Source organism: Mirounga leonina, unplaced genomic scaffold, assembly GCF_011800145.1.
Source record: "Mirounga leonina isolate KUSES-001 unplaced genomic scaffold, KU_Mleo_1.0 Mir_176, whole genome shotgun sequence".
Lineage (NCBI taxonomy): Eukaryota > Metazoa > Chordata > Mammalia > Carnivora > Phocidae > Mirounga > Mirounga leonina.
Window position 1 is genome coordinate 2521437 of NW_023270454.1, and position 264543 is coordinate 2785979.

The window sequence follows — 264543 nt, forward strand, 5'->3', positions numbered from 1 at the left end:
CTTAAGGTCAACGAATTTGGTCAGCTAACACCAGCAAAATCCCTTTTGCCAGATAATGTAACATGGTAACAGGAGTGATATCTCATATTTACAGGTCCTGCCCACACACAAGGTCATGGGGTTCATCTTAGAATTCTGCCAGCCATAGCAAGAGAACCCCAAATAAAAATGATTAGGCCTTAATTCCAGCACCAAAGTATTAGTTTCCCATGGCTGCCTTAGCAAATTTATCACAAACTGCGTACCTTGAAACAATAGCAATGTATCCTCTCACAGTTCTGGAGGCTGAATTTCGAAATCAAGGTGTCAGCAGTCCGATACTCCCTCCAAAGGCTCAGGGGAGAATCCTTCCTTGCCTCTAACAGCTTCTGTTGGCTCCAGGTGTTCCTTGGCTCACTCCAATCTCTGCCTCTATCTTCAAATATCCTTCTCTGTGTCCCTCTGTCCAAATCTCCCTCTCCTTTATCTTGTAAAGATACCAGTCATTAGATTTATGGCCCACCGTAAATGCAGGATGATTTCATCTCAAGATCCTTAACGAATTATATCTGCAAAGACCCTATTTCCAAATAAAGTCACATTCTGAAGTTTTGGGTAGACATGGATTTGGGGGATATTTTTCAACTCACTACACTCAGGATGCGGGAAATGTCCTGTAGAGACTGTCATTCACAGAGCTGCAAAAGAAAAGGGAGGCTTCTTTTTAGACTGAAGACAGAAAGCAGGCTTTGCTATTGAGGAAGGGGCCCAACCTCAGCCTGCCTGCTCCCCTCATGTTGACACAGATCTGAGAACCAAGTAGAAATTGGAAAACTTGCCTCACAGGTCCTTCATGCTTGGGATCCAGACACTTTACAGTACCAACAACTTGCATGTGTATGGAGCTCTCACTGAGCACTAGTTTCCCTGTAGGATGGGCAAGGCAGACATGGTGGGACCCATTTAGTAGGGGGAGGGGTGATCTGACTTCAGAGAGTTTAGATAAATCACAGAATGTTAATAGCTAGTCTTGTCCAGTCCAGCAGTCCTGAAATGTCAGACCAGTACCCCAAACTAGAGTCAGGTTGATCTCTCAGAACTAGATGTACAGATACGTGGATCTCCTCAAGAAGCTCTGATCCAGGAGAACTGAGGTGAGGCCCTGCTCACTGGAGTGGCCAGGTTAGGAACCATGCACAAAAGTAGTCCAGCCCAGGGCAGATGAGGACTGCAGTCCATCTCCAGATTCTTGTTTTTTTGTTTTTTGTTTTTTAAGATTTTATTTATTTGACACAGCGAGAGAGGGAACACAAGCAGGGGGAGTGGGAGAGGGAGAAGCAGGCTTCCTGCTGAGCAGGGAGACTGACGCGGGGCTCCATCCCAGGACCCTGGGATCATGACCTGAGCCAATGGCAGATGCCTAACGACTGAGCCACCCAGGCGCCCCCCACCTCCAGATTCTTTTTTTTTTTTTTAAAGATTTTATTTATTTATTTGACAGAGAGAGAGGGCACAAGCAGGGGAGTGGCAGGCAGAGGCAGAGGGAGAAGCAGGCTCCCCGCAGAGCAGGGAGAGCCCGATGTGGGACTCGATCCCAGGACCCCGGGATCATGACCCGAGCCGAAGGCAGTCGCTTAACCAACTGAGCCACCCAAGCGCCCCCACCTCCAGATTCTTAAGTGAAGATCTTTAAAAGGGGGAGGGAAAAGCCTTCCCACTCGGTCATCATTAAGCCTTTCCCATTTCCTAACTGGAGTCTACAGTTAACTTCTTAAAGTAATACATGTTCATTTTAGAAAATGCAGATGAATAAAAGGATAACAGAAGTAACCATTAAACCCCATCATCAAGAGATAACAATTATGAATTTTTAGTCTTTTTCTGTGAATGTATACAACTTAAGGAAAGATGGTCTGCTGTGCCTTCAGTTTTATAGGCTCTTTTTTTTTCACTTACCATATCACGAACATCTTTCTGGGTTAATCTTCCCCCGAATAATATTTATTGAACAGTTACGGTGTGTTGGCACTGTATTTATATTTAGTATCTCATTTACCTGCTCTTTAGGAGGGACCATTAGCAGGCTTTGTTTTTCTATATAAGGAAAATAAGTCTCCTTGGCCCAAGCCTTGAAGCTAGTAAATGCAGATTGAGGATTCACACTGGTCTTTCTCACCCAGAGCCAAAGCTCCTAATCTCTGTGCTCAAACTATACATATTTTGTTATATGGATTACCTTACTCTAGCAGTTACCTTCTATTGTACATTTATTTATTTATTTTAAGGATTTTTATATTTATATGAGAGAGAGTGAGGACATGTGAACATGAGTGGAGGGAGGGAGAGAGAATCTTGAGCAGACTCCGCGCTGAGCATGGAGTCTAAAGTGGAGTTCAGTCCCATGAACTTGAGATCATGACCTGAGCTGAAACCAAGAATCAGATGTTCAACTGACTGAACCACTCAGGCGCCCCTAAGATTTTATTTTTAAACCATTTTTATACCCAACGTGGGGCTCAGACTTAAGACCCTGAGATCAAGAGTTGCTTGCTTTTCCCACTGAGCCAGCCAGGCACCCCTATGGTGCATTTAGATGGCTTACAACTTTTTACTGTTATGAGTGCTACAAGAATGCATGCTCTGAGGGTAAGGATTTTTGTTTTTGTTTATTGCTCTATTTCCTATGCCCAGAACAGTCAGCACTCGATAGATCGAAATCAACGTGATTTCCATAGGATGAATTCCCCAAGGGAAGTATTGGGACTTGACAGGAGACCTTAAAAAGTTTTTTCTGAAAGAATAAATATATAAGAATTGCCAAAAACAATTTAAAGAAGAAAATAGTGAAGTTAGACTCGCTTTACTGGGGGGGGGGGGAGGGGGGGTGCGGGAATGGTGACATTGGCACAGGATAGGTGAATGGAACAAAATAGAAACATCCAAAACCATACCTAAATATATGTAGGAATTTAGCAAATAATGATACTATTTCTGACTAGTTGCGGTCTGATTTTGATCAAGTATTTTTAGCCTCAGTATCCTTATCTGTAAAAGGAAGATGATACAATTTTATGGTGCTTTTGTTTTATTTTAATGTTTCCAAAATAGTTGTCTCATTGATGTGTGCATTTCATGCACTGTCTTTTCCTACTCCAACAAGGTATCATTGAAACTTTTTTTTTTTAAAGATTTTATTTATTTATTTGACAGAGAGAGAGATAGTGAGAGCAGGAACACAAGCAGGGGGAGTGGGAGAGGGAGAAGCAGGCTTCCCGCGGAGCAGGGAGCCCGATGCGGGGCTTGATCCCAGGACCCTGGGATCATGACCTGAGCTGAAGGCAGATGCTTAACAACTGAGCCACCCGGGTGCCCTCATTGAAACTTTTACAATTATAGGGAAGTCCTGTAGACTCTATCGAAATGAAGGTTGTTTTTGTTTTGTTTTTTTGTTTTTGAGAGAGAGTGAGCGGGGTGAAGGGCAGAGGGAGAAGCAGACTCCCCGCTGAGCAGGGAGCCTGATGCGGGACTCAATTCCAGGACCCCAGGATCATGACTTGAGCTGAAGGCAGATGCTTAACCGACTGGGCCACCCCAGGCGCCCCTCGAAATGAAGGTTGTTGAGAAAATTAAACAAGGATGAAAAGAAATTGCTTAACTGTGGTGCCTAGCAGACAACAATAAATCTGAGCAATTCTTACTGTAAAATTGAGGAAGAAAGGATCGTGGATGAGTTACAGGGATGTTTAGGGCAAATGACAGAGTCCAACCAATGCTGGTTTGGCAAATAACACGTAAAGCATCTGGCAGTTAGCTGTGTGAGGCCCATGCTCCTGCTCGGTGATGCCTGTAGGGTCCCAGGCTGTCCATGTATCTTTCTGCTGTGCCATCCTCTGTAGGTAGGACTTTGTTGTAGTTGTTACTCGCCAGCCTATACCTCTGAGCAGGAAGGAGGAGAAGAAATCCACGGCACCCACATTTTGTTAGCTGGAGTAGCCACCTGTGCAAAGGATATATTTGACTTTACCTCCGTTTCTTATCTTTTATAGACTCTATACTTGAAGTTTATAAAGAAAATAGACTTTATTAAACAATATTGGGATAATTGAGTATTTCATTAAAAGTTAGATTCTCTTTCTTACACTGTACCAAATCAAATTCTAGATGAGAGGGCTCTTGGGTGGCTCAGTCGGTTAAGCGTCTGCCTTCGGCTCAGGTCATGATCCCAGGGTCCTGGGATCAAGCCCCGAGTCAGGCTCTTCGCTTGGCAGGGAGCCTGTTTCTCCCTCTGCCTCTGCCGCTCCTCCTGCTTGTGCTCTCTCTCTCTGTCAAATAGATAAAATCTTAAAAAAAAAAATTCTAGATGAGAGATTTAAAATATTTAAGTGCAAGAAAATAAAGATACATATTTCTATAATTTCTGGGTGGGGAAGGATTTTCCAAGCATGCTACTTAAAGCAGTAACCTTAAAGGAAGTGTGTGATATATTTACTTTGCCTCTATTTAAAAAATTTGTCAGTAATACCAATTAACAAAATTAAGAGACAAATGATTAATTAGGAAGGTATTTATAACATGTGACAAGAGGTTATTTTTTTTAAATTTAATTAATTTATTTGACAGAGAGAGAGACAGCGAGAGCAGGAACAGAAGCAGGGGGAGTGGGAGAGGGAGAAGCAGACTTCCCGCTGAGCAGGGAGCCTGATGTGGGGCTCGACCTGGGATCATGACCCGAGCCGAAGGCAGACGCTTAACGACTGAGCCACCCGGCACCCGAAGAGGTTAATATTTTTACCATACAATGAACTCCTACATACACCAATAAGAACAAAGATGAATGAATAATTTCAGCAAAAATGGGCAAAGGAGAGTAACAGTGTGTGAAAGAAGAAATAGAAATGTTAATAAACCCGAAAATATGTTTAGCCACACTGCTAATATGAGAAATGCAAATTAAAAGAATTGAATGATTTTTAACCTATTTGACAAAGATGGAATACTATTTTAGTTTAAAGATTTTATTTATTTATTTGACAGACACAGCGAGAGAGGGAACACAAGCAGGGGGAGGGGGAGAGGGAGAAGCAGGCTTCCCGCAGAGCAGGGAGCCCGATGCGGGGCTCGATCCCAGGACCCTGAGATCATGACCTGAGCCGAAGGCAGATGCTTAACGACTGAGCCACCCAGGCGCCCCAGATGGAATACTATTTTAATAGTCAACATTGGTGAGAATCTTATGAAACGGGCCTTTTTTTTCTTTTTAAGAGAATGCATGTGTGAGCGGGGAGGGGCAGAGAGGGAGAATCTCAAGCAGGCTCCACACCCAGCTCGGAACCAACACAGGGCTCATTCCATCTCACAACCCTGAGATCATGACCTGAGCTGAAATCAAGAGTTGGATATGTAACCAACTGAGCTACCCAGGCTCCCTGAAGCAGGCATTCTTATACGCAGATAGTTGGAGTATTAAATTAGTTAAACCTTCAGAAGGATGATTTAGCAGATGGTGGAGTAATTTTTTTTTTTTTTAAAGATTTTATTTGAGAGAGTACAAGTGGGGTAGAGGTGGGGAGTGGCAGAGGAAGAGGGAGAAACAGCCTCCCCACTGAGCAGGGAGCCGGATGCAGGGCTTGATTTCAGGACACTGGGATCATGAAGGCAGATGCTTAACCAACTGAGCCACCCAGGTGCCCCAGTTTTGTTTGTTTGTTTGTTTTTAAGATTTATTATTTATTTTAGAGAGGGGGCTGCAGAGGGAGAAAGAATCTCAAGCAGACTCCCCACTGAGCTTGGAGCTCAACCACGTGGGGCTTGATCTCATAACCCTGAGATCGTGACCTGAGCCTGAGCTGAGATAAGTCAGTCCTTTAACCGACTGAGCCACCCAGGAGCCCCTAGAGTAAGTTCTTTTTTTTTTTTTCTTAAGATTTTATTTATTTATTTGACAGAGAGAGGGGGAACACAAGCAAGGGGAGTGGGAGAGGGAGAAGCAGGCTTCCCGCTGAGCACGGAGCCCGATGTGGAGCTCGATCCCAGGACCCTGGGATCCTGACCTGAGCCGAAGGCAGACGCTTAATGACTGAGCCACCCAGGTGCCCCTAGAGTAAGTTCTTAATAACTGTTTGTTGACCGCCGCTGTGGGGACAGGACTGGCCCCCAGGCAACTTGCTCCTGGATCTCACTGATCCTTTCTTTCTGCAGAGACCTCCTTGACCCTTTAGGGCCTCTCCTGCGTGCCTTGCTGCCAGGTGGAAGTTGAAGGAGGAGGCAGCCCACTCCCCTGAAAGGCCTTTCCCACCACTACCTCCCTGGCCCCAGGATTTCTGAGCTGCCCTCCCAAAGGGAGGGTGAGGAGGGAAGACCCAACAGCTGTTTTTTTCCTCACTTTTTTACTGGAAGCCTAAAAGGTTGATTTGTGGGGAAAAGGGGTGGGGTATGTATGTGTCCTGCTAGTCAAGAAAGCCCTGTAAATCACGGGGAGCAAGCTGACTGTTGAGTACTCTCATCCTTTCCTGGAAACCAGAGGGCTCCCAGCCAGCCCCACAGACTCTCATTTTCTTAGAGCACAGAGTACGTGAGGTTTGGGGCGAGGTGGAGCCATGTTGGCCTGGGGAAGGTGGCCCTGTTTTTCCTCCAGGAGATGAGCCAGAGGTGTAAGGCCCTGAAATCCCTTACTGCCTCTTTCTTTCTCTCCCCCTGCCCACGGATGGCATGTCCTGTGCTCAGCCATCCCAGGCCCAGGTGACATTGATTGGCATGTGAATATTTCAGTGCTGACCATTTTTCTCTGTTGTTGGAGACATTCCATTTGAGAGGCCAGGCAGATTCTCAGGATACCAGGTCCCTGGTTAGTTTCCAGGGGCTGCAAGCCACGACTGTTCTCATCACCTTTCCCAGAAAGGTGCAAAAAGTACAAAGTCACCCACTCCCCCAGACTTGGGCCACTAGCCAAAGTGGCCTCTGGAGCAACCTGACCAGCCGTAGGAACAGAGATTATGTCCCAGTTCCTGCTCCTCCCTCCTCAGCCACCCCCCACATCCAGCAGACACTGTGTGGGGATGCCTCCCACGGCAGAGGCCTTGACCATGGGCAAACGGAGGTGTGTGCACAGCTCTGCTGGCCAGATTATGCCTGTGACCTTGACTATTCTCACACCACTCCCTCTTGGCAGCCGCTCACAGAGCCCCTCCCCCTGCATTTCAGGTTGTGTGCAGTTGGCACTTTGAGAGGTTGTATGCAACTGGGCTGAGACTCAGAGTTTCCATGAGCAGCTGAGAAATTCTAGAAACAGCCTGTACTTGTGGGGTTTGCTTTCCTTTTCTTCCTCTGCCATGGGGAAAAGTTCACATGTTATTTTCGGCAGAATTATCAGATGGTTGCCCATCCTCGGGACATTTGTCGTCTTTGGGGTTTCAGGGAAGGGAGGCTGCCTCCTTGCGTCTGCTTCTCTCCCACCACCTTGCTCATGGATCCCCTGCTGCAGCTTAGGTTTCTCTTTGGTTTCTCTGCCTGATGTTTTATATTCCAGCTCCAGACAACCTTCTGGCTCCCTGGGGGTCTTTTCAGCTCTATTTAAGCTACAGAAGAAGGGGTCAGGTCCCTAAGGTTGCTAACAGTTCACCTGTGGATAGAGGCTCAAGAACAACACAATTCTAAACTGTCTGGCACTGTGAAAATGGGCAGTGGAAAATTAACACTTTCATTCAGCAGGTATTCTTTGGTGGCTGACTTGGTGCCAACCACTCATTTCTTCAGGTTCTGTGAGGGTCATAGACCTTAAGTCTCCACTACTGTGGAGTTTACATCATGGTAGTAAGAGACAAAATAAATATGTAATCAAAACAAGAGAAAGAAGACTATTTTATTTGTTTTGTTAAAGATTTTATTTATTTATTTGAGAGAGCATGAGCAGAGGGGAGGAACAGAGGGAGAGGGAGAAGCAGACTCCCTGCTGAGCAGGGAGCCTGACCACATGGGGCTCGATCCCAGAACCCTGAGATCATGACCTGAGCCAAAGGCAGACGCTTAACCCACTGAGCCACCCAGGCGCCCCAAGAAGACTATTTTAGATAGTGACATACAGTAAGAAGAAAATAAAACAGCGTGTTGGGATTCTGGATGACTGGAAGTGAGCTTTTTTTTTCCCCTTATGAACCACATGGGCATCCACCTTTGAGGAGGTGACATTTGAACTGAGACCTATGAAGATCTAAGGGAAAAGCGCTCTACACAGAGGTAACAGTTAAGTGCAAAGACGCTGAGGTCAGAATGCACATGATATGTTAAAGGGACAGAAACAAGGCCAGAGTGGCTGGATCCTAGTGAGTGAGAAGGCTAAAAAATGTCAGTGTGGTTGGCAAGGGCCAGATGACATAGTGAGTTTTAGGCCAGGGAAGGGAGTCTAGGTTTTATTCCACTTGTACTGGAAAGCCATCAGAGGGTTTAAAGCAAAGAACGTGCTGTGATCAGATTTGTACTTTAAAAGGATGACTTCACTGAACTGTGCATTTCAGATTTGGGCACTTTACGTGCATGTATGTTGTACTTTAAAAATAGAGAAAGGACTGACGGTATGGGGGTAGGTCCCCAGTGGAATCTGGAAGGCTGGTTAAGAAGTTTCATTTCATTTCACCATCTCCACTCACATTCCCTATGCCGCATCAGCTTTACGAGGAAAACCGGAATGGGCTCTTGTCCTCAGGGAGTTTATGGTATGGTGTCTTCAGATTCAGACAGTCCTTCCCAACCTTCCTGGAGAAGAGGTCTTGAAGAATGAGAGGCATTCACAAGGCAGTTTTTAGTAACATCTTGTACACTCCGTGTTAATGTCAATGTGGTTGATTCACTTTTGTATACTATTCAATTGTGAGAATTGGTTTGTTTATTCATCCACTCCTGCTGATGGGTTTTGGGGGTTGCCTCCAAGGTTTGAGCTACCGTGAGTAGTGCTTTCCTAGAATTACTCTTTTTTCTCTCTCTGTTTGGAGTGGAAAGTCACCCAAACTACAGCACGTCTGAGTTACAAGCTAAAATCAGAAACCCTTACCAGGGGGTAATCCAGTTGCCCCTCAGGCTTGGGGTTTGGGTTTGGGTTCGCTGGAGAGGGGGTAAACCATTAAGCCTGGTCAGAATGTTGATCCCGGGGCGCCTGGGTGGCTCAGTTGGTTAAGCGACTGCCTTCAGCTCAGGTCATGATCCTGGAGTCCCTGGATCGAGTCCCGCATCGGGCTCCCTGCTCGGCAGGGAGCCTGCTTCTGCCTCTGACCCTCCCCCCTCTCATGTGCTCTCTCTCATTCTCTCTGTCTCAAATAAATAAATAAAATCTTTAAAAAAAAAAAAAAAAAGAATGTTGATCCCTTCTTAATAGGCAAGGAGTTTATAGGAGGTAGGGAAGTGGAAATACTTGCATGAGTAGTTGTGTTAGGGAAGTCACTTCCACACCTGATGGTCCAGACTGCTGCGCACCCACAGCCTTGAGGGTGTTTTAACCTGGGGAAGGGGAGCTTTTTGCAGTTCTTTTGTCAGCCCTGGTCTGTATCTGAGTGTAATAGGAGCCAGAAACCTGATTGCCTTTGCTCTGGACTCCATCTGTGTGCTCTTGATAGCCTCTAGAACTCTGGCAGAGAAGGGACTATTGGGAGGGCAAAGGGTCAGGTCCTCATGCTCTCCCTTTGCCCCTTTACAGAGGGGGCTTTGGAAAGACACTCGTCTGCTCCTGCCCTTGACCCCAGGGCTGAAAGTGGGGCATCTTCAGTGAAGTCTACCCCAGCCATTCTGTAATCTGTAGAAAAGGTGGGGGTATATCTGAGTACATATGCATTTGTATTTATGTATTCATGCAGCAAGTACTTATCTAGGTTCTACCAACGTAGGACTGTTATGAAGCAACCTGGGAAGGTAGTCGAAAGTGCTAGAACCGGCCTGGCCTTCTAGGACAGGATACAGTTGAGACAGGAGTGGTGGGAGCCCAAGGAAGATGAGGGTGCTTCCCCGCTGTGGGACCTGTGCTAGGGAGGATTTGGGGTAGGTAAGAGATGGGGCTTTGCCTGCAGGTCTTCCTTTTTTTTGTTTTTCCTTCACATCCAGGACCTTCATACCTTGTGGAGAGAGTGCTTGAAACACATGCAGACTTTCTGACAGGCATTTCTAACAGATGTTAATCAGACTTCTAGCCTGTGGGTTGCAGGGACAGGAGGTGCAGGGGTGAAGTGGGGTGTGGGCGGAGCATTCTGGGTAGAAAGCAGGGTCCAGGCCAGAGAATAAAGGCAGGTGATGGTGAAAGCGATAGGGTCTAGTTGCAGGGACTCTTAACTACAGTCGGAGGGACTGAGCTTGCTGTTGGGTGGAAGAGAGTGCTGGAAGGTATCATTTTATCAGGAGGTAGGATGGCATGGTGCAAGGGAGGGAAGGGAGTGTGTAAGAAGATACAGCATGAAGCTGTGGGCGACACTGGTTTCTCTTCAGGAATGGTAGGAAGAGGGGTGCTCTGGTCACGAGGTGAGGCCCACAGTGAGGAAGCAGGATGTGGGAAAGCCTTTTGCCTCAATAATCGGATGGTGACTGCCAGTAACCTTGGCTTGGGTCAGTGATGAGCCATTTGGGCAGTTTGGACAGTGGGAGGGAAAATGGAGGAATTATGATTCAGGAGTGTCCTGAATCATTCAGTGTCCCTCCCTTTCCTGCCACTTTCCCCAATTTGGAAATATGGGCTTTTTATTTCTTTCCCCAATAACCCTCTGTCTCGTGAGAATAGGGCTCATTTATGACTCTCCTGAGAATGACTCCTGAGAGTGAAGGCCACTGAGAAATCTAAGGCCCCAGATGAAGCCTCCAGTCCCATGCAGGAGCAGTTGCTGGGCAAGAAGGGGTTGCCCTCTTCGGTGAATAAATCTGGAAATCTAACAAAAGCTTTAGATCTTCCACGGAGAGCAGTGGTCCTCAGACTTTAGGATGCATTGAGGTCACCTGAAGGGTTTCTTTAAACAGATTGCTGGGCCCCACCCCAGAGTTTCTGATTCACTGGGTTTGGGTGCTGCTGAGAATTTGCACTTCCAAGTTCCCAGGTGACCCGATGATGCTGCTGGTGCAAGGACCACACTTTGAGAACCACTTTTCTAGAAAAATTATCACACAGTTCGGCATCTCAGCTGTAGAGATTGGCATGGCCAGAGTCTCTGAGGAGGAGTCAGGGACTTGAGCTGGCTTAAGGCTGGGAGCAACACTGTGGACAGAATTTGCCACCCTGACTAGAAGTCTCTTATGCTATCTTCTTCCCAAAATGGGTAAGAATTATCCTCTGAGCCTCAGGCTCCCTCTCGGAGGTGAGGTGGCCCTTCCCAGACACTGAGCCTTTATAAGCCTCTGAGCTACAGCCAGCAGAAGCATACTTTGTTTCCCTGGTGCAGTGAACCTCTCTCTACTAGAAGCCAGACCCTCCTGTGACAGCAGGACAGCTGAGCAGACTTGTTTCAGCCTGATTTAGGAAATGATGGTGGGAGGTAGGCTGGTCTTTTTGAACTCACTCTGATACTTTTGGTGATGAGGACAATAATGTGCCTTGTTCCTCCCTGTTAGCTGCTAGAGAGGACCCTATTCAGTTTTTTAATGGGAAACTATGCGGCCAGCAGCTTCAGGGGCAGGGGAAGCACCCCAGGCTGGGTTGAAGCAAGGAGAAAGAAGCCTTGCTTTTGCGAACAAACTGAGTGCTGTGTTCTCCCACCCAGACAAGAGAGAGCCTCCTGGTCTCCCAGTTTCAGTGCTTGACCACCTCAGTTCCGTTCTCCAGACTGTAGCCAGACTGGTACACTAAAACCACACATTGAGGGGCGCCTGGGTGGCTTAGTCGTTGGGCATCTGCCTTCGGCTCAGGTCATGATGCCGGAGTCCTGGGATCAAGCCCCGCATCGGGCTCCCTGCTTTGCGGGAAGCCTGCTTCTCCTTTTCCCACTCCCCCTGCTTGTGTTCCCTCTCTTGCTGTGTCTCTCTCTGTCAAATAAATAAATAAATAAATAAATACATCTTAAAAAAAAAAAATAAAACCACAAATTGGATCACATCGTTACTGAAAATGAAGTCCACCCACTTTAATGTGGCCTCCTGGACTACTGCCTTGGCCCCACTGGACCTGGAAGGTCTCATATGCACCATCTTTGCAGCTACATTCTAGAACATTCCACCCCACCCCCACTCCCTTGACCTTTACCTGGCCCACTTTTACATGCCCTTCATGTCTCTGCTAAAATAATGTTCTCTTTGGAGGCCTCCTCTGATGCTAGATTTGATTGCCCCACTGTGTTCCCCATAGCTTTCTGTACTCCCCCTTGTCATGATCTATGGCGGGTGGCACAGACTTAGTCACCAGGCATCCATGCCAAGGCCACCCTGTGGTTTACTCCTGTTTTTCCCGTGTGTTTATTCACAGTGCTTCCTTTAACTATCAAGCACACAACTTTGGATAATTATGGTCCAACCTACTAAAAAAGAATCAAAAACTTGCCAGGCATCCTTGCACTAAAATTCCCACTGTGACTTGGATTTGCTGATGAGCGGCACGCGATCCAGTCTTAAATGGATGAGTATCCTCTTCCTCACGGTGGACCCCAGGACATCCATTTGGCTGGTGTAGATCATGGCAGGGGCGACATCATTCTGGAGCAGGCAGCTTCTTGATGCCATACTACCTGATGTACATCTCTGCACTGTGATTCTGGGGAGAAGCTCCTCAGTCTGCAGTGTGCTGTAGGTTTCTTCAGCTCTTCCCATGTTTCTCCAAGCCATTAAATTGCCTAAGTGAACCCTGAACAACACGATGACCCTTGTGATTATTGTTATTGTCGGTTGTTGAATTGTTTGCTTTCCCTGCTCTGTGAGGACAGCTGCTAGGTATCCTCAGTACCTAGCATTATTCCTGGTATGAAGTCAGTGTGCAATGAATATTTGTTGAATAAATGAACTCCTGGGCTCAGTTTTTAAAAGTCTGGTAGGTGTAGCTAGCTAGCTTTTAGTTCAATGACTATAAATGAAATTGAACAAATGGGGATGGGTTAGTCTAGAGAGAAAGAAAATAATAAGTGGTGTTGGCCGCCAACCTCAGATAATGTGTGAAGGCCCCAGGTTGGGGGGGGGCAGAATGTCTCTGGAAGGGGGGCACTGAGCTCCCTGTTCCTCATGAAGCTGTGGGGGCAAAGCAGGCAAACATTTTAGAAGGGACGTTAGACTTCACATCTTCCAGCAGAAATTTGCTGCTTCTCCTTCCTTGTTGTGCCCAGCATGGGTCTGGGCACTGTGTTCTGGGGAGAGATAAAGGAACAAAAATCTGTTGGGAGGGATCCCTGGGAGACCAGATAATGAGGAGTCCAAAGTAGTTGGAGAAGAGTGCCCAAAGAGTGGTCCAAGAAGGCTTCCTGGAAGAAGAGATCATTGAGCTGCTTTCTTTTTCTTAAGATTTTATTTATTTATTTGAGAGAAAGCAGCGGGAGAGGGACAAGCCGACTCTGTGCTGAACGGGGAGCCCGACACAGGGCTTGATCCCAGGACCCTGAGATCATGACCTGAGCTGAAGTCAGATGCTTAACCGACTGAGCCACCCAGGTGCCCCCATTGAGCTGCCTTCTGAGAATAGGCAGGAGTCAGCTCCAGGTGAATGGATTGGCCTGAGAGCTTTGGGGATGGAACAGAAGGAACAGACCTAAAGTGCACATGGCTACGACCCTTAAGCTTTTATCAGGGTGCCCTTGTGAGGTTGGACATTTCGTAGCTTCATTGTGCTGGGGGGCACATGGTAAGTTAGTGATAGGCCCCAAATTTGAACCCAGATCTGCCCAAATTTTCCTGCTGTCTGATGATTTAGCTGCTAGATCATACATTTTCTTATTTATTGGACCTTGAATAACAAGTCCGGGAGTTTTGCTTCAAGCAGGTGACGTAAGTGGTGGATGTGAGCACTAGGTTTCCTAAGCCACATGTTGGGCCCCGTGGTCTGACAAACAGGAGTGGACTTAAGGGACAACAGGTCAAAATTTTGCAATGGAGTGTCTGGGAAGTGGTGATGGATGAATGATGAGAACAGCAGTGACTCTTGCCCTGGCCTCTGGTGGGGAAGCCCTGACTGGCTGCTACTCACCAGGCCGCCTGACTCACTCAGTTAGTTTTGGAAGACTCCTCTGCTTTGTCAAGTCCAGGCTCCGCCTGAATGTTGAAGCCTGGCAAATGTACTCCTTCTCTCCCCTGGTCCAGCCCCTGGGCCTGGCTGTCATTTCCCTCACTCAGGGCTCCGCAGGTGGCTAAGTCAAGCTGCCAGCTTCCCCCCTCCCCAACTGTCTGTGTTGGGCCTTCCCTGACACCAGGCTCTGCCTTTCTCAATCTCCCTCCCATAGGCACACAGTGGGGGCTCAGTAAATATTACTCAATGAGCAGCAGGCTGCTGGTTCTAATTTTGTTCCCTGCTTCTGAGTCCCCACTGATTTTTTTTTTTTTTTTTTTTTAATTTAAGTTTTCTCATCCTGCCCCTCCCAGCGATGGGGTTTTCTGGGGAAAGTAAATGGCCACCACCTCTAGGTAACACCACCCTCCTCCTTCCCCCACACCCCAGCAGAACTCCTGCACTGTTTGCAGAAATCTCCCACCCTGGGTGGCCTTTGGTTGAGCCAAAGCTTGAGGCTAAGGTTCTGGGAGTGGGAGCTGGGAAAAGAGAAGACATCCTTTTAGGGTGTGTAAGAGAGCAAAAGCCCAGAGGGGACAGAAGAATGGGCCCGTTGAGACCTGGGCCTCTTGGGTGAGGGGGAGGTCTGGCTTTTAAGCTGCAGTGTTTGCACTGGAGGGGGTTTCAGCTTGCCCCAGAGGAGAGTGGTTTCTTGGACTCGGTTCATTTGGTGGGTGGAGAGGGCCGCAGACTGGGTAGTTGTTCTCAAAATTCTTTGGAACTCCAGAAAGCCAGTAGGCGGTATTTACCTGAGGACCAGGCTGTGAGGCTACTGGTTTTCTCACTGGGTCTGTTAGTACTTACACAGATGACTGTATCATTATTAGTTTGAGCATGAATACTGGAAGTATACTAATTTATAGAACACTGGGCAGTTCTTGTAGTCCAGATGTACTGATCATTGCTTTTACAGGCTGTAGGTTTTGTGCCATACTTCGAGAGTTCTCCCTAACTCCTTGACTATAAAAATAACCACCCATGTTTTCGTGTATTACCCTACGCCCACTTCCCATTGGGACACATCAGTGAGTTGAAGTAAAAAAAAAACAAACAAATACTCCAAATCCCACCACTCAAATAGTCCTCATGACTTAGGTGAATACTATTTTGGATAATCTTCCAGCTTACTCATAGATAAATGCATATGGAGAAATAAATAATCTTACACAGAAGTATTTAAAATTTCCCTGAATGTAACCAAAGAAAAGAAACTAGTAAAATTAAAGGAATTATTAAGCTTTAAAGAAATGTATTTTTCGCCAAGAGATTATTTCGTAAAAGAGGTTTCAAAAAATCCTTGTGAGTCATATCTATAATTACTTACCCATTTTAGATAGTATTTACTGACTCTGCTATGAGAGATGACATTAGCATTTTCACATTTTTGTCTCATCTTTTGATTGCACTAATTGTTAGTAGTAGTAAATTGTCCATTTTTATAACACTTAGATTCTGTCCTGTAACCAAAATCCCCAAGGTTTTTTTATTATTTCTTTTTCGAGGGGTTGTAATGTTTACCATCAGTTCTTTTACCATGGTTTCTGCATTCCTGAGACCTTTATTTTTATTTCTTTATTAATTAGCTGCATTTCGTTCTCCTGTTTTTTCACTCTAGGAAGGAGACTGTAGCCTCTCTTTCATGCTTGAGAATTTCCGCCTGTTGTCCTTAAGAGATTTGTGTGACATCTCAGCTGGAAACAGTATTTCCGGTTCTTTTCTCTCTTTCTCTCTCTCTCTCAGGGATGTAAACACTGTTGCATTTTCTTCTGATACTGAATTTACTCTGGGGAAGATGAGGGCAGCCTGAATTTTCTACCACTTAAGAGAAGTTTTAATATGTTTCACAATTTTTGTAATAAAATATTTTGGGGGAAAAAGTTCTTTGTGATGCCTGAAAACGTCTTTCAAGTTCAGCATTCAGTCTTTAGGTTCTTTTGCTCCTATGGTTTCGGGGAAATCTCGTGTCCTTTATCTTTGAACATACCTCATAGTCCAGTCTTGAGTTCTCTAGTTTAGCAACACCAGTTATCCTATCTTTGGTACCTTTGTCTTCTCATTACATTTTTTTTTTTTTAAGTTTATTTTTTTTAGTAATCTCTACACCCAACCTGGGGCTTGAACTCATGACCCTGAGACCAAGAGTTGCAAGCTGCACCCACTGAGCTAGCCAGGCGTCCCTGATTACGTGTTTTGTTTTGTTTTTTTAAGATATTTATTTATTTATTTATTTATTTATTTATTTATTTATTTATTTTTGGTGGAAAAATTTATATTTAGATTTAGCCAGCTGGACTCAGTTTAGATGATTCCAATTTTTTTGGCAACATCCAAAGCATCATAGTCAGGAGCCAGTCGAACATATGCCGCCTTCTCTCCATCAGGCCTGATCAAGGTGTTGACCTTGGCCATGTCAATGTCATAGAGCTTCTTCACAGCCTGTTTGATCTGGTGCTTATTGGCCTTGACATCCACAATGAACACAAGCGTGTTGTTGTCTTCTATTTTCTTCATGCCTGACTCAGTAGTCAGGGGGAACTTGATGATGGCATAGCGATCAAGCTTGTTTCTCCTGGGGGCGCTCTTTCGAGGATATTTGGGCTGCCTCCGCAGACGCAGTGTCTTGGGTCATCAGAATGTAGGTGACGTGTGGATCTTCTTTTTTTTGTGACTGTGGACGCCTTTCAGCACCGCTTTCTTGGCCTTCAAAGCCTTTGCTTTGGCTTCGGCTTTGGGAGGGGCAGGGGCTTCTTTCTTAGTCTTTGGCGCCATCTTCGTAAAAGGCATTTATTTATTTATTTTGAGAGCAAGAGAGAGAGAGCACAAGCAGGGGAAGAGGCAGAGGGAGAGGGAGAAGCAGGCTCCCCACTGAACAGGGAGCCCGATGTGGGGCTGTGCGTTCGATCCCAGGACCCTGAAATCACGACCTGAGCCGAAGGCAGATGCTTAACCTACTGAGCCACCCAGGCGCCCCCCTCATTACATGTTTTAATCTGTCTTTTCTGTCTACATTCACTGTGGTTATCTCAGACCCTCCTTTGTCAGTATTTCTATTTTAAGTTACTGGCAGAAATTTGTTCTCTGTTCATTATAATTTATTTATTGGCTCTTTAGTGATGTTGTTTTGTTCTTTTTTTAGGAAGCCTGCATCCCCTTTGATCTCATTTTGTTTTGTAATTTCATCTTTGAGCTCTGGTTTTATTGCATTAATGTTCTAATTACATTATTCTGCAGTTAGGTGAAGCAGTTGGGAAGAATTGCTTCTCTGGAGTTATGTTTTACTTTGGGTTGACATCTTTGTCTTTTGCTTGGTGTGCCTGCTGTTCTCATCCCGTTCACGCTAGTGCTGTTGGGCGCTGTCGGCTCTAAAATAAGACCTGTTTTCTGTAGCCTGCACCAGTGTGCGAGTGGGGCTGAGGTGGGTGAGATGGATCTGTCCCAGATTTTGGGTTTGGTAGCAGCCCTGTGGCGGGGCTCAGCCTACAGATCTAGGAGGTGTGTTCCACTTCTGTTGGAGGGGGAGGAATACTCACTGGAAGTGGATCATTTCCCCAATTCAGTCTGTGGCCTTGGAGCCCCGATTTCCCTCAAAGGAGAGTCACTCATTGTTCTTGTTCCAGTGTCACCTGTTTTCCCAGCAGCTTTTCCCACTACTCCTTAATTGAAGAGGAAAAGGAATTGGCGGCTGTAGGCCTCTGCATTTTGGGGGGAGGTCAGTGAGAATTCTGGCTCCGCTCTCCTGGCTCTGGCTATGAGGGCTGGGCCTGGCCTAGGAGATGAGCCATGAGTGGTGCCTCCTGCATTTCTTCACCTGCCTCTGGTTTTGAAGTTACTGTATTACAGTATGCCCCTCTCCTTGTTTGCTTGCTGGTGGTGCCTTTTTTTTGGCTAATGTTTTACTCAAATGTTAATGATTTAAGGGAAGGGAAATTGTGAATACCATTTCAGTTCTCCATCTAAACTCAGAAGTCTTTATTTTCATATAATGTTTCAACATACTGTATCTTTCTTAATACTCAGAAAAGTTTGCATGTTTCTTTTCCTCTTTCGGGAACTAAGGAAACAGACGTAATGAGATCAGTGCGTTGCGTGCAGTCGCTGCAAATTGGCCTTCTCACACCGGGTCCAGTAGTCCTGCTGCCACCGAAGCCAGCAGTTCCTCTGGTTCTTGGGCCCAGGGTTCTGGATTCCTCAAGACCTCCTCCCCCTCCCCTCTCAAGTTTCAGGGTTTTATAATGGAGGCCAGGAATGTTGCCCCCTTGACTCCCCTGGAGCCGTCTGCATATGTTTACCCCTCAGTAGTTAACCCTTAATGGGGAGTGTCCCCTGGGGAGACAGTCCTATTGGGCTGACTGGGTCCCAGTGTTGGAATGCAGTGGGGATGGAGACTAGAGTGAGACAAGTCTTTTGGAAGGTGTTCTACAGAAGTGAACTCTTGACCAGGAAAGAACCCCCAGAGGGGTGGGGAATTGCCTTCTGGTTAGTTGGGGCAGTGGTGCTCACAGCCCTGGAGCCCTGGCTGTCCTGAGGTCACAGGTACCTCAGAGAGCCCCTGCTGTCTGTCCCCAAGAGCAACATTAGAGAACCAGACACCTCTTTTGCCATCCTTTGGATTTTAGGTGGGAAAGCAGACAGTTGAGAGGAAAGCTTAGGGTGATTCACTGAGGCCCACCGATAGTGGGGCCAAGGGTTCTGGGAGCCATCATGTCTGATCACTGTGGCCTCCCCTTCCCCCACCCCCCACCCACACCCCCTCTTCCACCCCTCCAGCCCCCACGGTTATTCTTGCTCCCTTGCTTTGGTAGGGACAATCAACCTTTTCTCAATTTTAGGTAAAGTGCTTTGTAAAAACCCAGTTGAGACTGCCCTTGCCCTGATGGCTACCCTTCAACCTGCAGCTGACTAACGCCTCGGCTTGAGTTCTAGCTTTATATATAATTCATTGTGTTCCCACATAACCCATCCTTTGAGGGGGCACAGAATAGGCCCAAGTAGGTGTGCTTACAGACATCTTTCATCCATTTCCTGTGGCTTACCAGTGGCCTCGGAAATAGTTGTCTCTGGAGCATTCAGTCGGCCCTGTTTCACTCCTCAGCTCAGACAGATCTGAGCGAGCACGGTGGGCCACCTGACCAGCTGGTGGCCAGGGAAGGGAGTGGATGTTTGGAGGCCCCTCGGGGCCTGAGGTCCAGCCTCTGGATCGAGTAAGAAGAGTTAGTTGCTGCTTGGTCACCAGGGAGGGAAGTCTGTGTTCGCTCCTCTCTGACAGGGGAGGTGGGCCCAGAAAACCGACAGCGTGGTACATACAACAGTGAAATTATGTCCCCGGCACAGAAGTGCCACTTTGAGGATGAGATGCTTCTGAACCAAGAGAAGGGATGGCATGCAGGTGAGATTCTGATTTTCTGATTTAGGAGGCCCCAAGATGGTAAGGAGACCTGAAATTTCACAGAGGGTCTGAAAGCCAAGCATCTCTCGCTAACTTTCTCTTGGGTTTTTTACTTCCCCCCCCTAGGAGGGTTGGGTCTGGCACCTTGGACGCAGACCTAAAGGCACTAAAATAATTTACTTCTTTGAACCCAGGCCAAGTGAACAAAGGAGTGGAGAGACTCCAGCTTCTCTTGAGTGGGAGAGTCTGGTCCTCTGAGCCAGGAGCACATTCGAACCTTTGTCTCTTTCCAGCTTGTTTTCATGTCCTGCCCTGTGTGCTTCTCTTACTGCTTCTGGAAGGTGTCCTTGAGGGCAGCTGGCTTGGCTCCCTGGAAGGACTGGAGGGGCCCACTCAGGGCCCCGCCCATTTCCACAGCCTTAATAGATGGGGCTTCATCCTGTAGCCGGGCCCACACCGTGAGGACCCCTGCTCAGCTTCACCGTCCAGCTGTATCAAGAGCTGTATGTGTTCTCTTCCTCTCTCCTTTCTTTCCTCCAAAGAAGCTCTTGTAAACTTTTTTTTTTTTCCTAAGAATAACTGGTAGCTAAAGAAAAAAGAAAGCTTCCCTTTTGTGTCTGCCAAAAGGCCAGGGTCATTTGGATTTGAAGTGTCTTAGCAACTCTAAGATCCCTGGACCAGGACTTCTTCCTGCCCTGCAGTTGTTTTTAGGTGCTCTGGGGGGGTGGGTCATGTCCTGAATGTTAGATCAGGCAGCAGGTTCTGCTCCATGAATCTACTCAAGCACTTGAGGCTGGACCAGCCACACCGAGGGGCCAAGGGGCCACGGGGTTGGCGAAGAACAAATGTTTTGTAAATGCTGACTTTGACATGAATGCCCATCAGGTAATGCCGCTAAAGTTCTGTGGGGTATCTCACATTTGGGGTAATTTTGTGTTTGTTCTGAATGTTTTGAGGTTGCTGCAGATAAATTTGAGAAATAAAGCTGAAGTGGGAACCATTGTTTGTTTTATTAAGAAGGCATCCTGTAACACAGGCTGGCCTCTAAGGTGTACCTGGGGGGGTGGAGGGCCCTGCACAGGTCTTCAGCGCATGTTATGCCTGGATTTGGGGTGCTTGTTGCGGCTGATAGAAATTGGGAAGAGCTGGGGCGCTTAGCTGGCTCAGGCGGTAGCACGTGAGACTCTTGATCTCAGGTTGTACGGTTGAGCCCCGTGTTGGGTGTAGAGATTACTTTAAAAAAGTCTTAAAAAAAATTGAAAAGACCGCCTAGAGACCTGCAGGGTTTTCCAGACCTCCTTGGGGAGCCAGGGTGTGTATTTTATGCCTCCATACAGTAGGGAAGTGGTTCAGAGTGCGCGGACTTTCCTTTCATTCAGACCTGGCTTCAGTTCACAAAAAATTTAATTTCTAGCTTCACTACTCGACTTGTTGGCTATGGATCATGTTTCCTAATCTCTGAAAATTTCCTGATGTTTTAGGTGAGGATAAGCATCTCAAGTTCTCTTCAAGGAATCTGTGACTGTCAGGAGCCTCTCAGGGTTGACCAGCTGCTGTCCTCATCTCTCTGCCCTCCTTTGCTAAATCCACATAGCCCCCCTGTCCTTCGCTCTGACAGCACGACACATGCCTCAGACAGATGACAGGGTAGTCGGGTAGAGGACTGTTTGCTTTGTACAATAGATTTGAGCCATTTGGGCCTAAGATCCCACCTGCTCCCTGTATTCACTTCTGGTTCTCAGTGTAGATTTGAGAGTTGTTAGTCTCAAGGGAACACTTTACAAACCGCCTTTGTGCTGATGGCTAATCCACCCTGTTTGACTCAAAGTACATTCTGCTGAAGACTTGAGATTTTCTGTCCCCAGATTCTGTGCATGCCCCATGTGTGGAAACTAAAGCCTGGAATGTCTGCTGGTATATTTGTGGTGGGGGACTTGTGTCATGTGTGTGCTATAGGCCTGGAGCAAAGTTTCACAGGGGTATTCCTATAGTTGCAGTAGCAGCTCAATATCGGGGCTGGGAGGGAATCAAAGTGGAGGAACCCTGCTGATATAATCATATTATAATATTTCATGAGTGCTTTCTATAGGTCAGGCACTTCCTGACTTGCCGTAGCTCATGTCATTAAATTTGCACAGTAATCCAGTGAGGTGTATACCCATTTTATAGATGAGAAAATTGAGGTAGAGAGCCCAAGTAACTTGAGCCCAAGGTCACTCCTATCTGGCCAGCAGTGGTTCAGAAATTCAAGCCAGGTCTTTCTGACACTAAAGGCCAGGGTAAGCTGCATCACAATTTTTTTTTTTTAGGATTTTTTTTTTAAGTAATCTCCACCCAACGTGGGGCTCTAGCTCACAACCCCAAGATCCAGAATCATAGGCTCCACCGACTGAGTCAGCTGGGTGCCCCTGTATCACTACTATGAGTGACTCTAGAATGTTAACTCTGGTTAAATATCTTGCCCAAGACTGCACCACTTGTAAGTGGCAGAACCAGAATGCAAACAAGCCTGCTCTTAAGCTCTCTGCTCTAACTCCTCTGTCATAAGCAAAGGCCCAGAGGTGGAATGACCCACTGTGGGGCGTGCCAGAGCCCTGGGAGCCTGGGAGGCCTGGAAACGCCTGCAGTGATTGGGTTCCTGGGTCTAGATTAAATAGGCTCATCCCCCGCCTCCCCCAGCCCCCAGCCTGGTGTTTATTTCCCTAATTAAATTATAACTATACTGAGGGAAATGATTAACGAAAGAAAGTCATCATCAGCCCTGCTAACTCTGAGACCTATTTTTCCCTGTTCCTTCTCACTTCCTTTGTTACATAATCATTCTGCTTCTTTGCTTAACATTAAATTCCATTTTTATAGCTGCATACTATTCAATTAAATTGATATAATTCGCCTGACCATAACTTTCTTCCTATAGCCTTTTTTATTTTTGGGTTGCTTTTATTAGTATACATTTTAAAAGTAGATGTAACAATTCAAAGGATTGAAATACTTTTATCATAACTTTCAAGAGTCTGGTGATTTATCTAGCCACCAAGCAGTCTCTTACTCTGTTAGACCTCACTAACATTCAGTTTCGTATTTTTTTTAAATGTGTTTTGCTGTTTTAATAAGCAGAAATATAGCACCATCAATCTTTTAAGTTTGTATTCTTTTTTTTTATCATAGTTGACAGACAATATAGTAGTTTCAGGTATAGAACATAGCGATTCGACATTTATATATGTTACGCGCTCACCACAATAAGCCTATTCACCACCTGTCACCGTACCAGCTTATTGCAGTGGTGTTGACGGTGTTTCCCGTGCCGTACTTTTCATCCCTGTGTCTTACTTATTTTATAGCTGGGGGTCTGCACCTCTCAATCCCCTTGACCCATTTTGCCAATTCCCCTGACCCCCTTAAGTATATTCTTAACAAACCAGAGAGTCCGAGTACTTTTTCATTTTTGTTCTCTTATTTAGGTATATAGAAATAAACCTTTGTCATGTTTGATGATGTACTTGTTTCCCCTCTTTTAGTTGTAGTTTTTTTGTTTTGTTTTTGTGTATGTGTTGTTTGTTTTTTAAAGATTTTATTTATTTATTTATTTATTTATTTATTTGAAGATTTTATTTATTTATTTGAGAGAGAGAGAATGAGAGAGAGAGAGCACGAGAGGGAGGAGGGTCAGAGGGAGAAGCAGACTCCCTGCCGAGCAGGGAGCCCGATGCGGGACTCGATCCCAGGACTCCAGGATCATGACCTGAGCCGAAGGCAGTCGCTTAACCAACTGAGCCACCCAGGCGCCCCCAGGATCTCGGGATCATGACCTGACCTGAGCCGAATTAACCGACCGAGCCACCCAGGTGCCCCTGTTGTTTTGTTTGTTTGTTTTTAAGGCAACTTTTTATTTTGGAGCATTTCCAACGTTACAAAAGCGTGGTAGTATAGGGGCTCCTGGCTGGCTCAGTCGGCAGAGCATGCGACTTTTGATCTCAGGGTTGTAAGTTCGAGCCCCATGTTGGGTGTAGAGTTTACTTAAAAAAAAAAATAGAATAGTGTAGTGAATTCCCATTCACCCATCAAGCAGTTTCATGAGTTATAAACTCATGCCTGGTCTTGTCTCATCTGTGCTCCCTCTTTGTTATTTTGAAGCAAATTTCAGGCGAGATATTGTTTAGTCTGTGATTATTTCAGTGTCTCTAAAAGATAGACTTTTTAACCATAATCACAGTTGTTTTACTTTTTAGTTTTTAAATTTAGTCAAATCTGTTTAATTTGTCCTTTCATTATTTTTTTATTCCATGCTTTGAAAAGAAGGGTTTTTCTCGAAAGCTTGGCAGAGAGACGTTAGAGAAGGGTGAAGAGTCAGAGGGGAGAGGAGGCTGTCCGGAGCGAGGCTGCTGGGTCCCATGTGTCTGGTGGGGAAGCAGGAGGAGAGAGAGGGTGGGTGTCTGGAGCCTTTCACTCACCTGCCTTTCCTTCTTGCAGGCTTATTTGTCATCATGGAGCTGCTCCACCCAGCCTTCCCTAACTGCTTCCTGCTGACCTGGGTCAGCTTATGGAGTGCTATTCCTGAAGCTCACGCTGTGTCCACAGGGACACCAGGCATCAGTGCGGCCTTTTTCCTGCAGGACCTCCTGCATCGCTACGGGGAGGGTGACAGCCTCACCCTGCAACAGCTCAAGGCCCTGCTCAACCACCTGGATGTGGGCGTGGGCAGGGACAATGTCACCCAGCCCGTGCACGGACAGAGGAACCTCTCGACGGTAAGGCTCTCAGCTGTCCTGAGCACTGTCTGCCCCCTGGGGGGGTCACAGTCTAGTCAGACACGGGAAGCCCACGCAGCTTGAGGCAGGCGAGCCATGATGGTAGAACAGAGGGGCCAACTCTTCTTCCCCCATTGTCTGGGTCCCCAGCAGCACCTCCTGTCCTCCCACATAGCTGTTCTGAAGCCCTGACTGGAGGGAGCAGTCAGTGGGAGTTCTCAGCCCTCCGCATGTTTCCTCACGGCTGCACTGGGATCACCCGTGGGCAAGCCAGAGCTCCCGGGACAGCCAGCGTGTCTCATAGGGTTTACAGGTTACAAGGCCCTTTGCCTGCAGTCGCAGGGGAGCCTCACACTCCCTCCAGGTGCAGGTGGAAAGCCTTCATTATTTACAAGGGAATGCCAAGGGTCTTTCAGTGAGTTCCTAGACAGTGCAGGACTAAGACCCAAGTCCTTTGGCTTCTGGTTCTCTTTGTTCTTCCATGTCATCTCGGCTAATCATAGCCTGAGGCTATTTGTGGCCGCCAAATGTAAGTCAGCCAGCAATGTCTTTATATATCTGCTTTGTTCCCTGTGCTGAGGTGCTGTGAGAAATAGAGAAAAATGAGTCATGTTGAAGAGTTTGCTGTCAAGATGGAGAGCTTACCCACCGGAGGACAGAGTTATCTGATAAAAAAAATGAAGTGTAAGGGGGGCCTGGGTGGCTCCGTCGGTTGAGCGTCCAACTCTTGATTTCTGCTTAGGTCATGATCTTGGGGTCACGGGAGGGGTCGTGGGATTGAGCCCCGCTTTGGGCTTTGGGCTCCATTTTTGGCGGGGAGTCTACTCGAGATTCTCCCCCTCTTCCCCTCCCCCCTGCTCACTCACTTTCTCATTTTCTCTCTCTAAAATGAATAAGTAAATCTTTTTTAAAAAATGAAGTGTTAAATGCTATGGGTTGGACAGTCTTCATAGGATTCAGAGGCAAGGGGGGGGGTGTATGCTAGAGTAATCAACAAAGGTTTGGGGGCTAGGTGTCCAGGGCCTTCATCTTGAAGGAAAACTTTTTGGAGAGGTCACACGACCAAGGGACCAGGCAGCCTGGATGCAGAAGCGCAGGTGTGCAGTGATGTCGGAGTTGGGCAGCAGGCTGCCCTCACAGGCCCATGCAGACTGACCCCAGGGGGCCTCCTGGCACAGCAGCAGTATCTTGGGGTCACCGGAGTCCAGCTGTGTCTGCTTTGTAGGCCCAGGAGCTCTCACTTGTCAGCACACCCGGAGGGCTGTTAGAGACTGACCCATGTTAAACCAACCCAGATAAAGACTGATTCTAAGTGTATAAAGTATAATTAGAAGTAGAACTGCAGTGTTTCATAAGAACAGTATGTGAGAACTACTTACCTAACGCCTCCCAAGGGGAGTGAGCATTCATGTCCTCTACCAGCCCTTACGTGCTTCATGGTAGGTAGACTGAATCTTTAGATTTTCCTTCCTTCCTCCCCTAATCTCTGTCAACACATTCTTCAGGCTGGGGTCAACACTACATACATGGTCAAGGGGGCTGATGTTCCTCTTTAGGTGCCAGAGCTCAATAGCTTTGGAGAAGTATCTGGAATATGCATTTTAATAACTCTTCAGGCTGTTGTGATGTGCGGGTAGATTTGGTATCTGGATGAAGCTGTATCTTCAGGTATGCAGATAGAATCATGTTTTCCAAAAAGCACACCCTGGTCACAAAGACTGGGATTTAGTTGTTCCCAGACCTTGTGGGCAGCCAGGTACTAATGGGTGTGTGTAAGGTGTGTGACTTGCGCTGGGCGACTGATCTCTGAGATTATTCATCAGTTTTTCAAGTTGAGGGACCACCTTGCTCTCATCCCTGGAGATGAGTCTATAGACACCCCCCCCCCCCCAGGATTTGGACAGGTTCCATTTTTGTTTTCTCCTCATGGAAGGCTAGTCGGTTGCGGCAAGAGGTGACATGTGATTTTGGGTTCTGAGAGGCTTCCTGCCTCTTTCCCTTTGTCTCAGTGCTTCAGTTCTGGAGACCTCTTTGCTGCCCACAATTTGAACAACCAGTCACGGATTGGAAGGATTGAGTTCCAGGAGTTCTGCCCTACCATCCTCCAGCAGCTGGATTCCCGAGCCTGCTCCTCTGAGAACCAGGAGAACGAGGAGGATGAGCAGACAGAAGAGGGGAAGCCAAGCGCCATTGAAGGTGAGCGGGGACACGGAGGCTGGGGCCAGGGCTGCTCACGGAAGATCTATCCAGCGAGCAGCTCATCAACACCGGGGGAGTGGGTTAGAGGGATGGTGACACTGCTGTCTTCCACACTCACACAGCTGCTCCGGCATATTGTCGGATTGGGTGGCGTGGCTGGTGAACTCAGTGTGGGCTTTTGGACCAGCCTGTGGATGCTTTTTTTTTTTTTTTGGCCACTTTTTCATTTTTGTTCTCATTAAACTACAAGGGACTAATGCCTTGGTGTTGCAGTGTGGCTGCCCTCGCCCCCTTCCCCCTTCCCCCGCCCTGTGCAGGCCCTGTGCGCCGGCCAGGGCGGACCCCAGCGGCTGTGAGTGTCCGTGACTGCCGCGGGCCTGCCCGCCCCTCGGTGCCTAGCATGTACAGCCTGCCTTGTGCTCATTGTTTGCTGCCCTCATCATTTCACTCCTGGTTTTTTCAATTTGCCTGTCGTTATCACCTGCCTCTCCATTGAAAAGGTAAGCTTCTTCTGAGAGCAGCTTTGCTGTGTTTGTAGGCTTCCCCACAGCACCCAGCTGGAGACGGACTCCGGTCTGTACTGACGGGTTGCTGTTCTCTGTCTGCCCCGATCGTAGCTGAATTCCAAACCGGCCGCCCCAGGCAGCAAGAACACCCCCACCCTCAGTAATGGAGGCCCTCGTCTGTTCTTGTTCCTCCACAGTGTGGGGCTTTGGCTTCCTCAGTGTTTCCCTGATTAACCTGGCCTCTCTCCTGGGAGTCCTCGTCCTGCCGTGCACGGAGAAAGCCTTTTTCAGCCGTGTGCTCACATACTTCATCGCCCTGTCCATTGGAACGCTGCTCTCTAACGCGCTCTTCCAGCTCATCCCAGAGGTGCAGTAGAACAGAACTCGTGCGTCCTCTTTCCCTGGGGGCCAGCCGCTGCGCCGCCCCCACCCCGTGTTCCGAGGCACCTGACAGTTGCCACCTGAAAAATTCACTTCTCCCTCATATCAAGGGACACAAATATGACTTCTGACTCTGGATCTCGAGGGCCTTCTCTCGCTCTGGGGCACCCAGGTTGGCCTGTGGCCTCTTCAGGTGATGTCAGATGCAAGGCTCTCCCCATTTGCCCTCCCTGTCAGAGATCTGTCAGCCTCCCTTCCCCAGTCCCTGCCTCTCCAAAGCCCGGTTTGCAGGGCTCAGAGGGAACGGTGCAGCTGGTGGTCGCTGTCCAAGCCCTGGTACTCCATACCCGCTCTGTTCTAAGCAGAGGCCCTGGCAGTACTCAGCTTGGCCACCACGAGATCACCCATCTGGGAGGAGGTGGAAGGAAAAGAGGCTAACAACTGATCGATAGAATTGGGCTCAAAAGCAAGTGATCTTTTTTTTTTCCCAAGTAGGCCATAATTCATACCATAGAGAGCCAAACAGAAGAAAAACTATTTAACAAAAACAAATGAGATTAAAATCCCAAGACAAAGGAAAAGGCACTCAGTCCTTCATACCTTGCATCTTGACTTTTTCCTGGGATAGGACTGACCTCCTGGCGCCCTTACTTGACTGTTTTGAAATATTTGTTAATTTTGCTTTTTAATTGTGACCACTGAGGAGCTAAAAAAATAAGACCCAAGTTGACGGTCTGCCCACTTTGTCAGCTCAGGCAGGGCTGTGCCCATGCAATAGGGATGACTGTGTGGACCTCCTTTGGGAACAGGGGCGCTGCCTTTCGTAAAAAGAGTCCATGTCACTGACTCCCCAGCCTTTCCCAATCAAAAGACTTAGCCAGAGCGATGTCAATGGGATGCCCAGGCCTTGCCTTTTCCTTCTAAATGAGAGAAGAAATTTGGTTTAAGAGGAACCATCTCAATGTTATCTAAAAATCCCACATTACTCTAACAAGCACTTCTCATGGGAGGCCTCATCTTGGTCTTTTTTTTCCAGCTCCAGAAACTGAATTTATTAATTCTTTAAAGATCTGAAATAAAATGCCGTATTGCCTGTTGAATGGAAATATAATAATTGTACATGCTCCGCCCCTGTGGCTCACAGGGGCGCGCCTGGTCCTAGCTCCATTTCATCCTACCTGGAGTGTGGGACACTGGGAAATAACAGAGGAAATATTTTTTGTGACAAGGTGATCTTGGAACTCTGTCCTCTCTGCTGGAGTGCTCTCAGAGCAAATGGAAACAAACTTGGGAGAAAAACAAAATCAAAAGAGAACAAAAAAACCCCTGAGAAGTGAAGAAACGGAATTTTATGGGCCTCGGTTTTGCCTGTTCTCCTTCTCGCTGCCCTGCACACCTGACTTTGTGGTGTCTTGCGCCAAGCCTGCCGAGTCCAGGTGGTGTATGTGCCTATATGGTGTGGTCCGGATGTGAAAAGCAAACACGGCAGCACAATGAGCTCTCTTTGTCCCCTTGATCTTGTTTCCTAGTAAAGAGAGAGCCCTCGAGTCCAAAGTCTGTCATGGGCAGCCTGTGGATAGGCCTAAGCACACCTCCGTGGTGTGATGAGGCAGCGTCCCACCCTGTAGCCACACCAGCTGGCAGGTGCGCCTCCAGGTGTCCCTCGGGCCACCGGGGGGTTCCAAGGCCACCTTGAATTCCTCCTGATCCAACTGATTGAAGGAAATTTCATCAGACTTGAATCACTAACAAATTTTCTGTTTCTCTCTCCCTCCCTACTTGTCTCTCTGATTTTTCTTTTTTGTTTCCTTGTTAATATCCACCCAAACCTCCCACATTGCCTCCCCGTCCTTTCCACCCCATGTTCCCCTAAATGGTGGTTGCTGTGAAATGGGGCGTTGGTCCTTGTCCTTGTCCTGGGTGGGGCTGGCTCTCCCCCAACGGCAGTGTGGGGATACGGTCTCCTCTGTGTGACTGTCATCTCCCTGTGCTCCCTCATGGGGGCCAGCGTGGTGCCCTTCATGAAGAAGACTTTTTACAAGAGGCTGCTGCTCTACTTCATAGCTCTGGCGATTGGAACCCTCTACTCCAACGCCCTCTTCCAGCTCATCCCCGAGGTATGGCAAGCCAGGACTTTCCCACACAGGAGCATGCCAGTCTCTGGCGGGGGGACCGCGGGGCACAGCGGGAGAACCCTCCACTTCGACACAAGGAATAGGAAGGAGGAGGTCCTTTACTTTCAGAAAATGAAGCTGAGATGGAGTCACGAGTGAGGAGAGGACGCATAGCATAGGTTTGGGAGCTGGGTTGGAATCCCAGCTCCACCTTCGACAAGTTCGGTGACCTTGGGCAAATTACCGAACCTCTCTGCTTCTGTTTCCTCTTGCAAAATGGGGGGGATGATCGGACTGACCTCATGACGGTGTTGTGAGGGCTCCATGAGTTAATGCTTGTAAAGCACTGGGGGCCCAGTACGTGCTCTAACTGCCGGGTGATAAGATGTAGTGTAGTGAGATCACTTTATGGCTCCTGACTGGGAGCTCGGGGCACACACAGAAAAACCAGCAGAATCCATAGGTCTCAATAAAAAGATCTGTCCTCTGCAGTAGGTTGTCTTGGGGCAAAGGTGGTCTAAATAAAACAGCCTGGTTTTGTGTACACAGACGGCACCTTTGCCCCATTGCCTAGGTTAACAAGAAAATCTTCATGGAACAGGAGCAGCTTAGTGTTTGTCAGTCTGGCAGGAGGCCTTGGAGAAGCCCCGCCTCTGCAGTAGCCCCACTGATGACAGTAAGCAGGAGGCGTCTCCTGATAGGTGGTCTGACAGGCCTGGGCACATAGCCAGAGGGGAAGCACAAAGATGATGCTACATGCTTCTTCTCAGAGCACCTTATGTTTTCTAGGATGTGCTTCTGTGTCTTCTTAGTTGATTCTTACTTAGATCAACTGATGCCTAGAGAACAAGTAATGCTTTGCCCACTGAACAGATACAGAACAAGAGCACGTATCCTGGAGGCCGGGTTTCGTAACTCCTAAAGCTGTGCTTTTGTACTCTGCCATCCTTCCTGGCTTTTTGTGGAGAACTGTTAGTTGACGGTTTTCACTCCACTCTTCTTAAGATGATTTGTCTCTCCTGGAAAGTTGGCCTGTATGTGTCACTTCTACTCTAGAACTTGACCTTTACGTCTCTGAGGAAACAATACAAGCAAGTAGAGATGCAGTTTGCCCCTTTAAAACAGAAAGGAAGAACACTCACCTTTTAAGCGGCCCAGAGTTCCTGGTACTTAGGATCGCTTTCATCTTTGACCTTTTCATGAGAAGGCTGGTTTATTCAAGAGGGTTGTTTCCTGTCCGAAGATGGAGGGAGCAGGTCACCAGCCAGTTTCCCAAGGCCTCACAAGTCAGGAGCATCACGGAGTGTGGAATTCTCCTGATTCCTGCTCCAGTCCTTTTCCCAGTAGATTTTGTTTTTCCCCCCATGATCAGTGAACTTGCCAGAAATAGCCCAAAACAAGCCCCCACCCCCAAATTGACACGTGCAGTAACACAGTCTGCTTTCTTGGCTTTGCGGTCACTGGGAGGTCTGTGGTCAGGAAGATGCCGCAATTCTCATCATTTAACTGGGGAATGGATTTCCCATTTTAGAAAGTGTAATTATACCATCTCTCTTTGTGTTTATAGGCAGATCAGCCAGGGACATTAGATAACAATGAAAATAAACACAAGCGTCTTAAGTATGGAATTTGCGGGCAGATTCTGCCCTTGTAGCAAAGCACCAGGAAAAATGAAGACAGTCTTTACTAAAAGTAGAAAACCATATCTAGGGCTGTTCTTCCTGAGAGTAAAATTCTAAAGAGGATCCATCTTTTGCATCAGAAAATAAGCTAGAGAGAACTGACAGGCCTGGTGATGTGGCATGAAGGCAAGTCAGGGGATCAATTTGGCTGGAAAGGGAAGGAAGTGGTAGGTGGCAGAGCTATCCCAGTGAGTACGTCTCTTTCCTTTCCTAGAATCAAGGAAGTGGTTAAGAGACGAGAGGGACCCGTGAAGTTTTTTTTTTTTTCTTAAACTCACTTTGTTTTCCTGGGTCCACAGGCTTTTGGCTTCAACCCTCTGGAAGATTATTATGTCTCCAAATCTGCAGTGGTGTTTGGGGGCTTTTATCTTTTCTTTTTCACAGAGAAGATCTTGAAGATGCTTCTTAAGCAGAAAAATGAGGTGAGGCCTAATTGTTGGGAAAGGCGGTGCTTCTAGGGAAAGCATCCATCCTAGAAACGTTTGTGTGTCTCGGTAGTGGGGTTATCTGAGCACCGAAGCAGTGAACTTACCTGCTATCCCCCACTCCCCCACTCCCCCACCCTGCTGTGGACAGATTTGAGGAGTATCTCCCCTCCCGTGGATGTTAGCAAGGGGTGAGGACAGACCAGAAACCAGATCTGGCCTGTGTGCCTTTCTCCCCTTGTTTCATTCAAGATCATTTCTTTAATATACCTTTGGTGTCTTTAAGTGGTGAGGGAGGGGCTTGATACATATAGTCATTGGGTGGGAAGTACCACCACAGAGAAACTGGATGCTGATTGCAGTATAGCTCCAAAAAGGTATCTTTGGTGCCTGGCATGCAGTTAGCCTCTAAATAGTTGTCGAATGCAATCAGGGTAGCTCTTGCCAAGGAGGAGCTCTACACCTTCCTAGCGGGGAGGGCTGCCTCGCTGGAACGAGTGTTGGCCCTGAGGTCACTGCTTTGATTTCTGTCCCACACCAAACCCTTCCATTCACCTTGGTTCAATTTCTATAACAACTTACCCTAGGTTTCTGTGTGTATTGCCTACTTGTGTTTTCTCTGATGGTGGGAATGAAGAGGTCTTCCCAGGGCTGGGAGCACCTACCCCGAGTGAGTGCTTAGGAGGTTTTGTGGTTCGGGTGACCGTCGTGCTGATCCCTCCCGGTGGTCCCTCCAGCATCATCATGGACATAGCCATTATGCCTCTGAGACACTTCCTTCCAAGAAGGACCAGGAGGAGGGGGTGACCGAGAAGCTGCAGAATGGGGATCTGGACCACATGATTCCTCAGCACTGCAGCAGTGAGCTGGATGGGAAGGCCCCCGTGATGGACGAGAAGGTCATCGTGGGCTCCCTCTCCGTCCAGGTGAGTGGGCCCTCTGCTCTTGGGCGGGAGCTTTTAGTAATGGCCTTGATGGCTCAGGCTTACCTTGAAGGTCCATCCTTTGACCGGGGGGCCCTGGGGATGGGCTCTCTTGTAGGACCTGCAGGCCTCCCAGAGCGCCTGTTACTGGTTGAAAGGTGTCCGCTACTCTGATATTGGCACTCTGGCCTGGATGATCACCCTGAGCGACGGCCTCCACAATTTCATTGATGGCCTGGCTATCGGTGCCTCCTTCACCGTGTCTGTTTTCCAAGGCATCAGTACCTCGGTGGCCATCCTCTGTGAGGAGTTCCCCCACGAGCTAGGTGAGTGTGCGGGCTCCGCGCCGGCCCAGCCCGCCTGCGTGGCCGTGGTTGCTGGCACCGCGCCCCTCCTGTGTCCGACCTTCCCCTGCCAAACTCCAGAGTGCTTAGTATGATTAACACATTCTGTGTGCTCTGTGAAATCTAACCACTGATTCTTAATGGTTGAGTTAATAATTGAAATGGATCCTTGAAAATGATGGAGATTTTTAAGGTTTTATTTATTTTAGAAAGAGATAGAGAGTGTAAGCCGGGGGGTAGGGGGCAGAGGGCAGAGGGCGAGGGAGAGAGAGAATCTTAAGCAGACTCCCTGCTGAGCTCAGAGCCCAACAGGGGGCTCTATCGCAGGATGCCGAGATCATGACCTGAGCTGAAATCAAGAGTTGGACGCTTAACCAACTGAGCCACCCAGGCACCCCAAAAATGATGGAGATTTTTATAGGGGTGTTTGTTTCCCTGTAGCCCCATATCCTGTGGCTGTTTCCTGACCTCTAAAATGGGGTTAATAATAATGCTTCATAGATTTTTCATGAGGATTAAAGGAGCAAAAACAGTGAAAAGGACTTGCTATGTGCCATAGAGTATTCTAAGTGTTCAGTATAGGTTATCTCTCTTTTTTAGGTTATGTCTTAGATCCTATTAATCTTGCAAAGGTTGAGATGTCTGTTAGAGGTCATATGGGTGGAAGAAGTAGATGAGCCAGGAGTTAGAAGGTCCTTAGTTTTATCAGAGCAAGAGTGTGAAAGGCCCAGACTTCAGAGGCTCAGACACTCAAGGTCAAGTCCTGGCTTTGCCAATTTACTGGCTTGTGACTTTGGACAAATTATTTAACTTCTCTCAATCTCACTTCTGTTTCCTGAAAACACCATTCAGTGTAGTTGTGAGGAAAGAAGCTCCTTCTATTTCATCCTCCATCAAAAGAGCAATGAGGCTATTGCTAGTGGCTTATCTATGTTGAAAATCTTGTGCGTTATTTTCAGCCTCTGGGCTGGAAATACATGGCTAGTTTTGTAAATGGAGACAGCTCCGAGATGTGAAGAGGAAGTCTGTCTTGATTGTTCCCCCAGACGTTATGCATAGTGGAAGCAGTTTGTTCTCATCATATTCTCTGTCCGTGACCTAGCGTTAACTCTTCCACGCCCTTCCCTCTTGTTGTCCTGCCTTAGGAGACTTTGTCATCCTGCTCAATGCCGGGATGAGTATCCAGCAGGCTCTCTTCTTCAACTTCCTTTCTGCCTGCTGCTGTTACGTGGGTTTGGCCTTTGGCATCCTGGCTGGCAGCCACTTCTCTGCCAACTGGATCTTTGCACTGGCTGGAGGAATGTTCTTGTATATTGCTCTGGCTGATATGGTAAGTCTTCCATAGTTCATGCCATGTAGGCAAACTGGGACTGGGTTATTCATTGGACGGGAGGCAGCTGAGAGGACATGAGTTAGTTTGTTTTTAATAATAGCTTTGTTGAGGAATCACTCACATACCACACAGTTCACCTATTTAAGGTGTGCAGTTCAGTGCTTTTTTTTTAAAGATTCCTCTTTTTTCATTTGAGACAGAGCAAGAGAGAGAGCATGAGTAGGGGGAGGGGCAGAGGGAGAAGAAGGGGCCTGATGCAGGACTCGATCCCAGGACCCCAGGATCATGACCTGAGCCGAAGGCAGACATTTAACCATCTGAGCCACCCAGGCGCCCCAGGTTCAGTGCTTTTTAAAGGACAAAAAACTTACCAGCATGTGTTATTAAAGAAAAGGATTAACCTCAACTCCATAGTCCTCCCTTAAAAATACTTAAGTATTACAGAATGGATGCATATAGGTAAATGAAGAGAAGGGAGGAGGGAAAGGAAATGAACACTGAATATACAATTTTATGTTCGGATTTCCTCTTATACTTAATATACCCTAGACATTTTTCACGTTGCATATCCTTTAGAAGCATCCTTTTCAATGGCAGTATTTTTTGGTGCGATGATATACCCTATCTAGAACTAGAAGTGCTGGCTCAGAAAGGATGCCTTGTGGGGGTGCCTGGGTGGCTCAGTCGTTAAGCGTCTGCCTTCGGCTCAGGTCATGATCCCGGGGTCCTGGGATCAAGCCCCGCATCGGGCTCCCTGCTCCACGGGAAGCCTGCTTCTCCCTCTCCCACTCCCCCTGCTTGGGTTCCCTCTCTCTTTGTGTCTCTCTCTTGTCAAATAAATAAAATCTTTAAAAAAAAAAATAAAGGATGCCTTGTGGTTTGAGCTTTAATGAGCGTTGCTGTTCTCGGCGGCGTCGGGCAGCACACAAGGTATCCTACCCGCCAACGTTTGGTGTAACCCTCCTAAGTAGCTTCGAGTTGGCGAATGAAATGCCCGGTTGGTTACATCTTCTGTAGAACATGGGTGATTTCTTTTCTTGTTTGTTGGCATGACATGTTCTCTGGCGTGTTTGCACGAATGATTTCCCGTATCCTTTGAAAACGATACTTTTGATGCAGTGATGAGAGTGGTGACCACCACGGCCCCTCCTCACCCCTGGAAAACATTTTAGCTTCTCTCCTCTTGTGGGGAGCCCTCCCATGGTGGTGAGGTTAGTCTTCTGCTTGCATTGCTCGAATTCGAAGCTCTGCTCACGGTCACCCACCTTGCTGGCCTGCCGCTGGGGGCCTTGAGTCACAGCAATGTCACAGCTCCAGGCTCTAGTTCCTTACACAGTTGCTCAATTTCCCAAAGAGGGGGCAGCGGTGTTTTGGTAACAAAAAATCTTCTGAAGTGTTTTTCAAGTGCACAAAAAACAGTTGATTTTTATCAGAGCAGTTATTTTTAGCCAGCATCTACATCTATCCAGGGCTCCATGCGCGGATAAATACTTGGTTTTACCTCAGTAGTTGAAAAGTCGCCGTAGCCAGCTTGGACCACAGCTGGTAAGGCTATTGCTGCTGATTTGTCTTTGTGAAGGGGTTCTATCTAATATCCATATGTCTCAGTTACATATTCTGTCTTTAGAACAGTTACAATGATCTATACCATTACGTTGTAATCCTGTATTATGTGGTAATTATTGTGTCCATGTTCTAATACAAATACACTTAGGAGTAGGTATTATAATGATGATTCAGTGTGCTCCGTCTCTCTCACGGAATTGTCCTGGGCTGCCCAGGTTGAGAAAGGAACTGCAGCTCTCTTGTTTTTCTCCTCTTCTCAGTTCCCTGAGATGAATGAGGTCTGCCAAGAGGATGAAAGGAACGGCAGCGTCTTGGTCCCCTTTGTCATCCAGAACCTGGGCCTCTTGACTGGCTTCGCCATCATGCTGGTCCTCACTATGTATTCGGGACAGATCCAGATCGGCTAGGGCCCTGCCAGGAGCCGGCGGGATTGGAAGCTGGCCCTTGGCCACCCGGTCCCTGGCCCTCGGCTGCGGCGCCCACGACGCCCCAGACTGTGACACGGACTGTACTCCTGCATTCACATGTCAGCTGTTTTTACACATGCTCTGTCCTAGGAATAAGCCGCCCTGGCAGCCAGGCTCTAGGTAGTGCCTCTCCCTCCCTCCCCCTTCTTTCTTAGAGTGACCCTGGAACCGGAATGCAGCTCCCTTAGCAGGCAAGCCTCACTCTTTTCTCTGGCTACCCTGGCCTCTTAGTCCTCAAACCAGCAGCGAGAGATTTTGCGTCCTTGCCCTACGATGCAGAAACACTGCCAGTGCTCCTGGCTTGGTCAGCAGTAGCAGGAGGTGAGTCTCTGGTTGCAGGGCCCCTGAATCTAACTGTGTGTCCTGGACCTCAAGATGACCCATTTTGAAATAAATTCACCTGTTTTTCCAGAAAAAAGATACAGGAAACAAGAATCCCTCCTATTTTTTCAGTCTGTCCAGTTGCCTGTTTTTTCAGAGAGAACTGAAAGTTGGAACACGTGTAGGGCAAGAGAGGAGGCAAGGATCATCCCGGGGGGGTGGGGGATAGAAGTGATGGCTGTGTCCCTGTCCTCCCCCCCCCCCCATGCTGGACGATAGTGTTGTGGCCACAGGGCTGAGCCAGCGCCCCCCGCTGGTGGAATGCTGTACAGGGGTCAGTTGCCTGGACCTCCTCCCCTTCTTTCACATTAACACTGACGGAATGGAAGGCGGAGAATGGAGACCTGCAAGAAATCAGTTGGTTTGCTCTGATTTCCACCTCCCCTTCCTCCCCTCTCCCATCTTCTGAGAGACATTTTATCTGGCTCCCTAGAAGCACATTTACAGTCTTGTATCAGAGGGGAGACTGCACAAATTTCCCTCCCCTGGTCAGTACTTCTGCTGCAAAATGGCACGTTTCCTTGCGGAATTGGCTGCAGCTCATGCGCTTCTTAGACAAAGGTGATCGGAAATGGACTCGGTGCAGGCCCAGCTGAGGATTTGTTGATTGCATAAATAAAAGTACAAGTAATGGAAGACGGGGCCCTGCAAATGCTTGCTGAACAGAGGCTTCCGGATGAGGCACTGTGAGTGGATTTTAGGTCCCCTTTCCTCCCTCACCCCAAGCGAGAAAGGGCGAATCCTATACTGCATTGAACATTAATCGCTCTAACCCTCTTCAGAAGATGGATTGATAGACTTGTCTGTGAGACTGTAGGCCAGCCCCAGGCACTGTGGAGCCCTCTCCTCAGAATTCTGGCTTCAAGGGGAGCTCATCTCCAGGTTCACTAGGTGAATTGATTTATTATTATCATATTGATAATGTCAGATTCTTTAGCCACTTTGGGGAGCCAGTCTCTCCAGAAGCCTTTCTTAGTGGTGCCCACACTCGCAGCCCAGGGGCTGTGTTCACTAACTGATTTGTGTGCATGACTGACGAGGGCTGGTCATGGCCAACACCTGTGAGTTTTTCTGTTCTTACACAGGAAGTCTTTCCACTGTACAGTAGTTAAAAGCCGCGTCTATTTTATTTTTGTTTTTTTTTTCTTCTTGGGAAATGGCCCTCAAACCAGGAATAGTCTTGAAAAGAGTATGAGCGGGAAAACTGCTGGCGATGCTTTATACATTTTTCTCCTTCTCTTTCCTGTTGACTTGGATAGATTTGAGAATGGGCTGAAGAAGAAGGAAAACTTGAGTTCTCAAGATTCTAGAGTATATATCAGGACTGACTCCTGATAGGATTATGGTCCAATTTTACCAAAGAACCAATTCCTTGAATGTTGGAATCTAACTTTTTATATTATCATTATTTTTATTATTGTTGTGACTGTTTTAAAACGGTTCCCTGTCTTTTCTGTTTTATTTTTCTCGGTGTCTGACATGGCTTTCGGGAGCTAGTAGCAAATAACACTCAAACTTTTAAGACTTTACAGAGATTTTTCTTTCCCTAATTCACATGGATATATGAAATTCATAATTTTAGCATTCCCTGTAGACCTGTCATTCCTTACAAATACCGTTTTTCTCGGAGTAGAATCCTAAGTTAGAGTTAGTGGGTTCTAGTTTTAGGAGAAGAGCTTGAAAATATAATTGTTATCAACTTAAAAAAAATAAAGTATGAAGTACTAGGGTGCTTTCCCTTTTCGTGCACATCTATATTAACCTCCCTTCTATATGAACTTCCCTTTCATAGACAGCTGCCTCAAAGGGAAATTCTCTTTAAACTGGAATTGGCCCAGAGGCCAGTCCTGGCTGGAACCTGGCTGGGGTGGGGCCCCGCGAGTAAGTCAACGGAGCGTCTGCTGTTGCTGGTGGCAGATTCGCCTCATGAGTTGAACATGTGGCAATTCCCTTTTGACTTTTAGCTCTTGGATTTGCTGTTTTAAGCATTTGTACCTATTAGAAGTCTGAGGAGTGGCAAGTTTTGAGAACTTGTTCACCCCTGGCATTAGCGTCTCCCACGTCTTTCCCCAGGTGACCAGCTCCTGATGTTAGCGAGGAAAGTATGTCCCGTGCAGGAGCAGTGACTTGGGAGCAGGCAGGCTGCCTTCTTTCCTTGCCCCCAGACGTGGCTGGTATCTCTTGTGTCTAGTGTCAGCGTGGGGCTTTCCCTCATTGGTCCTTCACCCTCGGTTTAAAAGAGAAGGCATCTCTGTTGGGTATCCTAAGACCTGTCTGTAGTTAGTCCTCTTCCAAAGAGACGGTAGTGTTCTGGAAATCTGCTTAAAAACAAAAAGCTGTCTGATTTTTGCAAAAGAGAGAGGTTAAGTTTTTGTTGTTCATCTTTCCTTTTACAGTTCTGAAGTTCCATCACAGTATTTTTTTAAATAACTCAGGTGTTATGAGGATAAACTAGAAAAGAAAATAACTTATGTGGACTGTAAATGTTTATTTGTAAGATTCTATAAATAAAGCTCTATTCTGTATTGCGGAATCCCAAGTGTGATCTTTTCCAGGAATGCGGGTGTAATGGGGACTGGGGAACACATGGTGGCGATAGCGTCGCGCTGATGTCTAAACCTTGCTTTTCCTGCTCCCCGCTCACATCTGGACAGGGGATTTTAGACGGAACCTTCGATATCATAACCTGCTCACTTGAGAATGATTTAGGGGCACTTGGCTGGCTCAGTTGGTGGAGCATGTGACTTTTGAGGTCAAAAAGTTTAAGCCCCACGTTGGGGGTAGAGATTACTTCAAAATAAATCTTTTTTAAAAAGTGAAAAGAGGGGCGCCTGGGTGGCTCAGTCATTAAGTGTCTGCCTTCGGCTCAGGTCATGTTGCCGGGGTCCTGGGATCGAGCCCCGCATCGGGCTCCCTGCTCCGCGGGAAGCCTGCTTCTCCCTCTCCCACTCCCCCTGCTTGTGTTCCTTTTCTCGCTGTGTCTCTCTCTGTCAAATAAATAAATAAAATCTTTAAAAAAAAAAAAATTATTTATCTCAGATGGAGCCTGTGGCTTCACTGACGTTGCACGCTGGAAGAACCTGTCCACTCTCTTCTCCCTTGTGTACGTCCAGGACTTGAATGAAACTTGAACCATGTCTCCTGTATGTCTCACAGGGGGAAATCCCGTCATGGGACCTAAAAGTTTAAACCTATTCTTATTCCAATTTAGTCCCAGGGCCAGGGATCAGTTGTTTTTCCTCCACAACAAAAATGAGCAGTAAGGGAAAAGAATTGATGGGATCTTATCATCACACTAGTCATTCCCAAATGCTTATCACTCAGTCCTTGCATTATTTCAAACTCAAGCAGAATATATTAAATAGCTCATACGGGTCTTCTAAAGTGCATTAACCAGCTATGCTGTGGGGCTCCCATCTGCCGGGCTTCTTCAGAATGACTGTCACTCCATTCTTCGGCGCGTGTCGCCTGTGGAGAGCCTTCCCGGGCTGGCGGCCGTCAGTTACTGGACTTGCGTTGTAATCAGTCTTCATACGCTGAGTTCCTCCTGGGTGGAGGCTGTATTTGGTTTCTCGCTGGGATTTCAGCACCTGCCACACAGGAGGAACGAATGAAGAAAACCAAATGAAATGCCTGAAAGGTCTGTGAAAACAGTCCTTTTCCACTGGCAACTGTTCGAGTGGGCTTTTCTGTCTTTGCTGTTGGTTTCGCTTATGCCTTGCTACCTGGCTCTCCTCTATTTATTTACTTTTTTTTCTTAAATTTTTTTTTTAAGATTTTATTTTTTTAAGTAATCTCTATGCCCGACGTGGGGCTCAAAATCCTGACCCCGAGATCAAGAGTCACATGATCTCCTGACTGAGCTGGCCAGGCGCCCCTGGTTCTCCTTCATTTAGAAACAGGTTTGAGAGTTGAATTTGTGGCCCATGTAGAACAGAGCTAAGCAAAGTAAACAAGCCCTTCAGGAGGTTAAGACTTAGATCTTAGTCCATTCTTTGTAATGCTCTTGACCAGGTAGGCCATTTAGGACCTTTTGGAGGAAGGTGAATGCCCTTCTATCACCTTGCTTTGGAAAGCACACTCTACCATTCAGCGATGCTGAGATCTGATTTGAACAAAACCCCTTTCAAGAAATAATGAAACACCAAATGTGGACAAAGGGGTTTTGATTTGTGGGAAAACAAAATGTTCATCTCTTTTTTTCTTTTAAGATTTTATTTTTAAGTAATCTTTACACCCACCGTGGGGTCAAACCCACAATCCCAAGATCAAGAGTCACATGCTCCACTGACTGAGCCAGCCAGGGGTCCTGTCCCAATGCTCATCTTTTTTATTATTTTTTAAAGATTTTACTTAATATGAGAAGTGGGGTATTGCCCGTCTCTGTCAATGTGTAGTGGGGCGCCTGGGTGGCTCAGTCGGTTGGGCGTCTGCCTTTGGCTCAGGTCATGATCCCGGGGTCCTGGGATTGAGCCCTGCGTCGGGCTCCCCACTCAGCGGGGAGCCTGCTTCTCCCTTTCCCTCTGCCTGCCACTACCCCTGCTTGTGCTCTCTCTCCCTGACAAATAAATAAAATCTTTAAAAAATTTTTTTTACTTATTTATTTGAGAGAGTATGAGCAGGGGCAGGGGCAGAGGGAGAAGGACAAGCAGACTCCCCGTTCAACCCCAGGACCCTGAGATCATGACCTGAGCTGAAATCAAGAGCCGGACACTTAACCAACTGAGCCACCCACCCATGTGCCCCATTGCTCATCTGTTTTAGAGACTTTTGTACTCTTCATGATTTAGTGTGAAAAACCTAGACTTCAGAAGAATGATAGGTTTAAATCCCAGCAGAAGTGAATCCCTTTCATTCTTCTGGCATAAAATGAATTAACATTCCATTTAAAGAAGAAAATACTGGTGGTTGGAAAAGATCCATCGGTCTCTATCAGCCTTTGGTTAAGTACATTTAGAGCTGATGGCCAAAAGACATTTTTCTTACTAAGATCACAACCCCTTCTTGCCGGATGCCTACTCATCCGGTTTTGAGGGGGCCGGGGGTAAGCTCCACACTCAACATGGACCTTGAACTCCCATCCCCAAGATCAAAAGTCGCATGCTCTACTGACTGAACCAGCCAGGCGCCCCTCGTGGTTTATTTTAAACAAAGGAAGGGAGTTAGTAGAGACCATGGTCCCTGTAGAACAGCGATCTTTGACCCTGGCAGTAGGGGGGGGTTTCACGACGGTAGCATCAATTATAGTCAAGGAGTAACCCCAGAGTGTTCTGACACCACCTGTCACAAGCCAGGAAGCAGTTCTTCCACTCGGATCTGGGTTTGTTTATTTATTTATTTTTATTTCTCTGTGGTTTGCTTATAGTTTTTTGGAACATGAAAGATAAACTCAGGCAATAATCCATATGGGTTTTTGCACATATTACACACGTAGAAATCCCATCAGGCAATTCCTAGTGGAGACCCCTGACAAGACCTCTTGATGAAGTAATGGTAAATGTGAAATGTGCTCTTAAAATATGTATCGTCCTGCACTTGGCTTTGTGTGTGTGTATACATTTAATATGAGAAGTGGGGTATTGCCTGTCTCTGTCAATGTGTATGGGGTGGTAGGAAGACAACCAGAGGGACTTAGGCCCGAGAGTAAGAGGCAGTTCTGGCCCCGGGCTGGGGATAGAGGTAGGGTTAGGTGAAGCTCTGCACCAGTCCTTGGACCATAGTGCAGGCCCACTCAGTCACCAAAGCAAGAATCGGATACAAAAATTGCAACCCCAGTGTTGGGAGAGGGGAGAGTGAAGGCAGCAGGAATGCCCACAGCCCACATTCAGTGCTGCCAGGTCAGACCAGAGCTCCTGGCCAGACCCTCCTGGCTGATCACCCTTACATCCATCCCTGTGTGAGCCAGGCAGGGCCCTGTGCAGTTGTTGGTCTTAAATCCGTGGTTATCAGCAAAAGCCACCACCACGTGGCCAGTGCCAGTCCCTCTGGGCCCTACACTCGCTCAGCAGACTGTTGCTACAGGACAGGAAGGGGCCAGAGCTGTCGGATATCGGGGTGCAGCTGGTGCCTCCATCAGCCACAATCCCTCTGGAGGCCACAGCTACTCCCATGGGAGTAAACTTGAGAAGGAACTCTCCACTGGCACAGGACACCTTCACGGGATGATGATGACAATCCTTCACTGCAATCGCGTTCTTGTTTCAGCCACAATGATGTGGCCACTCTGGGGGCCCACACAGAGGCCAGCTCCAACCTTGGTCTTTAACTTGCCCTCAGGGCAAAAGATGGCAGGGACTGGACACAGAGGGTGACAGGTCCCAGGGGAAAGAACGTGTGCGCTGCTCGGCTAACATTTTTAAATGCAGCAAAATCGGGACGCCTGGGAGGCTCAGTTGGTTAAGCGTCTGCCTTCCGCTCAGGTCGTGATTCTGGGATCGGGCTCTCAGCTCAGCGGGGAGCCTGCTTCTCCCTCTCCTGCCGCTCTCCCTGCTTGTGCTCTCTCTCTCTGTCAAATAAATAAAATCTTTAAAAAAAAAAAAATTTTAAGGTTTTATTTATTTATTTGAGAGAGAGAGAATGAGAGACAGAGAGCAGGAGTGGGAGGAGGGTCAGAGGGAGAAGCAGACTCCCCGCTGAGCAGGGAGCCCGATGTGGGACTCGATCCCGGGACTCCAGGACCATGACCTGAGCCGAAGGCAGTTGCTTAACCAACTGAGCCACCCAGGCGTCCCAATCTTTTAAAAATTTTTAAAAAATAATAAATGCAGCAAAATCTAAGAATGACACCCAAGCTAGTTAATGGAAATTCCTTCCAAACATGATGTTAACCATGTGGGTATTAAGGGGTAAACAGCTAATTCAATAGAGACCTTTTGTTGTTGTTGCTTAAAATAAAGGTTTAGGTCTTTAATTATAGATGCTAGTGAGGAGGGGAAAAAAAGTCTCTTTGATCCAGTGTATCCTCCCAGAATAGGAAATTCTTTCAAGTGGCATGTTTCCTATAACTTCTTGAGGTTAATAAAACAAGCTCCTTTGGGGCGCCTGGGTGGCTCAATCGTTAAGCATCTGCCTTCGGGCTCGGGTCCTGATCCCAGGGTCCTGGGATCGAGCCCCACATTAGACTCCCTGCTCCGCAGGGGGCCTGCTTCTCCCTCTCCCACTCCCCCTGCTTGTGTTCCTGCTCTCCCGCACTCTGTCAAATAAATAAATTAAAAACAAAACAAGGGGCGCCTGGGTGGCTCAGTTGGTTGAGCAACTGCCTTCGGCTCAGGTCATGATCCTGGAGTCCCGGGATCGAGTCCCGCATCGGGCTCCCTGCTCGGCAGGGAGTCTGCTTCTCCCTCTGACCCTCCCCCCTCTCATGCTCTCTGTCTCTCATTCTCTCTGTCTCAAATAAATAAATAAAATCTTTAAAAACAAAACAAAACAAAACAAAAAAACAAGCTCTTTTGAAGCCAGTGTCTGGTTGTAGCCTATAGACGGGGCCCCTGAGTTGAAATCTCAGGCTACCAAATTCGCATGGTTTAAACATTTTGTAGTAATTCTCCAAATAATGTAGCTTTTCCTCCCTCTTCTCTCGAAAATTGTGTGGGCAGAAAAGAGATTAAATTTAGATTTTTTTTTTTCTGGGAAAACTGATTTTTTTTTTAAGTAGGCTCCATGCCTGATGTGGGGTTTGAACTTATGACCCTGAGATCCAGAGTCGCTCTACAGACTGAGCCAGCCAGGCGCCCCTGGAAAAACTGATATTTTTTAAAAAATTAGATTAAATTGATTTTTCGATATAGATGGTTCAATTGTGTATCCTAAAGTAAAAGGATAGATATAATCTAAACATTAGAGATCTCAACATTGTTTTCATTTGGTTTTAAGGTTTGTTATATTTATTCTTGCGGTCTGATTTTTCTAATGATGCTCTACTTAGCCTAACAAAGCTGTTTGGCATTCCTTGATTCATACATTAAAATTTTGCTTGAAAACTGCCTTGATCTAGCTGATGGTAATAATTTTTCATTGAAATTTTAATGCAGCCTTATATGCTCTTTTAAATAAGGGAGTCCTTAGAAAAGTGTTAAGTTTGGTGCTTTTTGAAGCAAATGAAGATGAGCGGGAATGAATACAAAACTACTTGCCCACAGTTCTGGATTCTTTGTCCTCACCTGCAAGAGCACAAGATCTTTAGGCCAGAAGAATGGATTTGTGTCAATTCCGTTATTGACTGGCTATGTGAACTGCACCTCAGTGCCTTTATCTATGAGGTGGAAGTTGTCACTTCTATCCTATCTGTCTCCATAAATGAAATGAGAACAAAATGTATGAGACAGTGCTTTACAAATTAAAACTATACCAATGGTAATTAATGTTCAGTTGTTTGGATTCCTTTCAGAATCTGAAAAATGGCACCTGGGTGGCTCAGTCGGTTAAGCGTCTGTCTGCCTTTGGCTCAGGTCATGATCCTGGAGTCCTGGGATCGAGCCCTGCATCTGGCTCCCTGCTCAGTGGAGAGTCTGCTTCTCCCTCTCCTGCAGCTCTCCCTGCTTGTGCTCTCTCTCTCTCTCTGTCAAATAAATAAATACATACATACATACATACATCATTTTTTAAAAAAGAGAATCTGAAAAATAGATGCTTTCCCAATATTTCTCACACACACACCCCAAAGTGCTTGCAAGTATACTCAAAACCTTAATTTCATTTATAGGAGCAGGATGAGGAGGGGATGATTTGAAACCCTTGCACCACAGGTTAATAACTTCTGCTTCAGACAAGAGTAAGATATTCACTCATTCAATAAATTATTGAGCTCCAACTTTGGGTTGGCACAGCAGTGCCCATAGCAGTGAGCAGGATAGACAAAGATGCTCCCCTTAAGGAGTGAGGGTAGACGCAAAGAAACAAGTGCAACAGGTAAAGTAGGATATTGAGGTAGAGAAATGTGAGGGTGTCATAGCTTTAGCTGGTTCGGTGATCAGAGATGTCATTTGAGCTGGCTGTAAGTAATGAGGAGGCAGCTCTGTAAGAATGTTCCAAGCGAAAGAGATGCCAAATGCAAGAGCTCTGGGACAGAAATGAGCTTAGGCTGTGTTAGGCCAGTTTGTACTAAAGCTAGTATATACAGTATAAACCAGGCCACCATGTCTGACCCGTAGCAGGCAGAGGGACAGAGGTTTGAGCTGAGTTCACAGTAGTTGGGAGTCAGGCCACTTTGGGGAAAGGAAGAGACACTTGAGGATTTTAAGCGTTAAGCAGAGGAATGACATAAATCAGATTTATATTTTAAGTTTGGAAAGATCTGTTGTGTGGGAAAATGGACTGTAGGGGGTGTAAGTTGACAGGATATGTCTCAGGAGGGCTGGCACCTCCCTCTCCAACCCCCCCACCCCATTCTAAATTTTTGGCCCAGGCAACTTGATGAATGCCAGTGCCATTTACCTTGGCATCTCACCTGTGGAATGCTGGGGCTCAGATGTGAGAGGGGTTTTAAATTCTCTTCTCCTAAATGATTGGATCGTAGCCAGTAATGACTGCCACCATTATCTCCTGCTTTGGAATGATGCAAACAAAAGTAATAGGGAATGAAGGCAGCTTTGGGGCTCCTTGTCATATCAGAGTTCTCATACAATAGGGGTCTCCCAGGAAGATCAAGGGATAACACACTGCCAAGAGGTTTGCACACTGCCCCCAAGATGGCCTGAATATCAACCTGTAAATACAAATTTACCAGTCAGCCGGACTTTCATGAGGATTTTTTACTTACAAGTGTCTAAAGAGATTCCTAACTTGATACCAGGCTATTACAATTGGTAGGATGTTGCTTTGGGCTGTGTTTTTATCTGGATTCATTAATTTTTTTAAACCTCAACCACTGGGGCACCTGGGTGGCTCAGTCGATCAAGCATCTGCCTTCGGCTCAGGTCATGATCCTGGGGTCCTGGGATTGAGCCCTGCATTGGGCTCCCTGCTCACTGGGGAGTCTGCTTCTCCCTCTTCCCTTCACCCTGCTTGTGCTCTCTCTCTCTCAAATAAATGAATAAAATCTTTAAAAAATAAACAAACCTCAACCACTGTGGAGGGTACATGCCAAGGTAATTTAATCAAAATTAAAATGTACTCATAGGAAGATATGAATTAAATATAATGCCGCATATGATGTCCACACAATATGTATTACTAATTGGGATGCCTGGCTGTTTCAGTCTGCAGAGCATGGGACTCTTGATCTATGAAGTTGAGCCCCATATTGGGTGTAGAGATTACTTAAAAAAATTATGCAGTGCTTTTCATATAAATTTAGAAGTTATATACTTTAAGATACCCTTTTTAAAAAGATTATTTATTTATTTACTTGAGAGAGAGAGAGAGAGCCAGAGCTTGTGGGGGGCAGAGGGAGAGGGAGAAGCGGGCTCCCTACTGAGCAGGGAAGCTGATGAGACCTCGATCCCAGGACTCTGGGATCATGAGCTGAGCCAAAGGCAGACGCTTAACCGACTGAGCCAGCCAGGTGCCCTGTAAGATATGTTTTCTATGTAGCTATTTTAGAAACACTCATTTTCAAAAAATATTCTATAATTCTCTTAACCTGCATTTAACACAGAAGTTTAATATTTAATGGCTTCATACAAATAGAAACTGAAACCAGGTTACTTTTATACAACAATGGAAATTAGGATTCCCTGTGTATTTGTTAAATTAAAAGCATTCATAATTATTTCTCAGAAGAACTGGTCATTAATTAAGGTTTATGGAGTGCTTAGGGAGTTTCATAAGGAAATATATCAAATCTCACAAGCTCTGTAAGATGGAAACCTAGATTTGAAAAGATTAGTAGAAATGCCAATTACATATCAATCTTGGTGATTTCAAATATCTATTCAATCCTGACCAATGCAGAAAGTAAAAAGAAAGAGAATCAGATTCACTAGTTAGATAAAAAATACCACAGCCCCTGGCCAGGTGGAGGGGTGTATAAGCTGAATGAAACAGAACATCTAACTGTTGCTGGGAACTGTTAAAGTCATGACTAAAAGCATCACTACTAGCAATAAAGTTAAGTCTCATTCATTTAAAATTGTCTGGGAAGGGGTGCCTGGGTGGCTCAGTCGTTAAGCGTCTGCCTTCCGCTCAGGTCACGATCCCAGGACGCTGGGATCGAGTCCTGCATCGGGCTCCCTGCTCAGTGGGAAGCCTGCTTCCCCCTTTCCTGCTCCCCCTGCTTGTGTGTTCTCTCTCTCGCTGTTTCTCTCTCTGTCAAATAAATAAATAAAATCTTTAAAAAATAAAATAAAATTGTTTGGGAAGGAGCTTAATTAGACTGTTCTTTTCATATTTTCATTGAGTGGTTTTGATTAGAGATGTCAGAAAAGTCCCCCAAATGAAAATGTAACACTACTAGAAATAGGCCTGGACAATAGGTCTTTGAAAGAAAAGGGCTTTTTTCTTTATTTTCACCTAGTTATAAAGTAATACTTTCTCACCACAGAAAATTTGTAAACTACAGAAATTATTGTTCATTTGTTTCTCCTAAGTCACTCATGGTCACACCACCCAGAGATGGCTACTGTTAACATTCTTTTCCACATCAGACAATGCTCCATGAGGGTTTGAACTGTGTCGATTTTATAGTTCATCACTGTATCCTACCACAGTGCCCAGCACAGTTGGCATCTGATTAACGTTTATGGAATGTACAAATATATTAATATTTCCTTCTAGCCTTTTTATGCATACATTTGCTTGTTTGTTAACAAATGGGGCCCATACTGTACATTATTATATTCTAGCTTTTTCACTTTTCATTATTTCCTGAGGCTTTTCTGATGATACCAAGTATCTCTGTAATCTAAAATATGTTGGTTTTTTGGGGCACCTGGCTGGCACAGTCAGAAGTTGTTCATGCAACTCTTGATCTTGGGGTCGTGAGTTCGAACCCCACATTGGGTGTGGAGATTACTAAAAATTTAAAAAAATAAAAGTATGTTGGTTTTTCATAATGGATAATGTTCCATCCAATATCATACTTCATGTAACCATTTCCTATGCAAATGAAATCATGTAGTACCTACTATTTTGTATCTTGCTTCTTTTGTTCACGTTTTTGAGATTCATCCATATTGTTGCATGTGTCAGTAATTATTTCTCTCTCTCTTTTTTTTTAAGATTTTTATTTATTTGACAGAGAGAGACACAGCGAGAGAGGGAACACAAGCAGGGGGAGTGGGAGAGGGAGAAGCAGGCTTCCCACTGAGCAGGGAGCCCGATGCGGGACTCGATCCCAGGACCCTGGGATCATGACCCGAGCCGAAGGCAGATGCCTAATGGCTGAGCCACCCAGGCGCCCCATTTCTCTCTTTTTTTAAAGATTTTATTTATTTATTTGAGAGAGAAACAGAGAGAGCACAAGAGGTGGGATGGTAAGAGGGAGAAGCAGACTCCCCACTGAGCAGGGAGCCCAGTGCTGGACTCGATCCCGGGACACTAGGATCATGACCTGAGCCGAAGGTAGTCGCTTAACCAATTGAACCACCCAGGTGCCCAATTATTTCTCTTTTACTAGCTAAGTAGTATTTCATTATTTGTATAATCATTGCTGTCAGGTAAAATACCTAAGAGTAGAATTACTGGGTCATAGAGTAGGTGTATATTTAACTTTATAAGAAATTTCCAAACTGGGCGCCTGGGTGGCTCAGTTGGTTGAGCAACTGCCTTCGGCTCAGGTCATGATCCTGGAGTCCCGGGATCGAGTCCCGCATCGGGCTCCCTGCTCGGCAGGGAGTCTGCTTCTCCCTCTGACCCTCCTCCCTCTCATGCTCTCTGTCTTTCATTCTCTCTGTCTCAAATAAATAAATAAAATCTTAAAAAAAAAAAAAAAAGAAATTTCCAAACTGTTTTCCAAAGTAGTTTTAGCATTTTACCCTCCCACCAGTAACGAAGTAGAGTTGCAATTGCTCCCACTCTTGCCAACACTTGGTATAATCTTTTTTCTTAACCGCTGTATTTTATTTGTTTTTAAGGGGCTCAAACTCATTACCCTGAGATCAAAAGTCACATGCTCTACTGACTGAGCCAGCCAGGCACCCTGGTACCGAGAATCTTTAGTTTCAGCTAGTGAAGTGGTATCTCAGTATGGTTTATTTTGCATTTCCCTGATGACTAACAATGTTGAGAAAATCTTTTCATCAGCCATATCTAATCTCTTCTTTGATACTGACAAATCCCTTTCCAGAGAAGTTGTGCTAATTTGTAATTTACCAACAGTGTCACTTTTTTTTTTAAAGTAATCTCTACACCCAACTTGGGGCTTTAACTCATAACCCCAAGATCAAGAGTCGCATGCTCTGAAGACTGAGACAGCCAGGTGCCCCCTAACAGTGTCACCTTTTTAAAAATTTATTTATTTATTTATTTATTTATTTATTATTTTAAAGATTTTATTTATTTATTTGACAGAGAGAGACACAGTGAGAGAGGGAACACAAGCAGGGGGAGTGGGAGAGGGAGAAGCAGACTTCCCGCGGAGCAGGGAGCCTGATGCGGGGCTCGATCCCAGGACCCTGGGATCACGACCCAAGCTGAAGGCAGACGCTTAACGACTGAGCCACCCAGGCACCCCACAGTGTCCCCTTTTAAAAATGTTTTCCAGGGGCACCTAGGTGGCTCAGTCGTTAAGCGTTTGCCTTCGGCTCAGGTCACGATCCCAGGGTCCTGGGATCCAGCCCCGCATCGGGCTCCCTGCTCCGCGGGAAGCCTGCTTCTCCCTCTCCCACTCCCCCTGCTTGGGTTCCCTCTCTTGCTGTGTCTCTCTGTGTCAAATAAATAAATAAATAAATAAATAAAATCTTTAAAATAAATAAATTAAAAAAATAAAAATGTTTTCCAATTTGCTATGTGAGAAATAGCATCTTGTTTTAATTTGAATTTTTGATTACTTATGAAGTTGAACATTTTTTAACGTTTAGTGCCTTATCTTTTATTCTTTTATAAATTCATTGTTCATGGCCTTTCCCCATACTTGTATTGTAGACCTCTTCTTTTTTTTTTTTTTTTTAAAGATTTTATTTATTTATTTGAGAGAGAGAGAATGAGAGACAGAGAGCATGAGAAGGAGGAAGGTCAGAGGGAGAAGCAGACTCCCTGCTGAGCAGGGAGCCCGATGCAGGACTCGATCCCAGGACTCCAGGATCATGACCTGAGTCGAAGGCAGTCGCTTAACCAACTGAGCCACCCAGGCGCCCTGTAGACCTCTTCTTTTGAATAGTGAAAGTTCTTTATCCTGATTTAGGAGATGCAAATATCTTCCTCTTTTGTGCCTTTTAATTGTGTTTATTTTTTTCCAACAGTCAAACAATATTCTTTCGTGATTCCTTTCATTACTTTTTTTTTTTTAAGATTTATTTATTTAAGAGAGAGAGAGACAGAGACAGAAACAGCACACGGGGAGGGGTAGAGGGAGAGGGAGAGAAGCAGACTCCACTAAGCACAGAGCCCAATATGGGGCTCAATTCCACAACTCTGAGATAATGACCTGAGCCAAAATCAAGAGTCCCACGCTTAACTGACTAAGCTACCGAGGCGCCCCCCTTTCATTACTTTTGAGCCTTGAAAGTCCTTATCTGAATTAACTAAGTTGTGTTTGATTTGATAAGTGGGGGGAGGGAGCATCAGCATCTTTCGGGATATATTAGCTCTGGAGTTACCACAATTAACCAAGTAGGATAACTTCTTCATTTTCTTTTAGATTTTTTCTTTTATTTTTTACATGTAACTTTTTAAACAAGGTTCACTTTATTTTGATATTATGGAGATTACTTAAAAATAAAATCTTTTTTTTTTTTAAGATTTTATTTGAGAGAGAGAGCACACATGTGCACAAGGGGGTGGGGAGGGGCAGAAGGAGAGGGAGAAACAAACTCCCCGCTGAGCAGGGAGTCCCCTGCGGCTGGATCCAGGGACTCTGGGATCATCCCCTGAGCCCAAGGCAGACTTAACCGCTTAACCAACTGAGCCACCCAGGTGCCCCAAAAATAAAACCTTTTTTTTTTTTTTTTTTTAAGATTTTATTTATTTATTCATGAGAGATAGAGAGAGAGAGAGCCAGAGGGAGAAGCAGGCTCCCCGCTCTCCGGGGAGCCCGATGCGGGACTCGATCCCAGGACCCTGGGATCATGACCTGAGCTGAAGGCAGACGCTTAACCGACTGAGCCACCCAGGTGTCCCAGACCTTAAAAAAATAAGTAAAACAAAAATCTTTGGGGCACTTGTCTGGCTCAGTAGAGCACGCACCTCTTAATCTCAGGGTTGTAAATTTGAGCCCCACATTGGGGCTCAAATAAAATATTCATTTTTTTAAAGATTTATTTATTTATTTATTTGAGAGAGAGAATGAGAGAGAGAGAGCATGAGACGGGGGAGGGTCAGAGGGAGAAGCAGACTCCCCGCTGAGCAGGGAGCCTGATGTGGGACTTGATCCCAGGACTTCAGGATCATGACCTGAGCTGAAGGCAGTCGCTTAACTGACTGACACCCAGGCGCCCCTCAAATAAAATCTTAAAGAAAAAAAAAAGTAAAAAATAAAATATTTTTTATTTATATTATTTTATATATTATAATATTTTATTTATTTATTTATATTGTGGAGTGGCTCCAACTTGAGATCCAAATAGTAGTTTTTTCCCCCTCTACTATTATTGTAAAATCCATCTCTTCACATTGGTTTGCAATATTTGCTTAACATTTTTGTTTTCAGCTCTCCTGTTTATGTTCTTCCAGATGAATTTTCACATCTACTATGCTGCAGGGACCAATTTGTTTTTGACCTTTAGAAATTTGCTCTATTTGATAGAAGTGTGGCGTTCTCATTACTTCTTAAATGAAGAACTTCCTCGGGATATCTGAACAATTCTCTTGGGTGGAAGCCTGATGTCAAAACCCAAGAAAACAGAACCAAATTAAATCCAGCTTCCAAAGTGCTCCTGCCTTGTTGGGGTTACTATGAATGGCCTTAGGTCAAAATTCCAAGGCATAATTCAGGGAATGACTTCACAGAGTTTATCCCCAGATCTCCTCCCAATACATAAATCTATATTAATGGAGATTTAGGCTTTAACCCTTCTAATCTTTTAGCTAGGAGCTGTCCAAAAGAACTTTCTGCTATGATGGAGATGTCCTATGCTACCATGTCCAATAAGATAGCCACTAGCCACAGGTAGTTATTGAGCACTAGAAATGTGCACTTGAGGAACTGAATATTTAAATTTGAATTCTATTTAATTTAAACGTGTGTAACCACATATGACTTATTGGCCACCAGAGTAACTGTTAAGACTGGATCTTGGATCCAGTTTCCTTGGATCTCAGTTTTAATATTACATTATCATTGCTAAACTCAAAATACTTCTGACTTTGCCAGGCACTATACTCGGTGAGGTTAGACAGTCACAGTAAGACAGTTTCTATTCTAAGCTTACAATTAAAGGAAAGAAAAGGTCAGTTTTTAACCCAGAGATGAGCTAGATCGTTAAGACTCTAGAGCCTTGCCCATCATGTTCCGCAGTAAGCATGAGCGGGGCAAGCAGGTACCGTGTCACTGCATCGAAGAGGAAGAAGAGCGGGCTTGCTTGTAGCAGAGTGGGTGACACGCAGGGCTTACAAGAAGCTCAGTTCCCTGCACATTGGAGGCCTGGCCGAGCAGCTCCGTGGAGCGGCTGCTCTCCCTTCTCTTAAACGTGGAAAGGAAGTGAGGAGGCCACGGGGCCCAGCCGGGTCTCATGCCACCTGGAATCTGAGGCCCGCCAACTACTGGACTGGAGCTGGCATGGACACGAACGCACCTCTTCCTATACTAACGGCACTCAACAAATGTGAAAACTGAAATGCGGGCTTCAGTGGTGAATGGGGGTGCGAGGGAGGGTAACCGTGGGAAGGAGCGTGGTCAGATTGACAGGGGCTCCCTAGAGACAGAGCGGTGGAAGACCAGAAGAAAAGGAGGCAGGGCTCCCGTGAGGAGGGTCTGGGAAGACAAGGGCTCTTGGCAAGGTGGCCCCAGGGTGAGGGTGACAGGAGGTTCGCGGTCCGGGGAGCCGCTGTGGGTCGCCGCGGCCAGGTCACAAGATGGCCGCTGCTTCGCCGGGGCTTTCCGTGCCGGACCTAGGGGCTGGTGGTAGGTGCTGCGGCCCGGGGCAGCCAGCTGCAGGGAGGGCAGGCTGAGGAGAGGACAAACACACCGTCGGAAGCAGGAGGGGAGAAAGGAAGCACGCGAGCGCGGGCCGAGGGCCTTCGGAAGAAGGGGAAAGCCGGGGTGGGCTACTGCCGCGGGGAGGGGGCGGGAGGTCAGGTGGCAGCGCCGGCCAGGGCGGCGGGGCTGCGCGCTGGGCCTTGGCGCGGCGGCGGAGGCGGCGCGCGCGGGCCGCCGGGAAGTTGGGAGACCGGCGTGCGGGAGCGCGCGCGCGCGCACGCGGGACCGGGCCGCGAGCAGCCGCGGCCGCCGCGGTTGCCTCCCTTAGCCACCAGCGCTCCCGACTCGGCTCCTCAGGAGCGAGCGGCCAGTGGGCCCGCATCCTGTCAGCGAGGTTCGAGGCCGGGCTGCCGCGGCCACCTCCTCCTGGTACCTGGGCCGCCCGGAGGAGCCGGGGCCGGAGCACCGTGGGCTGACTGACCCGGGGAGCTGACACCGCTGGACACGAAGGCGGAGGCGCGCGTCTGGCAGTCGCCTGGAGCCGAGAGGAGGCCGAGGGACCATGTCCGGGAGGAACCTCCACCTCTCCACCACCGAACGCGTCATCAAAGGTGCCGGGCGCGCAGGGCCCTCCTTGTTCACCCGCGGGAAACGGCCTTCGGCCGGGCGACGGCGGGGGGACGGAGGGCGGGGAGCCGGGAAGGGGGGGGCGGGAGGGCGTCGGTCCGGGAGGAGGACCTGGAGGGAGTGTGAGAGAGGGGAGGGGGAGCCCCGCAGGGCAGTCCTTGGGCGTTCTCTGATGCACCTTGATCTGTAGCTAGCTGGAGAGTGCTAATTTATCTCCCGTAGTGTGGGACTTGCGGGTGGGGTGGGGATTTCTTCTCCCGCCACCCCAAAGGGCCAGGACCCCCATCTTTTTTAAAAGAAACGATTCCTCTTTTCTCGTCTTTTATCTGTGAAGCCATTTAGGGTGATGTGGGCAGGGACTTTAGTAGATTCTTCCAAGTCAGATCTTTCTGCCGCTCCCCTTCTTTAGGATCTGATTATCTCGCCCCTCCCCCCCCCCTTTTTAAGGACGTTTACCATGTACCTTTTGGCCCACTTTCTACAGATCATCACAAGTCACTGCTGTTATTTAAAAGAAACAGTGTGGTGAAATAAATACAAATAAATCCATTTTGTGATGTGTGAAAGGGATTTGCAGATCTCTTGACATGATGTTGGTGCTTTATTTTATTTTTTTGGCTGTAGAGACTTGAAGAAGGATATTCTCTGATTCAGATGTCTAACCAAAACTAAAATGTTCCTTACTGTAGGGTTTTACATTGTAGCTGTTTCTGCTCTTAAACTACTTACACTGGTTTAAACATAACCTCTAATTTATGCACTTCTGTTCAGCCGTGACACTTAGGTACAACTCTTCGCTCTTGAGTTTTAACTATCGGTTTGAAAGCACTATTTATAAGAAGGGAGTGTACACCTAAGCGAGCTGTGTTAGTGGCTTCTGATAAAGGGGTTAGCTCTAAGTGGGCAAAGCTATTAAAATACTTTTATTTTTTCATTTTGGTAATTAGAAAGAGAAAGGAAACTAAGATTGGTGACAGAATACGTTTTTGTTTTTGTTTTAATGTGGAAAAGCCTATTGAATGTTCAGTGAAGGGGGAGAATTTTAGTGTTTAACTTAAATTTTTTCTCCCTAACACATGAATCATCATAAATGTTGATTTTCTACACTACTAATTTTAGTGTGTAACTTAGTTTTTTCCCCTCTAAAAAGTCAAGATCAGGGCGCCTGGGTGGCTCAGATGGTTAAGCGTTTGCCTTCGGCTCAGGTCATGATCCCGGGGTCCTGGGATCGAGTCCCGCATCGGGCTCTGCTCCTTGGGAGCCTGCTTCTCCCTCTGCCTCTCTCTCTGTCTCTCATGAATAAATAGATGAAAATCTTTTAAAAAAAAAAAAAGTCAAGATCATAAGTGATGATCATGAACACTGATTACCTACACTATAAGTTCAGTAAATAAAATGGGGTTTTTGAGATTTATCTACTCAGATCGTCTGGTATTATTAAGGATCGAAGTGAATTGTTCATATAACTGACATTTAGCCCTTTAACTTAAATAATTTTGACCATTTTAATGGCAGTTTTTATAGTATATAACCCGTAAAGACTATAAACCTTCTCTTAAGATAAAGAATATACCAAACATAACCTTTTTTGATAAATCAAGGTCAGTTGTGTACATTAATTTCTGTCCTGTGCTGTTAACATGGCTGGTGCATTCTGCTGTTTAAGGGTGTTGGCAGTTTCCTCCTGTACCAAAATGACTCCTTACTGCTATACTGTTTAATGCTTTTGTCTGTTTTTTGTTTATCTTCTCCAGTACTGTTCTTTATCTGTCAAAATATGCCCTTCTAATCTGCTGTTTCTAAGCTGAAGTAGGCAGGGAAACCAGATAAACCAGAATTGTGTGTCAAGTTAGAATAAATAGGATCTCAGTGAAGCTTAGTGGCAGTCCTCAGACCTTTAGGAATCCCAAATTCTGATCGCCATTGTGGCATGTAATTCCCACCATAAGATGCCATAAGATATAAAGGAAATTTTAAAATAACCCTTTCAGACCCTTAAATATAGAAGTAAAGTAAAATGAAACATAGTTAAAAGGCAGGTGCTCTCTTATTGCTAGGCATGCTCACAGTTAAGTAAACACTTCCATTGTCTGTATAATTTGTTTTTTGGCCAAATTATAAATTACTGCATGTTGTATACTTACGAGATTACGCTTAAATAAATGAAATATAATGATTTCAAGCCCTTACTTAGAGTTTGTGGATTTATCTTAAATATAAATACTGTAGTGTGAGAACTTGACCACAGCAATTTTGGCTTCTCTGTGACTTATGTTGCTTTTTTCCTGGGTTTTCCAGAGTTTGAAATAATTGAGGTTTGTTCTAAGAAAATAAGGTGTCACTGTATATGTAGCTAAGGTCCATTGTATTGGGTACTAAATCCTGATCTGATGTTATCTTGTCTGGCCAGAGTTGTCTGCATTTATTCACAGCTGGAAATCTTTTTCAGAGGTGAGACCACACCCCAGTTATTTTTGGTTCTGTCATTTCCTGTTAACTTTAAAGTCTACTTAATTGTTTTGTTTGAACAAATCTTGGAGAAAAGTGGGAGGGAGTGACTAGTATTTTAGTGTCCTTTAAACAGCAACTTTCCTAAAATGAAGAAGGACTAGACTGATAGTCAGAAAACCTAGGTTTTACTGCATCAGGCGCTTACTTGTGACCTTGCCCTTTTTTTTTAACCTTGCTTTTTTACTTAAACTCCCTCCCTTTTCTTTTTTTCCAATAATCTCATGGGCAAAATAGGGTTAATAATACCTTCTTTGTCAAGCATCTGAGCCATGCAAATGATATAACTGACATGAAAAGCTTAAGACAGGTTGTAATATGAAACATGATAGATCAGTTTCTACATAAGTGGTTAGTAGAAAAATCATTAACATTTTTTATTTTTTATTATTATTTTTTTAAAGATTTTATTTATTTATATATCAGAGAGAGAGAGAGCACAAGCAGGGGGAACAGCAGGCAGAGGGAGAAGCAGGCTCCCCGCTGAGCAGGGAGCCCGATGTGGGACTCGATCCCAGGACCCTGGGATCGTGACCTGAGCCTAAGGCAGACGTTTAACCGACTGAGCCACCCAGGTGTCCCTCATTAACATTTTTAAAAGATTTATTTATTTATTTAGAGGGCACATGAGTGGGGGGAGGGGCAGAGGGAGAGGAGAGAGAATCCCAAGGAGACTCCATGCTGAGCACAGAGCCCAACGCAGGGCTCCATCCCACAACCCTGAGATCATGACCTAAGCTGAAATCAAGAGTGGGTCGCTTAACCGACTGAGCCACCCAGGCACACCTCATTAACACTTTTTTGAGAATTCATTAACATTTGAAAAATATCAGAATTAGAAAGTATATGAAATTATAGGGCGCCTGGGTGGCTCAGTTGGTTAAGCGACTGCCTTTGGCTCAGGTCATGATCCTGGAGTCCCGGGATCGAGTACCGCATCGGGCTCCCTGCTCGGCAGGGAGTCTGCTTCTCCCGCTCCCACTCCCCGTTTGTGTTCCCTCTCTCGCTGTGTCTTTCTCTGTCAAATAAATAAATAAAATCTTTAAGAAAAAAGAAAGAAAGAAAGTATATGAAATTATAAGTTGGAAAACTGTTAAGGTCAGGAAAATACCTGTTCTACAATTTATTTTTTTTATTTTTAAGCAATTTCTGCACCCAACATGGGACTCAAACTTACAACCCCCTCTATCAAGTGTTGCATGAACTGACTGAGCCAGGCAGGCACCCCATCCCCTTCTATGATTTAGAGGATATCTGGGTGGAATCCCATGTGTAACAACATGAAGAGACCAATACAGTTCTGTCTAGTACTTTTTTAGCAGCTGGTTTCTTTCCTAGCAGTTGAAGGTGTTTATGTTTAAAAATGTAAAAATTGTTATGATTTCATTCATTCATTTTTTGTGGAGAGCCATCTGCAATGTATGCCAACAAGTGCTCATTTGTTTCTTGTTTTAAAATAATAGTTGTGTGTGCCTCTAGAACAGTCAATTGCACTGTGGCATCACTACTGGTATCTAGAGCAGAAAAAAACCAGACACTCAAATGATTGAATTGTGAAAATCTTTTAGCTTGATTTTCTTTTTTTTTTTCCTGGTTTCCAATTTTTTTTCCTGTTTGAGAGAATTTTTTTTCTTTGACAGTGATTTTTTTTTTTAAAGATTTTTATGTATTTATTTGACAGAGAGAGAGACACAGCGAGAGAGGGAACACAAGCAGGGGGAGTGGGAGAGGGAGAAGCAGGCCTCCCGCGGAGCAGGGAGCCCGATGCGGGGCTCGATCCCAGGACCCTGGGATCGTGACCTGAGCCGAAGGCAGATGCTTAATGACTGAGCCACCCGGGCGCCCCTCTTTGACAGTGATTTTTTAAAAAATGATTTATTCTCCTGGACTGAATCTTTTCCAAAGCAACAAAGAAATTTCACTAGGAATTATGTGACGGATGTGGAGAGTCCATTGTTGGTGGCCAAATGGTGTTCACAGAAAAGTCAGACTTCTTTTCAATAAGATGCTCAGACATTTCTCCCCTTCATTTGGAATTCAAGTGTATTATATATTCATAGGAGGTACTGTGTCATTTGTAGCACACAGAGGCTACTGGATCTTTAATATTCTGCCAGTCAGAATAGTGTAGCTATGGCTTTCTTAAAAGAATAGTATGGACAAAATTGCTATTTTCACAAGGTTACCCTGAAGCCTGTTTCAGTCTCTGGTACCTATGCCTCATTTATTTCCACAGTTCTTGTCCCCTCTTGCCTTTTTTTGTATTAGAATGGATTTACCAAGGGTTTGTGTGTTTTTGGTTTTGTTTTTAATTTTTTTCTTTTTCATTATTAAGGATTTTATTTTTTATTTTTATTTTTTTTAAGATTTTATTTATTTATTTGACAGAGACACAGAGAGAGAGGGAACACAAGCAGGGGGGAGGGGGAGAGGGAGAAGCAGGCCTCCCGCTGAGCAGGGATCCCAATGATGCAGGCTCCATGTGGGGGATGCAGGGCTCGATGCAGGGAGGGGGATGTGGGGCTCGATGCAGGGAGGGGGATGCGGGGCTTAGTGAATGAGCCACCCAGGTGCCCCCTTTTACTTTCTTAATAGGATTACAGTTTTTCAAAATATAATAAAGTTGGTCAGAGGTAAAAAAAAGAATACAATTAAGAATTGCCTCAAAACAGCTAGGCTTGGGAAAGGCTACCATCGTATTTAAGGATTTTGTAGTGTCTTAATGAGGGAAAGCTAAAAAGAAGAAAATGAGTTTGTTTGTTTGTTTGTTTTAAGATTTTATTTTATTTATTTGACAGAGAGAGACACAGCGAGAGAGGGAACACAAGCGGGGGAGTGGGAGAGGGAAAAGCAGGCTCCCCGCAGAGCAGGGAACCCGATGCGGGGCTCGATCCCAGGACCCTGGGATCATGACCTGAGCTGAAGGCAGTCGCTTAACCAACTGAGCCACCCAAGCGCCCCAAGAAAATGAGTTTTAAAGTATATTGGGGTGCCTGGGTAGCTCAGTCGTTAAGCATCTGCCTTCAGCTCAGGTCATGATCCCAGAGTCCTGGGATCGAGCCCCATGTTGGGCTTCCTGCTCAGCGGGGAGCTTGCTTCTCCCTCTCCCTCTGCCTCTCCCCCTGCTTGTGCTCTCTCTCTCTCAAATAAATAAATGAATAAAATCTTAAAAAAAAATGAAGTATATTATACCTGATGTGAAGTGGGGGTAACTTGTTTAGCAGAAAAAGAAGTTGTTTCAGCTACATAGGGTTTGGGGAAACATGCAGAAGTAAGGATGGAGAAAAAGTATAATTGACTAAGGAGTAGACAGCGTGGGTAAAATTAGGAACGTCAAAGAATTGAAAGACGTAAAAGAAGAAAGAGGAGAAGAGGGATAGCTGAAAACTGCTAGGGCAGTTGACATTGATTCCATTAAGGGAACAGCAAGATTATTTTGATGGCTCTGTGTTTAAAAAAACCCAAAGCTTAATTGGCTTATAAATGTAATTCAGAATTACAGATGATTCAAACATCATACAAGCAGATATTATGAAAGTGAGACAGACTTGTTTTTATTTTATTGAAGAGATTGTGAAAAAGGTAGAAAAAGTTGATAGAGGGATAAAGTAAGTATTAAAAAGCACTAATAAGCAGAGGAGATAGAAAGGGTTTTCTAAGTGTATTTCCCATCCTTGTTAATCACACCACTTACCCATTTAGTCCCTGGCTCCAATGACAAGCCTGGGAGTCAGGCCACACTCTTATCCCTTTCACTTCACATCCAGTTCTACCAGACTCAGTTCTATGGACTTTTGGTTTGTACAGAACCTTCTACGTCATCTCCCTCTCTGACATTTTGCTTATACTATTGCAGTAGCCTCTTGCTAGGGCTATTTAATGTCCATGGTGCCATCATGATCTGTGGATAATGTAGAGGATTATTATTGTTCTTGAACCCCTTTATGAGCACTTTCTGCCCATAAGATAAATTCTAATTTTGTTGATGTATAGTTCTCTTCATGCTAAACCCCCAGTACTGTGTTACTTTCTCCTCATTTCATACCCCTGTTCCCAAACTTACTTTACTCCTACTTGTAGTTCCCCAGAATGCCATGAAATTTTATATCTGTGAATGGGTTCTTTTTTTTTTTTTTAAAGATTTTATTTATTTATTTGAGACAGAATGAGAGAGAGAGAGAGAACACATGAGAGGGGGGAGGGTCAGAGGGAGAAGCAGACTCCCTGCTGAGCAGAGAGCCCGATGCGGGACTCGATCCAGGGACTCCAGGATCATGACCTGAGCCGAAGGCAGTCACTTAACCAACTGAGCCACCCAGGCGCCCTGTGAATGGGTTCTTTGCATTATTTTTATGTAGAACCTTGTGCCCCAACTTGATCAGCCCTTATTTATCTTTCAAGATTTAGCCAAGTGGACATCTGAAAAGCTTTTTCTCCTTTACTACTAAGAGGCTGTATAGAATAATGGTTTTAGAACACGGCCTTGAAATCAGACACACCTGGATTCAAATTCTGCTTCTTTTAGTAGCAGCCCGACCTTGGACCAGTCACTTAATCTCGTTTTTCCTCAGTTTTCCTATCTGAAGTAAAGGGATAATAGAACCTAGTTTACAGGGTAGTTGTAAGGATTAAATAAATGCCACAAGCTGCAGTGACAGGTGCCTAGTAAGTGCTCAATACATGTTAGCTGCTATTAGCAGCAGCAGCAGCAGCAACAGAAGATACTGCCTCCTTTATGCTCCCATGAGCAGTCTCATTGCTTTTCAAATTTCTCTAAATATTTTTATGTTATTATACTAAACAGTTCTCTTCAAGGGCAAGGACTGTGTATTATTAATGCTGAATATATTGCTTAGCACACAGGTGCTTAGTAAATGTTTAAGTGAAAGCATAAGAAGCTTATTTTATGGAAGACAGTTTAGAAAAGGGCAGGGGCTCTGCTCATTACTAGCTGTGTGACTTTTGTCATTTATTTTCCTTGCTTCAAGTTTAAAATGGGAGATAACAGTACCTACCTCAGAATTTAAAGATTGCATTTCATATTGTATGTAAAGTGCTTAACATAGTGCGCATAGTGAGTGCTTAATAAATGTTAGCTGTTCTTTATTAAGAGTTAATCTTGAATCTTAGATTTGACAGCAGATCTGTTTGACTTTATTATTATAATTTTGTAGATCTGTTTGACTTTAAGTGGCATACGTAAAATGAAGTTTTAAGAGTGTTGTATTTTTTAAAAAGATTATGTATTTATTTGAGAGAGAGTGTGTGGGGGGAGGGGCAGAGGGAGAGAATCTTCAAGCAGACTTCCTCCTGAATGGGGAGCCCAATGCAGGGCTCGATCTCACGACCCATGAGATTACGACCTGAGCCGAAACCAAGAGTCAGATGCTTAAACCAACTGAACCACCCAGATGCCCCAAGAGTGTTGTATTTTATACTTTCCAACTGTAGTCTCCTTAGGAACTTTTGAAAGGATTTAAACCTAAAATCCTTAATAAGAAAAATGGTGAAATTTTCCTTGTCTAAAGTATAGATAGAATTTTAGAAATCGTAAACAGATGTTTAAACAAATACTCGATGAATTCCTACTAGAAGCAACATGTTTCTCTTTATACTTAGCTTAAATACTGTCTTCGAAAGTACTCAGTGTAGCGTGTAATGACCTCACAAAAGTGTGACAGAAAATCAGAACTATGGAGCTTCCTATGACTAATAGCACCATGAAGAGCAGATGACTAAATGGTAGACTATATCTGGTATGAAAGGTTTGCTCCCTCACTTTACAAATTGATAATCCTTTCAAGTTTAAACTTTGTTGATCAGTAGCCTAAAGAGGTAAGACTTAATTTGTGGGCTTTTGTGTGTACATTTTGTTCTTGTGACCTAAGGCTTTGTGGAAGTTTAAAAATAAAATAGGATAAAATAAAAAACTAAAATTTTTAAAAAACATAAATAAGAGTTTTAATGAATGGCCAAAGTAATAAAGGTAATTGGTAGATTTATCCATGAAAGGAGGCTACTTATTTTTTACTTTTGCACACTGTTTTATTGAAAACATATGATGTCACTATAAACTTACTATTTCTCTCAGACTATCACTGATAGTGGTTATTACTTAATTGGTTCTGGGAGGGCTAGTTCCCAGTACTTTGAAAGCATGCTCTATGACTATCAAAGAATAGAAGGAATATCTCAAAGAGCTGTGTCAGATCAGTGAAATAAAATTACTTGTTCTAATAGGTTATGAAAGGATCTGAAAGCTGCTTATGAGTTTCAGTAATATTTAACATAACCTCTTCAGCAGTGTTTAACTGGTTCATGATTGGAAAAGCAGGTGAGTAGATTAGGAAATAAATCTGCAAAAGTAGGGCAGGCTTGCTGGCTTAAAATAGGAATGAAAGCAGGGTTATTTGTAGTGAACAGAGATAGCTATTTAGGTAAATCCTAGTGTCCCATGAGGGTAAGACCACACAATAATCTAAAAATAATAGCTTATAGGCCAATAACTTCTAAGGTTTATCTTTCATACTTACTGCAGGATTAAAGTGGTCATCACCAATGTTTTCTTTCTCTTTTATGCAGATTTGCTTCCGATGTTAGGTATACTTACCTAAAAATATCATTTGTGTAGTAGATGTATATTGTAGCAGGATACTGGACTGATTTTGCCTGTGAAAAGCCTGCAGAATTTTTTCAGTGTACTTTAGAAACTTAGTTTTAAAAATGTATTAAGTTTTTACTTTTAGGTAAGAGATTCACAGGATGTTGTAAATAAATGTACAGGGAGGTCCTATACTTTCTCCCCTAGGTCTCTGTCCTCTAGTGTCAGCATCTCACACTACCACTCACTATATCAAACCGAGAAATTGACATTAGCACAGTCCACAGAGTTTATTCAAGTTTCACCAGTTATACGTGAACTTGTGTGCACATGTATTTGTCTGTAGCTCTATGCAAGTCTACATGTGTAGACTTGCATAACTACCACCACAATCAAGATGTTTAAGTGGAAACATCACCACGAGACTCCTGTGTTACTGCCCCTTTGTACCCACACCCATCCCCTTCAAGAAACCAGTTTTATTGTTTGTTTATTGTTTTGAATCATGTGCACACTTGGTTTGATTAGGTTTTTTGCTTCTGAGTTGGAAGCACTGTTAAATAATTTTTATTGAAATAAGGTAATCTAACAACAACTGACTCATGGTAAAAAGCTAAGTTAAAATGTGTTACCAGGGGCACCTGGCTGGTTGAGTCAGTAGAGCCTGCAACTCTTGATCTCGGGGTGTTGAATTCAAGCCCAGTGGTGGACATAGAGCTTACGTAAAAATAATAATAAAATGTGTTAGCAATTTTGGAGCACTAAAAGCATTCTTGGATAATATATATAGACCTAGAATGATAATTCTCAACTCTGGTTACCAATCAGAATCAGCTGTGGAGCTTAAAAAAATGGGAGGAAAAATGGGTACTGTGGCCCCATTTTAGATTATCTGGAAAGCAGTGTTGAGTATAAAAATGCAAGTTACAAAAGAATACACAGTATGATACCATTTATATAAAATATAAAATATACTATGTTGTATATAGATACATTTGTAACAAATTATATACATGTGGGAGGATACACAACTACTTACATGTGGTAATTACCTCTGGAGAGGAAGGAATCAGATGGAGGTTGCTCAATTATATCTGCAGTATTTTAGTTCTTAAAAATATTTGAAACTCAGGGGCACCTGGGTGGCTCAGTTGTTTAAGCGACTACCTTCGGCTCAGGTCATGATCCTGGAGTCCCTGGATCGAGTCCCACATCGGGCTCCCTGCTCAGCAGGGAGTCTGCTTCTCCCTCTGACCCTCCCCCTCTCATGCTCTCTCTCTCTCTCATTCTCTCTCTCAAATAAATAAATAAAATCTTTAAAAAAAAAAAATATTTGAAACTCAGGACACCTGAGTGGCTCAGTCGGTTAAGCGTCTGCCTTTGGCTCAGGACACGATCCCAGAGTTCTGGGATCGAGTCCCGCATACCAGGGACTCGCTAAGCTCCTTGCTCAGCGGGGAGCCTGCTTCTCCCTCTGCCTGCTGCTCCCCTTGCTTGTGCTCATTCTCTCTTTCTGACAAATAAATAAATAAAATCTTAAAAAAATATATTTGAAACAGGTATGGCAAATTTAGTATTTTAAATCTACATGGTAGGTACATGGGTAGGTAGCAACATTTGTAATATTTCCTATACTATTTTATGTAAAATTATTTTTGAAATATTTCATTAAAAATATCCATACATACAGTATATTATGTGTATGTCTGGAATTTCTTCTTTTCTCCCTTTTAGTATACCTTTTATTTATTTTATTTTGGTGTCAAGAGTGGAATGCTGCTATAACAAATATCTGAAAATGTGGAAGTGGCTTTGGAACTTTGAGAAGACCCAGCTCAAGTCTCAATTTTCTGATGTCCTTCCTTGATTTCTGTAGCCACCACTGATACCCCTTTATATTCTTCCATAGTTAGAGTCTATACCATACAATGTATTGCTTAACTTCTCTGTGTTCATATTAAATCTTGTGATTTGAATATGAATTATTTTTTCTACTTAAATAGAACATAGGGGTGCCTGGCAGGCTAAGTCAGTGGAGCATGCAACTCTTGATCTTTGAGGGTTGAATTTGAGCCCCACATTGAGTGTACAGATTACTTAAAAATAAAATTTTTAAAAAATTTATTTTTAAATTATTTTTTAAAAGATTTTATTTATTTATTTGACAGAGAGAGAGCACAAGCAGGGGGATCAGCAGAGGGAGAGGGAGAAGCAGAATCAAGCTCCCTGCTGAGCAGAGAGCCTGATGCGGGGCTCTATCCCAGGACCCTGGGATCATGACCTGAGCCGAAGGTAGATGTTAACCAACTGAGCCACCTTAAAAATAAAATTCTTAAAAAAAACAGAACATAAAGTTCTTCAAGGTAGAGTCCATTTGTTAAAATTGTATAATCTATAAATGACTTACACAATGTGAACATGTAATAGGTGCCAAATAAGTATTGGATTATTTAACTTAGAATATAACTACTTCCCTAGTATTTTTGAATTTTACTTAAAGAACCCTTCCAGCTCTCTTTCTCCTATAGATTTCAGAACTTTAGACTTTAACAAATATTATTATTATCCAGTTCCATAAAGGCTAGGCATAGAAACTTAGATCTATTCTAAATGAATTATTATTGAATGGTTTGTTTTTCAGTTACTATCCTACAGTATTTCAGCTTTTAAAAGGATGACACTGGATAATTAGACTTGAATTGTAAACTTCCCCAAACTGGTATTGTTGGAGATGAAGCTAAAATGTCAGAGTTTCTTAAAGAAACAGGAGAGAGTTGGTGATTGTACCCAGTCTTTCCTAGCTTTTATTATTAGGATGAGAGAAAGGTAGTTTTAGTTGTGGTCAGTGAATTTCTTCTAAGTTTATGCTTTTAAATCAAGTTAAGGAGGTCAGCAACAGTAAGTAGAATAACGAAAGAATAAAATGCTTCATTATTACAAAGAAGAACGGTGAAGTCTTAGCATGTGGCATTGTGTGTTTCACATATTGAAGTTGATACTAGAAAGGTAAATTTAGTAATTTATTATTTTTTAAAATCTCTGTTCTCTTTTATGATAGAGCCACAAGTTGCTCACTATTCCTTAGGCAATCCAGGTGTGAAGTTTTTTTTTTTTTTAAAGATTTTATTTGAGAGAGAGCGAGTGAGAGAGCATGAGTGGGGGGAGGGGCAGAGGGAGAAGCAGACTCCCCGTTGATGGGGGGGGGAGCCCCATGTGGGCAGACGCTTAACGGATTGAGCTACCCAGGTGCCCCTGGGTGGGAAGTTTTTGAGTGTATTTCCATAAGAATTAGAGTGGATTCCAGATGACCAATAATAATCACTTCCCTGTCACTCACTTTATGTGGGTTTTTTTTTTTTTTATGTAAAAGAGACAGTTATAGCTAATTAACCTGGAATTGTATAAAATCCTTTTGTTTCCATGAGAGTGTATCTTGGATATTTGTTGTGTGTTATGCTACATAGTTCTCATTTGGATTTGAACTTTTTTTTTTTTTTTAAGATTTTATTATTCATTTGACAGAGAGAGAGGCAGCGAGAGAAGGAATACAAGAAGCTGGAGTGGGAAAGGGAGAAGCAGGCCACCCCCCCCCCACCACCAAGCAGGGAGCCTCATGTGGGCTCGATCCCAGGACCCTGGGATCATGACCTGAGCCGAAGGCAGATGCTTAACAACTGAGCCACCCAGGCGCCCCTGGATTTAAACTTTAGTGGCCTCTCAGAGAACTTATTTTTACTGTAACCCATGTTATATTACTTTGAATTATATATTAAGAAAAAAGTATTAGAGATTATTTGGTAAAGCAGTATAGCAAAAGAGGGATAAGAGCTTAGTCTCTGGAATCAACTGACCTGGAATCAAACTCCACCTCCTCCAGTTGCTAGTTGTGAGATCTTTGACAAATTTCCTAACCTCCCTAAACCTTGGTTGCCACATCTGTCAAATAGAGATAATAATACTTAATAGAGGGATGCCTGGGTGGCTCAATCGGTTAAGCGTCTGCCTTCAGCTCAGGTCATGATCCCAGGGTCCTGGGATCAAGTCCCGCATCGGGCTCCTTGCTCAGCAGGGAACCTGCTTCTCCCTCTCCCTCTGCCTGCTCCCCCTTCTTATGCTCTGTCTGTCTCTCTCTGACAAATAAATAAATAAAATCTTAAAAAAAAATAATACTTAATAGAGTGTTACTAGATTAAATGAGAATATTTATAAAGCCGTTAGCGTAATGCCTGTTGTGTAGTTAGCATACAACTAGTAAACATCATGATCACTATTATTGTTATTGCAACTCCAATTAAGAAAATTGAAATCTAAAACCTATATTGAAACCTATATTGAAAAGGTTTTGTGGGGCGCCTGGGTGGCTCAGATGGTTAAGCGTCTGCCTTCGGCTCAGGTCATGATCCCAGGGTCCTGAGATCGAGTCCCACATCGGGCTCCCGGCTTGGCGGGGAGCCTGCTTCTCCCTCTGACCCTTGCCCCTCTCATGCTGTTTCTCTCTCACTCTCTAAAAAATAAATAAAATCTTTAAAAAAAAAAAAAAAAAAAAAAAGAAAAGGTTTTGTGGATACCATAGTTTTGACAACTTAGCACAATATAAATAATTACTTATGTATCAGAGATTTTTAACTAACTTGTATCAGCAACTTGAATGTATTAATAATAACACAATTACCAAGTAGGGTTTATCCCAGAAATGCAGAGTTGGTTTGAAAATCCATCAGTTTACTCTACCATATTAACCACATAAAGGAGAAAACTCATATGATTACTTCAGTAAATTCAGAAAAACCAACTGACAAAAATTATATACCCATTCATGATTTAAACAAACCTCAGAAAACTAGGAATAGGAGGGGGGAGCTTCATCAACTGATGATCATCTAAGAAAAACCTACAGCAAATTCATACTTCATGGTAAAATATTGAATATTAAAATATTAAATATTCCCCTAAGATTAGGAATAAGGCAAGAATGTCCTTGCTTGCCACTTATGTTCAGCATTGTAACTAGTTGTCCTAGCCATTGAAGTAGGGCAAGAAGTAGAGTTAAAAGGCATACAGATTGGAAAGGAAGAAATAAAATTGTCTCTATTTACAAATTGCAAGATTGTTTATATAAAAAATCCTAGGTAATCTGCAAAATAACCATTAGTAGTTGAATTTAGCAAAGTCAAAGGATACAAGGTGAATATATAAAAATCAATTGTATTTTTATATACTATCAGCAAACATTTGGGAAATGAAATTTTTAAAAATTTTATTTAGAATATTTCCAAAACCCACAAAATACATAGGAATAAATGTGACAAAAATGCATAAAATCTCTTTACTGAAAACTACAGGACATTGCTGAGAGAAATTTAAGACTTAACTGTAAGGAGAGTTACATCATGTTCATGATCAGACAGTGCAAAATTGTTAAGATGTCACTTCCCCAAACTGATTTATAAATAAATGCAATACCAATCAAAATCCTGGGATTTTTTAATAGAAATTGGTAAGCTGATTCTAAAATTTATATGGAGGGTCACCTGGCTGGCTCAATCAGTAGAGCATGTGATTCTTGATTTGGGGGTTGTGAGATTAGGCCCCGTGTTGGGTGTAGAGATTACAAATAAATACACTTTGGGAAAAATAAAGTTTATATGGAAATGAAAAAGACTGAGAATAAGCAAACCAATTTTCAAAAGGAAGAACAAAATTGAAAAATTCAGACTACGTGATTTAAGCCTGGTTCTCCCTCTCCCACTCCCCCTGCTTGTGTTCCCTCTCTCGCTGTGTCTCTCTCTGTCAAATAAAATCTTAAAAAAAATATATTTTGCATTGAGTTATAATGTATCTTTGATTTAGAGAAATCTTTAAGAATAGTTTGGGGGGCGCCTGGATGGCTCAGTCGTTAAGCGTCTGCCTTCGGCTCAGCTCATGATCCTGGGGTCTGGGGATCGAGCCCCGCATCGGGCTCCCTGCTTGGCAGGAAGCCTGCTTCTCCCTCTTCCACTCCCCCTGCTTGTGTTCCCTCTCTCGCTGTGTTGCTCTCTGTCAAAAAATAAATAAAATCTTAAAAAAAAAAAAAAAAGAATAGTTTGAAGATTAGCAGAAGGTTGATAATTGTTGCTCTGTGGGTACTCATTATGTTGTTCCACACTGTATAATAAAAATTTGTCCACATAAGGTGCAAAGCTAATTATCACTTCTGACTGCTGGCTGATTTAGTTTTAGCTTCCAAATAGGAAGAGATTTTGAATTTTGACACAAAGATCTGTTGATAACCCATTGATCCATTAATGGTCTGGAATCTTTTTAGCCATTTTTTAAAAAAAATTTTTAAAGATTTTATTTATTTATTTATTTGACAGAGAGAGAGAGAGAGAGCACAAGTAGGCAGAGCGGCAGGCGGGGAGAAAGAGAGAAGCAGGCTCCCCACTGAGTAGAGAGCCAGATGCAGAGCTCGATCGCATGACTCCCGGATCAAGACCTGAGCCGAAGGCAGCCGTGTAACTGACTGAGCCACCCAGGCGTCCCTCTTTATAGCCTTTTTGAAACAGTTAGTGAATTCTCCTGTCTGCTGACAGCCAGCAATACTCTGATTTCTGGATGAGTTGCAGCTGATTGGATATTGGTAGTATTACTATTGGTTGACTCATTTATAATAGAGTTATATACATTTGTAGAGTCTCTATTTATTCTTTTAAATAGGTAATACAATAACATGGTACAAAATTTTAAAAGGTATATAGCATAAAGTCTTCTTCCTATTCCTAATTCTGGGCTGCCAGTTTTCTGCCTTAAGGATATTAAAGCCTACCGTCAAAGGCCACTAGTAACATATCTATAGTCAAATATAAGTTCACATTTATTTAGCTTGCTACAGCAGGGAATAACACACACCAGAATAACTGGGGGGCATCTCAGAAGGAGGGAGTTAGCAAAGAAGATACAAAAGGTTTTAGGAGCTGGGGTTAGTCATAGAGTGATTTTAGGGTGGAAATTAGAAAATTAGGAAATTAGAAATTTTGGGTGGGGATTGGCTAGAATCTGTAATTTAGGTGAGTTGCTGAAATAGTCAGTGGTTTTATCTTTAGAACACATGAGTCCCTCAGGAGTTACGGTTATATCGATTTGTCTATGGTATTGGAATATAGCTAATGTTTAAAAAGATTTGAGCTCGGATAGTATGTAAAGCACATTGTGGTTTGGTTTGGTTCAGTTTATCTGTTTTATAAATCATAGTGTTTTTCTGAGTGTTTGTGAGCAATTTGTGGTTTCTCTTTCAATTCGCAGTCTCTGCTTTTGATCATTTGTTAACGAAGTTGGAGGACTTAACATTTAGGGGAAGTGATCAATCAAGATCTGTATCATTGTTAGATAGGTTGTGAATGTTTATCAAGCTTTTGATGGTAGTAATTTTGACCTTTATAAGCACTAGGCCACTTTGATCTCTTTCTTAGATGATCATTTGTTAAATCATCTAGCATAATATGTGACTATAGCATTTAAAACCCAGAGATAACACACACATGGCATTTGCAACAAACAAAACCTCAAACAAGAGTTACTATTAAAGTTTGAAATAATGTTCTATATATTCCACATCTATTTGGATCTTCCTTTATTAACCAACTCATTTTTTCCCCTTTAATTTTGGATATGGATTATTCACCTTGTCAGTGTCTGAAGAATTAGTCCTATATGTGGTGATTGTCAAGGTTAAAGGTCTTGGTAGTACTAAAAATAAAGGGCAGGGTGTTTATTGACATCTGGAATCTTGAACTAGCAGAGAGAGAAGAAAATAGCCAAGAGAATAAAGGGAAAAATCATGCAAAGTAGATGGTAATCAGTGGCTTCTGGCATCTTAGAGGTAGTGTTCTGATGATCTTAAAAGTAAATACTCTATTTACATTGTCTTCTGCTTTTGGACCAAAACAGTTCTGCAAATCCAGACTCAGCCACAATGTCTGACCATAGCGTTGATGCCAGCAATACACATAATTTATTCTCTGTAGTATCAGTAGTTATGAGTGCATGATACATACCTTTACAGAAGTTCTTTTGATACATCCCCACAAAGTTCAATTCCTGATCTTTAGATTACAGCTGGCCACTTCAGGTGAATGTAAGGAAGAAGCAGAAGCCACTTGTGGATGTTGAGTCTAAGCTTTAGTTAATTTATTGTATTAACCAGCATTGTCAGAATGAAGAGAGTGGAATCTTCTACTAAAGTACATAATCAGTTTTATAAAGAGTTAGTAGCTGATTATCCTGAAAGTAACAACATGCTGTAACCAAAAATTGACATATCTCCAGGCCTTGGGTTTATTCTATAAAATGTATTATGAATTTCACCAATACAAGCTTATTTAAGCCTAGAGATAAAATCTTTTTGTAGATGGCTGTTGTGTCAGTCTTTGTGTATGAATGTTTTTTTCCTTTAACCTGAAAAATACAGAAACATTGAAGCATATTTACTTTTTTTTTTAAGATTTTATTTATTTATTTGACAGAGAGAGACACAGCGAGAGAGGGAATACAAGCAGGAGTGGGAGAGGGAGAAGCAGGCTTGCCACTGAGCAGGAAGCCAGATGCGGGGCTCCATTCCAGGACTTGGGATCATGACCTGAGCCAAAGGCAGACGCTTAACTGACTGAGCTACCCAAGTGCCCCTAAAAACATTTTTAATAAGGTGAGGGACCAAATCTTTATGTTGCCTCATGATCATTTATAAACCCAAAGATATTGTAGGTGTGAGAAACATCTTAATAGTTTTATTATTCTGAATTTAGAGAAGAACAAATTCAAAAGGAATTGTCGTTTGACAAAATGTAAGCATAACTATCCAAAGAAATAGTTATAGGCAGTATCTTAATTTTTTTTTAGATTGTATTTTTAAATTTTTTTAAGTAATCTCTCCCTCCAACGTGGTGCTCAAACTCACATCCCCAAGATCAAGAGTCCAATGCACACTGACTGAGCCAGCCAGGGGCCCCCAGGCAGTATCTTTAAAAACAGTGATTATTAGGGTGCTTGGGTGGCTCAGTTGGTTAAGTGACTGCCTTTGGCTCAGGTCATGATCCTGGAGTCCCGGGATCGAGTCCCGCATCGGGCTCCCTGCTCAGCAGGGAGTCTGCTTCTCCCTCTGACCCTCACCCCTCTCACGCTCTATTCTCTCTCTCAAATAAATAAATAAAATCTTTTAAAAAAAAAATAAAAATAAAAAAAATAAAAACAGTGATTATTAGGAATGTTAACTTTTCCCCAAAAGTAAAGAACTTAAAAAAAAGATTTATGAGTATTTCAAAAAGCCCAGAGAGTTAACACAATATTTTGATGATTTAAGGGATGTCTTATCTGGGCACAAAATAGCTTTGCTTTTTTGACAAAAAGGAAATTAAATTCTAATTTTACTCCATTTATTATTCATGAATAATTTACATTAAAATGATTTATAAGCCCTTATTTTTAAGCCATTATTTTGTTTACTTTTTATGATAAACCTCTCATATTTGACCAATTTTGTCAAAAATTTTAACATATTTTATTTCTCCCTTCAAATTCTTTTTTGTAGCTATTACAAACCCAGACAAATAAAGTGTACTTACTCTCAGACCTTATACCCTTATAGTATACTGTCAAATTTTTTTTCACTATGTTCTTTCACATCTTGGTGCAACCAGAAATTTCTCTTTTTTTCCAGCTTTACTGAGAAAAAAATTAATTGACATGTAACATGTAATTTAAGGTGTGCAATGTGTTGATTTGATACACCTATATGTTTTGCAAAATGATTACCACCATAGGATTAGTTAAGAATGTATAACACCGTATAATTACCATTTCTTTTTTGTGGTGAAACACACATTTCTTACTTAAGGCAAAATTATTCTCTTTATTTATAGATAAACAAAAACACATCTGATACTATGCATTCTCATTCCCTTGTCTTCACACATATTCTTTTACATTCCTTCACAATCATATAACTGCAAGACAATGTTACAGTTAAGGGCCAAGTGAAAGGGGATTTCTGAAGGTGTTAGAAATTTCTACCACCAGAATAATCTCATAACTTCCAGAGAGTTAAAAATTAGGAGGGCTTTTCATTGTCTCTTTTCTTCTTCTTTTTTTTAAGATTTTTATTTATTTGAGAGAGAGCACAAGCAGGGGAGTGGCAGAGGGAGAGGTAGAAGCAGACTCCCTGCTGAGCAGGGAGCCGGATGCAGGGCTGGATCCCAGGACCCCGAGATCATGACTTGAGCTGAAGGCAGACACTCAACTGAGTGAGCCACCCAGGTGCCTCCTTTTCATTGTTTCTTAAGGATTAATCTCTAAATTCTTTTTAGGATGATGCCAATTAGGCTTTCCCGGGTTTTACATCTCCAAGGCACATCAAAATATGGACTAATTGATAGGGAGGCCTATACAAGGCTGATTTTTTTTAATGAACTTTCTCCTTTAAAAATAAAAAGATTTATTTATCTAGCTTAGAGAGAGTGAGGGGTGCCTGTGTGGCTCAGTTGTTAAGCGTCTGCCTTTGGCTCAGGTCATGATCCCAGGGCCCTAGAATCGAGCCCCGCATTGGGCTCCCTGCTCCGCGAGAAGCCTGCTTCTCCCTCTCCCACTCCCCCTGCTTGTGTTCCCTCTCTCACTGTGTCTCTCTCTGTCAAATAAATGAATAAAATCTTTTAAAAAATACATCAACATTTAAAAAAAAAAAAAGAGAGAGAGAGCATGTGAATGGGGGGGAGGAGCAGAGGGATAGGGAGAGAAACAGACTCCCTGCTGAGCACAGAACCCCACGTGGGGCTCAATCTCAGGATCCTGAGACTGTGACCTGAGCTGAAATCAAGAGTTGGACGTCCAACTGACTGAACCACACAGGTGACCTTAAACTTTCTCCTTTTTATCTTGGGGTTTGGGAATTCTTTCAGGGAGGCAGTTTTAGAATTTGAATTGCATTTAGAAATTTCCTTATGTTAAGGAATGCAGACCATTGATAGTCAGAATTGTTTCCTTTTTTAAAAAAAGATTTACTATTATTATTTTAAATATTTTATTTATTTATTTGACAGAGAGAGACACAGTGAGGGAATACAAGCAGGGGGAGTGAGAGAGGGAGAAGCAGGCTTCCTGCTGAGCAAGGAGCCCGATGCGGGGCTCGATCCCAGAACCCTGGGATCATGACCTGAGCTGAAGGCAGACGCTTAATGACTGAGCCACCCAGGTGCCCAAAAACATTATTTTTTTAAAGATTTTATTTATTTATTTGTCAGAGAGAAAGAGAGCACAAGCAGGGGGAGCGGTGGGCAGAGGAAGAAGCAGGTCCCTGCTGAGCAGGGAGCTCAATGCTGAACTTGATCCCAGGACCCTGAACCACCCAGACGTCCCAAGATTTATTTATTTTTAGAGAGAAAGAGAATGTGGGAGGGGAGGGGCAGAGGGAGAGAGAATCTCAAGCAGACTCCCCGCTGGGCATGAACTCGATTCTGGGCTCCATCTCATGACCCTGAGTTCTTGACCTGAGCCAAAATCAAGAGTCGGTCACTTAACCAACTCAAGTGCCACCCGGGCACAGCTCCTCTTTTCTTTTAAGGTGCCTCTCAGATAATCTTGTTCATGTCAATAGTTCCCCAAGAGGACATTTATAATTCAGAATTTTTTCTTGGTGAAATTATGCCATTTGTTGAGTTATATTCATAATCTGAAAACCTGAAAGTAATAGATAGAGGAGTCACAGAGTGGACATGGATTTAGACTGAGAAAACTCTCAAATGACCTGTAGTAAGGATGATGCTTTTACAACCACCTACCTCCCCAAGACTGGAAGTGACACCAAGATCAGCTGTCATCAACTGAGGACTTGTCAGAACCTTTGTTCTAGGCAGACAGAACTAAGCAAAACATATCTCAAGATTATAAGGACTAAGGAAAGTCCTTAGGAGGTTTTAGAAAACAGACCTAATACAAAATTTAGGTAAAGATGCTAGTCTGATGAGACCTTCTGAACTTGTCAGCTTTTAGAGCTGGCTGGAAGATAGACTTATTAGGCCTATGTCTGTTCTGTGCTGTGCAGATGAATAACACTCAAGATACTGAACAAGGGCCGCCTGCCTGGCTCAGTCAGTAGAGCATGTGACTCTTGATCTCATGGTTGTGAGTTCAGGCCCCATGCTGGGTATAGAGCTTATTTAAACAACAACAATAAAAAAGATACTCAACATGCAGGCAGATGATAGGAATGCTGTTGATTAGGTAGAAGTCAAATTTCACTCATGAACAGGATAATCTGGTAAGACTTACAGTCAGAGAACCCAACTTTCACCTTGATCCTGAAGTGCTCAACAAAAATTTTTTTTTTTAAGATTTTATTTATTCACTTGAGACACAGAGATACAGAGAGGGAGAGAGAGCATGAGCAGGGAGAGAGGCAGAGGGAGAGGGGGAAGCAGGCTCCCCGCTGAGCCAGGAGCCTGATATGGGGCTTGATCCCAGGACCCTGGGATCATGACCCGAGCCGAAGGCAGACGCTTAACCATCTGAGCCACCAGGCGCCCCTGAAGTGCTCAACAAAATTACTGAAGCTCAGATACCTCACTGTTGCAGGCAGGGTAGCCTTAAGCAGGTGGAAATCAAGTGGTCACATACATGCACACTATGACAAAGCTATATGTCTTCCCAGAAACAAGGAGGTCAGCTGAATCTTTGTGGAAATGCCAGTTGTTAAATGGGACACCCATAAACCAAAGATCATCAAGGATTTATTTGTAGTTAAAAAAAGACTTAGGTTTATTTAACTTGCGGCAACAAGCAGAGAGAACCAGAGAAATGAGGGATCCTCTCAAAAGAGGGGGACAATTAGGAAGACCTGCTCATTGAGGACTGTTGTTAGATTAGGGACTGTTGTTAGGTTTTAGGGTGGAAGTTTGTAATCTGAGCAAGGATTAGTTAGAATTTGTACACTAGATGAGTTGCTAGAACTCATGAAGTTCTAGTGTAAGATCAGATCTAGTGTCTGTGCAGTTACTATTAGTTTGGGTGAGGTGTTATCTTGGAACATACGGATTTGAAGTCTGGTGTGAAAAAGAGTTTGAACTCAACACCAAAAAAATAACTGATTAAAAAATGGACAGAGGACCTGAATAGACATTTTTCCAAAGAAGACATACAGATGGCCAACAGACACATGAAAAAATGCTTCAGCATCACTGATCATCAGGGAAATGCAAATAAAAAAACCACAATGAAATATCACCTCACACCTGTCAAATGGCTTAAATAAAAAACATAAGAAATAACCAGCATTGGCAAGGATTTGGAAAAAAGGGAACCCTTGTGTGCTGTTGGAGGAAATGTAAATTGGTATAACCACAATGGAAAACAGTATGGAGGTTCCTCCAAAGGTTAAAAATAGAAATACCAAATGATCCAGTAATTCCACTACTGGCTATTTACCCAAAGAAAATGAAAACACCAATTTGAAAAGATATATGTATCCCTATGTTTATTGCAGCATATTTATAATAGCCAGGATATGTAAGCAGTCTAAACCTAAGTGTCCATCAATAGATGAATGGATAAAGAAGAAGTCGGGTACACACACACACACACACACACACACAGAGGAATATTATTTGGCCATAAAAAAGAAATTAGATCTTGCCATTTGAGACAACATGGATTGACCTAGAGGGTATTATGCTAAGTGAAATAAGCTAGATAGTGAAAGACAAATACCATATGATTTTACTTGTATGTGAAATCTAAAAAACAAAAACAAATGAACAAACAAAAAAATGGAGAATAAACTGGTGATTGCCAGAGAGGAGGTAGGTGGGGGTAGGTGGGTGAAATAGATAAAGGAGAAAAATGAAGAAAAAAAAAAGGAGTTTGAGTTTAGTCTGTGATGCATGTTGTGGTTTGGTTTGGTTCAGTTTATCTGTTTTATGAGTCATAGCACAGTTATACGTTGTGGCTTCTGTTGCAATTCTAAGAGACAGCCTATGTTAGTTTCTTGTGTATTTAAAACTGTATTTGTAAATTGTTGAAAGGCCTTAGAAAAGAATTTTGACTTTAAGAATTCTCCGTTAGTTTTCTATTGCTGTGTAACAAATTACCACAAACCCAGTGGTTAAAAACAACAACCAATTTTTAGCTCAAAGTTCTGTGGGTCAAAAGTCCAATCATGGTGTGGACTTCTCTGCTCAGGGTATCAAAGACTGAAATCAAAGTGCCCAACAGGCTGAGTTTTCATGTGGAGCCTCTGGGGAAGAATCTGCTTTTAAGCTCATTGAGGTTGTTGGCAAATCCTTGTGGTAGTAAGAATGAAGTCCCTATTTTTGGCTGGCTGTCAACCAGGGGTTACTACTCCTAGAGGCTGCCTGCATTCCTTGCTACATGGTCCCCTCTATCTTGAAGCCAACAATGCAGAACTTGCAAATGAAATCTCTCTTATACTTCAAATCTCTGAAATACTACATATGTTACCTCTAGATCCAGATTTAAAGGTCTCATATGATTAGATCCGGCCCACCTGGATAATCTTATTTAAAGGTCACCTGATTTGGGACTTTAATTATGTTTGCAGACTTCCTTCACAGCAGTACCTACATTATTGTTTGATGGAATAATTGGGAGAAGATGTGTGTATATCATAGGCCGGAAATCTTGGGGGCCTACCTCCTGCCTACCATAATGTCTTCTTAATGCGTTGAAGATTAAGCCTCTGTGTCATTTTAGTAACTCTTGGTGGTTTTAGATGTAACTTAAGTTTGAGGTTGAATTTTTCAGTATTACTGGTAAGAATCGGTTTGGGATACAGCTCTGCTGATCTGAGCAAAGTATTATTTATGTATAAAACTGATTACCATAGGGAAAGCTATTGCCAATGGGGTCGCTTTTTTTTTTGGCCTTGGCATCTGTTACTTTTCTTTCAATAAAGTCTTTAAAAACTTGGAAAAATTGGAATGTAGGGCAAAGCAGATAGAAAAAAACTAAACCCATCTGTAGTCCAAACACTCTTCCTTATACTTTTCCTCATTTTCTTCCAGTTTTTATTGTTCAGTTAAAAGAATATCATTATGGGGCGCCTGGGTGGCTCAGATGGTTAAGCATCTGCCTTCGGCTCAGGTCATGATCCCAGGGTCCTGGGATCGAGCCCCGCATCAGGCTCCCTGCTAAGCAGGGAGCCTGCTTCTCCCCCTCCCTCTGCTTCTCCCCCTGCTCATGTTCTCTCTCTCTGTATCTCTGTGTCTCAAATGAATAAGTAAAAAAATCTTAAAAAAAAAATCATTATAATCATATAGTATATGAAATAATTATATATACTGATTTCTTAAGTATATGTTTTTATCTGATTATAAAAGTAATACAGTCATTGGAAAAAGTTAAAAAAAATAGGAAAGTAAGAAGAATAAAATAATTTAGAATCTTGTTTGTTACCCAGCACTAATACTTGGGTATATATGCCTAGTGCCTATTCTGATGTATTCTTTAGTCACAGTTTAGATCCTCTTGTATGGATTTATTTTTAAGTAGAGTTAACACTGGAACTTGTAGATTTTAAGTAAGAGGCATTTGACATATTATATATTGCCAAGTAGTTTTTTGTGTACTAACCTTTAAAAATGACTTCACTGGGGCATCGGGGTGGCTCAGTTGTTAGGGCATCCAACTCTTACTTCAGCTCAGGTTATGATCTCAGGGTCGTGGGATTGAGCCCCATGCTCAGAGGGGAGCCTGCTTGAGATTCTCTTTCTCCCTCTCCCTCTGCCCCATCCCCAGCATGCACACACTCTCTCTAAAATAAAATAAATCTTTAAAAAAAATAAAAATAAAAATGACTTCACTCTGTATGAGTTTTAGATTCATAAATGTTTCTTTTATTTTCAAAATTGTACATATGTATGTATATATATTTGTGTGTATATATGTATTGATACAGGTTCATAATCAATATTTAATGAATAGTTAAAAAAAAAACAAATGAAAAAACTCCATTGTCTGTCCAGATTGACTCACTCCCTAAGGGTCCCTGACAGCTGAGTTTTCACTGTTTATTATTATCATCAGTGGGCCAAGGATATCAGTATTTCCACTGGCTCTTCTGTCTTATTGCTTGAGATAGGATGCCCTGGCTCTGGCATCTCTCTATCTCTATGCCGGACAGCAGCTCAAGAGAAGAAAATGCTTTGAAAAGAGGTCTTTTTCTTTTTTTTTTTTAAAGTTTTATTAAGTAATCTCTACTTTTTTTTTCAAGATAATTCATTTATCTTTTTTTTAAATTTTTTTTTTAAAGATTTTATTTATTTATTTGAGAGAGAGAGAATGAGAGAGAGCACGAGAGGGGTTAGCGTCAGAGGGAGAAGCAGACTCCCCGCCGAGCAGGGAGCCCGATGCGGGACTCGATCCAGGGACTCCAGGATCATGACCTGAGCTGAAGGCAGTTGCTTAACCAACTGAGCCACCCAGGCGCCCCTCATTTATCTTTTAGAGAGAGAGAGCATGTGCATGTGAGTAGGGGGAGGGGCAAAGGGGGAGGGAGAGGGAGAGAATCTTAAGCAGACTCCTGAGGGCGGAGCCCCGATGTGGCTGGATCTCATGACCCAAGATCATGACCTGAGCCGAAAACCAGAGTTAGACACTTAACTGACTGAGCCACCCGGATGCCCCCCACCCCAAAAAAGAGGTCTTAAAGGAACATTCTAGACTTAGAAAACCGAGCACTCTGTGCCTCCTCTTACATTTTCTCCTGGTTCCTTATACTATCATGCCAGAATGTTTCAGCTGAAGGTACAGACTGATATCAGACCTCAGTGCGGTGCCTTTCTGCTGAAACACTGATAGACTGGGTTCTCTTGCTATGTAAATTTTTTTAAAGATTTTATTTATTTATTTATTTATTTGAGAGAGAGAGAGAGCATGCAATCAGGGGGAGGAGCAGAGGAAGAGGGACAAGCAGACTCCAAACTGAGCATGGAGCCCGACCCAGGGCTCAGTCCCACGACCCTGAGATCATGATCTGAGCTGAAATCAAGAGTCAGCCACTTAACTGAATGAGCCACCGAGGCGCCTCTCTTGCTATGTGAATCTTTTTTTTTCTAATTTTATTTATTTATTTATTTGAGAAGGAGAGAGCCCGAATGGTGGGGAGGGGCAGAGGGAGAAGGAGAAGCCGACTCCCTGCTGAGCAGGGAGCCTGATACAGGGGCTCTATCATACAGCTTATGACCTGAGCTGAAGGTAGATGTTTAACCGACTAAGCCAGCCAGGCACCCCTTGCTATGTGAATTTTTTTTTAAGGTTATTTATTTATTTGGCAGAGAGAGAGATAGAGAGAGCAGGAACACAAGCAGGGGGAGTGGGAGAGGGAGAAGCAGGCCGCTGAGCAGGGAGCATGATATGGGGCTCGATCCCAGGACCCAGAGATCATGACCTGAGCTGAAGGCAAACACCCAATGACTGAGCCACCCAGGCGCCCCTATGTGAATTTTTAAAGAATATAGAAAATCATTATTTGAGTTGCTTGGCAATGAAAATAGTTTATTACTTACTATACTTTTACTTTTGAGGAGAAAGGAGAGGTAAAGACAGATATTTTGTTATGTTATTTTCGTTGAAGTGTCCAAAATGTAATTTGGATGTGGTTATCAACCATCTCAAGAGAGTTTCTGTTTAAACAGTGGGGTGAAAAAAAATCATTCCAGAAACACCTTTCCTGGTATTGGGAAGGAACTGAAATGGAAGATGTGCACACAAGGCAAAGTTTGATCTCAGAGTTGCATAATCTTGAAATCAACCTGAACTTCTAAGTCTAGGATTCCAAGTGAATAAAGCTTGACTTAAAAATCTTTCTTTTTTTAAGATTTTGTATTTATTTATTTGACAGAGATAGACACCGCGAGAGCAGGAACACAAGCAGGGGGAGTGGGAGAGGGAGAAGCAGGCTTCCCGTGGAGCACGGAGCCCGATGCGGGGCTGGATCCCAGGACCCTGGGATCATGACCCGAGCCGAAGGCCGCTGCTCAACCAACTGAGCCACCCAGGCACCCCTAAGTAAATTTTTAAATGGATAAAAAGATTAATTAGGCATGTCCCAAAAAAGATAGCTAAATGGCCAATAAACAGATGGAAAAGTGCTCAACATCAGTATTCATCACAGATATGTAAATTAGAACCACAAGGAGATACCTGTAGATACTCACTATTATGGAAAAAAATTTAAAAGCTTACCAATACCAAATGTTAGCAAGGCTATGGAGAAACTAGAACCCTCACACCTCACTGGTGTGAATAAAATAGTATAAGCCTTTGGTGAACTGTTTGACGAAATTTATGTCTACCCCCTATCTTTGCAGTCCCTCCCCTCAGTATACACCCAAGAGAGAGGAGTGCTTTTATCCACTGTAAGACAGGTAGAAGAATGTTCATAGCAATTTTTATTCATTTTATTTTATTTTTTTAAGTAATCCCTACACCCAGCATGGGGCTTGAACTCATGACCCCAAGATCAAGAATCACATGCTTCACTGAGTAAGCCAACCAGGTGCTCCCATAGCAACTCTATTCATAATAGGTAAAAACTGGAAAGCTTATCTAGTAACACATTTTGCTGTTTCTAGCCTAAGGCTTAGCATGTAACTATCTGCTTTTAGTTTAATATGTGATATTAATGAAAATTAATGTAGGGCATCCTACTCCCCAATTTTCTAACTTTTTTTATTATGTTCAGTTAGCCAACATATAGTACATTATTAGTTTTTGATGTAGTGTTCAGTGATTCATTAGTTGCATATAACACCCAGTGCTCATCACAACATGTGCCCTCCTTAATACCCATCACCTGTTTACCTCATTCCCCCACCCTCTCCCTTCTGTAACCCTGTTTGTTTCCTGGAGTCCAGAGTCTCTCATGGTTTGTCTCCCTTTCTGATTTCTTTCCATTCAGTTTTCCCTCCCTTCTCCTGTGGTCCTCTGCACAATTCCTTATATGTTCCACATATGAGTGAAACCATATGATAATTGTCTTTCTCTGCTTGACTTATTTCACTTAGCATAATCCCCTCCAGCTCCATCCATGTGCAAATGGATGGTATGCATCCTTTCTGATGGCTGAGTAATATTCCATTGTATATATGAACCACTTCTTTATCCATTCATCTGTTGAAGGACTTCTCGGCTCCTTCCACAATTTGCTATTGTGGACATTGCTTCTATGAACATTGGGGTGCATGTGCCCCTTCTTTTCACTACATCTGAAAAATATGGAAGGCTTCACAAATTTGCGTGTCATCCTTGCGCAGGGGCCATGCTAGTCTTCTCTGTATCATTCCAATTTTAGTATATATGCTGCTGAAGTGAGCACCCAATTTTCTAACTTCTAAAACTGTTTTGAAATTTCTTAAAATCTTTATGTGATTTTGATTTTGGAGGACTAAAAGAAAGAACTTGTAGATTGCCTAGAACACTAATTATAAAAATGTCAACTTTTTCTCTATATTCAGTTCAAATGTTCCCTTACTCTTGGATCATTCTTTAGTTTGATTAAGTTTCTTTTTTAAGATTTTATTTATTTATTTATTTGTCAGAGAGAGTGAGAGAGAGCACAAGCAGGGGGGAGCGGCAGGCAGAGGGAGAAGCTGGCAGATGCTTAACTGACTGAGCCACCCAGGCATCCCTAGGTTAGTTTTAGATTAGTTTTAACTGCTTTTATAATCTTATACTCTATTTTCTTATTTGAACAGTGTTATTTATTTGTTTATGTATGTATGTATGTAATCTCTTTACACAATGTGGGATTCACATGACCCCACGATCAAGAGTCAGCTAGGAGCCCCTGTTTCTGTTTTTTTTAGTCTTTGACTCACTGTATTAGTTACATTTAATGCCATTGTGTTTTTCGAGTAAATACTTTAGAGCAGTGCTGTTGAATATAACCTGAACTGATGGAAATCTTCCGTATTTATACTCTCCAATATGGTAGTCACTAGGCACATGAGGTTAAGAAGCATTGAAATGTGGCTAGTGTAACTGAGAAGCTAAATTTTAAATTTAATTTAATTTTTAATTTTCTAAAGATTCTATTTATTTATTTGGGAGAGTGAGAGAGATCATTGAGCAGGGGGGAACAGTAGAGGGAGAAGCAGACTCCCTGCTGAGCAGGAAGCCCGATGTCGGACTCGATCCCAAGACTCTGGGATCATGACACGAGCCGAAGACAGATGCTTAACCAACCCAGCCACCCAGGCGCCCCAAATTTTATTTAATTTTAATTAATTTAAATTTAAATGGCCGCATATGACTAGTAGCTACTTTATTAGACAGTGCAGACTAGAGTTAAAGAAGAGTGAATTGGGGGGCGCCTGGGTGGCTCAGTCGTTAAGCATCTGCCTTCGGCTCAGGTCATGATCCCAGGGTCCTAGGATCGAGCCCCGCATTGGGCTCCCTGCTCGGCGGGAAGCCTGGTTCTCCCTCTCCCACTCACCCTGCTTGTGTTCCCTCTCGCTGTGTCTCTCTCTGTCAGATAAATAAATAAAATCTTAAAAAAAAAAAAAAAAAAGAGTGAATTGAAAAAAAATACAAGAACTTAGAATGATATGAAATTAGGAAAAAAGTTGTATTTATCATGATTAAATTAGACCAGTGGTTGTCAACCTTAATTTGTATATTAGCCTGCACATTAGGACATCTGGAGAGCTTTTTGAACATACCAGTCTAAAACCAATTGAGTCTGAATTTCTAGAAATAAAATGAGGGCATTATATCTTCAGAAAATCCCCAGGTTATTATAATGCTCAGTCAGGGCTAAAAATCGGTGAATTATGGTAGTGCTTCTTAGACCTAATGTGCACCTAGGGATCTTGTTAAAATGCAGAATCTGACTTGAGTAGGTCTGAGCTAGGGCAGATAGTCTGCATTTCTGACAAGCTCCCAGGTGATTTTCATATTGTTGATCCCCCAGACTACACTTTGAGAAGGAAAAAATTTTAGGATGAATGGTTGAGCAGGAGTCTACTATGTCTGAAATGAACAATTGGTGGCATAATTGTATAATTTAACAGTTGTTATCTGGCTCAGACTTAGTTTCTATACGTCTAAACAATGAATGTGTATATATTATACCTCAAAGTACTTATTCTGAAAATTGATGAAGAAACCTCTTTAGCTGGACAGTGTGGAGCAAAGAGGTTCTGTTTTGGTTAGATAAAATGGTCAGGGAAGAGATTCCTGAAGAGGTAATATTTGAGCAGAGAATTGAGTAGAATGAAGGGGCTACCAGTAGCAGCTATGCAGTGCGAGTAGTTGACATTCACAGTGACCAGCTCAACAGATAAAGGCAGCAGTTTTTGCCAGTGAAATAACAGAGATCAGAGCAGAAATAAATGAAATAGAGACCAGAAAAATAGAAAAGATCAACGAAACTAAGAGTTGGTTTTTTGGAAAGATTCACAAAATAAGCAAACTTTAGCTAAACTAAGGAAAAAGAGAGAAGACTCAAAAGCAGAAATGTAAAAGGAGGTATTACAATTGATATAACAGAAATACAAAGGATCCTAAGAGACTGTGAACATTTATACACTAACAGATTGGATAACCTAGAAGAAATGGATAAATTCTAGGGTGCCTGGGTGGCTCAGTTGGTTAAGTGTCTGACTTGATTTCTCTCTCAGGTCATGATCTCAGGGTGGTGCGATCAAGCCCTGCATCGGGCTCTGTGCTCAGCAGGGAGTCTGCTTGAGATTCTCTCTCTCCCTCTCCACCCCCAGGCCCTTTCTCAAATAAATAAATGAATCTTAAAAAAAAAAAAGGATAAATTCCTAGAAACATACAACCTACCAAGACTAAATCATGAAGTAGAAAATCTGAATAGACCAATAACAGATAAGAAGATTGAATCAGTCATCAAAAACCTCCCAACAGGGGCACCTGGGTGGCTTAGTTGGTTAAGCATCTGCCTTCGACTCAGGTCATGATCCCAGGGTCCTGGGATCAAGCCCCACGTCGAGTTCTCTGCTCAGCAGGGAGCCTGCTTCTCCCTCTCCCTCTGCCTGCTGCTCCGCCTGCTTGTGCTCTCTCTCTCTCTGACAAATAAATAAAATCTTAAAACAAAACAGAACAAAACCTCCCAACAAAGAAAAGCCGAGGCAGAACCAGAAGGCTTCACTGATGAATTCTATCAAACATTTATTTTTATTTTTTTTAAAGATTTTTATTTATTTGTCAGAGAGAGAGAGCACAAGCAGGGGGAGCAGCAGTAAGAGAGAGAAGCTGAACAAGGAGCCTGATGCTGAGCTCCTGTCCCAGAACCCTGAGATCATGACCTGAGCTGAAGGCAGCCACTTAACCAACTGAGCCGCCCAGGCTCCTCATCTAGCAAACATTTAAAGAAAAATTAATGCCAATCCTTCTCAAACTCTTCTAAAAAAGTGGAAGAGGAGGAAACACTCCCCAAATCATTTTTCTTTTAAGATCGGCATTACCCTGGTACCAAGGCCACATAAGGAAACTGTAAGGAAAGAAAACCGCAGACCAATATGATGATTACTGATGCAAAAATTCTCAACAAAATATTAGCAAACCTAATTCAACAGCACATTAAAAGGATTATTCACCATAATCAAGCATGATTTTTCTGGAATGCAAGGATGGTTCAGTATACTCAAATCAATAAATGTAATATGTCACTTTAATAGAATGAAAGATAAAAATCATGATCATTTCAGTAGATGCAGAAAAAGCATTTGACTAAAGATAACATCCTTTCTTGATAAAAACACTTAACAAATTGGGTATGTAGAAGAGTATATAGAAGGAGCATACCTCAACATCATAAAGGTGGAAAGCCCACAGCTAACATCATACTCAACAATGAAAGGTTGAAAGCCTTTCCTCTAAGATCAGGAATAATACAAGGGTTTCCACCCTCTACCACACCTATTCAATACAGTACTGGAAGTCCTAGCCAAAGCAGTCTGATAAGAAAAAAAAAAAAAGAAACAAAAGGCATCCAAATCAGAAAGAAATATATAAAATTGTCTTAATTTGCAGGTGGCATGGTCTTATAAGTAGAAAATCCTAAAGAGGCCACCAAAAAACTGTTAGAATGAATCAAGAAATTCAGTTAAATTTCAGATATCAGTTGTGTTTTTAAATACTAACAACAAAATATCCAAAAAAGAAATAGAATAATTCCATTCACAATAGGATCAAAACAAAATACTTAGGAATAAATTTAGTCAGGAACATGAGAACTACAAGATTTTGATGAAATAAATTGAAGAAGACCCCCAAAAATGGGGAGATACCCTGTGTTCATGGATTAGAAGAGTTAATATTGTTAACAAACTACCCAAGGCCATCTATAGATTCAGTGCAATCCCTATAAAAATTCCAATGGTATTTTTCACAGAAATAGAAAAAATAACCCTAATATTTGTATGGAAACCAAAGACTCCAAATAGTTAAAGCAATTCTGAAAAAGAACAAAGCTGGAGATATCACACTTGGTGATTTCAAACTGTACTACAAACCTATAGTAGTCAAAGTGGTATGGTACTGGCATAAAAATAGACACACAGACCCGTGGAACAGAATCAGGAGCCCAGAAATAAACCCTCGCATATACAGTCAACTAATATTTGATAAGGGCCCTAAGAAATACTCAGTGGGGAAAGGGTAGTGTCTTCATTAAATGATATTGGGAAAACTGGATAACAACATGTGGAAGAATGAAATTGGACCCCTATCTTTTACCACTCACAAAATTAATTCAAAATGGATTATGTTTAAATGAATTAAACTTAAGACCTGAAACCATAAGATGTTTAGAAGGAAACACAGGGAAAAGCTCCTTGACATTGGTCTTGGCAATGATTTTTTGGACTTGACACCAAAAGCACAAAGAACAAAAGCAAACAAAAGTAAGTGGAACTACATCAAACTAAAATGCTTTTGCGTAACAAAAGAAGCAATCAACAAAATGAAAGGAAACCTATGGAATGGGGGAAAATATTTACAAATCATGTATCTCATAAGGGGTTAATATCCAAAATATATAACAAACTTGTACAACTTAATAGCAAAAACAAGCAAACAATCTGATTAACAAAAGGGGAAAAGGAACTGAATAGACATTTTTCCAAAGACATACAGAAGGTCAACATATACATGAAAAGCTGCTTGATATCACTCACTAATCATCAGGGAAACGCAAATTAAAACCACAGTTAAGGGGCGCCTGGGTGGCTCAGCCGTTAAGTGTCTGCCTTCGGCTCAGGTCATGATCCCAGGGTCCTGGGATCGAGCCCCACATCGGGCTCCCTGCTGCGCGGGAAACCTGCTTCTCCCTCTCCCACTCCCCCTGCTTGTGTTCCCTCTCTCGCTGTGTCTCTGTCAAATAAATGAATAAAATCTTTAAAAAAAAAAAAAAACAAAAAAAAAACACAGTTAAGACATCATCTCACATCTGTTAGAATGGTTACATTGTGCTCCCAACACAAATGAGGGCCAGCTGGAGACTCTCCAAATTTAAAGTGTATTTTAAAGGTAGAATCAACCAGGGTGCCTGGCTGGCTCAGTCAGTAGATCAGGTAGAGTATGTGACTCTTGACCTCCGGGTCATGGGTTCAAACCCCAAGTTGGACAAAGAGCTTACTTTTTTTTTTTAAGATTTTATTTATTTGTCAGAGAGAGAGAGGGAGGCCACAAGCAGCAGGCAGAGGGAGAAGCAGGCTCCCCACTAAGGAAGGGCCCAATGCGGGACTTGATCCCAGGACCTGGGTTCACGACCTGAGCTGAAGGCAGATGCTTAACTGACTGAGCCACCCAGGCGTCCCCATAGCTTACTTTAAAACAAAACAAAAAAAAAGAATCAACCAGACTTGCTGATAAATTGGGATTTGGGGAGTATTGGGGAAATTGTGATTAAGGGATGACTGCCTAGGTTTTTGGCCTGAGCAACTGGGTTGAGTATGGTTCCATATATTTAGATGGAAAAGACTAGAGGTGGTATGGGAAATAAGTTTAATTTTGGACATATGTTAATTTTTTCTAGTTTTATTGAAAAATAATTTGCATACATCACCATGTAAGTTTAAAGCATACGGCATGATGGTTTGATTTAGATATATTTTGAAATGATTACCACAGTAAGTTTAGCTAACATCCATCTTTTCATATAGATACAATAAGAAAAGAAAAAAGGAAAAAAAAATTTCTTGTGATGAGAACTCTTAGGATTTACTTTTTTTCCTTGGGATTTGCTCTTAACAACTGTTCTATACATCATACAGCAGTTAGCTGTAGTCATCATGTTGTATATTATATCCTTAGTACTTATTTACCTTATCACTGGAAGTTTATATCTTTTATTTTTAAAAGATTTATTTGTTTTAGAGAGAGAAAGAGCGCAGGGGTCGGGGCAGAGGGAGAGGGAGAAAGAGAATCCCAAGCAGACTCCCCACTGAGCGTGGAGCCGGATGTGGGGCTCAATCTCACGACCCCGAGATCATGACCTGAGCCAAAACCGAGTTGGACGTTCAACCAACTGAGCTACCCAGGTGCCCCAGAAATTTATATCTTTTGACTACAGTCCTCCATTTCCAATTCCCCTCCACTTCTGCCTCTGGCCTCAGGCCTCTGGCCTCTGGTAACCACAAGTCCCATCTCTTTTTCTGTGAGTTTCGTTTTGGTTTGAATCCACATGTAAGTGAGATCATACAGTATTTATCTTTCTCTGACTTATTTCACTTAACATAATACTCTCCAGTTCCATCCATAATGTAACCAATGGTAGAACTTTCTCATGTTTTATGGCTGAATAATATTCCATTGTATGTAAATACCACCATTTCTTTATCCATTCATCCATCAGTCAACTCTTACATTGTTTCCATGACATGTTAAATTTTAAAAGCGTATTAAACATCCATGTAGATGTTAAACAGGTAGTTGAACTTAAGACCCTGGAGTTCAAAGGAGCGTTTAGGCTAATCAGTTTTTACAAGGTTTATAATGAAACCCTTGGTTGTATTTGTAGAAACAACTCCATGATCATGCTGCAAATTGTGTTAATTACGAAATAAAACCGTTTTTACAATTCTTAGTTTCATATTTATGCCAAATTGTTTTCCCCCACTACTTACTGTGAATGTTTATTTTTTATGTGGATACACTTTAAGTGGCCTTTTTTAATACCAATCATCTTTGAATAACAGGGACCTCCTCTACTCTTCAGAAAAAAAAGTACTGTAATTTTATATTCCCTGAATTATCACATTTCTGGATAAGTAATCTTTTGGTTCATAGTCATTTTTTTTTTTTAACTCTGTGCTGGTGTTTTGAGACCCTTCAATCCCTCTGCTAACTCTCCTTTCTCATTGGTAAGGATTGTAGTTTATAAAATAACAGACCTATATTAAAAATGAAGGGAGCGCCTGGGTGGCTCAGGTGTTAAGCGTCTGCCTTCGGCTCAGGTCATGATCCCAGGGTCCTGGGATCGAGCCCCGCATCAGGCTCCCCGCTCAGCGGGAAGCCTGCTTCTCCCACTCCCCCTGCTTGTGTTCCCTCTCTCACTGTGTCTCTCTCTGTCAAATAAATAAATAAAATCTTTTAAAAATAAGTAAATAAAAATGAAGGGACCACTCCCCCCCCAAATTATGATATGATATAACCAATAAAGCAGTAAATTGAGTGCTGACACTGTTGACATTTTGATTCTTTCATTTAAAAATGCCTAGTTTAATTTTTTGAACAAATAAAATGTCTGGAATTGCTTATTAGCCTTGAAAATCACTTAAATACGTTTTCTTTGAAATTTGAAAAATTGTGCTAAGACACTGTTTTGGAAGTATGACCATAAATGGAATGTTTAAAGAGGTGACATACAGCCTCAGAAACAAAATGGGAAACTTTAGTGCTTGGTGTTGAGTAGTTTGTTTATAATTTGAAAGGGTGCAAGAACTGAAACTCTGTGTTACAATTCATATACTTCATAGTTTAAAGCAGGGATTAGATGTTAGAAGCTAAAACTTCAGCTTGTTCATCTGCTTGCACAGCCATAGTGTTTTGTTGTATTTTTTGTTAGTGAAATCCTGTGTGCCATTAATAAAAACGGTTGGAAATGAATGTGTCAGAGACTTGGGTTCTTAGAAAAGATTATCATTCACTGTGAATAGTGAAGACAGCTGAAAATCCTCTTATGTGTACCTTAGTCATAATAAAATCTCTAAACTTTGGCTTGAAGATGTGTACATACATAATATTCAAATTTTTACTCTAGTCCTATTCTTGTTCCCCTCACTCCATGTTTATCCAAACCAGTGTTACACAAAATGTGGTCCGTGGATTCCTCTCAGTTTACAACTTGTTATTAACTTCAATAAGTACAGAAATAGAGCATTTAAAAACGTAAATAGCAATTTGATAGGATCATTTTTCTAGTGATTTATTTTTACTGCATTTTACAAAGTACAGGTTTTGACAGGTTAGAGGTTGGAGTGGGGCAGTTCCCACTACTCTAGATCCTCTTTTTTTCTTTTTTCTTTTTTTTTTTTTAAAGATTTTATTTATTTATTTGAGAGAGAGAGAGAAAAACAGCATGAGAGGGGGTAGGGTCAGAGGGAGAAGCAGGCTCCCCGCCGAGCCGGGAGCCCAATGTGGGACTCGATCCCAGGACTCCGGGATCATGACCTGAGCTGAAGGCAGTTGCCTAACCAACTGAGCCACCCAGGCGCCCGATCCTCTTTTTTTCATTCAGAAATTCCAAACTCCTGTTTCCATGTGCTCACAGTAGAGACTGGGGAAAAGGACATAAAGACCTGTAAACTATTACTTTGTGATGACTGGTGAATGAAGGTGCTGATTATTTGAGATTAGTTGAGTCTTTTTTTTTTAAAGATTTTATTTATTTATTTGAGAGAGAGAGAGAGAGAGAGGGAGAGCACAAGCAGAGGGAGTGGCAGGCAGAGGGAGAGAGAGAAGCAGGCTCCCCACCGAGCAAGGAGCCAGATGCGGGACTCCATCCCAGGACCCCGAGATCATGACCTGAGCTGAAGGCAGATGCTTAACCAACTGAGCCACCCAGGTGCCCTGAGATGAGTTGTGTCTTTACTTAGAATTCCCTTAAGCCATTTTCCTGGTTTTCTCTAAACAATTTTAGTATGCACAACAATTTCCTGGGACACCTGTTAACAATGCAAATGCCTGTGCAGGATCCCCAAAAGTTTTGATTCTACCTGTCTGAGGCCTAAGAATCTACATTCTAAACAAACACTCCCGCTGAATCTGGTGAATATTGTTCCTGGGTAGGTGATTTAAATCAGGATACTCGAGAGTAAAAGAGGATGCTATTAAATCACATTAGGACAAGATAAATAATCTGAGAATATCCTAATAGGTGTACTTGGACAAATGATCACTGTACCTGGGGCATATTTTTTAAAAATAGAGGTTTAAAGTTTAATTGGAAAGTTCCTGCTATTTCCTTTCGTGACCAAACTTAGCTGGATTTCCTTTAGTCTTCTCAGGATGGTGGCTGTTTCCACTCTTTTATGACTCAACCTCAACTATAGTGTGTATACAACTTTCTAATAAAGGAAGATGGAATTCAGGGCTTCTAAACATAGCTAGGAGTAACTTGAGGGGAGTTAGGACCCACTCCTTTAAAGTTGAAGATTCTTTTCTTCTGATTTGAATGAAACTGATTTTATTTGCCCTTAGCTAAAAACTTAGGACTCTTCTGGAACTTTCTGTAATGCATGTTGTCTCAAGCCAATCTTAATTCCTTTTAGTGTTCCTGGCTCAGCTGTGTCCCATTTCTCTTAGCTGGGCATAATCCCCTTGATCCATTTCAACCTTGCTTTTGTTTTCATTTAACTAAGTGACTTGTTTATTATTTAAGTAAATTGCAACTGAAGAATTTGAGAGAAAGAAAAAATACCTTTCTAAATTTCTTTCTCAAGAGTTCTTTTTTTTTTTAATTAAAAAAAAATTTTTTTTTTAAGATTTTATTTATTTGCAAGAGAGAGAATGAGAGACAGAGAGCATGAGAGGGAGGAGCAGACTCCCTGCTGAGCAGGGAGCCCGATGTGGGACTCGATCCCGGGACTCCAGGATCATGACCTGAGCCGAAGGCAGTCGCTTAACCGACTGAGCCACCCAGGCGCCCTTTCTCAAGAGTTCTTTAGGTTGTTGTCACCTCTTCTTACATAACTTATATAGAAAAAATGGTTTTCCTGTTTTGTAAACTGTTACCTGATTACAACTCATTATTGCAGGAAAATTATTATTTTTTTTAAAGATTTTATTTATTTATTTGACAGAGGGAGACACAGCGAGAGAGGGAACACAAGCAGAGGGGGTGGGAGAGGGAGAAGCAGGCTTCCCGTGGAGCAGGGAGCCCGATGGGGGCTCGATCCCAGGACCCCGGGATCATGACCCGAGCCGAAGGCAGACGCTTAATGACTGAGCCACCCAGACGCCCCAGGAAATTTATTTTTATTAGTAGTAATAATATTGCTGCTAGAAGTCAAATAATATCTGTGGATCTCTTGTCTCTGGTACTACCTCTATTATAATACCTTTTTTGTCAATTCCAACATATTTGATTTTATATTATTTCATTTTGTTTTTAGTTTGTTGGCCAATTTCTTTTATTTACAAAGTGGGGATTAAAAACAAGCAGGCTTTCTATGGGGTTCATTTCAAAATGGGGAAGGGCAGATTGGCTAGCCAGAAATTGAGAGTAAGAGTTTGAAAACCAAAAAGAGGTAAATTAAGTATGAAAAGGGGAATGATTAAATGTGGAACCATCCATTTCTTTATTTTTCTGGATCAAGATTTCAGAGGACTTGGGGTTCTCTGAACTCACATGCACGTAGCTCTTGATTGAACCTCATGTAAATTTCTCTAAAGAAAATTTTTCTAAGACTTATACTCTTAGTTTTGGTAATTTTTCCACTTTTTAAAAAAAGATTTTATTTATTTGAGAGAGAGAGAAAGAGAGCACTGAGCTAGGAGGAGAAGGAGAAGCAGGCTCCCTGCTGAGCAGGGAGTCCAATGTGGGGCTCGATCCCAGGACTCTGGGATCATGACCTGAGCCCAAGGCAGACGCCCAACTGCCTGAGCCACCCAGGTGCCCCAATTTTTACACTTTTTTAAAAAAATAAGTATTTCAAACATATTACAACAGTAGAGAGAATAGTATTAGGAGCTTTCAAGTGAACAGCACTCAGCTTCAACAGTTAGTAACTCACTACTGTTCTTTTTTTCTTCTGTACCGCTGCTTATTCCCTGTCCCCCCATTATATCGAAGCAAATCCCAAATAGCATATAATTTCATCTGAAAATATTTCAGTAAGACTCTCTAAACTATAAAGGACTTTTTTATTATTGTTAAAAGCCAACTATATTACCATTACGTTTTATGAAAATTGAAGTAAATTTGTTTAGGACTTACCTTTCACTCTGTTTTAGAGACTCACCAGATGAATAAATAAAAGATTCATCATAATATCTTTATTTTATTTTAGAAGTAGATTATTTGACTAAAATAATGTATTGATGTTCCATCTGAATAACAATTTATCCTTCAAATTAGAATTCTTTTGAGAGTGAAAAGGGGCTCTATTAACAATTATGCTAGGAGAGCAGTGGAAATCTAGGACTGTCCTACATGAACTGGGATATATATGGTCCCCTGTTTCAAGGGAATATTTGCTGGTTGGATAGCTACTATAATTTTTCTCAACAAGCTTTGAATAACCCAGATGAGTCAAGTTGTAGCTAAGAGCATGGTGAACTTACCATAGGATTTTTAAGTCTAAAATTTTTATAGTGCCTGTAGATTTCAGGTTGGTTCTCTCTCTTTTTTTTTTTTTTGAGAGAGAGAGTAAGAGTGAGGGTGCAAGCATATGTGCACAAGCTGGGGGGTTAGGGAAGGGTAGAGGGAGAGGGAAAGGGAGAGAGAGAATCCCAAGCAGGCTCCACACCCGGCTCAGAGCCCAGCATGGGGCTAGACCTCAGAACCCTGAGATCATGACCTGAGCCGAAATCAAGAGTTGGACGCTTAACCAACTGAGCTACCCAGGTGCCCCCCGCTTTTAAAGTTTATTTATTTATTTAAATAATCTCAACATGGGGCTTGAACTCACGACCCCAAGATCAAAAGTCGCTGGCTCCTCTGACTGAGACAGCCAGGAGCCCCTCACCATAAAGCTAGAAGTAGAACCACCAGGCATAAATCACAAATTAAAGGGCGCCTGGGTGGCTCAGTTGGTTAAGCGACTGCCTTCGGCTCAGGTCATGATCCTGGAGTCCCGGGATCGAGTCCCACGTCGGGCTCCCTGCTCAGCAGGGAGTCTGCCTCTCTCTGACCCTCCCCCCTCTCATGCTCTCTAGCTCATTCTCTCTCTCAAATAAATAAATAAAATCTTTAAAAAAAAAAATCACAAATTAAAATGAACCCTTCTGGGGCACCTGAGTGGCTCAGTCGTTAGGTATCTGCCTTCAGCTCAGGTCATGATCCCAGGGTCCTGGGATCAAGCCCCACATCGGACTCCCTGCTCAGTGAGAAGCCTGCTTCTCCCTCTCCCACTCCCCCTGCTTGTGTTCCTTCTCTCGCTTTGTCTCTCTCTGTCAAATGAATAAATAAAATCTTTAAAAAAAATAAAATGTATAATTTATAGGCTTGTCGATGTTAGATCATAGATAATCTAAAGTAGACTACATTATAAAGTAAGTAAATGAGGTGATGACCAATTTTAAAAGGTCAAAAAGATTTTTTCTGTTAAAGTTGGTAGTTCACCATAATATTACCTGAACTTTATATCAAGCATAAACTAGTTTTTAGCATTTCCAGATTAGAAAACACACTAGACCTTCCTTATCTGTTCTCTTCTAGTTTATGCTGTGTTACTGTAGCAAGTAATTCTCAGGAACAGCTCCATTCAATTAGTAGTGTGCTTGTTATCAGTAATATTTTAAGCAACTACCTTTTTTTTTTTTAAGATTTTATTTATTTATTTGACAGAGGCAGCAAGAGCACAAGTAAGGGGAGCGGCAGGCAGAGGGAGAGGGAGAAGCAGAACTCCCCGCTGAGCAGGGAGCCTGAGGTGGGGCTCGATTCCAGGACCCTGAGATCATGACCTGAGCCAAAGGCAGATGATTAACCGACTGAGCCACCCAGGCGCCCCCGCAACTACCTTTTAATAATAAAGTATACAACTATGATTCCCCTGATCAGGAGCCAAAGTCAGCCTTCTAAAACACAGTTCCATTATGTCAGTTCCATGGAAAAATAAGTGCCCTTTAGTGTTGTGATTTCTTTCCCTTCATTTTAACCACAGTTTCATTTTTTTTTTTTAAAGATTTTATTTATTTATTTGAGACAGAGAGAATGAGAGAGAGAGAGCACATGAGAGGGGGGAGGGTCAGAGGGAGAAGCAGGCTCCCTGCCGAGCAGGGAGCCCGATGCGGGACTCGATCCAGGGACTCCAGGATCATGACCTGAGCCAAAAGCAGTCGCTTAACCAACTGAGCCACCCAGGCACCCCACAGTTTCATTTTTAACACCTTTTCCATAGATAAAAGATACTCATATCATCATATCATCTAGTCCCTGGTCTTTTAGTTTATTTTCTGAATCAGCTTCAAGTCTTTCATGTTTATATGTAAAACATTATAATTCATACATACACACATTCAGATACATCTTTTAAATAACTTTAACTGTGGCCTTTTTAAAAATTAGAATCTATCATCAATAACATACAGTGTCTTAGATTTCTTTCCCCACATAGTTCTGGTACTGTGGATATGGAATCATAGTGATATATTAGGTTTAATTTGTTACATAGAAGAAATGGGTTCATGGTTCTCTATACATTTAAGTGTTTTAAATTACTTTTTCTCTCCTTCTAGCTGTTCCCTTTCCTCCAACCCAACGGCTTACTTTGAAGGAAGTATTTGAGAATGGGAAACCTAAAATTGATGTTTTGAAAAACCATTTGGTGAAGGAAGGGCGACTGGAAGAGGAAGTAGCCTTAAAGATAATCAATGATGGGGCTGCCATCCTGAGACAAGAGAAGACTATGATAGAAGTAGATGCACCAATCACAGGTATGAGAAGTAATTGCACAGTGGTGCTTAGATTTGAGCTAATTTGAAAAATGATTACAAATAACCAACTAAGATATGTGATAATTTTTCCAGGAATTATGAGATAGTCTTGGATTATTCAGTATATTTGTTGTTCATCAAAGAAATACAATTTAAAATACCTAATATTTACAGTAGGACTATTCAGTATTGATTGACCACAGTTACAGAACATTCCAGTCAAAAGCTAATGTGATTTAAGTTAAAAGTTAAACTGTGATCTTATTGGTGTACTGCCCTTTCTCTTTAAGACATATTTTTCATCTCACCATGTGTCCTTTTTTCCCTAGTGTGTGGTGACATTCATGGACAGTTCTTTGACCTGATGAAGTTGTTTGAAGTTGGAGGATCACCTAGTAACACACGCTACCTCTTTCTGGGTGACTATGTGGACAGAGGCTATTTCAGTATAGAGGTAAAAATTAAACTGGATACATTGGAACGATCATATTGTCTTTCTTTAGAAATTTGCTTTCCATTCTTCAGCAGAAGAAATTAAAATGAGAACACTGGCAGAATTTGTAAACTTCATTACTTTCAGTATTAAAGTGTTAGAGAAATGTTTTCATTTGTATAAGAAAGATCTATTCCTTCTTGTAGCTTCTATATGTAGTAGACATATAGAAAGCTATATTAACCCAGCTTTGCAAATAAGTTAAATGCTTACCAACCTTTCCTCTGAAGATAATGTATAGGCTGTGTGTAAATTACATAAATTGCTATTCACCCTAAACAGGGTTTGAATTAGCAGATCTTCATTATAAAACCATAAGTTGCTGGGCTACAATTTGCTTTTAGATTAACTTCCAATGCTAAATAAGCAGGCATTTAGCTTATTGTAGGAATAATTTTTTATATTATTGCACATAGTAAGCAGTTAACAAATGTTCATTAAAGAAAAAAATGATTAAAGTTAATGAATTTAATGGAAACTCACAATTAAATATATTTTAAAAATTGAATGATGAGAAAAAATGATTATAATTAAAACAAAGTAGGGGCACCTGGGTGGCTCTGTTGGTTAAGCATCCCAAATCTTGATTTCGGCTCAGGTCATGATCTCAGGGTTGTGAGGTCAAGCCCCATGTTGGGCTCCATACTGGGTATAGAGCCTGCTTGGGATTCTCTCTCTCCCTCTCCCTTTTCTCCTCCCACTGCTCTCTCTCTCAAATAAATAAATAAAATCTTTAAAAAAAGAATTAAAGTATAAACTACTGTGTATAAAAGATAAAACTATTTTAGAACCTAATGCAAAGACTTGAGTACAGTGGAACCAAAGCACGTTCATATTTAATGTCCATTGATTTAGCTACACATGCTTGGCAAATAAAAGAGAAGTAACTTTTGAATAGTGCAGGTAATTAAATTTATAATGTGCCCAGAATAAGCATGAGATGAGAAATTGAGTCTGCATGATGTTCTTGTAGTCTTTAGTTCTCGTTCTCCCTCATAGTGTGATAGTCTCACTGTACTTAGTGTGTTTCTGGTGGTTAAAGGTTTATTGTTTGTGCAGCATCACTCCTAGATCCAAGTTAGCTGTCTTACCTAGTGCTCATTCAAAGAAGCAGCAGTTGTTCTATAGCTGCAGAAAAATATACAAGAGAAATGGGTTGTCCTCTTTAGTTAGATGGGTTGTCTAAATTCATGGATCAGAAAAGTTCAGTGTTACCTGCCAGTGCCTCAAATTAATTTAGTGTCATCTATGAGGACAAAACTTAGTGGTAGAAGCTAAGAAAATAATCACGTTTCCCTGCTGCTCAGTAAATTTCCAAGGTCTCTAAGTAGGTACTGGGATGGGTGGAGATGATACCTGCAGACTGTATCATTGAAATGTTTCTCTATTCCAAGTAACCTAAGTGTCCATCAATAGATGAATGGATAAAGAAAGTGTGGTCTGTATACATATATACTGGATATAATAGAATATTACTCTGACATAAAAGAGAATGAAATGTGGCCCTTTGCAATAACATGGATGGACCTAGAGGATATTATGCTAAGTGAAATAAGACAAAGATAAATACTATATGATTTCACCTATATGTGGAATCTACAAAACAAAACAAATGAACAAACAAAACAGAAGTGGACTTATAAACACAGAGAACAACCCGGTGGTTGCCAGAGGGGGCAGGATGTAGGGAGTTGGGTAAAATAGGTAGAGAGGATTAAGAGGTACAGAGTTCCAGTTTTAAGATAAATAAGTCACAGGGATGAAATGTACATCACAGAAAATATAGTCAATAGTACTGTAATAACTTTGTAGGTGACAGGTAATAACTACATTTATCGTGGTGAGCATTGCATATTGTATAGAATTGTTGAATCACTATGTTGTACACCAGAAACTAATATAATACTGTATATCAACTATAGTTCAATAAATAAAATAAAAAGGGAAGCAAACATAGCCTAAAAAAGAAAAGCTTCCTAATTCCTGTTCACATCATGTTTCAGTAGCCAGTCAAATGTATGGATGTTTGAAAGACACATTGAATATTTACTTTTTTGTGTATTTTTTAGCATGAAGACGTTTTAGAGGATGAAGAAAATACAGAACTTACTGAATTTTTAATTTGACATTATATTTAATGAAACAACTTCTTAAAAAGATAATATTGTACCAAATCATCTTCGGATTGTTAACTCATACATTTACAGATAGTTTCAATGCATCAGTATATTCAATAAAGCACACACTGAAAAAATCCATGATTTTTGTACACATATACTATATTCAGAATATTTTCTGTTAATGTATTTTTTCCTTACTCATCAACAAATGTTTCCTGATTGCCGACTTTATGGTAGGCTCTGAGGATAAAATAATGAATAAGATTCATGCTTTCTATTTTTTGTTTTCTTTTTAAGATTCATGCTTTCAGGGCATCTGGGTGGCTCAGTCAGTTAAGCGTCCGACTCTTGATTTCCGCTCAGGTCATGGTCTCAGGGTCATGAGATCAAGCCCTGAGTGGCTCCATGCTCAGTGGGGAGTATGTTTGGGATTCTGTCTTTCCCTCTGCCCCTCCATCCCCTGCACTCCCCTCCATGTTCACATACTCTCTCTCTAAAATAAATAATGAATAAATCTTTAAAAGAAGATTTATGCTTTCTGTAGGAGCTGACAGTCTATTAGAAAAGATGCACTTATGAACAGATCTTTCAGTATAGTACAAAAGTGTTGACTTAATTTTCTGCAGTATTCTTCATATTAGGACCTAGCATAGTGCCTGACACATAGGGGACACTCAAAATCAGTATTTGTCGAATGAGTGGATGTTAATAAATCATAGTTTATATTTGGCTTTATCTTCTTATTTGATGTTTCACTAACTTAAAGGGTTTTTCTGGAATAGCTTAAGAGATAAATGGATCAAAACTTTAAAGTGACAATGCTGTTTTATACCAATTTTAAACTAAACATCAGGGTATATGTAGTCTCAGTTGGAAGTCACTTATAAACTACTAAGTTTATAAACTTCTGTAGGCAACAGCTTAGTCCAACATGATACAAGTATATACTTGAGCAATTTTTTTATCAGTGTCCTTGATAAGCATGAGTATGATGTTTTTGTCAAATGAATGAAAATAGGTAATAGAGTCCTTATTACATTTTGTTGTTGTTGTAAATAGTTCATTTTTGTAGAAAAATTGGGAAATGTAGAATCTAAGAAAACAAAAACCTTTATAAGTCAGATATAATCAGTGTTAACATCTTGTATTTTCTTTTTTTTTTTTTTAAGATTTTTAATTTTTTTAAAGTAATCTCTACACCCAAGGTGGGGCTCGAACACAACCCGGAGACCAAGAGTTGCATGCTCCACTGACTAAGCCAGCCAGGCGCCCCAACATCTTGTATTTTCTTGCACTTTTTTCTTCTTTTACATTTGCATATATCTTTTTTAAAGAAAATTGAAATCATTTTGTACCTTTCCTTTTTGTAGTCTTTTCCCCCCCACTCAGCATTGTATTGAAAGCACTTTTCTCTGTTACAAAAATTTCTCCAAAATTGTGGTTAATGGTAAAAATACCATAATTTACTTCACCGTTCTCCTGTTGTTGGATAATTAGGTTTGTAGCAGGTACTGCTTGTTGTCCATCTTTTCTCTCCTTCCTTCCTATCAAAATCCCTATTTTGTTCAGATAAATGAGATTGGGGGTTCAGAGAGAACCTTTGATTTCAGGAAGGGAGGCCCTTAACCCAGCCTCAGGTAATGAATTCTCATTGGTCTGAGCTTTTTTGATGTGAATGTGCATGCACACACATGCACTTTGGAACATTTGTTTCCAGATGAAAAGACTCTTGCAAGGTGAAAGCTTTTGAGCCCCTATTTCACTATGTCATTTCAAATGTGGGTGTGTGTACTGTAGCAGCCATTTTGTGACCATGAGGAGGTGCTAAGGATGAAAAGCAAACCTCCTGTGAATTACAGATCAAAGAGGCAGAGAGGACATTGTTTCTTGGTGACAATACTGAGCTGGTACACTAAACCTGGACATCTTACCTCCAGACTTCTTGTTTCTTCATAAGATACTTAAAAGGTCTTTAGGGCTTAAGCAATAATTAATTGGATATTTATCACTTGTATCACAAGTGGTCCTTTTCTAGTTATTTCCATTCTGCATATTGCTGCAATTAATATCTTTTTGAATACATTTTTAATAGCATTTCTAATATTTCCTTAGGTCAGATTCTTATAAGTAAAAGAAGTGGATGAGAGACTGAATATTTTAAAGACTTTTGATACATTTGGCCTAGTTGTTTTTACAGAACCTTATTTCACTTTATTTTCTTTCTATACTTAATAACTTCTCTTTCCTTGAGCCTATATGAGAAAATCAAGACATGCTGATTTTTTTCATGCCCAGAGCAAGCATTGATCTTTCCTGAAGCAATGTGGGCTTTGATTAGTACACCAGGGACTGATCCAGATGTCACTGATAAAACACAATAGTAAAGTTTCACTTATTCCTGAGCTTTTTGATGTTCCTTCTTCGTTTGTATATATTGTAAACTACTTGCTCTGAGGTCGGGGAAGCTAAATTTAGTTTCTTTTAATTGATTTTACAGTAAGAGAAAGGGTTAAAGGGAACCTTTTCATCATAGGATATGTTATACTACATGTACAGGTGTCACCAAAGAGAAAATGTTATCAGATGTCTAGGGATTATAGATGTTATCCGATGATCAATTGTTGATGTGTTGACATGTTGACAACTAATGAATAATTGTTGACATACAGAAAGGATTGTTGAAGTGGAGTACAAATTCTGTTCACAGAAATAAGTGAGTTTTGAGTGTCTGAACAGATCTGATAATCATGAGCCTGTAATTGAATTGTACAGATAATTGTGCAATTGCATCCTGATATATAAGGAAATAAAATTTGAGATTAGAGGCCAAGAAGTATATCAACCAAATTACACTGAAGTATGGATATGAATTGTGCTTTTATATATCTCATTACTTCAAAAAGGTGAGTCTTTTCAGGAGTCAGAAACAAAGACCTAGATAAATCAAAAGATATATCATGTTCTTGGCTGGGAAATGTAATAGAGAAAAAAGAGAAAGTGCTTTCTAAGTTTATATATGAATTTAATGTCCTTTTTTTGAGTATAGTTAACACACAATGTTATATTAGTTTCAGCTGTACAACATAGTGATTCAACAAGTTTATGTTATGCTATGCTCACCACAAGTGTAGCTACCATACAGGGCTATTACAATACCATTGACTGTTCCCTACGCTGTATCTCTTATTTCTGTGACTTATTCATTCCATAACTAGAAGCCTATACCTCCTACTCCCTTTCACCCATTTTGTCAGTCCCCGCCCACCTCCCCTCTGGCAACCATCAGTTTGTTCTCTGTATTTATAGGTCTGATTCTGCTTTTTGTATGTTTGTTTATTTATTCCTGTGCTTTGTGTTAGATTCCACACATAAGTGAAATCATATGGTATTTGTTTTTCTCAGCCTGACTTATTTCATTTAGAATTTACTGTACTTTTTCTTTGGAATATTCTGTGCAAGTTGATACATCAAAAACAAAAGTCAACCAAAAAAAAGAAAAAAGTCTAAGTATATCTGTATGTGTCTGCATATTTAAGTTTCATGTTTGTTTTGCAGTGTCTGTCTCGAAATGTACGTATATTTTGATCCAGCAGTTCCATTTTTGAGAAATACTGCAGATGTACACATAATTATGTACAAAGACATATGAATGAATAGTTTGTCACAATACTTGAGAGGTCCTACTGATACTTAATGAGCTGGATCCAGGGAAATACACATCATCCAATAGGCAGGAAACTCCTAAACAACAAAGAATCATGCTTTTCAAATTGCCAGTAGTACTTCTGTTGAGAAATACTGTTAAATTCTGGGGATGGAGATGAACAAGCAAAGCCAAGTCCTATACTGTATTTTCTATTGAAAGGGACAGCATCATGTATTTGTTTATGCCTGTGAAAATCAAATCAGGGTAAGGGGCTAAAAGAGCGTCAAGGTTAGCTAATTTAGATGGAGATTAGGGAAGGCTGATTTGAGGAGGAGGTAACCTGTGAATAGAAACTTGAATGACCTGAGAGAATGAGCCATGCCTCTGTGGTGGGGGGTGGGGGAGGGGTGAGTACATTCCAGCAGAGGACATATCAAGTATAAAAGCTCTGAGGTTGAAGCAAGCCTAATGCAGTCCACAAATAGTAACAAGCCCAGTTTGGCTAGACAGAATAATGAGTAAGGGGAAGTTGTAGGCGATGTATCAGAGAGATAGGCAGGGATTAGATGATGTCAGGCCTTACAAACCGTAGTAAGGAGTTTGGGTGTTATTCTGAATGTGGTAGGAAGCTATTGGAGATTGTTTGTTTTGAGCTAGGGAATGACATATTCACATTTATGTTTTAAAACAGTCACTCGGAGGGCACCTGGGGTGGGTCATTTGGTTAAGCATCCGACTCTTGATTTCGGCTCAGGTCATGATCTCAGGGTTATGAGATCCAGCTGAGCCCCATGTCAGGCTCCTGTGGGGTATGGAGCCTGCTTAAGATTCTCTCTCCTTCTGCCCCTCCCCCTCCCTCTCTAAAACAAACAAACAAAACAAAACAGTTACTCTGGCTATTTTTTGATAAACTGAATGGAAGCCTAAGAGTAGGTACAGGGAGGCCAGTTAGGAATCTAATCCAGTAAGCATGGGCAAGAGATGTTGGTGACTTAGATTAGGCTTACTGAGAAGCACCTGGATTTCGAATTTTAAAGTCTTTTTTGGGAGGTGGGAAAATCCCAGTTGAATTAATCAAGCTCTTCAGGTCATGACACATTTATTACTAGTCATTGCAAAGTCCGTCTCTGTTTTAATTTTTTTCTTATCTGTGAACTCTATTTTTTTTCTCCCTCTTGCAATTATATATGTTTCTGTTATGTTTAGCACCTCAGAATACTTATAACACATTACATTAGTTTTTTAATATGTAAGGTTTTGGTGGATAAAGTATTTTAATTTTATATAAGTATTATGGTGCTATTCAGCGGTCCTCAAACTTTAGCATGCATCATAATTTCCTGGAACAGTTGCTCAAAAACAGATTGCTGGGCCCCACCCCAGACTTTATTTTTTTTTAAGATTTTATTTATTTATTTGAGAGAGAGAGAGTGTGCGCGCACGCATGGGGGCGGAGAGGGTCAGAGGAAGAAGCAGACTCCCTGCAGAGCAGGGAGCCCCACCCGGGACTCCAGGATCATGACCTGAGCCAAAGGCAGTCGCTTAACCAACTGAGCCACCCAGGTGCCCTACCCCAGAATTTCTGATTCACTAGATCTGAGATAGAGTCTGAAAATCTCTATTTCTGAAAAGTTGCCAAGTGATGCCCGTGTACCACATTTGAGATTAATGTGACCACACTGAGAACCACTGCTGTAGCTTTGTTTCTGTTGATTTGGATGTTTTCACTTATCATGATGTTTTTAAGATCCATCCAGGTTGCTGCCTCTCAGTCATTGCTTTCTGCCTGCTGTATAGTATTCCAGAGTATACATCTATGACATTTTAGTTATTTATTCTCAACGTTGGACACCTAGGTTGCCTGCAGTTTCTTTCTATAGTGAACGTTGCTATGATGAATATTCTTATATAAATCCACTGATGTTCCCATGTTTTAGTTTCTCTGTGGTTTATGAACAAGAGTGGAATTGCCAAGGAAAAGGGTATATTACCTTCATTCTTGAACTGACAATCACAGGTTCCTCTTCAGCATAGCTGTACCAATCTATATGCCTACCTGTAGCACCTAAGAGTTCATATTTCCTTACAGCCCTCTATCCAGAACTTGGTTTTATCTCATTTTCTAATATTTACCAAATGATGGGTCTAAAATAGTATGTTATTGTTTCAATTGGTATTTCTCCAATTACTAATGAAATCGAGTGTCTCCTCATATGTTAGCCATTCCACTCTTACAATCACTGTTAGGAGTTTCTGTATGACGTTTAAGATATAGATTAGGCATTTACAAGCATATTTCCATATCTGTTTTTAAAAAGTAAATGTACTTGTCAATGTGTATTGCCCTTTAAGTGCTGCTTTATCTGGGTCCCACAGATTTTGGTATGTATGGTTTTTATTATCATTTAGTATTTTCTATTTTAAGAATTCTCTTTAACCCTAGGACAATGAAGTAGTATGTTTTTTGTTTCCAGTCATGTGGGATTTTTTTTTTAGTGTTAGTATTTTGTTACTGATTCTATTTAATCTAATTTAATTAGAGAACATAACCTGAATGATATTCATTCCTTGGAATTTTTTGAGACTCCCTTTCTGATGAGGTACCTCGTAGATTTTTGTGACTTTTTTTTTAAGTAATCTCTATACCCAACATGGGGCTTGAACTCACAACCCCAAGATCAAGAGTTGCATGTTCTACCAGCTGAGCCAGCCATATGCCCCTTTGTGGCTATCTTGTATATACTTGAAAATAATGCATTCTCTGTTGAACTGTTCCCTGTAACTCTCATTATTTTTGTCTGCTTGAACTAGGAGTTACTTTTGAGTGTGTCAAAATTGCCAACTACAGTTATTGATTATCTGATTCTTGCCATAGTCCTGTCAGTTGTTGCTTGTGTTTTGAGACTGTGTGTGAGATATGTATATTTTATGATTAGTATATATGATCGATCATTATTTGCAGGTTCTGTATTTGCATATATACTTTCCTGCTAAAATTGATTTGTAGTCCAAAATCAATACACATAGTGATTTTTTTTTTTTTTAAGATTTTATTTATTTGACAGAGAGAGACACAGCGAGAGGGAACACAAGCAGGGGGAGGGGGAGAGGGAGAAGCAGGCTTCCCACAGAGCAGGGAGCCCGATGTGGGGCTTGATCCCAGGACCCTGGGCTCATGACCTGAGCCAAAGACAGACGCTCAATGACTGAGCCACCCAGGCGCCCCAATACACATAGTGATTTTGAGGTCGTAGGCCCTCTCAGCAGGAGCTAGGAAATATATATATAAGCATACTAACCTGCACATGTACCCACATTTTTATTTGTTTCTGTATCTATCTGTATATACCCTAAAAAGAGTTAAGTTTTGATTCCAGTCCCACATCACAAGATTCAGTCTAGTCTTCCTCCTTTCCTACTCCCATTATCTACAATACATTCACTTGTCTGTTCAATCCTATTATACCCATAAAATACATATATAACAGCCAATTCATACTGTGAAAACATATTGTGTTTGTGTACATTTCTCTATGTCTTTAGCCTTGTAGTGTGCAGTCAAAATGCTATTTTCCAAAGTTACTTGGGTTAGTTCTTTTTTCCCCATACCCTTCTTTGTTGCTTTGTTATCTATTTATAATACAGTTAGGTTTATTACTGTTGGTATTCTATTTGGGGTTTCTTTCACATGCTGGTTGATTTAATTATTTATTTTGAGGGGCACGTGTAAAACATTACTGTTGTTCTAGAAGTCAAAGCTATCCAAAAGGTTATCCTTTGAGAAGTCTTGCTCCCTCCTCAACCCCCCTTAACTGTTCCCGGTGCCCCCTTCTTTCCACCCCTTTCCTTTGTGCCCATTGTAGGTAACTTTAGTTTCTCATTTATCCTTCCTATATTTCTTCTGCACAAATGAGTAAATACATGTGTATTTCTTACTTCCCTTCTTTATTACAGAAACAGTAGCATACTCTTTTGCACTTTGCTTTTTTCACTTCACAGTATATTCTGAAAATTGTTCCAATCAGTTTATAGAGATCTTTCTCTCTTTTTTTTTTTTTTCATAGCTTTATGGTACTTTATTGTGTGAGTGTGTCATAATTTGCTCAGCCTTCTGTCCTATGTATGGTCGTTAAGGTTGTTTCCAAAATTTTGCTGTTACAAGCAATACTGCAACTTTATGCATATGATTTTCTTATTGTTGGAGGTGTATCTTCAGGGTAGATCAAAAGTTAAATGAATATGTAATTTTATCAGTTTCTGCCAAATTTTTTTTACTGTACAAATTATTTGTATATAGTCAAATTTATCCATCTTTTTTTAAAAAAGATTTATTTGAGAGAGGGAGAGAGACTGAGCGGTGGGGAGGGGCAGAGGGAGAGAGAGAGAGAGAGAGAAGCAGGCTCCCCGCTGAGCAGGGAGCCTGATGTGGGGCTGGATCCCAGGACCTGGAGATCATGACCTGAGTCGAAGGCAGACATGCTTAACCGACTGAGCCACCCTGGCACTCCTCACTATTCTTTCTTACAGAACTTACATGGTTTCATTTTGATACAGTTAGCTCCCTTGTTCATTTGTCATTTATTATGTGTTATGTAGGTTATGGATCTGATTTTTTTTGAAATGGCACCAGTTGTCCCAGAGACATTTATTAAGAAGTCCATCATTGGGGTGCTTGGGTGACTCAGTCGGTTAAGTGGCTACCTTTGGCTCAGGTCATGATCTCAGGGTTCTGGGATCGAGCCCCACATTGGGCTCCCTGCTCAGTGGGGAGCCTGCTTCTCCCTCTCCTTCTTCCTGCTGCTCTGTCTACTTGTGCTCTCTCTCTCTCTCTGTGTCAAATAAATAAATAAAATCTTAAAAAAAAAAAAGTCCATCATTAGGAGCACCTAGTGGCTCAGTCAGTTAAGCATCTCACCTCAGCTCTGGTCTTGCTCTCAGGGTCATGGGATTGTGGGACAGTGTGGAGCCCCACATTGGGCTCCTTGCTCGGTAGGGAGTTGGCTTGTCCCTCTGCCCCTTCCCCTGCTTGTGTGCACGTGTGCACTCTCTCTCTCAAATAAATAAATAAAATCTTAAAAAAAAAAAAAAAAGGAAGTCCATTATTACTCCTAGTGCTTTAGGATGCTACCTTTCTTATATACCAAAATTCTGTATGTACTTGAATTAATTTCTGGACTAGTTTATTCCACTGGTATATTTATCTATATATGTGCCAGTACTACTGTTTTAATTATAGAAGCTTTATAGTATCTTTTAATGTCTAGTAGGACTAGTTCCCCCTCCCCATATAGTTCTCTTTTTTCAGTGTTTTTTTTCTTGGCTGTTTCCTGGCTGTTCTTGCATGTTTATTTTTCCATAGAAATTTTAGTATCAACTTGTCTAACTCCATAAAATAGCTTGTTGGTATTTTTATTGGAATTGCAATGATTTTATAAATTAGGAAGAACTAATGCTGAATCATCCTATCTAAGAACAAGGAGTGTTTTTCCATTTGTTCTTGCCTACTTTTGTGTCTTTCAGGAGGGTTTTAAATTTTTCTTGGTATTAATTTTGCACATTTCTTACTAAATTTATTCCTATATGCTTAATCTTCTTTGATGCTACTGTAAATGGAGTTTTCTCTACCATGTGTCCTATTTATTGTTTGTGCATATGAAGGCTATTGATTTTGAATATTAATTTTATATCCTGCCATTTTACTGAGTTCTTTTATTATTTGAGTTAGTTTTATCATTCATTTTTTTTCCTAGGGTTTTTCAGATATACTATTATTATATCATTTTCTTTCTTTTTTTTTTAAAGATTTTATTTAATTGACAGAGAGACAGAGCAAGAGAGGGAACACAAGCAGGGGGAGTGGGAGAGGGAGAAGCAGGTTTCCCGCGGAGCAGGGAGCCCGATGTGGGGCTCGATCCCAGGACCCTGGGATCCTGACCTGAGCCGAAGGCAGACACTTAACGACTGAGCCACCCACGGGCCCCCTTTACCCATTCTTAAACCTCTAATTAATTTCTCTTGTCTAATTCAATTAGCTAATACCTCTAGTACAGTGTTGAATAGTAGCAGAGAGAGTGGATATCCTTGCCTCGTTCCTTATTTTAGTGGAAATGTCTCTGGTGTTTCTTTATTAAATAAAACAGATTTTAGAACTAAGGGGTATGTGTGTATATATGTGGGTGGCTTTGTCACAGAGTGCTAGATATTTGGATAGAACATGGGAATAAAAATTAAGGAGAGGTATGTATGAAGCCTCCTTACTGTCTGTCAGATTCTAGGGCAACAGCATGTCACATTCAAAAAGCTAGAAAGTTTCATATTTCAATTGGGAATAGCAATGAGATATGGCATTATAGCAAGTCATTTGAATTCCTATAAATTGTCTTTATGTGTTATCATGGTCACATATAAAAATTTATCCTTATATATGTCTTACAGTGTGTGCTGTTTTTATGGAGTTTAAAGATTAATCATCCCAAAACAGTGTTTTTGCTTCGAGGAAATCATGAATGCAGACATCTTACAGAATATTTCACCTTCAAACAGGAATGTAAGTATAATCACTTTTCCAGAACTTTTTTTTTTTTTTAAAGTAAACTCTGCCCCTAATGTGGGGCTTGAACTTATAGCTCTGAGATCAAGTCATATGCTCTACTGACTGAGCCAGCCAGGCACTTCCATTACTTTTTTAGTTACCCTGTTGTCAGTTCCACAATGAATCAAACATAAACAGAAAAGAAACTAATGGAACTCAAATGCTTCCTGTTGTTTATTTTCTGGTAAGAACCAAGATTCTACCTTTTAAGACATTTATTTTGAAAATAACTATTGTGGTTTCCCCCTTTGTATATTAAAGTAATACATTTGGGGTATTTGAAAACATAGAAAAGTTCAAAGAAGATAAAAGTTGTCAAAAAAAAAAAAAAAGTTGTCCATAGTCACATCACTTAAAAATAACTATTATCTCACTATTTGAGAGATAGTCTTCTTTTCTGTATATATAAAAGTCTATCAGGAAAAAAGAAGAAAAGAAAAAAAGAAGGGGAAAAAAAAAAAGCCTATCATGAAATAGTTCAAATGCATATATATCTGTACATATTTTCAAAATAAAATTGGGCTATTATATGCACTGCTTAATAAATTGCTCTTTTCACTTTATGTAATAACATTTTTCTGTACCGTTAAATATTTTTGAACATGATTTTAAAATGTTATTTTAATATTTTTAAAGTATCCCATCTTATGAATGCACTATCATGTAGCCAATTTAGTAATAACTGTATGACATTTCTGTTTCCAACTATAAATAATACTGTAATAGTAAAAAAGCTTATTATTAAAGGTAAAATTTTTGAAAGTCAAAATGTTGCTAGCTGTTTGAAAAACAAACAAACAAACAAAAAACCTCACAGAGGGATGCCTGGGTGGCTCAGTCGGTTAGGTGTTTGCTTTCAGCTCAGGTCATGATCCCAGGGTCCTGGGATCGAGTTCCGCATTGGGCTCCTTGCTTGGCAGGGAGTCTGCTTCTCCCTCTGCTGCTTGTGCTCTCTCTCACTATGTCAAATAACTAAAAAAACCCTCACAGATTTCTTTGACCAGAATCTAGGTACTTACAATTGGCTCTTAGTTAACATTCAGTGTGATGGTAATGTATTGGGTTTGTTTGAGAGAACTTACCCCAGGGCATTTGCACTTAGTGTTTCCCACATAGCTATCTGTTCGTAAGATCTACATCCTTACTTCATTCATATCATCTGAGAGACTTTCTTCCTTGGTTGCTTTTTCTAAATTAAATATCTCATCATTTTACTCTCATACCCTGCTTTTAAAAAAAAAAAAAATCTAACAACACCTTAAATTTTTATATGTTTTTATATAGATATTTATATTTTAAAAATACATTTGTTTATTATTCTCTCTTACCATAATTTAAGTTCCATGACAGCAGGGACATGTTTTATCCACTGTTGTTTTTCTAGAACAGTATCTAATAACTCATAGGAGATGCTTAAAAATATTGGTTGAATTAATTTGTTGAATGAATGATCATCTAGGATTTGTAATTTGGCACAAATTCTCAGAAGACAATTACTAAGTCAGAGGGCATGAACATTTTAAAGGCTTTTGATACATACTCTAACTAGCCCTCTAAAAAAATTATGTATCAATTCATACTTTAAGGAATTTTTGTCTTTTTATATAAAGTGGAAGGAAAATATTGAAATAAAACCCACAAAATTTTAACCTTTGATTTCTAAAATGTTACCGTATTCTTTATAAAATAAGGAAGCTCAACTAAATTCTTGGGTATTATTGGGACATCTGAGTGGCTCAGTCAGTTAAGCGTCTGCCTTCGGCTCAGGTCATGATCCCAGGGTCTTGGGATTGAGTCCTGAATCAGGCTGTCTGCTCAGTGGGGAGACTCCTCCCTCTCCCTCTGCTCCTCCCCTTCCTTATGCTTTCTCTCACTCTCCCACTCTCTATCAAATAAATAAATAAAATCTTAAAAAAAAAAAAAAAAATTCTTGGGTATTGTCTGGCTCTAAAATCTACCTCTTTCTCCAAATAATACTGAATATATACAAATGCTTTAATGTCATGTAATTGATGGTTTGATCATGGATTTTACTTTGTGTCCTATTCAGATTTCTCTTCAAATTATTATCTTGGAGGAATATATCATAAAATATTTAAAGTTTTATTCCCAAAAGAATATTCAAAGTTGAAAAAAACAACTTTTAAATTTGTTTTCTGAGGCTCAAGAGTTTATCCAATCCTTCTCCCCAAAATCCCTTTACTTATAGGTAGATTACAACTTGATAGTGTTCCATATGCTGATAGTAACTCTTGTTATTGTAGCTTCCTACACTGGAGTTGGCAGTTGTAATAACAGCCTTTCTCCTATTAGATCCTGAAAGGAAAGGTCATTTTTATTACAAAAAATTTTAGAGTATGAACACTTAAAAAAATTCCACTGGCAGAACAGTCAACTACAAGTGGGCAAGATACAGATCATTTCAGCCCTTGGGACTTAGAATGAACCATTCAAATCAGTAGGTAATATGCAGGAAATTAAAAAAAAAAAAATTAGATCTGTTGGTGAGTGTTTAAATTGGTATAAGGTATTTGAAGAGCAATTTTGGAATGTCTGTAAAAATTTTTGACCCAGCCATTTGGCTTCTTCTAGGAATTTTCATGCAGGTTATATATGGTTTTTAATGGTATATAACAAATCACCACAAATTTAGCTGTTTGAAACAATACATTTATTATCTCACAGTTACTATAGGTGAGAAGTCCAGGCAGAGTGTGGCTGAATTCTCTGCTCAGGGTCTCCCTGAGCTGAAATCCAGGTGTCACCAAGGCTGCAGCTCTCACCTGGAGCTTGGGGTCTTCTCTAAGTTTACCAGTTATTGGCAGCCCTTATGACCTTAGGGTTAATGTTCATTGTTTTCCTGCTAGCTGTTGGCTAGGGACTGCCCTCAGCTTCCAGAGATTGCTTGCAGTTCTTTGCTCCCACAGGCAGTTCACAGTATCGATGTTTGCTTTCTTCCAGGCAGCCCAAATGCACCTCTCTGCCTTCCTCTTCCCTGATCAGCCAGCTGGGGAAAACCCTTTGCTTTTCAAAGGCTCACCTGATTAGGTTTGGGCCCACCTAGAAGAATCTCCCTTTTTTTGCCCTAACGATATATAATCATGGGAGGCTCAACATATTCACAAATTCCACCCACTGAAAGTGGGCGTAGATTATACAATGCTGTAGGTCATTGCTGGTCATTTTAGAATTCTGCTTACCATTCTGTATACTTGCAAAAAGACAATAAGATATAGATGTATAAGGATGTATGATAACAATTACAGTGTTAATTGTAATAGCAAAAAAGAAAACAAAGAAAAAAGATAATTTAAATATCAAAAAGGGACTGCTTAAATAATACATTTAAAAATGTATTAATACATTTTCAAAAATGGAATACTAGGCAGCTGTTGAAAGATCAAGGTGGGCCTAGATGTACTAATATGGAGAGATGTTCAAATACTTGGTTAGGTGACAGAAGCCATTTGCAGAACATGTATAATATGATCTCCTTTGTAAATTAAAAATATATAATGTGCAGAAAATTGAAAACAGTAATTACCTGTGGGGAGCTGGGTCAGCAGGACTTGTACTTTTAATTTTATATCTTCCTGTGGTACTGCTGCAGTTATCTTTTATCACCACCATGTACTCCTATTATAATAAATTTTTAAACTGGTAACTTCAAAATCACCTGAATGGACCCCAAGCATTTAAGAGGCTTTTTAAAGCACCCCAGAATAATTGTGCTGCATGATGCTGGTTTAGAACACCTGCTCCAGAGGCTTGGAAAGTATCTACTATTTGTCATCTGAGAACCACTTCATGAAATAGTTTAAAAATTGGAAATATTTTGCATTGTTTTTATAAGGCAAATATGGGGATATTACTCATTACACTTCCTTTTCTTTACCTAGGAAAATTAAATAATGCATATCAAGCAGTTGACAAAGGCCCTGGAACGATCAGTATTTAGCAGTAAATAAGTCATAAGAAAGCTGCCTATGGATGCCTCTGTTGTGCATTAAGGGTCAGGTTTTTTTAGGTAACATTTTTATTCAGTTCTTCCTCTGTTTTCTCAGAGTTTCTTTTTTGACTAGTAAAAATTGGTTCAGACTATTTTTAGAAGATGGAACAATAGGTTCTGGGAAACATTTTAAGGGTTTCATTTGCACAGAATTGCTTATCTTAGGTTTTTATTTGCTTTTCACATGCTTTAATTTGTTAAACCAGATTTCTTTCTTTTTTTCTTCAGAGATACTCCTGTTTCATTCTAATGCTGCATCTGAAATGTGAATAAATCTTGGAACAAGCACACAAATACAATTTCACATTTTATTCTTATGAGCAAAGAGCATGTGTGCTGCTTTGCATGGATGTTTTCACTGTTAAGCTGATCTCTCTTCAAGGGCCACCGTGGCTTTTAGAATCAGCACCTTACAATTACTGCTAAGTGATGCTTCATTCCAGATTGTGCAGCTGCAGTCTTGTGACTATTTCTAAGGGTGGCAGGTGGAGGTTGTTTTTTTTTTTTACATAAATTCTTTTTTTAAAAAAAGATTTTTTTATTTATTCATTTGACAGAGAGAGAGAGAGCACAAGCAGGTAGAGTAGCAGGGAGAGGGAGAAGCAGGCTCCCCACTGAGCAAGGACCCCGATGCGGGGCTCAGTCCCAGGACCCCGGGATCATTACCCGAGCCGAAGGCAGTTGCTTAACGAACTGAGCCACCCAGGTGCCCCTTTTTTACATAAATTCTTAAATTGCTTTACATTACAGTTATTTTTAATATTCCTTTCAAACCCAGAGATAATATGATAGCAAAGAAAAATAGAACAGTTAACTTTTGACATATCATTTATCTTTGCAAAAACATTGCTTTACTGTTGTATACTTGGAAAGTAAACCTAGTTAGTACTTTTATGATTCCATCCCATAGCTCTGGGTCCAAATTTCTAAAGTAAATTAGTTGTTTCCATGAGCCATTTTTTGATGTTTAATTAAATAGCTTACTGACAGGTTCTGGAAACTCCTGTAATTTTGCTAATGAAAACAGTATTGTTATGACAGGTTTATTTTTTAAAAATAAGTATTGCTTGTCGTATTAATGCCTACAGTATTATTTGTAGTAGTAAGAGATTAGTGTGGTTAGATTGTGGTATATCCATAAAGTGAACTACTGTGTAGACATAAAAAATTAATTACAAAGCTCTTCATATAAAGATGTGGCATGATCTTCAAAATATGTTAAGTACAAAAAGCAAATGTAAAACAGTGTATATATGCTACCATTTAGGTAAAAAACAAAAGAATGTTTTGAAAAGAGAATAAATGTATATATCTGCATGTGTATGCATAGGGTATCTTTGTAAAGACCTCCAGAAAACTAGTAATACTGGTTGCCTGCAGGGGGTGGGTGGGAGGAGTAGGGGTTTGTAGACCTGTATAACTTTTTACAGCTTTTGTAATTTGAACCATGTAAATGTATTTTTTTTTTAATAATGAAAGCAAATGTAAATGAAGATAAGTATATAATCAGTGGCTAGACCAGGTCATGGTTTCTAGCAAATAGTGTTGACTCTCAAAATTACCTTTAAAGAATATTGTTGAAATTCTGTTTTGTTAATGTTGCATTACTGATACTGGTTAGAACTTGTATCATCAGTGTGATCCTGTGATTGAGGTACATTTTCCTTTGTTATGGAAATTATTGTTTTATGGGATAAAGCTTAAAATTTCTCATGAAAATTAAACACTGAGTCAGCTAATTTAACCTTTGGGAATTATATATTTGGCTATTTAGATTCTCCTATTAAATATTTAATTTGAAATAATGATTGGGAGGAGAATTGCATGGTATTAAGAGCATGAACAGGTTCAATTTTCAGTCTTGCCACTTACTAGCTTGTGACTTCAGGCAAGTAGGCCCAATTTCTTCAGCTTTTTAATGAAGATAGTAAAAGTACTTATAGGGTTTCTGTGAAGATAAAATAAGGTAATTTCATTAGTTAACACATAGTACCTAGTGTGTGCCAGACGTTATTCAAAGCATTTTACATATATGAATTCATTTAATCTTCACAGCATCCTTGTAATATAGGTATGTATTGTCATTATGCCCATTTTATAGATGAGGAAATCAAAGCACAGAGAGCTAAGCAATTTGTGCTGAGTATCACAGCTAGTAAGCCAAGCTTCAGATCCAGGCAGTCAGGTTCCAGACTCCATTCTCTTGATCACCATGCTGTGGGAAACACTTAACTCACTGATGGCACAGATACATTGTGAGCCTTCAACAAATTTCAATGATAAAGGTAATATAATAATAAATATTACTATACAAAGTTATATAATTCATCAGAGAAAATACAGATAAACTAAGTCAAGGAAGAATATAGATACCTTCAGTCTAACCCCTCAGAAAGTAAATATGTTGGTATTTATATACCTATTCATATACTTTAAGAAAATAAAAATTTTGTAAACTATTTTGGTCATGTGTTAATATAACATTAACTTCTTTTTTTTTTTTAAGATTTTATTTATTTATTTGATAGAGAGACACAGCAAGAGAGGGAACACAAGCAGGGGGAGTGGAAGAGGGAGAAGCAGGCTTCCCGCTGAGCAGAGAGCACGATGCGGGACTCGATCCCAGGACCCAGGGATCATGACCTGAGCCGAAGGCAGATGCTTAACAACTGAGCCTTCTTTATGCTTAGTTTGATTCATAACCTCCTGGTTTTTAAAAAATTTTATGAATTTTTTTATTTTAATTCCAGTACAGTTAACACGTAGTGTTATATTAGTTCCAGATGTACAATATAGTGATTCAGCAGTTCTATGCATTACTCAGTGCTCATCATGATAAGTGTACTTTTAATCCCCATCACCTATTTCACCCATCCCCCCACTCACCTCTCCTCTAGTAACCATCAGTTTGTTCTCTATAGGTAAGAGTCTGTTTCTTGGTTTCTCTCTCTCTTTCTCTCTTTTTAATTTTTTTTAAAGATTTTATTTGAGATAGAGAGAGAGAGCACGAGCGGGGGGTGGGGTGGGGAGGAGGGGCAGAGTGGGAGGGAGAAGCAGGCTGTCCACTGAGGATCATGACCTGAGCCCAAATCAAGAGTCAACGCCACTTAACCGACTGAGCCACCTAGCCACCCCCCAAACAGCAATGTTACTCAGCCATAAAATGAATGAAAACTCTTGCTGTTCGTTATAACATGGATAGACCCAGGGGATATTATATTAAGTGAGATAAGTCAGACAGAGAAAGACAAATACCATATGATTTCACTTATATGTGGAATCTGAAAAACAAAACAAAAACAGAAACAGACTCAAATACGTAGAACAAATACGGTTGCTGGAGGGGAAACAGGTGGGAGAATGGCCTAAATGGGTTAAGGTGCTTAAGAGGCACAAACTTCCAATTAGAAAATAAATAAGTCACAAGGATGAAAAGTATGACATAGGGTATATAGTCAATAGTATTGTAATAACTATATGGTAAGGATGGTAACTACACTTATGGTGAACAATACATAATGTATACACAATCCATTGTTGAATCAATATATTGTACTGAAACTAATATGACATTGCATGTCAATTATACTTGAATTAAAAAAACAAAACAAAACTCCTCCCTATATCTAAGCTTAAGACTCTTACAGAGGAATTTTTTATTGACATTGGCAACAGAGGGAACTCTGGCTCCAAGGATTTTCAGGAGAAAAAGTTAATCACTGGTCACAAACAAAAGGAGTTGGGTTTTTGTTTTTGTTTTTGTTTTTTACTTTTTTCCTCATATAGACTTTATGGCCAATATGGATCTACTTTTGCAATAGCCAAAATTTACAGTGTTCAAATAAAAAGCAGAATATAAGGCTGTAATTGTAAGGAGATGCAAAGATGCATAAGGCATGGCTCTTATTAACTTGGTTGTCCTAATAGAGTTAGCATATGTTGTGAAATAGATGATCTTAACTGCGGTCACGGTAATACAAAATGCTCTGAAGTTTTTAAAGGAACCCACAGACTCCCTTAATGCCCTCAAATCTTGGCAATAAAGAGATCCTCACATTCAGGAATGTAAAGTCTTATAACTCAGATATGGTTCCCTTCATCTATACCTACCCTTTAGGAATGTCTCTCCAGACATTTCTGCCATCCATGTTCTATACTCTGGCCCAAATCTGGACCATTACCCTTCACTTTATTCTCCAAAGCCTTGCCAAGACCAGGTTCTGATCCTTAAACACATCTTTTCTAAAAGCTTGGAAATTACAAGGAAGTAAACACAGAAATAATTATCAACTAGATAATCTGATTCACTTGCTGTGGCTTTGTTCTCTAGGTCCTGTAGGCTTGTCTCATCTTCACAGAATTTTGGAAGAGAAGGAGCTCATAGTTCTGTAGGGCTGCCTGCCTTTACGACCTCTGGCCTTCTCTACCAACAGGCACCTCCAGGCTTGACTTTCTGAAATCCAAGGCCAAGGAAGAAGAAAATATTCCCTTTCTTTTTAAACTAAAACCATCTTTCAGCTTTCCATCTCTTACTTCATGACAGATTCTTTCTGGATAATTGTGGAGACCCCACCCTCTGCCCACTGGAGTGTTTCCTTGTTCTTTAACCCCAAAATACAATTCATAAAGATGAACATTTATTTTTATTTTTATTTAATTATTTGAGAGAGACAGACAGAGGGAGAGTGAGAGGGAAAAGCAGACAGGGAGCCCGATGTAGGACTGGATCCCAGAATCCTGAGGTCATGACCTGAGCCGAAGGCAGACATTTAACTGATTGAGCCACCTAGGTGCCCCAGAGATGAACATTTTTATATAAAATGGAATTGGAACAAAATTTGCTAAAAGATCTTAAAAATCATAGCAAAAGAGTATTGATATTTTCTTGATTACTCTTAAAACTTCAGTTTCCATTTATATATCTTCAGTACCCCCCGGGGAGTCTTTTAGTCGGAACAAAATATTCAGGCTTACAAGATTACCATGGGCCATATTGGCATTTATCTACTTAGAAGGATACAGTCCAGACATGGCTGCAGCTCCAGGCATCCCTTTTCAGTGGAGTAGTCCTCATGGGAGTGGGTATAGCAGTCCGAAGTTTTTCTGCCTCCCTCTCCCCGTCCAAGTAACAGTTCAGGTGCAGGGAAACTACCCATGTTGGGCAGATCAGAGAGCCACTGTGGCTTAGAAGCCTTAGGTAGCACAATTGCCAATATTGCCTGTAAAAGCTTTATTGGTATAGATTCCAGGATCCCACAGGGACCTACCTTGAGTCATTGCACTCAGGAGTACAAAGCTATAGCTACCAGGTAATTGAGTAATTTTTAACATAAGCAATGTTGCCTAATAACACAGCTGACTCACCTTATCAGGTTTCGAAGGCAACAGAGCTAGAAAGTTAATCCAGCGTAGAGGAGATTTTGTTTACCTTTTATCCACAACTTTTCAAGAATATTTTTATAAAGATGATTGTTTTCAAATTTGCCTGAAATAAATGGCTTTGAAGTAGCTTCATAATTTTCTGTCCAATATCCTTTTTCATATATGATAAATTTTAGCTTTTCTTCCTTTGACTGTTTTTCTTTTTTTGATAGGTCGAATCAAATATTCTGAACAGGTGTATGATGCGTGTATGGAAACATTTGACTGTCTTCCTCTTGCTGCCCTCTTAAACCAGCAGTTTCTGTGTGTACATGGAGGGATGTCACCTGAAATTACTAGTTTAGATGACATTAAGAAAGTAAGTAATCTCAGTAGTCTCATGGAGTATATGTATTTTTAGTTTTATTTTTTACTGTAGTCAACTAATATGCCTCTATTGCTGAAAATTTTTAAATACAGATAATCAGAAATAAGAAAGTGGAAATCACCTGTGGTCTCATTACTGGGAGACAACCACTGTTAACATTTTGCTAAATATCTTCCAGAAAATTCCTGTAAATTTTAATGAAATCTGTACTTTCACCTTTCATCCCTGTCCTGCAGTGAATTGTGTAACCTTGACCAAACCACTTAACTCTTAATCACATTTTCTTTTTTTTTTTTTTTTTAAGATTTTATTTATTTGACATAGAGAGAGACAGTGAGAAAGGGAACACAAGCAGGGGGAAGTGGGAGAGAGAGAAGCAGGCTTCCGGCAGAGCAGGGAGCCCGGTGCGGGCCTCGATCCCAGGACTCTGGGATCATGACCTGAGCCGAAGGCAGATGCTCAACAACTGAGCCACCCAGGCACCCCTTAATCACATTTTCTTCTCTGAGAAATGAGAAAGTTAGAATGGATGGTCTGAGGACTTCCAGCTCTGAAATTCATTGACTTTGACATTTTTTATTTTATTTTTTAAAGATTTTATTTATTTATTTGAGAGAGAGAAAAAGAGAGAGAGCACATGAGAGGGGGGAGGGTCAGAGGGAGAAGCAGACTCCCTGCTGAGCAGGGAGCCCAATGTGGGACTCCATCCAGAGACTCCAAGATCATGACCTGAGCCGAAGGCAGTCGCTTAACCAACTGAGGCACCCAGGCGCCCTGACTTTGACATTTTAGATGATAGAGTTTAATTGCTACACTGTGTGAGTTGGTGATTATTATTTTCAGGATTTTCTATAGAGATGATCAATCTTTTTTCACGTCTGTTGTTCTACGTTATCATCTTTTCTCTACCTTTGTATTCTACTTGTCTCATGTAGATACTGAAAGTAAAGATTTTTCTGTTTATAAAACTTTTCTCTGAATTAAAGTTACTCTCCTCAGGGTAAGAGGGTATGCCTACATTTCTGCTGCCTTATGGTCTTTAAAATAACCAGAATTTCTCTTTTACATTGTTAAGTCTTGAATTTTGCAATTCTGAATCACTTGTATTAAAAACCTCCCCTTTCACTTAGTAGAAGTCCTCAGCTATCTTAGTTACTGGTTTTGCCTTGGTTTTTATGCTACTAACCAAAGCAGCAATGACTCAAGGCTTAAATTAATAACTTACATTGAAATGCCTGCATATAGAATGGAAAGGATGAAAGTCCTTTACAAAATAAGACTAGAAATCTCCATTGGAATGAGGTAGACAATGAACAGAACAATTGTAAAACCTTTCCTGCCCTGATGGTAATGTTAGCTCACCTGGGCAGTTGAAATGAACTTTACATAGTCTTTCTCAATAGTAGTATATCTCCATAGTGGTTGATTTCACATTTGAATTAGATGAGTACTGCTTTTAAGACTAGGATGTAGGGGCGCCTGGGTGGCTCAGTCGCTAAGGATCTGCCTTTGGCTCAGGTCATGATTGCAGAGTCCTGGGATCCAGCCCCGCATTGGGCTCCCTGCTCTGCTGGAAGCCTGCTTCTCCCTCTCCCACTCCCCCTGCTTGTGTTCCCTCTCTCGCTGTGTCTCTCTCTGTCAAATAAATAAAATCTTAAAAAAAAAAACAAAAACTAGGATGTAAAGCAGTCCTTTTCTACAGTATGGTTAGATGACAGGGATATTTATACAAATTTATTTCAAAAAAATAATAAAAATTGTGTATCCAAATTTGTTAAATACTCATTTTCTTCCTAAAGGAAAAATTCTTTATGGGGCTTGCTGCTTTTTCTCCTAATACATTCTTGTTGGTGGGAGGGTTTTGTTTTGTTTTGTTTTTGACCCATACCAGTTTCCAAAAGTTCCTTTTGCCTTCATGATTTTTCTTCTTTTGGCTTTTGTGTGTTTTCTAGTTAGACAGGTTTAAAGAACCTCCAGCCTTTGGGCCAGTGTGTGACCTGCTTTGGTCTGATCCTTCAGAGGATTATGGTAATGAAAAGACCTTGGAGCACTATACCCACAACACTGTCCGAGGGTGCTCTTATTTTTACAGGTAAGCTAATCCTCAAAGTTATAAATTAGGAAAGGCGATTGTAATATGTATCATCAAATTATTTGTAAGTACTTTATATCCCTAATTTTTGTAGTATAAAGACTTTTGTTTAATTTTTTGATTAATAGAAGGCAGAAAATTCTTGTTTATTTTGTTTTTTATATTTTGATAGGTATTATGTACCCTCATAATATATATGAGTACCTTCATTAATACCTAAGTGTAATATACTGAACATGATTGAACAGAACATCTTGCAGTGCTTAAATGTTATTATCTGACCCTAAATGATCTTGATTATTTGTTCCCAAACATCATCTATGAGTTTTTTTAAAAAATAAAGATTTGTTGGCTCTTCCCCCAGAGATTCTGATTCAGTGGGTCTGAGACAGGAAAATCCTGTTGGTTTTGTTTTTTTTTTATGAGGTATTATTTTCTTAAAGATTTTATTTATTTATTTGACAGAGAGACACAGCGAGTGAGGGAACACAAGCAGGGGGAGTTGTGAGAGGGAGAATCAGGCCTCCCGTCAAGCAGGGAGCCTGATGCGGGGCTCGATCCTAGGACCCTGGGATCATGACCTGAGCCAAAGGCAGGCGCTTAACGACTAAGCCACCCAGGCGCCCCAATCCTGTTATTTTTTTTAACAATCTCTCCAGCGTTTGGAACCACTCCTATAGGCAAAGATATAAAAAGAACAGGACATTGTGAACTAAGCCCAGGACATTTCCTGGAAGTTGGCTGTTGTCTTAAATCTCATATGTGAGCTTTTATTGTGTTCTGCCATTCAAAAAGAGGGGGAGAGAGAGAAGTGTGAAGTCTAAGTTTTTTTAATCCCAGTGTTTTACTGTGACAAGTTAATGCATATATTTAGTTCAAATCTGTTAATTGCCAAATAGTACATTTATTAAATGAAATCCACATATATTAAGTAAAAAGCCTTAATATTGCCATAGTTTTAACCTTCTTCTAGGCAACCTTGTTTTATTCCTTTCTGAGTCATTTAAATTTTACTTCTTTTTAAAGCTTTTTAAAAAGATTTTATTTATTTATTTTGAGAGAGAGAGAGAGAGAGTACATGCACACACTGAGCCAAATCCAAGTCAGACACTCAACTGACTGAACCCCTAAATTTTACCTCTCTTTACATTGCTTGAAATAAAGAGCATAATACCTTTTTATTGTTTGTACAACATAAACTCTATGACTTCTTTGGAGATGAGCTTGACAACATCTATTATAAATGCCCAGGGCCTTTGATCCAGAAGATCCTCTAAAGTGTAATCCTGTGGCTATACAATTGATCCTCATTATTTACAAATTCTGATCTTCAGATTTGCCTTCCTGTTAAGAATTACTTGTAACTGCAAAGTCATCACTCATAGCACTGTCATGGTCATTCAGAAGTGCACACATGCTGAATGATGAAAAATTTGTCACCCCATCTGTGTTCCTAACTGAGGTTAACAAAGAGCTGCTTTGCTGTCTTGTTTCAGCTTTCATGCTATTCCACCATTCTTTGTGTGGTCCGTTTAGTGCAATATTTTTCACATTTTTTGTTGGTGAGTTTGCTGTGTAAAATGGCCCTCAACATAGTGCTTAGGTGCTACCGAGTATTTCTACATGTAAGAAGGCTGTGATGTGTCTTAGAAAATACATATAAGCTTTATTTGGGAATGACTTAAGGCATTGTTGTCCATGAGTTCCATGCTAATTAATGAACAGTATATGTTAAATAAGTGTCCTTACACAGAAACACACATGAAACAAGGTTATGTATTGATCGGTTAGTGAAAATGTGACCAGAGGCTCACAGGACACTAACTGTCTATTTTCTCTAGGAGCAGTGGTTCAGTTTTGACTAATGCTGTATTTACAAGTTAACTTTGTAGAACATAGCTACTGCAAATAACAAGAATCAACTATGTAAATGTGCAGATATGTAAAATGTATACCCTTGAACAACATGTGTTTGAACTGCACAGGTCCACTTAAACGCGGATTTTTTTTTATATAAATATAATACTATACTAGAAATGTATTTTTTCTTGCTTAACATTTTCTTTTCTCTAGCTTATTTTTGTGTAAGAATACAGCATATGATGCATAGTACATACAAAGTATGCGTCAATTGACTGTTATGGGTAAGGCTTCTAGTCAACAGGCCAGCTTTTGGGGGAGTCAAAAGTTACATACATGAGGGTGCCTGGCTGGCGCAGTCGGTAGAACATGTGACTCTTGATCTCAGGGTCGTGAGTTTAGGCCCCATGTTGGGCATGGAGCCTACTTAAAAAAAGTTATACACATCGGGCGCCTGGGTGGCTCAGTCGTTGGACATCTGCCTTCGGCTCGGTTCGTGGTCCCAGGGTCCTGGGATCGGGCCCTGAGTCAGGCTCTCTGCTCCGCGGGAAGCCTGCTTCTCCCTCTCCCACCCCCCCTGCTTGTGTTCCCTCTCTTACTGTGTCTTTCTCTGTCAAATAAATAAAATCTTTAAAAAATATATAGTTATACACACAAGAAAAAAGTTATACACAGATTTTTGACTGCAAGGGGAGTCAACACTCCCCACATTGTTCAAGGGTCAACGGTATAAGGTTATTCACTGGTGTATTATTTGTGATAAATTTATTTTTTTTTAAGTAGGCTCCACACCCAGCAAGGAGCTCAATGTGGGGCTTGAACTCACAACCCTGAGATCCTAAGATTTAGAGTGAGATATTTAACCAACTGAGCCACCGAGGTGCCCCTATGATAAAAGATTTAAAACAACCTAAATGTTCAATAGAAAAATAGTTAGTTAAATACCTTGTGGTACATTCAGACAATGGAATGTGCCAGACTATTCAATGAGGCTATTTTTTTTTAATAAAAAAATAGAAAAGAAAACAAACCCTTTATGTATGGATATAAAATACAGGCATACCTTATTTTATTGCACTTCGCTGTATTGCACTTCATAGATACTGAGTTTTTTACAAATTGAAGGTTTGCGGCAGTCCTGTGTTGAGCAAGTCTCTTGGGTATTATTTTTCCAACAGTATTTGCTCACTTCCTGTCTCTGTCACATTTTGGTAATTCTCCCAATATTTCAAATTTTTTTATATTTATTTATTTAAATCATTATATTTATTGTGATTTGTGATCTGTGATTATGACCACTGAAAACTCAGATGATGGTTAGCATTTTCATCAATAAGATATTTTTTATTTTTTTTAATTTTTTTAAGATTTTATTTATTTGCAAGAGAGACAATGAGAGACAGAGAGCATGAGAGGGAGGAGGGTCAGAGGGAGAAGCAGACTCCCTGCTGAGCAGGGAGCCTGATGTGGGACTCGATCCCGGGACTCCAGGATCATGACCTGAGCCGAAGGCAGTCGCTTAACCCAACTGAGCCACCCAGGCGCCCAATAAGATATTATTTTTAAGTTAAGGTATATACATTATTTTTTAGACATAATGCTATTGCACACTTAATAGACTACGGTATAGTGTAAGTTTAATTTTTATATGTACTGGGAAACCAAAAAATTAATTTGACCTGCTTTATTTCAATATTTGCTTTGTTGTGGTGGTCTGGAACAGAACCCACAACATCTCCAAGGTATGCCTATAGAATATCTTTTAAAGGGTACTCAAAGAAATCAGGAACATTGGTTGCTCCTAAGGTAGCTGGAAGATAGATGTAGGAAGAAGGGAGGCATTTAGGGGCGCCTGGCTGACTCAATCAGAAGAGCATGCAACTGACTCTTGATCTCGGGGTCATGAGTTTGAGCCCCACATTGGGTATAGAGATTATTAAAAAAAATAAACTTTAAAAGAAAAAAAGAAGAGAGGCATTTCACTGTATCTGTATCTCACTATTTGTATCTTTCAATTTTATACCATGTGAATGTACAATCTATTTTAAAAGTTAATTTTTCTAATGAGCATAATAAGAAAGATTTAAATATAAATAATTAACACTTGGATAATTCTAGGATAATTTGGTATTCTCCATTCTCCAGTTTTTCCTATCAGGTAATTCTTCCCCCCAACCTCCACCCCCGCCCCTCCACCCCAGAGGGAGAGAGGTGGAGGGAGGGGCAGAGGGAGAGAATCTTAAGAAACCCGAATAGAAATTAAGAGTGTACTTGTGGCGCCTGGGCACTGACTCTTGGTTTTAGCTCGGGTCTTGATTTCAGGGTCATGGGATACAGCCCCCTAGGGCTCCATGCTCAGTGCAGAATCTGCTTGGGATTCTCTCTCCCTCCCTCTCTGTCCCCCCACCCCACTCTTGCGTGCTCTCTCTCTCAAAATAAATAAATAAGTCTTAAAAAAAAAAAAAAGTCAGACGCCTAACTGACTGAGTCACTCAGGCACCCCAACCTATCAGGTTTTTCTAAATGTAGAAAGATAATAATATTGAGAGAAAATGTTAGGAGTAGATGCAAATATCACACCTTTCATTAGAATACAGTTGGGTGTAATATTTGCATTTACTCCTGAAATATTCCTGCATAATATCAACTTGGCGTTGATATTACTTGTGAAGCTGTAAGTAGGTTATTTAACTTTTCTAACAATTTGATAATTTGAAAATTGTGTGTTCAGTTTTTAGCACCTAATCTCTCTCTCTCTCTCTCTCCCTCTCTCTCTCACACACACACACACACACACATACACTACTGGGCTACTTTTTTTTATATCAAGACAAGACAAGTTTTGGTGTTGTTATGTTAAGGGTTAAGACAAAAAATTTAAAAGGTAGTAGGGAGCTCTTTTCCTGTCCTAAGGTTGTCTGTTATCTGCATATTTGATCTGGAATGAGGTATATTAGTGAAGTGGAAAAACAGTGATGATTGCTAAGCCATTAATAAAAGTTCAGTGGTATGTCAAATCTATAATTTTGAAACAAATTCAACTAATAGCATCTTGACTTTTCCCCTTCCTCCTACTAAAAACCAGTTGTTGTAGTTCTGGGTTTATGTTTCCTAATTTTCTTTTTCAGTTACCCTGCAGTTTGTGAATTTTTACAGAACAATAATTTGTTATCAATAATCAGAGCCCACGAAGCCCAGGATGCTGGGTAAGTTATATTAAAACTGTACCAATTATCATTACAGAGTTTTTGCCTTTTATATCAAGACAGACTGTTATCTCTCTTCCAGGTATCGAATGTACAGGAAGAGCCAAACAACAGGCTTTCCATCACTCATTACAATTTTCTCTGCCCCCAATTACCTAGATGTCTATAATAATAAAGGTAAAGGAGTCCAGTGATATTTGAGTTTGAATTTGTGAGTAAATGTGAGCTCTAATTTAATCATATATATGTGTATGTATTTTATATATAAGAAAAGAGGTCTTAATTGAAACAAAGGCCAAGAAACTTAGAATTTAGACTCTTGCTTGGTTTTCATTTCCTAAGGATTATTGGGCTCTTTGTAAATATAAATAATGATCATAATAGGTCTGATATGTACTCCTGAATCAAAATATAAGAAGAATAGGGGTGCCTGGGTGGCTCAGTCAGTTGAGTGTCTGGCTCTTGGTTTTGGCTCAGGTCATGATCTCATGGGTCTTGGGATTGAGCCCTGAGTCAGGCTCTGTGCTCAGTGGGGACTGTTTGAAGATTCTCTCCCTCTGCCCTTCCCCCCAACTCCTTCTCTCTCCCTCTCTCTCTAAAATAAATAAATAAATCTTTAAAAATATATATAAGAAGAAGAAATTCAGGTTCAAGTTAGAATAGTCATCATAAATTATTACTTTTGGTGAATTTATTTGTAACAGTACCTCAATAAAATGTCACTATTTGGAGTTTTAATGTTTGTAAATTATTAAGCTGTTTTTGCTTTTCTTGAGGAATGGTACAGGTAGATGAATACTGTACAAAAAGTCAGAAAAATCATTGTAGTTAAAGCCCTGCCAGAAACTAAATGGTGTGACTTTAGGCAAGTCACATTATTTTTCTACACCTCAATTTCCCATATAAACAGAGAGGATTAAATATAAACATGCCTTCAATCCAGAAATTCTCATTCTAAGACTTTATCCTATTGAAAATTTTATTTTTACATACGCCCAATGTGGGGCTTGAACTCATGACCCTGAGATCAAGAGTTGCATACTCTACTGACTGAGCCAGCCAGGTACCCCAAAATCTTTTTTTTTTTTTTTAATTTTTTATGATTCATAGTTTGTAAGTTTTGTATCAGGGCAAACTTCCTCTGTAATATCCTCTGTAACATGCCTCTGTAACTATTTTGTTGTTTACAAAGTATGACTATAAAATAATAGAACTTGTATACAAACATGCCAGAACATATATATCCAAGTGAGTATTGTCCCTTCACAGTAGTTACCTTGGGAAGCTATATGCTTATTCCAACAATGCTGCCATTGTTCAAAGCGTTTTCGGAACTCCTCTTTTGGCATTGCCTTCAGAGTCTGCGACACATTCTTTTGATTATCCTCAGTGATGGGAAATCTTCGTCCTTTGAGGGTGGATTTGATTTTTGGAACAGCCAAAAGTCATTTGGAGTCAAGACTGGTGAATAAGGTGAGTGATCAAGCTAGATGATACCATTTGGGGTCAGAAACAAGGTATGATTATAGGGTAATGAGACTGGTTTTTCTTGTGTTGCTTATAAAATGGGTCTGGAGGCGATTCCAAAAGAGGAGTTCCAAAAATGTTTTGAGTAATGGCAGCATCTTTGGATTAAATATATGGTAAGGCAGCAAGGTGTATTGAAAAGAGCACTAAGCTAGGAGTCAGAAGAAATTCTAGTCTAGTCCTGCTTCACTTTTAAATTCACAGCTAACATGACACTTAATTTCACATTTAACAAGACACTTAACTTCTCTGAGCCTCGGTGTATCTTTAAAATACCTGTCATATAGGGTTGTTGAAGATAAGTTGGAATACTAAAAATAAACATTAAAAGCATCTGTCAAACTCTAAATTGCTATGATACTATAACATTTTACTGTTATTGTGCCTAGTGTGATTACATCAGAGGACCACACTCATCTCATATATAAGGTCTGGTGTGTTTGTAGTTGGTGGTTTTTAAGTCTCATTACTTTATAGTCATACCTTGTATATGCAGCTGGGGAATCAAGTTTAAAAGAGGTCCACAGTATACTTACTATGTAGCCTGTTTAAAGGGAAACTAAGGAATGGCACATCTCACTTCAATCTGATTTGAATCAGTCATCTCAGTGGCTTACTATACATTTTAAAAAACACTTCTTTGACTTCAGTTCTCTTCCAGCATCTAGTTTTTTTACATCTCATCATTCTTTTCTGAATCTTAGCTATCCCACCACACTCTGCTTCTCCCTAACTCCATTCTTTCTTATTTCCTTCCTAATTCCCAATATGTTAGAGACTTAGTTTTCTTCTTATTTCTTCCATTATGAATGGTATGTGCTGCTTGTGTTGGCAACTTCTTCAAGGACACTTCATGGCCCTAGTCCTCATATCTGTGATGAAGACATTCCCTTTTCCCTTGTTCAGGCTCACTAGGAAGAGTGTTGATTGCACAGTGGATTTGTCAGTGTGCTCAACTGAAACCTGCCACCCAACACAGCAGTCACTTCACTCATTCACTAAATGCCAGCTCGTTTTCTGCCCCATTCTAACCTGGTTTTGATCTTGATTATTCCTTTAGTGAATAATCTTTTAAGTCACAGTCCAGTCTACCAGAGTTTTCTGTTGACTTTGACATAATTGGTAACTTTATCTTGAAACATTCTTATTTTCCTTGGTTGTTTCTCAAACTTCTTTTTTTTTTTAGGAAAAAGACAGAGTGGTATATGAAATAATGTCTGCTGGTACTAAGTTACTCCCCATCCAAGTACCTCTTTCTTGAAAATGACAACCCTCTCTCCCTTTCCTTTTTCTCTTTCTTCTTCTGTTGCTTTTCTTTCTTTCATATTGGTACCAAAGAGTATTTCTTAGTTCCAATGATTATGTGAAAGATCCTTAAGTCATGATTTTTAAAGATTTCTATTCCTATTTTTTGTGTCCACTGGGAACATACCCAAAAGCAATTTTTTATGCTCTCATTTCTAATCATCCACTGTAAAGAGCCACCTCTCACTTCTTTTTCCTGTGTAGATTGAGAGAATTGTTGAATAATTGTGTATTCATCTAACCTAAATAAAATATATACACATGAAAATAATGGGACATGTATATTATATCCAATGTTAGGTTTTTAAGAGCAGGAGATCCTACTTTCATGTATTTTCTTTATAATCCATGGTATACATTTTAGACACTCAGTAACTTAAATTTTGAGCACATGAGACTATCCTTTAATAAGCAAAGAAACAGGAACCAGGAAATGACCTATATCTGTCATTTCTGAAGTACTTCATACCCGAATCTATTTATGATCAAGTAAGACTAAAGAGAATAATGCAAACAACATCGCAGAGCTCGTGCTCATGGTGAAGTCTAAGAAATTGGATTTTCAAACTTTTAAAATATAAAGAAAATTAGTTTAGTACCAAAGCATGTGTACAAATACATGAACTGATCAAGTTAAACATTTATATGGTGCTAGCAATATACTAACTCTGTATAGGAGAGATGGATTTTTAATCCTCTGTATAATATGCAGAGATGATTTAATCTACTTCTGAGCTGTGTAAATTGCTCCAAGTTTACCATCTGTATCCCCTACTATGAATTGATAATGCTATGTTCTAAACTCCCAGAGAGTTTATAAAATCTTTGGCACTGGATAATGACTAGCAAAAGAGGCTGTGTTTGCTTAATGAAAAATGTTTGCCTTCAAAGGAGAGCTGTAATTGTAACCATTTGGCCTATAAAGGGAAATTATGACAAAATTTTTCTAATGTGGAACCTGAGATTTCTACAGATGGTTACAGCGCAGTGACCCTTTGAAGTTTCAGAGCTCAGTTTCTTTTGTACTTTTAATATATGAGATCTTCAGGTAACTTTGTTCCTTGGGATAATTCTTAAAAGAATGAACTGTATAAAATGCTTTAAGATTTTCCATCTGCTCTTAAATATCAAGTCGTGAACTTACAAGTGGAAAGGAAGTTCATGAGTTCTGTTTAGTAGGTACACAGCTATACAAAGCATACCATTTGCCATGTCATGTTCCTCTGTGCCATATTTTCCTGCTTTTTCCTTTTTAGCTGCTGTGCTAAAATATGAAAACAATGTCATGAATATCAGGCAGTTTAACTGTTCTCCACACCCCTACTGGCTTCCAAACTTTATGGACGTTTTCACATGGTCTTTGCCATTTGTTGGGGAAAAAGGTAAGAGAATTGGATGCTCAGTTGTCTTAATTAGTGATGGAGCACACTTTTATATTTCGTGAGTCCCCTGATGGTTCAGAAATGTTTTTCTTAAACTTACAGAATTAAAAAGAATAAAAAATAATAAATAATAAAGCTATCCGAAGTATTTTCTAATTTCTGTGTTCTCTACAAAGATTTTTAAATGGCACTTAATTGGTTTTTTATTTTATTTATTTTATTTTTTTAATTTTTAAATTGGTTTTTAAATTATAGTTCTAGTCAATTGTGCGCTTATTGTTGTAAATATCCATTTAAAGCAGCTACCCTACTATGATCAGGATGTTAAAATAACATAAGTCACTAAACCATTCCTTTGTGATTTCTTCAGTGATAAAGAGATTTAAATAGGAAATAGTGTCCTGTAGAATTTTATTTGTGCACCTATACAAATAAGCTATGCAAATATAAAATAAATTTGTTGGGCATAGACCTGATGGCTTAACATCTTTGTAAAATGGGAGGAAATCTTTTCATGTACATATCAGTGAGGAAAAGGCTCTGGACAACAGTCTCATGAAATCAAGTAATTATGCAATAGAATTTTCAAAGACCAGGCTTTTACTGAAGCAAGTAATTTCCCCAAATTCTATATAAACCTGAAGGTCTAGATTTAATGCTACTCTTTATAATTACTCTTAATAGCATAATGACAAATAATTTTTGTTTATGTTTATTTAACATGTGTTTACTTAAACATCCACATCATTTTAGAGAGAATACCTTATTAATTGTATACATTTTGGGTTATTTTGTCTTATATAGTCACAGAGATGCTGGTTAACATTCTCAACATATGCTCTGATGATGAATTGATTTCCGATGATGAAATTGAAGGTAAACTTGCCTTTTTCTCATTTGAACTAGAAATGAAGTTTTGAGTTTGATTTTAGTTTGTTTTGAATAATTTTCTTTGTCTTATTAGAAAAGAATTGTGTTCATTACAGAAAAATAAAATTTGAAAAATACTGGAAACCGCAAATAAGAACAAAAAAGTTACCTGTAAACCTGCCATCTCATAAATATCAGCTATTCACATCTTGATGTAATATTGTGTTACCTGTCTTATATCTTTGCATATATTTTCCCCTTTTTTTCCTTTTTAACAAAAATGAGGTCATGTATTAGTATCATAAACATTTATAGTTTTTTAATAGACTAATTTTTAACAGTTATCTAGTTGTCTTTATTGGTGATTTTTGTTTTAATCAATCTCCTGCTGTTGGATATTGGATTTTTTCCAACTTTTTTGTCTTAAAACCCTACAGTTTAAAAATTCTTATAGATAAATCTTTACACATTCTGTCAACAGCCAGTATTTATTACATGACTAATATATAGCAAGTACTATTTAGGTCCTTGCATGCAATAAACTTATATTCTAGGGGAGAGAAGACAATAAATAAGTACAAGTCAGATGTTGATATATGATATGAAAGAAAGGGAAGCAATATTAGGAAATTGAGAATAATATGTTCTTGATTATGTTCATAGGATAAATTTCTAGAAATTGAATATCTGTGTCATTTAGTACTTACAATTTTAAATCAGATACAGATAACCTCTAGAAAGGCTGTACCAGATTCCATTTTGTGTGTGTGATGCATAGTTCACAGTGCACTGTCCAATACTGTTTACTATCATTTTTATAGTCTGGTGTTTTTAAAATTTTAATTTGTATTTTTATGATGACTAATGGACATTTTTTTTTATTGACCGCATGTATTTTTCTTTTGTGAATTGTCAATTCATACCTTTTGCCCATTTTCCTACTGGGTTATGTGCGTGTTTGTTTGGTTTTTGCTTTTCTTATTGGCTTGTGAGCGATCTTTATATAGTAACATTTTGTTATATATGTAGCCAAGTATTTTTTTCCTAGTGTATTGTGGACAGTTTGATTTTATTTATTTATTTTTTAAAGATTTTATTTATTTATTCATGAGAGACAGAGAGAGAGGCAGAGGCAGAGGGAGAAGCAGGCTCCCTGTGGAGCAGGGAGCCCAAGGCAGTTTGATTTTAAAGATAGGTTCTAATTTATCTGAGAATGCAAAAGATTCTGGAAAGATGGTGACACCTGAGTTCAAACCTCTGGTTGTCTCATTTTCCATGCTCTGTGCTGAAGTGATTCATTCAACTGTTAGGATAAACCATCTACATAGTGGAAAAAGCCTAGCTTACTTTGGGCAGATAGAGGGGAGTCCTAAACATAGTTATGTTTTAGATTCCACATTGAAGGTGAAGAGCAGATGGAGCATAGCTTGTGAGCATCTTTATGTATGAGGTAGCAGATCATTATAAGGAACCAGTTCTTTTTGAGGAAATAATTCAGGCAAGAGAAAATTCAAACAAAATAAAGAATTTAAGTTAGGGGAAGATGAAATATGTAAGAAATAGATCTAGTAGGATTTATATTCAAATCTAGGTGGATATGGAAATTATTGTGAACTCTATTGTATGTACTAAGAAAGGATTCTTAATTACCATAAAGATATGCTTACAAAATTATGCCAAAAATTGCATATGGGAATACATATTAAAGTATTGTCATAGTATCAACAGAATCAGAACAATCAGAACAAATGTCCCTGAGTGGAAAGGTGGGTAAATCAATTATGACATACCCATTTGATAGATTCTCTACATAGAATATTATTTTGCAAGCCTCCTCTTCCCCTTCTCTTCTAGTTAGCTCTTGTTCAGCTTATTGTAACATCCTCATGGAAGACATTTCTGACCTCCCTGACTAGATCCAGTACCCCTGTCATGCTGTCTCATATCACCATGTACCTCTCCTTAGCATTTAATAGAATTGTAATTTTGCATTTATTTATATTATTATAAGAGTAATATATTTTACTCCCACTCAACTGTAGACTCCCCAAATGCTAGGATACAGTTGGTTTTTGCTCACCAAAATAGCCCTAAAGCCAAGTATAGTGTAGTGAGCATGATAAGTAAATGTTGAGTGAGATTGAGTGATATGTGCAACTATTAAAAAAAGAATGGATTAGAGCAATCAGTGCTAATATGGAAAATGTACTGGATATTCTGTTAAGTGCAAAAGTAAATGAATAGAATCTTCTCATTTCCATTTTTTACAGGGTGTGTAGATATAAGCTGATACATGCTTTTTAATTTTTTTCTGAAAGGAAATGAAGAATAACTTTTTAGGTTATGATGGTGAATTGAACATACTTCTAATTCCATTCCTTTCTGAAACTACACTAAAAACAATACAATTTTGGTTTTATTTAAGTGATACAAACTAAGGATTTCCACTTTAGTAATGCCACACTAGATAGTTTAAATCAACCCTGACTTAAGATAACTGTAAAAACTAGACACAATATTCTAAAATTTGCTTTAGAGGCATTCAGAAAGCTAACAAAGTAAAATAATTACCAAGTTGAGATCTGGAAAAAAGACATAAATCCAGAGAGGTAAAACCAAAATTTGGGACTATTTCTTTCCTAGAGATATCCATGAATTTCAAAAGAAGGAACTAAGATGTTGAGCAGCCGTCTTGATAGAAGCTAAAAAGTTAGGGTTTGGGGTGCCTGGATGGCTCATTTGGTTGGGCGTCCAACTCTTGATTTCAGCTCAGGTCTTGATCTCGGGGTTGTGAGTTCAAGCCACGTGTTGGGTTCCATGCTGGGCGTGGAGCCTACTTAAAAAAAAAATTAGGGCTCATGGCTTGCCAAGGATGATGTGAGGGCTGGTGAGTTTCTCCTCATTGGTTGGGGACCCCAGAATGTTGCATCTATGTAAGAGTAAGGGTAAACTGGAACTAGAACAGCCCTGAAAGTCACTATAGCCTACCTTCAAATCATTTCAGTCCATGAAATTTAAATAAAGTAGCCCTAGGCACCTGGCAAAAGCAAACCTCTCTATACTAAGATAACATCGTGTAGGACTTTAAATTACTACAAATAATCTTTCAAATATATAATATATGACTCACAACCAAAAATAACTAGGCATATGAGGAGATATAACAACATGAATGAGAACCAGCAGAAACACCAAAAAATAAAAACAGATGCCAGGTTCTCCAGACATTGGCTTTATCAGACTGAACTTTAAAATAGCTGTGCTAAGGGTGCCTGGGTGGCTCAGTCATTAAGCGTCTGCCTTCGGCTCAGGTCATGATCCCAGGGTCCTGGGATCGAGCCCCGCATCGGGCTCCCTGCTCAGCAGGAAGCCTGCTTCTCCCTCTCCTGCGCCCCCTGCTTGTGTTCCTGCTCTGGCTATCTCTGTCTCTATCAAATAAATAAATAAAATCTTTAAAAAAAATAAATAAATAAAATAGCTGTGCTAAACACCAAACCAAACCAAAACAATGCTTACTGTGTTCAAGAACATAAAAAACTAGGTTGAAAATTTTGGCAGAAAATTGTGAATTATAAAAGCAGAGTTGATAAAGCATTGAAAGAAGATGCTAGGAATGAAAAGTAAAATAAATTTTTAAATTGTGAAAGATGAATTAACAGATTCAGTAAAGCTAAACCAAGAATAAATGAACCAGACAATAGGTCAGAAAAAACAATCTAGAATGAATCATGAAAAGAAAAAATAAAATACCAAAAAAGGCCTAGGAGACAGAGGATACAGTGAGTAGGCTTATCATCTGTATGTGTGGAGTCCCAGAGAAGAGATAGAATAGGTAGAATCATTATTTGAGGAGATAATGGATAAAAATTTTCTAAGGTTGACAAGACATTAAGCCACAGATTGAAGAAGCTCTGTAAACCAACGCAGAATGAATACAAAGAAAATAACACCTGAGTACATCATAGTAAAAGTACTTCAGATGACAAAGAAAAAAATCCTAAAACAACCAGAAAAAAAGAGATTAATTTCAAAAGAGACCAATTAAACTGACAGTAGAAGCAAGAAAAATGGAATAACATATTCAAAGCACTGAAAGATAATAACTGGTAACCTAGAGTTCTATACCCAGCAGGAATGCCTTTCAAGAGTGAAGAGAAAATAAGCATTTTTCAGATACCCCTCCCTTAAAAAATATACTTAGGGAATTACCAAAAGACCCACTAAGTGATATTTTATTTTATTTTAAAGATTTTATTTATTTATTTGACAGAGAGAGAAAGCACACAAGTAGGGGGAGTGGCAGGCAGAGGGAGAGGGAGATGCAGGCTCCCCACTGAGCAGGGAGCCTGATGTGGAGCTCGATCCCAGGACCCTGGGATCATGACCTGAGCCGAAGGCAGATGCTTAACTGACTGAGCCACCCAGGCGCCCCCTAAGTGAAATTTTAAAAAATATTATTCAAGCAGAAGGAAAATACCAGATGGAAGCTTGGAGATTCAAGAAGAAATAAAAAGTAAAAATAGTAGAAAATATGTGGGTAAATCAAATGAATGTAAACTGTATTACACAACAATAATAATGTTTTATTAGGTTTAAAAGACAGAATTAAAACATAAGACAATAATAATTGGCAGTGGGATAGAGATAAAGTATGTGAGGACTGCATTATTTGGGAAGAAGGGGAAAGTAACTGTTAGCGTTATACTGGGTGGGGGGGCGTGTCTCACTGGCTCAGTTGGAAGAGCATGTGACTCTTTATCTTGGCTTATAAGTTAAAGCCGCAGGTTGGGTGTGGCGATTACTTAAGTAAATAAATAAACTTAAAAAAAATTGGAAAAAAAAAAAACAATATTATATTTTGGTAAGTAAGAGATACATGTTGTGATCTAGAGTAACCTTCAAGAAAAGAGGGTTTTTTAAAGTATTTAACTTTTAAATTATAGAAAAAAATGGAATGATAAAAAATAACCCACAAGAAGGCAAGGAAGGAAGGTACATAACAATAAGACAAATAGAATAAATTATCATGATAAATATTTCAGAAATTTTATTAAGTGTTAATGTTTAAGATTTTATTTATTTATTTATTTATTTATTTGAGAGAGCGAGAAAGCACATGAGAGTGGGGAGGGTCAGAGGGAGAAGCAGACTCCCTGCTGAGCAGGGAGCCCGATGTGGGACTCGATCCTGGGACTCCAGGATTATGACCTGAGCCGAAGGCAGTCGCTTAACCAACTGAGCCACCCAGGTGCCCCAAATGTTAATGTTTAAAAGACAAATTGTCAAGTAGGATTTGTTTTTAACTTTATGTTTTATAAGAGACAGATCACAGCATAAGGATACAGAAAGTTTGTAAGTAAAAGGAGAAAAATAAATATATAACGCAAACACCAACCAGAGAAAAGTTGTTTTAGATAAATATTACATGAAGTAGAAACTAAAAAATAAGATGTAACAATTTTATGTGTGTATGCAATTAATAATATGGCTTCATAATATGTAAAATAAAAAATAACAAGTACAATGAAAAGTCAAAATATTCACAATGATGGTGGGAGAATTTAACAAATATCTCTCAGTAATTGATGGAATAAGCAGACAAACAAAATTAGGAAGACTGTAGAAAATTACAATGTAATTAATGAACTTGACCTAATGGACATACAAAGAACACTGCATCCAACAGGTGCTGAATACACCCTTTTAAACACACATAACATTTACAAAAATTGACCACGTACTGAGCTAAAAGTAAGTTGCAGATGTCAAAGTATTTAAAATCGTAATGACTATGTTCTTTGACTATATGCAGGTAATACGTAAATCAGTAACAAAAAGATAATCTAGGGGCACTTGGGTGGCTCAGTCGTTAAGCGTCTGCCTTCGGCTCAGGTCATGATCCCAGGGCCCTGGGATCGAGCTCCACATCGGGCTGCCCACTCAGCGGGAAGCCTGCTTCTCTCTCTCCCACTCCCCCTGCTTGTGTTCCCTCTCTCACTGTGTGTCTCTCTGTCAAATAAATAAATAAAATCTTTAAAAAAAAAAAAAGATAATCTAGAACATCCCCATATTTTAGGAGACTTGGGGCACCTGAGTGGCTCAGTCGGTTAAGCATCTGACTTGTGATTTTGGCTCAGGTCATGATTTCATGGGTCGTGAGATCGAGCTCCAGTCAGGCTCCACACTCAGCAAGGAGTCTGCTTGAGATTCTCTCCCTCTGCCCCTCCCCCCACTCACGCTCTCTCCCTCTTCTCTCTCTAAAATAAGTAAATTTTAAAAATAAAATTTCATATATGTACATACACACAAACACACACACACTTGATAGGAATGGCTGGCTGGCTCAGTTGGTAGAACATGCGACTCTTGATCGCAGGGTCATGAGTTCAAGCCCCACATTGGGGCTAGAGCTTACCTTAAAAAAAAAAAAGTGTATATATACACACACACACACACACATGATAACCCATGGGTCAAATAACAAATCACTTTGAAAATCTGAAAATATTTTGAGCTGAACGAAAATGAAAAGTAGAACATATTAAAGTTTGAGGACAAGTAACAAGCAGGCAGGCCTGGGAATGGAGCCTGAACCTTGTGGCCATGTCAGCAGATGCTCACTGGTTGACAGCTTCTGCTGTCTTCTGAGAGAAATTAAATTATACTTGACCTTAAAGTAACAGGATGGTCGGAATTAAGTAAAAGAGATGCCATCTACAAAGAGTACTTCAAAAATTGTAATCAGGCATTTGACTTCATGTCCTGAGTCAACCTACAAGCAGAGAAGATGAATCATCACCCAGAATGGTTTAGTGTGTACAACAAGGTCCAGATCACCTTGCATAACTGTGGTGGACTGACCAAGAGCAATGTGAAAGTGGTCAAATTTATTGACAAAGCAGCTACTTCTGTGTGATGTCTTCCAAAACGCATATAAAATCTTATATACAGCTTAGTTGCAATGTATTTTGAAGGCAATTTCCATGAACAAATATAGTCACCTTTATACCACATTTTGTGGTATAAAATCGGTGCTTAAATACAAATTGATTTAAACTTGGAAAAAAAAATGACAAAAATTGGGGGAGGTATCTAAAGCTGTGCTTAGAGGAAAATTTATAGCTTTAAATGAATATACTGGAAAAGAAGAAAGGCAGAAAATCAGCATCCATCTCAGAAAGTTGACAAAAGGATAGATAGTACTTTAAACCCAAAGAAAATAGAAGAAATGAAATAAAAGATTAAGAATATTAGTTATGGGGCGCCTGGGTGGCTCAGTTGGTTAAGCAACTGCCTTCGGCTCAGGTCATGATCCCGGAGTCCCGGGATCGAGTCCCGCATCGGGCTCCCTGCTCAGCAGGGAGTCTGCTTCTCCCTCTGACCCTCCTCCCTCTCATGCTCTCTGTCTCTCATTCTCTCTCTCGCAAATAAATAAAATCTTAAAAAAAAAAAAAAAAATTAAAAGAAAAAGAATATTAGTTATAAAATAGGAAAAAATACAGAAGTAGTAATACCAAAATGTGCTCTTTTAAAAGACTCATAAAATTGATAAATCCCTGGTAAGACTTAACAAATAAACAAGATAAGACAAAAGTAACCAAGGGTACTGAAAAATGGAGACATCAGACCCTATAGACATTAATAAAATAATGAGAATGAATTTTTTTTTTTTAAGATTTTATTTATTTATTTGAGAGAGAGAGAACACATGAGAAGGGGATAGGGTCAGAGGACGAAGCAGACTCCCTGCTGAGCAGGGAGCCCGATGCGGGACTCGATCCAGGGACTCCAGGATCATGACCTGAACCTAAGGCAGTCGCTTAACCAACTGAGCCACCCAGGCGCCCGAGAATGAATTTTAAAACTTAGGTGAAATGGACAGATTTCCTGAGAAATGTAACTTATTCAAACTGACACAATATAGAAAATCTTAATAATTACATTCCTACCAAGAAATAGGATCTGTAATTTAAAATCTTTCTATGAAGAAAAGAAGATGCCAGGTGAAGATAACTTCACCAACAGATTTACCAAATATTTAAGAAAGAAACAACATGGGCACCTGGGTGGCTCAGTTGGTTAAACATCTGCCTTTGGCTCAGGTCATAATCCCAGGGTCCTGGGATCGAGTCCCACATTGGGCTCTCTGCTCTGCGGGGAGCCTGCTTCTCTCTCTCCCTCTGCCTGCCACTCTGCCTACTTGTGCTCTCTCTCTCTCTCTCTGTGTCAAATAAATAATAATAATAACAAACTATTTAAAAATTTAAAAAAAGAAACAACACTAATCTTACACAAATCCTCCTGAGAATGAAAAAGAAAAAATGCTCTCCAGCTCATTTAGTGAGGCTAGTATAACTATGATACTAAAATGTGAAAGGACATTAATATAGATAGAATAATCCTAAACAAAACATCAACAAATTGAAACTAGCAATATACATAAAAGAATTATGTCTCCCAACCAAGTAGATTTATTCCAGAAATTTTGGAAGATTTGGCATTCAAAATTCAATCAGTATATAGCAATGTAAGATCTTTTTTCTTTTCTTTTTTTTTTTTTTTAAGATTTTATTTATTTATTTGACAGAGAGAGAGCACAAGTAGGGGAAGCAGCAGGCAGAGGGAGAAGCAGACTTCCCGCGGAGCAGGGAGCTGAACGCGGGGCTCAATCCCAGGACCCTGGGATCATAACATGAGCCAAAGGCAGCCGCTTAACGACTGAGCCACCCAGGCGCCCCTGAGATCTTAGTAATAGTGGGAACTGGGTGAGGGGTGAATGCGAACTCCATAGTGACTTCACAACTTTGCTGAACATCTAAAACTATTATAAAATAAAATTTTATTTAAAACAGTATAATTCACTGCATTAAAAAGAAGAAAAATCACATCTTAGTAAATGTAGAAGCAACATTAGGTAAAATTCATCCTTCTTTTGCAATAGATCCCTTAAATTCTGCTCAGAAAGAAATTCTTTAACAAACATAGCTATAAAACCCTTTTGGAAACATCATATGGCAAAATGTTGAAAGCTCTCCTTAGTGATTGGGAATAGACAAGGATACCAGTTATCAACACCTCTATACAATATCGTATTAGAAGTTGCACCCAATGGGCGCCTGGGTGGCTCAGTTGGTTAAGCAACTGCCTTCAGCTCAGGTCATGATCCTGGAGTCACAGGATCGAGTCCCGCATCGGGCTCCCTGCTCGGCAGGGAGTCTGCTTCTCCCTCTGACCCTCCTCCCTCTCATGCTCTCTGTCTCTCATTCTCTCTCTCTCAAATAAATAAATAAAATCTTTAAAAAAAAAAAAAAAAAAAGAAGTTGCACCCAATACAATAAGGCAGGAAAAAAAGCAACATATGGTGTAAAGATTGGAAAGAGAGAAACACAACTATCATTATTATAAGTGATATGATTGTGTGCAGAGAAAATTTAAAAGAATCTATAAATTGTTAAAATCAACAAGTGCATGTAGCTGAGCTGCTGCATACAAAGTCAATAAGCAAAAATCATTTGTATTTCTATTACCAGCAACAAAATGAAATCTTAAGAAAGATGCCATTTACAATATCATCCCTAACAATAAATCTAACAAGTGGTGTGTGGTACCTCTAAGCAACAAACTATAAAGCATTATTAGAGAAATTAAAGGAGATCTAAATAAATGGAAAGAAATAAAATGTTCATTGATTTTTTTAAAACTCAATATTGTAAAGATCTCAATCATTCCCAGATTGACCTATGGATTCAGTACAAAGTCAAGTATTAACAGCCCATTCGATTCTAAAATTCATATGGAAATGCTGAGGATAGATTCTAAAATTTGTATGAAAATGCTACGGAAAGGTTACAAAATTAATATGGAAATAGCTTAAGTCTTGAGGAGAAACAGAGTGGGAAGACTTGTTCTTTATATCAAGATTTACTATAAAGCTAGAGTAATTAGAATTAGTAGAGCAAGAACAGATGAGCACTGAAACAGAACAGAGAATCCCGAAACATCGCCAACATATGTGGACACTTGATTTACATCAGAGGTGGTGCTGCCAGGAGTAGTAGGAAAATGATGGTATTTTTAATAAGTGATTTGGGGATATCTGAGAAAAAAATAAACCTGACCCGTATCATATTTCAAACCCCAAAATAATTTCCAGATGGATTAATATATTCAAATATGAAAGGTAAAACAGTAAAAGCTTCTAGAATTATAACATAGAATATTTTCATGACCTTGGGGTAGAGAACAATTTCTTAGGACAGAAAAAGCACTTACCATAGAGGAAACTATTAATAAGTTGGATTATGTTAAAATAAGAACTTGTATTTATCAAAAGACCCTATTAAGAGTGTGAAAAGACAAGGAACAGAGTGGGAGAGCATATTTGCTCACAAAGGGCTCACTTGCAGAATATATAAAGAACTGCAGGTCAGTTAGATGAGACTTGAACAAGCACTTCACAAAAGAGAATATCAAAATGGCCTGTAAAGATATGACAAGGTATTCATTCACATTAGTAATTGTGGAAATGCAAATTAAAACCACAGTGGATCATTCTATATGCCTACCAGATCGGCTAAAATTAAAGATGAATTAACGAGAACACCAAGAACTGGCCTGGATGTGTAGCAACAGGAATGCTCATACACTGAGGTATAAATTAGTACGTCCACTTCAGTAGATAATGCCAAACTGTTGTCCAGAGTTGAACATCTACATAATAGTTGAGCATTCTAATTCTAGTAATATACTTCACAGAAATAGCAGCAAAAAAAATGCATAGGAATAGTCATAGCAGTCAAATTCACAATAGCCAAAAATTGGAATCAGACCAAATGACCACTGACAGTAAAAAGGATAAACTATGGCATATGTGTTCATAGTGGAATTGTATACAATAATGACAGTGAACTACAACAGACAAAACACAAATCAGTCTTACAAACATTATGTTGAGCAAAAGAAACCAGATACAAAAATACATATTTGATTGTTCCAATTACCTAAAGTTCAAACACAATGAAAACCATAGTGCTTGTGGATCCACACATGCTTACATGATAAAACTATAAAGAACAGCAAGAAAGGATTTCAATAAAGGTCAAGAGAGTGATTTTCTTTGGGAACAGAGACACATACACTTGTATTGTGTACTTTTCTTTATGTTTCTCATACTTAACAATAAAAAAGTTTAAAAGTTACAAACCTACAAAAATGTGGAGATTTTTACAGGAACTTTTAGAAACTGGAAAACGAATTAATGTTCCTCACTTGGCTGATTCAAGAAACCTAAAGTAGTGGTGAATGCTGAGTTCCAGCACAGAATTCTCAAAAAGCAAAGGAATTGGTAGTAGCAGTTTCTAGAATTGGGGACTGTGGGTTGGGGGAAGGAGGGAGATGGTCACTGAGCTAAAATAAGACTAGGTGGAAGCTGTTTGAAAAGCAGTTACTGTCCTAGTTGCCACTGGGCAACTGCCTCTTCTCCAGGTCTGGAGGCTAATCTCCAAAAAAGGTGTAAACTAAAAATTTCTGGGTTAAGAATACAACTGAGGGCATCAATACCTTGCCCAAAACAGGTGAATTGAGTGGCCATGTGCATCCTCAGTACTGATATAGAGAACTCCCTCACAAAGCTCCCCCACCCCATCCCTACCTGTAAAGCTGCCCGTCAGCGGTCCACCCGGCAACTTGGAGAGCCTTTTAGGCCCCCATTCTCAATCACAAGCAGACACCAAGGATTACCAGCCACCTCAGGAAAGTCTCGAAGAGAATCAACAACACAAACAGCAGAAAGCAATGTGAATGAACTTGAGATTCTGAAGAAAATATAAAACTGAAAAAGGGAAAGATTATAATATCTCCAAAAAGACACAGGAAGATAGTGACTCCATTAAACAAAAACATATGGCTTTACTGGTGTTGGGTATTAAAGAGGGCACGTTCTGCATGGAGCACTGGGTGTTATGCACAAACAATGAATCATGGAACACTACATCAAAAACTAATGATGTGATGTATGGTGATTAACATAACAATAAAAAGTAAAAAAAAAACACACATGGCTTTATTAAGAGATTTGTAGGCTGTTCATTTTGCCCTTTGTTTTTGTTCCCTGTTTTCAGCATCATTTGTTTCCCAAATAGTATCTTTTTCTTTGTCCAATTTTATTTGCATGACTTGTGGGGATAGGGTGTTTTGGATGACAATAGAGGTGAATTAATGTAAAACTATAAACTTCTAAGAAAAGGAAAAACTGCTGACAAGAAATCTGTGATTTAATACTCTATCATGCTACCAAGGATGTCTCTTCTGAGCTGATAAAAGATAGTAGTAGCCTGCTTCTCTCATTGCATTTCACTTTGATTTTTTTTCTCTCTTCCATGTCAACCTAAATTTCTCTTCCCATAATTCTATCTTCATCTTCTTGTTTCTTGGTGTCTCTTCTCCCTGAAGATCACTACATTTCAAGCTATCGGAAAGGTATCTGACTAAAATGTGCTAAGAGCTTAATACTTGCTGTCTGTCCCACCACAGCCTATTAATTTTATTAGACCTTTTTAGTTGTAGTTGAGTGATTCAGACAGGCTCTCCATCCTCCCTTTCTGTTTTAGTGTAAATGTTTTCTTTGCACCTGCTGTATAATTCTGCAGGATATTGAGAACTGGAGGGGTGAGGAAGGAGAGGCCATGTTTCTCTTTCTGACTTTTGAGTGCGGTCACCTGGTGCATGCCTGGACCTTGGCTTCTCATGTGTGAGCTGTTCCCTTAATCTTAGATGAGAAAAGGCCATACAATGTTGTGGTAACATTTTTGGTGTTGTTTTATAAAGACCTTCCCCACCATCATAATTTATATTGCACAGTTGTCGATGTTAGGAAATAACTCACCGGTTTGTGAGTGAGGATTATAGAATGAAAGCAGCCCCTCACTAAGTTGAGGAGAGCTAGCTCTATGTTGTGTTTGCCCACAGAAGACAACTGGGTGAATCGTCACTTGCCATTTGGCAGGCCAAACCCCGCATTCTGAGGTGGCCCACAGCATTCTCAGAAGAGATCTTTGCTGTAGCGACTGTCTTTGTTGATACATGTATGTTTCATTCTTCACTGTGCTCTGTATTTCAGAACCACAAATAAGTTCCCACCTCTTGTAGGTCTGTCCAGTCTGTCTTTGTTGTGACCCCCTCCATTTTTTTCATCTTGCTTTTCCCCTCTTCTGGGTTGTTTTTTCTCTTGCTCCTTAGAACTTCCTGGGATTTTTCTTTGTCTAAACAAACTTAGACCTTGATTTCTTTTTTTAAAATAACAATTTCTTTAACTTAGAAAGATACTTCATCCTGCATTTTTAACAACTAACCAGTTAACACATTCTTTTAACTCACTGATTCTTTGTATTCCTGAAGGAGGCACTACAGTTCGAAAGGAGATCATCAAGAATAAAATCAGAGCCATTGGGAAGATGGCACGGGTCTTTTCAATTCTGCGGTAAGGATAAATCTGTCATTGCAGTGTGGGATCAAAGCATTTTGACAGAAAATTGGAAGTTGATTTCAGAACAGTTTTTTTTTAGAATTGGAGTTTGTATGATTGGATAGGTCTTCAGAGTCAGAGCTGAGTGCACATTGAATCTGACCTATATATTAAAGTGACTAGAAATGTTTTGGCAAACATTCATTTGGTACAAGCTTAGATGTAGTGAATGGAGTGATTTAGTGTGGATTCTGGAGCCAGATTGCCTGTGTTCACATCCTGGCTCGACTTCTTCTTAGCTGTATGATTTTGAGCCTCAGTTCCTTGTCTGTAAAAGCATGATAATAAAAAGACCTGCCTTACACAGTTATTAGGAGGATTAAATGGGGTGATATAATGGAAGCATTAGAACAGTACCTGGCTATTAAGTAACTCTAACTGAAAAACAAGAATCTGCTGGTGGTTTAAAATTGGAACACTTTCAGAAAACATCTCTTTCGTTGGGTCAGGGAAGGGGTAGGAGGAAGGAGAACCTTTCCTCCATCTCTGTGCATCTTTTCTTAACTTCCCATCTAGTGCCTTTGAACTGCTGAGCAGTAGACACCCTGGCATTAATGCAGGGCTTTCACCTTCCTTTGCAGGGAAGAGAGTGAGAGTGTGCTGACTCTCAAGGGCCTGACTCCAACAGGGACACTCCCTCTAGGTGTCCTCTCAGGAGGAAAGCAGACTATTGAGACAGGTGAGTATGAGAAATACTCCTTTCATGGAAGGTGTGCTCCCATTACCCAGCAGTCAACATAAAATTTAAAATTAGGGCTTTTTTCAATAAATGATACTAGAGCAATTGGATATCCATGTGGGGGAAAGTGAATCTTAACTCTTCTCTCTATATACAAAAATTAATTCAAAATTAATTACAACTTAAATGTAAAAGAAAAAATAAAACTTACCCAAAAAAGTATGGAGAGTATTAGAGTAGATAGAGTCCTTAGATAGGACATAAAAAGTACTAATCTTAAAAGAAAAAAAATCAATTAATTAAATTTCATTAAAACTAAGAATTTCTGAAAATACATGTTTAGGAAAGGGAAAAGCCAAGCCATTAACTGAGAGAAGATTTTTTGCAATACATATGTCAGACAAAGGGCTTAAATTCAGAATCTATAAAGAATTATAAACTCAATAAGAAAAACACAAACAATTTTTTAATGGTCAATATATTTTAATAGGCACTTCACAAAAGAGGGTATCAAAATGGCCAGTGAGCATATGAAAAGATGCTTAATATAGTTACTCATCTGGGAAACAGACATTAAAACCACAGTGAAATACCACTACATATTCACCAGAATGGCTAAAATTGAAGTCTAACAATACCAAGTCTTGGTGAATTTATGGAGAATAGAACTAGATACATTGCTGGTGGGCATGTAAATTGGTTCAACCACTTTGGAAAACTCTTGGGCAGTTAAACAAAACATATATCCTACCCCATACCCCAGAAATCCCAGCCCTGGTATATCAAAGAGAAATAAATGCATATGTCCACCAAAGGATTTGCATAACAATGTTTACCGTAGCTTTATTCATAATAGCCCCAAACAGGAAAAAACCCAAATGTTCTTCAATGGTAGAGTAGATAAATGTGTTCTGTTTCTACAATGGAATATACACAGCAGTGAAAAAATAACACTATGAACACATGCAAAAACATGGTTGAATCTCACAAATACTATGGTAAACTAAAAAACTAGGCACAAAAGGGCACAGACTATCTGATTTATAGGATGTTCAAGAATAGGCAAACTAGCCAAACAGTAATAGAAGTCAGAATGGCACTTCCTCTGGTGGGAGAATATTGACACAGAAGGAGCAGAGGGGACTTCTGGAGTAGTGGCAATGTTCTATATCACTATCTGGGTAGTAGTTACACAAGTATATTCATACATAAAAATGTATAGAGCTGTGCACTTTAGATTTGTGCACATGATATGTCTACACTTATGTATGGTTTTTTTTTTTTTAAGATTTATTTATTTTAGAAAGAGAGCGCTCGAGTGGGGGGCGAGGGAGAGAGAGAATCTCAAGCAGACTCCCTGCTGAGTGCAGAGCCCACAAGGGGCTCAGCTTCACAACCCTGAGATCATGACCCAAGCTGAAATCAAGAGTTGGACACTTAACTGACTGAGCCACCCAGGCATCCCACTTATGCCTGTTTTATATTGGGGTGTTAGCATTTCTCAGAGAGGGTGTTTGCCTCTGCCTGAGAGCCATATCCTACTCCAGTGCCACAGTCACCTATCCAGTCAGAGTGTCAGTTCTAAAACACACGTGGACCCCAGCTTGTAAGGAGAGGGCTTTATGGAACCCTGGAATGAAAAGATTGATGTTTGTCAGAATAGACGTAGATCTGGTCAAGCAAGATGACTAATTCTAGGCACAAAAACTGCAGCTGAAGCATTAACAACTTAAACTAGAGTTTCACTGTTTTTTTGCCCCCCTTGTTTATTAAATTGTTTCTATTTAAGCTTTTCTTTTTTCTTGTCATCCTGTTACTTATAGGAAACCTTTGCTTTTTGTGGTAAGTCCACTGATAGTCATTAATAGGAATAAGCCTTTTTCCCCCCTTTCTTTATGTAGGATTGAATTCCTCCTTCTCTTTCAAATTAAATACTGGAATATTAGAGTTTAACTATTTGGAAGGAGGAATGAACATTTTCTCCTTGGAAGTACATAACTAATTTTCTTAATTTCTTTAGTTTCATGGAAAGGATCAGTAAACTATTTCAGGTTGAATATTTTTCTCTCAAATAAATGTACAGTTTCTTGTAAGCAAAATACTTCCCTCCATTACTTTGTTTGGTAATTAGTCATGTGAGCCACTCTGAGAGCACTTCTGATGAGGCAGGTTGCAATTAGTAGGAAACACCATGGGTGAAGAAAAAAAGTCTTCTACATCCTTACTTGAAAAGTTTTGGAAACTTGCTGATCCACAAAGTTGTTCTTTCAATCTGGACCTTGAAAGAGCAGATCTGAGATGAATAACGAGAATTGTATGGATGTGCTATTTGGAGATTTGTTTGTTTGTTTATAGTCTTTGGTCTGCCTTTTGTTCTCAGTCCCAAGTATATAGTTTCTCTTCATTCCTAATTGGAATATGAGTGTTTTAATCAAATAGGATTTTTTATTGATGCTTTTGAAAATGATAGACATCTTCAGGAATGCGTAAGAACAAAACTAAGTTGGAGCTAGCTTTTTAGAGCTTCTTATGTCTCTTACTGATTGACAGAAACTAAGTTTATTTGTCATTTTCCCATCAGAGTCTCAGTTCTACAGGTTCATTGGCAAACTGGAGCATTAGCTAGAAAAGACCTTTTATTGTTCCTTTAACTTTACTTGGAGAACTTTCAACCAACAATATCCCATATGGCCTTATATCATATATTCATTTGTCTTACCTTGTTCCAAGAGGGATTTGAGTAAGTTACAGTATATGTATAACACACTGAAGTAAAATAAATATGCTTGGAATTTGGAGCACAAAGGAAAACAAACAAACAAAAAGCCAATAGACAGCCACAAATTTTACTCCCAAGCTTCCTAGTACCGAAATAAAGAGGAGTGCCAAGAACCGAACGAGATTCACAAAGACCATAAAATAAAAAACAAATCAGTTATAAATTGGACTACCTCAAAATTAACATTTGTGCTGCAAATGGAACCATCATCAAGAAAGAGAAAAGATAACCCAACCCATAGGATGGGTGGAAATATTTACAAATCATACATTGCATAAGGAACTGGTATCTAGAAAATAGAAAGAACTCTTATAATTGAATAATAAAAAGACAACCCAATTAAAAAGTGGGTAAAAAAGTTGAATAGACATTTTTCCAAAGACATACAAGTGGCCAATAAGCATGGGAAAATTTGCTCAACATCATTAGACATTAAGGAAATACAGACCCAAACCACAATGAGATACCACCCACTAGGATGGCTGTGATCACACAGATAGTAGCAAGTATTGGTGAGAATGTGGAGAAATTGGGACCCTCATACCCTGCTGGTGGAAATGTGAAATGGTGCAGTACTTTGGAAACCAATCTGGCAGTTCCATAGATGATTAAATGTGCAGTTGACCTATGACCAGCTGTTCCACTTGTAGCTATACACCCCAGAAAAATGAGAACGTATCCACACAAAGACTTGTACACAGATATCCACAGCAGCATTTTTCATTAGAGCCAAGAAGTGGAAATGGCTCAGACGTCCATCACCTGATGAGGTGGCTCTTCACACGGTAGCATACTATTCAGTCATAAAAAGGAATGAAGTACTGGTACATGCTTCAACGTGACTAAACCTTAAAAACATGCTAAGTGAGGGGTGCCTGGGTGGCTCAGTGGTTAGGCGTCTGCCTTTGGCTCAGGTTGTGATCCCAGAGTCCTGGGATCGAGCCCCGCATCAGGCTCCCTGCTCAGCTGGAAGCCTGCTTCTCCCTCTCCCACTCCCCCTGCTTGTGTTCCCTCTTTTGCGGTCTCTCTCTCTGTCAAATAAATAAATAAAATCTTAAAAACAAAAAACATGCCAAGTGAAAGAAGTCAGTCACTAAAATCAGAAACTCAGCGATTCTATTTATATGAAATGTCCAGACCAGGCATTGGTTGGCTTTAGGATTAAGGGAAAGGGATGAGGGAGGTAAATAGCTTTCTTTTGGGGGTGATGAAAATGTTCTAACCATAGATTGTGGTGATGGTTGTACAACTCTATATTAAATCATTGAATTGAACACTTTAAACAAGTGAATTTTATGGTATGTGAATTATATTTCAGTAAAGAAATATAATAAAAATATATACAAACATAAATTAAATATAAATAAATAAACCAGTTTCTCAGTTTTTTTATGACTGTTTCTTATATATAATGCCCCTTAATGCAGGCTGGTATCTTAATACCCGGTGCAAAAAGCAATTCTAGAAGGACCCAAAACAGTGTAATACTTGCACACATTTTACCACATAGTGTTTAAACTCTAATTAGACCAACAACCTGTATACAATTTCAGGCTATGCTTTGTTCTTCAACTTTGTAACAGCAGCAGTGATGTACTGTTTGAAGGCACTATCGTTTTCTTGTGAACGTTTATTTGTTCTATTTGAGGCAATTAGAGAGGGTGTGACATTGCCTTACCACAGGCCTACAGATGGTTGACAAATTTAAGCACTTGATAAGTTGATTCCAAGGTTCCATTTTTCACACTGTGATAGGACATTAACTGTCAGTTCTTCCAGTTTCTCCTCTCTTATTGATACACAGAACCTCAAGAACAGTAAACTGTCCTGTTCATTATTTTTCCCTGACTTCTTGTAAAAAATCAGTACTGGAGGAACTGAGAGGGTTCTTCTAATAAGATCTTTCTTGCTACACTTGTAACCTTTTCATGTATTAGGGTTTTTACTACTTTAAAAAGATGATGCAAGGAAGTTTACCTGTTGGCACTAATTTTTAAATTACTTCCTTTTCCATCACTGAAGGAGAAGGCCCTCTTAGTAATTGGCCTGCTCTCTGCACAGTGAATGGAAGCTGTATGGGTTGGAAATTGCAGCTTCTACTAGATCTCTAATCCCAGATGGTTACAGGAATTTGTATCTGGTATTGAGTAGTTTTATGTCTTTGCCAGTTTAGTACTCCACCCCTGGACAAGAAATAACCACTCACTTAAAACCCATGTTTCTCTCCTTCCAAATGCTAGTCTGTTATTCAAAGGTCATTCTTTTTTTTATTAAGTAATTAAAAAGGACAGTTGGACTCCACATAAATTGCTTAAGAGCAGTAAGAATTAGTTTTAAGTAACTATTTTGTGTAGGACCCAGCAACAGCTCATTTAATACCATCTGAGCTGTTAGAAACTAAAGAACAGTTGTGATGTTAAATTATTTGACTCAAGTTATTTTGATACGTGAATGTCAAAGAGTAAATTAGCAGCTGTATTTAAAAACTAGGAAAGCACTATAACTCTTGGTTTCTTATAGTCAGCTTGACTGACCCATTGTCTTAGCTACAGATGCTATTAGCTAAAACGGTTCCCATGCCACCCGAAATGTTAAAAGTATTAGAAACTCTCCCCACCTCACATCTCCCCCCAGTTTAGTGTTTCTCAGTAATCCTGGCTTCTCTAACTAGTTGACTTTTATTATGGATGGGAATAGGCTGAGGTGGGAGCCTGGGTTGTCTGTGCTGGCAGCAATGCTGTTGGTTTACTCACTCTTGTTCTGTCTTCATTTTTGCATGCCACTGCTCCTGCCTCTTACAGCCACAGTAGAAGCGGTAGAGGCCCGGGAAGGTATGGCCATATTCCTATGATAGATGTGATCATGTGTCTGTCTACTAGTTTTAAAGTGTCAACATTTGAAATCTTCTATTATTGCATCACCAGAACTATAGCAGTGAGAAAAGGAATAAATATTTTTAGGCATGCTCACAAAGTGTTTCCTTTGGGTCCTGTATCTGTGTTAATTTAAATGACCCTCTCCACAGCAAAAGTCCTCTCTGGGCTCTGTCAGTTTTAATGCAATGGTTGAAGCTTAAGCAACTGGTCATGAGGGATCAGATGGTTTAATTTTGGAGCCCTTCCATATAGAAGTGACTTATGTGTGATTACTAGAGACCCAAACAGGTCAGCCTCTTTATCTAATGATTCTAAAGGATATCAAGAGCAGAGGCAAAAGTAGACTAGGATTTAGTTTGATTCATTTCTGAGGTTGCCCTAAGGCGGTCAAGCTAAATTATCTCTGTTTCTATGAAAACAAATTTCAAGTAACAGATCATCTATGAATCTGACGATGAAAATCATTGGAATTGATAAACTTGTGTTATTAATTTAATTGTTTTGTTAAGTAAGGTGGTTCAAAATGGGAATGCCTTTCCTTGGTGATACAAAAGTTCCATTAGAAGGAAGATATCCAGAAGCTATTTTTTAGATGCCTTTTAACTTACATTCAGCTCCTGGTTGTGCAAGAGAAAAAGCTGTCCTTCTAAACAAAAAAGATTAGCTCTTTTATTACTTTTTTTATGGTCAATATGGTGTTTGTGCTAAAGTTAACTACTCTGTTTAACTTGCTCTATTATTCTAGTATTGCCTTTTGTCTTACATTAAGCATGTTTCAGGCCCATAAGAAACCCTTTCTCAAATGTACTGAAGTTCAGAACGAACTTGTTAGTCATTTGTCTGGTATACTTATGTCATGATTAATTGTATTGAGCTTCTGTGAAAATCACTTTCATAGTTTCAACTGCCCTATGGGCCTTAAGGAAGCAGTAGCTTCAGATGAGGCTGATTCAAGTCAAATATTGCCCATTAACCTTCACCAGACATGTGCTCCAACCTTCTATGGTTTTCTCTAGGAGGTTGCTGTATGCTAAAAAACTTTAAGCTTGTTGCTTTGTTGTCTAATCGAGCTCCTCCCTTTCCTGTTTTCCTGTAGCCATCAGAGGGTTTTCGCTTCAGCACAGGATCCGGAGTTTTGAAGAAGCCCGAGGTCTGGACCGAATTAACGAACGGATGCCACCCCGAAAAGACAGCCAGTACCCCGATGGGCCAGTGAAATTGGTGGCCCCTGCACAACCCAATGCTGTGCACAGGAGCAACAGGGGGAGAAGAGCCAGTAATGACGCAGAGCCCTGCTGTGGCACAGGTGGATCCAAAACTTAAGAACAAATTTTATTTATTATTGGAAAACAAAAACAACTTTAACAACTTAAACCTGGAGGTGCATTCATAATTCAGTCTGCATTTATGCTGTAAGAAAGGTGACCATTTTATAAATTGTTTTTAATTTATGTTTAATATATATAAAAAGTGCATCTGTTTTGTTTTTCCCTTTTTTTTCCCTAATTTTTAGGAACTTATCTGATTGTCTGATACATATGTGAAGTCTTGTGCTACAAAGGGGACCTTCCCCTAATAAAAGGGCCTTGGAAACCTCCACCCTCGGTTTCTGACTTGAACTAGCCAGCCGAGTTTTCTCCTGTTCTTTTGGAAGGTGATATTTTTCATTTCAGACTAATAATAGTTTTTCAAACATAAGAGGGTGGTTTTCTTTTCCCTTTCTACAGGGTGCCATTGAAGAAGATTGCTCAGATTTCAGTGGCTAAAACTTCTCTTCTTATGGAAAACTTGATTAGAGTAGAACTTCTAAGTGAATAACCCAAACCCAGTGATTTGAGGGCCAAGAGAATGTTTTCCATATAACCTACTTTCTTCTGAACTCTCAGTTCTTTTTAATATGTTCTAGTAAGACAAAATAAAAAGCAGTGAGGGATTTTCTTAGAATTACTCAAAATTTCTTCTTCCAACCATGGGCATGATTGGTTTAAACTTCCCTTAGAACTTCGGAGATTTCTTAACTCTTCCTGGATCCTTTTGCTTTCATTTTTGAAGCCCAGATGATTTACCCAACTGCAAAGGAAGCTGCATTTCTAAATATTTTATAAATGCCCTCTGTAGAACTTTTGATAGTAAGAGGTATTTATGTCCTGTGAGATTGCATCAGCTGTTGTGTCTGTTCTCCCCATTGTCCTTCTGTTTCTCTGTGTCAGTGTTTTAAAAAACAACTGGGGTGATGGAAACTGACTAGGGTAGAATGATCCCCTTATGAATTGGAAGTCTTGCTAAAGGGCATTGGATGATGAGAATTTCCTTTTTCTGTATCAATTACTGGGGTGTTTCTCCATCTTTAAACACTCATTAGGTTGAACTGTATGTCAGTCTCCGTCAGCATATTTTGGAATACAAAAACAAGTGTTCAGATACAGTGTTTGAATAGTCTTCTCTTAGTTTTTCAAGTAACAACCAGTGAGGGAAGGAAATTTCAGTGATCCTTGGGCTCCCGTTTTGGGTTTAGTCTGGTGACAGGTGCCATGTCATAATACTCACTGGTAATACTCATTGGTCAACTTTGCAGCATGTCTGGGCAATACTACACCAAAGTGCTTAATTACAGAATTCTTAATATCATTTGGGATGGAGGAGTCCAGCATTGAAGCAAGTATCTCTGACAGTAGTGGTTTATGTTGTAAGCTTTAAGGACACCAGAAACCTTTTTCAAAAAAACGAAAAAAAAAAACAAAAGACCCCACATAATTTCACTAGAAGAATGAGGATTTAGCCCATCTATTTCTGTTTTCCTATACCTTTTGCTAACAGTTCCCAATTTATGACAGAGATCAAAGCATTTGGGGGCTTGGAATCTGATGGCATGGATTGCTCTATCAATAAAAAATGATAGGAAGGATATGGGGGAAGGAGATAAAAGACCTCTTACTGGGTTATGAATAAAACATATGAAAGGAGGGAAACAAAGTCTTGAGTAGTTATCTTTACCGATCATCATTTTTTTACACTCAAAGAAAAGAAGGAATTCTTCATCTGGATAGCCTCACACTCCTCCCTCCCCCAGTCCCACTCTAGAAAGGACCACTGTTTTGGAAATCTCACCTAATATGAAGGTCAGTCCACATGACAGATTTGATGGATGGGAATCTCCATCTCTTTCTCCCTTTCCCCTAGCTGAGGCTGTTGTACATACATAATCCGCAGGTAGAAACCACTCTTAAGGGCTTCAGTCATCAGGCATGTAGTGAAATAGTTATTGAAAATCCTTACAAGCAAAAAATACTGTTCTAGTAAAAAGGATTATTATTTAGGAATGTTTTCATTATCTTCTCAAAAACAAGTTGTATAGGAAAGCAAGTTTCCGGGGTGCCTGGGTGGCTCAGTCGTTAAGCATCTGCCTTCGGCTCAGGTCATGGTCTCAGGGTCCTGGGATCGAGCCCCGCGTCAGGCCCCTGGCTCAGCGGGGAGCCTGCTTCTCTCTCTCCCTCTGCATCTGCCCCTGCTCATGCTCTGTCTCTCTCTGTCTCAAATGAATAAATAAAAAATCTTAAAAAAAAAAAAAGTAAAATAAAAAAAAAAGAAAAGCAAGTTTCCTTGACAGAGGCATGGCAAAAGACCTATAAATACAGAGAACAAACTGAGGGTTGCCAAAATGGAGGGAGGAGGGGCAAAGTGGGTGAAGGCGAGAGGGAGATCCAGGCCTCCAGTTATGAATGAATAAGTCATGGGAATAAAAGGCATAGCGTAAGAAATACAGTCAGTGATACCATAATAGGGATGTAAGGGGACAGACTGGTAGCTACACTTGTGATAAACATAGCATGATACATAAACTTGTCAAATCACTAAGTTGTACATCTGAAGTGTAACATGTATGTCAACTATACTCCAAAAAAAAAAAAAAAAAGAATGTATTTTACAGGTACCCTGTGAGCTGTGGAGGGATCAGCCAGAGAGGTAAGAAGTCATGATTCAAGAAAATCGGAGTGAGTTTACGATAAAGCAACAAGGAAGTTAGGTTTGGAAATTCAAATTCTGTTGAATTCTAAAGGTAGAGGTATTTCTTATGTTCTACAGAAAGTTGGGGTGTGTGCTTCAGCAATTTAAAAAGTTGGGTATAAACGTGTCTCCGTGTGATACAGCTAGCTTCTGAAAGTGAGACCGTCAATGTATACTTTGATCTGTATTTGCACCTATGACTCAAGACGGTTTAGAAGGCATGAGCCTTGGGGATATAGATAGATAGATAGATAGATGGATATACATATTGTGATAACAGTACTTGTTCTTCACTTTAGACTTCATTGGACAGTTTTTAACATATATTCAAATGTTTTAATCTAAACAGCTCCCAGGATGGCTGGTTTCCTGTTCCGGGTTTGCCTAAGGCCATCATTTCAAACATTTTAACTGCTGTCAGAGCTCTGCAGTATCCCCATTTTCAAAGCCTCTTCTGTTTTGTTAAATCTTCCCCCCACGTGTCTTAAAGATACTAAAAACGCTTTTCTCTTGTTCTCCTTCACTTTAAGGTCTATAGGGACCTTATTTTCTTCAACTCCTCTCATCTGGGGGGAGAAAAACACTTCTTACATCAGTTCCCTAGACATGTTGGAGGACCCTTTTGTATACTTTACTGAAATACCATTTAAAAAATGACACTACCCAAGGACCAGTTTTTCTAATTTTGTTTTACATCTACATCATATGAAATTTCAAATTGATCAGATGACTGTTTTTTTTAAATAAAAATTTGAAAACTCATCTAACACAAGCTTAAAACATACATCCTTTTTAAATCTCTGTGTTCTGAATATTTAGAGCAAAAACAACCCAAGAAGCCAAGGGGGTGTGTGTGTGTGTGTGTGTGTGTTTAATGGAATGCTGAAACAAAAGCAGCCTCAGTTTTCTTTAAAACCTCAAGGCAAATACTTGGTTATGGGACAGACATTGCTGATTCACTGGCCTTTTGTGACTGGATACTGACTGGCAAAGTGAAACTTACGTATCACACTCTAATGGGCTTGATCTGGCTCCTTGCCTAGGGATAGGAGAATCAGACTCTCCAGGAATATCAGTATTTCTCATATGCTTCTATCTATATTTACATTGCCTTTTCTGTTCCTACACAAACAGTTGTGGTTCAGTGAAGCAAGTTCCTGTCAATAGCAGAGATTTGATTTCTTATCCTAATAACTTAGGTGTGACTTTCTGACACTGTTCAAAATAGGAAAAGAAAAATCCTTTTATTTGTTTTGCCAACAGAATATTATTATTTATGTCATTAAGGAGCAAGCCTGAAAATTCTAAAATTAGATAACTTTGGGGTCTTTCAGCCTTGTCTTTATCCCATAGATCCTCTTCTAAGTAATTATAAAACACAAAGTTTGAGGCAGCTGCTCTTCATAAGAAAAATACTGTAAACCATGCTTATGTGACATGCAGCTGGGCTTATATGGTCAAGAGTGTCCAGCCTCTCAGGAGTAAAGCTAAAATCACTTCCCTCCACCCTCCTTTGTTTTGTATAAATATTGTAGCTGATCCCCAGAATTTTTGACTGTACTCTATCTATAAATATAAAACTCAAGCTCTTGAGAATTAACTGTTTAAGTTAAACAGTTTAGGTTCAGGAAGAGCTTGCCCCAGATTGACTATAGTTTTTCTTTGTATTAATTATCAGATTTTTTCTCTAGTTTTTATATTGAAAATTATTTCTGAACCCATAAAGACTTGTTAAGACATCATTCTAGAATCCCCAATATTTATTATAGTTGTTATAGTAACAGTGGAACCCAAGTTTTTTTCAGAGCATTATTCAGCTTTTCATATCTAGGCAGAAACAATTTCAGAGGGAAGGTAAACCCAAAACCCCAGTTATGAGAATGAGGCTTCAATTTCCTAAATCATTTGTGGTTATAATGATGGATACCATCTTGCCTGGCACCTGGTCCACATCTTTCCCGAAGTCTACTATAAGAGGGAGTAAAGAGCAGCCTGTGAGGCCCCAACAAGAGCCAGAGGAGGGTCTGAATGACGTGAAGGGTAGTTCCAAAACACTGTATTGCCACAGTCCCTCTACAGCACTGCTGTGATCAAACACTCATAGGAAAGCCAGAAGAAAGAGCAGATGTGTATAGAGGAAGAAAATTGTGTAGTCGGAAAAAAAGGGTTGTTACTATTGAGTTGTCCAGAGAACTGTGTTAACAATAGAGCTTTGTGCCTTTGCCAGAGTGTGAAAGAGGGAACCTGTGTTACTCTGAGACTCATGGCCTGCCCGCCTGTGTCTAACCAGCCAAAGTGAATGGGGCCAGGCTTAGCTGCTTTCATCTATGCAGTCACAAAGGTAAAGATGATACTGGCGAGGATATTCCCTCCCGGGAGGCCTTGGCCTCAAGCCCCAGCAACCTTGGCAAGACTTGCTAAATAACACCTTTGTCTGAGACAGGGTTATGCATCTTCTCCTCTTCAACACCCTCATGACAAGTCAAGGTGGCTTAAGATCAAGAAGCAAGGACATGGATGTGGACCATCCCTCTGAGCAGCTCTAAAGTAGGGCCATGCACACTGCCTTCCTGTAAGTTCTTGCCCAGATCCCCTTCACTTCCTTGACATAGCTATCTCCAAATAACATTTTGTGGGGGTTTTTTTTGCATGTTAAACTGAAAGTGCATGTAATAAGAAGGAGGCCTACCATATATTTTGATTTGTAGCAATAAAGATAGGTTTTTTGGTTTGTCAGAGAACCTTTTTGAAGATGCCATCATCAACGCCTTACTTTCCCTTTCTCAATGCACTGTGACCAATAGTATTTTTCCCAATGGAAATGTTAGCAGGCATTTTCCCAGAAAGGATCCTGGTTTTTCTTCCTAAAAGGTGGTCAGACATAGATTAGCTCATGATGTCATTTTTTAAAAGGCTTTTCTGAATGATGGATTATTTGCTTGTGCTGAGAGATTACTTACTTTTTCTTGCTTTTGGTTAGGTTAAAGAAAATGGTGGAAATGTTATTTATTGGCAGAAATTAACCAGTCTTTTTTGTGATCAAGAAATTAATTGGTTAAAACTTTCTTTTTGTAAATCGGAAGTCATCTTAAAAAAATACTGTTAAAATTAAATGATAACTTTACTGGCTTCCTGTGTCTTTATTTCCTTTATTTCCTGGTAGAGACACTTATATTTGGCTCTTACCCATTTAATAATTCCAGAAATCAGGGGAAAGCTTGATGTTTGATGTCTGGTCTGGTCTCTGATAAAGGAATCTCATCACAAAAAAAAGACCTCTTTCCCTTACCTCTTCAGTCTTTTCTTTAGTTTTAAATAGGTTTTGGGGGCTGCAGTGTTGCCTCTCCCACTCAGAATCTACTGCCTTGGCCCACCCTCCTTCCCTGCACTCTGCCCACCACTAACTCATGCTCAAGTCCCAGCTCCCCCTGTGGCTTCTCTGGCAGAGGCCACTGCTTGTAGAAAAGGAAGAAAGACATCCCAGAAAACATACTGTCTTTACAAAAGATAAAAATAATTTTTATTGTAGTAATTTAATAACTCTGCATATGATCCTAATAATAGACAGGCATGAGTTCCATCTTGGGAAAAGTCAAAGGAGGCAGAGAGGCATTGAATGTGGAGCTGGACTAACTAGAAAAGGAAGTGTAAAACCAGCCTTTTGATTCCTCCCCAAAGTAGAAATATCATGAGGCGCTGTGGATTCACAAGGGAAAATAAGTGGAGGATGGGGGGGAGGGGAAGCACCCAGGGCCCTTGGAGAGGATAAATGTATCCATGAGGGCATTTTATCATTTCTGGCAGGAGAGGCAGAAAGTCTGAATCCAGGCCCTGCCAGGCCTGAGTAAGGCAATTGTACTGTAAGTGCAGCCCCCGTCAAGGGCCACAGTGCAGTTTACAGGCCGGAAACAAGCCCAGATTCCTAATTTCAAATAAGCTGGGTATGCATTTTGGGATCTTTGTTATCCAAATAGCATCCTGACTTAGCAATGTCCTTATACCTCAGCTAAACCTTCAGTAAGATGAGGCAATGTTTGCCCTTATTTCCAGAGTTGTGAAAAAAGTTATTTAAAATCCTGGAAATTAAGAACTAAAACACAAACTCCTATTTACCTCCCACCAAATGTAGATTCAATCCCTACCTTCTTGCCTGCTATATGTAATTACGTGGTCTTCCTGGGTTTTCTATCATGACTTGCAGGTTTTAGAAACTAATTAATTTTGGTCCAGTAGATTAATAACGTAGTGGTAAATTAGACAATCTTTTTGATGTTGATGCAGTTCAAGAGAAGGTTCGTCATAGAATTCAAGAAGTGGGAAGACCAGGTTATTCTTTGTTTGGAGGCCAGTAGACCCCGTGAAGTCGTGCTCTGATCAACAAACCAACCCTCTTATCTTCCTTATCTCCGTTTACCTACGCCAGGAAAGAAGGTTGATGCAGACCTAGTTTTCCAGCCCCTGCTCTGTGTGCCCTTCTTTGTGGCTGAGTTCCCTTGGCTGGGTTTTCCCTCTGAGGTCATCACTTATTTATCCTTCCCTCATAAAATCTGCTTTCTAAAGAACTGACAGCCACTTGCTCTTTCTTTCTTTCCTGAGAACTGAAAGAGGTTCATCCACCTCAGTTCTTCTCAAAGACACCCCATGTGCACATGATGCTTGTTTGCTCATCCATAAAAGGAGGGAGAGAGAACAGTCGCTGATGTGATGTCAGTGTAAAGGCTTCCTTGAAGATAGCCTAGACAATTGGGCAGAAGGCTGAGTTCTGTCGCAGCCTCCAGGGTTGGAATGTGACTGACTCTGAGAACCCTGCCTACATGATGCTACAGAGAGATGTGCGCAAGGCAGGCCTGAAAGCCGCGTTCTCCACTCCCGTCAGGGTCTGCTCACACACCTGGGCCGCCAGGTGCGGACCATATCTCACCTGCGAGGGATATTTTCTCCATTCTGGTCTGCTCGCTCAGTTCCTCTGGCAGAAAGAGAACAGTCTTCCGAGAGCACAAATTAAAAACCTGCTCAAAGCCTAACCAAAAAATATGCCAGAGTTCATCCCTATGGAGGAGAAGAGAAGGAATAGCAGATGCCCTTCCTTTGCCTAATGTGGGAGGACTGAGGCACAGGGCCAGGAAGCCACTTAGCTGCTCAGGGCAGATCTCTGAGTGTGACATTCAAATGCCAGACGCCCAGTACTAGATAAAGATCCTTCTCCAGAAATTGAGAGTTCAGGTGTATGTGTTCTGGGATCCCTGGCTTCCTTTTTCCCACTTGAGAAATAAAACAGTTCTCTGCTCACTTACAATAAAAAGCCACTTAAGGGCTCTTTCCATTCGTCCTTTTTCTTGGTGACAGAGGTCGGTTTTCAGGGTGACCCGTATTTCTGTATGAACAGCCACCTTCTTTCTCCCGCTCCATGTGAAGAGCCACATCTATTGGGAGTCTTCTTGGCTAATCATCCCATAGTATGGTGGGCATGGACGGATCTCTGTTGACATGGGTGCCACCTGGGGAGAATTCACAGAACAAAAGGTGGCAGGCTTGAGCGGGGGTGGGGATGGGGCATACTGCTGACCAGGATCAGATAGCTAGGATAAACAGACCAGTTATATAACTGTGTTTACTATGGCTCAGGTGACTCTGAGAAGGCAGAGGCAGCCCCCTGACAGAAGGCAGTGCCAGCGACGGGGAAAGAGTCACAGGGAGGGAGGTCCCTGTTAGATAAGGGAGTCACCAGAGCAGAGAGAGTACATTGGGATGAAAAGAATCTCTTTGTTGTTGACAACAGCCAGGTCACCTCGGACAGCCTCTCCCTAAACCATGCCAGCTGTCTGCGGGGTTAGGCCAGCAGCAAGTAGAACTGAGGCTGGAGGGAGGGGTTGAGAAATCAGATACCTGGTTCTTGGCTACATCCCTGGACTTTGCTACTTCCCCTCCCCCCTTTTCGGAGGAAGGAGTCTTCTCCCTAAATATGTGCAGAAAGGGAGGAATCGGTCGAGATTCCTTATGCTCTATGCTCCTACCAGTCTCTCATCCTCTTTGCTATGAGGCCTGATGGCCACCAGGGAACATGCAGGGATCCTGTTATAGCTCGTCCTTGGTCCGAGCACATGGCCTAAGACTCAGAAGGAGAGTGATTTCCACTGGTACCAGGGCAGAGCAGGTTCTGACCTGAGAAAGGTGATAAGCCCAGCAGAGCCTGGGCCTAAGTAGGCAGAAGTCAGAGCAGCTCAGGAGAAAGGTTTAGGTCTCCAGTGGGGCCTACCCACCTCCTCCTACAAAGCTGTTTACTGGACTCCCTATTCCCATAGAGATGAAACTGGTAGCCAGTCCCTAGCTCCTCACCCCTGAGTGCTACCTCCCTTTGTGAGAAACAGGAAGTAAGGACCTTTGTCAGCTCAGCTATACCCTCTACATTAAATTTTTTTTTTTTAAGATTTTATTTATTTATTTGACAGAGAGATAGCGAGAACAGGAACACAAGCAGGGGGAGTGGGAGAGGGAGAAGCAGGCTTCCCGCCGAGCAGGGAGCCCGATGTGGGACTCGATCCCAGGACCCTGGGATCATGACCTGAGCCGAAGGCAGACGCTTAACGACTGAGCGGGGCGCCCTACATTAAATATTTATCTTGGAGTCCAGGTCAGAGCCCTAGAGAATAAGAGACGCTCGCTGCTGGTGAGAGAGGGTATGGCCAAGATTCCTGGAATTGGAAGATCTTCAGCTTCACCATCTTTGGAGAGCAAGGATGAACATGAAAGAGATGTGGCCCTTCTTAGTCGCAAGGATTCTGACAGGTGGGAAAAAAAAACTGGTGACAAGGAAATGGGCATATATTTTATCCCTGAGGGAGGGAGGAGGATGGTGCTGAGGGTGGGTAGGTAAGTATCCAAGCTTTAGGGGTAGGACAGTGCACTGCTGCCTGTCCTCAAGAAGTCCCAGAATGCCTACACTCCTTTCTGCAGCTGTCTTCTGTGGGTCGGGGCTACCCATCCTATCCTTCAGCTTTCCTGCAGAATTAGAGATTCTTGGAAGGGGCTTTAAAGGTGACCTCATTCAGCTCCCTTCTCAATGCAGTCTTTACTTTTAGAGAGATGCCCAATGATCAGTAGGCTTGGAACCCCTGTAATCCTCCTTGAAGTTCTTCCTTAGAAACCTTGGATCTGCTTCCAAGTATGCACCCAAGGGTCCCATTTCTGCTAGTGCAGCCATTCTGTTTCCACATGGCAGCCCTGCAGAGAGGGGACGGTAGCCAGCATGCCTGTCTCTCTCAAGCTTCTAAAGATGCCTCCTTCCTCTTCCACATGTGATATTGTTTCAAGCTGGTTCACCACACGGGGAGAGCTCTTTTAACTGAATTGAGAAAAGATAAAGCTAATAGCATCAATAATGGTGGAATTAAAAAAATTTTTTTTCATCTTTTCTCCATTCCCTTCCTTCTCCACTTTTGAGTTGAATGATGTGATTAGAAAACACCCTAAAGTGCATGGTGGTCTCAGGACACCAGTCTTACACCCAACAGGCATGTAATAAATGTTTTCATATTTTTATAATTTATCTTTGATCACTCCCCAAATGGATGTGAAATTGCCAGATAACTACTTGCTATTGGTTGGTTTGGGGCTTGGGTCCCAGAACCAAGCCAAGGGGTAAGAAGTACTCCAGTTTTTCCTTTACCAGTAAACATTCGTTAAGCACCTTCACATTCTATAACCTGCTCTGTGCACACAGAGGCTTGGAGGAGAAGGGAAAGACGGGATGGCCAGAGGGGTTGGGAGCCAATGGGCGCAGCCTCTTGAGACTGGTGTCAGAGCAGCAGGAACAGCGGAAAAGCAGCAAGATCAAAACAAACACGGTGTATGGGAACACCAAGACCTTGGTAACCCCATCCCCGCCAAAGGGACCCCGCCCTCATCCTCTTCAGGGGCGCGGCACGCCCAGGGGGCCGCTCCCTAAGGCCGATTTCCTCCCCGGGCTGCCCTCATCGGTGCTTGCACGTGTGTGAGCATCCGCCCATTTGCCGGTGCACGCGCATCTGTGTGCGTGTGTTTGTTTGCACACGCCCGGACGCGCGCTTACGAAAGCACAAAATCTCCCCAAGTGGGGAAGGAGGCGGCGGGACCTTAACTTGGTCCTCTGAGCCACTCTACTTGTTGGGGCGCCCTTATCTCGGCCCCAGCCTGTCTGCATCTCGGTCCCGTCTGCGAGGCTGCCGGTCCGGTTATCAGTTGCTGGCTTGACCCGGGATCTTTAATCATTCCTGCCCTCTGTCCTGGCTCCGCCATGCAGGGCTCCCTTCCCACACGCTGGAAATGTCGCTGGAAACTCTGAGTGGCGCTCGCCACCCCCCCCCCAACACACGCACCCCCCGCCCGGACGCCAGCCCTGCGGTGGGGGCCGGGGAAGGCAGCTGGGAAACCAGAGCGAGCTCCCCAGGGACCCTCGGCGGCCCCTCCCGGCGCCGCCCGCGGCCGGCCCGGCCCCCTCGGCAGGGGGCCACTTCGTCCCCGCGGCGCGGCCCGACGGAGGGCACTCGCACGCCCCAGCTGGCCGGCCCGAGCCCCCGCCCCACAGGCTGGAGAGGGAGTCGTCGGCCCCTCCACCCTACCCGCGCGGCCCACAGCGCAGATTGGAAGGAGACAAACTGCGCCGCCCGCCCGCGCGCCTCTCGCGGTCCTCCCTCCCTGCGCGTGCCCTCCGCCCCGTCGATCTCCCTCTTCCTCCTCGGGCGCCCTGCCTCGCGGAGCCCGTCCTGACCCGGTCACGAGGGCGAGCGGCACAGCCCGGACTTCTCCCTGCCCTACCTTCTCGAGGGCCCGCCGCGGCCGCACCAGGCAGGAGCCGGGCAGAGATGCTCCTGCCCTCCCCGGCGTCCTCAGTCGGTGCCACCTGCTCGCTGGGGAAGGTAGGTGCCGGGAAGGGGAGGGGGCGGAGAGGAGGCGGGGGCCCGAGGGTGAGGAGGGACCCGTGCCCAACCCGAAGGGAAGGCAGAGTGCCCCTCCCCTGGGGGTCCTCGTCCCCATCTCCAGGGTAGAAAGAGGTGAAGTCCCCTCTCAATCTGGAAAAGGCGAAATTCGAGAAAACCTGTCTTTGTCCACGTGGGTTTGTAACTGGAAAATACCTGGAAAAGCTCCTAGGGCCAAGCCCCCAAGGTCATGGCCATACTTGGAGGTGGAAAGGAGTCTGCCAGCTACAAACAGTTGAGCGACTTTCACATCTTCCAGCCCTTTGGGCAAAGGACTGCCAGAATTCTGGGAGGACCCCAGAGATTTCCTGGCACCTCTCTGTCCTCGGCCAGATGCAGGACCAATGCCTCCATGCCCCCATCTCTCTATGAGAAGTGGCTTTTAGTTTCTCCTGGCACAGCCACTGAGAGAAAAAGTGAGCCCACTCTTCCCCACGCACCCCTGTCTGTCTCTGGAGGTTGCCTGCCACAGGCAGCAGTTGGGGAGGGGCAAGCTAGGCCACCAAGGATCAGTAACCCCTGAAAATTGGATGGTATGGGGGAACATCCTGTCCTCCCCAAACTCCTAGAGGGCAGTTCTCATTGAGCAGCGAAGGGTGTGTCTGGAGGAGAGGGAAGGAGGCCGGGGTCAGCTGATGGTTGGGACTGCTGATGCTGACCTTGCAACTTGGCTTCACGCAGTCAGCTGGGAAGGGAGGGGTTGCTGCTAGGAACCAGCCTGCCTCCGGCCTCTGGATCTCCTGCTCTCCTCTGCCTCAATTTCCCCCTCAAGGGGAGGGAAAACAGCGGGAACTGGGGTGTGTCCGCATGTTTTGCTTTTGGTCGGAGTCCTAATTGGATCCAGCTGGTGAGCAGCCCCTCCTCCAGCCCCAGCCCTCCCCCCCCCCCCCCCCCCCCCCACAGCCAGGGATGAGCATGGAAAAGCTATGTCCCCAGTAGGTCTTTCAAATGTCAGAAGAAATCCCCACTCAGAACAGAGACAGGGACCTGTCACCAGCCTTGTCTGTAGCCTCCAGCCCTTGTGGCCTGAGCAGGAACTGGGTACAGAAGTAATCACAGTCCCCTATTGTAACTTCACCCCCTCTAGTCTCTACAGTTCTTGTGCTGCTCATATGAACCCCCATTGCATACCCCCCACTACCATTCAGTTGACATCCCTCTGTACCCACAACTCCCAAGCTGCTCACATACCTCCCAGCCCTGTGGTACCTCCCACAAGTCACATTCACAGCACTGTACTCCCATTCCACCACACACAAACACAGCACTTCACCAGGCCCTTTGGGCCTTCTCGTGAGCCCCCAAACCCCACAGGCACACGCAAGCCTAACTCTAAACACAAACGCCAGAATGGGTCCGGCCCCAGCAGTGGAGGTTGGCTCAGCTCTGGTCCAGTCCAGCTGCACAGGTGGGGAGGCTGAGTTCTGCACCACAGCCTGCAGGGTTGAAAAGCCCTGTTGGACAGCCTGACCACCTCCATCTCCTGGGTGCCTGGAGTAACCTTTGCATGGGAGAGAAGAACCAGGCCAGCCAGTCAGGCATGGTGCTGCCAGGAAGACCCACTGTTCAAAAACGCCCTCTGGAGGATAGGAGCACCTGGCTGGCTCAGCCAGTAGAGTGTGCGACTCTTAATCTTGGGGTTGTGAGTTTAAGCCCCATTGGGTGTAGAGATTACTTTAAAAAAAATCTTAAAAAACAAAACCAGCCTGGAGGTATAAAAGAAAGTGGTGTGTGGGGGTGGGGGACACTCAGCACCACGTCTCCATGAGCAAGTCCCACTTGGCTCCTATCCACTGTTTTGCTTTCCATCCCACCCCTCACTGGCCCCCTGAGTCCTCTGAGGCTTCAGTCCCAGGGAAGAAGGCCAAAGAAGGGAGCTGATACTCCTTTGAGCTCAGAAGGAGTGGTTCCTCCTGCCTGGAAATGCCCCCACACTCTCCCCCTCCCATAACCTTGGCCTTGCTGGGCAGTAGGCGGGGGGCCTTGCTGTTGTTCTGGGCCTCTCCCTCAGCCCAAGTAAGGCCTTGTGCCTGCTGGCAAGCAGATGCTCACGGAGGGACTGGAGGAGGCAGAGGCGCCTGGAACAAAGTCCTGAATGCCCAGGCCCTCCTGAGCCAGCTGCCCCAGTCCCCTCTGCCTTCCCTCTGGGGGAGCAGGCCACACTGTGCAGTGAGTAGGCCTGTGTGCCCAAGGCTTTGTCCAGCAGGCCCACTCCCCGCCAGCCGCCCTCCTCCTCCTCACTAGCCTCCCCTCCCCCACGCCCACCCCGAGCTCCTGCCCAGGCCTAACAAGCAGCCCTTTGTGCCTCTGGGGGCCGCCTGGGCAGCCCTCAGGCCAGGGCCCACAGAGGCCTGTTTCCTGGGTCCTTGAGCTCCCACACCGCTGCCCCCTCCCCGCCCCCAAGGTTGAGCCCAGAGGGCACAGGCGGCCTAGCCCAGCAGGGCTTCCCCTTCCTCCTTCCTTCCGCACAGAGGACACACAGACGAGCAGCTGGCACAGCCGGAGCCCCCCAACCTTGACCCAAGCATGCAGGCCCCACCCTGCAACCTCGCGGCTGGGCTCAGCCTGGACCACCTCCTCCCCGGCAATCTCCGGGCCCACAGAGGGTCGTCCTCCCGGGGGGCACGGGTGAGTGAGACAGTGAGGAGAGGGTTCCTGTGGGCCCGGGGTGGACGGGGACCTCCAAGGACAGGTGAGGGAGCAGGAGGATTAAAGGAATGGAGGGAAGGGGCAGAAGACAGCTCCAGAGAGCCTCACTGGCTAGCAGCAAAGGGGTCGGGAGGGCCCTCCAGCCCTCACCGTGGGGGAAACTGAGTCTGCGCTTGCCACCCTTCTGCGGAACCTTCGGGCCTGAGCTGCAGCTCCTGGCCCCTCCCCACAGGTGCCTGTGATCCGGAATGGTGGCTCCAATACCCTTAATTTCCAGTTTCATGACCCTGCGCCCAGGACCGTGTGCAATGGGTACATCCCCCAGAGGAGAGATGCTTCCCGGCACCCAGGTAGGTCTGCTCAGGAAAACCTGCTCCAGGAGCCCCATGTCGGGGGTGGGGGGATTAGAGCCTCCTGAGCCCTGCCATCTGGCACCACCCTGTGATGGGCAGGAGGGGCATGGAGGGCTCTCAAGGTCCCGGGCCTCTGAGCTCATCTAGCTGCCCTTCTCTGTGTGAACACTGATGGCCTGTGAGTGTGAAATCTGCTGAGGGAGAGAGCAGGCTGACACATCCCTTCCCTGCCAGGGGAAGGAAATGTGCAGGGGACACAGCCTTGGGAGGCACGGGGACCTCTAGCAGGTTGGGGAATAGCTTGGACTGGGGATGGAAGGGTGGAGGAATGTGAGCATATGTTGGCTGCAGAAAGAGCAGGGGCCAAACCCCACAAGTCTGTACTCACCAGCCAAGCAGAAGTTTGGAGAGGCAGCTCTGAGAGCCCGTCAGCCCCTGGGCTCCCACAAGTCATCCCAGCTTGGGCCATGGAGTCCAGAAGATCCCAGGACCTCCTGGGTGCAGGTCAACCCCTGGGACCCCTTTCCTGAGGAGGCAGACATCCTTTATTGAGCATCTCACTGAGGCAGGCCCTGTGTCAAGTAGTTTATTCATTTAACAAATAATTGTTGAGCCCTTAGAACATGTGGGACACTGAAAAGACACACTATAAGCCTTCTCTCATTTAATCCCTTGATGTCCTAGAAAGATAAGGTACAATTATCAAACTCTTCCCAGCGAGGAACCGGAGTCTCAGAGATGTTCAGTCATAGAGTCCGAGCTGAGATTCAACCCTGGTCCTTCCAGCCCCAACGCTCTTATGCTGCAACTCTGGTGACTTGGGGGCTGAAGGTTCTGGGGAAGTTGAGGACACAGTCACCATGTCTGGTGAATGAGTTTCTATCCCTCTTCAAGAGCCTTGTGACTGTGTGTCAGACACTGTGCTAGGCATGGTCATACACACCAGATCTCTCTGGATGTTTGCCATGATTACCCTCGTTTTACAGAAGTGGAAACAGAGGCACCAAGAGGTTGCTTGCTGTGCCCCAGGTCACATGGCCAGTAGGTGGTAGAGCTGGTGTCTGAATTCTTTGTCCCCCCTTCAAGCCCAGTGTCTTTTCTGCCACACCCTGCTGCCTTCCCAGCTAGGATTGTCCCCAGCATTCTCTGCAAGTAATGATTCCCAGCCCTCATTCTGAAGGCTTTTAGGACAGCCCTCAGAAAGGATAGGGCAGACACGGGCACAGATTTCTCAAAACAAAATCCATTTTCATTTACTTTAACTAAAAAATAAACAAAGGCCTCTGGTCCTGCAGGGAATGGGGAAGGCTGTAGAGTCTGTCTCATCAAGTCAAACAAACAAGATGTTGAAACTTTTGAACCCACGGGATCAATGTTCTGAAGAGCTAAGAGACAAGTCCAGGTGGGGCCCCTGCCCATTGCTAATGCTCTGCTGCTCATTCCCTACAGACCCTGCTTGGTATCAGACCTGGCCCAGTCCTGGCAGCCAGCCCTCGGGGAGCCAGAAGACCCCTGCCTCCCAGCATCCCCAGAACTGGTCAGCCACATGGACCAAAGACAGCAAGCGTCGGGACAAGCGCTGGGTCAAATATGAGGGAATCGGGCCTGTGGATGAGAGCGGCATGCCTATTGCCCCCCGATCTGTGAGTCCAGGGCTGGGGGCCACTGATGATGGGGCCCAGGGACCTCATGCTGAGCTCCACTTCTGTGAATTAAAGTGGGAGCAACGAAGAATGCACCCAAACCATTTCAGACTAAAGCAGCGGTTCCACCATGATGGGTGGAACCACATAAATTACAGGCGCTCTTGTGGTCTGAGTTGCACAAGTGGTCTGTTGGGGGAAAGGGAGATCTAGAATGCTCCCCCAGGTTCTCAGAGGTGCAGAGCCCCTGCTGTAAGGGCTGCCCCGGGGAAGGGACCCCCTCTGTTCATAGCCCCAGGGCCTGGCACAGCCACTAAGTGAATGACTGGGCTGAATGAGCCGGCAGAGTCCTGAGTGAGATGCCTTCACACTGTGGCAGGCTTGGAAGGATCCAGAGCCCAGGCTCTGAGGGCCCTGCCCTTCTTCCAGCCGCCTGCCTTCAGTTCTGCATCTGAAAGTGAAGTAGGTAACCTACCTCCCAGGGCTGTTTTCAGTCTCAGCTGTGAAATGCCATTCTACCCCTATATTATTGCATTTATTTGTCATTACATAGAAATACATGTTTGTTGTAGAAACATCAGAGATATAGGAAAGCAAAGAGAAAAAACAGAAATCACCTCAAATCTTACAGCCTCGGGATAGATCATCACTGAGGGAGATCCTTCTCTACACCTTATTCATATGTAATGTGCCATATGAAGTTACTTTATTAGACCTATCACAACAGCCCGCCCACTTCAAGGGTGGTCAGAGAAAGGACTCAGCAAGGAAAAACTTCTGTGGCTTCCTATTAAGAAGGTGGCCTGACTTTGTCTTTTCTGATCCCAGAGTGTTGATAGCCCCAGGGACTGGTACCGGAGAATGTTCCAGCAAATTCACCGGAAAATGCCAGGTGAGACACCCTTCTAGGGCCCTCTATCTGCTGAGTGGGCTCCAGCCCCTGGGGCTGGGGTACGGAGGGGCAGAAAAGGGAACTTAGCCACTCTGGGAGGTCTTCTCCACCCACCCCAGGCTCTGTGGTGGGTCCTCCCTAAAACAGGCCAAAGGGGAGGAGTCTCCAAACTCTTTTCTGTCCTTGGGAGGACAATGACGAGACACTGTCCCTCGTCTCCTCTGACAGTACTGGGAAGCCATGCAGTCACTCATTTGTTCAATCAGTCCCCTGACCATCTATTGAGCACTTACTGTGTGCTGAGCACTATTCTAGGTGCTGAAGATGAAACGGAATAAAAAAGAATGTCACTTCCCCAGTGAAGCTTAAGACAGAAGGAGAATAAACAGATACATATTTAATATGGCAGATGGTCGTAAGGGCAAGGGAGAAAAAGGAAAGGTCAGTGCCCAGTGCAGACTGGTGAGGGAAGGCCCTGATAGGTGGCATTTGAGCGGAGAGCTGAGGGAGGGAAGGAGCCAGCCCTACAGAGCCAGGGGAGGAGCCTGGCAGCAGGGGGAGCAGCAGAGACCCAGGGGCAGAAGCAGACCTGGCCGGTTCTGGAGCAGCAAGGAGAGGCTGGACTGGAGTGATAGGGGCATTGGTGGGAGACGGAGTCAGAGTGACAGGATCTGGTCACGGAGGGCCTTTGGGGCCCTGATCAGGGCTTTGGCTTTTACTGTGCAAGAGCTGAGGAGCCAAGGGGAGGTTCTGAGCACGGAAGAGTGACATGCTCTGAAGGCTCACTCTGGCTGCCAGCTTGGGTGGGAGATGAGGCAGTGAAGGACACAGCAGACCACTTAGAGGGCCTGGCTTTCATCCAGGCTAGAGGCCGACAGTGTCTCAGACCAGAGCAGTAGTAGTGGGCCTGGTGGGATTCTGGAGACAGTCATGAGAATTGGCTGATAGAGTGGATGTGGCATGAATAAAAGAAGTCAAGGATGACTTGAAACCTGAGCAAGTCAAAGGATGTTGCTTCCAAAATCAGGGAGGACTGAGGGAGTTACGGTCTAAGAGGCATTCAGTTTTCGATGAGGTCCATCTGGTTGGAGATGTCAAGTAGGCAGTTAATATGCAAGTCTGTAGTTCAGGGGTGAGGCTTAAGCTGCAGATGGAAATACCTGGGATTCACTCAAAAAGATTTTGATTGAAAGCTCCCCAACTAATTCTAATGTGAATCCCTGCAATAGATGGGTTTTTTTAAGCCAGAAGACTAGACAGGATCACCTGGGTAGATAGACAGAGGCCCAAGCACTAAGCCCTGAGGCACTTGGATGTGTAGAGGTTTGAGAGATGAGCAGAAGTCAGCCAAACAGACTAAGAAGGTACAGCAGAGAGGAGAACCAGAGTTGTCTTCCTGAAGCGACATGAAAAAGGAATTTCAAGGAGGAATGAGCCACTGTGACATGTTGCTGATGGGTCAAGTATTTTGATTTGGTAACATGGAGGTCACTGGCGTCTTTCTTAAGCGTGATTGGGGCAGTCGTGGTGAGGCTGAAAATTTACTTACGGGAAAGGGGAATTGGAGACAGTGAATTTGTTATGGCCAACTCTTTGCCGCAAAGGAAAACAAAACAATGCCGGAGCTGGAGGACGGTATGGGATCTGGAGAGAGGCATTTTGGTCTGGATTTAAGACAGGTGCTGTTGTGGCACGTGTGCATGCCAAGGGGATCAAGTGGGTTGGCGGGTCAGTAGCTTTTCCTAGGAGGCCCCGGAAAGTCATGAGCGCCATGAGGAGTGGATCTGGGCAGAGGGCGAAGGACCAGCATTGAGAAGAGGGTGCAGAAAGGGAAAGAGGGAGAAGGAGAAGTGGAATTTCCCTAACCTGACTTGGTGAGGGCCGGTTTACAAAGGTCAGGGGAAGGGTGTGTGTGGGAACGCAGGGAGGGAGGAGCAGGAGGGTTTGGGCAAGTCCACTGCCTGGGTTGGCTCACTCAGACCCTAAGTCTGCCAGAGGCATTTCAAACCCTCCAGAGAACTGCCCTCCTAATTCCTTCCCTCCCTCGGGACATTCTTCAGGCCCTGACTCAGCCCCTTGTCCCCTGCCCTAGGCAGGAGGACGGCTGGGAGCCGCTGAGGCAGCCTCCCGGGGCTCGCCATCCTCGCTTGCTGCCCCACCCCTGATCTGGTCCTTTCTGCTCCCGCAGACCTGCAGCTGGACTGGACCTTTGAGGAATCACCCAAAGGTGAGGGGGGCGGGTGGCCCGCCCCAGCTCAGTGCCTGCATTTGCCCATCTTGTAAGCCAGGCCTGGCTTTGAGGCTCCCCAGTTGGCTTAGTTCAACCTGAGAAGTTTGTGTAGCCCATTTCCGGTGAGCTCCAAATTCCCTGGGAGGTGGCAGTGAAGAGCCTCGGCTTCACTGTCCAGCGGGTGTCCTTGCCCTGGCTGTGATTTCTCTGGGCTTCTCTATCCTCGTCTGTAAAATGGGGACACTACCTACCCCAGAGTTGTGAAGATTTAGTGAGGAGTGTAAAGCTTTTGGTGCAAAGCCCCCATAGCGTGGTCCAGGGCACCCCCAACCCTGTTCCCACAGCCACGCAAGAGCATGTGTGGGAGTGGGTGCCAGAATCTTCAGTGCTCACCCAGTACCCTCAAGCTGGGCTCTCACCTCCCCTGGCCTGTCTTCTCCCACCTTCAGTGGCTTCCTCCTGTGCCGCCTCTACAGACTCCAGGCATCCAGGGCCCCAGCAAAGACCGGTTGCCAGGCCAGGCCAGGCCTCTTCTCTGAGTGGGTGAGTCCTCCTGGGAAAGGGGCCCAAGGGCTGCAGAGGGAAACTGGCTTCGTGGCGGGGACTGGCGCCCCCTGGTGGCCACAGCCAGTACAGCCTCTCCCCCCACCCCATCTCGCAGCTCTGCTCCTTCTTAGGGTCCCCACCATTCCAGATACTCTCTCTCTCCCTGCCAGGGCCAAAGGGGAGTGGTGGGCAGGGGTGGACTTTGCACCCATTCCTGGTCAGGAATGCTTGCGTTGCTTTTGTGGTTGGCGCAGGAACTCATCACGCCAAAGATCCACAGGTCATAATGGGGTGAAGAGTGGGGTGGCCCGTGGCTAGGTGTGGACCTGTGGCCATTCACTCCAAAGCCTGAGAGAAAACAAGGGGTGCAGAGGATCCTAACTTTCCTCCCAAGAGGATCCGACTTTCCTCACACTTCCACCTAAGTGAAGGATGGATCCCTTTGCTCTGCACAAACCACACAAGCCCAGCCCAGGCTGCCGGGGCCCTGAGGGGGCTCAACCAGAACTTGAGAATCAGCAGCTTTGCCTCAAAGTGAAATCAATGAGTTTCTTATTCCTTTACAGGAAGGTATTAACCTCAAGAACGTGGCCATACCTGGCCTGTGGCTCTTGGCATCATTAATAAGATAGAGGCTAAGAGCTCAAGAGTTGAACGCAGAGTTCGGATTTAAGCTGGTGCACTTCCATGCGACCTTGGGCAACTTAACCAGTCTCAGCTCTCTGCTGAGCGGGGACCACACCGTGGTTGTGAGGGTTTGGGCACATAGCAAGTCTCTACGTGTTATTATTTTTTAAAGATTTTATTTATTTTTTTGAGAGAGAGACACAGAGAGGGAGTACGAGCATGAGTGGGGAGAGGAGCAGTGGGAGAGGAGCAGAGGCAGAAGGAGAAGCAGACTCTCCGCTGGGCAGGGAGCCTGACATGGGGCTCCATCCTGGGACTCCAGGATCATGACCTGAGCCGAAGGCAGACATTTAACCAACTGAGCCACCCAGGTGCCCCTCCACGAACATTATTAATATACGGGCTCAACTATGACTAGAGCTTCCCTAAATTAGGAATGATGTATTCTATTCTCATTGTCAGTGGTATTGCTAATATTTTTATTTCTAAAATAGAGAATAGAGTCATAGTTACAGCCAATAAATCCTGACCCTCCGGTCAGACATTCCATCATTTGATAATCTTGGTACAGTGGTGGAAACATTCAGACTCAACAGTCTGGAACACTTAGGCCAGCCAAGAAAGGAGCCTTGGAGGGGAACGAAGGCAAACGTGAGAGTGTGGAGCCTTGGTAGCTGGAGTGGTTTCACAGATGACATCACTGAATGCAGCACCCCCAGGGAACTGGGGCGCAGGGAGCAAAAATAGCTTGCCCAGGGCTCCCGAGTCAGGGCTGCAGGCCCTTTGCCCTACCCGGGATTCTCCTCGGACTAGGATGTAGACCCACCCACACCCTTGGGCATGTGTGCAAGACCACTCCACTGAGACAACCTGGAAGACCAGCTTCCTCAAAGCTGCACAAACATACATAGCCACAGCCGTGGGGCCAGACTGAACACGCACGTAGGGTATTTCACTAAGGCCAGTAGGAAGGGACTGGCCACTCATGGAGCAGATGCACGTGTTAGGCCTTCTCCTGGGCATCTCACATATGTTCCCTCACCGGAGCTTCACCGCACCCTCACGAAGGTGGGACTCCTCATATTATAGGTATTGAATCTGAGGCTCTGAGAACTCAGTAACTTGCCAAAAGACCCCAGCTAAGTGATGAAGCTGGCACTTGAACTCCGAGCACATAACTCCACTGTGCAACACTGTTTTCACAGGCTGGAGCCAGTAGCAGGGGGCAGGGGGTCGTGGTAGCATGTGCAGGGCTGTGTTCTCACTTATGCCTTAGTCTCCCTAAAAGGAAACTGAAGAGATGTCCTCCCCTTTCTTTAGAAGACGCTGGGACCCCTCTGAAGAGTTTCCTAGAAGCACCTTCAACTGTAATCCTGGAGCATCCTCCCTACACCAGACCCCAAATCAGGTACCCTTCCCAGCATCCTCCCCTCACTGCCCCTGGCACTGTGCTCTTTGGCCAGGCCCCTCTGCTGAAGAGTAGGATAATGCCCTTTCGGTTTGGAGCCTGTCCTGTGCAGCCAGGAGAGCCCAGAATCCTTAGGAAGGCACTGGCAGGCAGAGGGGTGAGGCAGTGGCCTACAAGCCTGCTTTTGGAGCCTGAAGAGTGTCCTGGTACCCCTCTGCTCAAGCTGATGCCCACCTACTTCCATGCAGGTGCCCAGACGCCAAGAGAAAGCAGACAATGTCTGGACGGAAGATTCTTGGAACCAGTTCCTGCAAGAACTAGAGACTGGACAGAAGGTGAGTGTCCTGCTAGCCCTCTGAGAGTGCACATACTCCTTGGTTAGTGCATTTTGGAATCCTCCCCCTCTGACTCACCCTTCCCACCCTTAGCCCAAGAAACCGCTAGTGGATGACCCTGTTGAGAAGCCCTCCCAGCCCATTGAGGTGAGTGCTGCAGGATATGTTGGAGGGGGAGGGAGATAGCTATGCTCGGGGACAAATGAGGGAGACTTCTGGGTGGTTGTTGGCCCCAGTGACCATGGGCGGAGGCCAGAGACCCAAAGCTCTGACTCTCTCCAGTCCCATACAGTTTACCTCTGTATCCCCAGCACCTGGGACAGTGCCTGGCATACAATACGCACTCAAATATGTGTTGAATACATGTCTATTGACCAAAGTGGGAGCAGAGAAGGGAGTGGTCAGTGTGGACTTGTATTCTTGGAGGTGGAGCTGGGAGGGCTTGGCCAGGCAGAGAGAGAGAGAGCACGTGCTCAGTGTGGAGGAGTGCAGAGACAAAGGCTGGAGGGACAGTGGAAGGGAAAGCAGGTGGGGTACAGGCTGTGGAAAGCCATAGAAGACTTGATGAGAGAGGAAGTGGGGAGCTTTATGGGCTCTCCAACAGCAAAGTAACAGGACAAAAGGCACTATCAGGAAGTACTAAGGTACTATCATGGGAATAGGGATGGGTGAGCTGGACCGATGAGAGGGCCAGTGAGAAGCTGTGGAAGGGCGGTCCTGACACCCTGAGACACAGCTCTGGGCAGGCCCACAGGCAGGGAGCCTGTCCTGGCCCTGTGCCCTGAGCCTGCCCTTTACCCAAGCACAGTGTGCTTTGCTTTGTCCTGATGCCCACTAAGTTTCTCACATCTGACCTTCGATCAGTGCTCCCCCACTGTGCCCTCCACCGCCCCCCTCCCCACTGCCCAAGTCTCTCCCCATAATCCTCCCCCAGGTCTTGCTGGAGAGAGAGCTGGCCAAGCTGAGTGCAGAGCTGGACAAGGACCTTCGGGCAATTGAGACCCGGCAGCCGTCCCACAAGGTACCGGCCTCCCAGTCCCCTCCTGGGTGACTCTGGGACCCGGAGTCCCCCCGCACAGCAGCGGAGCGTGGGTGGGAGGGGCAGGCAGAGCAGAGGTGTCGCCTCCAGCCGCACTCGGCACGACCTTGGACGGACTTCATCCCTGACTGCTGTCTTCCTTTACAAAATGCAGGGCGTTGACTTTTCCAAATGACCCCTAAGAACCCTTCCAGGCCGATTCCACGTCAGCCTGACGTCCGGGTGCCAAGGGCTCCCCCCCCCCCCCCCCCCCCCCCCCCCGCTCCTCGGCTCCTCCTGGGCTCCCTGCCCGCCCGCCTGTGCGGGCGACTCTAGGACCCCGCGTCCCTCCTACCCCTCCCCACCCCGCCTGCCCTTCCAAGCCGCAAACTTTTCCGGAGGCGGCGGCGCCGGCTGCCACGGGGACCCCGCGTCCCTGACCGCGCCCCGTCTCCCCTCACAGAGCTCCCAAGTGCCCCGACGGTCCCGGGAGCCGCGGCCCCCCGCGCGGTGAGTGGCCAGGCCGGGCGCGGGGGACGTGGCGCGGGGCGGCGGCGGCCTCGCAGGGAGGGGGCGAGCCCCGCGGAGGGCGCGGGAGGAGGGGCCTGGAGGCCGGCGAGTGGCCGCGGAGGGCAACTGTCCCCGCCCGAGGATTGGGTGGCCCCGGCCGGCGGCCTCGCGCTTCCCACGCGCCCTCCCGCCTCCCGCGGCCCCAGGCCGCACCCTTTCCCGGCGGCGACTGCTGGGGAAGTAGGACATCCTGTTGAGAGCCCGGGACGTGGGAGACGCCTTGGGAGGAGGCGGCGGGAGACGGGGAGACTTTCGGGCGGCAGGGGTGAGTGGCGTAGGGTGTGAGGCCTCAGACAGGTGGCTCACACACTGTGTCCCCGCGCAGTCCGGCCCCCGCCTGGAGCTCCAGTTCCCCGAATGCACTTTACCGGGGTTCCTCCCGGCCCCTGAGCCCCCACAGAATGGCGGATGGAGCAAGCCCCTTCCTAGGTCGTAGGGACTTTGTCTACCCTTCCTCGGCTCCAGGTAAGGACCAGATCCTGCTCTTTTTCTTATCCAGAGGCCCGCCACCGTGCAACCGAATATGCTGGTGCCCCGTGCGGCTGGGGTGGGGCTGGGGTGGGAGGAGGACGGTCACAGAGCCCCCTCTTAACACTGGCCCTGTGCTGGGGTGGGGGGGAGCAGAACCCCATCCGAACACCCCGCCCCAGACATGGCCTTCCCAAGCTGAGGTAGCGCTTTTTCACAGACCCTAATGCCTCTGAACGAGGGGGCAGCCCAGCCAGGAAGGAAGAGAAGAAGGTAAGGAGGGGTGGGAGCACTAGGGTAGGGTGCATGGGGATCTGGGGTGGTTCTCGTGATGGCTGTTCTAGACCTGCCACCTGTTTGACTAAGGTGACTCCCTCTGTCCTCTCCCCCTGCCCAGAGGAAGGCTGCCAGACTCAAGTTTGACTTCCAGGCGCAGTCCCCCAAGTAAGTGCCCTTCTCTCCAACCCCCACCCCCAAATGTCTGTGCACCCTATGGGAGGAGAGGGAGGACAGGGCTGCTACAGCCTCCCGCAGAGGGTGGAGGAGACTCTGGGTGCACTAGACAGGGTCTGAAGGGAAGGAGGATTGGGAGGACCTCACCTTGCTGGATATCCTTGCTCTGGCCTGCAGGGAGCTGACTCTGAAGAAGGGTGATATTGTCTACATCCACAAGGAGGTGGACAAGAACTGGCTAGAGGGGGAGCACCATGGCCGGCTAGGCATCTTCCCTGCTAATTATGTGGAGGTAAGCAGAGGAGCAAGCAGGAGCCCAGCTGGGAGGGTGCATGGGTTTGCAGAGACTTAGAGTGCATACCCCTTTATCCCTGCACGGCCCCTCTGTGGAGCTGATTGCTCCTCCACATCTTACAGGCTTCCTGGTAGGTAAAACTGTGAACTCCAGGGGGCAGGGGCCAAGTCAGCCTCATTCATGCCCTCGGCCCCCCGCACGGTTGGGCCCAGTGCTTTGCCTGCACTCAGGACATGTTTCTTAAATGAGCGCCAAAGGTGGAGCCCAGCCCATGGAGAACCACATGACCCCGCTTCTGCACCAGAGGCCACCAGCCCAGACTGTCACCATTCAGCATCCGTCTCTCTCACGCTGTCTTTGGGAAGGATCCTGGGGGCAACTGCCAAGAGCAGGAAGTGTGTGACAGCTTACAAATCACACATACATTCATCACTTCCTTTGTGTGTATTACCTCCCTTGTTCCTCTCATTAACCTGAGAAGTGACCAGTCATCCCCATTTTACAAATGTGTTTGCTAAGGTTTGGAGACAAGTGGTTAAGTACAAGACCCAGAAGTGTCTGGCTGGCTCAGTCGGTAGAGCTTGCTACTCCTGATCTTGGGGTTGTGAGTTCGAGCCTCGCAATGGGGGTAGAGTTAACTTAAAAATATGGTATCAGCATTTAATGATATAAATTTCCCTCTAAGCACTGCTTTACCTACACCCCATAGATTTGGATTTTTTTTTCATTCAACTCTATTTTCTTATTTCCTTTGTGACTTCCTCTTTGACCCATGGATTGGGTTGTTGTTTAATTCGGGCTCTCAATTTGACAAGCATCAGTAGGCCTCCCCTACCTTCAGAACAGTCACTCTGATTCTGAAATTCCACAAAGTATAGCCAGTATTCCATCGTATCAGTAATTTACATCTTAGTATGAACTAGTTTACTAGCTTCTTGATTTTTTTATGAGTAGGATGAAGCAAAGAGAATATGGGGATTCTGGGCACTGGGTGGGGTAGAAGGGAGGGGAAAGAGGGATACTTGGTTCTCAGCAGTGGTAAAATGTTAGATCCCCACTTTCAGATCAGATTACCAGGTGTGTGCTGCTTTTTGGAATTCCTCATTTACTTCTGGGCTCCAATTTAAGCTGTCTCTTAGGACTGGCTTCCATCTTGGCTCTGACATTGCCTACTCCACACGTCTAGGGGAAATTCTTCCTCCGGTAGCCTTCTGCGACTAACCACCCCTTGGCTCTGCTCACCCCAGCCACCCTCCAAGCTTGTGTCTGGTGTCCACATCCTCACTGGCTTTGGGGGCAGATCACGCCCATACCATCGTCTCTTTGTTACCCTCCCAGGAGCCCCAGGTCTGTGCCCGGTTGATGCCTGGGCTGAGTCTTTCTCATGACCTTTCTTCCTATAGGTGCTACCTGCAGATGAGATCCCGAAGCCCATCAAGCCCCCAACCTACCAGGTGCTGGAGTATGGAGAAGCTGTGGCCCAGTACAATTTCAAGGGAGATCTGGAGGTGGAGCTGTCCTTCCGCAAGGTTCGGCCCTGCAGGAAGGGGGGGGGGGCGCGGGGCGTGTGAAGACATAGGTAAATATGTGTAGCGTCAAGTGTACCCATCTTCACCCAGTATTTGAAATTTTTCCTCATCTCTTTGGATATGTTTCCCTTCATTTAGCCCATTTTTTAAAAAGTTTGAAACTAGAGTAGTTGCATTTGTTTTTTTCAGTTGCAGGTTGGTAGGCTGTGAGGATCACAGTCAGCATTTTTAGAAGAGCAGAATGGAAATGTTAGAATGTCTTGCATATAGAAAGGGTATTTGGTCAAACTTTTAAGCAGTTACATATATACCCATGGACATGTGCGTGTACAGGCTTGTTATTAGGACATATTTTTTGCTATAGACCGTGGTCAAGGTAAGTTTGAGAAATGTCCTAGAAAGCAGGGAACTGATCTCCCTTTCGTTGTTTTTTGGGACAGAGGCCATGCATGCCCCTTGTGAATGTCCTCCGGAAGAGCTGGCCCCAAGGAGAGAGAGGGAAAGGCTGGGTGGAAAGAGGTGGGGGGCAGGAGAGGGCTGGAGACCACCCTCCCCAGGGCCGCCTCACCTCATGTCAGCAAGCATGTTGGCTGGAGGACACATTGGCCGCCCTCGGAGAGTTCGTGTTTTGATGCACTGGTGATGGATCACCCAGCGAGGAGGCAGGGACAGGACCATATCGTGGCAGTGGTGGCTCATGCCTGTCCAGTGCTTCCTACCAGTCTGCCACTGATCTCCTTTGCTCCTCACAGCAACAGGATTGTTATCCCCACTAAACACCTGAAGAAACTAGGCTCAGAGAGGCAAAGTAACTGGTCCAGGGCTGAACAACTTGGAACTGGCAGAGCGCAATTTGTTAATAGCCACCAGAACTCTAGGGACCAGAACTCTGGGGAGAGGATAATGTGAAGTCCAAGGAGTAGGTGTCGGGTAGGCTTCCCAAAGAGGCCGGCCTTGATCCACACCCAGTGAGGCACGTTGTGGGAAGAGCCCCAACTTCTGGGCTCCCTCAGGCAGCCTGGCCTCGGCTCCTGACTCTACCATTGCCTTGTGATGTGACTGTGACTTCCTGCTCACCTGCTCAGAGCTGGCTCGCTTGCGCAAGGCGCCAGGTCTACATGAGACAGCCCCCCGGGCCTCCCGAGGGCCTTGCAGATGCTCATGGCCTTCTGCACCCCCAGGGGGAGCGCATCTGCCTGATCCGCAAGGTGAATGAGAACTGGTACGAGGGGCGCATCTCAGGCACGGGGCGCCAGGGCATCTTCCCCGCCAGCTATGTGCAGGTGTACCGCGAGCCCCGGCTCCGTATCTGTGACGACGGTCCCCAGCTCCCTGCGTCTCCCCGCCTGACCACTGCCCGGCTGGCTCATCACTCCAGCTCCCCGTTAACGCCGCACAGCCCAGTGGATCCCACCGACTGGGGGAACCGGACCTCCCCCCGCCGCACCGGCTTCTCCTTCCCCACTCAGGAGCCCAGAACCCAGACCCAGGTAAGGTGACCTGCCTCAGACTGGAGAGCTGATCCCTGCTCCTCACACTATTTCCTACGTTCCTTTGGTGGATTTGCACTTTGGAATCCTTCCTGGTGTGCCCCAGGACAGAGCAGTGGGAGAGCAGGGCAGAGCCACCCTAGCCTTGTGGCCCTCACATCCATGAAGTTGGTTTTGGCCCTTGAGCTGCAGTTACAGCTGGGAGAGGCATGGGGCAGCCAGCCAGCTCTAGGTGTGACCCCAAAGACAGCGCAGGCCTCCTGACCCTATAGACTCCACTCTCGTGATCTGCCTATATCAATTTCTGGGACACAGTCATGAGGGAGTCAGAAGTCTGCCATTCACCTGCTGTGTGACCTTGGGCAGATGACTTACCCTCTCTGGATTGGGTTTTCTCAGCTGTGGAATGGGGTAGTTTGAACTAAAAGTTTGTAGTAGCTGATGGGTAAAAGACTTCATTGGTCCTCATACTGAGGTAGGCCGTAAACAAGGGCCTTCTCTCTTGTGCTCTTCCATTCTCTCAGCAAACCAATGTGAGCCGGCACGGCTAGTGCACGGACGCCTCCCATCCCCTCCCATGTGCTGGCCGTTAGAATCAGCCTCCTACCCTCCCTGGGCCTCAGCTTCCGAGCACCTGTGAAGTGAAATGATCAAACAGACCTCTTTGTGTCAGGGGGTTTGAGAGGATAAGATGGGGACAGGATGAGAAATGCTGCTCCAGGGAAGGTGGGGGGGGGGGGCCGTGGCACTCTCCTCCCTCCCTCATGCTTTTGTGTGCCTGCCTTTCCTCCTGTGGACCCCCAGAGCACCCCTGGGTCAGCTCTGTCCCATCCTGGAGGCTCCAGCCGTCCCCTGGACCTGGGGATGCCCCCCAGCACCACTCAGATACACTGGACTCCGTGAGTACCATCTGGGGATGCTTGGTCAGGGGTGGCATGTTGCTTGGCAGGCAATACTGAGCACACTGACGCCCCCGTAGCCTGCCCCTTCCCCCCTAAGATGGATTTGGAAAACTCCTACCTCTGGCACTTAGGGATGATTTGGTGGGGGGCCACTTGTCTGTGATGGGCCTGACCTGTCCCAGCCAGCCCTATAGCCTTAAAGCAAGCCTCCCACTCTCTGTCCCTTGGCCTCAGCCTCCTCTCTGGGTTTCCAGCCCTGAGGTCAGTGAGTGTATGTGTGAAGTGTGCGAACTGGTAGAACAGACTTGAAGGCAGTGGGAGCTCCGAGGAGGAGGTGTTGGGGTGGGTAGGGCTCCGAGCACAGGGAGCAGGCCGGGGAAAGAATGCATTGAAGCCAGACGGAGTCACCTTTCTTGGAGCTGGGCCAGGGGATAATGGGGTCATCTGGAAAATTGAGGGGATGTAGCAACACTTGGGTTAGACTCTCTGGGCCTGACCGGAGGCAGGGGCCAGGCTCCAGTGGTTGCCATGATGCTGTCTCCCACAGGTATCGGGCCATGTACCAGTACAGGCCCCAAAACGAGGATGAGCTGGAGCTGCGGGAGGGGGACCGGGTGGATGTCATGCAGCAGTGTGATGACGGCTGGTTCGTGGGTATGTGGGCCTGGTGGGTGGGCTGCGGGGTCGGCCAGAGGCGCCTGGTGGGTGGGCTGCGGGGTGGGCTGGAAGGGGCCTGTGGGTGGGCTGTGGGGCAGACCGGAAGGGGGCTGTGGGTGGGCTGCGGGGCAGACCAGAAGGGGGCTATCTGTGAGTACCCCAGCGGGATAGCTGGGGGCAGACCAGAGGGAGTATCTTAGGGTGCTGGGGGCCAAGTCAGAAGGGGACATCTTGGGGGTTGCCGGGGAGGTTTGGGTGGGCTGCCACGGCCTGCCAATGCTGGTTCAGCCAAGATTCATGTCTGATAGACGAGGCCAGGGTCATTGATGAGGTCGGTATAGACTCGGGGCAGCAGGTTTCCCGACCCTCACACCCCTGCTCCTTCCCACCACACACTTGTCTCTGGAGCAGTTTTGGGGGGAGGGGCCTGTCTCCTGAGACACTAAGTTCCTGATGGAAAGGACCAAGTCTCACTCACACCCATGCATCACCCACCCCCACCCCCAGTTAGCCGCTGGCTCCCCAGTCCACAGGGCTGGCCCTAGGGCAGCTCAGGCAAAGGACTAAAGCAGGAAGCCTCAAGTTGGCCTTGGCCTGGTTCAAGGTGACCAACCCAGCAGGCTTCACATGGCCTTTTTCCTCTGAGTGGGCAGGGCCATATAGGCCTCCGCTCCAGGGGAAGGGGCCATCCTCAAAGAGTAATGAGCAGCCAGAAGCCCTTCCCACTGCAGAGCTTAAAGGGTGGCAAGGCTGCTTGGGCAGAGGGGGCCCTAACGGCAGTCTCTTGACCTGGCAACCCATCCTTTCTCATCTGAATCCTAGCACGTCATTGCTGACCAAGTTTTAGACACACCAGTGATTATGGAGTGCTAACTTGTTAACGGTTCTTGCCTTGGAGGGGTGGGCTTGGGGGCACATTCTCATTTTACTCTGTACACCTCTGCATTTGAATTTTTTTTTTTTTACCACTCACAAAGTTTTGCAAATATAGACAAGAAGAAAAAGCACCACTTTTGTGGTATTAAAACCACAAGTGCTTTTAGAGGAAAGGTTTAGAAAGTTCAATGTCTTAGTCACACTAGCACATTTCTTTATTTTTTATTATTTTTTAAAGATTTTATTTACTTATTTGACAGAGAGACAGCACAAGCAGGGGGAGCTGCAGAGGGAGAGGGAGAAGCAGACTCCCTGCTGAGCAGGAAGTCCTATGTGGGGCTTGGTCCTAGGACCCTGGGATCATGACCTGAGCCAAGGCAGACGCTTAACCAACTGAGCCACCCAGGTGCCCCCACATTTCTTTTTTTTAAAGATTTTATTTATTCATTTGACAGAGAGAGTACAAGCAGGGGGAGGGGCAGGCAGAGGGAGAGGGCGAAGCAGACTCCCGACTGAGCAGGGAGCCTGAGGCAGATGCTTAACCAACTGGGCCACCCAGGCGTCACCACACCAGCACATTTCAAGTGCTAAGTAGCTACATGTGGCTAGTGGTTATCACTTCAGATAGTGCAGGCAGGGAAGGCTTCCTGGAGGAAGTGGGGGAGCTAGCCCTTAAGGGGCAGGTGAGGCAACCCAGGCAGTGGGACAGTATCGGCAAGGCCTGGGGGCAGGGTGAGCATGGGCTGCTCATCAGGAAGTCAGGATGCCAGCCTGCCAGGAAGGGAAGGTTCAGGACTTTAATTTCATTTTACATTCCTGTATCTTCTAGCATTCTCTCTTCTCCACTCCAGAACACGGGTTTCTTTGGGGTTGTAGCAGACCAGAGGACAGGATTTTACTCCCGCCTCTACCCCTAAGCAACAGAGTACTTTTGGGGAATTCACTTGGCCTTCTCTTTAGGCCTTGCCTGCCTGTCCCATGTCTAAATTGAAGGTGAGACCAGTGAGTTTCCTCCACATTTAAGTTCTGGATTCAACCTCCGGCTTCCTTGCTTTCCTGAGGAAGGTGGGGTAATTCAGTGCTGTGTGCCAAGTTATAGGGGACCCAAATTCCCAAGTCCTTGAATTAGGAAGTGTAGCTTTGCCCCTCTTCCCACTAGGGGGCAGAAGTGAGTAAAACAAATCCTCCGTCCCTGGGACAGGGACTCCACCTGCAGTTCCGGGCACTGCCAGTAGGGGGAAGGTCCCTCACCCCCACATTCCTACTCAAGAAGTCTGGGGAATGCCTTTTATATGCCTTTTCTCTTTTTTTCTTTCAGGTGTCTCCCGAAGGACCCAGAAATTTGGGACATTCCCTGGAAATTACGTAGCTCCGGTGTGAGTGGTCTCCGTGGCAACTCAGAGCCCAGCCAGGATGGGGTGGGGAGCAGTAGCACTTATGGGGAGAGGATCCCCCCCATCCTCCTTCCCCAAGACCTGAGCTGCTGGCATCTGCAGACAACCCCAGCAGCCGTTCTTCGGAGCCCCCCTCAAAGCCCCCTGGACTGCTTCCCACCCACAGCTCACAAGCATTCCTCCAGCAGCCTTTTTATTTCCTCCCCTACCCCACTCCCCAAATATAGAGGTCTGCTTTGAAGTGGAGACTGTTTCCAGGCCTTATTGAGACCAGACCCTGGAGCCCCACCCCCACCCCCACCTCGCCTGGCTATGGCGTTTCCTCTAACAGGGACCGGCTCCCTGCTTTACCCCCATGGGGTTCCTCTACCAAGGACCAGCTTCCTAACCTAACAGAGACCAAAGGCCTCCTCTGCCTGGAGCGGATTCGTCCCCTTTCACTCCAGCTTGCCCACTGCCCCCTTTGCCTTCCTGCTTCCAGCTGGGTTTGGGAGTGAGGTGGGAGAGGGACACAGTAACCCCTTAGTGCCCAAGGCCTGGCAAGAGGTCTTGCTCGAAGGCCCCCCCTTCCCCAAGGCTGCCAAGCCCTGGGCTGTGTGTGTGACCGTGCTGCTGTAAGGCCCAGGAAGGGCTGGGCCTCAGAGGACTGGCCTACTCCAGGTGTTCCCCAGGGAGCCTCCCCTCCTGCCTCCCCAGCTCCTCCAACCCCCAAGTCCCCTCTGGAAGAGATTGTAAAATAAACCTGGACACCAGGGACCTTGCCAGTCCTTTTCCTTCCGGGCAGAAGGCTCCTCCTGCTTAGGACTGTGGAATTCTCTCTGCAGTTGGCTGTGCTGGGAACCAGGTGGGCCATGAGGCTGTGTGTGAAAGGGGAGGGTGGAAAAGTACCATCCTTGTCTGCAGATCTCAGCCCTCAGGTCGCAGGCAGAATGGGGCAGCCCCCGGGAGAGGCAGCGCCAAGAGAGACAACGTCACAGGGCCCAGGGCAAGCCTGACCGTGGGGAGAAACCAGAGATGAGCGCTGAATGCGGCCTGTGTGCAGGCTGTTTTGATTCCGGAGCTGCCATGGGGCTGCTGGACTAGATGACATTTCTAGCTGTTCTGCTCCTAATGTTTTCCTTCTGTGTGCTCCATTTCCAAACCAAAGTGCTCGTGTGTTTGCTTACTTTCTTCTTTGGGCTCGGGTTTTTGAGCCATCGACTGCGGGAAGCTGGGAGTGGTGGGGCACAGCTTAGCCAAAGCAACTCTTTTTGCCCAGGGTTTCAGGGTCCTGGGGCTTGGTGGTCCCTATAGGGCGACGGAGTGGCGCAGTTCGGGCCTGGTTGCTCTGCCAGGAAAGAAAACTCCATTCATTGGCAGCTGCTGGTAGCTGAGCAGGGCATAAGGTGCTCCCCGTATGCTCTCTGATGTAAGCCTCCCGGTGGCGGGGGTAGGATTCCATTTTACGGGACCACAGCCTGAGGCGGAGAAATTAAGTTGTCTGGGTCACATCATTATAAAATGTGAAGTCAGGTACACAAAGTGCACCATACGCCCAGGCAGTCCTTGTCCTGGACAAGGAAGGTCATGCGGGAGGCCAAGGACTTTCCTGGGTTGGGCGTCTTCTATGTTCTTCCCGGCAGTCCTGTCTGCCAGGCCTGTCGCTTAGGGCACCCCTACCCTAGGTGGGTGGGAAGAGGTGGTGGTGCCTTGTTCTGCCTGTGAATGACAGGGCCATAGCCTGGCCCCGGCAGTTTCCTTGAGCCTGGGTGTGGCCTGGGCCCCAGTGGTGGTTAAACAACACCTGGGAGAACAAGACCTATGTGCCCTCCGTCTCTTCCGTCCACCCCAGTCCTCACCACGATCTGCTTTTTTTTTTTTTAAGGTTTTATTTATTTATTTGAGAGAGAGAATGAGATAGAGCGTGAGAGGGGGGAGGGTCAGAGAGAGAAGCAGACTCCCTGCCGAGCAGGGAGCCCGACTTGGGACTCATCCCGGGACTCCAGGATCATGACCTGAGCCGAAGGCAGTCGCTTAACCAACTGAGCCACCCAGGCGCCCATCACGATCTGCTTCTAAGTTGGTGGAAATGACCATTCTTCAGGAACCCACTGGCCTGTTCCAGCTCCCCTGTCCCAGCTCCTTCCCATTCCCTGATGCCCTCAAAAAAGTTACAGCGTTGATTGAGACTTCCTTTCCCTGGAGCAGAAACCAAATCCACACCCTCTGATGGAGCCCTGAAACCTCTGCAGCACACCAACACTATGCCCTCGGGCTGCCTGCCGTGACAGCCCTGCCTGCACAATGACCGCTTCTGTGCCTTGACCTGGCGGGAGGGAGGCAGGAGGGGAGGGGACGGGTCACGGGCCAAGGGGGGAGGGGGATCTGCGGGGTCGGAGTCAGAAAGCGCTGTAGGCCACTGGGGATGCTCATCCCATTAGAGAGGTGAGCTGAGTGATTGCCCAGGGCCGCAGAGTTGCTTAGAGCAGGACAGTACTCCCTTCTGGTCCACAGGGTCTTGCCCTTGGGTCAGTCGATTTTGTCTTGGTCATGAGTTTTGTGAATGCACAACCCACAGAGCAGAAATCCTGCAGATTAGCCTGTAGATGCTAGGGACGAGGGAAAAGTCAGGAGCACAAAGAGATGTAAAACAGAGGCTCTGCCACAAATAGGGGTGAAGGAAGGGAAATGAATCCATTCAATCATTCAAACAATATTCATTTAACCTTATTGAATGCCTACTGTGTGCCAGGCACTGTGCTAGGCTCTGGGGATGGAGCAGTGAACTAGTCACCACCCTCCCTTGCCCTAAGAGGAAGCTGCAGGCCAGTAGCTTTATATGGGAGGACAGTCTGCACACAGGGGGCTAAGGTAGGCACTATCCCCATTTTACCCATGGGGAAAGTGAGGAAATTACCCACGGTCACACACTAAGAGGCAGATCTGGCATTTGAGGCTAGGTCTGTGTGACCCCAAGGTTGTGCTTGCCGGTCCTGCAGTTTCCTGCTCCCTCAAGGGCTTCCAGTCTAGTTGTGTGGTAGAGCACCTGTGTCAGGCCAAGTGGCCACTCCAGGAGGCCCGGGACTGTTTGGTGGGAGAGAGGCTTACACACACCGAGGACAGAGGCCGTGGGAGGCTGGCTGCAGTACGCCGGCTGGCAGTGCAGGGAGGATGAGACACAGGGCATAAGTAGGCGGGAAGAGTGGGGAGGGCACTCCTTGCAGAGGGAACTTGGAGGGAATGACTCATACCTGAGGCAGGCAAGTTACAGCTGTGCCCACAGGTGTGCTTCCCTGAAAACAGACCAGCCTGACGGAGTGCAAAGTGGAGACTAATGGGAGATGCCAGAGTCAGCTCTGGTGGGCCCTGACGTGCCAGGGTTGGGGGTTGGCAGGTATGGTGCTGGGGAACCATTTGCCAGATGGTTCTGAGCTGGTGCCTGGGGCCTTTCCTCGGCTGCCCTCTCCCTCTCCCTAGAGCCTGGGTTCCAGGTGGTTGGCAGAAGGCTGGCCTCATGGGCAGCGAGGGCCCGTGGTGATTGCTGGGGCCGGCCCACCCCAGGCAGGACAGCAGAGAGGGTGAGGGGAGGGCAGCCAGGAATGGAAAAGTATGGAGAGTGCCCCGCGACCACCAGTCAGGATTCCTTCCAGCTCCTGGGCCTCCAAGGTCGCCCTGAGCCGAGCAGCCTTGCGGGGCATCTCCAGCAGGGGCAGCTCTGCGCAGCCCCAAGAGCCCAGCAGCCCGCAGCCAGCGCCCGGGGAGCGCGCGGGCCGTTGGGGAACGGAGCTGAGGAGGGCGCGGGGGCGGCCCCAGCTCGGGATCTGTGGGTGTCGGGGCCGCGTCCGCGCCAGCCGCGGAGTCGGAGCCGGGAGTGGGCGGAGGAGCCAGGCGGACCGCAGACAGGCCCAGCAGGCCCTCCTCCGCCCGGGCCCGGGGTGTGTGTGGGGGGGGGCGTTGCTCGAGGGCCCCTGTGAAGGCGGGTGGGCGCGGCCGGCCTGGGAGAGCTTCAGGGGGCGACAGCCTCTGCTGTCCGCGCAGTGGGGCTCGCGACCCGTCACCGGAACGCCTCCCAGGGCCTCCCGGAGCAGTCGGGAGAAGGGCACCTCGGGGAGGACGACCGCAGCCTCTAGGGGGCTCTAGGGAGAGAAGCCCCCGCGCACCCCAGCAGGGCGCGGGCCAGGTGGCAGCGCCGGGGCTGGGCTGCGCGGAGGAGGCGGCCTCCCGGGCCAGGGGCGGCGGCAGGGGCGGCCCCGGGATCACATGGGCGGAGGCAGGTCCTGGAGCCCCGGGCGGGCTCTCCCCAGAGTCGGGCAGACGGCGGCGGCGGCGGCGGCGGCGGCGGCGGCGGCGGCGGCAGCGGCGGTGTCTCCTCACCCTCCCTCCTTCCCTTCCCTCCCGGGTCTGGCCGCCCAGCCCGACGGGTTAGCGGGAGCCAGGTGAGCGCGCCCACCTGCGCACCGTCCGCACGGCCGGCGACCTTCCCGGGTCCGGGGACCTCGCAGCTCTGCGCGCCCGCGCCCCCTCTGCGCTGCTCTCGGCGCCCCGGCTCTTTCCTCCGCCCACGGCCCCCGTCCCTGCAGCCTCGCCTGGAGGCCGGCGCCCCCTGCGTGCTGGGCTTTCCTGATCCCGGGCTCTCCTCCTCCAGCACCCGGCCCGCGGGTACTTTGGCCTCGGAGCGTAGAAGGAGCCAGAACTGGGAGAGCCGGGCGGGCCGACGGGCTGGGCACTTCCCCGCGGCCCAGGGCGCGGAGTCCACCGGCCGGCTCAAAGGTCTGAGAATCCAAAGCCTCTGTGAACCGCCAGCGCCGGCCTGAGGACCTGGGGGACCTGGGCAGGGACAGGGGCTAGGCCTGGGCAAAAGGCGAAGCCAAGGACCGGGGAGAGGGCAGACAGCTCTTCTTGCTTGGGCGCCCTCTCCCCAGGCTCTTAAACACGGGAAGTGGCCCTAGTGTCCTTGATAGATTCACACAGCACTTGCAGTCTCTGGGCCTCCCCAGGGGCAGCCCCTGGGGTGGGTGCTGGGCAGGGTGGTGGCCCAGGGCTGGCATTACAGCTTCCTGCCTGGGTTGGCTCCTGACTCCATAACTAGAGGCTCAGGAAATCCTACCAGGGCTGGGTCTGCAAGGACACTCCCTTGCCCAGCGGAGGGGGCCGTGGATGGGAGACCTGCGGCCCCAGCTAGCAGGCAGCATCAGTCAGCTCGCCCTGCTAGCCATTGCCAGGGGGTGGGTGTGCCCAGCTTGGCAGATGAGCCTGTCCTTCTGGCTGGGGCTGTTCAGAGGGCAGCAGGCCCCTGGGGGAGGTGGGAAGCCTAGTCTTGCCTACCTGGACCGCATTGCCAGGGGCCAGGCAGGCAGCCCAGAGGCCCCTCTGAAGACCCTGGTCCAGTCCCCACCCAGCCAACTATTTGAACAGTCTGTGGTGGCATCACCCCCTTGTTTGCTGTCACTCCTGTTCCCAGAGTGGTGCCCTCCCCCAGAGTGGGGAGGAAGTACCTTGTGCAGTCAGTTTTGGGGACAGGAAGCAAGCACTGATGGGACTTAGCCTTGCCGGGGGCGGGGGGGCGGGGCAGGAAACGGTGACATCTCCTACCACCTCCAGCCCCTGCCCGCCTGGTCTCCATCCAGCAAGGCCCTGTGAGGCACCCTAACGGCCTGCCTTCTGGGAGCTGCGCTGCTGAAGACCGTGGCGGTGAAGGGGGAACTCAGAGTCATGGCTTCCCAGGGTGGGGGGAAGTGAAACCGGGGTGGGGGGTTGAAGGAGGGAGTTAGTCACTTCCTCTACCCTCCCCCTCCCCCCCCTCCCCAGCCCCTAACTGGCTGCTCCCTGGACCTGTCATCCTCTCTCTTTTGCTTCTTCTACCACCTTACAGGATCTCTGTCCCTTCTTCCTCAGATATGGCACTGACGGTGGATGTGGTGGGGCCAGGGCCCTGGGGCTTCCGGATCACTGGGGGCAGGGATTTCCACACGCCCATCATGGTGACCAAGGTAAGGGCTAGTTCCGGGAGCTAAGGAGGTACCCCCAGAGTTAGGGTCTACCCTGTCTACCTGGTCTCCACAGGTACCTTTCTTTTTTTATTCTGGAGTCAGAAGGCCTGCTTCTGGGAGTGTTAGCCTGGAGAGGACAGGGACCCCATTGCCATGGGGATGTGGTGACCACTTCGGGAACAGACTTCTAGGGAATGAAAGGGAGCTGGGCCAAGTACAGGGCCTGCTCTTTTCTCCTTGGTCACCAACCCTATACGTGCTGGCGGCCACTTGGGGGGCTTACTAGAACAGGAGCCCCAAGTCCTTGGTAGTGTCTTCTTGACCCAGGCCCAGGCCAGGGAGCATTCACGCGGCAGCTACCTGTATGGTGTGCTTTGCAAGGGCAGGGCTCTCTATCCAGAAGGATTTCCAAGCACAGCCCCTGAAATCCTGCCATTTCTTCAGGAGGCTCTGTGAGGGTTCCAGTGCTGGGGTGAGGGGCATGGTTCCACTCCAGCTCTGGGAGGGGATTAGCTGATGAGCTGGGCAGACACTGCTGGGCAGGGAGACAAAGGGGGACACGGGCCAGCCTGGTTCAAACCTGCTGCTGTGTTTCTTGGCAGGACAGAGAGAAACCCCTATCCTCTCTCCCTATAGGAATGTCATCGCTGTCTGAGCAGGCGTATCTCAGACCACTTGTTCCTCATCCCCTGCAGGTAACTGAGAGGGGCAAGGCTGAGGCTGCTGACCTCCGGCCTGGCGACATTATCCTGGCCATCAACGGGGAGAGCGCTGAGGGCATGCTTCATGCTGAGGCCCAGAGCAAGATCCGCCATAGCCCCTCACCCCTGCGGCTGCAGCTAGACCGGTAGGCCCCCCACCTCTGCTGGGCCTGCCAGCATTCTTCTCCCCTCTGCCAGCCTGCTGCACAGTGGCTGCCCTCACCCCCTGCCCTCAGCCCCAACCTGGCCTTCCTGGGCCTTTTTGGCTCATGTTTGAGAAGGTCCAGGCTCTGGAGCTGTAGCAGGATGGGCTGAGCGGTGTCCCTGTGCTGGCCGGGCATGCAGCCATGGGCAGGGCAGGCTGGCATCAACCACCTGGATGCCCGGGTTTGACTGGTTCCCAAGTGTGCAGGGTACAGGGTCTGGGCATGAAGTGAGTTGAAGAGGGGAAAGGTGTGCCTTAGGCTGGGTCTCCTGGGCCCCTGCCTCCAAGAGGGAATGGCCTTTGTTCAGATCCTGGGGGGTGGTTTGAGGAGTTTAGGGGCTCCCCCGCCATTGCCTCTCCGGGCTGTGCAGGTGAAGGCAGATTCCCAGGCTTGGGTTTTCAGCCAGGAGGCCTGGGTTGGGGGTGGGGGTGGGAACAGGTGGCTCCCTGGGGTGGAGCACCAAAGTGAGTCACAGGGCAGGAATGCTGGGAGATCCCCCAGCCAGGAGAACCCTCTGGGCGGGCCTTGAACCTGAGTCAGGTACCTCCTGCCTCTCTGCCATCCCCTCCCCTCACTGGGCTCTCTCTGGGCCCTGGCTCCTTGCCCTCTCTTCACCCCTACCATCCCACAGTGCCATAGAAGCTGGCTCCCATGATGCTCTCATGGCCTTGGCTTCTTTAGTGACTCCCTCATGCCACTCAGGCTTGTGAGTGTTTGCAGGAGTGGGACCCAGAGGAGGAGGGTGGAGAGTACCTCAAGGCATCTGGGAAGGGAACCAAAATCTACAAGGGACTGCAGAGTGGGGTGGTGGAGGGGCAGGGAGCTGCTCACGCCATCACCTCCTGTAGGCTCCTCTTAGAGGGACCCAGTGCCATCAGGGAATGGGCCTGACCAAGTCCCTCCAGGTTTCCAGCTCCATGTTGGGCAGGTCAAGATTCCCTGCCTCTTCTTTTTGTCTGGGCTGCTCCTAAACCCTCCCAGTCTCCTCTACAGGAGCACACAGAAACTCTGGCAGGAAGCCGTGCTCTGGACTGGAGCCAAAGCCCAAGCTCCCTTCACTCTGGCCCCCCACGCCTCCTTGGGGAGGCTGAGGCTGGTGTGGTGTGTGGTGACTGCAGGTCTTGTTGACCTCTCTAGAAGTGGCCAGAGATCCAGGAATGGTGTAGTGGGGTTGGGACATGGCAGGCTCTTTCTTCACCCTCAGTTAGTCCCAGACCTCCAAAGGCCTCCTGTTCAAGACTCCAGCGGGAAGGGCCTTGGAGGGGGGGTCCCTGGGGAGCTGAGGTGGGGGCACATCTTTTGCTGGCTACCTTGATGATTGGTGGGGAGCTGGGCCTGCTTGTTGCCTTGGCTCTCTAGGTCCTGCAGGATGGTGTGGGGGTGGGGGGAGACAGGCTCCACCCTTTGTTTTATGGAGGAGAAGCCTTCAGAAGGGACCGGGAATGACCCTCTCAAAGATATTCGAGCCATTAGCAGCAAAGCTGGTGGGGGACAGCCTCTGGCTGGGCAGAGGAGAGTGCACAGCGGGCCCGGCCACTGTTGGACTTTAGGAAACTCCCTTTCTCTCTCTGGGCTTCAGTTTCTCCGTGCGTGAAAGATAAAGGATTATTTATATGAAATCAGCAATCTCCCCCAGAATCGATCTATAAACTGATGCTGACCAATGACAAAGTCTAGATGAAATGCCCAAAAAAAGAAGAAAAGAGAAAAAAGAAAAAGAAATAAAAAGAGGGGGGCGCCTGGATGGATCATTCATTAAGCGTCTGCCTTCGGCTCAGGGCATGATCCCAGGGTCGTGGGATCGAGCCCCACATTGGGCTCTCCGCTCAGCGGGAGGCCTGCTTCTCCCACTCCCCCTGCTTGTGTTCCCTCTCTCACTGTGTCTCTATCAAATAGATAAATAAAATCTTTGAGAAAAAGAAGAAGAAAAAAATTTAAAAAAAGAAATAAAAAGAGGGGTGCCTGGCTGGCTCAGTTGGTGGAGCCTATAACACTTCATCCCTGGGTCTTGAGTTTGAGCCCCATGTTTAGCATAGAGATTACTTAAAAAAAAAAAGAGGGGCGCCTGGGTGGCTCAGTTGGTTAAGTATCTGACTTTGGCTTAGGTCATGATCTCGGGGTCCTGGGATCGAGCCCCATGTCTGGGCTCCACACTGATCAAGGAGTCTGCTTCTCCCTTTCCCACTGCCCTACTCCCCAGCTCGTGCCCTTTCATGCTCTCTCAAGTAAATAAATGAAAAAAAAAAATTTTTTTTTAAAGATTTTAGTTATTTATTTGACAGAGAGAGACACAGCGAGAGAGGGAACACAAGCAGGGGGAGTGGAAGAGGGAGAAGCAGGTTTCCTGTGGAGCAGGGAGCCCGATGCGGGGCTCGATCCCAGAACCCTGGGATCATGACCTGAGCCGAAGGCAGACGCCCAACGACTGAGCCACGCAGGCGCCCCAAATAAATGAAAAATCTTAAAAAAAAAAAGGGGGATACTGTGAGTTTTTAATAAAATTGAATTTATGAAATTGTGTCCATTCTTCATATTGAGGCTAAACTGTCCATTCCTTTGAGAAATGATGGTGGATATTAATAATAGTTGTTTGTTTTGAACTTGGCCAAGTTGAAAGTTGACAACCTGATGTCCACATGTCTTGAACATTTTACGAGTCTTGAGAATCTGTTGTGGGAACAGCTGAAATCTGCAGCCCCTGTCAGGTGAGCGGGGTTCCTGGACTCCTGTCACCTGCCTCCCTCTGGCCTCTCCTCAGGTCCCGGGCTTCTTCCCCCAGGCAGACCAATGGGGAAAGCTCTGTGGAAGTGCTGGTGACTCGCTTCCAGGTAGGATGGTGCCTCCTGCTGGGAACTCCAGCACCCTGAATTGAGGGGAGCCCTGAGGGGCAGGGCCGGTAGGGGATGGGGATGGGTGCTCGCTTCCCGGCCCTTCTCTCCGCAGGGCTCCATGAGGACGCACGCGGACAGCCAGTCCTCCCTGCGGTCTTCCTGCTCCAGCCCCGTGTCCTCCAGCCCCCAGCCAGGCAGCCCCTTCTCTACCCTGTCCCCCAGCAGCCCACATGCCCTCCCTGGAGAGGCTGTGGTCAGCCGCAGGTGAGTGCGGGGAGCGGGGGAGCGTGATGGCAACAGGGTCCAGAACAGGCCTCTCAGTCTCAGTAGCTGGGTTTAGGGGAGCCTGAGGGCACCCTCTGTGTCCCTGAGGCAGGCTGGGTGGGACACCTGGCACACACACCGTCTGTTTCCCACATTTCAGTTTCCAGAGCCTGGCACACTCCCCGGGACCCACTGCTGCTGACCGCTTCTCCTACGGGGGCCGCCCTGGGAGCCGCCAGGTGAGATGCCTGGGGGGAGGAGAGAGCCTCCCATCCGGCCAGGGTGCCAGTGGCCCCCGTGGGGCTGCAGAGGGCGGGTCCCCCTGGGGCAGCCAGCACCTCCATCTCCAGCAACAAGCATACCCCTCCCCTGAGCCCGGAGGCCACTGTGTCTGCTGGTGGGCCATGCTTACTGTGCCCCAAGCCTGCCTGGCCAGTCCCAGGTGGCCTTCTACCTCCTGTCCTCCCACTCGCCACCTCCCCCCTCCTGCTAGCGTCCTCCCTTCCTGAGTGTTTCTCTTGGGCCAGGGCTGAAATAGTTTTGCTGCTGTTGTTGGGATGGTTCCCTTTGGCTCTGGCTGCATCTCTTGAACACATTCCTCCCCATTCCAAGCCCCATACCCGCCCCCAACTCCCATCACCCCATCCCCCTTCCTCCTCCTCTGACTCAGCCCAGAGAACCACCAGTGGGACTGCGGTTCTGCCTCAAGTTGCACTTGGCTTACTTTCTGTCTGCCCTCCTCCCTGCCCTTCTACCCTGGACAACCTTCCACACAGCCCACCGCCCCCCCCCCCGACCAGGCCCCCCCGGGAACTGGGGGCCGCCCCCCCCCCCCCCCCCCCGCCTTGGTGTTATTTCTCCTCTCTAAGGGCAGGAGTGAGGAAGTGAGGGAGTGAGGCCGCCAACAGTCCTGGGCCACAGCTGCTGGGGGCAGAGTTGGGGGGGCATGTCCAGCCTTTGGGGTGAAGGGGATGAGGCCCAGCTGCTGGAATCCTACCTCCGGTTGATTTTGCATTCCAGAAAGCAGAGCCTTTGGAGATGGCTGGGGAAGAGCATTCGCAACTGGGGGCTCTGGGGAAGGAAGGAGAGGGCTCCTGTGGGGGCTGGACAGTACGAGTTCACCAGTGACTCCTTGTGGGCCCACTCAGTGGCCTGCCGGGCAATGTAGGCATAGAGATGCATTCGATAAGATCCCTGTCTTTAAAGAATTTAAAGCGTAGTTGGGGAGATAAGACAAGCATGTAAAGCAGTTTGGGAACAATTAAGAGCTAAACAGTGTGGTCTTAATTATGAAAGCAGGAGGCATTCTGGGAGGGAAAAGATGAGTGTGGGCCTGGTGGCCTGAGAAGGCTTTGTCAGGAATTTTGCTGGACGTCCGAGGTAGGACTGGGTAGGGTTTAGATTAGAGAATGATAAGCCAGGGAGATGGGAAAGCAGCGTACAAGCAAGACCTGGCATGTTTGGGCCTGGGTGGGGGTGGGGAGGGGCTCCTCTGGGAGATCTTTGGGCTGAGACCAGCTGGGAATGTGCTTGGCCCAGGGCATGGCTGGAGAGGGTCCATCCATCTTGGCCTTCTTCCTTGCGGTTCCCAAACTTGGGCAAAGGGGAGATGCTGGTGGTACAGGGAGTGGCTCCCAAGCCAGCAGCAACACCTCGGAACCTGTTAGAAATGCACATTCTCAGGTCCCAGCCTGGACTTACTGAATCAGATGCAAGGGTGAGGGTGTGGAGCAGGGGCACAATCTGTGTTTTAAGGAGCCCTTGGGGACATGATGCAAAGATTCGAGGACCACCCATGTAGTGTAAACAGGAGCCCTGGGCTGGGTGGCAGGGAGACTTGGGGTAGTCCCACCTCTACCATCTCACCTTGGGTAAGCCCCTCTTTCTCTCTCTGGACCTCACAGTCAGTCCCCATGCTCCGAGTTCCCTTCTTTGGCCTGAGGACCGTGGTCATTCCTTCAACAAACTTTTGCTGAGCAGTTGCTTTGTGTCAGGCACCCTTCTAGTCTCTGGGGATGCATTGGTGGATAAACAGAAATTCCTAACCCAATGAAGCTTGCATTCTGGTCTCTGAATGAGGCTGTGGTCAGATGGTGTGGGAGTCACCAGATCCCACACCTCCCTCTTGGGGGCCACTGTGTACTTTTAGCACCTTAAAGGCTCTAAGAAGTCCCATGAGAAATATATTTAATTTTATTAATTTCCTAAACTTATTTAACTACAGAATTTCTCCTGGCATTCCCCCCCACACACACACACATACCTGCCACACACTTATTAACATCCCTGTGTTCATCAGAACACAGTTTGAGAGGTGTTGGCTACACATGAGCTCTTGGGGGGCAGGTGAGCCGCTTCTCTGGACTTGGGGGTGAAAGGTTCCTTCTGCGAGGGCAGGTGTCCCTAGCTGACTGGGAGGGAGGGAGGAGGAAGGCAGAGCTGCTCCCAGTGAGGGAGTTGAGCTCCTCTCCACCAGGGCACGGTGGTCTGGCAGGAGGAGGGGGGTTAGAGGTGGCTGTAGGTGAGGTGCCCCCACCCCGGTCTGCTGTGGCCGTGGCCTTGCTGCTGGCTCCTGAGCTGCAGGCACAGGACCCCACCAGCCTTCATGGGGCCCTTCTGGAAACTGGAAGCTGCCACCTCTGGGTAGGCCCACGCCTTGGTGAGCAGATGGGACGTGAAGACAGCACCCCTCCCTCTGGCTGGCACGAGGACTTGGCTTGCAAAGAGAGCCGGGGTGGATTTGGGCCGCCCTCCCCGCTAGTCACTGCCCTGTTCCGGGCATAGCCCGGCCGCTGACGGCGCGAGGGCCGTGGTTCTTGAGTACCTGGTGCTGACGGCCCTTCTTGAGGAAAGCGTCTTACCATCTGACAGCGGACCACGTGGCACCAAGAGCAAGAGGGATGTAGACTGGTGGAAGAAGAGTGAGGGTCAAGGGCTGTCTTCTCAAAACCCTCAAGTTGCTGTTTTTAGCTGAAAAATGCATGCAGTTTTGTCATTTGACCCCGTACTTTGTCCCTGACTTTGACTCTTAAAATTGAGGGACTTTGGCCTTCCAGAGAACCGTGCCCTCAGCCCGGTGCACTGTGGCCTGTCTGGTTGTTCTGACGTACCCTCTCCGTGGGGGCTGGCAATGGAGAGGAGGCGGGGTAGGACGGGTGGGTGCACAGGCCAGAAGGTGGAGCACAGTGAGGCTGGAGGCGACATTTCCACACAGACGGCAAGTGTAAAGAGCCCAAGATGGATGCACCCCTGGAGAGGGGGCGCGCTGCTGGGCCGTGGGTCCAAAATGGGCCTGCCCACCCCCAAGACTCCCTGGGGCAGAACCAGACCTCCAGGGCAGCCAGGAGACCTGGGCCCTCTCAGGAGAGGAAGCGTGTGTAGGAGAGAGGCAGCCCCAGCCCTGACCCTAAGAAGGGTCTTGGGCCCCTCACTCCATCCCTTGTGCTTCCTTCTCCTCACTGCGAAAGGATCTGCTTGCTTCCTCTCTGCCCTTCTGCCCCTTGCCCCATCTCCTTGCAGAACCATTACACTTCCATAATGCGGGCTGGCCACTCTCCCCTTCTGGGACTGAGCAGGAGCAGTCCCTGGTACCCCAAGGGCAGGGCTGGGGTGATGGCCCCCCCACCCCCACCCCCCCCCGCCCAGGGCCTGCTGGTCAGCGGCAGCTGGGAGCCCTCTGGTGTTGGGCCTGGGGAACAGCCGGGCTTGGCTCGGCAGCCCGGACGGCTGTGCAGGCCACAGGCTCGAGCCGCTGACTCCTCCCCTGGTGCCTCTCTGTCCCGCAGGCCAGCCTCCCCCGCGCCAGCGACTCAGCTGTGCTGGTGCTGCCGCCTTCCCCGGGTCGGCGTTCCTCCAGCCCCAGGCTCAGGTAGCAGTGGGCCCTGGAGGGTGGGGTGGAATCCGGGAGGGCCTGGGAGGTTAGGAGACAGACAGGCTGTCCAGAGAGGAGGGATGGGGGCGGCAGGGAGTGCGGGGGTCCCGGCTGCTTTAAGCCCAGTTGGCTCTCCTCTGAATCCCCCCAGAATCCTTTCCCCTAGGGCACTCTTTCCCTGCACCCATGCTGGTCCTCATACCCAGGAGGGACCCTCACTCCTGGCTGCCTCCTGTCCCCGCAGTGTGGACTCAGAAGGGGGAAGCCGCCTTCTGGAAGAGGACTCAGAAGTCTACAAGATGCTGCAGGAGAATCGTGAGGCGCGGGTCGCCCCCCGGCAATCCAGCTCCTTTCGGCTCTTGCAGGAAGCCCTGGAGGCTGAGGAGAGAGGTGAGCCCCTGGGGGGTTTGAGTGTAGGAAGTAGGTTATGGCAGGACACCCCTGACTGGACGTGATATTGAACTGGTATTTCTTAAGTGCTCATCACAGGAGTAGGCACCAAGGGGAAGTCCCTGCACTAAAGGAGCTTTCAATCTGGTAGGAGTTACAGGGGTGCACCCAGAGGTGCTGGCTGGGATCAGGAAAGTGTCAAGGGAATGATAAAGGTGGGGGGTAGGGCCCGTGGGGGCTGGGTCCCCAGGGAGGGCTTCATGGAGGAAGATGAATTTGACTCGACCCTTGAAGAAAGATCAAGACTTTAACAAACAGCCTTAAGATGGTGGCAGGGAGTTCGAGCCTCAGAGAGGGCACTGGGGAGGGGGTTGAGGGGGGGAGATGGTGGCGGGGAGCACCGTGGCCTGCGGTGGCTGGCACCCGGAGGGCTTTGGTGTGGGAGCAAGAGAGTAGCGGGGCCTGCTCTTGGAGGTTGAGTCCTAGCTGTGGGGTCTCATGTGCCAGGCGGAGGAGTGCCCTAGCCCCGGAGGGCCCGTTAAATAATGCCAGGCCGATGCTGGAGTGAGCAAGAAGAGAGATACGGACTCTCGCGAGCCATTCAGTTGTTCAGTCGCCAGACATTTCCTGTGCTTGTCTGATGGGCTGTGGTGTGCCGAGTGTGGGGGCCGAGGGTAGTCCGGCACCTGTCGGCCCTCGAGGAACTGTTGATCGGGGCGGACAGGCCTGCACAGCTGCCCCGGTGGTGGTCGGGGTGCAGTGGTGCTGTGTGTGTGTGTTGGGGGCACTGCCTAGTGCAGGGGAGGGGCGAGGAGGCCTGGCCTGGCGGTGGTCTCAGGGAGGCAGACGATGGGACAGGCGGGAGCACTGGGTCAACTGCCTCACCAGTACAATACCTGGTGGCCGGTTTCAACTCTGACATCAGCTCCTGGGGTGTTCCCTGGGGTCAGGGGGCAGGGAGCAAATCCTGTCCCTCGTGACCCCGCAGCCTCGGTGGGCCCCCCCGGACAGGGCCCAGGGAGAGGCGGCGGGGTGGGGGGAGCGCAGACAGCCCGTGCCTTCACGGCTGGAGCCTTGGAGTCCTTGGCTGCCCAGTACGAGCGGTGTCCTTCCGAGGCTCACATGCAACAGTGCCCAGAAAAGCCCTTTGAAAACCGAGTAAAGGTATTGTGGGGCTGCTATTATCTATCATTGCCGTCTTCTAATTAATGGCGTCTTGACTGGATCCCGAGGGGAAACGCCTGCTTGGTGGGGTGTGTGGACACAGCACAGACACTCCTCGGCTGCCGCAGCGTGGGCTACCCCGGCCTCGGCCAAGGAGCGGCCGCCATCACTCCCTTCGTCCCTTACCACCTGCCTCACACCCGGCGGCCCCTTAGAGGTCGTGCGCAAGCGCGCCTGTCGGGTCTCCTCAGAGCTGTGCCGGAGGAGTGAGCGTGGCCTGCCCGCCGCCGCCCGGCCCCGCGCTCCAGTGTCCGTCTGCCCCACCCCTCCCAGGTGGCACGCCTGCCTTCCTGCCCAGTCAGCTGAGCCCCCAGCCCGCCCTGCCCACCTCCAGGGCCCCGGCCACCCCGCCCAAGCTCCACACGTGTGAGAGGTGCAGCAGCAGCATTGTGTGAGTGTGGGCCGCCCGGGAGGCAGGCACGCCCCGGCCGGGCGGGGGGGCGGGGGGGAGAGGGGTGCCCTCAGGAGGGCTCTGCGGAGGGCAACCAGTCAGGGCCCCTGGAGGGGGGCGTGCCGCGTGCGGCTGTGGGAGGGGGTCTTGTGCGGTATTTTCAGGCTTCTCACAGTGCCCTGCTGGCTTCTTCCCGCGGCATCTCCTCCTTCCTCATTGCTTTCGCCCTCGGAGGAGGAGGAAGAAATGCTACTGCTTCTGGTTGCTCTCCAGTAATCTCAAAGCCTCTGGAGATCTGCCTCTAGATGAGGCATTTTCCTTCTGGAAAACGTTGCTCTTCCCTCCCCCCTTTGGAAAGGGATGGATTTTCCAGAGGTAGATTCATTTTTCTCCGTGGGTGGCATTAGAATGAATGCAGCCGGATTCTCCGGCAAATCGCCGAAAGCCCACTCCCGCTGCCGTAGATGTCTTGCACGCAGTGCTAACGGTCAGATGACTCACTTGAGGCAAATCCCTTAGCGTCTGCGGGCTTTAGTGTCGCCTGCATTATGGGGTATTCCCCGTGCCTGCTGTGCAGACGCGCATGGGGTGGTCCTCAAAGAGCAGCTGCGGAGCTCCCCGGGACCCGTCAGAGGGATTGCTGGCCCACACCCCAGAGCTTCCATTTTTCCAACTTGTCCCCAGGGAATGCGATGCTGTGGGTCCTTGTACCTGGGACCACTGCTCTATTAACAACCCAGAAAATTCAGGATGGAGTTTATCTGCCTTCGTGTAAAGGAGAAAGGACTTTTTTTTTTTTTTTAATTAGAGGTCCTGGGGGTGGGGGGTGGGGGGTTATTGAAGCGAGAGCCCTAAAGGAAGGCTCGGGGAGTCAGGGTCTGAAATTTGGGGATCTTCCCTGAATCTGCGCTGGGAACTAGGCTCCCTGGGAACGAGACGGGCGGCGGTGCTGCCGGTCGCCCCGCCTCCACGCAACCCCCCAGGCTGACGGCTCCGCCCTCTCCATCGCCCCCTGCAGGAACCACGCTGTACGCATCCAGGAGGGGCGCTACCGCCACCCGGGCTGCTACACCTGCGCAGACTGCGGGCTGAACCTGAAGATGCGCGGGCACTTCTGGGTGGGGGATGAGCTGTACTGTGAGAAGCATGCCCGCCAGCGCTACTCCTCGCCCCCCACCCTCAGCTCCCAGGCCTGAGCACCTGGCTGTGCTCTTAGCCCGCCCTCGACTCTGTGGACACCTCCGTGCCAGGGCCATGCCAATAGCAAGTTGGCATGGAAGGGTGGTGGTGGGTGGTGGGGCCCCTTCCTCCAGGCTAGGTGCGGCCAGGGCCTGGGACCTGTCCTGGGCTGTGCATGAGGACGGCTTCGCCGGCCCAGGCATGTGCTAGATACTCTCACTTCCCCCTGCAGGACAGGCTGTGCACCAAAGTCGGCGGTGGGCACCGCATTGGATATCTTTGTGCAACAGGGGTTAAGCAGGTTGGGACACAGAGAGAAATATGTAGAAAGAGAGGGGTGGTCATAGGCGAAAGGTATTCACTCTGTAAAGTTTTCAACATATGAGCTCTATAAATATATATACATGGACAAAACAAAGTAGATCTTTCCTCTCCTTCCCTGCCCTGGCCCCTGGGGATGAGTTTCTCTCTACCACTGGGTAGAAAGTCTTTACTGACATATTTTTTCCCCCTTTATTTCCCCCCTTCCACAAACCCCTACTGAAGAGGCTTGTTTCTTTTAATGGAAGGTTGTGCTCTTTCTGGACACCCTCCCCTCTTTTTTAAAAAATATTTTATTTTTAAGTCTCTCTACAACTGATGTGGGGCTGGAACTTACAACCCCAAGATTAAGAGTTGCATGCTCCACTAATTGAGCTAGCCAGGCGCCCCTCCTGGACCCTTTTATTTATTTATGGGCACCTGGGTGGCTCAGTCGTTAAGCGTCTGCCTTCGGCTCAGGTCATGATTCCAGGGTCCTGGGATCGAGCCCCACATTGGGCTCTCTGCTCAGCGGGGAGCCTGCTTCTCCCTCTGCCTCTGCCCCTGCTCCTGCTTGTGTGCCCTTTCTGTCTCTCTCTCTCTCTCTGACAAATAAATCTTTAAAAAGATTTTATTTATTTAAGAGAGAGAGAGAGCACAAACACTCGCTGATGTGGATGAGCACGAGGAGGGGCAGAGGCAGAGAGAGAAGCAGGCTCCCCACTGAGCAGGGAGCCTGATGGGGGACTCTATGCGGGGCTCGATCCCAGGACCCCAAGATCATGACCTGAGCCAAAGGCAAGCACTTAACCAACTGAGCCACACAGGCGCCCCACCTCCTGGACTCTTATAAAGATGCCAGTTTTACTGGGATAACCCTTGGTTCTTTAGAGCACGAGTTTCTCACTGGGAGCAGGGAGAGGCAGGGGGCTGCTGGAGGGTGGGCAGCAGAGAAACAGGAAGCGGGCCCAGATGTCCATTCTGCCCAGGCCCGGCTCAGGGAGACAGACTTGTGCTCCCCTGGCACTGGCTGGGCTGGCACTCTGTGCTCCTTGCTGTATACTTGGGGTGACTGCTGCCAGCCCAGCTGACCTACCCAGATGAGCCAGTAGGCAGGAGAGGGGGCAACATCTAGAGTACGTCCTGCACTTGGCCAAGGCTGTCTGCACCCATCTGAGAAAGAGAATCACCAGAAAGAACCTTGGACAGGCTGCAGGTTAGCCTTGCCTGGGAAGGACATGCCAGGGGAGCCCCCCACCCTGAGGGACCACCACCCACCAAGGGCCTCACCTCCAAGCCAGGGTTTTCTCTGTGCCCCTTCCCTGGGAGACCCTGCTGGTTCACTGCTAGTTGATTTGAAAACCAAAAACAAAACCAAAAAGGATGGGTGACCAGTGCTAGGTGTGTCTGCCCTCAGGTATGTTGGAATTGAGGCAGGGGGCAGGTCCCCTACCAGATTTAGGGCTTGATTCACCCACCACCCCAGTCCTAATCCCAGAGGACATTTCAGAAAGGTGCATGGGTGCTGCTGGGTGCTCCAGACCCACCCCGCCCCCCAGCCTGAAGAATGGGCCACAGCCTCAGCTTTATTTTCACAGAAGAGATCAAAGCTGGACTTCAGAGACTGTGCTATCTGGCTTTTTGGAAGGAATCTTGGTGGAGACTGTTTGTGTTGGCTCCCTGGGCACCTGTTGATATAATTTACACCCTGACATAATTGTCTCACCTTTTGCCTGGATGGCTGCTTTTATTTTCACAGAGATCATGGCTTTCGGTGGCTCAGGAGTACTGCAGGCCAGAACACCTGGTCTGCAATGGGATGGCCTCCTTGGCGCCACCTACTGTCAGGTGTAGCCCACGACAGGGGAGAATGCCTGCAAAAGGGGCAGTCACCCCTCTGTAAATACCGGGTCCTGGCACAGTGAGAACACAGAAGAATGTAGCACTTTTTCATGCTTTCCTGAAGGTAATGGTCAAATGGCCGCAACTGAGCTGGCACGAATGAAATCATAGTACATGGCGACGAGTGCCAAGAGCTAATGTGGGACATACAGGCGTGCCCTGTGAGTACAGAGCAGAGGGCATCTGTGTGTAAGGGTGAACAGGACTTGGACAGGTGCAGCAGACGAATGCCGACAGATGGGGGTGAGTGCAGGCGGGATGCTCAGTTTAGGGCAGTGGCTAAAGGATGTACCAAGAGAAGACTGGAAAGGGAGATGGGAGCCTTGAATGCCAGAAGAAATGGTTTGAACTTCACCTTGAGGCTCTGGGAACATTTTGGACATTTTAAGCAGGGAAGTGACAGGTTGGAAAAGGGGGGTGGGAATATTAACATGGTCAGATCCTCACCTGTAACAAAGCTTGGTGGGCCAGCAGTGTTCTAAGGCGTAGAGGAGAACAGATGTGGAGTGGAGACCCTTGTGAAAGGGGTATGCCGGAGAGTTGCTGAATGCCTTTCCAAGGCTGGATGGGTACAAGCTGAAATCCACCTGTTTAGTTGTGGCAGGCAGCTCTCCTTCCATGGCCGGAGGGTTTCAGAGCACTCTGCAGCTACACAGCCAGCCCCAGCTTGGGAGCAAACTGGGGAAGATGCAGTTACTAGCCAAACCCACTGGTCAGAGGAGAAGGCTGGGGGCAGTCTTTGATCTTTTACCCCTGGCCTCAACTCCACCCCAAGCCAGCTGTGAGCGCCCACCCCCCATGACCCAGACATAGTACAGTGGTGGTGGGGGGGGGACCACCTAATTTTAAGACAGCAATTTGTCCAGTGCTGTGCCCTCTTCACTTTTTTCTGCATCTGGGGGAAAAACTTCAGAAATGAGGACAGATTCAAGTTGGAAGTTCCCCGAGAGAGCATCTAATATAGCCCCCTTCGGTTAGAGATGGGAAGGTGACATTCCCAAAGTTACATGGCTAGATAATTCTAACATACAGATGTGTTAAGTGCTTTAATCCTCACAATTCTGAAGTAGGTATTGTTATCCTCCTTGTTCTATAAATGAAGAACCTGTGGACAGGGAGTATGAGTAGCCAAGGACTCTGAGCTGGTAAGGGGAGGGGTTGGCAGTGGAACCTGGAGTCTGAATCCCGCATTTCTGGTTTGGGATGGGGGGCTTTTGCCCCTCCATCACGAGAGGCTGCCTTCCCGGCCACAAGGTAGGTCACCATGGCTCCCAGCCATCTCTATTCTGGCAGGAGTTGCCCCCAGCCTCTTGGCTTTGCCCTTCCTCCCACAGGGTCTAGCTCAGTGCTGAGCTTGCAGGAAATGTGCTTCCTGAAGCTGGGACTTCCCCACGGAGATTGAGGGGCAGCTGGGCATCCCTGCCTCGGCCTGAGGGATGACTCTGCTCAGCCACTGTGTGTCTCAGGAACTCAGGGCAGCCGCTCACCTGTTAGGTGGGCATCGAGGGGGTGGCTGAGCAGCCCTTGCCACTCCTTCACGCACCGCTTGAAGGGAATGGATTCTCCTCTGGTAGGAGGCAGGGTGGGAGGTGGTCATGCAGGGGTACAGAGCCCTCTGGGTGGTCACAGAGCTGCTCCAGTCAGGGCTTCAGAAGGCAGACAGGAGGGAAGTGTGTGGCCCCCATGAGGGATCCCCATCACCGTGAGGGCTCAGGCATATCTGCATGGCAGGGAGGCCCAGGCACGTGGCCTGGAAGGGAGTGTGCTTGGGCGTGTGTTGGGGGGGGGGGCTGTGGGTTCTTTTGAGCCCACACAAAGCCTTGTGCTGAGACACTGCATTCCTGCTGGCCTGGCTTCCTGTTCCAGATGCATTCCTGCCCCAGAGTCACCAGGGAGACTGCTTGGAATCTGGCCCCACATTCTCCAAATTCAGGGCGAGATCTGGCAGAGGTTCCCTCCCTTTCCCTCCCCACCCTCTCACTTTGGAGGAAGGAAGCCACCTGATAGGCCAGCCCTCCAACCCTCCTACCTAGGGAGGGCTGGGGTGGGGTCTGACACTGCCTGTGGGGTTTGGTGCCACACATCCTGTTGGACAAGCATAAAGCAGTTCCTGCCAGGCCCTGCCTTCTGTTTCCCTGTCTATATCTGGGAAAGAGGAATGGAGTGGGGTTGCTGTCTAGGAGGATAGGGTTAAGAGGGCGCAGCCCAGAGGACCTCTGCCTGGCAGGGAAGGGCTTAGCCTGAAAATCAAGGTGTTAAGAGATGGCAGGTAATTCAGACACTAGGCTCTCATTCTTTCTCCAGCCTTGGCTACAGGCCTCAGTTTCCCCATATTATACAGTTAGAATCTTCTAGTTTGCGGCTCTCTGATAAGGCTCTTGTGTAAGGAAGGTGTTTGCGGAAGGGTCTGAAGGAGCAAGGAGCAGAAGAGGGTGGGCAGACTGTTTTCTCCTCTCCCAGTTAACGGCCACTTCCTTCCGAGGGCTCCAGCTCCAGCCCCTCCCCCAGAGGCTCAGGTGCAAGTTTGCACGTCCACCAGCTCCCTTATCTGCCTCCAAGAGATTTGGGTCCTGCTGGGATTTTTCCAGTCCTGTCACCTTCCTCAGGAGGATGAGGTTTCCTTAGAGGCCAGCAGCCCCCCTGGTCACCAGGCTGTGTTCCCTTCAGCAGCTGCCTGGGCTCCTAGCCTCCTTTCAGGCTGGGAGCCTTTGAGGGTGAGGGATGGTGGAATCTCAGGACCAAAAGACGGTTGGGGTGGGGACAGGGAAGTATTTACGCTTCCACCGCCTCCAGGCTGCTTCCCTGTCCCCCTGGCTCACTGCCCCAGATCCTGAAGCCCCCCACCCCCAAGCCCCAGCTTTAGGGTGCTCGGGTGAGGGAGACATATGGGACGAGGAGGGGATTCAGATCTAGCCCAGGACTCAAGGCGCTCTACAGTTGTTGGAAAGGATTTCCATGTGGACAGGGATCACTTCCCCCTTCCATCGCGTCAGCTTTCTGAGTGGCTGAGTGACTTGCCCCAGGCACACAGCTGGGAGCGCAGGGACAACCTTGTCCCGGTCAGCGCTCTTCCCGCAGCCAGCACGTGGGGCTCCATTTCCTTCCGCGCTCCCGTCCAGTCCCCGCCGACCCTCCACCCCCATCCCCCGGCTGCATTTCGGCGGCAGGAAGACAGACCAGCATGTGAACCGGGAGGGGGGGTGCCGGGTAACCCCGCACCTCGAGCCTGACAGCGTCCGTAGGCGGGGGTCTCCGCTCCTCGGCCGGCGGCGGGAGCGCTGGGCTGCCCGGAGCCCGAAGGACGGCGGATCGAGGCCTTTTCCCGGCTCCCCGGCGCGCCCCGCGCGCCCCGGCTCCCAGGCCCCGCCCCCGCCCCCCGCGGCCGCTCCGGGCGCGCCCCCGCCCCCTGCTGCCCGCACACCTGCGCGCCCCTCCCCCCTTCCCCTCGCTCCGCGCCGGGAGGGTCCGCGGGCCGCGCCCAGCCGGGGCCGGACGCGCGTGTGAAGCCGCCCGCCAGACAGCGGCGGGGGGACGCTGGCCCGGGATCGCGGGCCGGCTGCTGCGGCCGCGGCCGGGGCGCCGCGTCGGGGCCGGGAGCGGGGCCATGCTGGGCCGGCGGCGCGTCTTCGCCGTGGAGCCGCTCGGCGGCCGGGGTGAGTCGCCCACCCCCCAGGTCGGCCGGGGCCTGCCGCTCTGGAGCCGCCTCCCGCGCCGAGCCCCGGTCTGCGCTCCCCGTCCCAGCCCGTACACCCCGCCCGGGGCGCCCGAACCTCGCCGCCTCCCTTCCGACGGGCTGAGTGATGGCGCCGTGCGCTTTGGAGACCCTCTGGGTTTGGGCGTTAAACCAGCCACCACCTTCCATCCCACTTCCCCCCGGCTCCACTTCCCTCTTAATTCCCGGTGTGGACCCTTCGCCCAGCCCTTGCCCCGCCGGCAGGTCCAAAAGCCCCCTCCGCGGCGGCGGATCCCTTCCCGAAGGAGACTTCCTGGCTGGCTTCTTTGGCCAGGGGGGGCCTGGCCTGGCCCCCAGCTCCGCGGCGTGGCCGGCGGTGAGACGGCGGCAGCCCTCCATCCTCTCCCGCACTAGTTTGTGCATCAGTTTTACAGCTGGGGATCCAGCGCGTGGGTAGGGCCTAGCGCAGGGGGGACAGTCTTCGGGAGCTAGCGCTGCTTCTCCTCCTACACCCCCCGCCCCGTCCCCAACTCTCCACCAAATCTTCACTATTTCTCATTTAAAAGAACAGAAGACCGCAGCGCTTATAGCTATTCTTATTTCTATTTCCCTCCCCCAGCAGCTCCCGGAGGGACTTCATCTTGCATCCTGATGCTAGTTTGGACCCCAAGCTTCCTTCTTTGTGCCCCTCCCCGTTTCCCCGAGGCCAGAGGGTCACAGTCCTACTGCCCCGTGGGGAGTAGTTGGAGAGACTGAGGCTCCCCATTCAGGACTTGGAGCTCTTAGGCTGACCCTAGGCTCCTTAGCACAAGAAGAGAGCAGCAACCCCCTCAAAGGAGGCTAGGCCATCCAAGGAGCTGGTGAATATGCCCTACACGGTTTTGCCTACCACACAGGCCAAATCCGGGGGGTCTGTGATCGGCAACAAAGACCGCTTGTGAAGGGAACCCGTGCTAGCTTCTCCCAGCCAGGGATGGGGAGAGACCTGGGCGGGGCTGTGGCTCTCCACCCCGTCTCCTCCCTTTGCCTCGGCCCAGGACACTCCTCCCTGGGGAATGCTGCTAGTTGCCAGGATCGCTGGGGGCGTTAGGGGCAGCCTGCCCAGCCTGATGCTGACTCTCCTTGCAGATGGGGTTGGTGAGGACTTGGCACACGGTTGTGTAGTACCTGGAGTCAGCAGCACCTACCGACGGATCCCGGACGCTGCTCAAGGTGGCTCGCTGGACTCCTGGAAGGGAGATGGCCAGCTGAGAGGTCTCAGGAGGCAGGAGCCACTTCTCAAACTGGCCTCCCGGGACTCAGGAGTGGAGATGGTGGTTGGGGACAGCCTCCTGGCCACCTCACCGGGCCTTTCTCAGGACTCTCTGGACTTTGAGCCCACAGGGAGCCCTGAGCCCCTGGCCCTTGCTTCCACGGAGCCTCCTGCCCACCTAGGCCGGCTTCTGGCCAGCCGTAAGCTGGAGCAGGTGCTGGAGCGGTCCCGCCAGCTCCCGACTTCCCCTGCCAGTATGTCACAACGCCCCCGCTCCCTGAAGTCCCCCAGCGAGCCTGAATGTGAAATGCCCCCTTTTGGAGCCGGGGAACAGGAGGCCACTGAGGCAGAAACTGACCTGGAGGCAGGCCTGGAAGAAGCAGAGGTGGTGAGTGTCAGCTCTCAAGCTGGGTCAAGAGTGGGATGGAAATGGCCTTTTTACACGGAGGGATGGGTTGCTGGCTGGTGGGGCCTCACTGACTTGTTCTCCTTGGAGCTCTCTTGGGGTGGGGTGTTCCTTGCTGCTAATTGACGGGTTGTTCTCGCCTCAGCCCACTCCCAGCTGTGTGGAGGTGGGCAGGAGGGGGGCCGGCCTGACAGCATGCCCGGCTGGGTACTGGGAGGCCAGTCGGGGGTGTGTGCCTCCTCTCCCTGGCCCCTCTGCTCCCATCGGCTGGCTGCCCAGGATGGGAGCCTGCTTGAGTTCCGAAGGGCCCCCCTACCTCACTCTGTCCCACAGGCGGGGGGCCTGGGGCCTGAAGCCCGGGCCTGTCTCCCAGGGCAGGGTCTCCGCTACCTGGAACACCTGTGCCTGGTGCTGGAGCAGATGGCAAGGCTCCAGCAGCTCTACTTGCAGCTGCAGACCCAGAGGCCCCCACGGGTGAGTGAGCCGCAGGGCCGGCAGGCCAGCAGGGGCCAGGTGAGTGGGGGCGGCAGAGGAGGGCTGGGACCCCTGGAACCAGCCCTCGAGTCAGGTCTTGAATGCCCGTCTGTCCTGTGCACAGGATCCTGAAGCGGAGGAAGAGGAGGAGGCGGGGAAGCCCACCCTGGCCCCCTCACCGCCACCTTCTCGTGCCCCAGGCCGTGAGGTGCACAGACTGCCCAGCCAGATGCAGGAGACAGGTGAGGGGCAGTCGTGTTTCCCTCTGTGTCTTACCTGCCCAGGGCTGCCCTCCTCCCCCGGCAGACCCAGTGAGCCCTGGGCTTGATGGGTGGCTTCCTGCTTCTGGCCCTGGGTAATCTGATTCTCTTTCTGAAGGGGCAAAATCAGCTGCGCCCCTAAAGGTAGGGCTGCCCGGTGTCAACCCTCCCATGCTGTTAGAGGCTGCTGCAGAGCCCGCTCACATCTTTCCATCCTCCCAGGGACACAAGGTAGGTGCTGGGTATGTGTGGAGGCAGGGGACAGGATGGAGTGGGGCTGTGGGGTGGTTGGGATGTGTACACAACGTGAAGGCCAGGAACGCTGGGAAAGTGACAGAATTCCTGATTGGAGCAGGTGACTTGTCCTGGCTGTGCTGCCCGCTGGCTCTGGCAGCTTGGTCAGGGGCATGTGGTGGGGAGGAGCTCTGTGGTGATCCCCTCACCCTCTGCTCAGCGGGATCTCTCCCACTGGAACAAGGTCAAGGTCCTGCTCAACCGGATCCGTTGGAGGAGCCCGAAACACCCTGAGTCCCCTGCCCCTCTTGATGGCCCTGCCCCTAGGTGAGTCCTGGAGCCCAGCCCAGGTGAGGGCAGAGGAGGAGCCTGATGAACCAGGATGCTGAGATTGTAGGGCCAGTTGTGTTTTTTTGGTCCCTTGGAAATCTGAGAGACGTAGATAGTCTTGGAGAGGGTGCAGGAAGAAACAGAAGGTAGTTAGAGCATCCCGTTTACAGGGGAGGAGGCTGGGGATTAGACTGGGGAAGGAAGTTGCTTTCCTGAGGCTACCTGCGTGGTGAGTCCATGGCAGAGCCAGGACCAGAGCATGGGAAACCCCCTCATGCCCGTCCAGCAAGCCCTCACCCCTCACAGCTGAACCTTAGGCCACCTCCCAGATTTGCTGGGAGAGCAAGGTTGGGACACAAAGGATTCCACAGTAGGTGATGGGGGGTAATATGGGGATAGGAAGCACTATGTTGATGTCCCCAGGCTCCCCGCGGCAGATACACAGTGTTCCATCAACTCTGGGGCCATTGCTGCCTTCGTTTCCTCCTCCTAGCCTAAAGCTACCTTTTCTTTTCCACAGGATTGAGTCAAGGGGCGTCCCTGAAAGACCTCCATGCCAGCCCCTCCGGAAGACCTTTATGCCATCATTTGTGGTTAAGAAGCAACGAGCAAAAAACCTTTCTGTATGCTGAGACCTCCTGGTGCAGGGACGTGACCCTGCGTGGGGGTGTGTGCAGTGAAGTTGTCTTCCTCGCCCTTTGCCCTGTTGCTGCTTCTGGGCACTGCCAGGAAAAGCTGCTGATGCTCACCCTTCTCTCTGAGGAGAGGGCTGGATCTTTCTCCTCTGGGCAGCCTGGAAGAGGAGTCCTGGTTCCCTGAGAGGCCCCAAGGTGCGGCAGCCTCCGGGCTCCTTGCTGGTTGCCAGAAATCCCTGGGCCTAGTCAATGTGAACTAACTTATTTATCAGGAGTCCATGGAACGTGTTTGGCATGGTGATCTCCTGGGGCCTAGTGTGTCACAGATGTGTATTTGTGCAAAATGATACATGTATCTCTGTGAGTCTGTCACTGTTGTGAACTGGCTGGATACAACCGTTTCTTCTGAATCATGCACTCAAAGGGTTGGTCGTCTGGGTGAGGTAACTGCGAAAGGATGGAACTGAACTTCATTCCTCAGTGGGCAGTTACTGATTTGGAGTCCTGCTTTCCTTCTCATACCTTCATGGGTAGCCCCAGGACGGGCGGGGCGGGGCTCCTATCTTGGGTGCCTCTGCATGGAGTCTTGCCTGTGAAACAGAGCCCCTGAAGACCAAACCTGGAATGGAAGGGTCAGGGACAACATGGAGAAAAGCAGAGTAAGCTTCAAGGTCTGTCTTCAGCTGCTTTGGTCCCTAATAACCTTTACATATCAGAGCAGAAACCAGAGACATACTAGCTTTTAGACCTTGACAAAAATCCCTTAACTTTTCTGAGCCATAGCTTCCTACTTAATCTCCCAAATGGTTTAATGATACCTGCCCTACCTACCTCACAGTCTTACTATGAAGATAAAATGAGATTAAACTGTCTTGAAGTGCATTGTGAATGTTACATGAATAGGAAGGGGGAGGGCATGGGGTTGGAAGGAGGCCAAACTGGAGGGATGATGGGAAGGCCAGAGGATAAAGGAGGCCTGGAGTGGCTAATGCAGACAAAGGGCCAGTGATTAGTGGCAAGACTTGAAGCATGTCATTTCACTCAACTCTTAGGTTTCATATCTGAGAATTAGGGCACTAATGCCTGACCTTATTTTCCAGGGTTGTGAGGACTAAAGAAAATGTTTCTGAGAACATTGTAAATGTCTACCAAAATATTGTGGTTTATTTATTACAGCATGTAGTGTTCCTAGCTCTTTGCTAATGGAGAAAGGGGAAAAGCTTAGTCTCCTGCAGATATCCAGAGGATGGGAGGGGACGGGTGTGTGTGTGTGGGGGGGTGTCAATGGAAGGGCCGGGCTAGGGATGAAGTCATTGGCTTGAGTCAGACAGGAATGTCTCCTAGAAATGGCCACTGATCAGGCACTCTCCTCCTTCAGTCAGGAGGGGCTGCTTCTCTTGGGGCTGCAGCCCTGGGGTCTGCCAGAATGAGGCCAGGTGTCGGGTGGTAGGTGCTCTCTTCTGTTTAGGGGTCCAGCTCCTGCTGTCTTTGTACCAGGAACCAATGCTCTAAAGCCTACTTTTCTAATGGGACAGTTAAGCGGGGACACCACCGAGGCCCAGCTTCCTAACGCGCATCCGATCGGGGAAGGCGCACTTCCGTTCCACAGTTGGAGGGGGATGGCAGGCCGGCGTGGGGGAAGGGAGAAGTCGGTGGAGAGGAGGGAGGGACCATATCCGGGAGAGTGGCAGCTTCCGACCAGTGGTCGCGCTTCCGGAGAGGCGCTTCCGGTGGTGGCGGCAGTAGCGGCTGTGGTGGTTCCGGGTGTCTTTGTCCCCCCGGTGTCGCGGCCCTGGCCCGCAGGTGGGTTGGGGGGGCCCCCGCCGCCTCTCTGCCCCTTCGCCTCTTCCCCGGCCGAGGGGCTGCGAGGGCCGGGCAGCAAAGATGCACGGGCCGCGGAAGGGGCCGAGCCCCCCTTCGGACTGCAAGTCCCGTCTCCCTGGCAACGGCCTCGGCCCTGGGGGCGGGCGGGAGGAGGAGAAACCGCGCGCCTTCGTCCTCCCACGGTGGCCCCGCCGCGGCCCGGCCCGGGAGGCCCGGTGCCCGCGGCTGCTGAAGCGGGAGCCGAGGCCCAGGGAGCACGGGAGCAGGAGGGCGGGCGGGTGCGCTGCCGGATTCGCGTTCGGCCGGGCCACGGGGCTTCCTTCCCACCAGCCCGTCCGGGGAACAACGGGCCGGGCTTCCGGGGAGAGGGCCCACACTTTCTCCTCTCCGGCACCAGCCTCCTCCATTTTTCCGGGCCTTGCGTGGAGCATTTTGGCGGATGTATTTGAATGAATGAATGTCACTGGGGCCCTTTCCGATCCCCCACTCTCCCCAAGCATCAGCGGGTGGCGTGGCATCGTGAGAAGAGCGCTAAGTTGTTGGCGACCTGGGTGCGAGTCTCAGTTTTGTCACTAACTGGTGATGTGACCCTGGGCAAGTCTCAATCTCTGTGAGCCTCAGTTTCCTTTTCTTTAAAATAGCTTGACAGTATCACCCACCACTAACTTGTGAGGGCAAACTGGAACAATGTAATTTTTGCATTTCCTGCTCTTTATGTTCTCTCCATCTCCTCCATTCATTCTCCGTACCCACCTCCTCACCTTCATTAGATCCTCAGTTACTTTTTGGGGGTTGATGGAAAATTTCCCTCTGAGCTGTTAACTTCTTTCTTTTCCAATTAAAGGTTTTTTCTAAGACTCTGAAAGAGGACAGCATTCCCAATGTCCCAGTTTAAGCGCCAGCGGATCAACCCGCTTCCAGGGGGACGCAACTTCTCAGGTGATCACCTTTATCCCTATTTGGCCTCGTACTGGGTATTAGGTGCTTTGGAGTTAGTCTTTTAAAATGTGGCTTTTGGGGTTTCCCTGGTGGAGTGCAGATTTGCTGCTAACGTTTCTTAGGAAAATAGGAGATGAGCACAGTGGTGGCAAGTCAAACCCTGTGGAGGAGTTGCTTGGAGTCACTCTGCCCTTTGGGTCTGCCATACCTTCTGTCTTGACTCTAGTGCTCAAAATGGTAGATGCAGGTCCTGGAGATTGCTTCTCTGTCCACATAGGCACAGCTTCAACATCTCTTCTGGGTCCTCCTCCTGGTTTGCTCACTCCTCCTGTGGCCACAGACCTGTCCCAAAATGCCAGGCACCTTCAGGTAGGTTGGCATTTTTTCTAGTGAGTGTCAGCACTTGAGACTACCACAGCATGCATGGGTGCCTGGTGCTTTCATTCTTGTATAGCTGTGTTCATCCTTCCTAGTGCTCCTGACCTGGGCCAGGATGGAGGTGACTAGGCATCTCTGACTGGGGAGTCCTGAGTTGTGGCTCTAGGGAAATCTTTCGGGTGCTTCTTGGAATTAAAGAACTGGAAATCCTAGAAGAAGCTTCTGACCTAAGAATCAGTGTGATCTCTTCCTCCTCCTTGCAGTAGATTATGACTATTATATGTGTGTGTCTCCTTCATGTGAATCTCGATGCCATACTTTGTTGAAGCTGGGTGGGGTTTGGCTGCAGATGAGATGCTAACGGTGGAGCATGGACAAATGCTCTCTGTTACTTTCAAACTGCACTGTTCTCTTACAGGGTGGGGAGAAGCAGCGGGTCTTCACTGGTATTGTTACCAGCTTGCATGACTACTTTGGGGTGGTGGATGAAGAGGTCTTTTTTCAGCTAAGGTAGGCTTGAGGTTAGTCCCCTGAATGCCTGTTGAATTCAATTCTGTCGCCGTGCTGGTGGGGCCCCTCTGAAGCCATTGCTTTGCTGTTTTTATGCAAGGTGTGCGAAATCTTGAAGGGCAGGGCCTCCTAGGGGCAGTCAAGGTGGCTTGGCCAGGGTCTCTCTCCTGACTGGGTCTCCTGGCTTGTGTGCTGGCAGTGTGGTGAAGGGCCGGCTGCCCCAGCTGGGTGAGAAGGTGCTGGTGAAGGCTGCATACAACCCAGGCCAGGCAGTGCCCTGGAATGCTGTCAAGGTGCAAACGCTCTCCAACCAGGTATGCGTCTTTCCGGCATGTGCATTGGAAAGGGGAGGGAGGGAAGCCCCAGTGCCCTGAAAGCTGGGCAAGAACCTTACTTTTGTCAAGGGGCAGGGCTGCATCATTCCAAGGTAGTGAGCAAATCGACCACGGGATGCCCTGAATTTCCTGGTTACTGTCCTGCAGCCCCTGCTGAAGTCCCCAGCACCTCCCCTTCTCCATGTGGCAGCCCTGGGCCAGAAGCAAGGGATTCTGGGAGCTCAGCCCCAGCTGATCTTCCAGCCTCACCGGATTCCCCCGCTCTTTCCTCAGAAGCGTGCGTACCAGTGGCATGGATGTTGGGGGACTTTATGGGGGTACTCTGGATGAATGGGTCTGTAGCTCTCAGGTTGTTGCTCTCAGAATAGAAGTGGGTACCACTATCACTGGAGGAAAGGGACAGGGAAGTTGGGCAGATATGTAGGGTTTTTGAGTCACCAGCCATTTCTTCTCTGTAGCTCTGAGTCTCTTCCAAACATCCCACACACTTCATCTGAGCCACCTGAACAGATTTCCTGCTCGGGGCCCTCATGGACGATTGGATCAAGGCCGAAGGTAAGAGAATGATCAAACAAGGAAGGTACTTTATTTATTTGTCTCTAGGAGCAGTGTCTCTTTGCCACCTGTCACACTAACATTCTTTCTGCAGCTAGATCCTGGGCCCTTTCCCCTGAAACAGGCCGACGCACTGAGATGTATATGTAAATATTAGAACTTTATAAACTGGTTCAGCAAGCAGGGATTTGACATAGTTCGTCTTTCAAAATACCATATTGAAATTTATAATTTTCTCTTTTATTTCTAGTCCTTAAGACTGAGATGCCAAAAATCAAACTATCCAGAAATAGTAATTGTCCAAAAAAATGTAACTTTGCAGTGTTTGTTTTAATTTCTAGTATAAAGTGTTTTTTTTTTTTAAGATTTTATTTATTTATTTGACAGAGACACAGTGAGAGAGGGAACACCAGCAGGGGAAGTGGGAGAGGGAGAAGCAGGCTTCCTGTGGAGCAGGGAGCCCGATGCGGGGCTCGGTCCCAGGACCCTGGGATCATGCATGACCTGAGCCGAAGGCAGACTGAGCCACCCAGGCTGCCCTAAAATGTTTCTTTATATACACTGTACACATCAGTGTAGCATTAGAATCTGTAGGTTGCACTCTGCCCAGAAGTCCAGGCCCGTGCCTAGAACACGTAAATAGCTTCATGGCCCGTATGTAGCCGGCATGGTGGATTTGGGACTTTGGGGGTATTCTAGGCCATCCTGTATCATCTGTGAGCTTTGGGGACTGCTGGGAGCATGCTGCCTGTTCTCTCCAGCTCACGTGTTCCTTCTCTTACCTTACTCTCCCTAAAAGGTTTTGCTTATATTCCTAGAGTTAAGTTCTCAGTTAGTTTGCTGAAGACTTGTTTTAGTTATTCTGGTGATCCTCATTTTAATTTTTTATTAGGGAAAATTGTAAATATAAGCAAAAGCAAACAGAAAAGGATGACGAACCCTCATATACCCACCCCCCAGCTTCAACAAGTATCAACATCTTCCATTCTTTTTCATCTCTACCTCCATCTGCTCCCTGCCTTGTACTTGCTGTTTTTTTTTTTTTTAAGATTAAAAATTTTACCACAAGGGGCGCCTGGGTGACTCAGTTGTTAAGCGTCTGCCTTTGGCCCAGGTCATGATCCCGGGGTCCTGGGATCGAGTCCCACATCGGGCTCCCTGCTCCGCGGGAAGCCTGCTTCTCTCTCCCACTCCCCCTGCTTGTATTCCCTCTCTCGCTGTGTCTCTCTGTCAAATAAATAAAATCTTAAAAAAAAAAAAAAAAAATTTTACCACAAATATTGTATAGGTTGAAATGCACAAATCTCAACTGGACAATTTTGACATGGAAAAATCCACATAAGTCTCACCCCAATTAAGATCTAAAACATTTCCATCACTCCAGAAAATTCTCTCATGTTCAAGTTCTTTTTTGAAGTGAGAACTGTACTGATAAGGAAACAATCCCCTATTCCCAGATGCCAGTAGATTATTACATGATCAGGGCTGAGAATGAAATCCAGTGTGAACTCTTAAAAGGACCACGGAGTAACTCTGAGAAAAAGTTTAGGCAAAGGGACGCCGCTAGTGTGCTGAAGCTAGTGTTTGTTCCCTTAGGCTAGGTCATTATGAATTCTAACTAGGAGAATGGTTCTGTGGTCTAGGATTGTTTTCCACCACGCCTCCATTACTTGAAACACCTCGTCCTGTTCTCAAGTCACCGGTAAATATTTTGCATACACCTACACCTCTTGTCCTGTGCATCTTCCTGGCCTTCAGTTTCCGAGGACTCTACCTCTCACATCCTGTGAGTTTATTAAAGGCGTCATCACCAAATCACAGCAAGTGCCCTGAGGGATAGTGTAGCCGGGGTAGAAATCAAGGTTGCTATTGACTGTCCGCTTTAGGTTCATACTCAGTCTTTCTATACAGTCACGTGCATTTGATTGTCCTGGACATGCCAAGCCCTGGGCAAGGCCTGTGTTACGTTCCTTTCGCCATAACGCTTCGGTGTCACGACTTCTAGAGAAAGGAGACCTTACCGCTGGCAGGGCGGTACCACCATCGGTCAGTACAGAGAATCTGCGAAGTAGGAAAGGGGGCAGTAGGAGTTAGGTCACTGTGGGAGAACAACAATTTACAAAGGAGTCAAGCTACTTGAGCGTTTTGGCTGGAAGCCAAATTTTATTTTAAATTTCAGGTTTTGGGACGGAGGTAACAGTGTCCCCGTTGGACTGCCAGTACTGAACTACTGAGGTTTTTGGACAGGCGTATCCAGTGGGATGCTGTCTCGGTATCCTGCTGAGGCTCCTGAGATGTCTCCCACTGGTACTGCTTTCTCATGCGTTCCTGACGATTCACAATAAGGAGAGAAAACTGGCCACTGAATTCCAGGATTCAGTGGGACATCCACTGTCACTAGGGGTGGACAGCATTTACTGAAGAGTTCGCTCCAGTCGTGGGCGAGCTGAAGAGAGCTGTCAGAATGACCGTTAGAAGCGTGGAAGCGCCGACATCCCGGAAAGGCGAGAGTGGAAGGCAGCCTTTGGATGGAGATGCTAATAAGCCGGGAAATGGGCCAGGCAGATAGAGGAGGATGAAAAACTCTGTGTTGAATGTAATGAACTTAGATGCCCAGGGATGGAATGACAAAGGAAACAAGGCAGGCGGGTCTGAAGGGAAGGGCAGAGGCCTTCTGGTAAATAGACTGCAGTCAGCGCCATACCTGGGCCGGAAGAACGGACAGGTGACTTTATTTCTCTTGTGAGACATGGGGTTTTTCCCTTAACAGTCTGGCATTTTATAATGGTCTGGAGGTTTTTCTTTTCTCTTTTTACTTACTGAACTCGAAACATGGTGATACTATCATAAGTAATTTTTTATAGAAACATATAAAGTAGTACATGCTATCATGTAGCGTTAAAATAGAAAAATGTGTCATTCCTTCTTTCCCTTTAAAGGTAACCATTCTTAAAGACCTTTAGAAAATAATTTTGAAAAGAGAAATTACTTACTGCTACTTTTTTTTGGTCTGTGTTCTTGTGTGGTCTTTATATATGAGCATACTTTTTATAGTTTTATTTAATTTTAATTTTTAAAAATTTTAACTTTAGAGTCCAAATTGTTTTTATACGCTGTGATTAAAGTGATTAAACATTTTTTCCATATTGCAGTGTAATCCTCATGATTGTTTTAATAGCTGTATGATTATTGTATTTGTTTACTATAAAAGTTCAGGTATTACTGGATATGAATGTGGTTTTCTTACTCTCTCAGCTTAAATTTTTTCCACTATTTATAATCTCTGTTTTTTTTTTTTTGAATTAACTTCCTTGGGATAATATTTTCAAGAGTGGATTTATTGGATCAAAGAGTTTGAGTGTTTTTATGACTTTAATTCGTATTGCTAAGGGTTTGTTATGAGAACTGTCTCTTAATAAAACTTCCTTTATAGAATCTTTGCATGGTACCATATATGTGTCTTATGTTAAAAATCAGTTAAAATCTTTTCTCATTTCAAAAAATTACGTGTTAGCTATAATTTTTAAAGTTCAGAAAAATACAAAAAAAATTATTCATAAGCTCTACCAGTGAGAGGCATCCATCATTAATTCTTTTTTTAAGATTTTATTTATTTATTTGACAGAGAGAGACACAGCGAGAGAGGGAACACAAGCAGGGGGAGTGGGAGAGGGAGAAGCAGGCTCCCCACTGAGCAGGGAGCCCGATGCAGGGCTTGATCCCAGGGCCCTGGGACCATGACCTGAGCCGAAGGCAGACGCTTGACGACTGAGCCACCCAGGCGCCCCTCATTAGTTCTTTCTTTCCTTTTTTTTTTTTTTTTTAAGTATTATCTGCACCCAACGTGGGGCTCGAACTCACAACCCTGAGATCAAGAGTCACATGCTCCACCGACTGAGCCAGCCAGGCGCCCAATACTTCATTTCTTTTTAGTCTTTTAAAGCTTTTTTTGCACAGTCTAGGCACTACTGTATACATTCTACCGTGTACTCGTCCTTTTGCTCACGATGGGTGGTTTTCTGGTACAAGTATTTAAATGTCCATTTTAATAATTTTATAATAATGTGTTACATGGCTGTTAGCAGTGGCTTCTTTATCCATTCCTTTGGTGTTGGGGAGTCAGATGGTTTCCAGTTCTTTTAGGCCAGTATGTATTAAATCTTAATGTAACAGTGTGGTTTCTTCCTTCTGGTGATGGATCAACCTCCAGCGATGACTATGACTCCAAGAAACGCAAACAGCGGGCTGGTGGAGAGCCTTGGGGTGCTAAGAAACCAAGGCATGACCTGCCTCCTTACCGGGTCCACCTCACCCCCTATACTGTGGACAGGTGAGCGATGAGGCTGGGGTGGGGGGTGAGGCTTGCAGCTGGTAACCGTTTCTTGTGTAAATGAGATACAGTCTGTGCAAGAGTAGAGTGTGTGTGGGGTCATGTGCCTAGGACCTTTTTGTTTCTTTTTTTTTTTTTTTTAAGATTTTATTTATTTATTTGAGAGAGAGAGAATGAGAGACAGACAGCACGAGAGGGAAGAGGGCAGAGGGAGAAGCAGACCCCCTACTGAGCAGGGAGCCCGATGCGGGACTCGATCCCGGGACTCCAGGATCACGACCTGAGCCGAAGGCAGTCGCTTAACCAACTGAGCCACCCAGGCGCCCTTTTTGTTTGTTTCTTAATGTGACAGTTTTTTAATTTCTAAATCTTAGATTTTGACCAGCATAGCACCACTGACAGGGGTGCCCTGATAGAACTTTTGTGATTTGATCATCAGAAAGAGGTATGCCAGGCTATCGTTAAGGCTTACCCATCAAAATCCAGGTGCCCAATACCATTTCTAATTCAGGTAGAAAGTATAGATCATAGGCACCTTGGGACTTGTTTTCCAGGGAACTTCGGAATCATTTTTAGAGCGCTCTAGTGCGTGCGAGGACTCTGGCCCACAAGCTTACCTAGCGCACTTAGGAACTGATTGACTAAGGCAGATGAGTGATTCCAGATTCTATCCAGCAGTGCAGAGGCAGGGCTCCGGCCACTGCCCCGGTAGCAGAGTTCACCGAAGCTCAGAGTGAGTTGAGGGGGCAGCCTCCCAGCACCTCTTCCTCGAGGTGGAAGGGAAAGAGGGCTGTCACTGCCCTTCCTGCATCACTGGTTCCTCTCCGCGGGGCCGGGCAGGGCCTCTCCTGTGTTCCCTGCTGACCCACCTGCCTGCCGAGGTTCGTCTCCTCACAGGACAGTGGGGCCCCCACATCACGAGAGGGGTGCACGTAGAGCCTCCTCCCATCAGTCAGAGTGACTGCCGCCAGTTAGCCCCACACACAGCTGTCTTTTTGAACATCGGCAGATGCCTCTTGTTACGTACGTACCGTTTGGTATTTTGCTTTTTCACTCAATGTGTCTTAGAATTTATTCCATGTCAACGTTGGATAGATTGATCTCATTCTTCTCAGCCCCTGTACAATATTCCAGTGAATGGACAGACCGTTTACTTCACCAGTTCTCTGTTTCCACGTTTTAATCATCCTAAGTATTATTGTCCTACACATTCCTACAGACGTCTATGCGGACAGGTGCTAGTAGTTCACTGAAGGCAGTGCCTAGAAGCGGGGCAGCTGGCTCCAGGGGTCTGATTGTAAACTTGGACGTCCACTGCCAGTTCTCTCTAAGAGGCTGTGTCGGTTTCCCTTCTCGCCCACGGGGCCTGAAGTCTTGTTTCCCCACGTTGCTGCCGGCGCTATGTTACCAAACTTTTTGATCCTCGGCAGTCTCTTAGGCAAAAAGTGATACTCCAATTTGCATTTCTTTAATTATAAGTGAGACTGAGCATAGGTTCAGGGGCTTTTAAGTCTCCTTTCTTTTTCTGGTAAGTACCTGCTGATGTCCGTTTCCCAGTTTTCTCTCAGACTTGTGAACCTTCTTGTGAACCTGTTAGTAATTTGTGGGCTCCTCTTCGATCAAGACAGTGAGCCCTAGCTGTCACGTACTGCAGCTGTCTCTCTGGTTTCTCTTGCCCAGTTCGACTTGACTTGGCCATTAGGAGCGCAAACATTTTAGTGGTCCAGTCTCATCCATCTTTTTCTTTTCAGAGATGTCTTCTTCCCCAGATGAGAAAATAATTTGCCCTTTTTTCCCCAAGTCTTTCATGGTGCCATTTTTAAAAATAATTGAGTCTTTGCTCAGTCTGGATCCCCTTGCTTTCCTTCCCCAGCCCCAACTGTGACTTCTTAGAGCTCCAGCGCCGCTACCGCAGCCTCCTGGTTCCCCCCGGCTTTCTGGCCGTGTGTCTGAGCTGGCTGTCGGCCTTCCCTCTGAGCCAGCCCTTTTCCCTCCATCCTCCAAGCCGCATCCAGGTATCTTCTGAGAAGGAGCCAGCTCCAGACGCTGGTGCTGAGCCCATCCCCGCAGACAGCGACCCCGCTTACAGTTCCAAGGTGAGTGGGCTGGGGTCCTGCCCCCTTGTTCCGTGTCGGAGGCTGAGAAAGCTCTCGAGCGTGTCCTTCACGCCGTCCCTGCACAGGTACTGCTGCTCTCTTCCCCGGGACTCGAGGAGTTGTATCGTTGTTGCATGCTCTTTGTGGATGACCTGGCCGAGCCGAGGGAGACCCCAGAACATCCTCTGAAGCAGATTAAGGTAAGAGCTGGAGTCCATGAGGCAGGACGCAGTTGTGGATGATGGATGGCCAGGCCCTGTCAGGTTTTCAGCAGCTTGGCTCCTGTTCGTGAGCTCGTAGAAGCAAGGAGCCCCGAGCTGGAATACCGCTTATTTCACCAGAAGGACAGCATGGCTCAGGATGTTCTTGTCAGAAAAAGTTACATGGCTAGATCCCGTTCATGGGTAGAGAGATCCACCCTCCCCTGCTTCCGACCCTCGTGGCGGACTCTTCACCGCATCCTGCTGCTTTCATTCCCCAGGGGTAGTAGGCTGCCTCATGGTGAGAGATCCAGGGAATTGTTTTTTGTTTTGTTTTGCTTTTTATCTTGGATCCATTTTTGCAGTTTTTGCTGAGCCGGAAAGAAGAGGAGGCAGTGCTGGTTGGGGGTGACTGGTCTCCCTCTCTGGATGGCCTCGACCCCAAGGGCGACCCGCAGGTGCTAGTCCGCACTGCCATCCGCTGTGCGCAAGCCCAGACTGGCATTGACTTGAGCGCCTGCACCAAATGGTGAGTGGCTGCCCCAGGCTTGTCCGTGTGTGGCCCGTTGTATTGGCAAGACTGTTCAGGAGGCCAAGTTCCTGTGCCTTTCTGACCTGTTAGTGCTCTTCTCTTCCCCGGTCCCACCTTATCCCTCCAGCCCTCGCAGACGGTCGTCTTGGTCATGAGCACGAGTAGGGATGTGTATGGGTGTTGAGGGCCAGCCGACCCTCCAAGGCTCGTCCCATGCGATCGCCCAGCCACATTTAGTGGTCCTTGGTGCTGGGAGCACCCTGGAGAGTCACTGTCTGCTTACTCACATTGGCCCATTGATAGACCATTTCTTGAGGACTTGGTTTCTTTTGGTTTCTTATTTTCAAAGCCGCGTGTGTAGTATGTGCTCATTAAATGTTGGTTGGAAACTGCTTGTGAAGGTTGTGGGTCGGTACTTCCTTTTTCCTTTCGCTGTGAGCAGGTGGCGCTTCGCGGAGTTCCAGTACCTGCAGTCGGGCCCCCCAAGGCGGCTCCAGACCGTGGTGGTGTACCTGCCAGACGTCTGGACCGTCATGCCTACTTTGGAAGAGTGGGAGGCCCTGTGCCAGCAGAAAGCTGCAGAGGCAGCTCCCCCTCCACGAGAGGCGTGCGGGGTAAGGCTGAGCCTTGCAGACCAGTGGGCAGAGCGGGTGCCCTGAGCTGCGGACCCAGGCGGTCACAGCTCTGGCTTTTGTCACAGGAAGCAGAGCCTCCGCACCAGGCAGCTGACGCATCAGAGCAAGGAGCAGACACCTCTAAACAGAACGCAGAGAATCCAGAGGCCACCGCACAGCAGGACATGGACACTGATCTCCCAGAGGCCCCTCCGCCCCCTCTAGAGCCTGCCGTCCTGGCGCGCCCTGGCTGTGTCAGCCTGTCCCTCCATAGTATTGTGGAGGACCGGAGGCCGAAAGAAAGGATCTCTTTTGAAGTAGGTGTAGGAATCTGCGGAGGCTGTGAGGTAGGGTGTGTGGGATGGCAGGGCTTTGAACATTCCCTTTTTCCTGATGCTCACGGACCTCTGCTGCCTCTTCCACAAGGTGATGGTGTTGGCCGAGCTGTTTCTGGAAATGCTGCAGAGGGATTTTGGCTATAGGATTTATAAGATGCTGCTGAGTCTTCCCGAAAAGGTGGTGGCCCCGCCTGAACCTGAGAAGGAGGAGGCGGCCAAGGAAGAAGAAACAGTCAAGGAAGAGGCTGCCAAGGAGCCCAAGGATGAGGTACAGAGTGAGGGCACAGCTGCCGAGTCAGACGCCCCGCCGGTGAGTACCTCTGCTGCCCGCACGGGCTCTGGGGCTGCACGCGGGGTGCCGGGTGGGTCCGGGCGCCGCTGGGGGCCCCGCGGGGCTCCTCTCACTGCCTGCATGCACCTCGTCCCCCTGCCACACGGCCGCACGGCTAGGAGGTGGTGTGCGAGGAGAGGGGAAGCGGGCCTGGAAACGTGGCCGACAGCGCCACGCCGTGAGGACAGGTGTTTTGGCAACTTGATGGTTAACTAGAACGCTGCATTTTCTTAACGCTTTCTAAAGCACATGGGTCTTTCTCTTACCTAAGTACCATCGAGTAAATGTGATCTCTGACGGGACTCCGATGGACTCCTAAAGAGAAGCCCAGGTGCCTGGGAATCGCCCTTAGTTCGCTCTGAACCCCACGTCACAGAACGCAGCAAACGAGACCGTGTAGACAGAACCCTTACCGCGGTGCCCGAACACGGTCGGTGCGCAGATGTTGGCACTTATCACTGTTAGCAGTTACAGGTGTCCGTTCTCATCTTGGTTTGCTTCTAGAAGGAAGATGGCCTTTTGCCCAAACCTCCATCTTCCGGAGGAGAGGAAGAAGAGAAACCCCGGGGTGAGGCATCGGAGGACCTCTGTGAGATGGCCCTTGACCCCGAGCTGCTCCTCCTGAGGGATGACGGTGAAGAGGAGTTTGGTACGTGCTGGCCTCACGCAGCAGCCGCCCGGCTCTGTAGCTGGTGCTCTCCTGTCACCACTGTGGGTCTGGGCCCCGGGGGCTCCCTGCTCCACGCTCACCTCAGGCTTCCTGTAGCAGGAACCAAGCTAGAGGATTCGGAGGTCCGGTCGGTTGCCTCGAACCAATCGGAGATGGAGTTCTCTTCTCTTCAGGACATGGTGAGCCCTCTTTCCTGCCCCCCTGCCCCACTGACAGTGAAGCCGGGCCAGGCCTCCCGACTCGGCGCTGGGAGAGGGAGACTTTACCGTAGGACTTCTGGCACCGTCTGACTGACAAAAGACAAAACGTGGTTCTTGGCTCGCCGAGTGGTACTTCCGTAGGATCCGGGACACCTCAGTGTGTCCACCCGGGTGCATCCGAGTGAGGTACCCGATGCGGGCGCGCACTCAGCTCGTCCGTGTGTGGGCCAGCCTGTGGTGCGGCAGTGGCCCGGGTCCTGTCTCCAGCCAGAGGGGCTGCCCGGGTGTGAGCGTGTCCGTTCAGTTTTCAGAGGGCTGCCTCCTGGGCGATTTCGCCGCTGAGAGAACTCAGTAAATCTCGTTCATCCTTGTTTCTCTTGCAGCCCAAGGAGCTGGACCCGTCTGCTGTGCTCCCTCTGGACTGTCTTCTTGCTTTCGTCTTCTTTGATGCCAACTGGTGTGGCTACTTGCACCGGCGAGACTTAGAGAGGATCCTGCTCACCCTTGGGCTCCGGCTCAGTGCAGACCAGGTGCCTGTCCTCCCATGCCCCGGGGCCCTTCGGGGGCCCTTCGGGGGCCCTCCGGGGCCTGCGGCCCCCGACGGCCGTGCGCGCACTGGACTGCTGCGCGCGGCTCGGGGGGCTTCGGGTCTGGGTGCTTGCGCGGCACGGGCAGGGGCTCGCGCCTTCTCATCAGTGGCTGTCCGGGGGGTGTTCTCTAGGCCAAACAGCTGGTCAGCAGGGTGGTGACGCAGAACATCTGCCAGTACCGGAGCCTTCAGTACAGCCGCCAGGAGGGCACGGACGGCGGGCTGCCCGAGGAGGTGCTCTTTGGTGCGTCCTGCAGCCCTGCCGCCTTCCAGGGAGGACGGGCGGGCTCGGCTGCTCTCTCCTCTGGGGACCCTTTCCTTAAACCTGCTTCGTGGCCCCTTCCAGGAAACCTGGACCTGCTGCCTCCTTCGGGGAAAAGCGCGAAGCCGGGCGCCGCCCCCACGGAGCACAAAGGCCTGGTGTCCCACAACGGCAGCCTGATAAACGTGGGGAACCTGCTGCAGCGTGCAGAGCAGCAGGACAGCGGGCGGCTCTACCTGGAGAACAAGATTCACACACTGGAACTGAAGCTGGGTGAGTGGCCTGCGGCCGCAGGGGCCCGGCCCGACGGGGCGCGCAGGCGTGTGTATTTGGAGACTGAGAGGGATCCTGCTCCTCACGCTTCAGGCCTCCTGCCCTGGGCCGCGATGCTTAACTCAGCAGCAGTCTTTCTGCCATTTCCCCCACCAGAGGAGAGCCATAACCGGTTCTCGGCCACGGAGGCCACCAACAAAACCCTGGCGGCGGAAATGCAGGAGCTGCGGGGCCGGCTGGCCGAGGCCGAGGAGGCGGCCCGGGCGGCCGAGCGCCAGAGGAACCAGCTGCAGCGGCTGCTCCAGGAGTTCCGGAGGCGCCTGACCCCCCTGCAGCTGGAGGTGCAGCGGATGGTTGAGAAGGTGGGCCTCCCCACCCCCGTGCCCGTCCAGGTTCACCGAGGCGGCAGCCTGGTCTGCGGGCGGGGAGCGTTGCTGGGCCTCCCGTCTTGGCCCTTCCTCCTCGAGTCCTCATTCTCTTTCTAGGCGGACAGCTGGGTAGAGAAGGAGGAGGCAGCACCTAGCAACTGAGGGGCCTGGCACAGGAGCTGCCCTCCTGTGAGGCCAGCGACGGAGCCTGCTGACGTCAGAGCCCTTCTGGTTGCCCAAAGAAGCTGGCGCAGGCCCTGGGAGCCGTAGGCGGGGGTGGCTGACCCCTGGGCTCAGCCTCCGTAGAGGAGCTCAGGCCATCAGGGTGGGGTCTGTGCTGTGTGGGACGGATGAGTGGGGAACCCCGGTTCCACCTGACAACTAAATCCAACACCTTCTGCACCCCTCGAATGTCATTTCGCCCTCCACCTTGGGATTTCTCCTGGGGCCCTTTAGTCTTGTGCTGACTTTCTCCTGTCCTCTTCCAGTTTAGAATAAGACAGGGGAGGAAAAGGCTTTTCAAGTTTGTCCTAAGGTCTGATGCCAATAAACTGAAGAAACAGCCGTGGAATCTGGCGGGGGGTAAGAGCCCTTCCTCTGGATGGCACAGATCCTGCTAGGTACAGGAGCAGGTTCTTGGGCGGTGGGGCGGGGGGAGGCTCTCCCTTGGCCACCGCAGGAAAGGTCTGTGCTAGGGAACTCGTGGTGTTGGGCTGTGTCTGCCAGAGAGCACTGTGTTCCAGCCACCCCGGACTTGCCAGAAGAAACCAGCACCTCCCCGTGTTCAGAATGTGGTATTGGCTCTGGCCCAGCCTTTTTCCCTGTTCCCCCATAAGTCTTGCCTCTTTCCATAATCCGTGGTTTCAGTTTGACTTTGTATATAAAGTTTTTTTTTTTTTTTTTTTTTGGCTTTTTGTTTTTTAAATAAACCAAAGTCAAAAACAAGCCACGTGTCCTCGGTAGCTCTTCCCTTCCTCCTCTTGTAGGTCGTCCTGTGCTGCCCCCTTCCTCCCAGCCCTCCAGTCCAGAAGGTGGGCCAGGGCAGCAGGAGGGGCTGGCCCCTGGTGCTCTCGGCCCTGCCACCTGCTGGTCGAGAGAGGCAGTGCTGCAGGGGTGCGTCCAGCTGGACCGGGGCGGGGCAGCACAAGCCTGACAAACCTACGGTGGCGCTCTCAGTCACAGCACAGTAACAGCTGTCGATTTTATTGAAAACTTTACTTGAAAAAATAAAATTCCAAATACTCCGGTTCTTGCTCTGAGGCCTGTGAATCAGGCTGTGACATTTTGTGCGGTCGGTAGCCTATGGACACGAGCGGAGTCGGGTTTCCTAGGGAACCTACAAGGCTTGGGGCTTTTCTCTGCACTTGGCCTATGGGACAGAAGTGGGCTAAGCCAGTTTTTGTGCTGGGAGGCTGGAGTGAGGGGTCTGTCTGGGCTGGGGGAACCACAGCTCTTCTGTTCCCCACGGCAGTGTCTCGGGCCTCTTCAGAAAAAAGGAGTCTGAAGTGGAAAGGCAATGAGGGCGGGTGGACTCTCCAGGATAGGTCTTTGGAGGTAGATGTGATCACGGCCACGCAAGCAAGGCTAAGACCTCAGGTGAGCAGACAGCCTGGGCCTTTGAAGGCTGGAAGCTTGCTCAGGCCCTAGGCCAGGATGCCCTTTGGACGGTTCTTTTGGAAATGAGAAGGTGCCTGGAGTTTTTCTGCCCTGCTTACCTGTCTGGGCTCTTGCTATGGGTGGGGAGCTAGCAGCCTGCTTGGGGCTCTTGGTGCCAGGCTCACTGCAGAGGGCTGGTGAGGTAGAGCAGGGGCCACTGCTGTCCCCATACTTCTCTCAGGGGAGGGCCTTTTGCTGGCTGACACCTGAGCCTAAGCTTGACGAGGGCAAAGACCAAAGAGGTTGACTTGTGTCCCAGGAGTCTTCGAAAGGGTGGTGGGGACTCAGTCATCAGCCACAATGGAGAGGGCTCTGAGCTCACTCAGTCTGGCCTCGTTCTCCCTCTCCCGCTGCTCATCAGGGTGGCCAGGCTGGTCAAGCTGCTGGGTCAGGTCTCCAAAGATCTTCTGCATCTCAGAGTAGTACCCAACCTGCGGAGAAGGAGGTCGGCAGGTGCTGGGCTCCTGGGGTACCAGGTCCGCACGGCCTTGCACCCCCCGGACACAGCAGGACAGGTGGGGCCAGAGAACGTCCCAGAGGCCCGCACGCTGCTGTCCCCTCAAACGGAGCACTCAGGCTGAGCGAAGGGGGCTGGTTTCCACTTTTCCCTCCGTCACCCTTGCCGAAAACTGCGTGGCAAGCAGGGAGACTGAAGCCATCGCCCCCGGCGCTTCAGGAACATCCACTGCTGCTGCCGGGACGGCAGTAGGTCAGAGGAGGAGGGAAGCAACGGGGCCTTGGCGAGGTGGACGAGGGGCTTCTACCCTCGAGCCCTCCAGGCAGCTGAGGGGCGGAGGGGTCGGTGCCAGGAGGTGGAGGAGGACAGCGCAGCCCGAGGCCGGGGTGGGGGCACTGGCGGGCCCCTTGGCAGGTCCTGGGGAAGCCGGGGAGTCAGGCACGGACTAGAGGTTGCTTTAGTGCAGCTAGAAGCCGAGAGCTCCGGCCATGGGCGATGGGGCGTGGCTGGCCCCGGAGCCCCGAGAGCCGCTCTTGCTCTTCGAAGTAAAGGTGAGGAAGGTGAGCTCTCCCTAGCCTGTTCCTTCCTGACCTGTCCCACTGTTAACGGGTGGCACAGCCTGCTCAGCACCGCGTCAGGGCGGCCCGTCCGCAGGTCTGGGGGGGGGTGGGGAGGGGGCCATCAGGGGTGACAGGAGAGGCCTGCGGCAGGGCGGGTGCGGGCGTGCTGAGGGACGGGGGAGACCCGCCGGCAACTTTCAGACCCAGTGCCTTTTCCAGGGGCCGCTTCTGCCTCAAGTCGCCAGCTCGTGACCCAAAGCAGGCACCTACTTTCATGAAAGTGATGCACGTTACTCCAAGCACTATTTGGACACCCCTAAATCGTGTCATCTCCAGCTCTCAGGTGTCTCTGGGGAGAAGGGACTCTGCTTCCACTCCAGACCCCGGAGTGCTCGTACTGCAAGGCGAGGCCGAGCGACAGGCTGGGTGGCAGGGCCGTGGCTCAGCTGCGTCGGAGGCTGTGTCCCCAGCACTCCCACAGCTGGATTTCCACTGGGCTGGGGGGGAGCTAAGTGAAGGTCTGTCAGGGCCACTGCCACCTGAGCGGGCGGGGCCTAGCCCGCCCTCCCCCCACCCCCGGCCCCAGAGCCGCACTGCGCAGGCTGAGTCACTAGGAATGCTCACTTCTCTAGTGACTAATGGCAGCCACAGCCTCGGGAGGGGGAGGCTGGTGCTGAGGAGGCAGTAAACAGCCCCCAGCCAGCCCGCTGCCTGGTTACAGGGTGTCCCTCGCGCCTCTGGGCACCCTGGAGCTTCCTCCTGTGAACAACAGAATGCAGGGGGCAGGGGTGGTGGCGGCACAGGACAGGGAAGACACAGGTCTCCTTAAACACATTCCTCCAGAGCCTAGGCTGAGCTGCTGGAAGGAAGCCCTCACCTCCAGGGGCAATGTTCTGGGGGCAGGTGCACGAACCCCCACTCGCTTGTGCAAGTTCATGTTCTGCCTCATTTCTCCCTAGCAACCCAGGACATGGTCACTAACAAGGTCCAGCTCCACCATCACTCCTGCTCAGGGTTCCCGAGGCCCAGGTGTGCAGCCCCATGCATTTGGGTGTCCTCCAAAGATGGCAGGCTGGGGAGGCAGGAATCCGTCTTTTCCGCGGGCGCCTGAGACTGTTGAGTGCAAGGAATGAATGTGTCCACTGGAGGGCGCCAGACGCCCAGGCCAAGAGCAGAAGCGGGCTGGAGGTGGCTGAGCCTCTAGCTTTGTTACCTGCCGGGGACCTGAGGGCAAGGTGGCAGGATGCTGGGCACCTGCCGTGGGCTGGGGGTCCCACGTGGCGGAGACCTCTTGGCTTGGGCACCTTACCCTTTCCTCTTACAAATAGGGAGAAAACGCCCTGCTAACCGCTTGAAGAATGGCGGGCGAGGAGGGCAGGAGCTAACACGCAGGTGTACAGTCGGTGTCCTTAGAGCCGTGAGGGGTGGGAGACAAGGTCTTAGCCTGTGTCCCACCCTCTAGCAGCCTGGCCCCGGGGCTACCCCTGCACCTCCACCCACAGCCAGCCTGAGGCCAGCTTGCTGTTCCGGAAGCTGCACCATGGCCGGACGCCCAGACAGGGGCCCGGAGCACGGCTCTCCCCAGGGTTCAGAGACCCCGCCAAGGGCGGCTAGGAGTCAGGACACCCTGCAGTACCCCGCCTAAAGAAGAGGGGTCACTGGAGTGGGGGAAGCGGGGGCGCGGGGTCCTGGGCAAAGGGCCTTCACCCCGTAGGCCTCTGTGCCTGGCCTCCCGAGCACGGCCTGCCCACCAAAGGGAGGCGCTCACAGCGCGGCCTGCTTTCTCCTTGCCCGTGGCACGAGGCCAGGAGGGAGAGAACGTGGCGGGGGAAGCCCTTCAACAGAAACGACCCTCCTCCCAGGGCTGGGATGAACCGAAGAGCACTGGAGGAGCCCAAACGGAAAGTGGAGCAGGCACTCGGAGTGGGGGTCTGGGAGGCTGTGCCGGGGGCAGGGTGGCGGCGCCGCTGCCGTGGCGGAGAAGGGCCGAGCGCCCTTCCAGCTGGGGAGGGGGGGTGGCACGGGAGGTGCTACGGAACCGGCAGCGGCTCCCAAGGGAGCAGGAGTCCCGCCCGCTTCGGGCCGGGCGGGAGTGGCCTCACCTGGGCTCGGATCAGGGCCTCGAAGCTGGGCTGGAAGTAGTCGAGCCGGCTGTGGTAGAAGCGCGGCATCTCGTCCAGGAGCTGCTTGTTCTTGGCCTCGAAGTCGTCCCGCACGGGCCGCAGCTCTTCTCGGGCCTGCGCGGCAAGACTCCGGCCTCAGGGCCCCTGCTGGCCTCCCGGGGGGTCCGCGCCGGGCGCACGATGTGGGGGCGCGAGTATGGTGGCATCTGTGCCTTGCTCCCACTGCCCCGGAGTCGGCCCCCAGGTAAAGGAGGCCCGCGCCGCGTGTCACCGTGGGGCCCGCGGTCCACGCCCACCTCTCCCTTCACTCGGTACCTGGTGGAGTTTGGCCAGCACGGGCCCCGTCTTCTCCTTCTCCTCGTACTTCTCCACCTTGGCCTGCAGTCTCCGGTAGTCCTGCAAGGCCTGCTCCCGCCGTTTCACCGCCATGTTGAGGCTCGGGAAGACACTGCCGAACCTGCGGACACAGCCCAGGCGGATGCGGGCCGTTCTTAGCAGCTCGGGGCCCCGTTCAGACATACCTCCCGAGGGCCTGCACGGCGCCAGGCCCCGTTCACACGAGCGAGGGAGCTCCCGCGGCTGAGGCTGCGATCTGATCTGCGGGAAGGACGACGGAGGGAAGGCAGGGCTCAGGGTCACCCCGCTGGCCTGAAAGGAGCCACAGGGGCAGGAAGGCAAGGAAGCCCCTGACGCGGCCACTGCCGCTTCCCCGCCCACGACAGAGACCCGGCACAGTGTGGAAGAGCCAGAGACCCCCGCACTGATCTGCCCAACGTCTTCCTTTCATACAGTGAACGAAATGGGAGGCCAGAGCGATGGCACGACTTGTCCAAGGTCACCATGAGGTAGTGACCGCCCAGCAGAGAGCTCAGGTGTCCCAGTCATGAGGCCACCAGCGGGTGACAACTGCAGTCAGAACCTAGTCGTGGCCTATTTCTATCAGCTGACCACAGGAAAAGCAGGAAGCCTCCGCTTCTCCCACTGAAATGGCTACACCGTCAAAGCAGATGTTGGAGGAAAATGGCTCAAGGGCATCTTCTTGCCCCACCACGACGACAAAGGACCACAGGGAAAGGCTGAGGAGTGCGCCCTTCACACAGAGCGGCAGTGGACACTTTGGCCCCTGTGGGCATCGTTATGCAACAAGTGTCATCTTTAACTGGGAAAGGCGACGGGATCTCGAGAGAGACACAGGGCAGGACTGCGTGCCAGGCAGGGATGCTGGACTTCCCTCGGTTCAGGAGTGTTGGAGAAGGCAAGAGGCAAAGCTGCGAGCAGGGTTTTCTGGACAGCAGGGGACGGACCAGCTTCCTGGAATGCAAAGCCTGCAGGAGGCGGCAGGAGGTGTCCACCCTGCAAACTGGGGGCGCCAGCCGCCCGAGCAGATCTGGCCCCGCAACCGAGGTACACGGCGGCGGCGGAAGCGTGGTTATTCGGGGCTGCGAGGCGCAGAGGGGGCGACTCAGAGCGAGGACGCGCGGTGGGGCCTCTCCTTCACGAGCGCCCAGCAGCCCCCGCGCCATGTTTAGGCAGTTTAGAGGCCACATCGGGAACGATTCTCCGAGTCTGCCTCTCAAAGGAGCATGCCCACGAATTTGGGTTTCTTTCTTTCTTTTCCCATTTTTATTTAAAATTCTAGTTAGGTGAATTTGGTTTTTAAAAGCCTCAACAAATCAAGAGTAATGAATATTTTTTTGCCAGAGAACAGAGACTATAAATTTGACCAAAGCACTGAATTTGCCAGCCAAGGCTACAGAGGCCGGCAGCAGGGTCTGGTGGAACGAAAGGCTTACATCCCCGAGAAGGGCACTAAAATGAGTCCCTCTGATCGACGGGGTGCGCTAATGGGCTCACTGCCCGACTGGAGAGCCTAGAAGTGGGTAAGACATGCCCTTAGACAAATCAGTCACCAAATCAACACTGAATGACTGATCTGCCCGCAGAAGGGGTCTCCCTGGTGCTGTGCAAACTGGGCGTGGGGAGTGGCTACCTCTAGGACAAAGGTGTCCCCCCTACCCCCACCCCATGGCGGGTCCGAAGGGCTGAGACCATCGCAGGGACAGGCCTCGCCATTTGTGCCTCTGGTGGGGGCTCTGACGGGTCTCAGTGGCTAGGCGAGTCCCTCTCCTCTCCTGGGAAGAGTGTGGCCAGCAGCTGAGAGGCATGGGACTCAAGGGAGCAGGTGCTGTGGGGCCTGAGAAGCCACCACCCCCTCCCCGCCCACCCCAGCCAGACTAAGGGCCACCGCTGGGCACCCTCATTCTCTCATTAGAAGTGACCTGATTGAGTGGCCCCAGGGCCTGGGCCTCTGCTGTCCACGCTGCTGGTGGCCCGGGGGGAGGGGGCAGGAAGCGGCAGGTGGAGAGTTTTCTCCTTTTGGCAAAGAGGGCAGCAGCGTGCACACAGCATGAGGGGCACGCTACAGGGGCCGGGCGGGGTGACCACCGCGCTGGCTGGCCGAGCCGTTCTGGATACCCTCTGACCCCAGCAGCACTTGTCTCTTCGCTCGTCCTCAGTTGTCACCTGGGGTCGATTCCCAGGGCCTGGGTCAAAGGCACCAGAGATGCTGACTAAATGCAAGCACTGGATCAGCTTACCAAGGACACAGGAACCCCGCCGCCCGAGGGCCAAGTCCCGGGCCCAGAGGAGGGAGCAGGGCACGGGGCCAGGCAGTGTAAGAGTGGGGGTGCCTCGAGGACGCTCCTCAGCCTCTGGAAGCGAGACCACCTGGCCCCTGTGGGGAGGAAGTGGTTGCAGTGCAAACTGGCCCGGGCCCTGTTAGAGCCTCCAGGAAAACCATTTCTTCACCAGGGTAACTTCGGCCTCCCACAATGGCGCCCCTCAGGCACACCAAGAGGCCTCAGGAGGCTTAGCTGGCTTAGGTCACCGCAGACGGGTCACGAGTCACTTACCACCTGGGTGGCTTTGGGACTCCCTAGGGGTAGAGGCAGGGGTCATGCCCTTCTTAAAGAGGGTAAACTGAGGGTGGGCAGGGAGACCAGACAGCGCATCTGAGGTGGCTGATGACAGAGTGGGGGCCCAGGGCTCTGTAATCCTGGTTCCGGTTACTGCCCTGCTGAGGCTGCACCTCCCCATTAACTATGGGGACACAACACACGGGACTCTGCCGGCTCCCCGCGGTGCGCGGTGTGGGCACCACGCTGGTGTGCAAGGCCAGCAGTTCGTACGGCAGCAGGCCCCGGGTGCGGAGTGTCCGGTGCTCTCCTCCATCCTCAGGTCGGGGAGGAAGGGGGCAGGGAGGTGGGGATAGGCACAGGCTGGTGGTCCTGTGCCTGGGGCCTCCCAGACTTGCTCCCAGCACCCTACAGAGGTACCTGCTGACTTCAGCTGACTGGGAAAGGTGGGGGACCCAGCTCTCCCTGAGGCCTGAAGTCCACACTTTCACTGGGCTGCCACAAAGAAACAAGGCTGGGAAGTTGGACCCCTCTGCTCAGTTTCCCACTTCCCCCCGATAATTAGCAGTGATGGAGAACACGGAAGTCCCTGGGCCAGGGCCCCAGAGCAGACTCCACCCTCCACAGGCAGCTCAACCCACCGCTTCAGCCCATGGACACCTCTGTCCCATCCTCCTGAGCACGGGCTGAGCCATTGCAGGGGTGGGGTTCAGGCCTCCCTTTCTACAGAGGGGGAAGCCGATTCAGAGGAGCAGGGACTTGGCCAAGGTTGTGGGCTGGCTGGGGGCAGGCTGGCCCGCCTAGCACTTGCCCCACTCCACTGCGCTGTACCACCTCGGCTATATGGATTATCTGTCCGCACTAGGTCACAAGCTCCTAAAATCCGTGTTGTGTCTACCCTCCGGAGAAGGGAGAACAGGGCTGGGCTGACACCAGACCATCGCTGAAGCTCTTCCCCAGGTGACTGTCCTAAAGTTCAACCAAACTGCCCCCCCACTGGTTGAGCTGTGAGGTGAGGAGGCAGAGAGAGGGAGGAGGGGAAGGGGGAGGGAGAAGGAGGCCGGCTGGGAGGTAGGCTGGGAGCAGCCGGCCCTGGTGGGGAATGCCTGCCATCCCTCAATCTGTGCCCACACAGCCGGGATCTTCCACCCACCAGGAAAGGGAAATTGAAAGCATCCCCATCCGACCATGTGAACGCAGCCCAGAGACTGGGGGATTAGAGGCCGAGCCCCGTGGGGGGAGGCTGGGGGCGGCGGGGCAGCCATGTGGCGATGTTCTTCATCAGAGGACAGGAAAGCTGCAGTTTCCTGTTTCCGGTACCGGGGTCCCTGGGAGCTTCTCTCCTGGCAAGAGGCGGCAACACGCAGTGCCGGGTTTATGTGGTTGTGGGGGATGGCATGTCGGCGTTGGGACGGAGGAGGCAGCTGGGGGGGCTGGCAGGCAGGCCCCGGGGGGCTCAGGCAGAGGTCAGCGGATCCGCTGCCGAGAGGGTGCCTGCCCCCCGTGCCACTCACCCACCTTCCTGGCAGGTGGTGGGCTGCTGGGGCGGTGGGAAGCAGCCGGGATTTCTCTCCATTTGGCTCTAGAAGCCAGCATCAGATTTCAAGGCCGCCTCCTTGGTTGTGAACTCGAGATCGGAGTCAGTCCCCTAGTTCTCCGACCCCTGCCTAGCTCTGCCAGCCGTGGGTGTCCACAGCAGCCTTGTGGTGGCCCCTGGTCCTTCCCACCCCGTTGCCAACCCTCGGTTCTGGAGACCCAGTCAGAAGGCCACCAGCAATGGAACTCCTGCTGACACACTCCCCTCCTGAGCCAGCAGCCTCCTCGGCACCCAGCTCCTCGTGGGACCCTGCAACCCGGGGCCCAGGGAAGGAGCGGGGTGCAGGGAGAAATCCCTTCCCACCGAGGCCGAGCCTCCAGACAGCCCTGGCTTAGAAAGAGCTCTCCCTCGCCCCCACCCCTTGGACCTGAACAGGGAGTGAAGAGCCCCATCACCCCAACGCCAGGGGCTGGAGGACCAGAACCTGCTCTCTTCATCTCCGCCCGGGCGCCGATCCAGGCCTAACGGTAATTAGCGAAGCCTCGTTACCCGGGCCTGGTGAGGCAGCTGCCGGGGACCACCGCAGAAGAGGTAATACAGTGCAGCTGCCGGGCTGGGGCGGGAGCCTTTCTAGGTCAGAGTCCGTTTGGGAGAGGCCAGGGAAGAAGATGAAGTGATCGGGAGCTTCAAGGCACCGCTCCTGCCTGTCCCCCCACTCCCTGGGGACTCAGGGAGAGTAGGCCCGTCTGATCACCGCCCCAGGGCCTGCCTGAGAGAAAATGAGTCTCACAGAAGAATTTCTGACCCTGACAGGTCACGAGTTGGGGGCCTTCCCAGGCAGCACTTCCCCATGTGCGGCCACCCCCACATTTCAAGAGCCCAGCGCTGCAGGCAGCCGCTCTCCCAGGGTGGCGGGGAGATGAGAGGCCTTGCGCAGCCCGGGTGGAGGGTCGGCCAAGAGCTCTGCTCGCCTAATTCGGCAAGCTCCGGCCCTCCGCTTCCCAGTCAGGAACAAAGGAGAAACTGGCCAAGTGACCGCCCGAGCGAAGGCCGTCACCGGGGGCGCCCGGGCCAGGCGCGTGCTCTGGGGCCACCGCGGGTCTCACCCCAGGGCCCCGGGTCACGTGGCTAGCATCCCTGCTGAGTTGCTGGTCAGCCCCGCGTGCATCTGGAGCCAGGCTGCTAGAGATGTCATCTGGTGGCCAACTGGCTAGGGGGCCTGCCTTTCCCGTAAGTGCCCCGAGCCCAGGTCCCTGAGGCCTGTGGTCCCCACACGACCTCTACTCACTTTTTTAAGGGTTCAATCACGGTCTTTTGAATCTGGTTCACCTGTTAAAAGAAAAAACCCAATGACATCAACACTGAGGGGAAGTCAGACTCTTCCTCAAACGGGAGGCTCCAGGTTCCCGAGAAGGGAAAGGCGGCTCTCTGCTGAGAGCCCCGGGCAGGGGCGAGGCCGCGGGGAGGGGGGGGGGACCGGTGAGGCGGGGCACCGCTAACTGCCGCTGGAGCGAGACGCCCCAGGGCAACAGGGAGTACCGCTAGCAGCCCCGCTCCACAGGGGCCCGGTGGACGAGGACAGCAAGGGGGAGGGGCTGCGGGCGTGCAGAGCTACCCCGTCTCCCTCGGGGTCTCCCAGTGAGCGGGCCACGGGAAGCAACCAGGGCCGAGGCGGGGCCAGGAAAAGAACTCCCAGGGCTTGCAACACTCGGGCCTCAGAGGGTGAATCGAAGACTGAGCCCCATGAAGGACTCCGTGAAGGCCCTCCACCCACACAGAAGCTGTGAGAACGGAGAGAGCAAGACCCCCACTTACCTTTTCCTGGTTGAAGGCGTCCATCCGCTTCATGGCCGTGTCCAGAGCTGTCACCATGTTCAGGAAGTCTTGGTCTTGCTCGCAGAGGGGATTGGAGAGCAAGTCCAAGGATATCTTCACGGCAGATTTGGACATGGCTGTAAGAGGTCAAGGCTCAGTGAGCCTAGGATGGGACAGGCTTCAAGGTCTTGTCGTCAGGACCCCCATCCTCCTTCAGTCCAGGGGCTGTACCCTGACCTCCACTCCGGCCACAGACCAGAAAAGCATCAAAGTACCACAGAGCCAATGAGTCACGAGTCCTTACTGTACAGTGTTTGTTCCTGGCCACCTGATGCTGCTCTGGGTAATTCTTTTGAGTAGCTTTACCTTTTGCAATGACTTAATTTTCTGAACTCTAGATTTTAATAGAATCATTTCGGTGGGAAGCTGTAAAAAAAAATACTTATTTCTAGCTCTACAGATTCTAATTCAGTAAGTCTGGAATCCAGGAACATGCATTTTAAAGAAACTCTTGGGGCCCCGGGGTGGCTCAGTCGGTTAAGCGTCTGCCTTTGGCTCAAGTCATGATCCCAGGGTCCTGGGATCGAGCCCCACATTGGGCTCCCTGCTCAGCGAGAAGTCTGCTTCTCCCTCTCCCTCTGCCCCTCTCCCTGCTTGTGCTCTCTTTCTCAAATAAATAAAATCTTTAAAAGAAAAAAAAAAAACTCTCGGGAGCCTTTGTGGCTCGGTTGAGTGACTGCCTTCGGCTCAGGTCATGATCCTGGAGTCCCAGGATCGAGTCCCGCATTGGGCTCCCTGCTCAGTGGCAAGTCTGCTTCTCCCTCTTCCCCTCCCCCTGCTTGTGCTCTCTGGCTCTCTCTCAAATAAATAAAATCTTAAAAAAAAAAAAAGTCTCCAGGCGGTTTGGAGGTGAAGCTCGGTTTGGGACTCCCTCACGGACAAGAGTAACAGCGTTCAGCACCAGGGTTGGCAAACATACCATACAGGGCTAGAAATCAAGAGGTTAGGCTTTTGGGGCTGCATGGTTTCTGCTGCCACTGCTCAACCCTGCCAGAGACAATACCTGCAGAATGGGGGCGCGGGCCCTACGGAGCAAGCATGGCCCTTTCCCCGCCCCTCCCTGCCGCTCTAGACGTGTGTTCACCAGCAACGGAGACTTAAAAACCTGTACCAGACCAAGAACTCCAAAGCTGCCAACAGGTTCCCATCCCTACCACCCCCCCCCGTTTTATTCAGGGCTCCAACAACCCAGGAGATGTCTGGGGTAGTGTATTTTGGCTCCACTTTCAGATGAGGCAGGTGAAGCTCAGAAGAGCTTGTAACTCCAAGGTCAGACAGCCGCACGTGCTGAGCCAGGCCCAGCCTCTCTGGGCACCTGCCTTCTGCCTCCGGGTGATCCGGCCTGGAGACACTGTGGGCAGGCCCCATGGGCTCTGCCCGCGTGTCTGCTTATGCTGTCCAAGGTCATTTCCCCACAGACGGACACCCCTGCCCTGCTGTAGCCTTGTTCATGTGTTCTGACACCCTGCTTGACGTATGGGGAGCCTGAAAATCACAGGGCAGCTCCGAGGCAGGAGGGAGCTCTACCGGCTGCTCTGGAGTTCTTGGTCCCATACGAGTTTTTAGGTCTCCATTATTTGTAAAGAAAAATTCTAGAGGGACAGAAAGAGAGGCTGGAGAAGGGCCTGCCTGCTCCATGCTCTCTGCGCCAGTTTCAGGGTCTCAGGGGAAAACAAGTTTCTGAGTGTATTTCTTACTATTTTATGCCATGAATTTAAGATGCTAGCAGCTGCAAGATACATCGTTACCACACAAACCATCAAGAAAGGACAAAAATGCCAACTAAACGCTATCAGGTGCTGCAGTGTCTTGATCTGCGATGTTATTAAATGTGAAAAAACGTCTCTGCATTGATGAAATAAGGGCCACTCCAGTTCATGACAGATGTGGCCTTGCCTGCCTCCTGCATCCGAGGAGGGAGCAGCCCTCGGCCCAACGCCAGCCCGCCGCGGGGAAGGAGAAACAGACGCCTGCCCAGGGGGCCCCTCCTCACTCGGGCGGATGACCGCCCGCCCAGAGCCCTGTCCTGGCTTTCTCTCGAATCTGGGAGCTTGCTGCCCTCACCCAGCAAACGGGCAAAATAGGGGAGAAGCCCGGAAACGTAAACCTCCCAGAAATGTTGAAGCAATGGAGCAAAAAACCCTCTTTCAAAGCCGTGAAGTGACTTTGCATGCTTAGGAGCGAACACCATGTGTAACTTGCCTGGATTATGAGATGATCTCAGACAGTATAGTGAAAGGATAAAAACTCGGACAAAACTGGAAACGTGTTTGAAAAATTCCTTTCACTAATTTTTTTTTTTTAATATTTGAGGGAAAAACCCTGGAAAGTCAGGATGGGGAGAAGACTTTCCTCCCAATTTTCCTTTTCTTTTCTAAAGCCTTCACATTTCATGCCTTTGTCTCTTTGTTCGAACCATCTGAACCATCTGAAGTCGATTAACAGCGTGGAATTACCCCCCTCCCCCCCTCGGGAATCCTCAGCGGCCTCTGAGCACCGCTGGCCCCCACTCTCAGGGACTGGGAGGGTGTGGCCAGCCCAGCACAAACTGGGAGGCTGGTGGTCTTTGAACCTTAAAGAGAGCGGGGGTCTTGGACACCACATGGGTCTCTGGAGCCCCGATGCAACCTCAGGATGTAAGGGTCAACAAAGACCGTCACGTGCAGACGATCTTGCTTGAGCACATGGGATGGGATTTTGAGAACTTGTTCAGGCAGCTGAGGAGATTCTGAGATCAGGACATTGGATTCCCCGTAACTGTCTGGAGCAGCAGTTCTCAGAATGGGGGCCCCCAACCAGCTGCAGCAGTAGTGCCTGGGGGTGAGCCTTCCAGGGACTCTTATGCACCAACTGTGGGGCGCAGGCCTTGGGCAGGGCTGGGGCGCCGCTGTTTCAGGAGGGCCTTCTCTGCCCAGACTCTGCTTCGGACTCCGGGCTCCAGGGCTCCCCCGTTTATCCTGATTTCTTTATTGGAAAACCACGCTCTCCTCTTCGTGGACCCCTGACGTTCTACTGCTTCCAAAGCTGCTCAATATGACAACACTACCTTCCCTTCATCTGTGCTCGGGCCATACGGTCGTCTGGAGAAGCACCCAGGAAAGGAAGCAGTAGGTCACAGCCTCTCCTTTTTCAAGGATTTTATTTATTTATTTGAGAGAGAGCGCGAGCACAAGTAGGCAGAGCGGCAGGCAGAGGGAGAGGGAGAAGCAGGCTCCCCGCGGAGCAGAGAGCCCGATGCGGGGCTCGATCCCAGGACCCCGGGATCATGAGCTGAGCCGAAGGCAGCCGCTTAACGACCGAGCCACCCAGGCGGCGCTATCCCAGCTTCCCCTGTACTAGAAAGGCCGTGGCGAACGATAAAGATGCCACCCAGGTAACCTGGAGCTACCCACAAAACAAATAATAGATGGGCTCCGAAATCAGACCCCAGGCCCGCCGCACACAGTCTGGAGACGCCAGGGCAGTTGTGTTCAGACCCACGCGCGTCCTCTGGATGAGTGGTGGCGTGTGGCCCTGTGCACAGACCACAGGAGGCAGCCCGAACATGCCGGAGGGCCACCGGTGCCCCCAGGCCAGGCCTGGCTCGGGGATATGCCACCTACCCAGGTCAGCATCGGTGCTCTTCTTCATGTCCTTCTGCAGCCTCCTGGTCTGCTCCTCCAGCCTGCAAGGCAGGGGCACGGCCTGGGCACCTGGCACCACCAGCTTGCTCCAGCCCCCTTCCTTCCCATCTACCTGAGTTAAGCCCATCCTGACGCTCTGCATCGCCTGCCGGGAGAAGAAGGGGCCCCAGGGTGCGGGGATTTGTCCCACTGACGGGAGGGCCACCGGCAGTCTGCATGAGGCCAAGCCCCCAAGGGCTATGAGTTAACGACTCTCACACAGCCGTCAGCTGGGGGAGAATTTCTGGCAGGCTGTGAACCGAGCTGCCCTCGGCTCCCAGGCTGTGGCGGGACAGAGGAGCGGCCTGCTGCTGGCCGTGCCGGATGGGGCAGTGTGGGAACTGAGCCCTGGCGGGAGGCTCCTGTCCTTCTCCCCACCAACCGTCGTCCTCCTGGGGTTCAACACTCACTGCTGGAGTTTTCCATACTCCCTCTCAAAATCTCTCTCCACCTGTAACCAAAGAGATAACTCAATCATCGGAGAAATGACAACACGTTGGAAAAAATATGCCAGCCTACTGAAACTCCCCGCACACCCTCCCCGGGGCCGTGGAGAACCACCCCGTCCAGTCTATACAAGCACCTGCAGATCGTTAACGACACAGTAACCCTGTGTTCCCAAATTAATTAAGTGTTTGATTTAGGGCAAAAGACTCCCCTCCCAGATGGGCCAGCCAGGCAAGTAGCAGCGGATTGTGGCTCTGTTCCTCCACCACAGGGAGCCAGGCGCCCGGCTGTGTTCCCTCTCCTCCCCCGCCCCTCCCATCGTGTGGCAGGTGAGGTGCTCAGAATGTGACTGAGACTAGGGCAGCCCAGCAGAGAAGCCCGCGGGTCCCCTCCCGCTCCAGGCCCTGCTTTCCTCACAGGGCCTACCACCTGCGAAGTCTGAGGTGGTTCAGGGTGGATCAAGAAAGCCCCTGTCTCCGTTCTCTGTGCTGGGATGTACCGAGCGCAAATACTATTACTACTGACTCAGGCAAGGCTCTCTTAAAATTCTTCCTAAGTTATCAGATTTCCCCAATGCCAGCAAAATTTACATCGGATGGGTGTGAGTCCTGATCCCAATTCTGCCGCCTACATGTCAGGTGAGGTCAAGAAAACTACTTGCACGTCTAGCGCCTGAATGTCCCCATCCATCAACGGGGGCCCTGGCAATGGTCTCTTAGGAGAGTGGCCTGTGAGGTGTAGGACATCTGAGAGCCGCAAGGAGGGGACGGAGGCCTCTCCTCCTTCCCTTCCACACGGGCAGGACCAGCTCCCTGGGCGGCTTGCTGAGCCTCTGCGCTGAGGTGCTCCGGGAAAACCAGCTCACGCTCGCGGGGTGCTCACCACGTGCTTCCACAACTGGAGGAGGCAGGGGTACGAATGACCCTCCCTGTACTCAGGAGCTCCCTCGGCCAGAGGTGAAGCGAACTGCGCAAGACCACGGCACTAGTGAGCGGCAGAGCTGGGATGGGGACACGGGCGGCCTGGCTCCAAGGCCTGGGCGCTTAACCAGCATTCTGAGAAAGGGGAAAAAGGTATTTGCTGATGAATTAAAGTCATGACCTAAGAAAGGTGCCTTCTTGGCTGCTCCCCGAGACTCCTGCCAGTGAGAGCCCTGAACCCAGATTCTCACTCTCCTGACATGCCGGCTGAAGCTCACGGAGCGCAGAACTGCAAAGTGTCAAGGCCCCACTGTTCTTTACCAGTACGCCCTTCCGTCATGGTGCCCCGTGAAGGAGCATCCGGGAGCCTCACGGACCCCATACTCCCCAGGTGCATTTAGGTAAACTCAACATAGTCCCAGAATGGCAGAACGTTATTTGGGCCAATTATTTCATGTTACGAGTGGGGAGAACGAAGCCTGGAGGTGGGGGGTGATTTACAGAAGGATGCAGGGCTAGAATTCAGACTCCTAGCTCGGAACACTCCCCCGCTTTGAAAATAACATTCATTAATCCCACAAACATTTACTGAGCACCTATTAAGTGCAATGCTTTCTGCCAGGTGCGAGCACTCCACTGGTAACTACACCAGACGTGGGCCTGGTGGGACAGACGGAACAGAGTCACATACAAGTGTACATGTGTGACCCAAACCGTGGGCAGGGCCCTGTGAGAAGGGCACGGAACACCTGCCTAGCCAGGGTCCCAGGGCATGACAACGTGTCACCAGCCTTGCACAGACATACCTCACCTTCCTCATCTGAACTGTAAAACTGAGAGGCGGGAACTCGGGGTCTCTCCTTACTTTATGTGCCCAGCATCTGGGGCCTGACACAAAGCTGTGAAGTAAAGTTCACCACTGGTTTCCCCTCATCCTACAGTCTTTGCCCTCTTTTCAACAGACCCCCCCTCCATCCAGGAACCTGACATCTTCATCATTGCCTTCCTTATGATCCATCAAAAGCTGCTCTAGAGACGTTCAAAATTCGCTCCCACTAAAGCATATATTCCTGATAAAAGCTTCAAGTGCCACCTATCCCGGGGGATGTGTAGCTGGGCAGGAATCAAAGTCTCAGCCAAAGCCTGAAGAGCGTCTGGCAAGACTGCAGGCAGGGGCTTTGTTCTGGGGCGGGGAGCCTGGCCCGGGCCCAGCAAGCCCGCACTGAGGCAGTCCAGCCCTTTCTCCCGCACTGCCGCCGAGGACGGTGGGGGACAGGAGCGAGCAGAGACTGACGAGAACTGCACTCTGATACCAGCTGTGCAGCATTAAAAATACTACCTAACATTCGGAGTCTCAGTTTCTTTCCTAGTGGAACGGGATCACTCTGGCTAGCCTCTCCCTGTGAAGATTCCCGGTGGCTGACAAGGCAACGGGGTAGCAGCGTCGGCCCCGCCGGCTTGCTTGGAGGATCCCCCAGCAGTCTGTGCCGAGCCCAGAGCATGGTGCCTGGCCTGCTGACGGCGTCTCCTTGCTCCTTTCCTACATGCAGGGGTGCTGGGAGGACCAGAGCAGTCTGGGGGTGCAGACCAGACCATAACCCCTTGGCTGAGAGGGGGGGCAGCACAAAGCACGTGGTCGGTTGATAGCTAGGCCTTTGGCTAAGCCTGGATCCTGTGCCTGGGGGTTATACCGGGGCCTCCCTTCACTGGACACATCCCTTCTCCTACTTCGTAGGATGTGACCGCTAAGCAGTCTTCACATACGATAAAGCCTTTTTTCTCAAAAGAACGAAATTAAATGAAGGAGGTCTTGGTCAGAATCCAGCTCTCCTGAAGATCAAGAACATGGAGCTCGTGCTCCTAAAGGGGAGGCAGGTGCAGAGAAGGCCTGCCGACCCACCGGAGCCACGGCCTTGGCTCCCGGCACTCTCTTTTGCAATCCCCACGTGTGCTGATGCGTGTGTGGGATGTCAGACAGCACCTGGTCCCCCTGGCCGGCACTGCTTGGACTTGCACAGAGATGGAGCGACTGTGGGGTTCCAGCTGGGTTGGCTCACTCTGGCTGGTGAGGAACCTGAGGTCTCACGCTGGCAGCTGGGAAGTATGTCGGGGTGGGGCTGGATCCTTCTACTGCTGCTTAAGGCCATGCGACAGCCTGCCACGTCCATGAATGTTTCCCTCCTCTGCTTCTGGAGGCCAGGTGTGGGTTGCTCCTACAGCCGCTGGTCTCCAGAGCTCTCTCCTCCCCTGGGGAAAGAGCCAAGGCAGCACAACCAGGGTTCTGGCCCCTCGGACAACGGCTAAGGGAACAGAGAGACACACTGGAGTCTCAGTCCAAGGTACATCCATTCTGAGGGAAAGAGCCAAACACAAAAGATCTGAGTATCTTTGAATGCTTGATGCTTCTGCCAGAGAGGCGACTGGCCCCTGCTCAACAATGCAAGTGTAAACACATGTGCAGACCGTCAGCGGGCCGGGCCGCGGGGTGAGCGCAGGGGGACCGAGCCCCACACCGCAGGCCGCTCCCTGCATTCTCCGGGGCCCCGGGCCGTTCCCGGGGTCAGGCTGGCACAGAGCCGGAGTCGGCATTTGTGAAGTGAGCGAGTGGGCTGAGCTCTCACCCCAAGTGCCACCCGTGAAGTGAGAGAGAGACGGGCAGGCAGGGCCGGGGCTGCAACGCTGGGGCTACGCTGCGTCCATCAGAGCTGAGGCGGACGGCCCGCCAGGCGCCAAGCAGCCTCTCTCGGAGGAGGGCGGGGCGGGGCGGGGCGGGGCGGGGCGGCAGCATCCCCGCGGTCTGTCGCAACAAGATGAAATGAGGCTGAGAGACTCTCCGCTCGGCAAGGGAAAATCTCTCTCAAGTGAAGGCTCGACATGGCGCCCCGGCGGATGCTCTTCCCGCTACGGGCCGCAGTGTGCGCCCTCCTTCCCCCGGGAGAGCCGGGGGCACTGCTTCAAAGAGCTCTTCCCTCCACGCGGGTGACCAGGGAGGAGCGGCTTCTGTCTGCCACGCCAAGATGCTCCAGCTGCTTAGTGGGACTGGAGGGGCAGGGGGCACTAAGCGGAAGGTCGGGACTGGGAGCTGGGGGAGCTTCCGGCCCTCCGGCCCACTGCGATGGCCAGCCCCTGCAGAGAACATGCTATTCCAGCCAGAGCCCCGACAATAATGGAATTCGTGTTAAGGACCTGGGCACAGGAGAGCAGTGTGAGCAAACACACAATGCTTTCTTTGTGTCTGACAGCTGGGTGCCTTGAGCCAAAAACCTCCTGAAACTCCCTGAAGATAACATGAGTGTTTCTTCCCATGACAGGGGCACCAGGACTTCCCGTCAGCAGGCAGCCGCATCTGCCCTCTCTGACAGCGCCAGGGCAAGAAGAATAGTGCGTCACCGACACGGCTGCCCGGCTCGGCCTGTGCTGGGGGCCAGGAGGGGCCTGTGGGGCAGAGAACGAGGCCGAAGGGGCAGGCTCTCGCTCTTTACACTTCAGTGCCTCTGGGGGGTTGAGGGAGCAAACAACTCTCTTCCAAGCCCTAACCAGGCTTTGCTTCCTTGTGAGAGATCAAAGGCCGCGCCTACCATTCCCCCCCCCCCCCCCCCCCCCCCCGCACTAGGGGATCCGGCTGCTGCGGATAGGCTGCATCCCCGGTGGTTTGGAAAGAGTCAGATCAACTCCCTTCCCATCATGGAGTTAATATTTATTGAGGGCTCGCTATGTGCCGGACGCTGTGTTAAGTGCCTGGCCTCGTGTAGGACTCCGAATATGTCAATGGCATGGGTTCCAGGTTCACCTGCACTTAAGAAGGGAGAAAGCAGGGCTCAGAGAGCGTAAGGGCCTTGGCCACGGCCATCACACACAGCACGTGGCAGAGCGGTGGGAATCCAGGCAGGAAACCTCCCAAATCCGGCTTCTTAACCACTACTTGATGCCCAGTCCGTCTGGGGGAGCGGATTCCAAAAGTCAAAGGACCATGATTCTATCTCAAACAAGACCCCTGTGACGAGGAGGAGAGGCAGGCCAGGGGCCCATCCGCGGGCCTGTCTGTAGGGCCATCCGTAGGCGCTGGGAGTATACCTCTGCCCTTCCTCTGGGGAGTCCTCATCACTCCTCAGATGAAAAGACTCAGAGATCTGTCAAAAAAAACTCTGGTAAAGAAGCTAGAAACTGAATTGTAGCCTATACTTTTCTGTGGAGAACAATGGCTATCTCCCTAAAGGTAAGGGCGTTGGGAGAGTTTTCTGTTTGTCTGTTTGTTTTTTGGTAGTGAGTGTTGGGAATAAAAGACCCTTCTCACAACCACTTCCCTTTCAGATCTGCCCCGGATTAAACTCTGGAGACTCAAAGCCACACCTTCCCACTTCCTGTAGCCGGCTGGAGCCCAACACTTGCACGCCCAGATTCTTTGCGCTTCAGCTGAGAGCCTCCGCAGATGGCCGGCCTCTGCATGGGAGGTAAACTCTCCGTCGTCCTCCGCCTGCCTTCACTTGAAAGAGAAATGCAGGCCCACTTCCTTTTAAGTGGCCTGACTTCGGATTTTCCAAAGACTGAGCCATTGGTCAGATGTGTGATGAACTTCCCTTCCTGCCAAACTGCAGCAGTATCTTTCCTGTAGTTCTGAGTCCTGAGCCGAGGAGGGCCGAGGTCATCAGGCCGAGAGAAGCGTCAGGGGCCCCAGCAGGCGGGCGGTGCCGGGCACAAGGACAGGCAGTGTGCAGTTAGGCTTTCCCACAGTAAAACCAAGAGCCTGCTTAGACTGGTGGCTGAGGGGGTTCAAGAGGCCGTTCTTGACCAGAATTCCCAAACCATGGGAGACCTTCCCAGCACAAGTGAGGTGGAATAAAGGAATGGAATGTGTATGGAACAGAGGCTCCAGCTTGGGTTCCAATTTCAGCTCTGTCACTGTTAGTTTTTTTTACAACCTTAGAAAGTCACTGTGACTTCGTAGGCCTTGGTTTTCTCGTCAGAAAAATCAGGTTGGACTAGATGATCAGTAAGGGCTTCCCATCTCTAACTTTCTAAGAATCTATGACTCCTCTCCCATTCTGGAGATAAAATAGGGATAAAAACTGTGGGCTCTCAAGGAGGTAGGATTCAGTCATGCTCTCCCGCTGACTCTGGGTCCTGGCCAAGATGCCCTTGGCAGTGGAGAGAAAGGGACCCCCCTGGAGAAGCTTCCTGGTCTTCATGCAGCTTGAGGTGGGGGCCTATGTTTCAGGAGCCCTCTTAGGAAAGCACAGACTGCACGCCAGATTGCAGAGATGGGCCGTTCAGAAGCAACGGATTCCTCACCCATCACCTACCTCCTCGACCTGCGGGAGGACGATGGGGATGAGCCCAGGCTGATCTGCCGAAGGAAAATGTCCCACGCTAGGAGGCCCCTGCAAGCCCCAGTCTAGGTGAGATTCTAGAGCAACGCAGCTGGGAAGAAGGCAGCCAGGGTGCAGCCCTCCCAGGCCCACGATGAGCTGAGTCAAAGTTCTGGTTCTCTGCAAAGGCCACGTGAGACAGACTGAGCCTCAGAATGAAAGAATTGGGTTACTCACTGTTTTGGGGACAATCTGTTTCTTGGGCTGCCCAATCTTGAAAGGAATCCTATGAGAGACAGAGACAAAGGGGGCTTTTAGGAGAAATGGGGAAGGATGTGGCTGAAAAGTATTGATGAAGTCTAGGCCGCTGCCCCCCAGGAGGGCAAAGAGTGGTGGTGGCTCACTCCCAGCCCTCATGCCACCTGCCCCGTGGGTTTTGGGCTGGCAGCAGCCAGGCTGGGCTCCGGAGTGTCAGCTGGAAGTCCTGGGCACCGCCTTCTGCCCCAGAGCATCTCTCCTACCAAGAGTCTGGTGTGCAGAGGTGAGGGCGGGAAAGGGGAGATACTGTTCAACTCACAGTCACTGTGTATCTGTGTCCTGAGGAGCTGCAAAGTCAGAAATTATAGGTTCGCCAGGGTAGCTATCATCCTTGAAAACAAGCGTTTAAAAAACACCATGAGCACCACTTCTCGTCTGTATTAGGTGCTTCACTACTTCTCTATAGAGGGACAAACAGTAGCCCTGCAGAGCTGCTTCTGTGGCTGGAGAGGGATGACAAACTAAAGGGGCATTAAGGACCAGCCAGGCTGGGTTATTTCCAGTAAGAACTGACAAAATTGAACTGTGGCTCTGAGTCTGGCCCAAGTCTGTCCGGAACTTGCTACGAAGCTCTGCACCTAAGGTTCCCCACTTGGAAACGGACGACAGTTTGGCGTAACAGAAGGAAGGTCAAGGTCTAGGCTCTAAACCAACCCACCACTGTTGCCTCCACCTCTGAGGAGCAGGCCGCCCTCTGGCAGGTAAGGTCAGCCCTGAGATTCATTTCCTACTCTGCCAAAGGATAGGGTTAAACTGGTAATTCAGAAGCTGCCTTGAGGCACTGAGAATTCTGAAGTGTACCAATGGCTGGAGAAAGGAGGCTCCCCGAAGCCCCTTAGCTAACAGTGAGTTAAGCACCCCTGGGATCATCTCAGGGCACAGGGCAAGAGCAAGAGAGCACTGAGGGGACAATGCCGCTCCTACTCCCACTCCTTTCAGTACTCAGGACGCCCGAGTCCCTTCCCGTTCAAACCTCCCGCTTCCACCCATCCACACCCGCCCCTTCCCTCTGCACGCCCTTCTGCCCAAGCCTGCTTTCTCTTGGCCCAAACTGACCAACACCGTTGCTAAACCCAATGGTATAATTAACCACCGATAATAACCCCAGACAACGATCCGGTGGAGAGGATGGGCCAGCCTGAGTCACAGTGGTTTAAATTTAATTTCTGGAGGACATCCTGTTTATTGTTAACCCAGCCCAGTAATTTGGGAGCATTAACCCTTTGGGGGCTGGCTGACTCACATGGCTTCTGTAAACAAATAGTCAGTGGCTCTATAATTAGCAGAGGGAAAAGGTAAGCTCTGGAACTGAAAAGGAGAGAAAAGAATTGCTCTTTCCCTTCTGCAGACCTAAAGAACAAAGGTTAGGGGAGCAGAGCTCTGCAGTCCCCTCCTCCTCTTGCTCCCCCCTCCCTTACTCTTCCCCAAATTAGGGATCGGAGTTGATTGACACAATGGTTTTGGACAGCGAACAACTGCCCTTAAGGACCATTTTGGTGACAGTGCACATGAGGTCCTGGTGGCACTGAGAAAAGACTGTTCTGCGCGAAGCATGTTGTGGTGTAACAAGCTCTAGACCGGGAATCAGAAAGCCCGCTCTCCGCCTCTGACCAGTTTTGTGATATGGACAAATCATGAGCTCTCTGGACTCTAAAACAAAGGAGTTGGACTAGGGGGTCCCTTCGCCCGTCTAAAACTTGCCTTCTAAACTGAATCTTTGTTGCAGGAACGTGGGAGCCAGATGAGAATTCTCCAGAATTCTCACAGTGGTCTTGGAAATGATGCTAACTTGGAGTCTAGGACTACAGACCAGCTACAAAGAAATTAGAAACTTCGATGCTATTACTTGTGGTGCCACAGCCTCTCTAAATCTCAATTTGGAATCACAGTATTTTTAGAATTGCAAGTTACCATAGAAATTGTTCCAGTTCAACCCTCTCATTTTGCAGATGGGAGAGCCAATCTGGAGAGGTCCAGTGACTCGCCCAGGGTCATGCTGCTGGCTCACAACGGAACCAGGAGTAAACAATCCCCTTGTCTCTCCGCAACTCATGGTTTACCACTCGTTCACATGAATTTGTTGTATTTCTTTGAGGGAACTAAGAAAAATCATCTGACCAAACTACCTAACCTTAACATAACTATGGAATTTCAAAGGGGCTCCTTGTTTTTTAAAAGACCGGAAACACAAGAAATGAAGAGAGTAGTGTTATCGGGAGGAAGGAGCCTGTGCTGATCTGGATCCTTCTACGCAAATCACAGGTTTCATGCACCACGTTGACTGTGTGCAAAATGTCACCAATAATGTCGTCAGGACAACAGGTATAAGACTTGGACTGTCTAGGGCAACTGGGATATACGGCCACCCCACCCATATGGGATGCCTTCCCTTCTCCGGGCTGCATCAAAGCTGTTCTCAAGTCCAAAACCTTGCTTGCCTTCTTCTAGATGTCTAAGACTTTATTTGGCATTTAAAAATAGTCTACCTTTTATAGTTAATTGAAGTTTATCCCTTTAAAAAGTAAAATATAATCAGAGAAAACTTGGGAAATACAGGAAAGTATGGGGGGGGGAAGGAGGGAGAGAAGGAGAGAGGGGGAGAGAGTGAGTGAGAGAGAGAGAGAGAGAGAGAGAGAAAGGGAAGGAAAAGAAGGAAAAAAACCAAAACACAGCTCACAGTCTCATATCTAAAGATAACCAAGGCTAATGTTTTGGTGTTAATTATATTTTAAAAGTTTGCAGAAAGAAAAAAATCTGAAGCAAATATGCCAAGTGTTAGAAGTGGTTAATTTGGGGTGGTGTGTGATTACTGTTTTCTCCTTTGCACTTTCCATATTTTTCAAATAAACGAAAAAAAAAATCCCTTGTTTTTTCCTTGACTATAAAAATAACACCTGATCAGTGTCAAACACTTGGAAAACATGGAAAACACAAAGAACACGCACGCGCACACACACACACACACACAGAAAAATAAACAGTAACACCCTGAATCTGTGTGTACATACAATGTACATGGGTATATATGTATATTTACATAATTTTTAAAGAACAAAGGAAACATATCATGAAGGCTTTTCTATGCCAGTATGCGGTTGCCATCAGGCTGACTTGTACGAGCTACCTAGTATTTCATTCACCATTTTATTTTTGTGCCCCACATCACTTACTGGTGGTCATTTCAACTGTTTCAGATTTTTCTTCTATTATAAAAAACCCTTAATAGCGAAATCTTTGTGTACATCAAGGATTACTCACAAAGGATAAATTCTTAGAGTTGGAATTGCTGGGTCAAAGGATATATACATGTCCAAGACTTTGATACATTTGCCAAACTGCCCTAGAGGCAGATTGAGACAGTTTACATTTTTTAAAAGATTGAAATGGTTTACATTTTACCACTGGCCCTTTGGCCTGTTTTTCAGGATTTTTTTTCTGGCTTAGTGTTTGCCTTGCCCTTTTGTACATGTGTGTTTAATGTACAGAAGCTTCTGATCGGTATGAAGTCAAATCTACCAAATCTTTTTCCTTTACGATGTCTTCATTTGGTGTCTCACTGAGAAAGAACTGCCCTCTCCACCCCGACATATAAAAATTCACCTAAATTTATTTTATTGGTTTCCTTCTATTAACCTGAGTTTGCTTTCATCCGAGTTCTACGTGGGCAGAGTTTAATAAGACAAGGTTTGTTAAATGAGACATTAGGTTCTGCCCTCCCTCTCCCACCCACATCTCACTTGCCCAAGACAAGCGCTTTTGACTGCGCTGGTTTTATTGGCATCTACCTTTGCATCTCTAAATAAAAATGCTTCTATTGCTATCTCTTGTTAGGTTTTAGGCACTAGCTCCTTTTTGTTTTGGAAGGGGAAGATTTAAGAAACCAGCCAACCCTTTCCAGGCCTCCACCCCCATGACACAAAGGCACATCTTTTCGATACAGTTATGTGATTTGGTAAGATCAATACTAAGTAAACTATTAGGAGAATCATGTGATTTCTTTTCTTTCCTACATGTGGTGGCAGATTTTTCCACCTCAGCCAAACCTTCAGCAGACTGCAGCGTTCGGAGCCAAGCCCCCCAGCTAAGCCACTCCCAAATTCCTGACCTGCAGAAACTGGTACTGTTGTTTTGAGACACCATGTTGTGGGGTTATTTGTTACACGGCAATACATAACTAGTAACACTGCATGTTTCTGCTTTCCCTGTCATTTTTCTACGTATTTAACCCTCACTCTATCTCCGTTGTCTCAATCCACTGTCAACCCATTTATTTGTATCAGGGGTTCACTTCGGGAAGCAGTGACCACGGCAGCCTCTGAGCAGCTCGGCCCTGGAGCACAGCTGATGGCCCAGGCTCTCCCTTCTCTTTCCTCACACCAATGCCTTCCGCCTCTCCCAGAATTCTGACACCTGGAATGTCTCGTGTCTTCCTCGTTTGCGTGGAGTAAAAGTGTGTGCGAGATACTTTTTTTGAGACTTTGCATAACAAAACCCCTTTTTACTCTGCCTCACACCAGTTAGTTTGACTGGGTATAGAATGTGGGCTGGACTTAATTTCTTCCAGACTCTCAAAGGCATTGCTTCGCCGGCTTCTCCTTTCCCAGTACTACTGTGGTGGTGAAGTCGAAAGCACGCTGATTTCTATCCTTTGTAGGTGACCTACTTCTTCGTGCAAGCTTATTGGATCATGTTTGTCCCCGGTGGTGTGAAATGTCACAAGGATGTACCTTGTGGGTCTAATTTCACTCACTGTGCTGGGGTACGGGCCAAACTCTTTCAGTTTGGCAATTTATAATCATTCGTTCTGGGATTTAAAAGAACGTGGTCGTGGTTGGTTTCTTCCCCCATTTTCTCTGCCTCTTATTTCTGAAATTCTTGTAATTCCAATGCTGACCCTCCTTGGTTGCTTCTCCAATTTCTATTTTTCAACATTTCCTTATCTTGTCAAGTTTTCCATTTCTATCGTAGATTTTTAAAAGTTTTTATTTAAAAATTTTTTTTTAATTTTTAAAGAATTTATTTATTTGACAGAGAGAGACACAGCGAGAGAGGGAACACAAGCAAGGGGAGTGGGAGAGGGAGAAGCAGGCCTCCCGCGGAGCAGGGAGCCCGATGTGGGGCTCAATCCCAGGACCCTGGGATCATGACCTGAGCCGAAGGCAGACGCCTAATGACTGAGCCACCCAGCTGCCCCTAAAAGTTTTTATTTACTCATTTATGTAAGTAATCTCTACACCCAACGTTGGGCTTGAACTCACGACCCTGAGATCAAGAGTTGCACCCTCTGCAGACTGAGGCAGCCAGGCGCCCCCATTTCTATCATATTTTTAATTTCCGAGAGCTCTTTTTAATTTTCAGGATGTTCTGGTTTGTTTGTTTGTTTTTAATTTATTTTTATTTTTTATGGTATCCTGTTTTTTACTTCATGGATGCCTTCTCTCTCTAAAGACCTTAATGATAGCTTTAGAAAACATTTCTTCTTCCTGGAGTCTCAGTTTCCCCTCAAGTTGTCTTTCTGCTTTTGTCTCCATTTTTCAAAAATACTCAACACTCCCCTCGGGGTGTGGTAATTCTTGCGTGTCTGCTCACATGCGTGACAGGAGACAAAACAGCTGATTAGAAGCCATGAGTGCTCTGATGAGGTCTGTCTACTGTGTAGAGTGGCCTGGCTGAGCAGTTTTGTGGGGAGCCCCTGACATCAGTATCTAGTCTTTAATTCTCTGGGCAGAGAAGATTCTTCTGCTGTCTCGTCACAGGAGTGTTCTTTGAGCTCAGTGAGTAGGTTACGTGTGCACGTGTACGTGTATGTATGTGTGTCCTGCAGGTGCCACAGGGGAATGGAAGGGTTGTCTCAGCAGTCCCCACGCATTCCTTCACTTCCTCCTCCTGCCTTGAGGATGGCAGTCCTGCCCTCAACTGGACTTACAGTGGATCTGAGTTTTGTGGGCCTGGAGCTTATGATTTTGCATGCCCTTTTAAAGAAAAAGAATGCAAGTTTACAAATATAAACACAGGATAGGGCACCTGGCTGGCTCGGGCAGTGGAGCAGGTGACTCTAGATCTTGGGGTTGTGAGTTCGAGCCCCACATTGGGTGTAGAGATTACTTAAAAATAAAATCTTAAAAATTTTTTTTTAAAAACCCCAAATATAAAAATAGGTATGAAAGTGTTTTAGACAGAGAAAAGAACATAACAAATTACAAGTTATAAAAGCTGACAAATAACACAAACATCAGAAAATCAAGAATAACCTAATATTTTTATTAATCATCTGACACACCTCTGTATTCATTTTTTGGCTGTGTAGTCTATGATTGCCTCTTCATGTGACACAGAGTGGGTAACATCATTTTCTTAGAGAGAAAAGAAAGGTAATTCAGCCTTTCCTTTAGTATGGTTGACTGAAATTTGTTTTCTATTACTGACAGTTTAGAAAAGCTTTTTTGTAGCTTACCAGTAATATATAAATATACTACAAATTTTAGGACTTTTGTAAAATTTAGGAAAATCTCATGTTTCTTTCATAAATAAACTGTAAGATTTCAGGACACATTTCAGGTTTTCTTGTATGATGACTAATCTTAGCCGCTCTCTGAATTTATGGGGGTAACCGGCTTGTCACTGATGTCCCTGGAGGAGGGCACATCATGAGTTTTGTCATCTTCATTATCTTTTGCATTAAGAAATTTTTTTTAAAAGATTTTATTTATTTATTTGACAGAGAGAGACATAGCGAGAGCAGGAACACAAGCAGGGGGAGTGGGAGAGGGAGAACAGGCTTCCCGCAGAGCAGGGAGCCCGATGTGGGACTCGATCCCAGGACCCTGGGATCATGACCTGAGCCGAAGGCAGACGCTTAACAACTGAGCCACCGAGGCGCCCTGCATTAAGAAATTTAAATGTTTTATCAATGTGTGCATATGAATTGCTCCTCCTCTTTATTAACTAGATTATCAAACAACCATCGCTGCTATTTAAAACTGATCTCGTTCTCGTAATGAATTATTAGCTTTTAGTACAATTTGAAAATGTTTTGTTGTACTTTGATTTCAGAATACCTATTGATTTAATTGCTCACCTTTGTCACTTTTTTGTGTTCTGTTATTTTTGACCGAATTCTCCCCTTAGCTTTTTTTTCTTCCTTTTAAAAATGTTTTCCAGCTTTATTGAGATACAATGGATACACAGAACATTGTGAAAGTTCAAGGCGTACAATCTTTTTTTTTTTTTTTTTAAGTAGGCTCTATGCCCAACGTGGGCTTTGAACTCACAACCCCGAGATCAAGTTGCATGTTCTACTGACTGAGCCAGCCAGGCACCCCTTCCCCTTAGTTTTTAAGTACACTTAAAGAGGACCAAAAAAGGTACCCTTTGTATATTTGCAACTCAGGAATCTGCCATTTCTTGTGGTTTTATCAAAGTTTTCAAAAAATGTCCTCAAATTGCAGCTAAAACAGCATACTCCCAATTCAATCCTCCAGTAGCATCCCAAAAAAGGCCTTTGCTACTCCAAAGCTGCCTGACATGAGGGGCAGTATAGAGCAGAAAAAGGAGGAAGTGAAGGCAGAGGTTTTCTTAACTGAGTGCAGTATAAATACATTTTTGATGTTTACAAAAACACAGGATCATGGGAACACACAGCTAGGGTTCCTTTCAGGGCCTTGGACAAGGTCCATGCAAGCCAGGGGCCCTGAAGCTTAAACTTTATTAAATAGTTTTCACATAGTAAATCCACCTTTGTGTACCTAGTATAGGAACTCCCTGTCTCATACTCTCCAAAGGGTGGGGCCCCTTCATTCTTTTGCTAGGGTGAGGCAGGGACAGTCTCCCAGGGATACTGGAGTTGGGGAGGAGATGGCAGGGCTCTAAACTTACTCAGAGACAGCTTTCAACCAGTCCTTCTAATCAGAGTGCTTGGCTTCACCCCATTTCTAGAAGTCCCTACTGCCATCAATTCCTGAACTTTTGAGGATTCCATAATGTAAGTTGAGATGGCTCTTGGTTTTCCTAAATGCCAGATTAGGATCTGGCTTTCTTGGAACTTAGACAGTTACTGCAAGTAACTGCATCCCAATTCCCAAATGTGGTTGATGTCTCTATTCTCCCTGAATCTGTAGATCTGTGCCTTAAAAACAAAATCACTTTACTGTGCTTTTTGTGGAATCTGTGAGGAAGATAAATTAGACGTATGTATTCAACCTGTCATCTTTACTTGGAAGCTGATTTATTAAGTTTTAAATAACAGCTTTATTGAGATATAATTCACATACCATAACATTCATCCAGTGTACAATTTGGTTGTTTTTAGTACATTCAGAGAACTGTGTAACCATCACCACAATCTAAGTTCAGAACACTTTCATCACCCCAAAAGAAACCCCATTATCTATTAGCAATCACCCCCCATTTCTCCCCTCCCTCCAGCCCCCTGGCAAACCATTAAGCTACTAGGTCTATGGATTTACCTAGTATGGACGTTTCCTATAAAAGGAATTATATAAGTAGCCTTTTGTGTTGGCTTCTTTCACTTAGCAAAATGTTTTCAAGGATCATCCACGTTGTGGCATATATCAGGACTTCATTCCTCTTTTATCACAGAATAATATTCGATTGCAGGGATATACCGTCTTTATCCACACACCCACTTTCCATTTATCCATTCACTCACTGGGAGAGGGACACTTGGGTTGTTTCTACTTTTTGGCCATTAGGAATGTTGCTGCTATGAACATTCGTGCACATGTTTGTGTGTGGACATACGTTTTCATTTCTCTTGGGTATGTACCTAGGAGTGAAACTGCTGGGCCATATGGTGGTTATGTCTATGCTTACACTTCTGAGGAGCTGCAAGACTTTTCCAAAGTGGCTGTGCCATTTTGCAATCACCAGCAGTGCATGAGGGTTCCAATTTCTCCACATCCTCACCAACACTTGTCATTGTTTTTTTTTATTTTAGCCATTCCAGTAGGTATGAGGATTATTGCATCACGGTTTGGTTGACACGTCTCTAATGACTAATGATGTTGAACATCTTTTCATATGCTTATCAGTCATTTGTATGTCTTCTTTGGAGAAATATTTATTCAAATCCTTTGCCTGTTTTAAAAATGGGTTGTCTTTTTTTATTGTTGAGTTGTAAGAGTTCTTGGTCTACTCTGGGTACAAATTCCTAATCGGATATATGATTTGCAAATATTTTCTCTCATTTGTGAATTGTTTTTTTTCACTCTTTTAATGGTGTTCTTTGAAGCACAAAAGTTTTAGGTTTTGAAGAGGTTTAATCTATTTTTTCTTTTGTTGTTTGTGCTTTTTGGTATCACGTCTAAGAATTCTTTGCCAAATTCAAGGTCATGAAGACTCACCCCTATGTTTTCTTCTTAGGATTTTATAGTTTTAGCTTTTACATTTAGGACTTGATCCATGCTGAGTTAATTTTTGTGTATGGTGTGAGGTAAGGGGTCCTACTTCATTCTTTCCCATGTGGATATCCAATTATCCTGGCGCTGTCGAAAAGACTATTCCTTCCCTGTTGTACTGTCCTGGCATCCTTATATATATATAAAAATAAATCAACTGACCATAAATATAAAGTCTTATTTCAGGACTCTTGATTTGATTCCATTGATCTACATATTTATCTTTATGCTAGTACCTAATTACTAGACCTTTGTTGTAAGTTTTGAGATTGAGAAGTGTTGAGCCCTCCAACTTTGCCATGATTATTTTGGCTATCTGTGTCCCTTGAATTTCCATATGAATTTTAGTGGTTTATTTTTTATACTTAAATCATTACTCCATTTAGAGTTTGAGTGTATGGTTAGCCAGTTGTTTTAACATAATTTAAACAACAAACTACCTTTGAGAAATCATTTCATTAGTGTGAAATACTTCTATTCCATACCACAGACCTGTCTACTCTTTTGCCAATAACACAGATTTAATTATTTAGGTTTGTAACAATTCTTAATATCTACCCAAACAGATCCCTTCTCATTACATTTCATTTCAGGTAATTGGCTATTTTAATTTTTCTTAATATTTAAGATAAACTTCAAAGTCATATGCTGTGTGCCCCCCTGCCCCACCCCCCCCAAATCAGGATACTTATTACTGAAAATGCATTACATTTATAGATTAACTTTTGAAGATCCTACATTTTTACAAATATTAGGTTTGCTCATTCAGGGCCATAATATTTCTTTCCGTTCACTCAAGTCTTTTTATAATGTGCTTTAGTCTTATGAGTAGGTCCTCTACTTTTATTTTGTTGAATATCAAGATCCCAAAGTAACACTTACATGTGAAATTTTTAGCCCTACACATGGAACCAATTCCACCTGGTTACACTGCAGATGGAATTCTCTTTTTCATTTTATTGTCCTGGTACACAGGAAAGCTCTTGGGTATTAAATATTTACCCTGAAACCAGTCACCACGCCTACATACTTAACCTATATAGCCTGAGAAATTCAGCAAGAAAAAAAGAATTAGGTTTTCCAAATAGACAGTCATATCACTTGAAAATAATGACAAAACTTCCCTTTTCTTTCCCAATATTTTGTATCTACTTCTTGTGTTATAGCATTGGCCAGAAATTGTAGAAAAATGTTTCTGACTTTACTAAGAATGCTTCGGGGCTGATCTTTCACCATTAAATATGAAAAAGGCTACTGGTTTCAGCCAGAAAGGCTCCAATTAGTAAGGAAGTATCTTTTTGTTCCCAGTTTCCTACAAGATACAAAGACTGGATGTTTGAGTTCTATCACAGAGCCTTCTCCAGCATGCATTTAGATGACCAGTCAGCTCTCCGAGACCCAGTGCTGTGATTCACTGTTACACTCTGCTTCGTAAAGGGTCAGGCTAACCAACTTTGCTGTGTATACATCTTACTTTCTGATTATGACACATAAGCCCTCCAGTGCAGGGACTGAAGGTTATGCTTCTTTGCAATTTCTGTAAGTACTGTATTAGGTACAGTGCTATTTTCAAACTTTCATTGAATGAATATTCAGTAAATATTTATTGAGGGCCTCCCTTATACCTAGAACTACTCTAGGTTCTAGGGCTATCAGGATGAACAAGACTGACTCATTCTACGATCCCAGGGAGCTTATAGTCCAGTTTGATGCACACAGTAAGCACTGGATAAGTGGCTAAATAAAGGAGTAAATCAGTATGTTGCCTCAAGGACCCTATATAACACCATACTCTCATTTAAGTTTCCTGAAAGAAGTTACTCTCAGATAAGGCTTTATAAACAACAAAGAAAAGTAAGATCACTGTCTTTGGCCTCCCAATTCTTATCTGACTAAACCAAAGCTAAAAAGGGTCTCCCCAGCCACCAGCAGCAGTTGGGGTCAGGGGAAAGTACACTGGGTGCAGACCGTGAAAACGGAGCTGCCCCTTGGCATTGGCAGTAAAGCCTAGCTGGACATGGTATCAGAATATGGGTTGAGGGAAAACTTATTTTATTTTTAAAGATTTATTTATTTGAGAGAGAGTGCCCACGAGCAGGGGCAGAGGGGCAGAGGGAGAGGGAAAATCTCCAGCAGACTTCCCGCTGAGCTCGGAGCCCAACTCGGGGCTCAATCTCATGACCCTGAGATCATGACCTGAGCCGAAATTAAGAATCAGTCACTTAACCGACTGAGCACCCTGGCGTCCCCCAAAACTAATAAATTAAAGAGCTTAAGAGGAAATATGACAGGAGAAGAGTCTCTTGGGTTTATTCCAAGGCTGCCAAATGGCAGATATGCTCCCCTCTGCCGGAGAAATAGCCTGAAAACTGGGGCAGGTACCCTGAGAAAAGAACAGATTCTCTGCCACTGAAGCGGTGAAAGGTGGCCAGGGGAGAGCGAGAAGACAGGGCGGAAGGAAGCAGCTCTTCTGCCTCTTCTCGGCACTACCTCCCTGTGGTTCTAGAACCCTGCTGGGTTGCAGGGACCTCCTCGGGAGAAATGGCTGCTCTGGAAGGCGCACGCGGCAAGTCCAACAGCATCACAGCATCTCCGAGAGCAGAGGCGCCCTGGTCCAGTGGGGGTGGTGGCTGAGGCCGGCAGTCCTCCGGGACACAGAGAGGCTCACTGGGCCTCAGGACCTTGGTCCCCCTCCTCCTCACGCTTTCCCCGGGGTTCTTCCCTTGGCATGGGGCAGGTAAGCAGAGGTCCGGAGAGAAGACAGGGCTTGCTCCCCACAGAATCTCTCCGCTCTGGAAGAAACCAAGAGGGTTCAGAGCTCCCAGCCTCCGGACTAGGATTCCTTAATTGGTTCTACTTGCCAATCCGTAAATATGAGCACCAGAGGGCAGGAGAAGGGATATTTTGGTCTCAGCAACAAAACGGAGAAAACAATTCTCTCAAGCCTACCCTTCTCCAACCCCCAACGTGCCCCACCTCAAAAAAGAAAAAAAGTTCTATGTGTACAGAGGGAAAGGGGGGAAAAATTCACTTTCACAATAAAGAAAAGTCAACAGGATGTTCTCCAAAGCTACAAATATACTTTTTCAAACAGTAAATATCTCTATTAGCAGCATGATGCCAGTTGGCTAATTCTGTCTCAGTAAAACCTTTCCAAAAAACTCCTGCTCTTGTGTAATGTCTATTTACCAAAACAGCTCTTTTGCATTTTCAATTTGCTAGGTTTCTCAATCTTTTGTTTCCCCAGCCCCTGTACTGCAGAGGCAGAGACAAGAGGCAGGCCCAGATGGCAGTTGGGTGGGGATCCCCTGGTCACCCCAGAAGATCCCTCGAGCCCCGCCTTCTTTGGAGAGTCCTCTGCTTCCATGACAAAGAAGAGTGGAAAGAAGCCCAAACCTACACATTCCTCCCTGGTCTTCACCTTGGCCTCTGGAAATCGTTTCTACTGAATGTGAATGAGCCTAGGCCTGGCTTGAGGGTGGAAAGAACCCTGAAATGATTCAGTCTACCCCACCCCACATCTTTCTGAGGGATCACAGTTTTGGGGGGAGGGAGGAGGTAAGGGAGGTGAGAACGAAGGGAGGGCTGAGCAAAGAGTAGGCGGCAGTTGATAGTGGCTGAAATCCTGGCTCCCCGGGGAGTGGTCTGGGCCTGAGTCACTGTCTCGGCAAGAGCAGGAAGGTGGGCGAAAGGCAGCAGCTTCTGCAGGCTGGAAGGACAAGCCCCTCCTCCCCCCATCCTTCTGTTACCCTATCCTTGGGTCGTTGTCTTCCCTGGTCTGAGGCCCCACCACGGCTACCACCACCTTGACACTTGGAGGGGAAACAGAGGGCTGGGGCCAGGGCAGCGCTTATGGAGAGGCGGCTGGCTCTGGCAAAGCAGCTGCTTGCGGGAGGTCATCCTCTCTGCAGGGCCAGCTGGCCACAGTGCCACCCGGCCACAGAGAGTTCAGCCCGAGCAAGGGCAGAAGAGACCCCATCAGAAGGGGAAATGGACTGAGCTGTAAAATGGCCATTTCCAGCACCTCTGACCACAGCCTCTCCACCCGCCCCTGCCCCCGTCAGGCCTTCCCCTAAATTAGCCAGATCTAAAACCAGAGCACACACAATACTACCCTGACAGGCCACCAGTCCGAAGAGGTATGTGCGTGTTTAAAAATAAAAGGCATGACTCTGTGACTTGGCTGATTTGTCACTTGGACTAGAACAATCCCCCAGCTCAGCTGTGATCCCTCCTTCCCCACTGCTCCCCAGGCTGACCTCTGAGAAGCTGACACAGAATGAATCACAGAATGTTCAGGGAGATCTCACAGAATGTGAGATCTTAGAAATCCTCCAATTCAAGTGACCATGTATTGAGCATCTCCTAGTGCTGCTTGGTGCTAGGTGCTTCAGAGACAACAGTTCATTTAAAGCAAGCGGTCCATTCCTGTATTCCTCACTAGAGGAGGCGCGCTGAGTCGGGGGACAGACTCGGGGGACAGACTTGGGAGCCGGACTGCTTGGCTTTTAATTCTTCCCTCTGCCAACTGCCAGCTGTGGGGCTTTGGACAACTTAGCTCACCTTCCTGTCTCGCAGTTTCCTTGCCTACAGAATCGGACAATAATATACGTATCATGTAGGGTCGCTGGGAGGGCCAAATGAGTTTAGTTCCTAAAAAAGTTCCTGACATAGAGTCAGCAGCCTATCAGTATTTGCAGTGAAGATGGTGGTGGGTGCTATTTCGATGATGATGAACAAACTGAGCCCCGAGTGGGTGGCTCGCACATGGTTACACAGAGGTAAGTATGGTTAGAAAACCTGAAATGATTTTTTCTGCTTTGGGGGCAAGCAGCAGTCCCATAGGAGAGCGCATCACTGCCAGGCCCAAGTGAGTGCATTTGCCTACAATGAACGGGGACTTCCTCCCAAGTAGTAAAAGGATTTGTGACAGAAGTCTGGAAGCTGATGGAGCGTCTAAAGGTCAAGAAACGGGAGGAAGGAAGGCAATTCAGGGAGGGAGTCTGTTTGTTTGTTTGTTCTGTAGCTCCTTAGAAAACGGGTTTCCCCATTTTATAAAAGGAACACAGAAGGCCTTCTGAGGTGAAAGGCTTATCCTGCTTACTCAACAAGCCGAGAGAAGCCTCCAATACCTGCTTTCCATTCGGATGCGTGAGCCGTGGCTCAGACGCTGACAGACTCTGAGAAACACCAGACCAGCTGTTTAGCTTCTGAGGCACTATCTCTAATCTCATTTTCACTTCTGTCTCTAACCAACCAGGAATTATACAAAGAGCTTTCACTCGACCTTTTTTCCCTTCTCTGCTGAAGGTCTGAAAGCAGGACGGAGAAGGAGGAGGGCTGAGATGGAAACTCACTTCTAGGCCTCCCTCCCCAGGTCATCCTCACCTACTGGCCAGGGGGGGGCAATGATTCTCTTGCTGCGAACAGTGAGGTCGGCCCTAGCTGTGATGCCCGTCAGGCCAGGCATGACAAAAGTTAAGAGAAACTATTAGCAATTATTGTAAACACTCAGAAAATGCTAGAGAAGAACTACCCATACGTTCACCCAGCATTATCGGGCTCTGACATGAAGCCGTAGCCCCTCAGACACTGCTGAAGCCCCCCGCCCCGTGCTCCAGCCCAATTCCGTCCCCTCCTCCCACTCCTCCTCACCCTGGCGGGGAACCACAGCCCTGCGTTTAGTACGTATTCTTTCCAGACTTGCACTACATATGTTTAAATCCATAAGCACAACACAGTATTGTTTCGTAGGCCTGAACTGTATGTAAATAGTACAATACTGAATGTATCACTTTGAAACTAACTTTTTATGTCCAGCATTATGCTTCTGAGATTTGTCCCTATTGATATACATAGCTCTACTTCATTCATTTTAATGACTACCCGTTTCATTATGTAAAGATACCACACTGTAGAGGCAGGACATCTACAGACAATGAAGCAACCCCGCTCCCCTGCGGGAGTTTCTCTGGGTGAGGGGGTGCGAACGTTTCCAACTGCCACAAGTACCGTAGAAATCGCCAGTATCAATTTACACCACCACTCTCTACACCACCCTGCACCCCGGATGCCAGTGGGCGCGCGTTCCCACTGCTCCTCCTCCTTAGATACTTGGTGTTGCCAGACTTTAAAACTGTTGCCAGTTGGATGGCTGTATGGTGGCATCTCGTTGGTTTAATCTGCTTTTCCCTGATTACTAATAAACCAACATCTTGGTATAGGCTTTTGTCCGCTGGGGTTTTCTTTTCTATAAAGTGATTGACAGTTTTCCCTTCTGTGGATTACGTTCTTATAAAGCACATGGCTGGGGTTCTTTATAGTTGCCCCTTCTACATTTCTTCTTATAACCCACGGAAAACAACCAAATAAGCCAAACACTATCTTCAGCTGGCTGGAGTCACAGATGTTGGCTTCTAGTCTGAACCCCTGTAACAAACTCCTAGATCAGTGCTTTTCTAACTGGGGTCCCGCATCAATCACGTAAGCTGCTACACGTTATCCCGCTGTAAACCTATCAAAATTAGTCATGAGATCAATGGAAGTACACCATTCTTTTAAACATGAAATAGAACATAAAATACTAGTGTGCATCACACACATATACCACGTGAAGCTTTTATCTGAAGTATAAATGTAGGTGTGCTACAATATCAAAGGTGTTTCTGACTGCAAGTTGTGGTCAAAAAATTTAGGAAGCCACTGTCCAAGTTAGCCCCCCTGGCTCCATTCTTCCTCTTTTCTGAGCTCTCGTACAGACAACTGCCAAATTAACCCGATGAAATCACTCATTTCCGCATGCCACTTCCATGCTCAAAATCCTCCCATTTTCAAAAGCCTAAGCTCAGTTTCGGCGCTCAGCGACGCAT

The 264543-nt window shown here is 46.4% G+C and overlaps 7 protein-coding genes, 1 non-coding gene and 1 pseudogene across 25 annotated transcripts in view; 6 read left to right on the top strand and 3 right to left on the bottom strand.

The window, feature by feature from the left end:
* The window catches only part of SLC39A14 (solute carrier family 39 member 14), a 47892-nt gene extending 8728 nt beyond the window's left edge, over positions 1–39164 (top strand). For both annotated transcript variants that reach the window (XM_035022529.1, XM_035022528.1), the window contains exons 2-9: positions 24036–24313; positions 26323–26509; positions 29347–29516; positions 31495–31617; positions 32358–32546; positions 32662–32869; positions 34033–34217; positions 36047–39164. In XM_035022529.1, the coding sequence (XP_034878420.1) occupies positions 24050–24313; positions 26323–26509; positions 29347–29516; positions 31495–31617; positions 32358–32546; positions 32662–32869; positions 34033–34217; positions 36047–36193 (1473 nt within the window). In that variant the 5' untranslated portion in view covers positions 24036–24049 and the 3' untranslated portion in view covers positions 36194–39164. The remainder of the gene's footprint in view (positions 1–24035; positions 24314–26322; positions 26510–29346; positions 29517–31494; positions 31618–32357; positions 32547–32661; positions 32870–34032; positions 34218–36046) is intronic.
* LOC118022079 lies at positions 16438–16960 on the bottom strand (annotated as a pseudogene).
* Positions 39165–54067: 14903 nt separating the features above from the next.
* PPP3CC (protein phosphatase 3 catalytic subunit gamma) lies at positions 54068–153212 on the top strand. 2 transcript variants are annotated; one of them, XM_035022531.1, is made up of 15 exons: positions 54068–54415; positions 96448–96645; positions 96975–97099; positions 109340–109451; positions 119100–119245; positions 121207–121346; positions 126335–126412; positions 126495–126589; positions 130501–130626; positions 131431–131502; positions 143947–143973; positions 144892–144973; positions 145600–145697; positions 151278–151307; positions 152449–153212. In XM_035022531.1, exons 1-15 carry the CDS (start codon positions 54367–54369, stop codon positions 152673–152675), a joined length of 1605 nt encoding a protein of 534 aa, XP_034878422.1. In that variant the 5' UTR covers positions 54068–54366; the 3' UTR covers positions 152676–153212. The 2 variants fall into 2 exon arrangements, with proteins under 2 accessions (XP_034878422.1, XP_034878423.1); XM_035022532.1 differs by lacking the exon at positions 143947–143973.
* Positions 82788–82894, bottom strand: LOC118022605. Its single transcript, XR_004682521.1, has one exon. It is a non-coding gene; the product is annotated as a U6 spliceosomal RNA (small nuclear RNA).
* An 8681-nt stretch (positions 153213–161893) lies between the features above and the next one.
* Positions 161894–185402, top strand: SORBS3 (sorbin and SH3 domain containing 3). Of its 4 annotated transcripts, none has more exons than XM_035022533.1 (21): positions 161894–162143; positions 166783–166939; positions 167193–167310; positions 168763–168956; positions 169785–169848; positions 172037–172075; positions 172528–172621; positions 174572–174659; positions 174908–174994; positions 175088–175141; positions 175929–176015; positions 176476–176522; positions 176908–177047; positions 177271–177323; positions 177448–177494; positions 177681–177795; positions 179202–179327; positions 180509–180817; positions 181622–181716; positions 182267–182373; positions 184571–185402. In XM_035022533.1, exons 1-21 carry the CDS (start codon positions 162037–162039, stop codon positions 184630–184632), a joined length of 2190 nt encoding a protein of 729 aa, XP_034878424.1. In that variant the 5' UTR covers positions 161894–162036; the 3' UTR covers positions 184633–185402. The 4 variants fall into 4 exon arrangements, with proteins under 4 accessions (XP_034878424.1, XP_034878425.1, XP_034878426.1 ...); XM_035022534.1 differs by having other exon boundaries at positions 172555–172621; XM_035022535.1 differs by having other exon boundaries at positions 167238–167310.
* A 3536-nt stretch (positions 185403–188938) lies between these two features.
* On the top strand, positions 188939–202179 carry PDLIM2 (PDZ and LIM domain 2). Of its 3 annotated transcripts, XM_035022537.1 has the most exons (11): positions 188941–189061; positions 189271–189395; positions 190521–190615; positions 191311–191462; positions 194281–194350; positions 194466–194617; positions 194778–194856; positions 198403–198485; positions 198733–198878; positions 200376–200493; positions 201512–202179. In XM_035022537.1, exons 3-11 carry the CDS (start codon positions 190523–190525, stop codon positions 201687–201689), a joined length of 1071 nt encoding a protein of 356 aa, XP_034878428.1. In that variant the 5' UTR covers positions 188941–189061; positions 189271–189395; positions 190521–190522; the 3' UTR covers positions 201690–202179. The 3 variants fall into 3 exon arrangements, with proteins under 3 accessions (XP_034878429.1, XP_034878428.1, XP_034878431.1); XM_035022538.1 differs by lacking the exon at positions 189271–189395 and having other exon boundaries at positions 188939–189061; positions 190498–190615; XM_035022540.1 differs by lacking the exon at positions 189271–189395 and having other exon boundaries at positions 188949–189061.
* Positions 202180–207476: 5297 nt separating this feature from the next.
* Positions 207477–212020, top strand: CUNH8orf58 (chromosome unknown C8orf58 homolog). 4 transcript variants are annotated; one of them, XM_035022543.1, is made up of 7 exons: positions 207477–207527; positions 208676–209187; positions 209539–209718; positions 209804–209921; positions 210058–210170; positions 210394–210500; positions 211024–212020. In XM_035022543.1, exons 1-7 carry the CDS (start codon positions 207479–207481, stop codon positions 211133–211135), a joined length of 1191 nt encoding a protein of 396 aa, XP_034878434.1. In that variant the 5' UTR covers positions 207477–207478; the 3' UTR covers positions 211136–212020. The 4 variants fall into 4 exon arrangements, with proteins under 4 accessions (XP_034878434.1, XP_034878432.1, XP_034878433.1 ...); XM_035022541.1 differs by lacking the exon at positions 207477–207527 and having other exon boundaries at positions 207573–209187; XM_035022542.1 differs by lacking the exon at positions 207477–207527 and having other exon boundaries at positions 207574–209187; positions 210418–210500.
* Positions 212021–212747: 727 nt separating this feature from the next.
* On the top strand, positions 212748–227468 carry CCAR2 (cell cycle and apoptosis regulator 2). Of its 5 annotated transcripts, none has more exons than XM_035022545.1 (21): positions 212748–212941; positions 213807–213901; positions 214179–214270; positions 214698–214789; positions 214989–215103; positions 215272–215401; positions 215583–215679; positions 219890–220009; positions 221883–222105; positions 222192–222305; positions 222671–222834; positions 223280–223451; positions 223538–223768; positions 223878–224099; positions 224625–224769; positions 224887–224969; positions 225374–225520; positions 225712–225823; positions 225926–226114; positions 226271–226476; positions 226600–227468. In XM_035022545.1, the coding sequence occupies exons 2-21, from the start codon at positions 213844–213846 to the stop codon at positions 226642–226644; spliced, it is 2757 nt and encodes a 918-aa protein (XP_034878436.1). In that variant the 5' UTR covers positions 212748–212941; positions 213807–213843; the 3' UTR covers positions 226645–227468. The 5 variants fall into 5 exon arrangements, with proteins under 5 accessions (XP_034878436.1, XP_034878439.1, XP_034878437.1 ...); XM_035022548.1 differs by having other exon boundaries at positions 224890–224969; XM_035022546.1 differs by lacking the exon at positions 212748–212941 and adding an exon at positions 213000–213513.
* A 19-nt stretch (positions 227469–227487) lies between these two features.
* The window catches only part of BIN3 (bridging integrator 3), a 42497-nt gene continuing 5441 nt past the window's right edge, over positions 227488–264543 (bottom strand). Inside the window, exons 2-10 of one of the 4 annotated variants that reach the window (XM_035022554.1) lie at positions 248178–248226; positions 242597–242769; positions 241678–241718; positions 241208–241269; positions 237546–237682; positions 237019–237059; positions 231594–231735; positions 231258–231392; positions 227488–228569 (exon numbers count right to left, since the gene is read on the bottom strand). In XM_035022554.1, the coding sequence (XP_034878445.1) occupies positions 228423–228569; positions 231258–231392; positions 231594–231735; positions 237019–237059; positions 237546–237682; positions 241208–241235 (630 nt within the window). In that variant the 5' untranslated portion in view covers positions 241236–241269; positions 241678–241718; positions 242597–242769; positions 248178–248226 and the 3' untranslated portion in view covers positions 227488–228422. The other 3 variants (XM_035022552.1, XM_035022551.1, XM_035022553.1) reach the window with 3 other exon arrangements.

What these genes read in the sequence shown, in the direction of transcription:
- PPP3CC (XM_035022531.1), top strand. Translation starts at nt 54,367, where the DNA reads ATGTCCGGGAGGAACCTCCACCTCTCCACCACCGAACGCGTCATCAAA. An exon ending in CACCGAACGCGTCATCAAAG is followed by an intron (nt 54,416 to 96,447) that starts GTGCCGGGCGCG and finishes CTCTCCTTCTAG; the next exon opens with CTGTTCCCTTTCCTCCAACC. An exon ending in CATTTCAAGCTATCGGAAAG is followed by an intron (nt 143,974 to 144,891) that starts GTATCTGACTAA and finishes GTATTCCTGAAG; the next exon opens with GAGGCACTACAGTTCGAAAG.
- PDLIM2 (XM_035022538.1), top strand. Translation starts at nt 190,523, where the DNA reads ATGGCACTGACGGTGGATGTGGTGGGGCCAGGGCCCTGGGGCTTCCGG. An exon ending in CTGCGGCTGCAGCTAGACCG is followed by an intron (nt 191,463 to 194,280) that starts GTAGGCCCCCCA and finishes GCCTCTCCTCAG; the next exon opens with GTCCCGGGCTTCTTCCCCCA. An exon ending in GAGGCTGTGGTCAGCCGCAG is followed by an intron (nt 194,618 to 194,777) that starts GTGAGTGCGGGG and finishes CCCACATTTCAG; the next exon opens with TTTCCAGAGCCTGGCACACT.
- CCAR2 (XM_035022545.1), top strand. Translation starts at nt 213,844, where the DNA reads ATGTCCCAGTTTAAGCGCCAGCGGATCAACCCGCTTCCAGGGGGACGC. An exon ending in AAGAAAGGATCTCTTTTGAA is followed by an intron (nt 223,769 to 223,877) that starts GTAGGTGTAGGA and finishes CTCTTCCACAAG; the next exon opens with GTGATGGTGTTGGCCGAGCT. An exon ending in TCTCTTCTCTTCAGGACATG is followed by an intron (nt 224,970 to 225,373) that starts GTGAGCCCTCTT and finishes TTTCTCTTGCAG; the next exon opens with CCCAAGGAGCTGGACCCGTC.
- SORBS3 (XM_035022533.1), top strand. Translation starts at nt 162,037, where the DNA reads ATGGCCAAGATTCCTGGAATTGGAAGATCTTCAGCTTCACCATCTTTG. An exon ending in AGCCCTCCCAGCCCATTGAG is followed by an intron (nt 175,142 to 175,928) that starts GTGAGTGCTGCA and finishes ATCCTCCCCCAG; the next exon opens with GTCTTGCTGGAGAGAGAGCT. An exon ending in CCCGGCAGCCGTCCCACAAG is followed by an intron (nt 176,016 to 176,475) that starts GTACCGGCCTCC and finishes CTCCCCTCACAG; the next exon opens with AGCTCCCAAGTGCCCCGACG.
- CUNH8orf58 (XM_035022541.1), top strand. Translation starts at nt 208,603, where the DNA reads ATGCTGCTAGTTGCCAGGATCGCTGGGGGCGTTAGGGGCAGCCTGCCC. An exon ending in GCCTGGAAGAAGCAGAGGTG is followed by an intron (nt 209,188 to 209,538) that starts GTGAGTGTCAGC and finishes TCTGTCCCACAG; the next exon opens with GCGGGGGGCCTGGGGCCTGA. An exon ending in CTTGATGGCCCTGCCCCTAG is followed by an intron (nt 210,501 to 211,023) that starts GTGAGTCCTGGA and finishes TCTTTTCCACAG; the next exon opens with GATTGAGTCAAGGGGCGTCC.